Source organism: Vipera ursinii (assembly GCF_947247035.1).
Source record: "Vipera ursinii genome assembly, chromosome: 13".
In the NCBI taxonomy this organism is placed as follows: Eukaryota; Metazoa; Chordata; class Lepidosauria; order Squamata; family Viperidae; genus Vipera; species Vipera ursinii.
The window spans coordinates 224,139-512,496 of record NC_139526.1 but is presented as its reverse complement, the minus strand read 5'-3'; the positions used below and the strand labels follow the sequence as shown (position 1 = coordinate 512,496).

The following is a 288,358-nucleotide window of genomic DNA, read 5'->3' as shown; positions in this document are numbered from 1 at the left end:
GCCGATGAAAGCCCCTAGGACGGTCCCAATCAGTTTAAGGAGCTCCCTCCAGAACTTTACCGTAAACAGGACTCCCTGTCAGAAATAATCCACTTTGGAGCTCCATGGAGCCAATATATGTGTTACAAAAACATCTTGGCTAACTTCTGGGCAGAGGGAAGTCTGAGCAAGCGATGAAATGCGCTTGTTTGGAAAATAGATCAATATTACAGTGTTTCCCTTGTCCTCAGGCAACTCCACTATAAAATCCATGGCTATTTCCTCCCAAGGCTGGGTAGGGTCAGCCATTTGTTGCAGCAACCCTGGGGGCTTCCCAGGATATCTTTTCATTGCAGGTAGCACAGTTCCTCACATAACTCTCAATGTGCCACCAGAGTTGCCTCCATACTAAATGCGACATTTTCAGGAACCCAAAATGACCTGTCTGCTTTGCATCATGACCCCACTGAAGGGTCTGGAGTTTGAGGCCATCTGGGAGGTGTAACGTAGAGCCTTTCCAGGCTAGTCGCCCCCTTTGGGTTAAAATAGATTTGTTGTTTTTGAACTGGGCATCAGTCTCTAACTTCTCCTTCAATTCCTTCAGTAAACGATCATCAGGACCAGTGGGGGGGGGTGTCTCTGTGTTTGCAATCTGGTTGTTATTTGAGAACCGGATTGGATTGTGGCAAAGGAATAATGGCATTAATTATTTCCTCTTGGTGGTTCTTGAATTGGGGCATTCTAGATAAGGCATCAGCCAAAAAATTCTTACCCCCTGAAAAATATTTTAAGGTGAAATTAAAACAGTTGAAGTACTGAGCCCACCAAACTTGTTTCAGGGATAATTTGTGGGGTGTGTGTGTTTCAGAGCCTCCAAATTTTTGTGATCAATCCACACCTCAAAAGATATTTCTCCCCCTTCCGAGAAATGACACCATGTCAGCAATGCTCAACAAACTGCAAAAGCCTCTTTCTCCCAAACAGCTCACCTCCTCTCAGTGTCAGTTAATTTTCAGGAAGTGTAAGCACAGGGTTGTAATTCCCCCCTGTGGAATTTGTAAGAGAACGGAGCCCACGGCGGCTTCACTCACATCGGCTTGAATGATGAATTGTTGTTCAGGGTCAGGGTGCTTAAGAATTGGTTCAGCTGTAGAGATGTCTCTTTAGTTTCTCAAATGCAGCTTGGCATTCTAATGACCACTGCAACGGCTGACAAGGTTGGGCTCCCCTCCCCCTTTTTCACATTTTGAGTAAATCAGTGATTGTCATGGCTATCTTTGTGAAAGAGGGAATAAATTGACAGTAAAAGTTGGCAAAACCCAGAAAGCTTTGAAGCTGCTTACGGGTGCATGGGGGTTGCCATTCTAGCACCGCTTTTACTTTGGTAGGGCCCATCTCTGTCCCCTCATCTGAAATCCGATACTCCAGATAATCAAGACGTGTCTGGTGAAATTAACACTTTGACAGTTTGGCTTTTAATAGTCTCTTTAACACCTCACAGACCAATTTGATATGTTCTTCCATGGTTTTGGTGTAAATAAGATTGTCATCAAGATAAATCAAAACCCTTTTGTATAAATGATCATGGAGCATTGATTTGTCAATTGCATAAGTACAACTGGGGGCCCCTGCAGTCCAAAAGGCATCACTTTAAATTGGAAACTCCCCAAAGGGCAATTGAAGGAGGTTTTCCACTTGTCCCTCTCCTTAATCCAGATTCAGTAATAAGCCTCTCTTAAATCCAGCTTGGTAAAAAAAAAAATCCTTTAAGCCAGGTGGGTTAACATGTCCTTCAACAGGGGGAGGGGGTACATATTTTCTATACTGACAGCATTTAGCCCTTTAAAATCCACACATAATCTAAGAGACCCATCTTTCTTTTCCTTGAATAGCACAAGAGCAGCCACGCGTGATTTGGCTGGCTGAATGAAACCCCAAGCTAAGTTTTTATCAATGTGCTCTCTCCGGGCATCATAGAGTACATCTTGGGTTTGGGGAGCTTGGCACTGGGCAGAATCTCAATAGCACAATTTCAATAGCCCGGTGTGGGGGAAGGATGTCACACTTTTTTTCATTAAACGCTTCCGCCAAATCACGGTACTCTGTGGGGACAAGCTGAACCCACAGCTGCTTCTTGGCCACAGTCTTTGGGGTTTCATGGGGCTCCTCTTGAATCTCGCTTATGGCCAGCGTTTTTATCATCAGTGGCAGGTGGGAGGAGTCCTGTCCCCTTTCTTAATTTCCGCATTCCCTCCTCCCACCAAATGTTGGGAAGCCATTTATCAAGCCACACTAGTCCCAAAATTACTGCTTCAGACAGTAATTTCCAACCCACTTCCAAACGTACGGCTTCTGTTAGCATTCTGTTCCAGCCTACGACCGGCCCTGTTTGTGTGACAGGGACAACCCCTTTTTCCTTTTGACAAATTAATAGACTGGAAAAAACCCAACCCAAATTTATTTACAGTTCAAAAATAATAAAGTCTTTCAAACAAAAAAGCAGCAGAATATTTTCTTCAATAAATGATTCAAAACATCAAACAAGAGTCAACAAACAAGAGTCAAACAGATTAGCAAGAACAGACCAGGATTCTCTTTGAATGTCTCCGAACGGTTGCCTTCAGCAACCAGCACTGCCCACACCTTCCCCTCTGTCCCAAGGCGTGGCTACTCAATGCCTTCTCCTCCTTTCACTGAGTTGCCTTATAAGATTTTCTCTGCTCTGCTCTGCTGTATTGCCTTCTGCTTCTAGCGTCTCTGAACAGATTCAGCTGTGACTCCTCTGAGTCCAACACCTCTTCCTCACACAGCTGAGCCTCATGAGGAACACGATTGGAGGGGCCAGGCTGAGAGTCCTGCAGTGCCTCAGACCCTCCCTCCAAAACTGAAGGCTCTCCAAACCCCTCCTCCTCCTACTCAGATGCCTCAGACTCAGCTGCTGGAAGCACAGGCTGACACTGAATCACAACAGTTAGGTGTGTAGCAGGGGTACCTCGGATGAGGGAGCCATCGGCTTGCTCAAACCTCATGCGTAGGGGCAGTAGTTTGGCTCAGATACCCAGTTTGAGAACAGTGTTAATTAAGCACCGAGTGCACCCCGAGTCTGTTAGGTTGTTCAAACTCATGCGGGCCCCTGTTTTGGGCACTACTAGCCTAGCGGGAATGGCAAATGAGGGAATGAACTGACTCACCATGGGGCCTCCTTGCCTTCCTTGTCACTGTCGTAAGGTGTCAGCATTTGCTGTAGCTCAAATTGGGTTTTGGCCTTGAGCTCAGTGGGAGGGGAGGCCTCAACACTCGGGTCCTGACATGCCCAGTTTGTTTTTTCTCTCCCCCCTCTGGGAGCTTTTCACAGCTTTGTGGCAGCAACTGGTACACTCCTGGGATGAGGGTTAAGAGCTGGGCACTCAAACAACATGGTGGCCCATCTGACCGCACTGGTAGCACTTGATAGGAGACCTGGCTGGTGCTTGGGAGACACTTGGAAATGGCCAGAAGGGCATTTCTCCTGGATGTGTGGTGGCTCACCTGTGCTTGACTTTCTGGGGTGGTCCAACTCGATGTCTACCACCACCACCACCACGCTGTACCACTCACAAAATAGGTTAGGAAACCTCCAAATGATGCAGGTTTGAAGTAAGTCGCAATCCAGTCCCTGCTTGAAGTAGCTGATCAGTGATCGTTCTGGCCATTGCCCCCGCCGACCAGCAACTTGCCTGAATTCACAAATGTACTCCTTAGCAGAACGGCCTCTTTGCTTCAGATGGTGGGTCTTCTTCTCAGCCAGCAGGGCCCGGGATTCGTCTTTAAAATGGCCCCTCAGTTGCTCCATGAATAGGTTAATATTGTGCAATTCAGGAGCCCGTGGAGGTTGGTCACCCAGTCAGCTGCTTCCCCCTCTACATTTGCCGCCACAGCATTCACCATCATAGCCCCATACAGATAGGCATAAGTGTAGTGATCTAAATGAGCCCACACCTGGTTTAGGAAGAAGGCCAGCTTCTCAGGGTCCCCATCAAAGGTGGGCTTGATGGGAGGCAGCTCAAATCTCGGTGGACCCGCCTGCAACCGCTGTTGGGCTCGGGTGGGTTGCTGGTCCTGGGGACGTGGCCAAGCCACTCTCTGGACTTCCCTGACTGGGCTTTAGGACTGGCATCCTGAGGCTGTGGCAGCAGCCTTGGCTGGGATACAGGGCTTGACATCACAGCTGGCTGGGGGATGGGTGAAGTGGCACAGGCTCCAGCAGTCGGGCTGGGGCTCCGGTAAGGGAGGGGGAAGAGATGGGTAGCGCTTGGCATTTCCCCTCCCCACACACACACGGCACCTTCCTCCTAGGCAACAGGAATCGTAACCTTTACCTGCAGCCTGCCAAACTTCTTCAGCTGTTCGAGTAAGGGCTGTGGACTACAGACTGAAACTTCCACTCTCCGGAGTCATCCCATCCCATCAACCCCTTTCCTTTCTTGCTATCCGCAGATGAAGAACCCTGGGATGGCAGCAATAGCAGCTCCTCTCCAGAGGTTGCAGGAGTGCTCCTGCGCTGAGGGGCAGCCTTGGCTTGAAAGAGGTCCGCCAGGATTGTAGCTCCTTCTGAGGTACCAGTTTCCCAGGTTGGATTAACCTGGCCTTTGGCCAAGCCCCTGCCAGGGATGCCAGCTTGCGCTCCAACAGCCAGAGTTCCATTGCGGCTAGCAGCGGTTTCACTCTTCTCCTCCATTTCAAATCTTCACCAAGTGTTTACCACTCTCCCAAAAGTGAGTGAGTAGACAGTCGGGGCCCAGTTCCCCCCAAAATGAAGTTTTTAGGAGACTTGGTTTAATGTCACGGTTCTGACAGAAAGAGACAAATAAAGCAGAACTCCAAAGCTTGCAAATTCCTCAAAGAACATGTTTATTAGTTACAAAGTATTGGCACGGTCAAGAGTGAAACCAATCTGGATAAACAAGCAACAATTTCCCAATACAAAGTTAAATGTCCCACCCATAAAACTATGCAAGCAAGTGATGGATTTTAGAGTTTATGGTTGTTAGTATATGGTTGTTTATGATTGTTTTTTTTATATATACCTTGTATTTAGCTCTGGGAAGTCGGGGGGGGGAGGGGGGAGAGGTAGGGGGGGAGGGAGAAGGGAGGGGGAGGGGGGATTGTTAAAGATAAATTGTATGTTAAAACTTTTCAATAAAAAAAAAGCATGTATGTACCCCAATGTGATTATTTGGCGGGCTTTTTATGCAACGCCCAGTCCCTAGTCTCGGGGGCAGCTGATGACCTTGATTCCCACGGGACAAAAGATTATTTTGAGTAACAAAGCACCTGGGCAACCCCCCTCCCTCCATTCTATGTGGCAGCCTAGAATGAGAAGGAAAATGGCTGCAGCCATGCTCATTTGTAGAGCCGACATCTTGCTTACTTGCTTTCTCAATTTCAAAATTAGATCCGAGAAAATGATTAACAACCAATCCTGCACCCACAATGTTTTGGACTTTAAGGAGCCCACCCCCCAGGAAAACAGGCAGGAAGGAAAAGCACCCTAAGAAATAGAAAAGAACTTTCCACAACATAAAAATCAAACGGCACTCTCTCACTCACTAAGAAAACTGCTGTCAAGTATTTACAAGCGAAGCACTTATTGAAAGCGTATGCCAATTGTTTGGGACAGCTCCATTCAGAGGGAGAAAGTGCCACCAGCTATAGCCTATTCATAAACAGTACATTGCTGACTGCAGGTTTCCCAAGAAGCCAAAGGCTAAAGGGATTAAAACACAAACAATAACATTTAATCTACATTCCCCTGCTTGACCTGAAGGATAAGATATGACCCCTCAACCTCAGTAAGCCCACCACAATTAGAATATTAAAAGGCACACATTTAAGTCTATTGTACAATGAACCTGGATATCATAATCACAAAGCCCAGAAACCATATAAAAATCTGTCTACTTACCAAACCTAGTTATCAGCTGTCCCAGAAACAATGCAGTGTCAGTTTGCTTCTGAATAAACCAAACCTCCTTTCTAGCAGCTGGCTTTGATCTCTTTATTTCTGCTAAGGCGACATTTCTGCTGCTCATTTCCCGGCTGTAAGGACAAGCCCGGAATTCAACTTCCAACAATTCTGGCAACCATGAAGAGACTCCAGCTAACCTACCTGGCAGATCAGGCCTGGGTAAGCCTTCATCTAGCCCACAGCAGGCTTCTTTGGGCTCTCTGGACCCTGACTGCTCAGATAAGGGTAGTAAAGGGAGTCGTGGGATTTTTGAACCTGACAGCTGCTCGAAAGGAGGTGAGTATCACTAATTTGTTAAGGTTTTCCAAGGCCCATACAGGGAGCAAGGGAAAAGGGGAGTGAAGGGAGCTCTTCCCCAACTGCAGCTGGATCTTGTTCCCTTTGTGCCCACAACTCAAAGTGACAACAAACCCACCATCTTATTACACCATGTGAACTAATTGCACAACACAGCACCCTCGCAAGTCAATCATACATAGAGTTATTTCCCGTTCAGGAGCCTGACAGCCCATGGATAGAAATTGTTCTTCAGCCTGTTGGTACGGCTGGCTATACTCCTGTATCTCCTACTGGATGGTAGGAGAGTAAAGAGGTACCGTTCAGGGTGACCAGTCTGAATCCACCAGTGCAAGATATTCAGGGCTTGGGTTTGGAGATCTCTTTTCTGCTACCTCCTCAGTGAGGGCATATGAATTGCAAGTCACCTGAGGGGGGCTGGTTCCATAAACCTTGGAATTTTCAGGAACTTAATTAATAATAATAATAATAATAAACCTTTATTGTTAAAGTACAACATGTGTACATTGAGATTAGCTGAGCCTCCCCCCCGTGCTCTCTCTCCCCAACACACAGTGACAACAAACCCTCCATCCCACCACACCATGTGAACCAACTACACCACACACCGGCCTCCCAAGTCAATTCTGCATAAGATTATGTCCCATTTAAAAGCCTAACAGCCCACGGATAAAAGCTATTTTTCAGCCTGTTGGTACGGCTGGCTATATTCCTATATCTCCTACCAGATGCTAGGAGAGTAAAGAGATACCGTCCAGGGTGGGAGTCATCCCTGAGAATCTTCCTCACTCTTCCAAGGCAACGAGCCCTGGCGAGGTCATCCAGTGGTGCCAGGGAACAGCCCACAATGTCTTGTGCTGTGCTCACCACCCTCTGTAATACTTTCCTATCCGTGGCTGTCAGACCAGCATACCAAACCACAATACCATACAAGAGGACGCTCTCTATAGTAGACCGGTAAAAGAGGGTCATAAGCCGTTGTTCTACCCTGTTCTTCCGCAAGACCCTGAGAAAGTGAAGCCTCTGTTGGGCCTTTCTAGCCACCTGGGTTGTATTGACTTTCCAGGTCAGATCTTCACAGAGGTAGACTCCCAGAAATTTAAAGGAGGAAACTCTCTCCACACAGTCCACCCCAATGTAAAGTGGGGCAGGTTCCTCTCTAGCACCATCTCTTTCGTCTTGCCGATGTTCAGGTGCAAGTTGTCCTCTAAACACCATATGGATAGTTTTTGTACCTCCCCCCGTACGCTGTTTCATCTCCACCTGTAATAAGACCCACTATGGTGGTATCATCTGCGAACTTAATTATTGCGGTGGATGGGTCGGACGATACACAATTGTATGTGTACAGTGTGTACAGGTAGGGGCTAAGCACGCAGCCCTGTGGTGAGCCAGTGCATCTAGATAGATCATCTAGATAGAAATCCTAGAGGGAAAACCAGTTCAGGATGCTTAGTAAACTCTGAAAAATAAATAATAAAGGCCCAAACAAAAACAATACCATGGAGAAAAAAAACCACAAGGAACTCCAGATGAAACCAACATGGTTGCACAAAGAGCTCTCTGAAAAACTGAGGAATGAAAAGGACAAATATTAAAAACGGAAAGAGGGGCAAATAACTACAGCAGAATACCAGCAAATAGACCAAATGTACAAGGACAGAGTCAGGAAGACTAATTCTCAGAATAAACTAAGGTGATTAGAATAGAGTAGAGCTGGAAGGGACCTTGGAGATCTTCTAGTCCAGCCCCCTGCTCAAGCAGGAGAACCTATACCATTTCAGTCTCTTAAAAACCTCCAGCGATGGAGGACCCATGATTTCTGAAGGCAAAGCTGTTCTACTGGCTAATTGTCCTCACTGTTAGGAACTTTCTCCTAAATTCCAGATTGCTTCTCTCTGATCAGTTTCCAACTATTGTTTCTTGTCCTGCCCTCTGGTGCTTTGGAAAATAATTTGACCCCCTTGTTGTGATTCAGGGTCAGCCTGTGGGTTCGGCAGTTGGGTCGAACGACTCAGAGGAGGAGGAGGGGGGTGTTGAAGAGCTTGCTGATGATGGCCTTGAGGCTCCGCAGAGCCCTCAGCCAGGCCCCTCCCACCTGGTCACGACGGAGACCCAGCTGTGTGAGCCTGACAGTGTGGATGAAGATGACCCACAGCTGACCCTGTTCAAGGACGCCCGACGCAGGAGGCAGTCAATCAGGAGTAAACAGAGGAAGGCAATGGGGCACCTCGGAAGGAGGCAGAGAGAAGCCACGCCCTGAACTGTATAAAAGGGGAATGTGTGGGAAGGCTGGTTTGCTGAAGGCAACCGCTTGAATAGTTCCTGTTTCATAGCTCCTGTTTCATGGTTGGTGTCTGTTTTATGTTAATAAATTTGGCAGGCTTTATTCCAGCCTCTTGCCGTTTGTAAAGGGGTTGTCCCTGCTTTTTCTGCAGGGCCGGTAGCAGGCTGGTACAGAACACCCCTCTTCTTTGAGGCAGACTCTCAAATACTGGAATACTTCTATCATGTCAGCCCTATTTCTTCTTTTCTGTAGACTAGCCCAGTGATTCCCAACCTTTACTATACCCCGTACCCCTAGAACGCTTCTGATATATCCTCGCACCCCTTATAAAAGTAATACCTGGTTTGAAGGTGATGAAAGCGAATATACACTCAATTTGAGCAACAAACTTATTTAAACAAATTTTGAATGACGTGAACATAAAAAATAAGAAAAAGTCATACAAATTCAAATACGTGCAAATAGTCAATTTGAATTTAATGATTTTTTTGCTCCTGCTTCTTCAGGATTTTGTCAAAACGTGGTTTAGAGCACGACCCCTAATCCAGTTGATGATATTTACACAGGTGTCGAGTATCTTTTTCAGATTTGGAGGCAATGTTTTTGATGCCAACACGTGATAGTGAAGGAAACAGTGCGAAACTTGCAAGTGCGGAATCTCCCCTTTCATCAATGCAGAAAATTCAGATTTGTTCCCAAGCACCGATTATTTGGATGTCTAAATCATGTTTCACAAAGAGGTCCTTCACAATCTGAAATACATCTTTCCCTTTCGTGGTTGTTTTCCGTTCTTCACAAAACAGGAAATATTCCTTTACAGCTCCATCATTAACACATCTTACCAAGGCAATGAATTGACTGCAGTTGGACACATCAGTTGACTCTTCCAACTGAAGAGAGATCTTCAGGGGACCGGATCTTCAGGGGACTGGATCTGGACCCAGATTGTTGGGGGCAATTAAGTTGACTTTGTAATAATGCCGCTTGGGGTGTGTGTGAAAGCCCTAATAAGCAGGCATATACATAGAATGAAGGCTACTGCTAAGCTTGTAAGCCACCCTGAGTCTTCGGAGAAGGGCGGGATATAAATGGAATTAAAATTAAATATATATATATATCTGAGATTACTTGATCCAAAGTATCTTCATTCAAATCGCCAATTCGGCTATGAATGACATTGTTTAACAGCAGCACTACTTCTTGGCCCAGAATAATTGTTGCCACACAGTTTGATAAGCTCTTCCGCAACTGTATGTGGCTTCTTGGACTTGGCTACTTTATATGCCACTTGGTATGAAGCTAACAGTAGTGCTTTGTCAACGGAAACGAAACCTAACTTTGGAAGGGTTCCTCCAGAATCAAAATGCGCTCTTTTAATTTTCAATGACCCAATATCATGTCCAGAAACCTCTGCTCCACCGTGCTTGTTGTTGAAGTGCTCTTCAGCTTAGATGGCTTCAGATTTCCGTTAAAAAACACAGCATTACAAAACATGCACTGGGGTTTTTGAAATCCTCCTTTCCTGTACAAGTGAAACCAAAGCACACGTAGTCATCATTCCATTTCCTCTTCTTTGACATAATCAGTTAATAATTGATTGAATCGAGCAATTTAATTGCAATCAATTATTGACAACCCTTGCATGGGTGCCCGTGTTGAAGGGACACCACGCGCACCACGTGCTACAGAGATTGGGTTATGTGGGCGGTTGTCGAAGGAGTGAAAAGAAGGATGGTTGATCCTGGGAGGAAAGGGGAGAATTTCCCCCCCCCCAGTTTTTTTTACAGATTTACACCCCTGGTATCTCCTGCTGAGTGCTGACATCAATCAAGCATTCATGAAGGGCTGCGTGTTTGCACTCCTTCTAGACCGGGGTTGTCAACCTTTGTGCTGTGAGCATGTGCACCCCGCAAATGGGGCTGCTAGTGGTGGTGTGCAGCTCAGCTAGTGCTGGCGAGCGGCTCGCCTAGCGCCAGTGCGAAGCTCACAGCTCGCCTAGCGCCAGTGCGAAGCTCACAGCTCTCCTAGCGCCAGTGCGAAGCTCACAGCTCGCCTAGCACCGGCGCAAGGCCAGGGCGAAAGGCTCACTGCTCATATAGCACTGGCAAGAGGCCCACAGCTCATCTATTGCTGGTGCAAGGACAGGGGGTGAGGTGCAAGGCTCATGGCTCAGCTAGCTCCAGAGAGAGGCTCGCCGTTTGGCTAGCACTGTTGCAAGGGCAGGGGATGAGCACGCACTGGCCAGGCACTCACGTGGCTCGCAGCCCCAACCTCTGTTCTATATGACCGTTCTGTTTGAAATAATGGCAACGAATTATGCATACACACTATAATTTTGAAACTTCTAAACCCAAGATTCCACCCCCCTGGAATATTGTCTCTCACCTCCAGGGTTGGGAACCCCTGGACTAGCCAAACCCAAGTCCTGCAGCCATTCTTCGTATGTTTTAGTCTCCAGGCCTTGGATCATCTTAGTTGCTCTTCTCTGAACTTTTTCCAAGATTACTAGAAGCCAGCATGAGTTTGTTAAAAGCAGATTATTCCAGACAAAACCTATTGCCTTCTTTGATAAAGTGACTAAATTAGTGGATAATGAAAATCCTGTGAATATAGTATATTTAGACTTCAGTAAGGCATTTGACAAAGTAGACCACAGCCTACTTTTTGGTGAGATTGAACAATGTGGGACAGACAGTATCACCACCAGATGGATTTGCAGATGGTTGAACAACTGCACTCAGTATGTGGTCCTCAATGGCACTACATCCACATGGAGAGAAGTAAGCAGTGGGGTACCTCAAGGTTCTGTTTTAGGCCCAATACTCTTCAATATCTTTATAAAAGAGGGGACAGAAAGGGAGCTCATCAAATTTGCAGATGACACCAAGCTTGTGTGTGTGTGGGGGGGAATGCTAACACTTTGGAAGATAGACTCAGCTTCGGAAGGAGGTGAGAAGATTTGAGCATTAGGCCACAGCCAATTTGAGAAAAGTGAGGTCAGGCACTCAGAGACAATTAACCAAATGCTTAGGTATAGATTAGGGGGTACCTGGTTCAACAGTAATAATTGTGAGTAGGATCTAGGTGTCCTAGTGGACCAGAACTAAATATACTTCTTAAGTATAAGAAGTTCCAACTTTTAGTCTTCCACAATCTAAGAATAAGGCAAACCACTGCCAAGTTGATGTACCAGCACGCCCATCCTCCCCTGCCTGCTGCTGCAGCCTCCTGCAAGTGGAGCAAAAATTTGAGCACCTAATTTACTGTAAATAGAACTTGCATCTGAGGGTTTCTTAGCTCTTCTGCAATAAAGCTGCTCAGCAGAAGCTCCTGGATTTGTTTTGCCAGTTTCATCTAGTTTACTGGCATCACAATCAAAAAAGACTCTAGCGTTTAATTTCCAGAACACATTTTTAAATGTTAACTTTCCTCAGCAGCTAATTTATGAGCCAATTCGGAGAAATCATCGTACCATTTTTACTTAGTATTTTCAAAAGCTGCACAGCACAAAACCTGTAATTTAAAAAGTCCACTTGGGAGTGGAACCAATGACTGAACAGGCCTATTTGCCATAGAGCTTGTTTACAATTAACCCCAAGCAATATGAAAACAATGTATTTCAGAAGGGAATGCAAATACAGATGCCCACTCTAAATTAATTATGCCCACAGTAAGTCCTTGCTTAATGACTGGTAACTTAGCAACCATTTGAAGAGCAATTTATGACCTGTTTTCAAAGTTATGATGGCTGTACCCCTCTGATCACATGACATTTTGGGTGCTTGGCAACCAGCTCACATTTACAGAAACCATCGAAATGGTGGGTCTTGATGGCTTCCGTATTTACTTGTATATGTGGCAAAAAATGCCCAGTGGATACAATTAATTCATTTAACGACCGTGTAATCACCACAAAAAAGATCATAAAAATGGTCATGGTCATGTGGTGACCCACTTAATGATTGCCATGACTTATGACTATAATTCCAGGCTCAATTATGGTCATAAGTCAAGGACTACCCGTGCTATATTTTTATATTTGCATACACCAGCTGGTACACAGTTAAAATCAAACCACAGTTCAATAAATCAAGACAGTAATGTAATAAAGTCATTATGATATACTATAATTCTCATAATGATCTGCATTTAAGTGGCTATGGGGACCACCATCTTCTCCTAGCCCCTTCTCTTCCTCTCTCCCTCCATTGTTAATCTCTATCTCCCCCCCTCTTTTTCCCCCCTTTATATGACAAAGAGTCGGGTGCAGTGGTGTGCCTGTATAAACACTGCCAAGCAAAGATGTAGATTTTGCAGGTTTATTGAACGAACATGAGCCCATTTTTGTACTTAATCCTGCTGTCTTCTTTGCAGCTTGGATGCAACAGTCCACTGCAGCATTTTATTGGCAAATGATGGACAGCTGAGGGCCAAGAATGAGATAGGCAGTTCTTCCATGCTGAATTCAGCACTATTATGCTGGACAACCCTAAATACATCACCAGCTGAACAAAAGGAACACTCCCAACTCTTTCTTTAAATCAGATGCAACACCTGAGCACCCAGAGCTTCAAGTCTTGGATTTTGACCTAAAAAAACTTCCAGGTGTGATCAAACTGTACATGGGATGGGGAATTACTAAATAAAAGACTGAAGCTTACTAATTATGCTTTATTTTAATTATACGTAAATAATATCTAGCTGATGGCAACAGCTAACCAACCTACTCTGAGCTCTGATGTCAGTTTGGCCTGGTTGATATTTGGATGGGAGACCATCAGGGAATCTCAGCTTCTAAAGTGCTAAGTTTAAAAAAAAATCCCAGAAGAAAGCAATGAAACCCCTGGCCATACTTGGAATATTTCTGGTTACAGTCTCATAAATCTAAATAAGAACTATAATAATATTAACAATTCCTATTACATAGAAAACTACACTGCTTGGAATCAATAGAAATTAGAAGTCATTTAGTCTTGAAGAAGACAAGAAGTTGAAAGCTCGTAACAAATTTGAATATTGTAATAAATAAAAACAAAACTTTATATGTAAATCCAAGTTATTTTTTGTTTTGCTTTGTGACGTGTGACTTCCAGCTCACCATTAAAGGCCAAGTGTGGCGTCTGGGGGATGGAAGGAGGTCAAAAGAGTCAAGAGGGCCATCTGAATGGGTAGAGCTTTGATGGCACAATCACACCTGCCATCTTGGTTAGATCGTACTTCCCTGGCTGGCAGATGTTGGGCAGTTTAAGTGGTTAATGAAGGCAGGAGAGGTCCACTAATCTCTAGGTCCTGCCCCACACTAATGAGGGGCAAGACAGGATCGAGAGTCCCATACATTCCACAGTTTTCATTGACTCCCCCGGCCAGGCTACATCAAGAAGGGGGTGCTGGGAGGAAGGGCAGGCAGGTGCCTCTTTCCCCTGCAGAGACCTTTCCTCCCCCTCCCCCTCCCCCCTCCCCCTCCCCCTCCTGCTGACCCTTCCCTTCTGCAGGGAATCGACTGGGAGGGTGCAAAGGAGGCACTGCACCTGCCTCCTGAATGGAATCAGCACCTTTCCAGCCGGAAGGCAACATGCACAACAGGGAATCTGCTGCTGGTGGGGAACGGTTGGAAGCTGTTCTCTTCCAAGCAGGAGAAAGGGAAGAAGAGAGGGACCAAGTTTGAAATGCCTCCCCCAAAAAGAGGGCACCACCTTCAGTGCAGAACCATTTAAGCTTCCGAAAGCGGAGTTAAGAGGCTCCTTTCCCCTTTCTCCTTATTCTCAGCTGGCTGTTTTATGGCGTGAGCACCAGACTCCCTTCCCTGAGCCATTTGTTTAGCATGAATAACTAAATGATATGCAAAGAAATTTGTCCTTGTGTCAGATACTTATAGTATTCTCTCTATCCCACTCACACACACAATCCCTCCCTGCCTATAAACCCTTCTCTACTTTTTTCCTTCGCAGCAGTTTATCCAACAAGATGTGATGCCTTTCTTATTTGGCCTCTGAATTCTGCAAAGTGCCTATTTGAAGCCTGCATGTCCGATGAGAACGAAATGGAATGAAATAAAGCCTGCATATGCCTGCCCCCATCTTCGCTAAACTCACCAATCTTTTCCGACTCTCCGGGCACAGGACTGAGGCTTGCAGGGACCCTCTTCACGTGGCTTTGCAGCTGCTGGACACCAGACTATCCCCCTGTTCGAATGGGAGCACTGCAGCTTGCCCTGCTGCTGCTTGCTTGTGCCGTGACCACATCAAAGCCGAGCTTCTGGGAACCATAGGCCAGTGCCGCTGCCATACCCATTCCCACCAGGGCTGCAGCCAGGTGGGAGAAACGGTGGAAGCCCCTACACTTCAGCCCCAAACGTGGAGCGTTCCGGATGATCTGGGAACTGCTGCTGCTGTTGCTGCAGCCTGGGTCCAGCTGCGGGGGGGGGGAGAGGGCTGCTTCTGAGGAGTGTCATGCCCCACCAGCCTGGCAAGCCCCCTTGACGCCCAGGCAATTCAGTCATGCTGCTTGCAGCCTCTGGGAGAGGAAGGAGAAACACAGCATAAAGCACTTTCGCACACAGGTGATCTTGCAGGGATGGAAAATAACAGCAGGGCTGTCCTGGTTCCCACATACCCAGCCCCACTTCATATCCTACAGTGATGGTTGCTAAAAATAGCCATCTTTCTAGACCCCTGACTTTATTCCAAGCGCTCCCAATGGTGGGACTCCAGTCCTCCCCCCCTTCCACAGCCCATTAGTACAGACAAAAGCTGAGCCAGCCAATCCTGACAGAAGGGTCGGCTTCCCTTCCTCTCCCCTTTTGCAATGTGGGTCAGTCCAGGGCAGCTGGGGGGGGGGGGCTCTGCCTCAGTGCATCTCTTTCCTGAACAGCCAACCAAGGGAAACCAATATGCACAGAGGCAACTCTGCGGTGCGGATCCCTTCTCAGGTTTTCGTTGTTGGGGAAATGGTTTCCCAGCCTGCAATTCCTGTTCTGTCCAGCTAAACACCACCTCTTTCTTTTCCATTAGCAGCTTAAGGAGGAATTGGGGTAAAGGAGTCTTCCCTGCCTGGCTCCTGGCCTTAAGGCGCCTGGGGGCCCACGGGAGCCACTACTTGCACGCCCCAGGAGAAGGCTTGGCCTGCAGGTGGAGCAGCTCTGCTCCAGAGCCAAAATCCCCAAATGGGGAGGGGGGTTAATCCCTGGGTCTTAGGCAACTGTTCAAGGCTTGAACAGTTGGGCTTCTTGCTCACATACCTGGCGCCCAGCCGTGTGGCAACAGCCCTGCCCGAGCTGCTCGACACTCTCTCACAGTTGGCGGTGGAGTTCCCCAGGCTTATAGTTCTGGGTGACTTCAACCTGCCTTCACTGGGAGGGTCGTCTGAGTTAGCTCGAGAGTTCATGGCCTCCATGACGGCCATGGGCCTGACCCAAGTAATTCAGGGCCCGACTCATGTGGGGGATCATACTCTTGAACTGGTGTTCCTGTCTGGACAGTGGTTGGATGATCTAGGAGGGGGTTCATCAACTATTGTTCCCCTGTCATGGTCAGATCATTACCTCCTGCAGCTGGTTTTCCGTTATGCCACCCCCTGCCGCTGGGCTGCAGAACCGACCAGGTGGTTCCGCCCCAGGCGCCTAATGGACCCGGAACGGTTCCAGATGGCGCTTGGGTCTATACCCATCGCCCTCACCCACAGCCCAGTCGATACCCTGGTGGATGCCTGGGAAAGGGCGGCCGCTGGGGCACTTGACTGTGTTGTACCCTTGCGACCTCTGACCCGGTGCAGATCCCGTTGGGCTCCGTGGTTCTCTGCGGAGCTCCGGGAGATGAAGCATCAGAGACGGGGTCTAGAGAGCGGTTGGAGGTCCAGCCGATCCAAATCTGACCGATTGCAGTTAAGAACCATTATAAGGTCTTATCTTGCAGCGATAAGGACGGCGAAGTCTAACTACTTCGCTGCCCTCATCGCATCCGCAGATAATCTCCCGGCCGCCCTGTTTAGGGTGACTCGCTCCCTCCTTAACCAGGAGCTGAGGGAGGATCCCTTACGGGGCGAGCCGAGGAGTTTAGTCATCATCTGGCGGACAAAATCACTCAGATCCGGACCAGTCTGGACTCTGACTGGGCAGAGTCTGACGTGTAGGAATCGGACGGTCTTGAGCATGTTATCTGGACTGAGTTCGATCCTGTTTCCCCTGATGATGTGGACAGGATCATGGGGAGGCTGAGCACCACCACCTGTTTGTTGGATCTGTGTCCCTCCTGGCTGGTTTATGCGGCCCGGGAGGAGACACGAGGCTGGTTCCAGGCAGTAATAACTGCTTCTTTGAAGGAGGGTGTCTTCCCTGCCGCCTTGAAGGAGGCGGTGGTGAGACCCCCTCCTCAAAAAGCCTGCCCTGGACCTGGCTGTTTTAAATAATTATCGTCCAGTCTCCAACCCTCGCTTTTTGGCGAAGGTTGTTGAGAGTATGGTGGCACATCAGCTTCCTCTGTTCCTGGAGGAAACTGATTATCTGGACCCGTACCAATTGGGTTTCAGGCCCGGACACAGCATGGAGACGGCATTGGTCGCGCTGGTGAATGATCTCTGGCGGGCTCGGGACAGAGGTTGTTCCTCTGTCCTAGTCCTATTAGATCTCTCAGCGGCTTTTGATACCATCCACCATGGTATCCTACTGCGGCGTCTCAGGGGGTTGGGAGTGGGAGGCACCGTTTTACGGTGGTTCTCCTCCTATCTCCTGGGCCGCTCGCAGTCGGTGTTGGCGGGAGGGCAGAGATCCACCCCGAGGCCTCTTGTTTGTGGAGTTCCTCAGGGGTCGGTTCTCTCGCCCCTCCTGTTCAACATCTATATGAAGCCGCTGGGTGAGATCATTCGTGGTTTCGGGGTGGGGTATCATCAGTATGCTGATGATACCCAACTTTTTCTTTCCACCCCGAACCAACCCAGCGATGCCCTCGCCGTGATGTCCCATTGCCTGGAGGCGGTCCAGGTCTGGATGGGGAGAAACAGGCTTCGTCTCAATCCTGCCAAGACTGAGTGGCTGTACATATTGGCATCTCGGGTTAACCAGACCATTCCACCTTTAACGATGGGGGGTGAGGTGTTACCCCCCGTTGATAGGGCTCGCAACTTGGGCATCCTCCTTGACTCCTGGCTCAATTTTGAAGACCATATAGGAGCCGTGACCAGGGGGGCTTTTGCCCAGGTTCGCCTGGTGCGCCAGTTGCGACCCTACCTGGACCGAGATGCCCTACGCACAGTCACTCATGCGCTCGTGACCTCCCGTTTAGACCAGCATAGCTGGCTGGGGAATTCTGGGAGTTGAAGTCCACGCATCTTCAAGTTCCTAAGGTTGGGAAACACTGGTTTAGACTACTGCAACGCTCTCTACATGGGGCTGCCCTTGAGGACCACTCGGAGGCTTCAGCTGGTGCAGAATGCAGCCGCGTGAGTTGTGATGGGGGTTTCCCGATACTCCCATGTAACACCTCTACTCCGCGAGCTGCATTGGCTTCCGGTTGCCCTCCGGGTGAGATTCAAGGTGCTGGTGATGACCTATAAAGCCCTAAATGGCTTGGGTCCAGGATATCTGAGGGAACACCTGCTGCCAGCATCAAGTTCCCTTCGTCCAGTGCGCTCCCACAGGGAGGGTCTTCTCAGGGTGCCGCCGGTAAAAGATTGCCGGCGGGTAACACCCAGGGGGAGGGCCTTCTCAGTGGGTGCGCCTGCCCTCTGGAACCAGCTGCCCGTGGAGCTGAGGACTGCCCCCGACCTCCGTTCATTCCGCCGGGACCTGAAGACCTGGCTCTTCGAGCTCTCTGGCCCAGGCTGAAAATTTTAATTCTAATTTTAATTGGGTTTTTTTATTTTTTCAGGGACTGTTATAATCTTTTTAATTGTTTTTAATTTTTGTATTTCTTGTTTTAATTACCCTGTTACCGCCCTGAGTCCTTCGGGAAAGGGCGGTATACAAATCCAATTAAATAAATAAATAAATAAATAAGAGAAAATCTTAGTTGCATTTGCACAACACTGATTACAGATTTGTACTCTTTTCTGGTGTGTATGTAACCTGATATACTAATGCACTAATCTCTAAAAAACCCTGCCCCGCCTAGCAGCTTAGCATGTTACGTAAAAGAAAGCTTGTTGTACAAATCCCTCAGCTAAATCTTTACTCGGCTAGGGGGGAGCACAACTGTGCAACTGAACCTCTGCCTAGTTGCAGTTTCCGCTGCCATTATGACTTTTTCATAACTTCTCTTTGGATTCTGCTGCTTAGCATGTTACACCTGCCTTCCGAGTACGGCTTCCCCCGGGTGCTCCATCGAGTTGCCATCCTCATAATGTTCTGCAAGGCACCGAAAACCCGGCTGCTCTCCCAGATCTTGGGCAGGGTGGGGGGAGCCCTTGTAAGATTTTGTGTGGAATGATTTTATTCTGCTCCGTGTGGTCTTCCTCGACGTGTAACATCCGTTTCTTGTTTGTTCTGACGTTTTTACTAGGTCAGGTAGAATCCTTTGCCAATGTGGTGCGATGATTATTAGGACCCCGTGCCTTCATTATTAGTAGCCTATTTTCCAGGCATGTTTTTTCTGGTAACTGATTAACAGGGTAGAGATTACCCGTTGGAGGGGGGGGGAAGGGGAGGAGAGACTATCATCCTCTCCTTCAGCCAGAGAGGCCAGGGTCAGAGCTCACATTGCACATTTTGCCTGGCCTGTTAATTCAGCCAATGAAGAACATTTCAGAAAGTACAGCTCAAAAGGGGTTAACCAATATGTAAAAAAAAGAATTTGTCATAATAATAATAATACCAATAGGAGGGGGGGAGTAAAGAAGATAATAAGGATAAATATGAATACCACAGCCATATGCACAGACACCAGACAGCACTGTAAGAATTAGACAGACAGAAAGATAACCTTTATTGTCATTTTTTACTGTGGGCACAATGGCACACATTAAAAATGAAATTTAGTTGCTTGCTCTCAAAGTGTACACACACATAACACACATTTAAACATACTATATATTACATATGTGTATGTTCAGCAGATTGACGGCACAAGGGAAAAATGTCCCTGTGTGTCGCCGTTTTGGGATCACTCTGAGTTTGGCTTGCATTCAACAATTGGTTAAAAAAAAACACCAACCCATTGCAATCTTTCAGTGATTTGTCATGTTTGAATAACATCCCAGAAATACAAGAAATATCCTTGATCTGTGAGATTTAATTTTAATTGTTTTCAGCAAAGTTTCTAGTGTCCTCAAGAAAATGCTTGAAGATTCCTCCCACGTGGAACATGAATGATTTGAGCTAGGCTTAATCTTTCAGTCTTCTGCCTGCTAGGTCAGTCAAACCTGGGAGCTTCCTGCAAAGTCACACAAAACATCCCTTGCCATCATTAAAGTATGCAAGTTCTAATGCTCATGATTAAGTGATCGTCCACTAGGACTCCAAGGTGCCTCTCACAGTTACTGTTTTTAAGCCAAGTCTCTTTTGATGGGTTTCATCTATCAGAACCATGACATTAACCCAAAAAGCAACCTTTCTACCTTAGCCACCTTGGGGTCCTGAGTTCCAGTCACCTTCCCTAGGTTGGGGGCAGGGGGGGTAGGTTGACAAAGACTCGGGGAAGATCTCAGCATGAAGAAGGTAGAAGCACCTGTAACCAGCACCCCGGCCATGGCTGCTGCCTCAGCAGAGGGAGCTCAAGCCAGCACACCGGTGGAGAAACGTTTGGTGCCTTAAAGCAGAGGGCAAGACCAAAGACGCGAGACCTGATCTGGTCATCCGAGTGGACCCTGCCCAGTGGAGACTCCAAGCAGCTCGAGGCAACCCTGCCAAAGGGAAGTTCTTTGAAAGCATCTGAAGCCAACTTGCAGGTAGGAGCCTCTCGACGATCACGCTCCCCGGACCGTAGGGGGGGCAAAAGATTGATGACTACTGAGGACTCTGGAGAATGGAAGTGCCTGTCCGCAGTCCATAGCCAATCGGTGGAGAAGTTGGTGAAGAGAGTTGAAGGGCTGGAGGTGAGGAGCGGGGAACAACTTTCTCACTCTTCACATGCTAGTGAACACGATCAGCGGGGCCAACACCAATCTGTGCCTAAGAGAATCCCCAGCCCCGTTGATGGAGCACAGGCGGTTTCCCCGGCCTCAAAGCCACCAGCATTGACCTCCAGCCCTGCGAGAAAGGAGAGTCCCTGCTGCCACTCTAAACATGGCAGTCCGTCACCACTCCTCCAAGACTCCAGAGCGTTGATCATGACGCAAGAGCCCCAGCCACCGGAGAAGCCCTGGTTGGCATTGGTTGTCACGATCCCTCGACAGGCACCGCTGCCGTGATGATTCCAGGCGGTGGGATTATGACGACAGCCCCAACAGACGGCCCCACTACCAAAGCCCGAGCCCACACCAGGGCAGCCGAAGTCCGGATTGTCACCGGCACCGTGAGAGCCTCAACCATCGCTGTCAGTCACACAGCCCTGTGCATCACCGTCGGGGCCACCCAAGCCCGAGGCCTACGCAGGGAGGAGATCCAGATGTGAATGTTCAACAAGGTTTAATACAACAGCTGCGCTACCTGTTGGCCAGGCAGCAACAGGTTGGGGCGCCGCAACTGTTGGGGGCCCTGCAGCAACTGGGGATGCTGCAGCCGCCACCGCCAGGAGGTAAGCAGCCGTTGGGAGCACAGCAGCAGTGGGGGTGGCAACAGCCCCTGAATGTGCAACAACCGCATGGGGTCTACAGCAATTGGGGATGCCGCAGCCACCGTTGGGAGGTCAGCAGCTGCTGGGAGTGCAACAACTGCAGCAAGGAGGCCAACAACCACTGAGAATGCAGCCGCAATGGGGGGGCAGCAGCCCACGATGGTGCCACCCCTTAGAGTGACTTTTGATGGCGATCCAGCGAAGCTGATCTTCTTCCTTAATCAAATATGTTCCCACATGAATCGCAATGCCAATTTCTACCCAAATCCAGTTACTATGGTCAACGTGGTCACGGCCAATCTGGAAGGGGAAGCGTCTAAGACTAGTTGTTTTGGCGTGCAATGCCCTATAACGCCATCCTGAGGGAAGAAGTTGAAACAGTTTATGTCCAGGATTTGAGGAGTCTGTAAATACTTACACAGGCCTCTTTCTGGCTTGTGCAGTACACAGGTCCTTGGTGGAAAGCAGGCTGGTTGTGATTGTTTTTTTCTGTAGGCCTAACTATCCGTTGAAGTCTGTGTCTGACTAGTTTGATTGAGGTGCAAATGATAGACTCAGTAATTCCTTTGTAGAACTGTATCAGCAGTTCCTTGGGCAGCACAATGCACATTTCCGAATTTGTAAACTGTTGGTAAACTAAAGGAATGTGTCAGCTCCATTTTTATCTGCCAAATCCAAATGCTAAGCTGGAAACTGCATTCGGGTATGCTTTTTAAATCAAATTTTACTATTTGAGTTACATTAATCAAGAACACTAAGTTCAAGAGAACATTCTGAGAAAAACCCCACCAAATTACTGAACAAGATGTCAAGATGTGTATTTGTATTTTATGCAGTGCAGACAAATTGCAAACCTCTTTTGTAGTATGTCTTCAAAATCTCTTTGAAAACAGAAAGATTTGTTTCACAAACAACTTTCACAATTTTGAAAGATTATAAAATTATAATAGGTCACAAACTCTCATCCCTCTTTCCTCTGCTAACATTTTGCAGATGGTGTTGAAACCTGCTGTATCCTTCAGAGAAAAGGATTGTTATAAAACAAGACAATAAAACGACCCTAGCTATTTTCAACTCCCTTCAGAACAAACTAAGAGTGCAAATTGGCCAGTTCCTCCATTTTGGAGAGCCTTTGAGATTGTAGGAAAATTAGCAAAGCAAGAGAACCCTTTGACCTACTTCTCACATGCCTGACTGATCTTTTTATGGAATAACAGTCCAACTGATTTAGGATTGTCAGATGTCCAGCAAAAAAGGTGGGCATGTCCTCTTTTTGGTCCTCATGTCCTTTGTCTGGCTTAAAATAAAATATCTTCTGACTTTTGGGGGTATCTTGTTTTATGGACTGTTTTCACTACAGTTGTCGTTCAAACATTTGTGTATTGTGACCTCTTAAATTATCTGCTTCTTTCTTTTCCTTGTCTGTTGACAAGATTTAGCAGCCTAAACTGACGGTGTTTATTTCCTGATTCGGCAACGGGCTTCAATCCAGCCCCCTCAAATCTATGATCCCTGGAGTCTGCAGATTGCTAGGCTCTCCTCTTGAAAAACGCGCTGGCAATCGCATATTACCTACGTTCTTGAAAATAAAGATCTACTGAAAAAATACTGTGATCGGAGAACCTCTCTTTCTAATGCTGGAAAAAGGAGGCCTAAGTACGTGTTCTTTTAATGTTTGTCACGCAGGCCAATAAAGCTCCCGCGCGTCCTCCTCCTCTCTCCCGCTTGGCCTGCCCTCCGAGCCGGGGAGGCGCTCCCTGCGCAGCAACGCCCCGGGCAGGCGGCCGGAGGAGGAGGAGCGGCGGCGGCGGCAGGCGGGCTAGCGAGCGAGCGGGGCAGCCATGGCCTTCTGCAGGTTCTTCGGCGGGGAGATCTATCAAGGTCACTTCGAGCCCGGTAAGGCGCCATCGCGGCGGCCCTGCCCGGCTCTTGTCGCGACTCCGACGGCGGAGGGCGTCCCGGGCGGCTCGCGGCTACCCCTCCCGGAGGGGTCGCGCTCCCAGCTGCCTTCGGTCCTAAGCAGGCATCGGAGTTGGGCGGCGCCGGAGGGCATCAGCTGGAGAAAGAAGCTCTGGGTTGTGTGTGTTTGGGGGGGGGGGGCTGGAGGAAGCGGCGCCACCCCCTCGCCCACCCTTCGTCCCTAGAGATGGCTGCCCGATCCCCTGGCTGTGGCCGCCGCCGCCCCCTCCCCGATGCAAAAGCAGAGGAAACCGAGATCGGGCAAGTTGCGCCCTTTGCGTTTGGTGCTCCCGGGAGGTTACAGAGGAATCCCAGGGCTGGGAGGGAGCGTGGAGGTCTTCTAGTGCAGCCCCCTCCCTGCCCAGGCAGGAGCAGCTCCTGTGTCCTGGACAAAGGCCAGATCTCGAGAGGGATCAGGAATTAAAGATCTACCGGTTTTGCCCCCCCCCAGCCATCTGTTTAAAGCAGACCACACCCCTATGAGGTAGAACAGGGTAAGACCCTGGTAACATCCCCATCATTGATGTTCAGGGAAAAAATGCTTTTGAACTATGCTAAAACACCTTGTCACAGCTTGAGTTCTCACCCTGTCCCCAGTGCAAGCATGTTGGGGAGGGTGTGTGTGTGTGCACTGAATATTTGTCCTAGCAAATGCAGAAATGTCTGCAGCACAACTTCCCCCCTTGCTCACATTTCCCTTGGCGTGCAGGCCACTTCTGACTTGCTGTTTTTCCAGCTTCATATTTTCTCTTCCTTCCTGTTTATAAGTGAAATGGGAGGGAGGTGTGTGTGTGTGTGTGTGTGTGTCAGCCCTGGGGCCCCCTGGGGAGTGGGGTAAACTTGAGTCCACAGGAAGACCAGCGGTTCTTATGGAGACTGGCTAAAGGGACAGAATCTTGCAAGCCCCTTCTCCTCCCCTCCCTCTTATGCCCCAGTGGGTCTGAAGGGCCCGGCCTGCCTCAGCCCCCTGAAGAGAGCCTCTCCTGTGTCTGTCTCTGGTCAGCAGTTGCTGATGGACTTGCAGGGAGGAAGAGAAAGTTCTCGGAAGGTCCCCAGGCTTGACAGGAGAAAGTGTGCTGCTCTGGTCCCTCACACACACACACACACACACACACACACACACACACACACAAACACAGCAATAGGTCAAAGGGTCTTTATTGAGCTGCCGAACCAGGTATACAATTCCCAGCAGCTCTTGAATAACAAAAGCCACACACACACACCCTCTAGGTTCCCCCCTCTTAAGTTCCACCGGGAGTTCTAAGGAAGGGGCAAGAGGGGTGGTCTCAATTCCTGAAGCCAGGCAGAAGCCAGAAGGAGGGTGCTGGATGAGGCAAGAGTTCCAAGGCCTTGAATGGCACCAGGTCAAGGCACGAACCAGAGGTCCAAAGTTCAACACGAAAATCCCAGGAAAGGAAAACCCTTCATTCCATAGAGTTAGAGAAAAGGTACTTTTGCTAGGAAAGAAGCGACTGCAGTTAATTCAGGCAAGATCTGAGACAAAACTGCATGGAGCATTCAAATTGAAAGAAATCCTAGAGTCCACGCCCCCTTGTCACTAGGCAACCAGAGTTCAATCAATGGCCAGAAGATGTTTTGGCAAAGTCTCTGATTCAGGTGCATCATCAGGTGCCAGAAATGACCTTGGAGAGAGATGCAAAATCTAAGCTGGCCCCTGCAAAGCTGCCACCCCCCCCAGCTTTTCTATGGCAACTGACAGTAAGTAAGCGACAATGGAGGCTGACACACACGGTGTTCCAGCAATGCTCATCTCTTTGGGTGGGATTAAATAGGCAACATGTTATGGCTCCTCACGATGGGGAAGACTGCCTTCTTGTGAGTAAACTGGCCGACCAGCATTGTGTCTCCGCCCTGTGTGTCCTTGGATGGGGGGAAGGGGTGGACTCCCACTCCTCATCCTGGCTGCTCTTGTTCTTTGCTTGAAGCCTCCAGCTGAGCTGTTGCAGCTGTGGCTCCCTCTGTTTGGGCTCAGCCTGCTAGTCCTCTGGCCGGTCCAGCTGTGGCTGCTCTGTCAAGCCAGGACCAGCTCCTCCTCCTCCTCCTCCTCATATTTATCCTAAGGAGGCTCAATTTGATGCAGTAGTTATATGTTGATATGTTAATCATGAGAGAAGGGTCCTCTATACCAGAAATGCCTCCAATATTCTCCCAAACTGTTACCTTGGAGCATGAAGCAAATGGGGCAGATCAACTTATGCAATCTGCTTTTCCATTTTGGGGAAGGAAATAAGTTGTTTAGCTGCTGACAGTCAAGAGACTAAGTCAAAAGCTAAAATGATCAGTATTATTTTTAAGAAGACTCCTTGGGTATCAAGTGAGTTATAATAATAATAATAATTTGGAAGGGACCCTGGAGGTTATCTCGTCCACCCCCCTGCTCAGGCAGGAAACCCTATACCATTTCAGACAAATGGCTGGCCAGTCTCTTCTTAAAAACTTCCAGTATTGGAGCATTCACCATTTCTGGAGGCAGGTGGTTCCACTGGTTAATAGATATAGAGAATATTTCAAAATCATTCTATGGAGATGCCAAATACGTGTCTCTCTCTAAGTTTATATCATAGTTTGGCTGTTTACAATACGGATTTCATTTCTGGCAGCAGTTAACGATTCGGGCCTTCCTCCTGGGGCTTCTTTCATTCTCACACACGTTGTTGAGGACACAGATCGATCCCCAAGCTCAGAGACCTCCCACCCTGGATCTTTGCCTTCTGCACTGTCGCAATAGAGTTGCCATCTCCAGCCGGCAGTCCCACTTTCCCATTTATGGTGGCTCCTTCACGCCCTGGCAGCCAGTAGCAAATTCCTTGATTGCACATTCACAGGCCCTGATTTATGCCACCACTTCACACTCAAGAATAAAAGAGTGTCTTCCATCATTTCCCACAGCTTCATGTGACAAAGAAAGTCAAACTCAGCTTGTGTCAGTTGCTGGTTTCCCTGCATTTGTCAGTTTTACTCTTCTTCCCTAGCAAAAGAAAAAATATGGAACTGTCCAGTAACAACTTAATTTTAGGTTTCTGGCTCTGCAGTCCTAACTAATTGCAGCGTCATGGCAGAGTCTGGGACTTTTCGGCTCTGGGATATCTGATTATGTGTCCAAATTAGAATTGGCTTGGTGCTGCACAGCTAATTACTATTTATATTTTGGAATAAATGTTTTCCCACTTTCCAAACGGTGTGAAAGGGGACAACACAAGGAGAAAACTAAGCTTAGATTTAACCTAAGTCTTTTCGGACATAGGATATGGTATACTTAATGTTAATCTTTAGTAGCAATAGCACTTATAATAGCACTTAGACATATACTGCTCTGTAGAGCTTTAGAGCCCCCTCTAAGTGGTTTACAGAATCAGCCTGTTGCCCCCAACAATCAGGCTCCTCAACCTTGAGCCAGTCAGGATTGAACTCCTGGCTGTAGGCAGAGTTAGCCTGCAATACTGTACTTGAACCACTGCACCACAGGGCTCCATAATATAATGAAGCTGCACCAGCTGTTGATTGCTCTTTACCAACATGAGAATCCAGGTTCCTTGTGAAGCATTCTTGAAACATTCTTCCTCTTGAGGCAATCTCAACCCATGGCTGCTGCTTCTCATGTCCTACATTCCAGTGGATTCACTGTTGTCTCCTTCGTGGCCCAAGGCAGGAGACCCTATATCATTCCAGACAAATGGCTGTCCATTCTCTTTTTAAAAGCCTCCAGTGATAGAGCACCCACAACTTCTGGAGGCAACTTCCGTTCCACTGGCTGATTGTTCTCACTGTCAGGAAATTTCTCCTTAATTTCAGGTTGCTTCTCTCTTTAACAGGCATTTCCCCATTGCTTCTTGTCCTCCCCTTGGGTGCTTTGGAGAATAATTTGATCCCCTCTTCTCTGTGACAGCCCCTCAAATATTGGAAGACCACTATTATGTCACCTATAATCCTTCTCTTTGTTAGACTAGTTCTCTCATCATACGGTTTAGCCTCCAGACCCCTTATGGTCTTTGTTACTCTTTTCTGCACTCTTTCTAGAGCTTCAACATTGTTTTTGTATTGTGGTGAGCACAACTGAACACAGTATTCCAAGTGTGATTTTACTAGTACAGTGGTACTAATGGTACTAATACTTCATATGATCTTGATATTATTCCTCTGTTCATGAATACTAGGATTACAGTGGCTATTTTGCATCTGCAGCACACGGCTGGCTCATATTTAAATGGTTTTCCACTAGGACAACTAGATCTCTGTCACAGTTAACTACTGTTGAGCTAGGTACCATCCATTCTATGCCTGTGCATTTGGTTTTTTTCATCTAAGTGTAAGACCTTTTCTCACCACTGAATTACATTACATAAACCAAAAATAAACATCAGTTTCCAGGTAAATCATCATAAATGTCAGTCGTATGACTGTGGGATGCTGCAAATGGTCATATGGGCCAGTTGCCTATCACCCAAAGTGCAGCCATGTGACCGTGGTGAGGGGGCATTGGAACCTCAGAATTAGGTCTTAAGTAATGCGGGGATCCAATATAACTTCAAACAGTCACTAAGTGACCAGTCGTAAGTCAAGAACTATCTGTAGGAATGTGTGCAGAAGGAAAAAAATATGGCAACTTTATAGAAAACCTGTGATGGTTATAAATTTTTGGCTGATGTTTGAGATGAGAGTAATGAGACATGCTTCCCTCTGCACCCCAGCCTTCCTGTGAATGCATGCCTATTTAATTCCTCCATGTCATACATATTCTTCTTCTTCCCTGCCTCCGTCACAGGTATATACGTTTGTTCCAAATGCGGCTATGAATTATTCTCCAGCCAGTCCAAATTCCTCCATTCGTCCCCTTGGCCAGCCTTTACCCATCCTGTTCACAGTGACAGCATCTCCAAGTACTTAGAGCGGCCAGGAGCTTTCAAGGTGAGGACTTGGGTTGTGTTGCAACGGACTCAAACCTTGTCAAGGGCAGAGTTCTTGAATCGGTATCCCAAATGCAGCTGAAGTTCCCTGGTAAATCTGGTGATTCCCAGAGTTGCATTTGAAATTGTAGGGATTGTTTCCAAGGTTTGGCTTTGAAGAGAACCTGTTTATTCAGAATGCAAGCAGCTTCTTTAACAGGGTATCTTCCTTCATAATGGCACGAGGTAGAATTATCCTCTTGTTTTTGCCTACTTTTTTATAGCCAGTGTCGATGCCAGTGGATTACAGTTTAAACAGTTCTTGCCTTTCTCTTTTTTTTAGAACAGGTCTACGGGTTTTCCTCAAAAACTGTATTTATTTATTTTCTCTAGACACCCATCTCACCCAAGTGATTCAAATTGTTTTAATTCTAAAACAATGAAAACTGTACAAAATAAATATGTACAGCAGCTGAGAAAATTACAGTATCAGACTAATTGTCAGTAAAGCCAAGAAACGGGACCCTTAACACATTCAGGGCGCCAGGCTCTGACACATAGCCAGATTTTTAAAGCCTTATGAAATTTTGTAAGTGTGTTTAGAAAATATTATAGTGCTTTTCAGGTATTTTGTAGATACCACATTTTCAATTAGAAGCTTCTTGAATATATTGATCAATAATTAGATATTGTAAATAATCAAAGACTGCTTTCCACGAGGAAGACTAAAAACCCAAGGAATGAATAGTAAGGAAGCAATTAGAAGAAGGGACTGCAGAGGGAATAGCATTTCCTTCTGAACAAACCTTGTAGGAAAAACTATGGGATTGGACATGGAGTACTCTGTTATGGGCTGCAATTCTGCTTTTCAGCTGATTTCAAGAAAAGGGTCTTTGTATAGAAGCGGCTGATAAATGACAGCAGAGAGTTTTTACTTTTATTTCCCTCTAATTTCCTTGCAGGTCTCATGTGGCAAGTGTGGGAATGGCCTAGGTCATGAATTCCTCGACGATGGCCCCAAAAAGAGCCAATCTCGTTTCTGAATATTTAGCAGTTCTCTCACATTTGTTCATAAAGGTATTGTTAACCTACCACCTCCCCTACCTTTCCCAGATTGCAAAATTATTTTTAATACTATCTTATAATGTAATATTTGGAAAAAATAGTTTTGGCCACAACTGCATGTGGACTCCATGCAGTTTCACTGCGAAGAGTTCTAAATGATCAGAAAATGTACCAGTAGCTTTCAGTAACACAGCAAGCCTTTCCAGAATTGTATTAGAGGCTATCCATTCTTCTATCCATCCACTGGGCTAAGCTCTGGGCAGGGTTTAAGGGCTGGTGTTTAAGGGTTCCATTCAATCTATAAACTATCCAAATTGGGTTGAATTTTCCCAGGTTGGGAAAGAAATAGACACAAAATCCTTAAGCCCCATGATCCCCATCCGTTCCCTCAAAATAATTGAAACATGGGGACCAGTCTACTCTTCCTGCCCATCTTCTATAGCTGAATTCCCTTTTCCCAAAAAAGGAGATCATCCATCAGATATACAAACCAGGTACCCCTGCGCACGATTCTTCACCAGCAAATGCTCTGGGCAGCTGACCTTGAGACTCTCCCCAAATATGGTGGAATGTTAGTTAGTTGCCCAATTTTTCACAGTGGAAAGTCCAACTGTTAAAGTCAAGGGCAGTGTACATTTTGACATTCAACAGTTTACTGGATCTATTTTGACTTGCTGCCGAAGAACGCTTCAAATTTTATCTGTAGCAAAGCAGCTCCTATAATTCTGTCTGGAATGAGAACTGTTGAACTTGCTATCTCTCTTTTACTTTCCAGATCAATCTGGGAAGAACATGGAAAAATAAACAGGCTGGCAGCACTTTGGGGAAATCCCAATCTGAGCCTTTGGTGTTGGATGGGAAGCTTCCATTGCAACATGATCTTGAACTGAACGAAACCAACTTGCTGGACTTCTCCTACTTCCTCCAAGTAATCAGCACCTGCTCTGGTCATGAGATGCGTGGCAGAGTACTCCAAGTGTGGAAAGCCGCACCCCAGAATTCCTCCAGGAGTTCCATATGCCAGAATATTTTGCCCCAATTCAGATGTGAACTGGACTTGCTCAGGTTATTCTGCTTAAGCCAGCAGGCCAGGGCTAGCTTAAAGGAGGATGCAAGTGAATGGGGCCCTGTCTTAATGGAGCCTGGCAGTGGCATTTTTCAGAAGCCTTTTTCAGTGGCATTTTAGGCTTTCTAGCTTCTCCTCTTCTCACGGTCTACTTCCACTACTTATGTTATGCCAGAGAGAGGGGAGTTACTACCAATTGCAACCCAATATTTGCCCCTCTTTCTTCACTTGGTCCTGAGTGAATGGGATCCTAGCCTTTGTGCCAATATGGTATCAGAGAGATGGGGTGTGCCCTTATAGACTACCTCTACTTGCGAAACCCACAAGAAATGAAAGAAATCTTTCCTCGTGCCCTTCCATACATCCTCAGAAATGTACTTGCCTTTTCCTACCGACTGACCTCCTCTCTCATTGTTTGTGAGCAAGACTTTCTGGCATCTGAAATCATCCTTCTGTCAAGGTGAACAAGTGGCGACTTTCCAACTCCCTGGCATAACATTAGCATCTGGTGGATGCCACAAGCATCATGATGACATTACACAGTGGATGTGAAGTATGTAATATCTGCACATAGACTCTGATGATGTCTTGATGCATAACCATCGCTGTGGCTTCTGCTGCATATTATGTAATTCACATTGTTTCCATAATGTTGCTGATGCTCATAATGTCACTTGACTTTCCCCATAGGTGTCCCATGTCTATCCTGGGGGGCATTTTCTGGTATAGCATCATGGTATGAATTGCCCTATGTAAACCCATTTTGGAAAGCAGGGGTGAGGAACATGTATATGAGCCTGCCGGAAGATGCCCCAGGGAGCGAGTATCACCTACCTGGCACCTTTAGACCCACAGAACTCTCAGGAAAATAAAACGAATAACCTAGTTCAATCAATCAATTTATTATTACAGCCAAAGGCCAACACATAAATTAAACATTCAAATAAAACAAAACTAAACAGAACCAACATAAGAAGACATAGCAATATATTACAATTAATGATGTAATCAATGGGTGACCAAGGTCTGCCTAGTTTTACAGACAATATAACAAAAACTAGCTAGCTTCAGAAAAACTGAATTATATTGACCTGACAATAAAAATATATTGAGTATGGTCTAATGCTGGATAAGAACACGTAATAAAATTAATTATAAAAGATTAATAAAGCAATCTAAAATGTTTTATGTTTCTGGTGAATTCCCAATGCTGCTGCACAGAATCTGGCCACCTGTGCTGTGATCACTGCCTACTTATCCTTAAGCAGCCACTGGAGATAAATACTTTCCGAATGACCAGGCTACTATCAATTATGGGGAGGATATGGGATGTGGTGGCTTAGTGGGTTAGGACGCTGAGCTTGTCGATCAGAAGGTCGGTAGTTTGGCGGGTTGAATCCCTAGTGCCGCGTAGCAGAGTGAGCACCTGTTACTCATCCCAGCTTCTGCCAACCTAGCAGTTCGAAAGCACGTAAAAATGCAAGTAGAAAAATAGGGACCACTACGGTGGGAAGGTAACAGCGTTCCGTGCGCCTTTGGCATCTAGTCATGCCGGCTACATGACCATGGAGACGTCCTCGGACAAGCGCTGGCTCTTCGGCTTTGAAACGGAGATGAGTACCGGCCCCTAGAGTAGGAAATGACTAGCACGCATGTGCGGGGGAACCTTTACGTTTACCTATTGTTTTTCCGAATGGCTCTGTAGAAGGAACATCAAAGGAGTATGTATCCAATGGTCTCCACCTCTCCTCAGCCACAGGAGCAGAGTCTTTCAGACGGTGTCTTTTTATAGTTGCCATACAGGACAGCCAATGGAGACGCATGGCAACGTGCGAGCGAGAGTGCTTTCCGGTGGTTTACTGACTCCAACTGACTAAGATACCTGGCAAGTGTAACCATGTATCTAATAGAGTCTGGAGCCAGAAACAGCGGAGCTATACCTAAGTCTGCTTGCCTCTCGATGTCCTCTACTCTTTGACGCAAGGTTTGTTTTGCTTGGTAGTAGTCCAATTTGAGAATTGAGGCTGACGAGAAGCCTAATTTGGCAAGGTTGGACTCGACTGCCATGATCCATGAAGAGGAGAATTTATCTTGAAGAATTAATGGACCAAGGCCTTGCAGAAAGCTATTAAACCTTAGCCAGATGTTGAAGGAAGCTCTACAGGTTCTTGCTTCAACTTTGGTCAATCCTGTCTCCAGGCGCAGAAGTGCATTTGGGACACAGCGCAGCATCTGGAGAATTGTTCTGATAAATTTGGATTGAATTCTCTCCAGTAGTGTAAAACACAAAGCTGAGGGTCTGAGCAAGGTCCCGTAGAGAAGCTGTGCTAGTGACTTGGCAAGAAAGAGCTTAACTGGAGCTGGAACACAGTGGCCTCCCTTTGTGCGGAAAAAGTTAAGAATGGCATTTGCTGATCGTTGGCCAGAGGCAGCTGTGTATTCTCCATGGGCTTTTTGTGAGCTGGTGGCATGGATGACCACCCCTAGGTACTTAAAAGGTGGTTACCTGCTCTATTTTGTGGCTATTTAAATACCATGAGTACCGTTTGGGCCTTTTTGCAAAAGCCATAACCTTTGATTTCTCATAATTTATGTCCAGTTTATTATATTATATATCATCTGGGAGGAGTTTGATTCTGTGACTCCGGAGGAAGTGGACAGGATCATGGGGAGGCTGAGCACCACCACATGTTTATTGGACCCGTGCCCTTCCTGGCTGGTTTATGCAGCCCGGGAGAGGACACGCAGCTGGTTCCAGGCAGTTATATCGGCTTCTTTGAGTGAGGGTATCTTCCCCGCCGTCTTGAAGGAGGCGGTGGTGAGGCCTCTCCTCAAGAAGCCTGCCCTGGACCCGGCTGTATTGAATAACTTTCGTCCTGTCTCCAACCTTCGCTTTCTTGCGAAGGTTGTTGAGAGTGTGGTGGCGCATCAGCTCCCTCTGGTCCTGGATGAAGCGGATTATCTAGACCCGTACCAATCGGGTTTCAGGCCCGGGCACAGCACGGAGACGGCATTGGTCGCGCTGGTGAATGATCTCTGGAGGGCTCGGGACAGGGGGCATTCCTCTGTCCTAGTCCTATTAGACCTCTCGGCGGCTTTCGATACCATCGACCATGGTATCTTGCTGCGGCGTCTCAGGGGATTGGGAGTGGGAGGCACAGTTTTACGGTGGTTCTCCTCCTATCTCTTGGGACGTTCGCAGTCGGTGTTGGCAGGGGGGCAGAGGTCGACCGCGAGGTCTCTCATTTGTGGAGTTCCTCAGGGGTCGGTCCTCTCGCCTCTCCTGTTCAACATCTACATGAAGCCGCTGGGTGAGATCATTCGTGGCTTTGGAGTTGGGTATCATCAGTACGCTGATGATACCCAACTTTTCTTTTCGACCCCAAACCACCCCAGTGATGCCCTCGACGTGATGTCCCGTTGCCTGGAGGCGGTTCGGGTCTGGATGGGGAGGAACAGACTCCAGCTCAACCCCGACAAGACTGAGTGGCTTTGCATATCTTCATCCCGGGTTTATTCGGACATTCCACCTCTAACTATGGGGGGTGAATTATTACCCCCCGTAGATAGGGCTCGCAACTTGGGGGTCCTCCTAGATTCACGGCTCACCTTGGAAGATCATATAGGAGCCGTGACTAGGGGGGCCTTTGCACAGGTTCGCCTGGTGCGTCAGTTGCGGCCCTATCTTAGCCGGGATGATCTGTGCACGGTCACTCATGCGCTCGTGTCCTCTCGTCTGGACTACTGCAACGCTCTCTACATGGGGCTGCCCTTGAGGACCACTCGGAAGCTCCAACTGGTACAGAATGCAGCCGCGAGAGTGGTGTTGGGAGTCTCCCGATACTCCCACGTTACACCTCTGCTCCGTGAGCTGCATTGGTTGCCAGTTGTCTTCCGGGTGAGATTCAAGGTACTGGTAACGGTATTCAAAGCACTCCATGGCATGGGGCCGGAGTACCTCAGGGAACATCTGCTGCCGGCATCAAGCTCCCTGCGCCCTGTGCGTTCCCACAGAGAGGGCCTCCTCAGGGTGCCACCGATCAGAGAATGTTGATTGGTGGCCCCCAGGGGGAGATCCTTCTCTGTGGGCGCTCCGGAGCTGTGGAATCAGCTACCGGTAGAGCTCCGGATGGCGCCCGATCTTCGCTCCTTTCGCCGCGATCTCAAGACATTTTTGTTTGTACAAGCCGGCCTAGCCTGAGGGGGAGTGTTGGGGTTGTTTTATCTTTTGTTTTTTAATTTTTCTGGGGGTTTTTAGCGTTGTATTGTTTTTAACTAGGGCAATTGTTTAATCTGTTTTTAATGTTTGTATTGGTTATTTTATTCTGCCCTGTGAACCGCCCTGAGTCCTCAGGGAGTAGGGCGGTATATAAATGTTATTAAATTAAATTAAATTAAATTTAATTTGCAATACTGGACAAGGGCTTGCAAGGCTCTTTGAAGGCCAACTGGAGTCCTGGAGAGAATCACAGCGTCATCTGCATAGAGCAGCAGAGCAATTCTTCGGTCACCTATTTTGTTGGGGGGGTGGGGTGGTAATTTGGATTATTTAACCATTTTACCATATTTATGTAAAAATTGAAGAGCAAGGGGGCCAAAATGCATCCCTGTTTAACCCCCTTTTGAGTTTCAACTGACCTCGAGAGAGACACTTGCATATTACACCTAGTTGGCACTTAATGTTTGCATATAGCAAAAATGAATTAAGTTTTTTAACGATTGAGAAACAGATGAATTGGGTGTCCTTTTGACTTCAATGTGAGCCCATCTCAGCTGCCATCAGAATCCCTTTGCGTCACTGTTAGATCCAGAGGTCATAGGAAGGCGAAGGAGAGCCACACATTAGAGCTGCCAATGAATGAGAAATACATGAAATGAGAGGTTGCAGGTCTTGTCTAGGTTGCAACTTGTTGAGGTCACTTACAATTTCTAGAGCACACTGTGGGTGACAAAGTTGGATCTGAATTAGAATTCAGTTGCCTTTTGGTAGCCCTGCATCAAAGAAAACAGCATTTGGCTGGCGATCGTTCTGTGGAGCCAAAAACTGCATCCCACCACACGTACAGGCTCTGAATGCTACCATAAAAAGCCAGTGTGACCTCTCTGCTCAAAGGGCTAATAGCATGTTATTACAGCGATCAACAGCTCTCACTTCTGTGCCTTGTCTCGTGATGATCATCCTTCCTGATGGAGTTCGGTGAAGCCTGGGCTTTGTTGATTGGTCATCCAACTGTGAAGATCCACCTCTGGCCATTACTTGAGCTTTACTCTGATGGAAAGAGTCAGCTTTCAGAGAGCTGAAGTGAGACAATTAGAGGGTCCCACCCCCCATGTTTTCACATTCTTTTTCTTCCATGTGCTGTCAGGTAATGTCCAACAAAGTTTGCAAACTTGGTGGAGCAGTGGGCTAATGCCTCCTTAAGTAACACCAGCTGCCTGCAATTAGTGCAGGTTCGAGTCCCACCAGGCTCAAGGTTGACTCAGCCTTCCATCCTTCCGAGGTAGGTAAAATGAGGACCCAGATTGTTGGGGCCAATAAGCTGACTTTGTAATAATGCCTTTTGGGCCCCCCCGAAAGCCCTAATAAGCAGGCATGTACATAGAGTGAAGGCTATTGCTAAGCACATTGATTTGTGCTTTAGATTGTAAGCCGCCCTGAGTCTTCGGAGAAGGGCGGGATATAAATGGGATTTTTAAAAAAAGTATTCTCAAATGTGAACAGTCTAGATCTTTTGCAAGAACTTTAGATTCAGGCACATGGCTAGTTGAGGACCGGATATAGGGATTCCACCTTGAATAGGGCCTGGGGTGATCGCTTTGTTTAGCTCTAACTGAGGGAGCTTCTGCTTCGAAAGGCAGAGCCAAACAACCAACTTTTCCGTCCTGTCTTGTGACAAGCTGACCTTTTGGACTCTTGTTCCATAAAAAGATCAGTTGGGCATGTGAGAAGTAGGTCCAAGGGTTCTCCTGCTGTATTAATTTTCCTACAATCCAGAAGGCTCTCCAAATTTGCACTTTTTTTCTGAAAGCTGAAAATAGCTAGGATGGTTTTGCTCTATAGTTTCTTCTCTGATGGATACCGCAGGTTTCAATTGTCAGGCTATGGACCCTACTGCCTGTAGGACGGCTGCGTGCTTCTAGCTTGCTAACAGAGATGGGAGGAAGGTGGGGAGAACTTTGAAACCAGAGGTGTTCTTACCATTCTGAGACACGAAAATTTCTTTTGGTGAACTAAAGTGTCTTCTCGTACTAATCACAGGGAGATGTATTGGATAATGTGACCTGAATGGTCAGAGAGAGGAGGAGATTCGTTCTATTAACTGCTTCCCACCGCTTCTTCAGAGCTAGCTTTCACTTTAAACCGGTGGTAATGATTCTATCCAAAAAAGTTTACATTAGTGTAATTAATGGCTCTGGTGTTTTTCTTAGTTGGTCTTTTCAGCTGGAGGTTGACATCAATATCAAAATGCAAAGGAAAGTGAGATGAGTGTCTGTGACCTATAATGATCTCTCAAGATCTTGAAACTAACACTGAATCTCGGTTTTCAAAGGATTTTGAAGTCATACTACAAATGAAGGTTGCAATTCACCTGCACTGTGATAAACACAAGTCTTGACATCTTGTTCAGAAGTTTGGTGATTCTTTTTCCCCCGGGAAGTTCTCTTGAACTTTGTCTTCCTGGTTAATGTGACACAAGACGGAAAAATATTGATTTTAAAAAGCACACATGAAGGTTTTCCACCTTAACTGGATTTGGCAAATCTCTTGAAGATGGAGCTGATAACAGTAAATAAAATTTGAAGAATATGACTGTTTCATCTATTTTTCACAAATTATTGAAAAACAGTGAAAGCACTAAAAAGCACTGGGATTTATTGAAGTGGAAAATACTAATATATACCTAGCCATGGTTTCTGAATTGTGGTTTTCTTTTTTGACTCCAGACACAAGCAGCACATGCAGTGTGAGGTGTGGGTCTCTGGCTGAAAGGCAGGTGATAACCTTCATTCACCTCATCTCCAATCTGTAATGTCTCTCCTGGCAATTAGTTAGGAGGAAAAATATGCTTGGAAAAACATGTCACTGATAATAAATGGGGAGGTCATTTCCTTTGGTGGGACTGGGTGGATCTGTCTGGGCCTTTGTGTTCAAAGAGGAGGGGATCCATTTGGCAATGAGGAGAATGCAGAGGACTCTTCGGACTGACCCCTATTTGTTGGACGTTTGGGTTGCTGCTTCCCTTTGCCATGATATTGCTGCTAGTTACCACTGGGAGTCTCCCTTCACATTTTATGCTTTCAAAAGCATCCCAGATTTTTTGTAAGACTTTGTAAAATGCTTAGGAAAAAAAAGAGTTCGCTAATGCTAACAATGCATTGCACCTCAAAGTTATTTTGTTTCCCAATTGAATAGGTGGTTCCAAAGTTTTGTGATTGTCTTGAATATCTTGCATCCTATTTAGTTGTTAAATGTTGTAAATCTAAAGCAGGGGTGTCAAACTGCCGGCCCACAGGCCAGATGTATCATAGTGAAACCGCACCCATCCTATTGCTGGCAATGGGGGAAAAGTCACGATACGTCACATGACTTGATACACTGTAAAGGTAAAGGTAAAGGTTCCCCCGCACATGTGTGTTAGTCACTTCCGACTCTAGGGGCCGGTGCTCATCTCCGTTTCAAAGCCGAAAAGCCAGCGCTTGTCCGAGGACGTCTCCGTGGTCATGTGGTCAGCATGACTAGATGCCAAAGGTGCACGGAACGCTGTTACCTTCCCACCGTAGTGGTCCCTATTTTTCTACTTGCGTTTTGACGTGCTTTCGAACTGCTAGGTTGGCAGAAGCTGGGACGAGTAACAGGCGCTCACTCTATTACGCGGCACTCGGGATTCGACCCGCCAAACTGCCAACCATCTGATCGACAAGCTCAGCATCCTAACCCACTGAGCCACCATGTCTGTAGGCCACCTAATAACTTACATGTTGCCCCAGTTTGTCAATAGCCCTTCAATTTGTAAAGTATGTTGGAAGCAGTTTGTCAAATGACATTACTGGCACTTTTTTTAAATAGTGAAAATTTTAAAAATCAAAACTCAGTTTGGCTCAAAGGGGCATTCCTTCGTTTCCATTTAGTCTTTTACATTGTGTTGAAGGAAAAGTATTCATTGTGGTTCAGTCCAAGCCGGGAACAAACCACATGGTGACTGTTTTAGAAAGAAGGTCGCAGTTTATTGAAGAGGAGAGCCAGACAGGAAGATGGCTCTGGGAGAAAAGAGAGAGAGCACATGTAGAGAGTGGGTTTTTATACCCTCTGGGGCTCTTGAGGGTGTTTCCTGTTCCGATTTGAGGCTTTGTATTTCCTGTGTCATGTATTTTGACCTGTGTCCCTTTGGCATCTGTGGGTTAATCCTGTTATGTCCTGTCTTAGAGTTTGGGTGGGCTATGTAGATTTTAGGTGTCTTCTTAATCTTCTAGCTGGGGGCCTCCAACCTTCCAGGATTATTTACATCTGCATTTCTATAGAACTGGTTTCTGCTTGGGGGAGGGAGATTTGGGGCTATTAAGAAAAACTGGACATGCTTTTCTGCCTCTTTAAGATCCTTTGAGGAAATATGTTTTTTCTGACCTTTTAATATTTCCTTCTCTGTGAGGCTGACTTCCCACAATTGGAGAGGGAGGGAGGGAGGGAGGGAGGGAGGGAGGGAGGGAGGGAGAGAGAGAGAGAGAGAGAGAGAGAGAGAGAGAGAGAGAGAGAGAGAGAGAGAGAGAGAGAGAGAGAGAGAGAACACACCTGGGAGCTGTTGGAATGCAACAAAGCCTTTGGCAGCCACACTGCGCTCAATCACTTGCTTCAAATGTGGCAAGAAAGGACACTAGGCTGTGGAATGCCTTATGAGAACCCTCATGAAAAAGACAGAATGACCATCGGGGGGGAAAACTGACCAAGCCCTTCCAGTGCCCAAAAGATGCAGCCCTGAAGAGCCTGGAGTTCATAGAGTTCCCTCCTTGCCCAAAATTGGGATGGGGAACCCCGACTCCACCAGAGAAAAAGCCGGGGACATCCAACAGTGACTATGATGACAACCCCCTGGTGGATTTCTCCTTCTTTTAAGGTGGGCAGCATGTCAGGTCCCCTCAAACCTCATTCTCAGGGCTCTGTCATTCTGTTGGGAAGGAGGAAGATCCACTCTGTTGGGAGGGGATAAATCTTGTGGGCTCTGGGATGTATTTTTTTTACTTTGTTCTCTTCACCTTTGATGTATCTCTCTAGGTGTGAAAGGAGGGGGAAGGAATGTGCCTGGGACCATCTGCTTTATCTTTGCCCACTGGAAGAGACTAGGAAGAAACTGAAATGCCTGAGAACCGTGCCTTATCACTCCGGTTCCCATAACAACTTCACACCTGTGGATTGGCTGAAATCAAAGTTGGGCACTGGGGAGGGATTTGAAAGGGGAGTTTTAATGTAACGTTTCGTGTGAGAGTTATTCAGATCTTTCTTTGATTTTCTGCTTTTACTGTCTCTCAATAAAAGTTCCTGTTGAAACAATGCCAGTTTCAAGAATTCTGCTTTCTAGGGAGTAGTAGCTGAGGCAGGATCTTACACAACTTCACACCTTTGGATTGGTTGGGCCTGGACTGGGGAGTCAAGCAGTTGGGAGGGGTCTTGAAAGGGGAGTTTAATGTAACATGTTCGTGTGAGAAAATTTCAGATCTTGCCTTCTCTCTCTGCTTTCACTACCTTCCAATAAAAATTCCTTTTTGAAGCAATGCCAATTTCAAGAGTTCTGCTTTTTTGGGAGAAGTAGCTGAGGCACGACCTCACACTCAAAGAGATCCTGGGAAAGATCCCATGGATGAAAATCTTAAAGGGGAAATCAACTTAAGAAGCTTGGGAAAGTCTTAAAAATGCAGTTCAATTCAATAACACTAAAAAAGAAAAACAAGAAAACCAAGAAAAATACAGCATGGTTGCCTAAACTCAGAACAACTCAGAGAAAAAAAGGATAAGTACAAAAAATGGAAAGAGGGACACATAATTAAGACAGAACACCAACAAATAGCCCAAACATCCAAAGATGAACTCAGGAAAGCTAAAGCTTTGAATGAAGTAAGTCTTGCAACAAATGTCAAAAACAATATAAAAAAGTGTCTTTCAACATATAAAAACAAGAAAAAAGTCAAAGAAACAATAGGTCCGCTAATGGGAGAAGATGGCACAGAAGGAAAAGGCGGTAGAGAGAAAGCAGAGCTGCTTCTTAATTCATACTTTCGTCTGTCTTCACTCAAAAAGAAAACAATACTCAACTTACCAAAAACAGATCTGTAAATGATAGGTTAGGGATGCAAATTAAAATATGCAAAAAGTAAGTGAACATCTGTCAGCTCTAGACGGATTCTAAACATCAGGATCATCAGGTCTTGATGGACTACATCCCAGAGTTCTGAAGGAATTGGCAAATTCTCGGAGCAACGGGGAACTGCCTGAGAATTGGAAAAGAGCTGATGTAGTTCCCATCTTTAAAAAAAAGGAGAAAAGAAACAGATCCAGGAAACTACAGACCAATCTGCCTGAACTCAAAACCTGGGAAGATCTTGGGAAAGATAACCAAGCAACAATTCTGTGAACACCTACATGCGAACAAAATGATAACCAGTAACCAACATGGGTTCATCAAAAACAAATCATGCCAACTAAATCTTATTTCATTCTTTGACGAAGTGACTAAATTAGTGGATCAGCGAAATGCTGTGGACATAGCATACTTACATTTCAGTAAAGCATTTGATAAAGTAGACCACAACTTACTTCTCGCAAGCTAGAAAAATGTGGGATAGACAGCACCCCCCCCCCCGATCGGTCTATAACTGGATGACAAATCATCCTCAATGGAACTACATCTACGTGGAGGAAAGTAAGCAGTGGTGTTGCCCCCAGTTTGGGTCTGTGACCTGTTGCTGAGGCCGATGAAGAACACCAGACATGAGGTGCAGGTTTTGTGTTCTTTTATTGAAGCGCTTCAAGAAAAGGGATCCTGGCCAAAACGCCTAGGAACCTTGAATCACAGAATTAAGAAAAGCTTTATTCATTTCCAGTAAAGCAGAAGGCGGGATAAGGTGGGATATATAAGAAATATCAACTAATAAACATTTTGGTAATGATCTAACAATTATACTATTGGTCTCTTACCGTCCCTATTCCCAAGCCTTGGCTAATGAGTGCTTCAGGTGTTATCTAATACACATTCCGTTTGCTCCAAGCCATCTCTATTCCTAACTTTTGGCTGAGGGCTACAGGATGCCTAACTTACTTTATCAGCTTTCTAATCACCAAGAATTGTTATAAGCTTTATATGTACATATTCCCTGTGAATAAGCATTCTTTGTTCTTGCCAGGCAAACTCCACAATTACAGGCTTCCTGGTCTCCTTTCAAGTGTATGTGTGCTGCCATCACGTGGCTGTTTTGGGAAATTATAATATGCTAATTGGGTCTACGAGCACCTTTCCCCTTTGTGATGTATTTCCTATCCTGCTCATGATGCTGTACTAGGATCCACCCCTTCTGGGTGGGACTTCCCCCTTCTCCTTGTTCCCTTGTGTTCCATCCTCCATTGTAACATCTGAACACAAGCCATGCGGACAGTAATCCTGTTACTGTCTTTTGACCTTAAAGTACCGTCCAGACTTCACCTGACCACACCTTCTCTGCTGTAATATTCTTCTACATGCAAAATAAAGGTATTTCAGATATTTACGAGTTCACTATCTGGAAAGGGCCGTTAAATATGACTAAATTCGCTTAAACAGACCAGCGCAAGTGTCTTAACAAGGAATTAAATCACGATCACAACGTGCTTTCGATCCAGAATAGTATGTCATAGCCTTGCTTTGTCTTAGCTGACAGCCCATCAGTGGGGTACTCCAACATTCCATTCTGGGCCTAATACTCTTCAGAATCTTCAAAAACAATCTAGATGAGGGAATAGATGAGGAACTCATCAAATTTGTAGCTGGCAGGAATACCCAAGACAAGCTGGGCTAGAAGACAACCTGAGAATCCAAAAAGATCTTAACAGATGTGAACACTGGGCCCCATCTAACAAAATGAAATTCAGTGTAGATAAAAGTAAGGTTTTACACTTAGGCAAGAAAAACCAATTGTTTAGGTACAGGCTAGGAGAAACTTGGTTTAATACCAATAATTGTGAGACGGATCTTGGAGTCCCAATGGACAATCACTTAAATATGAACCAACAGGACAAGAAGCAACAGATGGAAACTAGTCAAGGAGAGAAGCAACCTAGAACTAAGGAGAAACTTCCTGACAGTTAGAACAACTAACCAGTGGAACAACCTGCCTCCAGAAGTGGTGAATGCTCCAACACTGGAAGTTTTTAAGAAGAGACTGGACAGCCATTTTTTTTTAAAAAAAATCCCATTTATATCTCACCCTTCTCCGAAGACTCAGGGCGGCTTACAATCTAAGAAGCACAAATCAATGTGCTTAGCAGTAGTCGTCATTCTATGTATATGCCTGCTTATTAGGGCTTTCCCCCCCCAAAGCGGCATTTTTACAAAGTCAGCTTATTGCCCCCAACAATCTGGGTCCTCATTTTACCTACCTCGGAAGGATGGAAGGAAGAGTCAACCTTGAGCCTGGTGGGACTCGAACCTGCACTAATTGCAGGCAGCTGGTGTTACTTAAGGAGGCATTAGCTCACTGCTCCACCAAGGCTGAAATGGTATAGGGTTTCCTGCCTGAGCAGGGGGTTGGACTAGATGACCTCCAAGGTCCCTTCCAAATTATTATTATTATTATTATTATTATTATTATTATTATTATTATTATTATTATTATTGCACAATGTGCAGCAGCAGCCAAAAAAGCCAATGCAATCCTAGGGTGCATTAATAGAGGGATAGAATCAAGACCACGCGAAGTTTTAGTACCGCTTTACAAAGCCTTAGTAAGACCACACTTGAAATACTGTATCCAGTTCTGGTCACCACAATATGAAAAAGATGTTGAGACTCTGGAAAGAGCGCAGAGAAGAGCAACAAGAATGATTAGAGGGCTGGAGGCTAAAACATACAAAGAATGGTTACAGGAATTGGGTATGTCTAGTCCACGGGTCAGCAACCCGCGGCTACGGAGCCGCATGTGGCTCTTTGAGCCGTCTCCTGCGGCTGCCAGCTGCCCGGTATGCGCGCACCTCTCCGAATGGGCAGAAGTGCGCGCGCACCTCCGCCCGAACAGGCAGTGGCGCCGCTCGTTGGGAAAGCTACCGCAGCCCGTTTGCAAAGCTGAGGCCCTCCTCCGAAGGCGGTAGCTCTGCAAACGGGCCGTCGCCGTCGCGCAACCGGTTGCATCATACATTTAAAAAATGGCAACCGTGCGCGCCCGTGCATGCGCAAGAAAAAATTTTTTTCGCATGCACAAAACGTTTTTTGCGCATGCGCGTGCATGGACGCACACAGGCGGCTCCCACTTTTTTTGTGTGTGATGGAACCGGTTCCCAGTGGCTCTTTTCCTTTTTCAGGTTGCCGACCCCTGGTCTAGTCTAATGAAAAGATGGACTAGGGGAGACATGATAGCAGTGTTCCAATATATGAGGGGCTCCTACAAAGATGAGACAACCTGCTGCCAATGTCAACCTCCCATTGCCCGGTTCGCTCCCACAGAGTCGGCCTCCTCGGGGTGCCGTCGGCCAGGCAATGTTGGCTGGTGACCCCCCAGGGGAAGAGCCTTCTCTGTGGGCGCGCCAACCCTCTGGAATGATTTGCCCCCAGAGCTGCGGACGGCCCCTGACCTTCGATCCTTCCACCGCGACCTGAAGACATGGTTGTTCCAACAAGTGGGCCTGGACTGATCATGGTTTTTTAAATTTGGTTTTTATCGGCTTAAATTGTCCATTATTTCTTTATTTATTGTTTAATTCTTTTTTAATCTTTGTATTCTATGTTTTTTAATTTTTAATTGTTGTGAGCCGCCCTGAGTCCTTAGGGAGAAGGGCGGCATATAAATTTAATAAATAATAATAATAATAATAATAATAATAATAATAATAATAATAATAATAATAATAATAAGGGTCAAACTATTTCCCAAAGCACCAAAAGGCAAGATGAGAAACAATGGATGGAAACTAACCAAGCAGAGAAGCAACCTCAAACTAAGGAGAAATTTCCTAACGATGGGAGCAATCAACCTATGGAACAACTTGCCTTCAGAAGTTGTGGATGCTCCATCACTGGAGGTTTTCAAAAAGAGACTGGACAATCATTTATCTGAAATGGTATAGGGTCTCCTGCTCAAGCAGGGGTTGGACTAGAAGACCTCCAAGGTCCCTTCCAACTCTATTATTCTATGTTCTGTGTTGTTCAAGAACAGTAATATTGATGTTGTCTTCTCTGACGTTTTTCAAGGTTGTAAATAAATGCTTCATAATGTGCCATTCCCTGCTCTTGGCAAATCTTAAAACCTGCTGGAAAAGGACAGGCTTGCAATTTTTGAGGAGGGTGTGGAAAAGAAGTGGGGTGGGGATTTCAGTCCATGGGCCCAGAAGAATCTCATCTCATCTCATCTCATCTCATCTCAATTTTGTGCCACATTTATTGCAAGGCTCTGAACACCATAAATACCAAATTCTTAAATACAAAACCCAAACTGTAAAAACACAAATGTCAAAGACAAAGTCCATTAACTGCAATTCCTGCCAGTTCCTTCTCCAAAGGCCTGGTGAAAACTGAATGTCCTTCATGTCTTTTCACAACACAAGTAATTTATGGAGTGCTGCTGCTATCTTGCACTGGGTCTTTTTAAAAAAAAAAAAGTCTGTAACTTCTTTGTCGGATAACCCTTTGTTCTGACCATCTTCATCTTCTTTTGGATCCTTTTCAAATTCTGTCTCATAGCATTCCTCCTCCTCAGCTGACTTGGCTAATCTGGCCAAGCCCTGTAATTGAACTACATTTGGTTCGCACTTGCTTCCAGCCCCCTCCTCAACACAGGAACTTTATTCCACCATCTCTGAGAGATGAGGAACCAATTCTGTTTATGCGTGTCCAATGAAACTCCCTGCCCATCACTCATGTTGTGAGGCTCTGATTGTAGCCAGTGGATCCTGTAACTTTGAGTCGTAGAACCTCAGTCCTCCTTAAGGTCTCCGTACCCAGAGCATGTATTCCCAGCAACCTTAATGTTGAATCTTCAAGACAAGACAGCAGAAGGCAGTTTTCCCCTCCTCAGAAAGGCCCTGAAGATGATCTCTGATCAGCAGACTCTGTTGATGCTATTTGCCATGACTTCATCTGACTCAGAGGGAAAGTTTCTCCATCAGACAAATAACAACAAATGCTCTGGCCCAACTTTCCCTGTCCTGGTGACCTCTAGAATAGTTGCAGTTCACCTTCAAATGTCTCCACTCCTCATCTTGAGGGCAGCTGTTGATATTTCTGTTCATGTTTCTCAGCTACTTTTCTACTTAGGAGCTGTTGCAAAACCAATGTAACCTAATACAGTTTGAACAAGGATATGAGGCAAGGGTTTCAAATGTGGTCCATAGAAGTTATTGCAGATGCTCCATAATGTAGTAACAACTAAACATAAAAATAATTTTTAAAATTCTGAAATCTTACAAGAATTGGCATTCTTTCTTAGGTTTCTAGCATTTTTCCAGGATCTCCTGAAATTTCTGAGGGGAATAACAAATTCATAGAAACATAGAATCATAGGGCTGGAAAGTACCTTGTAGGTCTTCTAATCCAGGGCTTTTCAACCTTTTCACAGATTGTACCACTTTTAGGATAAAGCAATATTCAAGTACCGCCAATCGCCTAGCAAGGTGTCAAAAACTTGATGACCAAAAAAAAGAAAAAAGAAAAAAGTGATAAAGTGACTTACAAAACTTCACTTAGTGACTGTTCAAAGTTACAACGGCACTGAAAAAAGTGACTTATGACCATTTTTCACACTTTTGACCATTGCAGCATCCCCAGGGTCATGTGATTTACATCCGGATGCTTGGCAACTGATTCATATTTATGACGGTCAGTATCCCAGTATCATTGTGATCCCCTTTTGCAACCTTCTGACAAGCAAAGTCAGCGTGGAAACCAGATTCACAACTGTGTTACTAATATAACAACTGCAGTGATTCACTTAACAAATGTGGCAAGAAAAATCATAAAATGGGACAAAACTCTTTTAACAAATTTCTCACTTGGCAACAAAAATTTTGGGCTCAGTTGTGGTTGTAGGTAGACGACTATCTGTGCACCCATTTATCACAAGGAAACTTGTGCCCGTTTCTCTGACATTAACCTTTGTACTGATCTGTCTCTGCTTCTCTCAAGGAAGCCTCTCCTCTTCTCCATCTCTCTTTCTCCATCCCCTTCTCTTTCCCCATTGTCCTGTTTTTCTCTCCCTTTCCCTCCAACCCCCCCTCCTTTTATATCCTCTCCCCTCTCCCCCTCCTCCTCCTTTTCTCTTCAGCTACAGTTGACTCCTTTTCCCGAGGCTGCACGTTTCTCCACCTCTCTTACTCTGTCCCCTTCTCTTTCCCCGTGGAGGCTGCGGACTGCTTCCAGAAATGACAATCAGCTGGAGCCCTGCGCAGATGCTGGGCACTCGGCAGAGCCCTGGCCACATTGCAGCACCAGCTGACTCTCCCACAGGCCTGTGTGGCATTGCCACTGCTTCAGCTCATCCCCCCACTACACTTTTACCCTTTTTTTATAGTGCTTTTCAACCCGTCCTACGCCTACCACCTGCCTGGTGCCAAAATATCACCAGTGGTGTGCGTAGCCTGGGTTGAAAAGCACCGTTCTAATTCACCACCACCCTCCCTACCCAAGGCAAGAGACCTTGTCCATCCTGGTCAAATGGTTGTCCAATCTTTTCTTGAAAATCTCCAACAATGGAGCATCCACACTTCTGGGAGGCAAGCTGTTCCACTGATTAATCATTCTGTCAGGAAATTCCTCCTTAGTTCTAGATTGGATTTTTCTTTAACAACCAGTTATTTATTGTCCTGCCTTTTGGTGCTTTGGAGAATAGATTGACCCCCCCCCCTTCTCTGTATCAGCCCCTCAAATATTTGAACACTGCCCTCGTGCCACCTGTGCTGCTTCTCTTTGATAAGATAGACATACCCGAGTTCCTGCAACTTGTAGGGACCTGCCCCAGGAAAGCAAAACTCTTGACTCCATTGAGTTGAACCAAAAGAATTATCACTGGGAGAAAGTGGTGGCAGAAAAGTCAGGTGGAATCTGAAGGTCCCACACAAAGCACAAAGCAATTCTTTCACTTTCTCAAGCCCAGGCCCCCTGGCCACTGAAGCCAACGTGATGCCACAAGGTTGTTTTGAGAATGCTGAGGTGCTGGGTAGATAACAGACTGGGAAGGAGTCTGTTCTGTCTCCAAAGACAATCCTGCTCCCTAATTCCCAAGCAGTTACAGCAAAAGCGAAAGCAATCCTTCCTCACCCCCCCCCCCCCGACCGAATGGCAGGACACGATGGTGGACCTGACACAATCAGTGATTGTATGGTTTAGCCTGTGATCGTCTTTGTTCTTGTGAGGTGTCTTGATATTGTGAGATTGGAGCCTTTTCTTAAACATTAGTTTCTTTTAAAAATATTGGAATCCTATACATGGCATGTGGAAGGAAATCACGCAGGTTGCTGTATGATATTTTGGAATCTGCAGAGAGAAGAAAGTTGGCAATCAACTGCCCAGATAAGCCCCAACCTTCCTCCATAGATGAAATATAAACTGAAATAATAAGACAAAAGTGGTGACCTTTATCCACTTTTTCAGCTCGCAGACAGGGAGAGGCAGGCTCTCTTCAAAAGCAGGTACCACGCCCACCCTGGTTCTGCAAAGGCCAAAAACATTGTGATATGTCACAATATGTCACATGATGTGATCGAGTTTGACCCCTGTGTTGTAGATCCTCTTCTTTTTCCCTGCCAAAGCTGCATCAGTGGTATCTTTGACAGAAACAGCTACACTTTTTGCTGGCTATTCTCATTATAACCTTCCTCGTTCTGGTGTATTGTTTTTGCAAACCTATTACAATGCCTAAACGGTCTGTGTTGTTCATTTCATTTCAAAGTGCAACCCCCCCCTTACGCAAGGTGGGAGTGACCGAGTAATATGCACAAAGTGGCATCCTGTCTGTTCTGTGCCCATTGGCTGTACTTTGCCTCTTGGTCCTCCCATCCCATGGGGCGCTGTGTTTATCCCAACAGAACTCCTTTGAGAGTGTGTGATGACAACAGTAATCTCTCTCTTCCATCAGCTTGATACAATTAGAAAAATATTTTTAAAAGAGAAATATCCCAAAGATACCTGAGACGCTGTTGTTCATGGACAGAGTAATCCTACACTTAGGTCTCCCACTTACTGTGTTCGCATGACATGTAAACAAATAAACAATTTGATGGCTTAACAGGATGATCTGGTGCTCACAGATCACTGCAGTGACAAGATTGGGTTTCCCACAACAGCCACAATGCACAATTCCCTTCTTAGCTTCCTCTAATGTGATATGACACCTCAGCCTGTCTTTTCCAGCATTGCCGATTCCTCACCTGGAAAACCTCAGGCTAAACAAAGTTCTCTAAACTGGTGGTGCTTCCAGTTGAGCTCCATGGACTCTATAAGTGCTGTGATAGTGGTGCTGCACCAACACTTTAGCACAAGGAGCAGCAGTCTGCGTGTGGCCCCTGCCCAGAGTGGGGAGAGAGGTAATTTCAGGCTCCATGGCTCCATTTGGATGCCAGCTCAGACGATGAGGAAGAGCCAGCTCCGGGGACATCTGACAGGGACCATGGGGAGCACCAGAGGGACGCAGAAGGCTCTGTGTCAGGTTTGGATGGTCTAGGGCCTAGGCAAGGCCTTGCCAGGAATGTTGGGGGAATCCAGAAGAGAGAGGCCACTGCACAGGCTGGAGGAGAGGTGCAGCTTCAGTCAGCCAGCAGAGAAGAGGAGGAGTTGCCATCCCCACACTTGATCCAAGGTTGTGCAGAGCTGAGCAAAGGGAGGTCAGTGAGGCCACTCATAAGAAGGCAGCCTCATTCCTCTTAATGAGGCAAACCAGTCAGCACCTATTTACTTCAGGTGATTGGAGTAGGGGGATTGTCAGAGACAACTGTTTGTAATCTGTCCATCCATGAACAATTTGCTGCCTTGAATGCATTGACACCAAGCTACTTTCATTGGGTCTTGGACCTGCTGGAGTCGTGTTGCTGTTGTCATGTCTTGAACCCATTGAAGTCGAGTTCCCTTCGTTGTGCCTTGGACTCATTGATACCATGTTGCTTTCATTGTGTCTTGAACCTATTGATGCCATTCTGCCTTCAGGGTGCCTGGAGTCTGTTGAAGTTGTCTGGCTTTCATTGTGACTTGAACTCGTGGAATCTGAATTTGCCTTGGTCAAGCCTTGAACCCCAAGTGTTGTGGGGCTGTTATCCTGCTGCAATGTTCCTGTGCCCAAGTGCAAAAGAGACTGTGGCTGGACTTATACCATTGTCTTTGTTACGTCCAGATCATTTGGAATGGACTGTCAAGCTATGAACCCTACTATCTTTAGGATCACTGTAATGCCGCTAGCTTGCCAACAGTTATAGGGGAGGGGGAAGGAAGAGTTTGGGATTCACAGATACTCAGTGTGAGAGCCAAAACTATTGAATGTTCTGATGGACTGAAGTTTCTTCTCATAACAATTGCTGGAAGATTCATTGGACAAGGTGACCTGAACTGTCAGAGACAGGAGGGAAGGTTTTACACTTTTAATTATCTGTTTCCTACCATAGTTTCAGAGTTAGCATTCATTCTACCTTGCTGGATTATTTATGCCTAATAAAGTTAACATTGGAGTTCACAATGTCTCTTGTGTTTTGCTTGGTTGGCCTTTTCAGCCAGAATATGACATGGACTTTAAAACACTGCTCACATTGACTTGGGAACTGGGGAATGACAAGAGGGTTGGTTGTGTGAAATAAACACGCTTATTCCACTCTGCTGTGTGGATTTGCACAGGCTATCTTGTTTTAATGGGAAAGTTAAGAGGCAAAAATGAGTGCCTTAAACTATGGTTAAGTGTACATTTCACTCTGGGTCTTGGCCATAGTGTGTTACTTGAAAGGGAAGAGGAGAATCATATCCTTAATCTTTTCCCTTCCTTCATAGAATCATAGAATCCTAGGTCTGGAAGGGACCTCAGAGGTCTTCTAGATCAACCTCCTGATCCATTCTCAGTCAAATAGTTGTACTGTCTATTTCTGAAAACTTCTGGTGATGGAGTACCTACAGTCCCAGGAGGTAAGCTATTCCATTGATTTATCCTTTTTAGTTCTATGTTGGCTCTTTTTTCAACAAACTTCTACCCATTACTTTTGTCCTCCTCTCTGGTGTTTTGGAGAATAAGTCATTTCCCTCTTTTTGGAAAGCTCCCCAAGTACTTATTGTTGTGTAGCATTTGCAGGCATTGAGCAAGACGGAAGGTTCAAAACAGCAACAGGCTTTATTGAAGATCAAACATAACTGAAGCTGCAAGGCAGCTGCTGCTCAGGTATTTATACGGTTGGCCGACAGGTGGTGACCAATAGGTTTGAAGCATAGGTTTTCCACCCAAAGACCTACTTAGCCGGCTGGAGACAACCAGTCTGGGCTGGCTAGCAACTGTTACAACATAAAGGTGAACTAGCACTTAGCAATTGAATGCAAGCAATTAGCAAGAAGCCCAACATGAGCAAACACTTACAACATATACCAAAGTCCAATACATTACACTTATCATGTCCTCCTAATCGTTCTTTAGAATACAGAATAGAGTTGGAAGGGACCTTGGAGGTCTTCTAGTCCAACCATCTGCTCAAGCAGAAGACTCTATAGCTATCCATGGGCTTTTTGCCACTGTGGAAATCATGAGTGTTCCCCAGGAACCCTTATTTCTCACTAGGAATTTGGGATAGAGCTTGCCTGTTGCACAAGGACTTTGGAACTGCACGTTCAGGCCTGCTGTGACCCTCATTTAGAGTGACAAAACCCGGTTCATGCCTTTAGCAGCTGTAGCTCTTTGGGTGCAAGAGGAGGTACACCCATTGATGTGAAAGCTCCAGTTTCTCCTCAGATCACATATCCCTGCCAAGCAGAAACAAGGCAGTAGCAAAAGGAAATAGGTGGTTATGCGGTAGTGGATACCAAACTGACATTAATAACAATAATCACACAGAAAAAGATGGTTTTGAATTTACAATTTATACAATTTGATCGAAGCATAACGTTTGCCACTGAAATGCTCTGTTTTGTTGCATTGACTTTGTTGCCTTTACCTGTGAGTAGAATCTGTGGCAGAGGAAAGGAAATGATTTTTGCAAACTTTCTGGCCTGAGACAACTCCACTCTGCCTTGTCAAAAGTACTTTTAGGATTAAGGCTCCTTTATGATTAAAAAGACTGATGGAGGGTTCACTCCCAAAGGAAGGAACCGCAATTAACCCTAATGGGTCTCCATTCCCTTCAGAAGTAGATGAAAAATGCTGTGTTCCCCTTTGCGGCATTTAATAACTGGAATTCAGGACATAAAGCAGCAAGGAGGAAGGAGCAAGGAAGGCAGCTGATCAGAAGGCTGTTCCGTTCCAGGCCAGGGCTTCAGAGATGGGTGGGCTCAGTTCGGGGCATGAGAGGGCAACCGGGGACTGTTGCTTGTCCAACAAGCCAGGTTAAATTGTGGTTGGATAATCTGGGAGATTTTTTTTTTAAAAAATGGGAGGGTGCATGGTACACTCAGAATATTTTTTTGGCTAGTAACAAAGATATTATATGGCACAAGCTCTCCTGGATGCTTGAAGTGTTAGAATTAGAAAAATCTTAATTCAGTATTTCTCATCCTGGGCAGCTTGAAGACGTGTGAACCTCAACTCCATGCAGGCTGGGGAATTCTGAGAGTTGAAGTTCACCCATCTTCAAGTTGCCAAGGTTGAGAAATTCTGTCCTAATTGATATTCATCACCTGATTGTGAAAATGAAGCCAAGATGCTAGTTTGAAGACACTTAGATTTGGACTATCTATTTGGAATCTATTCAATTTGAAATAAATTGAACTGGACAGCAGAGTTTGTCATGGGTTTAGCAACTGGAGAAGGATCAGCACCAAGAGAACCATGGCTGCCATTTCAAATCTGTTGTTTCCCTTACAACCATACTTTCTGATGTAAAAAGGGGAGACCTGCGGGGGGGGAGTGGATTATCTTAGCACTCCCAGCTGGATGCAGCCCATTTTCTTTTGTCGTCTGGATGGCAGCTATCCAAATCCACTCCCATTAGAGTTACTCTTGTACAGTAGTCCTTCATTGACTCATCAGCTGGATCTCTGAAATATCCAGCCAGCTTCACTTTGCCCTTAAAACCCTCCAATCCCCCCTGATGATTCTTTGCAAAAGGTGCAATTGATGTCAAACAGCCTGATAATCTTGTATTTCGAATCCATTATCTCTGACTTATTTCATGTTCATATGCTGTTCTCTAGGGAAAAGGCATTTGCCAGCTGCTGTGCGGACAAGGCTGGGTGGGGAAGGTGGGAAGGCAACTCTGAACCCATTCCAGGGAGCTGCCCCTTCACCTCTGTTGCATTCACCTGTCTGGCTTCAGACATTTTCCTTTGGACAACCAGCAACCATTGTTTGTTTCTAAATTGTATGGCCAAATGATCAAATCTGTGTGAACTTTAGAAACTTTCTGCTCTCCTTCCCACCACTAAACCCAAAGCAATTTTAGTGATTTAGCATGACGTGTGAAAGGCAAGAATGCTAGGTGAGGAGAGGGCAGATCACACTTCCAAATGTGGGGCCTCTGGGAGGTCTGGGAGCCTTAAGAATAGGAGAAGAACACTTTGCCCCATGGAGGTTTTCTCCTCCAATTCCCCCTCCATTTCCAACCCTTTAAAAATAAAGGAAAAGGGGGGACTTTTAACCTGCTCCCTCCAAATTATGCCATATTACTAGGGCGGCTTCCCTGCACGAGGGTAGGAGGCCAGAAGGCGTTGTCCACCTCTGTGGAAGGAGCCCTCACGCCAGGGGCTTCACCTGGATACCGAGGACATTTTTCCTGCTACAAAGATGCCCAAGAGGGGACGCTTCATTTCAGGGCTGTGCTTCATCATGGCAACACCTGACAGCCTTGGAGCCATCTGAGTCTCACCCTCATCTTCCCATGGAAGGGTCATTGGGCCAGTTCCCACAATCCGAAGGATCCCAGCTTCTTTCTTCTAGTCGGGCATCTTAACACTGGGCTGGGCGAATGCTTCAGGGCAACTGAGTCTCTGCTGCAGCCCTTCTGATCAACATGAAGGACACTGGGAGGTTGTCGCTTTCTACTGCTCCCCTTTTTTGAATCAGAATGGAAAATCCTAAAATCTTCATGACAGAACTATTAGGGAGCAAGACATTGTGGAGAGATTTAAGGGAAAGGTCTTAACCATATAGCCAGTGAATTGCAACATTTTGGTGTCCCTTGGGAAATTTTGAAAAAGCTAAAAAGGGTCAAACCCAGTTGCTATTTAGATTGGGGACTTCTGGGAAACCCCAGGGGTGTAGAGCAGTTGGAAAAACATCCAAGGAGAAAGTGATATCAGGCCACTTCTCTACTGCTGCAAGAAAGCTCCCTGGTTACATTCCTGAAGCTCAGCCTGAGCTTTGTCTTTCTTCTTTTAGTCAGCTTCTACCCTTTTCTGCTTGTTTCCCTTGATGTGGCTTGGTAAGAGAGTGAAAAACCAAAAAATCATGGGCAAGAATATCTCGAGAGTCCCCTTTTCAGATGAGGACCTCATCTCAGTGTCAGAAGGGGGAAGCAAGCATGGGTAAAACAGATGGTCCAGCAATGGCAATTAGTTGAATGCATGATGGGTCTGCCCAGGGCTAAACCTCATGTCCTGGTGGTAATTGGGACAATTAATCCTGTTCTGAAGTTCCCACAGGACACAAATGATCCACAAACGACCCAATTACATATATGGTACATGACAGGTGATCTGATACAGCTATACAGACAGAAAACTGAATCTAAATACCTTCACATGAATCCCAGAAGTGAGGGTGAAGGTTGTTATCTGAACTTGTGGGGCTTTACCCCCAAGGTCGGAGAATGAACCTCCACCCTCAGCCTCTACAGATCTTTGCCATTAACAGTCTCAGAAATCTAGAATTGGAGTTTTTTCCATTCAGACTCGATTCCTGATTGCTATATGAGTTTCCATGAAGTTTTGGCAGCAACATTTTCAGAAATAGTTTGCTAAGGCGAATAGAGAGAGGGACCGGTACGGTGTCCCCTCAGGGATTTTCTCCATTGAGGGGGGGGGATTTGAATCAGATTTGGACTGCTTATGGAGCTACATAACAGTACGGAAAACACTGATTTGTTTATATAATACAATAATCTGCAGAATTAGATTGGATATATTAATGCCTCAGTGGGAGGGGTGACATGGCAGAATGAACTTGGGTCTGTTGGTCAACCCTCACTCGCCCCAACCAAACTGAGAGTTGATGGTCTGAAAACCATTTGCTACTTCTGGGAGGAGCTGTCTCTGGCAATGTTTTCTTTTTCTGCTCCCTGTGTACCTCACCCGCTGGGATTCAATTAAGTTGCCATCCTCAGGAAAGGTATCTATGGCACCTGAACTTCAGAGGCCACCATGAGTCTACCTTCGGTTTCATCTCCAGTCTCCTAATGAGGCATCTGATGTAGCTTCGCAAATTCCTTGGCTTTGTTTCTCGAGACATTTGGAGACATTGTTCCCAGAAGTAGTCAAAGAGCATCCTTGCTGTCTTTTGCGCTCTCTTCCTCTCAGCTTATCTTGACTGCCAACTGTTAATCGGAGCACACAGCCCTGGGGGAGGAGAGATTTCTCATTATCGCCCCCCTCTTTTTTCTTTTTGGAGGCAGCTGGGCAGCCTGTACATTAATAGATTAGTTTCAAGATTTGAGATTGTTAACAGCCAGAATAGGATCCTTGTTGGATTTTGTTTGGTGCAGTTGTCATACGCATCAGTGAGGAAACAATCACAACTTTTATTTGGCTTAAGGAGCTGCTCTTTCTTCAAGGTAGAGTATAAGTTTGGTTTGCTTTTATTAGATGGTAACGATTTCAAAGGCTTTACCTCTTGCAGGAATGAACTGGAATCATCAGTTTTCCATGTAACTAAATAGAATCACCATGATCAGAAAGAGTTTAACTTTGAGTGTCAAAATGCTGATGACAAATACAGGGTAGACCTTGATATATTTGGCTCTGGGGGCAGATATTAGAATAGCTGAACATTTTCTTTGATCCCATTGGTGACTAAGTATGTGTGCGTTCTCTATTTCTGAAAGAATTGGTTGAGATTTGGTTCCAATTTCTTGACAATTTACTTATTGGAGGATTTATTTGGGAAAGGGGGCTGACTTTGCTTGGCTTCTTAAGACATCTAAGAGACGGTGCAACTGACATCACTGTGGACATGGGGATCAGTTATTGGGGGTTATTGAATCTACTTCTGCCCCTCTCTATTTGTAGTGGTCAGCTTTCTGATTCTTTTAAAGGCTATATGAAAATTTATTGCATGGTGTTTGTTCACTGAACGTAAGTCCTTCAGTGCCTTGGAAACTAGTTTTATTTCCAGCTGTGCAGGTATTTGGGAGGAAGATGGGCTGATGGAAGATCACATCATGCCTAAGGGATCTTGCCGTGTTCAAGACTAAACATATGACCTGAATGTTGGTATTCTTAAAAAAAAAATGACATTTTGAGATGCACCTCCTGAAAAATCCTGCCTGCTTCAGGCTGACAGAACAGCCTGAATGAGATCTGACGAGACACTAACTCAGAACATCTAGAAAGTATGATGGGCTTCCCTTCACTGGATTAACTGGGTTCCCTACATTAAGTAGGGGGTTGCCCTTGATGGCCACAATGCCCCCTCCAGCTCTAGGAGGCCCTGATCCTGTTCCTCTGGAGAAAAACCCCTTCGATTCAGTCCTCCTCCTCTGCAGTTCTGGAAACAGATTCTGGCCAGAAGTACCCCTTTTTCTGGTCCTGAAGACCAGCGATGGTGATACAGTTCCTGGGATTTCACTTGAGTTCATCTGCTTTCTGCTAGAGGACTGTGCGGCAGGTTTGGTTTCATGTGGGATTATGGACCAGCAGGATTTTATCAGCTTTTCTGATTGCTTTCAAATTATTCCAGAAAGATTATACAAATGTAGCCAAAGCAGATCGTAAAACTCACTGGACTGATAGCTGCAAGACACACGGATTGATTGTGAAATTAAAATCAGAGGAAGGATCCATGGAAATCGCAAGCTGCAACCAATGCTAGTTTTACTCTATTTGGTTTCCTTACCCTAAAAAAGAGTTATTTAAAATGTCAACATTTGTAGGCCTGGAAGACATCCATTGGAGAGTTTGATTTCGAATACTGTATGTAGTACAGGTTTTTCTCACAAATGAAGGCAAATTTACATGTCCCAGGATAATGTTGCAGGATCCCATCCAGGTTGGTCACTGGGACCAGTGGCTTTGTCTCCCGAGCTTTTGGACTCATGCTGGACCCCATCCCCACGGAGAAGTTCTATCTCACCAGAATGTGTGCTTTGGGCTATTCTGTGTGTGGTGTTTATATGGTGCCCGGTTGTGTGTGGCTTTTTAGTTGTTGATTGAGGTGTTGATGGTCTGCTATAAAGCTCCTGGTTGTTGTTTAATTGTGTTGCCAAGCCCTTGCCTCCTGAGTACTTGATAAGCTAGTGGTAAATGAGCATTCTTGTTGATGCTGTTTGGCAACACAACAGTCAATGACTTAACATCTGGCCATCAATAGCCCAATAAACAACTAAAAAGCCACACACAATCAGGCACCATATAAACACTACACACAGATTAGCCCAAAGTGCACACTCTGCTAAAGTGAGGTTCCCTGATGATGGGCTCCATCAAAAGTCCAAAAGTTCAGAAGCCTAAACCTCTGGTCCTGGTGGCCATCCCAGATTGGATCCAGTTTTTGTTGTTGTTGTTCACTAGAATTTGCCATGCAAAAGGAATTTTTCTAGTTTATAAATAAATATTTCCATAGATTTTAAGTAAGAAAAAAAAAACTCTGGGTGTGTTAAAAACAGTTTTGTTAAGCCTGTAGATTTAAAAATCTCCTCTGGGGGATATTTCTTGGGTGTTTATGAGGTGCTCCTTAATGAGAGATAAAGGGCAGTTTTGGGATGGAGACCACCTGAAAATCCATGGCTGGAGGCTAGACTGGGCAGTCAAAACATCCCAGATGCCAAGGGAATGTCTTTCCACATTGTGGTCTAGAAAATCACCTGGACCACCCAGAAAGATGCTGGAGTTCATTCAAGGAGATGCTTATTCTCCATCTCACCTGCATTTAGCCTGGAAGGGACCCTCCGTAGCACTTGAGGCAGTTGGGAAGAGCCTTTGCTGACTCTGACTCTGTGCACGCCCACTTGGTGCTCCCTGCCAGCCTGAGGACAGGGTGGGGTTTGGAGGGGGGCTGTGGGCAATCTAAAAAAGAGGCAGTCAGAGTCCAGCAGCAGGAAGGAGCTGAGAATTACTCGGCAGGGGGTTCCAGGAATAGCCACAAGGAATATCTGAGAGGAAGCATTCATTTGGAGAAGAGAACTGAATGGCTGGTTTCACACTTTGTACAAGACCAGAGTTGACATGCTTGACATGCTGTGCTGTTCTAAGCTGTAATATAGTTTGCTTTGTTTCCATATACTCTAAAACTTGTAACTTTAAATCATAGACCACTTTTCAAAATATGGTTTCAACAAATGTTGGCTTCATGCAGCATTGGAACCCAAGAATCCAACCAGTCCAGTTGGAACTGGAGCTGGGACCCATTCCACAGCCCACCCACACAACCCTGGTTTAATTAGAGTTGGTGACTGTAGAGAAGTGATCTGGATTACATGTTGTCCTAATCCATGCCTTGTTTTATTGAATAATCTTGCTTTATTGAATACGCCACAACTAATTGGAATATACATGAGCTGGGAGCCAGCAATTGTGGCCTGTTAAGTCTGAAACAGGCGAAGCAACAGTGGCTGAGGATGAAATATGCCCTGATCTCCAGCTGAGCAGAAACCAGAAGATAATATTCTCTTCTTTCACCTGTTTAAGGGAGCTTGTTGGAATTTAGACAACCATACAGCTTGACTTTGGGCAAAGATTTCCTGCCCTAAGCAGAAGTGAACTTACAAGACAAAATTCCACCTGGTGTTTATTTTTTTGAAACAAAATCTTCCAAAACAGTGAGGGACTTTTATTTTCTCAGTGTTTCTGCTTTCTCCAATTGTAAAAGCAAATTAAAAGGTAAAGGTTCCCCCACACATGCGTGCTAGTTGTTTCCGACTCTAGGGGCCGGTGTGCTCATCTCCGTTTCAAAGCCAAAGAGCCAGCGCTTGTCCGAGGACGTCTCTGTGGTCATGTGGCCGGCATGACTAGACGCCAGAGGCGCATGGAACGCTGTTACCTTCCCACCGCAGTGGTCCCTATTTTTCTACTTGCTTTTTTACGTGCTTTTGAACTGCTAGGTTGGCAGAAGCTGGGACGAGTAACAGGCTCTCACTCTGTTACGCGGCACTCAGGATTCAACCCGCCAAACTGCCGACCTTCTGATCGACAAGCTCAGCGTCCTAACCAGCAGCATAAACACAAAACAGAACTGTAGAAGACTTGAGGCAGCTTGAGCTGGGAAGACGGAGGCCAGGAGAACAGAAGTGAGCAAGCTCTTTCCAAGATGCCAATTTTCTCTTGGCCAAACACGGTGTGGGATTTCTCTTATTGCGACCTTCTGACCCCATTCAAATTCTAATCAAATCAGGTCCCAATAGTGCCTTCGCCTTCCCACTTTCGCAGAGAGACCAATCCTTCCGTTTCCAGGATGCGGAGGTTGCTTCAAGCTGCCTTTCCCTGGGGAAGGTAAGTGTTTTATCTCGGCTGTGGCTAATTCTAGGCGTGTGACGGAGACCAGGCTAAAGGAAGAGAGAGGAAGGCTGAACCATAGCAACCACAGCAGTAAAAGACTTGTGTAGCACAAGTGGGCAAATATTTGGTCTGCACACTTAGGTTGTGTGTTTATACAAAACATGCGTGGTTTAGTCAATTAATCCAATTCTCTGGGTTGATTGAGGTGCCGAATTATAATAGTTCAGCCAGTGGTGTTCTGAAGAGATAGTGCTAAAAACAGAATATTTTTTTCTTCCTTTGGAGGTATGCAAGTTTTTAAACAATGTGAAGTTTCTTTTAGAAATCATTGTTGCCCATTTTGTCCAGTTCTGCACTCCCAAAAGGAAGGAAACCTACCCCTGATTTGGGGCACTTTTGTTGTCATCCTCTTCCTCAGCCTGCTCTCCCCCCACCCCAGAGAAGAGAGGCAGCTGGGAACCTGTGACCAGAGAGGGGGAAGCAAAGGAAACTTTGCAAGGGTGTTTTATGGAGGAGGAGAGGAACAAGCGGATGGATCCTGCTGAAGGGAGACTTAGCAAGGGTGATTTGCCAGGCAGGTGAGAGACATAGGTAAGCCACACCTGGTACTGATGCAAATAGAGCAAATATATGTGGAAGATGGCCTTGAGAGAGATGCAGAGGCCCTTGCCTAGGAAAAAGGGGCTGAAGCTGAACTATCAGATAACATTTGAAAATGGTGACCAAACTGCATTAAATTGACTAATTGCTATCTATTCTTGCTTATCAGTGTTGAGACAAATAATGCTGGCAGAGGACAAACTCTTTATAGGGTTAAAAGTGACTGTAAAGACTTGGATAAGAAAGCAAAGTTGCAGATAGTGTCTTTCTTCATCCATTCTTCCTGTTAATTATCATGGAGCAAGAAAGGTTCCTGGAGGTGAACAATTGCCTAGAAGATGGTGGCATCAAGAAAGATCTGGATTCCCAGACCAGTCTGTCTACCAACTTAAGGCCCATTAGGGATTGCACCCCACAAAGCAGATGAAAATATATTTGATTTTTTAATAAATATTTTATTAATTTTCTAGTTTTACAGTTAAATACTTACGTAATAAACAATCTCTTGTCTAGGTCCATTAGTAATTCAGTGGTATATATTAACTTCTTCAGTCTAGATCCATTACTACACCATCTAATGTTTCCTTTCTTCTTCCGGTAGTACCTGTTTTCCCACACTAGGCAAATACAATTCTTATTGTTATTAATAAATATACAATTGAATATCAACATCTTTCTTACATTTTTCTAATAACATCAATAATATCATTTTAAGATATCTTTTCTAACCAAAACATATCTTAATTCAGGCATGTCAAACTCCTGGCCTGTGGGCCGGATGTGTCACGCCAAAACTGCGACATCACGTGACATTGCAGTTTGACATGCCTGTCTTAATTGCATTTGTACTTAATATCCATATGTTCAATCAGTATCCTTTCGCTTTATTTTAATTTTAATTTCCCATCAGTGTTCAAAATGTCTCTATTGTTTATAATTTCAAAACAAGTTATATTTGGGTAACCAAAGCTTCCCTTATTCAAACTTCTTAGCATTTTCCTGTTTCCCTTCTTATACCAAAATCTAATGTTCTAATTACAAATCTTATCTTTTTAGTTATGATAATACTTAGTATATTTCTAGCAATTATCTATTCTCCACCATATTCAAACATCTAATTAATAATATAAGATCCCATTTAATGGGTCAAAACCTCTATTTTCTTCAGTCTTACTCTAGCTTTCTTCCTTTGCCAACTAACTTTCCAAGTCAATGCATTTGAATCATCATTTAATTCTTCCTTTGTTTTTATGTATATTGTTTGGAATAAGAAAGATCATTTGATTAAAGTATTTTTGGAAGAATACTCAGTACATTGATATTCATTAAACAGCCTCCCTCCTCTTTCAGTTCCCCACAATTCTCCTAACAGCTCTATCTTCCATTCAGTCAGTTCTTCCTTTTCCTCAAATGTGTTCTGAAATCTTGATTGGTAAAGTGTCTTTTCCATTTCCACTATTATCGCTATGTCTTCTAGTTCTTCAATAGTCTGAGTCGGTCTGTTAGTTCCTTCCTTTAGGTCCTTCATCTTTGGATCTGCTTCCTCTAGTTTTCCTTCTATTTCCTGGGTTGCTAGGTCCTTCTTTGTAGTCATTTTCTGGGTTTGTAAATTTAGATTATAAAATTGTTCTTTTATCTCCTTTGTGTTATTTTTAGCCTCATCACAAGTTAAATAAAGCAATTGTCTCTTGTATTGATTTCAACATGGAGATAATTTCTTTCTGAGCTTCATCCATATTTTCTTGGTGGTATATCAATCTGAAGAATTTGAGGACAGGTGTTGAGGATGGTTTTTTTACTATTTAAAGCTGAGTATGGGACATCCATTTTATTTTTTGTAGGTGGTCTTTATAGTAAAAATTGTTCATCAATCAAAGATTTATAATCAAAAATATTCCATCATCTCAAGCAATGATATATGTTTCTCCTGCAGGGAAATAGTTTCACAACACAGCTCTGAAAGTCAGTTAATATTTATATTCATAGTTCAGGCAGACTGGTTTCAAAGTAGTTTATCATCTCTGGCACACATATAAGCAGCCCAAGAGTTGTTGTGTTTTTTCCCCTTTTCCAAGCTGCAGTCTTCAAAAGTGAAAGTTTCCAAGGACAGCAAGAATCTTACCTGAATCTGGGCTTCAAGCCAGGTTTCCTTTAAGCATAACAAATTGTAGTGCCATACTTTGCCACTAGATGTCTTTAGTGCCATTTTTAGCTTATTAAATCCAAATTTATATTACAAGCTTTTCAAGTCTCATTTTTAAAAAAAGTCTCAAAAGCACTTTTAGTTCCAAAATTTCAAAGCCATATTATGTGTATTAATTCCAAGTTAATCTTGTAAATTTCTCTATTTCCCCCCCAAGCAATTAGTTCACCATGTTTGGGGCATTTTTTTCCAGGAAAAAGTCTTAGAGTCATAAAGAGAGTATAGGGTCCCACCCAATTTCATCCACGTTGCTGAAAAGTTGTTTGTTGGTGCTTATTTTCTTTGGTTGTTAGCAGCTTCTGACTGGCTACAGTAGCCAGCCTTTTCCCCGCCAGTTTGGAGAGCTTCCTCGGATCAAAAGAAAGGGCTGTCCCCTCCTTGGTTGTCACCTCTTCGGGGTGACTTTTGACCCTTTCCAGGGTCCCCAGCGGGGCGAAATCAAACATGAAAGATGGAGCCCTGTCTTCCTGTGCCTGTCTTGCCACAACGTCAAACCAGAAGTTGAAAATATATTTACTGAGAGCCTTGTGAACCTTATCAAACTTTAAGCTTGAATTGACTGAAAAGGAGAGGGAGTCGAAATCACAGGCTCAGTCAGATAACTTCTCTGCAGAAAACATGCCTGCCCCTGAAGCAGGAAAGAGTACTTTCAGATGCTCAATGCATGGAGACAAATCCGTGGGGACTCCCCCAAACTCCACTGTTTGTATAATGCACAAATGGATAACAAACAGGAGGAATTAGGAATACTAATATGGGAAGGTAGGATGTAACTTGTGAATCTAGTGCCTGAAGGATATTGGTAAAGAAGCCTATATGCCCACGCTCAAATTCATGTCCTTGAATGCAAGAACTTGTTGAAAGCATCTGGTTAAGATTGGAAGGAGCAAGAAATAAATGGATACAACTGAAAAGTTTTGCACATGCCATCTTTCTAGAGCAGTTGATGGGGACAATATCTTTCTAAGTCAACTTGCCAAATTCTCCAAAGGACATGTCAATGGGATATTTCCAGTGCCTGCTGGAAGACAAACTCCGACAACAGATCATGAAAGTTTCATTTTTCAGAAGCTGGAAGAAGAAACAAGGGAACCAGCTATTCTGGACCTAATCCTGACCAAGAGAGAGGAAACGGTGGATGATCCAAGGGAGAGACACCTTGGGGAAAAGTGACATTATTGGCATTTTAAAAAGCAGGGAAGGAAGTGCTTTGTCTTGGACATTATAAACAGTAGAATGATATGGACAACTGTTCAAAAAATCATTTATTGGGACTGCAGAGTTGCAACAATGAGATTATTCAAAGCCACCGGAGTGGTGCCTCTGGCGTCACAGCTCACAGCTGTCTGTCTAAAAAGAACTTCGGAAGGTGGAAGACTAGAGTAATGGTAGCCCCAGTATTCTGAACCCTGCTGAGTGTAAAGGTGGAGGTTCCCATAGATGACCTGTGTCCTCTGGACATTTCTGAAAGTTTAAAGTCCTCATTTTTGTACCACAAGTATCTTAGGATCACATGAGGTTGAGCTGGCATTTGCACTTTCCCCCTCAACCAAAATTGGACAGTGATGTCCATAATCTTGAGTGGAAAACACCCATGTGCAAATTCATTCTTGGCTGCCCACGAACTTTAAATGATTGTGTTCCCTTTGTTAAGTGGTAGGGCCAGCTCTGCAAGGGAGGACTCCGAGGCCAAGAAAAAGAAGGGTTGCTTTGGAAGCAGACGGCCACCTGCCCTTTTGTTACCCACCAACGCAGGCCTGCCAAAGCAGCTTTTTGCATCCGATTAAATTTTGCATTTTCATCTAGCCAACAGCAGCTGCTTGCTCTCTCTCCCCCCCCCCAGCATTTAGAAGGATTTGTTAGTTAAATGCTAATGCCACCAGATAAATGATGCAAATGTGAGGTGGGAGAGCTTTATTTTCCAGTCAGCCCAGGGAAGCTTGGGGACAAGCCTTTGAAATATTGGGTAAATATACAGTATGCTGGGGTCATTTTGTAAGCTCAATAACCTTTAAAGAAAAGAAATGGACAATGAGTCACACTTGAGCTTCTGAATCTAGATTTATCCCATGAAATTTATGGAAGAAAAATTATTTGACTGGCAAGAGATGTAAGCTTAAAGTTAAAAAAAAGCGCACACGTTTTGCAGAAAAACTGCTTGCTTGCTTATTTTAAAGATCCCATATTTCACACAGATCATCTCTGAATTGGAAAGCTATCTTTAGTGGTTGACATATCTTTGCAAAGGATCTCCCCCATGTCTCTTCTCTGAATGACGGTGGTTAGGCGTGGTCCAACATGCAGATCTTACAGAAGGATGATGACTTTCAACCTCCAGCAGAACTTTGGCAAGCTTGGGAACCCCAAAGAAGGGAAGTGGGAGTAAGGGGACAGATGGACCTTGCACTGTATGTCCCCAGATGCACAAATTCAGTGAGAAAAACATGGTAGCCAAGGTTTCCTTCGGCATTCACTGGCAAAGGAGTCCAAAACCTCTTAGATATTTACCACTTCACCACTTGCACGCTTGTTTTTTCCATTCTAATGCCCATAATCCCCAGCCACCACAGCTCTCAGGCCAGACTGAACACTGCAGCTGGGAACCTTCTCTCCAGGAGAGCAGAAGTCCAGCGGAACGATCTTTGCATTGCCTGGTGCCTGCTGTGGCTTCACAAGGCAGGCTTGAAAAGAACCCCCCCCCCCGCCGGGGTTGCCAAAGGGCTAGGGTCTTGAGGGCTCCTTGGCTTCTGGGACACAGCAAAGCTTTGCGACTGGTCTGCTTCTTCTCTGCCCAGTGTGGTGGTGGACCTGCTCCCCCCCCACTCTCTCCTGGGGATATTCACCAACCATTCAGCCTGATTTCCCCTTTGCTGCCACTTTTGGGCTAGGGCTGAATGCTTGCTGCGCAGAAGGCGGGAGGGAGGGGCTTCTCGACCAGCCCTTGAAAGAGGAAGAAAATGTTCACCAACCATTCTTAGCAACTTGAGCTCACTTGTTCTTTCCAGGTGACCATAGTTTAATTCCCATTCCTCTGCCATCCTCACCTCTTTAATACAGAAATATCAATTGCAAAGGTACACATAGAAGCCTAATACTCACCTTATGGGACACATTGTGCAGCCTTTCCTTTGCTATAGTGATGGAAAGTGGTTACAAGAGTTTTCTTTCAACATCCCTTTGGTCTAGTTCAGGGGTAGGCAACCTTGGCTCTTTCATGACTCGTGGACTTCAACTCCCAGAATTCCTGAGCCGGCTGGAAGTCATAAAAGAGCCAAGGTTGCCTACCCCTGGTCTAGTTTGATGGCAAATGCCAGTCTTGGGTTTTATTTGTAGCTATTTTGGTTTTTGGGGGGATTACTTGTTGGTTTTGACATTGTTGATTTCCCTATTACGTTTTTGGCTCATCCAATGGATTATAACTGCAGATAGCACAGATGAACAACTGTTCATTTATCAACCATTCAAAGATACTGGAAAGTCATTTATGACCATTTTCACACTTACAATCATTCCAGCATCCCCAGGGTGACATGAACAAAATTCAGACACTTGGCAACTGACTCACATTTTTGACAGTTGCGGTGTCCTGGGGTCCTTTTGCAACCTTCTGACAAGCAAAGTCAGCGGGGAAGCCAGATTCACTTAACAACTGGGTCCCTAACTTAGTAACTGCAGTGATTCACTTAAAAACTGTGGCAAGAAAGGTTGTAAAATGGGTCAAAATTCACTTAACAACTGTCTCACTTAACCACAGAAATTTTGGGCTCAATTGTGTTTGTAAGTCGAGGACTGCCTGTACTGTTAAATCCATCCATCCATCATCCCTGGGTAGAAATTCATGGAGAGTCCAAGGTGCCCTTTGATTTTCTCTCTAGCTTACACAGGTAGTCCTCAATTTACAACAGTTCATTTAGTGACTATTCAAAGTTGCAACAGCACTGAAAAGTGACTTATGACCCTTTTCCACACTTACGACCACTGCAGCATTCCTAGTCATGTGACCATAATTTGGATGCTTGGCAACCTTGGCAACGGCAACTGTCATAAATATGAGTCAAATAGGATCCTGTGATCACCTTGTGTGACCTTCTGACATGCAAAGCCAATGGAGAAGTCAGATTCACTTAACAATCATGTTACTAACTTAACATTATTCACTTAACAACTGTGGCAAGAATGGTCATAAAATGGGGCAAAGTTTACTTAACAAATGCTTCATTTAGCAAACAGAAATTTTGGAGTCAATTATGGTCATAAGTCAAAGACTAGCTGTATTGCAGGCAAAAAATATTATGATGGTTGGAGTAACTTCTGTCTGAAGCTCTTTGGACAGGAGTACCTAGAAATGAATGAAGCCTTTTTTTGTTCTCTTTAGACAGGCATCTCTCCTCCTTCCTTGACCAAACGATCGGCAGAGACCAGCCTCCATGGATGAGTGGGATGCCCCCCAGTGGAAAAAGGAAATTGAAAGCCTTAAGTATCAGTTGGCTTACAAGCGGGAGGTGTCATCAAAAACAATTCCTGAGTGAGTTCACTAGATACTATTTTGTGAAAATAGAGAATGTGACAAGCCTGGAGTTTCTAGCCCCTAAAGTTGCAAACAAAAGGTCCGAAAATGAGTGGGAAATGTGCAAAAGGGGGAAGGGCTAGCAGGAATTTTGATTATTCAGTTTTTGTTCCAGTAATTATGTGTCAGTCTTTTCATTTGGTTTCAGAAGAATTTGAACAGTTAAATAATGAACAGCTGCATTCAAGCAACAGGTTTGAACATTTTATTTGCAATTAGTATACTGCATGAACTGCACCTGTTGGTTGAGCAGGATTCCATGCAAACTTGGAAAATGAGTTCAGAAACAAGTTAACATGGAGGCTGGATTTGCACATTTACATTTCCAGATTTAATTTCCAGTTAGAACTGGAAAGATCCAGTCTGAAATCTGGCAAACTGCAGCCAGAACTAGGCCAGATTTTCCAGTCTGTTATTCTAACATTCTGGGTGTTGAAGTAGACCAGGGGTCTTCAAACTTGGCCCTTTTATGACTTGTGGACTTCAACGCCCAGAATTCCTCAGCCAGCGTGCCTGACTCAGGAATTCTGGGAGTTGAAGTCCACAAATTATAAAAGGGCCAAGCTTGAAGACCCCTGAAGTAGACCAAACCAAGTTAGATGATGACTTTTGATCAGAATAACATATTGATAAGCCTCTGTGCAGGGAAATCAGGCTGGGAATTCCACTGCTGGCATTACTTTGCATCTCTGTAAAGAAATCACCTCTGCTGTGTTTCGAGGCATAATTTTCCTCCTCCTTTGATACAGATGATTTGATGTAGTGGTCAAACACACTGGACTAGCAACCAGCTGTGTTTGTCTTCCTTTAGACACAAAGCCAGCTGGGTCTTTTAGTGTCACAGAAGGCAAGCTGCTTGGACCTGGTTCATGTGGGGTGTACATTATTTGCATGCTACATCCAGAAATCTCCTGCTTTTTGTGATATCAAAACAAAAAATTAAGGCTCTGTGAAACAAAATTTTGTTGCTCCTACTCACACTTGATTGTTGTTTTTAGTTGTGAAGTCGTGTCTGACCCATCGCGACCCCATGGATGTTCCTCCAAGCCTTCCTTACCGTCTTCTGGAGTCCCTTTAAGCTCACGCCTTCTGCTTCAGTGACTCCATCCAGCCACCTCATTCTCTGTCGTCCCCTTCTTCTCTTGCCCTCAACCTTTCCCAGCATGAGGCTCTTCTCCAGTGAGTCCTTCCTTCTCATTAGGTGGCCAAAGGGTTTGAGTTTTAGCTTCAGGATCTGGCCTTCTAAAGAGCAGTCAGGGTTGATCTACTCTAGGACTGACCGGTTTGATCGCCTTGCAGTCCAAGGGACTCGCAGGAGTCTTCTCCAGCACCATAGTTCAAAGGCCTCAATTCTTTTTTCCTGCAAATTCATGCTTGCAATTGTATTTAGAAGTGATTTAGCATCACTTTTTAAAGATGAGAATGTTACTCCTGGAGATCGAGTTTCATCAATCTATATAACAACAATTCAAAGTACAACACTGGATGCTATCAGTGAGAGATCTTGCTTTCTGTTTCTTTCCAGATTCCTTAAATGGATCGAGGATGGGATTCCAGAAGATCCATTCCTGAACCCAGAACGAATGAAAAACAACCCCTGGGTGGAAAGAGGAAAATGCACAATCCTCTAGTTCATGTTCTTAGCACAGCACTGTCCCCGATTGACAAATGCTTTTCTTTGGATATGCTCCAAAACTGCATAAAAACAGAAGGCTCCAAAATTATTTGCTTGCTGCTCTGGCTAAATCCTCATTCATAGTCCTTTGTTAGTGCTGGGGCCTTAAGTAAGGACTGTGTTAAAGGCTTCCCAAACATTTGGTCTCCTGGGCACTATTGGGGTGGGTGTGGCTTAAGTAGAGATCCAGCTTCATGCGCAAGGTGGCTCCCTCTGAAATTCTGACGGCACTGAATTTGCAATGTCTCCCAGCTCCTGGCTGTGCGTTTGCTTCCAAGGGCTTGTCCTACAGAAAGCCGGATTATCCTTACCGGGGATAGTGGCCTGGCCATCTGTTGTGTGGTGGGAGAGAACTAGGATGAACATGGCTTATCTTTCGCTGGCACAGAATGACAGGAGCCTCCAGTGCCACATTGTAGTAGGTTAGGACCTGCTTATTTTAAACATCTCGGTTCATGATTCGGGAACCATTGGGAGGGATAAATTTGTGTGGAGGAGACTTCCTATTTTGAATCACTGCAACTAAAAGAATGGAAATCAATTGTAACCAGAAAGAGTGAAGCGGAATCAAAGTCCTTCTTAGGAACCCCACCAGTTGCTCTTTCTTGCAAATCTAATTTTGTTTGCGGTCTTCTTTCTTTTTTAGATATAAACATACATTTTGTAAGCATTTTAATTTTTTTCTATTTTAGGAAATTCGGTTTTGCAGTAAAAACTGCATGAGTGTAATATGTTTATAAAAATGAAATAAAGCAATACTAAGCATGTCTTTATTTACTCCAAAATAGGATTTCATACAAAAAATCCATTAAAAATTCCTCCTTTTGCCTGATTTTTCATTTCAATTTTTGTTTTTTAATTGCTAGAGCAAATCTTTAATATAAATGTTTCTTCGAACTGCATTGGAAACACCTTCATTAAACCGGAACCAAACGTCACTTTGCCCAACTGCTTTTCCAATTTGCTTTTCTACTGTATTTTTCTCAGGCACCTGATTAGCTTCTAGGAGGAAAAAGGAAAAGAAGAAATGGTAGCCGTCAGGTGTCCGTAAGGGCTTTGACGGTCATAAAGTCAAGCAACTGAAATCTCCCCCCTCCTTTATATGGCTCGGTTGATTAGGTCTGCCTTGAACTGAGAACCAGAGAATGGTTCAGGCTGGTTAAAGAAGGCAGCTCTGACCATGGTCAGCGATCAAGGCTTTCAGCCTGATGATTTCCTTGTTGTTGGGTTCTTCAGCTTGTCCCACCTGAAGGGGAGCTTAAGGTATGTTTTTCCCCTGAGCCCTGCAGGGGAACAGTAACAAAAATAGCCCTAACACGCTATTTGGTGGGACAAGTTGAAGAGTCCAAGGACAAGGAAATCATCAGGCTGCAAGCCTTGATCACTGATCGTGGTTAGAACTGCCTTTTTTAAGCAGTCTGAAACATTCTCTGGTTCTCAGTTCAAGACAGACCTAATCAAGTCAGAAAATCAAGGTATTTTTATACCATGTCCCTCATTGGGGTGCAATCACCGCAATAAAAATTCACAATTATAAACTACAGAAAAATATTCAAGTTGGTATAATCACGATACATTTATCATCACTGCATAAGGTTAAGAACCACTAACTTAGTGAGCTAAAGGGGCTTGACAGCTTTTCATTGTTTCTGTCAGCACTTTAATATAACGTATTAAGAATTTTAACAGAAAATATCATGGAGGGGATTCCAGGAATGCTGCTCTATGGTTGTGGGGTGTATTGCCACTGAAATCTCATCCGCAACCTTCCCTGTCCCCCTTTTGGGCACCACAGGGACGAGGCTGAGCAACCCTTCCATTAAAGCTCAAAACTGCTACAATTTCCATGCTGCAAGTTTCACTTTCACTTTCAAACCCAGTGAATGCTACTACTGGTATGGCCAAGCAAGGATGATTCTCAGCATGCTTTAACATGAGAGAGCACGTCTCGCCCTGCTGCCCCTGCAGAGACAAAGAGTGAAAGGGCTACAGCCAGGGGTGGGATTCAGACGGTTCGCACCAGTTCGGCAGAAGCGGTGGCTAATTTTTTGTTGCCCAGGCCCAGAATGGACTTCTGGAAGCGGCATCCACAGACAGAACCATGTGTTCACCTATTTGAATCCCACCGCCGGCTACAGCCCACCCAACGCTTCCTCTTCCCCACGAGGGTTATTTCCCTGAAGAGACATTTCAATCCAAGCTGAGCTGTACTTTAACCCACCATTTCCTCACAGGAGGGGCCAGGAGGTTTCCCTTCAGCCGAAATCTTACCTGGTGAAGGGACGGCCTTTTTCCTGAGGACGACCTGGCCAAAGAAGTCTCTCTCTGGCTGGGGGAGGGAAGCAGAGACCGTCAGCAACTGCTCTTCTACTTTTCTCAAAAACATCCAGCTGCAGCTGTTTCAGTCTCCATTAGGGCATGAAGGTGCCCTACTTGGCACCTTCTTTGCTGAATTTCTCTCTACATTTTTCAGCCATGAAAAGAAATGGGAAGTTGACCGGTACAAGGCTAAATTCAACTTTAGCTTTATGGTCTTCATTCCCAAATCCCCCCAGGACTCCACCTAGACCCCACTGGTGATTTTAGATAAAATGGGTGGCTCCCGGCTGATGCTTTGTTGGGATATGTGCCCCCCTGCCCAGAAAACCTGGCATGGCCAGGCTTTCTGAGAACTGGGTCAATTTATACTAGAACTTTGCTAGTCTGAGGGAATGAAAAATCACTAATAAAAAAAAAACCTATACTAGAATTGGGGGACTGAAATTATGTTTTTCATTTGCAATTTGTAATTTTTCACAAAGCAGCTTCCTTACTTAGTGGATGTTTTGATGGGTCTCCAACTCAAGCTCCTTTCCAAGACTGCCTAGCAACGTGTTCCAGAATCTTTAACTCTGCAGCTCATGCGGTTTCTTGGGCTAAAGAGTGTTGGCTTTCTTTATGCACAATTTGCCTCACAAGGCCATAGGTGCTTTGGCCAAACTCCGCAATGCTGCACCATCCTGCCCTTCTGGCTCTTATGTATGGTCATCACCTTTTCCTCAACTGTTGCTCTCTTCACAATTTGGTCGAGACTTTGCTCATGGTTCCTGATCCTGGATTTGCGCAGCTCCCCACCTGTCCCCGCTTCAGGGTTGGTTTCTGTGGGGAGTGACCTGGCCTCTAATGCCTGAGGGAGGGCAGAGAAACATTGGGGTGGTTAGGAGGGGGGGAAATAAAAGAAGGGGAAAATTCCATCAGTTTTACCAGAGCTATATGCGACCTTCAACTGTTAGGCTTAAAATTTACTTAAAATAAAAATGTTTTATGATCCGTTCCAAAAGGCCCCCATTAAATTGTCTATTTTTCCCAAATTGTTTATTTTTTAAAAAAGAGCAGATTAAAAACATTTGTTTTAATGCACCACGGATCACCTCGGGAGTGATCACCAACGCTACACCCGGGACTTAGTGGCAGATTTAAGATATGGGATGGGCAAAAAAGGAAAAACAAACAAGGATCCCCCTGCCTTTTTTTTTTACTGCTTCCCCCCCATGTTTCTTCTCAGAAGCCTTCTGGATATTCTATCACAATGAATAATAATTCCACGGTGGGGAAAGTGAGGTTGTGATGGGCAGGTGCAGCCAATCACTTTGGACTCACTCTTTGCAAAGGAGGCAATGGAACGAGAGCTCGGCTCTTCTGAATTACCACCAAATGCCTGCCAACCTGGTGGCGTCGGGGCATGGGCATTTTGCAGGTTGAGACCAGGTCCAAAGGTGCATTTGGAGCACGAGTCTTACGACCTGCCAGCTCCTCAGAACCAGCCAGCAAGCCCGCCAGCGGTACCCGGGGGCTTCCCAAGGGAAGTCGATACCTGGAGAGGGGCCTCCATCTGCCTCATCTTCTCCAGTTGGATCTCTCTCGCAATGAGCTGCTTGGCCTGGTAAGTCAGCGGTTTCCGAAACGGGAGATCAGGAAACCTACAAACCTCTTCCACATTCCTGGGGTTTACAGCCAAGGCAGCAGTATTATTGTAAAAGGAAACAAGACCCAAAGCATGTTAAAAGCAAAACACAACTTTTCACACTTGCACTTTCATTTGAATACAATTTGGAATTTGGGTCACAACAATTTTTGTAAAATTCACTGAAGTAGGAGTTGCATTCGTGGCATGTCCGATGACCAATTGCCATACCGTCTCTTGGGAGAGCACCGAAAAAAGCAAAGTCCAAGTGCATGCCTGCCTTGGGCTCGCCCCACATCTGCCATGCTCCCCACGGTGTGCTGCAGTTGACCTGAGCACAAAAACGGGACGCTGCCGCACCACAGGGCACAAAAATGGGCTGCTGCTGCACAGGGCATGGAAACGGGGCACTGCGCCATGCAAGAACGGGGCAGGGCTAGTATCACACTGGCGCTAGCCCCGCTCTGTTTGCATTGCGGCATCCTTGTGGTCTGTGCACATGTGTGTAGAATGCTTTCCTTCCTTTCCTCCGGTCCACCAACTGAGAAAGGTTGGGGGACCTCTGATGTAAGATATTCCCCAAAAATAAGAGCTAATGGGTCTTTTGGTCAAAAAAAAAAAAAATAAGACTGAAGTCTTATTTTCGGGGAAACATGGTAACATAGTTTTGTGTGCCTCTTTTATTGTTCTTAAGTATTAAATACATGAAATCATAAATTACCTTTACCTTTATATCTCTTTTTTATACTTAAAACGGTCATTAGGGCAGAGAACTGGTTGTTAAATTATTTGAATCCCACCACTGAACAGACCCTAAGCACTTTCAGATTCTGGCTATGAGACGCCACTTGTGAACATAGCCTTGTATAAAACTCCTGTGTGCACAACCCTGGAAACCAAAGGGATTTTCCCAGAGTTGGTTTTCTCAGGGAGCTTAGGTAACTAGGACTCAACCATCCCATTTGGTTCTCCTAACATTAAGCATTTAATCAGCTGGTTCTGCACCATAAAACTCAGGGTCCAGCACCATCACCACTGGCATGTCTGATTTTCACAAAGGGTCCAGACTACGCTTGCCTGAGATATTGTATTTCCAGGGAGAACAATTGTGAAATCATGAAAAACCTATCTGCTACATGAAAAGGTGGTACTTACGGGTCAAGCTTATAGATGTACTGGCCTTCGGGAGTCTGCTCCTGATGGTAGGTAAGATTGTATGTCAGCATAATATTGATCAGCTGTGACAACTGCTCCTTTTCATTCTGATTGTACAGCTGTGTGTTCACCTAAGAAGATAAGAATCATCCCAAGTTCCATCTTAATTAATATTTGCTTCTTCCACCACCCAGCAAGCAGGAGACAGAGAACCGGATCTCTGTTCAGTAATATTTGGGGGGAGCTGCCCTCAATCTGAAGATAATGTAAAGGCTTCCTCCATGCATTCATCCTATCATCCTGTATAAAAGCAGCCCAAATTCATTGCCATGTCTTAAGGACATCAAGAGTTCTGCTCGATCAGGCCCAAGCTCAACTTAGTCCAGTGTCTTGTTTTCCACAGCAACAAAACCATGCTGCTGGGATGATTGCAAGCAGGAGACAGAGGCCAGGCCTCCTCCCATGCGTGTTCTCCAAAACGGGCATTTGGAGGGATGTGGAGATATCATGGAGTCTTGAGTGCCAACAAGTTTTACCCGTTGTCAGAACCCTATCTTTCTATGGGCACAGGGTTTCTTGTTCTTTTCGGGTTCTGCCATTCTCCTGGGGGGAGGAGGAAGCTTGGGGTTGCTGATGTGTATTTCCTTTGCTTTGTTCCTTGCTCTATCCTCTTTGATGTTTCTCTATCCTAGTGAGAACGGATATGCCTCCGGCCACCTGCCTTATCTCCAGACACGGAAGAAGCGGTGCAGAGAGAGCTAACAACCTTGGAAGCGGCGCCTTATCACTCCGTTCCCACAGCGTCTTCACACCTGCAGATTGGATTGTTTGAACTGTCCGGATGGACATTTGGGGCTAGGTTACCATTGACTCTTTTGACCTATTGATTCGCACGGGAAACTCTCAGATCCTGCCTTCTATTCCTGCTGTCAACATCTCCCAATAAAAGTTCCTTTTGAAATGATGTCCGTTTCAAGAGTTCTTTCCTGGGAGGACTGATTGAGGCAGGTCCTTACACCAGCTTTTCTCCACTAAAACCATCAAACTAATGGTCAATGCTACAACTTATACAGAATGAATAATCATGAGGTTATGATTATTAGATTAATGCTTCCTAATTATTTTTCACACATTAAAATTTGATTAAAAAAATAGGAAACTTCTGTAATCCAACAGATGGTAATTACTAAGGTTTAAACAATTGTTTCGCCTATTATTATTGCTTAATCTTCAATTTAATTCACAGTCTGTAACTGGTAAAAACAACAGTTCAAGCCCTAACCAAGGACCTAAGAGCTGTAAAGGTAACGTTTAAGTTCCGAATAGGGTGTTCTTTTTCCAGAGTCAGTTGTAATGGGGGTCTCCCGATACTCCCATGTAACACCTCTACTCCGCGAGCTGCATTGGCTTCCGGTTGCCCTCCGGGTGAAATTCAAGGTGCTGGTTATCACCTATAAAGCCCTACATGGCCTGGGTCCGGGGTATTTGAGGGAACACCTGCTGCCGGCATCAAACGCCCTTCGCCCAGTGCGCTCCCACAGGGAGGGTCTGCTCAGGGTCCCGCCGGTAAGAGATTGCCGGCGGGTGACACCCAGGGATAGGGCCTTCTCAGTGGGGGCGCCTGCCCTCTGGAACCAGCTGCCGGTGGAGCTGAGGACTGCTCCCGACCTCCGATCATTCCGCCGGGGCTGAAGACCTGGCTCTTTGAGCTCTCGGGCCCAGGCTGAGGAGACATTCATTTTAATTGGGGTTTTTAATAGTACAGGGTTGATTTAATATTTTTTAAATTGGGTTTTAACTTTTGTATGGTTGATTTTTAACTCCCTGTAAACCGCCCTGAGTCCTCAGGGAAAGGGCGGTATATAAATGCAATAAAATAAAATAATAAAAATAAATATTCAGGTAAAATAAGTTCAAAATTTCCAGCCCTGCCGAAATTTTTTTTTTTTTTTTTTTTTATTGAAAAGTTTTATAAAATACAATTTTCCTTTACAAAAACCCCCCTTCCCCCTCCCTCCTCCCCTCCCTACCTCCCCCCTATCTCCCCCCCTCCCCCTCCCCCTCCTCCCTCCCCTACCTCCCCCCCTCCACTTCCCCTCCTCCCCCCTCCCCCCCCCCCCCCCCGACTTCCCAGAGCAAAATACAAGGTATATATCTAAAAGGCAATCATAAACAATCATATACTAACAATTATAAACTCTAAAATCCATCACCCTCTAGCTTGTATATAGTAAACCAATCCTTAATAATACTAAATATATAAAAAAAACTAAAATAAAAGAGAACTAGCATCATTCCCATCTATGTTCTTCCACAATTCACTATTACCTTAACATATTCTCATTTGCACATTAATAAATAGTTCTTACACAAATTAACCCACATTAACCCACAAAACTTTCTTCCTCTTCCTCTGTAGTAAGTTGTCCATTAATTCCAAATTAAAAAAAAAAAAATCTATTACCATAAATAACATCCCAAAACTTTTAAAAAACACAACTACCACTTAACTATAAATATTTTGTGGAAGTTCCATAGATTTCTACTGGTCCTATTTTTTTTTCTTTTTTGAGCATTTTAAGGCAGCACGCGTCACCCTCTGTTCTCTAAGATCATCCAAAAGAGTTACAGCTTGAACTCCTCCTGTACCCTTCTCGTCTATCTGTGCATCTTCATCCTCTTGATGTTCTCCTTCTCCAGATCCCTCTGCAGCTTCCAGAAGTGTTGATGGGGTTACTTTCAAAACATTATTATAAAAATCATGCGCTTGCTTCACATTACTCAAACAGTACCTTTTGCCATCATACATGAAGCTCAACCCAGCTGGGATCTCCCATCTGAACCTTATATCTCTTTGCTTGAGCTCTTGCACAAGAAATATAAAATCCTTCCTTCTCTTTAAAATCTTTGGAGGAATTTCTTTTAGAACCAAAACTTGTTGACCAGCAATCACAACTTTGGTATCGTAGGCAGCTTGTATAACTTCATCTCTAATTTCCCTTTTTACAAAATAAACCACCACATCTCTAGGCAACTTTCTCTGTTTAGCAATCCACGAATTCACACGAAACACTTTGTCCATACCTTGTTTTAATTCAGATGCTGGATGGTTCAATACTCCCTCAAAAGCCTCAGAAACCAGCTGCTTTAAATCTTCCTTAATATTCTCTTTTAGGCCTCTAATTCTCACAGCAAACTGCATCTTGTAAAATTGGGCCAAGCTCTGTTCACTGTCGATTTTGTCTTTTAAATCTTCAATTTCCAATACTTTTGCTTCTAATAAAGCATTCTTTTGAATCAAGTCTTGCACTTGATCATCCAGCACCTCCACACATTTAGCAACTTTTTGCACTGAGGACAAAATGTCTACCTTCATTTCTCTAAGTTTCTGTTCCATCCTTTCTTCCATTCTCTGCTCCAATTTCTCCAATTTCTCCTCCATCTGTAGAAATTTAACACCCATTGACTCCAAAATTAACTGGGTATGTTTTTCAAGATCCTTCGATGTCAATACATCAGGAGAATGCAACGCCTGCAGCAATGATTGTTGTTGCACCGGAGAATTTCCAGCACTCCGAAAAGTTCTAGGGGGAGGTTTAGCCGCCATCTTTTACTTACAATTGTGACGCACTTTCACTTTAAGTTTTAAGCAAAGTCCATCAAGCTTGAGAGTAAAATAAAATCTTCTTCATCTCTTCATCTTTCCCTCTTGTACTGCTCTGCCTGCTCTTTCCCTTTCATAGTCTCTCCTTCAAGCAGGGATGGTCGCAGACGCCTGGCTCTGCTCCATTAGCAGAGACGCTGGTCAGCTGGGAGCAGCCCAGGCTACGGGGGAGTTCAATCCTTCAGCCGCCCAAGCTCCAAGCTCAGGCGGCCCCGGAGAACTCAACCCCCACCTGGGGGCTCACCCCCTCCTCTTCTCCCGAGGAGGGGGCTTCAGATTCGCCCGAACAGCTGATCGGCGCTGTTTCGGGCGAAAAAGCACCAGCTGAGCCGCGGGCAGCCCGGGAAGGCTCCCTCCGTCGCCGCGGAGCCACCGGAAGTCAACCCTGCCGAAATTTTGAAGTGCTGCAAAGAGAGCATCCCTACTGAACTGCATGAAATCTTCTGCCTTTGGTGGAGGCAAGGTGGAGTACAAAAGGACATGAAGGATGCAAATATCGTCACACTGTATAAGAACAAAGGCGACAGGGGTGACTGTAACAACTATCGCGGCATCTCTCTTCTCAGTGTTGTAGGGAAGCTGCTTGCCCGTGTTGTACTAAAGAGGCTCCAGGTGCTTGCAGAGTCTATCCAGAATCACAGTGTGGATTCCGAGCCAACAGGTCCACCACTGACATGGTATTTTCCCTTAGACAGTTGCAGGAGAAATGCAGGGAATAAAGACAGCCACTTTTCGTAGCCTTCATAGATCTTATGAAGACTTTTGACTTGGTTAGTAGCGACGGCCTATATAAAATTCTCCCCAAGACTGCATGTCCACCTCAGCTCCTCAACATCATCAGGTCCTTTCATGAGGAAATGAAGGGCACTGTTGTTTTTGATGGCTTAACATCACATTCCTTTGACATTCAAAGCAGAGTGAAGCAGGGCTGCATCCTCGCGTCAACTTTATTCGGGATCTTTTTTGCCATCATGCTGAAATATGCTTTTGGAACTGTAACAAAAGGTATTTATCTCCAGACCAGATCAGATGGAAAACTCTTTAATCTCTCTAGATTGAGAGCAAAGTCTAAAGTCCAGCTGAAATGCCTACGGGAATTCCTCTTCGCTGACGATGCTGCCGTTGCTGCTCACTCTGCTGAAGACCTTCAACAACTTATGGACTGTTTTAGCAAGGCCTGCCAAGACTTTGAACTAACAATCTGCCTGAAAAAAACACAAGTCATGGGTCAGGATGTGGATTCACCTCCGTATATTACAATCTCTGCACAAGAACTGGAGGTCGTCCATGACTTTGTGTACCTCGGCTCAACTATCTCCGACACTCTCTCTTTAGATACTGAGCTGAATAAACGTACTGGTAAAGTGGCCACATTTTCCAGACTTACAAAGAGAGTATGGTTTAATAAGAAGCTGACAGAACATACAAAGATCCATGTCTATAGAGCCTGCGTCTTGAGCACACTCTTGTACTGTAGTGAGTCTTGGACCCTTTACGCACGGCAGGAGAAAGCTGAACACCTTCCATATGCGCTGTCTGCAACGTATTCTTGGCATCACCTGGCATGACAAAGTTCCAAATAGCGCAGTCCTGGAACGTGCTGGAATTTCTAGCATGTATACACTATTGAAACAGCGACGTCTATGCTGGCTTGGGCATGTTGTGAGAATGGCTGATGGTCAGATTCCAAAAGATCTCCTGTATGGAGAACTAATGCAGGGAAAGCGCCCCAGAGGGAGACCAGAGCTGCGATATAAGGACATCTGCAAGAGGGATCTAAAGGCCTTGGGAATGGACATTAACAGCTAGGAAAACTTGACCTCTGACCGTTCAGCCTAGAGGCTAAAGGCGCAGCATGGCCTTCTCCAATTCGAAGAGACACTGGTGTGGCAGGCTGAGGCAAAGAGGCAGTCCTGGAAACAGTGAAGTCTGGGGGTTGGACAGGGGACAGATTGTACCTGCCCTCAGTGTGGAAGGGACTGCCACTCTCACAGTGGCCTTTTCAGCCACACCAGACGATGCTTTAGGACCCCTTTCTAGAGCACGATACCATAGTCTCTCGAGACTGAAGGATGCCAATGATGATGATGATGACTCTTGAACTGTCTCTCCCTTGATGTTACCTTGGGGTGAGAAAGGAATGTGCCTCCAGCCTTCTGGCTTATCTCCCGTTTCGGAAGGGAAGGTGTGAAGACCCAACAACACTGATGCAAGCATGGGAAAGACCTGCGTTATCAGCTCCTTTCCCACAGCGGACGTAACACCTGAGGATTGGCCCATTCAAACTGACCAGATGAACTATTGGGGTGGGGTTTGCTTGGGACTCTTTTATTTATTTTTTACAAATTTTATTGATTTTTTAATATTACATTCACCTATTTGAAAAGCAGTGTGGTGGCTGGGTAGTAGTAATTCATAAAGATATCATTAGTACAGATTTCTGATTGCTATCATAAACATTTCCTCTTTTTCCCTGTCTATTTGTGAATTTATACTGTCTATTTGTGAATTTAATACTGTCTATTTGTGAATTTAAAGACAAGTCTTATCCTATCAATCACATAAAAAATAACTTACATATATCCATAGTTTTTAATTTATACATATTCTAGTTGTTTTAACATACAATCTTTTAGACAATGACCTAATGAATTTTTCAATTTTAATTTCCACTAACATTTAAATGTTTGATAATCATTCCCAAGATTTTTAATATACTCCCAATTCATCTATCACCATTCCTCACAAAATCTAATATTCAAAATACACATCCTGTTTACTTAACTTCTCACCCTCTATGTCAACAAATTAAGGATACAAGATATCCTTCCTTTTTGCTAATTTTCAGTTTTCAGTAGTAATTAAAAAAAATTATTTCAGTATTTAATACTTCCTCTCTTCCTCTTTGTATCTGCTATCTCTTGCTTAAAGTGATAATTTTCGTTTTTAACGGTCCATATATACCTATTTATTACTTTCAACAATAAGTTTTTAGCTTATCTACATTATTCACCTTTACATGACCTTTATGCACAAATCAATATTCAAATTAGCTATTAGTATTTATACTGCTAAATTTTAATGACCAATTTTTTTCCTTTATCTCAGTCAATAACAATGTCTTGTGTTCAACATGCACATCTTACCTATTTAAGTACATTCTGTTTTAGATTTCAATAAGATGTTCGAAACTCCATTCTTCTTGAGTCTTATTCTGGCTTTTTTCCTTTGCCAAATCATCTTCCATGTCCTTGTTTTTGAGTCATCGAACCAATCTCCTTGTAATATCATGTATATTAATTGATACTGGCAAAACCATCCGGTCGGCATTTTTTTGAGAGGACTTGTAGATCTAGTGGGTTGTCTCTTTATTCTTCCATACTGACATGGTTCTACTGAATTGTTTATCTTCTCATCCAACTGTTCTTTTTCTAGATCTTCTAATTCCTTCTGAGTTGTATAAGACACCTTTTTCTTTTTCCAAGTTGTCTTTTCTGGATTTTCAAATGTCAATATTTGTTGAATAGTATTCTTTTGTCATAGCATTTAAATTTCATTTTTTCTATTGTATTTTGTATAGATGGTTCTTTAGTTGTGGTCAAAGTTTGGGCTTTCATATCTGGGCTGCCTTCTTGTTCCTTCAAATAGCCTCTTAGTACTTCATTGGTAGTGGTAAGAGTTTGAATTAGTGTTTTCAACATAGCGAGAATTTGTTGATCTTTATCCATAAATTTTGTTCCTGGCCTTCTTCCATATTGGTATTTTAAACTAAAGGCTTTAAACTTAGAAAATCCAAGAGAGAGATTTTTTTTCCTAGTTAGGGAACACAGAGCCTTTCACAGCTGTTGTTCCAGAGCTCTCAAGGTTATGTATCTTATCTATTTCCCCGGGGAACTCAGCCAGGCCCCTTTTAAAGTTTCCCTTTGAGTCCCAAAGTTATCTTAACCTTTTCAGTTTTTCTTTTTTTTTCATAAGAAGAAACCCAGATTTCCAACAGAACTAAATAATGAAAAATAAGAAATAAAAAATATTTCAGTCCACATGCTTTAAGAAATAAAGTTCCAATTGGCATTCAGTTACTTTTTCAACGTTTAAAACGCCCCTGGGTATTTAGCTGCCGCTCTTTCTGGAGAGAGGGCTAAAGTCCCCCTTCCCTCACAGCAGGGGGCAGAATGCTAAGCAGCTTAAGGAGGTACAGAAAGTAATTAGGGTGTAAAAGAGGTAAATCTCACCCAGTCTCTTCCGCACTGCTTTAAGAGTTGCCAGGTGGAAAATGTGACTTCACAGCCTAGGGACAAGCCATAACGGCCGGTCCTTTTGTCCGCCAGTTTGGAGGGATCGCCAGATCTAAAGGGAGTGTTGCGGCTCTCCCACGATCGCCCCTCCTTGCTGGTCGCCTCTTCAGGGTGACTTTAGGTCCTTTTCAGGGCCCCCCAGCGATGTGAAACTGGATGGGGAAGAGAAAGCAAGTCTCCCAACTGTCCATAGCGGCTGTGTGGCAAACCAGAAGCCTCCTTGGGACTCTTTTAACCTATTGATCTGAGCGGGAAACCCTCAGATCCTACCTATCATGCCTGCTATTAGCTTCTCCTAATAAAAGTTCATTTTGGAAGAAATTGCTTCCATGAGTTCTGCTTTCTTAGGATGAAGTTTTGAAGTGGGCCCTGACATTAGGCAGAATCTGCAGTAACAGTCAGCCCGGAAGGAAGACCCTTACCGGGGGACTTAGCAAATTATGTCAGATAATGGAACGGAAAGGGAAGAACCTGTTATTGGGGGGGGGAAGCCTCCCACCAAACCCCTGTGGATACAGCTCGAATCAAGCTCGTCAGCAGAGGTAGTGGTCGCAGAACGTCGCCACAAGCTCAGGTGGTCGATGGGTGTTGGGAAGAAGGAAGACTGGAAGAAGAAAGCCAGAAAGGTGATGCTCAGACGAGGCAGTCATCAACCAGGTTGGAAAGTCGAGATTGAGAGGTCACTCCGCCTTAGCAAAGACGAGGATGACCAACCACCACGTTCCAGCCAGTTTTTGGAACAAGCCATTGACATGTTGAGAACTGCTCTAGACTCCATGAGGAAGGGGAAAACTGACCCACGTCGGGGCATCGTCAACCTAGGCTCCACAGAAGGGACAGATGAAGGGGGGGGCCCGAGCCAGCAGCCATCACAACCGCCGCTGCCACCCCTACATGGAGAAATATGGCCGTGACATACTGAGTGACCGGGGCCAGATTCACATTGTGAAACCAGTCCTGGATGGCACCGCAGTGGACTGGGTGGTAGATCTCCACGATGACAATACCCCAGTTGCAAAACTTTAACCAATTTATGGCAGCTCTTAGATGTCATTTTGAAGACCCCCTAGCTGACCACAAGGCACAGGAGCGAATAAAAACCATCTGGCAAGGCAGGCAAGCCGTAGTGGAATACACCCAAGAATTCCAAGCCCTGGCCAGCAAACTAAATTAGCTGGAGGACATCCTGATCAGGCATTTCAAGGATGGCCTGAACTACGACTTATATGATGCCTGCATTCCCCGAGGAGACCCCGACCGACATCAAGACTGGTACGTCCTGGCCAAGGAGGCAGAAATTGACCAGGCTAAGAGGCAATGGTGCGGGGGGGGATTGTGGGGAAGGTCACCATCAGAGCCGACCCGTGAACCATCGAAGCAAGCTCCAGCTGCCAAAGAACGTCAGGATGCTTCAAATGCAGAAAAGAGAGGCACCATGCAGCTGAATGCCGCTCACACACCCCTGTCCGGAAACCTGATCGAGCTGCGGCCAGGAAGCCCAGGAAGACTCCAGCAAAGCCGAAAGAGACGGCCATGAAGAGCACGGAAGTCGTCGAGTTCTCTGCCTCATCCAAACAAGGGAAGGGAACTCTGACACCCCCAGGAGAGACATCCAACTCGTCAGACGACATCTCAGAAGGTGAACCCCTAGTAAGTGGACCCATTGTACCCCTCACCAGGATACAATTGTTTAGCCCTGGAATGCCCGAGAGTGGAAATCAGGGCATTAATGTTATTTTGTCTAGTCATTCAAGCTTTCACAACTTGCCCCCTCCAGTTTTCCCCCCTTCTCTTTCCAAAGTTGCCTGGGCTGAGAAATGCTTAGCCCAGGGGTAGGCAACCTCGGCTCTTTTATGACTCATGGACTTCAACTCCCAGAATTCCTGAGCCAGCATGGCTGGGAGTTGAAGTCCATGAGTCATAAAAGAGCCGAGGTTGCCTACCCCTGGCTTAGCCCAAAGGTGCTAAATGAGCTGAGAACAGATCTCTCCCTAGTCCCAATCCACTGCTGTGCTATGTCCTGATTCACACATACATATAAGTTACTTGGTTTCTATAATCATGGATTATTTGTCTTATGCTATAATACTCCACAATCTAGTCCCTACTCTGTCTAGAGCTAATCTAGATGTGTGATGACTCCTCCAGATACTTCTTCAGATGTCAGTTGGGAGGAGGATGAACCAATCCCAAGCAGTTCAGGAGGGGAGTTGGTTAACGGCTCTGAACAGCCAGCTGAGAGTGAACCACAGCTGCAGCAAGACAGCCCCGAGGCTTCAGGAGGGAAAGCACAAAGCTGCAGATGGTTAATGATAATGATGAGGAACTGCCTTCTGCATCTTTTACAAGAACATGTAAGGCAGAGAAAAAGCAATAGCAGCGAATGTCAGTTGATTACTTATGAGGAGGCAGCCTTGTCCCTCTTGATGGGGTGCACCAGAAGCACAACAGACAGATGGAGACAATGCTGGGAATGTGTTCATTTCCTGGTTGTGTGTGTTTTCTGGTTGTTGTGATTCCTACCTTGCTTTTCGACTGACATGGTGCCTTGATTTTGGATTGTGCCTTGTGAACACAGGATTTTTCTTGTCTTGTGAATCCTCTTGTGTTGTGGATTTAATTTTGCCTGGTGGGTTTGTCTTCTTTGGGAAATGCCAGGAGGGGAGTTGGTCAATGGCTCTGAGCAGCCGGCTGAGAGTGATTTGGTTGAACCACAGCTGCAGCAGGACAGCCCTCCCTCATAGACTCATTGGCCACTGCTCTGTGGACTAGCATTGGTCTGCTTTTGGCTGAACTTAATTGGGATACTTTTGGGTTTTTGGTGAAGGGAATTGCTGGGCAATACCCTTAAGCCCATTAAACCATTGTTGCACCACTGTGAGTGGGACAGCACAAGATGCAATTAATCCTTGTTTCTCCAATGTAATCACCGCTATAACACTTCAACAAGGGAAGATGGACGAAAAGTGAGTGACTGGTCTGTAACCAGCCTGCAAACCAGAGGTGGACTTGAATTTGGATCTGGGTTTGGGACAGATTTTATCTCCAACATTAGGCTTCTTGAAGCCCCAGGTCCTTCTGGATAATGCCCTTTGCTGGGGTTGAGTGTGTAACACCATTCAGCTTTGTAGGACAGGAAGAAGGACCACTGGGGGAACTGGACACATCAAAGATGACCCACAAGTCCATGCACCAAACTTTCCAATTAATATTTTTAATTAATGAAATAAGTTGCCCACCCGGGAGGTAACAAAAAAGCTTCCAGGGCACACTGATGCCCAGGCAGAATGGGAAGAGTCCTGGGCATCTGACGGAGGCCATAATGACATCAGGATGTTTCACAAGTTGCAATGACACGATATAACTAGCATCAATGATTAATAATTGCATCATTTGTGTCAAGAGGTACGTTATGGCATTTGCTCTACTCATCCGCTGTAACAGACAGCAATTTGTGTTAACTGGGAAGGAATAATATTGTCTCTCCTAAATGAGCTAGATCCCTGCAGTTTTCCTGGCAAGATCTCAGAAATGGTTTGCTGTTGTCTGCTGAGAGGGCTGAGAGAAGCTGGCTCAAGATCACCCAGCTGGCTTTTTGCTTAGGCAGGATTAGACCTCCATGAAGTGGCTCTCGTTCACTACAGGACACCAATGAGATCAAAGCTGAGCTGCAGCTCTGGGGCAACGTCTTTGACCGAAGGATTTGGATCTTGTCGTCTCTGTAGCCACTGTGTTGCTTCTTCAGCCAGTCCAGACCTATGAAACCCTTCCAACCCCCCGTAAAGAGTTTTTCTTACCGGTCTCAGTTTTGGTGAAATAATCTCTAAGAGGAGACAAAGGGCTTCGAGGGTAAAAGACTGAGGTCTGACACGACTGCGCGAGTTGGGTGCAATTCCAGAAATCATGGAATCTACCAGGTGATGCATCTGGGTCAGTTTTGATAGAGCCTGAATGAGAAAAACAACAGGAGACATTCGCAGTCAGGCAAAGTTCCAAAGAACTCTGTCATGCACAATACTGACAAACAGAGCAATTTCTACACAAAGGTTGTGAAAGGTTTTTTTGCCTGTCAAAGCCTCCCTAAGAAGCTGCCTTCTATAGAGAGCCTTGAGCAAAAATGCAACCATTGTTGGGAAAACATGAACTTAGTTCAGGAAAACATAGGCACGAGAAAGAAAGTCGAGACCCCCCCCACCTTGACTACCTTTGATATAAAAGAGAAAGAAGGAAAAACGTGGATAGGCTTTCATGATTCTTTTATTATAATAAACTGAGGTTCTAATCTTTCTTGTGGCATTCATTTCTTCCCCCGCCTACCTGGAAGGGGTGATACCAATTCAGTAGATCTTGCACGTAGGGCTTTTCTGCAGTTTTCCCTCCCAGACCTAAACTTGAGTGTTTGAATTTGCATGCAAAACTGCATTTTTTTTTATCCCTAAACTAAGGCTCATCTCCATAAGAGGCACATGAACTTTGAAAACAGGTGCCTCAGGAGCCAAGGAGAGGAAAGGGCAGTTCGCCATTTCATGATCATCTGGGAATGTTCGTCATCCTGAAGGTGGCTGATGTTACAACTCGCTTTTTTGTTTTCCCTAGCCCAGGGGTGTCAAACTTGCCATGTGACATGACGTGTCGCAACATACTGCGACTTTTTTCGCATTGCGGGAGCTGGGGTGGGCGCAGCCTCTGCATAATGCAACCGGCCTGTGGGCCCGCAGTTTGACCCCCCCCTGCCCTAGCCAATCCCCGATGGTTTTCTCTTCATTCATACCTCTTGTTGGCTGTGTGGATAGATCAGTCTGGGAATACTGGAAGCAGCAAAGAGCAAGTGGAAAGAAACTGGGAGGAAGGGTAAGTATCTCATCAGCTGAAAGCTCTGGCTGTGCAGGATTGCCTTGCCCAGCAGATCAGAGAAGCCAAGCCACTCCAAGGCCAAGCAGACCGAGTCCAAACCGGAATCCTTCACCTTCATGTTGAGGAAATTGTCGTACAAGCCCTGAAAGAAAGGTGGCCGGGGTGAAGCCAGGAACAACAGAAGAGTCCAAAACTAAACCGACCGTTACGTCCAGGACAATTAACCATGGGAACATGGCTGCGCCCACTCCACCACAGGCCCCACCACTGCAGCTGACCCACCGCAGGCATTTATTCTTGGCTGGCCAGAGCTGAAGGAGACAGGGGGATCATGTGAGATGAATACAAATACATTCTGCAACACATCACTTTAGCTAAGAAAGAATACAACAGAGAGTCAAAATGGGGAAGGGGACTATTGATGTGAGATGTAAAGGAAGAGCATGAGATCCTTTTCACACTTTTTGTATCTTTTTCATTACAGGTAATCCCCCAGATAAGAGCGTTTATTTAGCCAGATTTCACAAAAACGAGGTTATTCAGAAAGGGTACTTACACTAGAAATTCAAAATTGCAATCAGAAACAGGCCTCTATAGCCATGTGACTTGGATTCAGCCTTGGCTGCTGCAGTGGCCATTTTAACTCTGTGACTTGCCTGGGCCCGTTTGGGCCTACGAGAAGCCGGAATTGGGTTGTGGTTGTGGTGGTTGTTTGTGCCTGGTCACAATGGCCAAGCAAGATCAGGCCGGCAGGACCATTTGTTTTCCTGGAGCTGCGTGTGGAAGATCTGCTGCTTGCTGGGCTTGTAGAGAGCTAGAATTACTTCCGTAATATTCTTTTTTGTTACTCTATAGTACTGTACTGTAATTGCTTTGGGAACTGCTCTGCTTCTTATTGTTTTGTAAGTACGGTATTTTGCAAGATGGTTTGCATTTGCCTGAAACTTACAGTATGTGGCTGCTGCTGCTTCTTTCCCTAACACAGACCCACCAGAGATTCTGCTAACAATGGAAGGAAATCCCCCCCCCCATTTTGAATTTTGGCTGGAAAGGCTTGTCCTGATAAGTAGCAGTGTTTTTTTAAACAAATGTTTTAAATTTAAATTGCCTCCAGATGTTGTGGGTGTTCCCTCACTTTTAGGAGTCTAGATAGGCATTTGTCAGAAATACAGTACAGTACTATATTCTCTTGTGAGAGCAGTGGGTTAGACTAGATGACCTCAAGGTCCCTTCCATCTCAGTTACTGTTGTAAGCCAACAGTTCTGTAAACTCCACCCCCACCTCCCTCTGCATGCCTGGCTGGACACGCTTAAGCTAATGGCCGGCAAGTGTTTGTGTGTGTGTTTTAAAGCAATCAGAGATTTCTGTAAACTCCTGGAGACACTTAGGCTAAATTACTTTAGGGGCAGCTGCAGTCCTAGAGTTCTGCACCCCCCTATGAAGAAGCTTGAGCTGCCTAGCAACAAATGGCTTTTTTTAAAAAAGCCGACTGCCTACTTGGGAGGCAGTTTACAAGTACCGTAGCTACTGAAACCGGAAACAGCTGATTTGTGGCTGGAACAGCCTGCAGCATCGGTGAGAAAAATCTCTCATTTCAGGTAGCCATCGGAGGAAATAGTAAATCAAATCTTCATTCATTTATCGATCTGTTTGACTCAATTAATGAGTTTGATTTTAAAATGTAATATTGAGTCTGATTCATTTGATGATTACGAGCCTAATGGGCAGGCTCCATTAGGCTCGTAGCTCGGGGACTACCTGTATCTTACTCTGTATTATTTCACGCTTTATTTTTGCGAAAAACTTCAATAACATTTCTTTCTTTCTGATGAATCAATAGAACTCTTTCAGCAAACCGAACACAATTGGACCACTGCCAAATAGATCACAGGTGGGGAGACAGGTTTGAACAGAGGAAATGAAGTTAATCTGGTAGATACCTGGCTAAGCTTTTCATGTTCTCCTGAAGAGACACCGAGGTGCAAAATGTGATGGAACTGCTGAGCGGAGGAACTGAGGGACGTCTGACCTTCTCCTCTGCCAAACGCATCATCCGCTCCGCTAAGGAGGCTGGCTGGAAGGGAAGGGTTTGTTCCCAAGTTCTTCCTTGGCAAGAAAAAGGAAGCAATAAGGCAGAGGTTGGTTTCTTTGGGAATAGCAAAGACAATAAATGGCATTTTGATGTTATTTAAGGAACAGATAAAGGGCAGTCAATATCTTAATGAATGAATGAATGCTTTATCTTAGTAAATTGGTGAAACTGGAAGAGAAACCCAAAAGCCTGTCCTCCGGATAATAATAGTTTGAATAGACCATTATCTGCTCCCCAATGCCTGGTAGCAGTGGCACGTTAACATCTAATACTAATAACTTTATTGTCACTTTGAATGTACACCAATTGGCATACATCAAAATGAAATTTCGTTGCATACAGCTCCCAAAGGGTCACTACCTCCAATATCCACTCCTTGTTTGTGGCCAGCTCAAGTTTCAGATCATCCATTTTAGGGAGCGAACGATGGCAAACAAGACAGATGGAAATGGAGCTCTATCTGGATTAGCTCTCAAATTAGCTTGCATTCCTGCACGACAACCTTGCCTCCTTTCCTTTTTCTGATCCTGATTCCTCCACCTTTTCCTTAAAGAGGCCTTGCTCCTTTTCGCCCCTGGAGCACGCTGCCGCCATCACCAACTCCTCAAAAAGCCTCTCTCTCTTCCTCTGGGCTTGCCGACAGCCTCCTCCAGTTCCTTCGCTGCATGAGCCCCGGGACCTCTCCTCCTCTGGAAACAGCCCTGATTTGCAATAGAATCCGTCGCTGGGCCAGCAGTCAGATCTTGCTGCTGGCAGAACAACTTCAAACAGCGCCAACGACTTTTAACGGTCTCACCAACAGCTAGAAACTTGCCATGGCAGCAAAGATTGTTGGTCGTATGTTACCTTAGTTCCACCACGTTGCTCAAATAAATCAAAACCTTCCTGATCATGTGGCCCACATCCCTTAATATCCCTCCCAAAACTTTTCGCCTTCGAGAGCCAATCCAGGCACCAGAAGAAAGAGTAGGGCAAGAATCTTGGCTTGAAGGATGCAGAGTCACTGATCCAGTGACACAATAAGCAACCTTTTTAATCATTTGTGTCTCATAAAATAAAAAAGTGCATTCAATGTCATGATATAGTTTGTTATTTTCCCAGCCAGAACAAAATATTTCAAGGGTCTAAAGTAGAGGTCCCCAACCTATGGGCTGTAGCCCACTACCAGTCCATGGCCTATTTGCAACTGGGCCGTGTGAGTGGCTGGCTGGTGCGTGCGTGTGCGCGCAGCCCCACTCACGCAAGTGTTGTGGGTGCTCACGCCCCCACTCATGTGAGTGCTCACTTGTGGGAACAACGGGTGCTTGTGCGTGCCTGCCCCTCCAACAAACCATTCCCTTTCCCCCCTCCCCCCATGCCAGAAAGCTTGGGGAATTCTGGCCTAAAGTCCCTCTGCACAAATAAGGATACCTGATGAATTCCTGTGCAACTTAATTTATTGCAACATACAAGCAGTTATTCCGTGTCATTCTGATTTAGGCACTTCTGTTTTAAAACTTTTGAGATCTGTATTGGACAGTTCTGGATACAAACTTGAAAAATTTCAGCAAAACCTGTTCCACAGGCCTCAGAAACAATGATTAAGAAAGAATTTCAAAATGTTAAAAATTTAAAATTCAAGAATGTTTTGGAGAATCAACATGAAAAAAAAATCATTTTTGCAAATACAGCCTACTAAAAATGGGAGGCCTGACTGGGTTTGCTTTGATCCATTATGGATAACAAAATGCTCCTGATTCTGATAGTGGCTGTTGTTTGTTCCCCAGGATCAAAAAATGATTTACATTGTGCATCTTCCACACTTCTTCCAATGACCACCCTGGCAAGGTAGGTTGAGCTGAAAGAGCATAACTGAGTCAGGGCCACTCTGTTGAGGTTGTAGGGCTGAAGAGGACCTTTTTGGTCTTGAAGTCAAACTTCTTAATCAGCACACAATGGTTGCAACTTGTGCAATTGGTCTCCTCCTGTCTAGAAAGGGTTGAGTGAGACACAATAACAATTCTTTCTCACCTCCGCACTCTGGGCAGCTGGAAGATCTCCTGCCAGATGGCAAACAGCCCTTTGTTCCGGTCCTTTAAGCCAACTGTTGCAGCCTGAACTGTCCTCACATTCAGCTTTTTCTTGCCTCGGCTATACAGGAACTTGGAATGAGAGGAGACTGGGTCACATGGGGTGGATGGAGACAGGAAGAAAAATGCCAGATTCCGATTATTACCAGCTTAGCTCAGGAAGAATCTGAGCAAGCAAAAGATATAAGTTCATCTGTCTGAGAATCTTTCACCAAATGTCTACTCCTTTCACCAAATGTCTACTCCTTATGGATATGCAGCAATTTTTGAGTTCCACACTTGTCTTTTAGAGCAGGGCTTTTCAACCCATGGTACGTGTACCACTGGTAGTACACTGGCACCTGGCAGGTGGTGGGCATAGGATGGGTTGAAAAGCACTCTAAAAAAAAGTGTAGGCCAATGGGAGAGTCAGCTGGAGCTGCGATGTTGCCAGGGCTCTGCTGAGCGCCCAGGATCAACTCGGGGGGCCCAGATGATTGGCGCACGGCTCAGGCTGATTAGCGCTCGAGTCTGCCTGCTTCATCCTGCAAAGCGGGGCTCATCTGGCGCTCTTGCCCGATGTCATGCCAGCAGGCCCGGCGGGATCAGGAAGGCTCCGAAGGAGGTAGCTACAGGGGGGAGGGGGAAGCAGGATCCAGCCCCGTTGGGATCAGGAAGGCTCCAAAGGAGCCAGTTCTAAAATCGATGGGCTGCTGCTGGGGAGGAGAATCCAAATAGGACAAAACAAGCATAGACCATCATGGTTTATTGATTGCCAAGTTTTCCTCTGGTTTTCCTGTCCCTTCCTGGGCTATTAAAATCACATTGGCAAGGTCTGTACCGAACATCTGGCTGCAAACCAGCCAACTGGATTTTAGCCTAGCCCCTTGTGCAATCCTAAACCACATTCTGGAGGTAAGAGGATGTAGTAACAGGAGAGAGCTGCAAAATTGATTTATTTATTCTTGCCTTTAATAGCAATAACTAAGATTTAAGATTTAAGATTTATTGAGATTTTTATACCGCCCTTCTCCCAAAGGGACTCAGGGCGGTTCACAGGGCAAAATATAAACAACAGTACAAACATTAAAAGATAATTAAATTAATGCCCAAGTTAAAACCAGAATAATAAAACAAACCTATAAAAAACCCAAGTACCCCCATCAGGCCAGACCCGCTAGTTCAAATAAATGGGTCTTCAACCCGCGACGGAAGGATCGGAGGTCTGATGCCATCCGGAGCTCAACCGGCAGTTGGTTCCATAACGCCGGAGCACCCACAGAGAAGGCCCTCCCCCTGGGGGCCACCAGTCGACATTCCTTGACAGGAGGCACCCTGAGGAGGCCCTCTCTGTGGGCGCGCACAGGGCGGAGGGGAGTCGACGCCGGCAGCAGGTGGTCCTCGAGGTATCGCGGACCCATGCCATGTAGGGACTTAAAGATCATAACCAAAACCTTGAACCTTACCCGGAAGACAACTGGTAACCAATGCAGCTCACGGAGCAAAGGTGTAACATGGGAGTACCGGGAAACTCCCAAGACAACTCTCGCGGCCGCATTCTGTACCAGTTGGAGCCTCCGAGTAGTCTTCAAGGGAAGTCCCATGTAGAGAGCGTTACAGTAGTCTAGGCGAGAGGTCACGAGCGCATGAGTGACCGTACACAAGGCCTCCCGGTCCAGATAGGGCCGCAACTGGCGCACCAGGCGAACCTGGGCAAAAGCCCCCCTAGTCACGGCCACCATGTGATCCTCCAAAGTGAGTCGTGAATCTAGGAGGACTCCCAAGTTGCGAGCCCTATCCACAGGGGGTAAAAGCTCACCCCCCATAGAAAGAGGTGGAACATCCCAGGTGTCTCGGGAAGCCGGAATGCACAGCCACTCAGTCTTGTCAGGGTTGAGTTGAAGTCTGTTCCTCCCCATCCAGACCCGAACCGCCTCCAGGCAACGGGACATCACAGCGAGGGCATCACTGGGGTGGTTTGGGGTCGAAATAAAAAGTTGGGTATCATCAGCATATTGATGATACCCAACTCCAAAACCACGAATGATCTCACCCAGCGGTTTCATATAGATGTTGAACAGGAGAGGCGAGAGGACCGACCCCTGAGGAACTCCACAAGCGAGAGTCCTAGGGGTCGACCTCTGCCCCCCTGCCAACACCGACTGCGAGCGTCCCAGGAGATAGGAGGAGAACCACTGAAAAACCGTGCCTCCCACTCCCAATCCCCTGAGACGCTGCAGCAGGATACCATGGTCGATGGTATCGAAAGCCGCCGAGAGGTCTAATAGGACTAGGACAGAGGAATACCCCCTATCCCGAGCCCTCCAGAGATCATTCACCAGAGCGACCAATGCCGTCTCCGTGCTGTGCCCGGGCCTGAAACCCGATTGGTAAGGGTCCAGATAATCCGCTTCATCCAGGACCAAAGGGAGCTGATGCGCCACCACACTCTCAACAACCTTCGCAAGAAAGCGAAGGTTGGAGACTGGACGAAAGTTGTTCAATACAGCTGGGTCCAAGGCAGGCTTCTTGAGGAGAGGTCTCACCACCGCCTCCTTCAAGATGGTGGGGAAATAACCCTCACTCAAAGAAGCAGATATAACCGCCTGGAGCCAGCCTCGTGTCCTCTCCCTAGCTGCATAAACCAGCCAAGAAGGGCACGGGTCCAATAAACATGTGGTGGAACTCAGCTTCCCCATAATCCTGTCCACTTCATCAGGGGTCACAGAATCAAACTCCTCCCAGATAACATTGACAAGACCGCCCGTGTCCTGATCGTCAGACTCTGCCCAGCTGGAGTCCAAACCGGTCCGAATCCGAGCGATTTTATCCGACAGATGTTGACCAAACTCCTCGGCACGACCCTGCAAGGGATCCTCCCTCACCTCCTGAACTACATTCTTTGATGACCTTGCTAGCAACCTGCAGGCTGTGAACTTTCCTTTCCCCCTTGGAGAAAGAATTCAGAAATGCTACATTTATTTCTCCTGCTAATTACAGTATACTTTGTGGGTTTTTTAAGGAGCTGTGAGAAAATGAAAATTAAAGGATGTATCAATTGAGTTGTGGGACAAGAACGGGAACTACATGGGCTTATGTACTTCCTTTCATATGTTAATCTTGTGTATTGCTTTAAGAGATTGAGTTTAAGGTTGGGAGGGGGGAAGAGGAGGATTGTACCTTCAAGGCCATCTCTAACTAAAGAAGATAGGACCTCGGCGGGTTTTCAGGAAGGGAAACTGATTCTTTAAATTAATTGGAGAATATGATTAATGACAAAATTAGAAAGGTGGAGAATTGTGTTTTAATATATTGTGCAAGGGGCGGAGATTCCAGATTCCTTCCAGCAAGCATTTGCCGGTGTATTTGGCTGAATAAAGGACTTTTAAGGTAAAAAATGCCTCAGCATTAATACTGTGACTTGACACCTGCATGCTCTCAGGGCCCAAAGATTATCTCCATTCTTCATAGACTGGTATTGCGGATTAACTAAATTTTTCTGGGTTTGATTTTAAGGTGAGCATCCTGAGCTACGAAGGCCTTTGGTCATCTTTTTAAATACCTAATAATAAAATAATGAGAACTAAAGGCTCAAAAGGAAGGCAGATTAGAAAGAACAAGACCTTTTGGGGTCTTCAATTCTCTTCCTGTTAAAGAGTTCCTTAATAAGGTTTGCTCTTCCTTCCTAACATCAATAAAGGTGGTTTTTCCAGAAAATATATGAACAGCTGTAATTAGTGATTTAACTATGTTTTCTTTTTGGCTGTGTTTTAATTTATATAATGTATGTTTAATTGAGGAGGGCTTGGAGAGGTAGAAGTGGCCAATATGGAGGCTGCACCTTGCCCTCCAGGTCTGCCTTCCCTGCAGATCTCTGGAGGAGGGGTTGGCAAAGGAGCTGTGAGGGAAGGCTGCTCCAACAAGCCAGCATCCTTACCACGCACAATTGGAAATGGTAATTCCCTTTCGAGAAGAGCCAGCCTCCCTTGTGCAGGACCTGGGAGCGCTGCTCCCCTGCCACCTCTTGCTCTCCAGAGATCTGTCAAGGCAGAAGCTGGACTCAGAGGAAATGGCTTCCTGCAAATGTTCTCCTCAGTGCTTCCACACACAGCAGCGTTGTCCTCTACCTCCTGCTTTGCTGGGAAGGGGCACAGGACAGGGAAACACCAACGATGTCTGGGATTGGGAGAAGAATGTCTCCTTTGGAATGCTATGCACACGTACACACACACAACATTCCAAGCTTGGAGACTTGTATCCACATCTGAGCTAGCAAACTGTCAATCATGCCTGGGTTTGGGGAGAAGGCCCTCTCCTTCCTCTGTGGATAAAAGTCCCCAAACTTGGAATGCGGTGTGCGCGCACGCAGGCGCTTAGGTGCTAGCAATTTGAGGAGGCGAGGAGTTTGTGGGGCACTGAGTTGTCCCCATATCGAGTTGGCTGGTGCGACTTGTTCTGAGCCAGCTGTCTCGAGTCAGCTGTGTCCAGTGAGTGGTGATGAGCAGGCCACGCCCACCTGCTAGGCGACTGGGACTTGAATATTGCCATATCCTAAAAGTGGTACAATCTCTGAAAAGGTTGAAAAGCCCTGTTTTAGAGCTGCATATCTGGTTCTCCAGCAGCACATTTTTATAGTGACCCAACAAGTACCATGATAGGGAAGTGTTTATTCAAAACCTTTTAAATCTGACGGCATGAGCATGATTATCAAATAATAACAGAGCATTTGTATGGCATTCAAACCCTACTTTCAACTTACAAGATGGGGAAAAACAGAATCTGCCAACAATACAACTAACCTGCAGAGTGTTAATACAAGAGCGAATGTCGTTGTCGGTCTTCTCACACAATGCTGCAAGTGCCCCAATATCAGCTTTCATGCCCTGTAGGATGGCAATCTGAAAAGCATAAGGATGGGCATTATGCTGCTGCACAGATGGCCCTGCGTACACAAAATGTATTAGCAAAGTTGTTTTATTACAGTAATTAGCATAAGTAATTAGCAAAATCCCGACTATGGCTTGGAGCAAAAAACCTCTGTACCAGTATTGTTTTTATCTAGCTTCTGAACATGAAGACTGACAGTTAAGTCAATCTTCTAAGATAGAGCCATCAATGAGAAGTCCCTTCTGACATCACAGGGAACAGAAGGATAAAAGGACCTTCCACAGGACTAAACAAGCAGGTAGGAACTGCTTTCACTTACAGTTGTTGCAGCATCCTCGTGGTCATGTGATCAAAATTTGGAAACTGGATAACTGGTTCATATTATGGCTACAGCGTCCCAGAGTTATGCGATCACTTTTTGTGACATGACACGGTCAGTGGCGAAGCCAGATTCACTAAACAACCATCTTACTAAACTAACATTTACAATGATTCATTTAACTGTGGCAAGAAAGGTTGTAAAATGGGGCAAAACTCACTTAACAACTGTTTCACTTAGCAACAGAAATGTTGGGCTCATTTATTTATTTGATTTGTATACCGCCCTTCTCCCTAAGGACTCAGGGCGGTGAACAGTGACATAAATAATAGAATGTACAAATATAGATATTGAAAATAAATTAAACCCTAATTTAGCCCAAATGTAGAAGATAGTTACCTTCAGATAATAATTACAAAAGAACCCATCAGACCAGACCGGATTGCTTAAACAGATGTGTTTTTAGGTCGCGTCGGAAGGAGCGAAGGTCGGGAGCCATCCGGAGCTCAACCGGTAAACGGTTCCATAGGTCAGGCGCGCCCACAGAGAACGCCCTCCCCCTGGGAGCCACCAGATGGCATTCTCCGAACGGCGGCACCCTGAGGAGGCCCTCTCTGTGGGAGCGCACTGGACGGAGGGACGTTGACGCTGGCAGCAGGTGGTTCCTAAGGTACTCCGGACCCATGCCATGTAGGGCTTTGAAAACCATTACCAGCACCTTGAATCTTACCCGGAGGATAACTGGGAGCCAATGCAGCTCACGGAGTAGAGGTGTAACATGGGAGTATCGGGAGACTCCCAACACAACTCTCGCGGCTGCATTCTGTACCAGTTGGAGCCTCCGAGTGGTTTTCAAGGGTAGCCCCATGTAAAGAGCATTGCAGTAGTCCAGACGAGAGGTCACGAGTGCATGGGTGACCGTACGTAGGGCATCTCGGTCTAGATAGGAATGTCAGGACCCACCCCAAACCTCGTCTTAGGAAGACAAAATTCTTGGGAGTCAAATCTATTCCAAAAAGAATCTTTACTATGACATGCTTGGTTGTAGGAATGCGACAGGACTTAATATTTCCACGAAGTAAACCCTTATAAAGAGTTCCCGGTTTAACCCCCTTAATCCCCATTTGGTCAGTCCCCCATCCTTCCTCTCATATCATCCATCTCGTGGGAAAAAGGAAGTTAGGACCCTTTATGTTTATTGCTGTCTTCCGTGACAAAACCCAGATGCTAGCCCCCCCTTTTGTTTCCCCAGTTCAAAGGCTTCTCCTTTCCTTTGAAATGCCTATTGCCGGTTCAATACACATTTATTCTCTTCTCTTCGGGAGATGGCAGAATCCATGGAATAATGTTTGAAACATTCCATTTATGAATATGATATAAATGGATTCTGACAAGGGCCGTAATTGGCGCACCAGGCGAACCTGGGCAAAGGTTCCCCTAGTCACAGATGTTATGTGGTCTTCTAAGGAAAGCTGTGAATCTAGGAGGACTCCCAAGTTGCGAGCCTTATCTGTGGGGGGTAATAACTCACCCCCTATATAGAGATGGAATGTTCTGAGTATCCCGAGATGCAGGTACGTACAGCCACTCAGTCTTGTCAGGGTTGAGTTGAAGCCTGTTCTTCCCCATCCAGACCCGAACTGCTTCCAGGCAAAGGAACATCACATCCAGGGCATCACTGAGGTGGTTTGGGGTCGAAATAAAAAGCTGGGTATCATCAGCATACTGGTGATACCCGACTCCAAAACCACGAATGATCTCACCTAGCGGTTTCATATAGATGTTGAATAGGAGAGGCGAGAGGACCGATCCTTGAGGGACTCCACAAGTGAGAGGCCTCGAACTCGATCTCTGCCCTCCTGTTAATACCGACTGCGAACGTCCCATGAGATAGGAGGAGAACCATTGGAGAACTGTGCCTCCCACTCCCAATCCCCTGAGACGCTGCAGTAAGATACCATGGTCGATGGTATCAAAAGCCGCTGAGAGGTCTAGAAGTACTAGGATAGAGGAACAGCCTCTGTCCCAAGCTCTCCAGAGATCATTTATTAGTGCGACCAATGCCGTTTCTGTGCTGTGTCCGGGCCTGAAACCCGATTGGTAGGGGTCTAGATAGTCAGTTTCCTCCAGAACCGAAGGGAGCTGATGTGCCACCACACTCTCAACAACCTTAGCAAGAAAGTGAAGGTTGGAGACCGGACGGAAGTTGTTTAATATAGTTGGGTCCAAGGTAGGTTTCTTGAGGAGGGGTCTTACCACCGCTTCTTTCAAGACGGAGGGGAAACAACCCTCACTCAAGGAGGCGGATATCACTGCCTGGATCCAGGTTCGTGTTTCCTCTCGAGCTGAATAAACCAGCCAAGAAGGGCACGGATCTAGTAAACACGTTTTGTGGCCAAGGACTACCTGTACCATACCGAGCAAAAGCCAAGCATCGTTTGATGCTTACTCACACAATATTCTTACTGCAGAGAAATATAAAATTATGTGGTTGGGTGTGCTTGCCTCATGTAGCCTCTGGACCAGTCTAGATTGCAAAGTTGAAGGAAAATTAAGAATAAAAGCTTGCTGCTTCAGAAGCCGCAAAGCAGGAACATATCTGGAAAATAGAAGAAAAAATAATTTTAGAAGATGGAAAGAAATGAAAATACCCGTAACAGAGGAATGGCTGGTGACAATAACAGAATTTGACAAATGGCAAATTTAACTTTTAGATTAAGGAAAAGACATTTGTGACTAGAAACATTCATGACCTTTTTGCTGAAAATGCAAAAAGGAATCGGTAATTAACAGATTTGATGATCAGAAAGGGTAAAATATGGGAAGAAGAGAATCATGATGTAATGTTAAAGAGGGAGGACAGACGATAAATTTATCTGTAACTGTTGTAAGGAGAATTAGAAGCTGTTTATTCTTTTTTTCTCTCTTTTTTCTTTATTCATCACTTTCCTTTCCTCTTTATTTTTCTTAAAATTGTATTGTTTTTACCATGACACAAAATTCATCAATAAAATTTGATAATCAGAATAAAAAAGAAAATGGGAGAAAAATGTATATTCAGGTTGGTATAACTGCAGATGTGAGGATGTTGTACTGGGACCTGGGAGAAACTGATGGGAAGATCCAGGGCCAGTTTTCTCTCAGCCCATCCTACCTCAGAGAGATGGGAACAAAATGTACGCTATTGGGATCCTCCTGAGGATTTTTATTTATTTATTTATGGTGCCTTTGAGTCCATTCTTGACTCTTGGCGACTGCCTGGACTAGTCCATGCAGGTTTCTTTAGCCCGGCTTTTCAGAAGTGGCTTGCCATTGCCTCCTTCCTAGGGCTGAGTGAAAGCGACTGGCCCAAGGTTCCCCGCTGGCTTTGCACTCCAGGTGGGACTAGAACTCACAATCTCCCAGTTTTGAGTCTGGTGCCTTCACCATGATACCAAACTGGCTCTCTAACCTAGAGGAAAATAGGATACAAATGCTGCAGCCGCCATCATCAGCCTCACTTCCTCAGAACCACAATACCGAAGACGTTTCCCCAAGAACAAAGAACCTAATAGGGAATCATGGTGATTGGGCAATAGCAAGGTCTCACATTTAAAAAAAAGGAGGAGGGGTTTGAAATAAAATGTTCAGTCAGCTTTAACAAATGGGAGATTTATCCTATCAAGGTTTATTAGCCTTGAAAGCCTGCCAAGATTTTGATGAAAATCCCACAGTGCTTTGCTTCCCTTTCTTTGCACCCGGTCTGGGGTGATGTCCCTGCTCTCACAAATACTTTCCCCAAGCACAGTCTCTTACTGGTCATTGCAAATGCAGATAATTGGACGGAGAAGAAGCCTGCTTCGTCTTCTGCTCTTTGCCCCAATTGGTCGGTCTTCAGATTCTACCATCCCAGCTTTCTGATTGATTATGCTTAACAGCACATTGATAGATGCCTGAAAAGACAAGAGGGCCAAAATAATTGCAGGGATAGTACATGGGGCCAGAAAATTCTGAGAAGGGTCATCTTGAATCAATCTAGTTGAGCACTACATCATTAACCAGTCATGTCACAAGCAAGGAAGATGGTAGACCAAAAGTTCCCCAGAGGGTATCCTAAGCCGTTGGACATGGAGACTTTTTCATCTGCCATGACTAGTAGCCATAGTTTCTACCCATAGAATCATAGGGCCAAAAGGGATCTTGGCAGTCTTCTAGTCCAATGTCCTGCCCAAGGCAGGAGACTCTATCTATACCATCCCAAACAAATGGTTATCCAGTCCTTTCTTGAAGACCTCCAGTGATGGAGCATCCACAAGGGGGCAATCTTTTCCACAGACCAATTTTTCTCACTGTCAAGAAATTTCTCCTTATTTCTAGGTGCAATGTCTCTTTAACCAGCTTCCACCCATTACTTCTTCCTCCTCAAATACTGCAATACAGTTATGATGTCACCCCAAATCCTTCTCTTCAATAGGCTGGAGATATCTAGTTCCCTTAATCATTCATCATATGGTTTAGCCCCCAGATTCCTAAACAAATCATCTTTGTTACTCTTCTCTGCAGTCCATCTAGGGTCTTAGCATTTATTATTTTGGGGGGATTGTAGTGAATTGGACAAAATTGTTTAAAATATTTTTAAACAGAGTGCAGAAAGCATGCTTCACTGTTGCCTCTGCTGTTCCTTTCAGATATCTTAAAATGTTCATTTAAATAAACAACATTATTCTTTACGGAATTTTTTTTTCATGGTGGACCAGGAATATGCGGCCAACTTCCCACATATGGTACAAGTAGTCCTTGCTTAACAACCAACCACTTTACAACCATTTGAAATTATGATGGCATGGCGCATGTCCTTTATGGTCTGTAAAGCATCTGTGGCCACCATAAATGATGTCACGTGACTGCAGGTTGGGCAGGTCAGCTTTACAACTGGTCTCAGCACTCCACTGTCACGTGACCAAAATTCCGTGTGTGTTTTGCCTGTTGCAGCCAAAAATGCAATTTCAAACCAATAGGTTTGCTTAACACCGCAAATGCTCTACAGCCAGTCCTCATTTAGTGACTACTTCTGTTAGCAACTATTTGCAAGTATGACAGTAATGCACATAGTAAAAAAGATTTCTGATCGATGCATACACTTATGCCCAAAATTCTGTGCCTGATAACAACACATGCTAAAGTGGGAGCATTGCTGACACTGCTGCATGAGAGAACTTTATCTAAATGAGACAGCAGCAACCAGCAACCTTCAAAGTCTCTCAGTCATGGGATTTGCTTAGCAATCATGCTCCTTAATGACCATTTCATTGGAACCAACTGCAGTTGCTAAACAAGGACAGAGTATGCTCCATTTGAACATTGGACAACAATGTCACTTTTTTGAGTGCGGAATATTCAAACCATTTCATCCTAGCAACCAAGAGAAGGAAAATGGGAAACCCCAGGTGGACCACAGTCAGGGCCTAAGCAGGAGAGCAAATTCATCCATATGGAGGATAAAGCACCTCTTAACAAAGATTCACAGAAATTGTTAAGGTGGAGGAAGCAGTTGAGGAGAGCTAGATGTGTTTACCCCTGAGAGGAGAATGTGGAAGGACCAATATTATTTCACAGGGCTTCACAGAGAAGGTCAAGCTCTCTCACACCACTAACTGCAGAATACAGAAGAACTGACTGGTAAATCAGCCAAGACTCCCTTACCATTGGAGCGCCATCTATCTCATCAATGACCAAGCAGTTCGGCTTCTCACTGGCTCCCAGCACCGATTTCATCTGAGTGGCAGCCTCAATTTGTATTTGGAAGACATCTGGGTTACGGTCGTCGCTGAAACAAACATTCTGGGTTAAAGACAGTTAAGGAAGTCACCACAACCTCAGGAAGAAGCCTCGTGCAGCTAGCGGTGGCCTCATGAAGGGCCAGGCTGGGTGTGCCTGGTCAGCAGCAGGAGTAAGACGACGCTGGAAAGTCAGCTGGAGGCAGCTGAGCACAGGGTGCATGCAGTTCAGGACAGCAAGTGCAGTTTTGCACCTGGGCCAGGGCAGCCATGGCTTCCACTGCCATGTTTGGGTGAGGTAGCTGCGGCTTCATCGGGGCCAGCTCAGGTGTGTCTTGTTAACAATGGGAGGAAAAAGACAATGAAGGTCAGGTGGGCTGGCAGAGGTCATCCCTAGCCTAGCTGCACTTGCCCTGGGCTGCAGCAGCCACTTAGCTGTCCAGAGTCACAACTTCCTGCTGGCTTCCCCACCTACTTTGTTTTGGAAAGCGGACAGGAAATTGTGAGAAGGTGCTCGCTTAATAACCTGCGATTTCCACTTAATGATGGTAATTGGACTGCAAAGATTGCTGTTATTAGGCAACATGGTCACATGACATCACACCATATGACCGCATCACATAGTGATGAAAATTCCCTTCCCTATTACTGCTGTTAACTTACAATTAATGTTTGGAATAAATATAGGTAAAACATAAGTCCAAACATCTCTCCTTGTTTCCTTACCGAATATCTACTTTTATGATGAAGAAACCACAGAGAAATTTGGTCATTACAGAGACAATGAACTGTTTAGATTACAAGATTTAGGTTATTAACAGGACAAAATTAAGATCTCAAGTCTTTGTTACTCGGTGCTCTTCTGTACTCAGCTGGTTCCAATACATTTAATTGGGATGCGATTGTAAAGTGTGGTGACACATGACTTGCCACTTGGTGACAGCAATTCTGGCACTTCCAGTGAATCACCACAGGCTGTTAAGCGAGGACATCACATGATCACCATTTGTGACCTTCTATCAGCTTCCCCTTTGGCTCTGCATGTAGGAAGCTGGCAGTGAAGGTAGACAATGTTGATCATGTGACCCTGGGACATTGTCATAAATGTGAACAGGTTGCCAGGAGCACAGATGGTGATCACGTAATCCTGGGGATGCTGCAAATGAAACAACTACAAGGATCGTAAGGAACACTTGATCAGTGCTTTTTGTAACTTTGAACAATCACCGAATGAGTGGACCACCTGTACTCTCAAATACATGGCACACAAGAAGAAAACTACAAAAAAAAAGGAAAATATTGAGAAATCTGACTGAATATGAAAATCTTATATGGCAAAGCTCAACAATATTCACCATACTACACATTTCTTAGAATACACTGAACTGGCATTACATAAGGACTGCAGTGGACGATCACTTGACTATGAGCCAGTAATGTGCAGCAGCCGCCAAAAAAAGCTAATACAATCCTGGGTTGTATATACAGAGGCATCATGATCACACGAAGTATTAGTATCGCTTTATAAAGCCCTAGTAAGACCACACCTGGAATACTGCAGCCAGTTTTGGTCACCATATTACAAAAAAGATGTTGAGAGTTTGGAGAAAATTCAGAGAAGAGCTACTAAGATGATCCAAGGCCTGGAGACTAAAACATACGAAGAACGGCTGCGGGACTTGGTTTTGGCTAGTCTAAAGAAAAGAAGAAATAGGGGAGACATGATAGCAGTATTCCAGTATTTGAGGGGCTGCTACCAAGAAGAGAGAAGCAACCTGGAATTAAGGAGAAACTTCCTGACAGTGAGGACAATTAACCAGTGGAACAGCTTGCCACCAGAAATCCTGGGCGCTCCATCCCTGGAGATTTTTAAGAAGAGGCTGGACACTCACTTGTCTGAGATGGTATAGGTCCTCCTGCTTGAGCAGGGGGCTGGACTAGAAGACCTCCAAGGTCCCTTCCAGCTCTATTCTATTCACTAATAAAAAACAATAAAAAACCTTCACTTTCCCCACATCAGACTGATGATGTTACCAAGGATGGTAATGAGTATTTGTATGGAAAATGCCAAACACCAAGAAAACTAATCCTAACTCACATGTTCAGTATACTCCGTTGCTGCAATTCCCTTTCCAACTCTATTATTTTGTATTCCTCTTGCTAAAATCCACAAATCTTCAACGGCCAAAGCTTACGGAGCCATTCTGAGTTGCTAGGTATCTCTCTCTCCTTCTCCAGCTCAACTCAACGGCACCTTCTGTTGTGTGAAAATCCTCCAAAGGGAAGCAATGCTGTGTTCGCTACTCTTGGGCTCCATTTGTCAAACTCAAAAGAAGAGTGTAGGTGCTCGCATGGATAGATGGCAGACGGGCAGGGAGGCAATGAATGCACAGTAAAATCAGAGATAAACACATCACAGAAAAGAAACAGAAGCCTGTTTTTGACTTGAGCTTAGGGGTTTAGCTTCTTTTATATATTAAATGTGTTCTAGCACTCACAACTTTGTTGTCCAGCAGTTTTGTCCGACTTCATTAAAGCTGAAAAAAGGGAACTACGACCTACCTGGCATTCATTTCCACCACATTATAGCCAGCATGCTTTGCAATGACGTGAGCCAGAGTAGTCTTCCCCAAGCCAGGTGGTCCACAAAGGAGAGCAATCTACAGGCAGAATAGAAATGATTCATAGTCATTTTAAAGGGTCTCCAAAACTCATTGCTGATCAGTGTGGTGTAAAAAATAATAGTCAAAAGCTAAAAACTAGGGAGGGGAAAGGGATGAATAAATAAGCAATTATAACCATCGATCCCCAGGAGCGTTACTCACTTAGAGTCAGAAGGTGGGAGGCAAAGAAACACACCTGCAACTACGTGACTGTTGACACCATGTGCCCTGAACTGTCAACTGAGAGGTTTTTTTTGGGGGGGGGGAAGTTTGTGGAACAATTTAAAATTTCCAAAAGAAAAAATGGATTAGCAGAAGGCAAAAAAGCAAAAAGTGGTGAGAAGACAATGGAGAAGAATTTTTTATGTCGAGGGAGAAAAAAGAAAGCAGCATTTACCAGCAATACCAAATTTCACTGGCACCAAAAATTAAGGGCACTGCAGCCCCTTCCTTTCTAAGCCAGGAAGGGGATGAAGTCATTCCTAAGGATCTTCTTTGTGAGGAAGAGAAGATTTTCTGCCTGCCTCGGAGGCTGAGACAGATGCAAAATGGAAAGTGGAAGAGCAGCAGTAAAATGTGCCAATGAGACGACACTGCGTGTGCAAGCTTCCATCCGATGCGTATATGAAAAAAACCTACCGGATCTGGAATTCACATCTAACTTTTGCTGTGAGTTCACCACTCCTTGGCAACTTTCAACTTGTAGGACAGGAATTCTTGTCAAGGTTGGATTAGCTTAAAGTGATCTGACTAACCTGAAGTACAAAGGTTACGCTTTCAACTGAGCCTTTGGCAGTGACCAGCTTCCCCACCTTGAATTTTGGTCGATTGTACTGGTCCAGTTCAGCCTCCAAGACCTCCTCTGTCATCTGCGCTTTGGTCTTCCACCTGCTTCCCTGGTCTCTGGAAGGCTTGAAAGGAGGGTGGACCCCGGAGGGCAGTGGCACCTTCCGGCAGGGCTTCTCCTTCCCAAACACCAGCACATCCCACAGCTTCAGCCACTTCAGGAGGCACCGATTTGTGTACTGAAGTAAAAAATGATGAAGTGGATGAAGCTCCAGGGATACACAAATCCCATCGCAAACCGGACCAAACTATTAAAACAGGCAAATGTGACAGACCTTGTTTTGGTCTTGTGCTTTGCTACTTTGTGCCCAGGAGAGGGGAATTCAGTTTTTGCTTTGAACTATGTAGTGCCGATGCTTTGTTTCTCGAATAAAAGATTCTTTAAGGTAAGCAATGCCTCAAAGTTCTTTTGAAGAGTTTCCTCTGTCGGAACCATGAGAGTTATATTCTGTTTGATTGCCAACTATATGCTTCAGCTAGAGCACAGCGTTTGGACTCACTAATTAATAGGATAGCCTATTGGGACATCCTCAATAAGTTTTTTGAACCTCTTTCGAGGTATAGACCCGTGGACAGTGAGAAAGACGGCACAGTTTACAACTAAAATTGAATTTAGAGCTCAATTCAACTGAGAGCTTCCCAGCTAGATCAAATTGGGGTGAGCTGCTGGGATCATCTTACTTCATTACTTCATTATTTGTTATATCCCAATACACTATTACTTTAATTGACATGGCCATTAGACTAATCAATAAACTATATTAAAAACATGAAACCTAAGGGAAATATACAATTCAGCAAGAATGCTGGGCTTCTCTTGGGGAACGGTATATCTAACTAGCCTTGTTGCACTACAACGTGGCTGGAGATGCCACATCTCCAGACATCTATCCGTCCACACCTACCAGTCTGGCCAGCATAGCCAGTGTGGTCAGCAGTGCAGAAATGCAGTCCCAAAAGGCATGTGGAGCACCCAACTACCTACCGTTCTCCTGACTTCTAGGATGCCCAGAAGGGAACACTTACATCATCACTGAGCAACTCCACGTAGCGTCTGGGAGTGAACTGGTCAACCCAGAGAGTGTGCTGGGCAGATGCTTCTGCTTCCGATCTGTCACTGCTCTCTTCTTCCCCATTAGGCCCAGGGGTTTCATCTTGAGTTTCCTCAGCCCCCAGTCTGCAAGGAGGAGAATCTGGCTGAAAACGTGTCTGGGAAAAGCTCAAACTTGAACTGAGGGAATTCCGCTCCAACCTGCCTATTAGAAGGGCTTTAAACCCATTTTTTTCTGTATCTCAAGTCAGTTAATTTTTGTTTTATCAAAAGCAACTTTGAGATTCTGAAATTTGGTGGCATATAATGCAGTAATTAACAAATATAAGAGCTGAACAAAAAAGAAAAAACTCTATCTTCAATCTGTATGACCTTCTCAAATTAAGGTATTTCATTTTGCATAATGAATCCCTATCTTGCTAATCAAGGCAAAGAAGACAGCAGCTGATTGGACAGTCTCGCGGACTCTTTTTGATTTTAGAGATTTTAACCCCAAAGTGTTCAAGCACTTTCCAGGCCAAGGAAATCCTGTGAATCTCTGCTTGTGAAAATAAGGAAGAGGTGTTAAGGAGAGTTTTCAGATGTACGTGCAGATGTATGTGGTTGAAGCGAGAGGCATGCCTCTGAATGTTCCAGCACTGTTCCCACAATATCCTCCGCCGAAGCCCCAGGAGCCGGGCTTTGGAACAGCCAGTGAACCGTTCAACTGGGGGGCAGGGAGGCAATCACTTTGTTGCTGAAAAAGCAGCCCTTTGGGAATTTATTTTCCCAACCGACAATAAATTCTAGCTTTCATTTCTTAATCATTTTATGGGATTATCATCCTTATTAGCTAAGAGGGGCTCTTTTTAGGCAGAGCCTCTTACTCCTTTTTGAACATCTGTCCCATTTTTGAGACTTGAATTTTTAAACGGCAAGGAAGACGGTTCCTGGAGGTAAGCTAAAATAAGAAAGTGGAGCATCTTTTCTTCAACTCTGATGGAGAAAGGTGGTTTTATTTTACTCTTTTAAAGTAATTTGTGGCTCTGGATTGCTTTGTTATAGATGGCTGAAATGTTCAGATTTTTATGAACTTTGACGGGCCAGGAACTATTAACTGATTTATAAAATAACTATTCCTTGACTACAAGGAGCTAAGAAAATGGCAAAACATGAATTTGAGCATATTTTTAGAGAGCTATTTGAAAAACACTTTCAGAAAACTATTCCCTTTATAGATCCATTATGTTCCAAAGATGGAAAGATCAGTAATTCAGAGATGCAGTCATGTATTGAAAGTTACCAAACCATTGAGGCAATTTCAGAAATATCTGACAGTGCAAGGACTTAACTGCAACTTTGAAATAGAAATCTGACACCAGGAAGAGCTCCAAGCAAATCTACAATTCTCAAGAGGACAACTTTGGGATTTTTTCTTCATGGATATTAACGAAGTTGAGAATTTCTTGAGGAAAAAGAGACTTAATAGACATTCAAGAGAAGAAAAATATTTTATTCCATGAGGATAAGCTGGAAGGAGTGACTTAAATTTAATAACTGAACTCAGGATGGATTTTTATAAGTTTTGAAAGAAAAATGTAATATAGCTTTGTATTTGAAATCTGAAGTGGGTTTGAGTTTTTTTCATATATAATGCTTGATTAATTCCTAAAGTTTGTAAAATATTATTAAAAGTGAATTTGAAAGTATTAATGTTAAAGGAAAGTAAAAAAAGATGTATTAGAATTTATTGATTTTAGAAATATTTTTAAAGAAAAGTTTAGAGTTTTAAATGGATGTAAAAAATGTTTTCACCCTTTAAGGTTAAACAATCTGGGAGTATACCGTATTTTCCAGCGTATAAGACGACCCCCGACTTTTGAGAAGATTTTCAAGATTTTTCGTCTTATACGCTGGAAAATACTTACACGCCAGTTGCCAAGTGTCCGACACAAGCCCGATTCAGCCCCGTCTGATGCAGACGGTGCAAAGCCTCCCTTTTGAAGCCCAAAGGGGCTTTTCCTTCCACCCACCCTTTGGAATAAACGCAAGAGCTGCGTTCACACGACACGCTCTTCCAGGCCAGACTCTGCAAACGGCACGCCAGAAGCCGCAACCACCGCGGGAACTCCGAGTCCCCGCCTTTCGGCAGCCTGCACAGCCAAGCGCAATCCGGCTTTGAGAGTACATTTGCAGACGGAGCAGCCGCCGCGTCTGGAGCCAAGGCCTGCCCAGGAGGCAGTCGGCTAGGCGGGCCCGGAAGATGCGCTGGAGAGCCAGGCTTGGGGCGGCCATGCCGAGGCTGGCTGACGAGGGCTGCTGCTTGGTCTGCGGGTGAGAGGGGCGCCAGGCCGCCAAGTACTGCTGTCCAGACTGCCGGGAGAGATAGCGGGTAGCAGGGCGCGCTCTGCTTATGCTCAGATGCCGCTTGGGCGAGGGGCTTCCTGCCGCTCCCGGGGTCTGGCGTTTGCAAGGGGGAGGGGGAGGGGCTTAGAGGCTCTTGGGGGTGGGAAGGGAGAGTCACGTTGGAGGGGGGACTGGACTAAGGAAGCTTGATGTTGCTTTGCAAGAACGGGGGCGCTCGATTGATTTATGTACTATTTTCTGGCGTATAAGACGACTGGGCGTATAAGACAACCCCTCAACTTTTGAGAAGATTTTCATGGGTTAAAAAGTCGTCTTATACGCCAGAAAATACGGTAGTAAATTATGTTAATATAAATGTGTCAGGTTTCCGATGGACGAGCTCTTCAAAGAACTCTGAGGCATCGTTTACCTTAAAAGTATTTTATTAGAGCCATATAACATCGGCAATGCTTGGGAGAAGCTGGAATTTGGATTCCCCTCCCCTAAGCACAATAATATTGAAACACAATTCCCTCCTTTTGTTGCTGTCATTAATCACATTCTCCAATTAGTTTGAAGGGTAAGTTCTCCTTCCTTAGCTTAACCCCCGTTCTTTCTTATCACCTCTTACTACCTTCAACTTGAAACTACTCGCTACTGTTATTATGTCTAACTAATTCACCATGCATTCTTCCTTCCCATTCCCTTCTTCATCTAACTTTAACTCTAAAAGTGATACACTAGAAATATGAAATAGCTGCTTCTTTTGTCAAAGCAAGAACATCCGATGTTAGCAGCGTTGACAAAATGTCTATAAAGATTAATAAGCATAAACAGAAATAAACATTTCCCACAGCAAGGAAAAAAAGTAGTGATGACTGATTGTGTTATTGAAAGAAAAGAACATATCTATTTTTGTTTCCATTTGGAAACTACTTCTGAACATATATTTTTCAAGAGTAGAATATTCTTTATTGGCCAAGTGAGATTGAACATACAAGAAATTTGTCTGCAGTGCAGAAGCTCTCAGTATATATACAAGCAACAAAATGATAAATCATAAAATACAATTATAAGATACAACCAACTAGTGATAAGATGCCAACAGGAGTAGATAATAGGAAAAGTGAGAAGGATAATAGTAATACAGTCCTACTACAGATTAGGTATCCTTAGGCCTAAGACAGCACTGATTAAGTATTCAGCAGAGTGATAGTATGGGGGGAGCGGCATCCCAGTATGGGCCCTAGAGCGGCATCCAGAGGGGAGGAGTAAAAAGAGTTTATTTCCAGGTCTGTAGATATTTTCACAGCCCTCTTTCTGGCTTGTGCACAGGCAGGCTAGTAGCTCTTTTTTTCCCCCTGCAGTCCTAATTATCCATTGAAATCTGTATCTGCCCTGTTTGGTTGCTGTATCAAACCAGACAGTTATAGAGGTACAAATGACAGACTCGGTAATTCCTCTGTAAAATTATCAGATCTGTCATTTGTACTTCTAACTGTTTGGTTTGACACAGAAACCAAACAGGACAGGTATCTGTGATGGAAAAAATGAAACTTTGATTCTGGTTTTGCTGACTAGATAGATTTGTTGTTATAGAAGTGGCTAGTATATATTATTGCGTAAAAGTAAAAAGTTGAGGTGGTAATGTTATTAGACAAATGGACAGCCATTTGTCCAAAATGCTATAGGGCTTTCTGCCTGAGCAGGGGGTTGGACTAGATGACCTCCAAGGTCCCTTCCGACATTATATTGTTATTATTGTTATTGTTATTATTACTATTATCTTTTGCTGTGCTAAAGAGTCAGAATCAATGCCTTTTTTTCTTTTTCCCCTTCTACCCCACATTTTCTCCTTTATGCCCTTTCCTCCCCTAGTTTTCCATTATTTTCATTCTCTTTGTATTTTATATTTTGATAAACAATAAAATAATTAAAGCAGAATTTGTTTATCCCATAGACTGCCTGGTAAAAGAGCCGATAAGCAGCAGCTGGAAAAGGGAAGCTGGAAATTCCGCAAGGTTGGAAGTACAAAATTGAAGACCCTCTTGAGTCAAGCTTGACTCCTGGAAGCTACATATACACACCCATACATTTTTTTCACAGCACCATGAAAGTGATTTGCTACTTCATCTTCCTGCAATGCTTTTTATCCTTCCGGTCTAGTCATAGCTCTGGGATTTCCTCTGGGATCTCTTATCCAAGTACTAAGAATCCAACCTCCCTTTTTCTTGAGATCACCCCAGGTTGAAGCTGTTCCAGTTTTAATATTCATTGGGTGGCCCTCAACCACAGATTAGCTGACTTCATTGAAGCATCATGGAACACACTCTATGAACACCAAAATCAAGTTAGTTAACCGTAGGGGCTTACAGCCTGAAAACCCAGGCATGAGTTTGGTAGTTCAGCAAAAGAGTCTGGATTTCACCTTGGAAAATGTAACTTTCCTTCTCAAGCTTAGAATTCATTTTTTAAAAAAGTAAAAAAGGGGAAAGCTATTACCAAAGACACTAACCTGTGAAATTAAGAGCACCATTTATATACTCAAAGAAGAACTTTGACTATATTGTGGTGTTGTTCTTCAGAAGTGACAGGAGTTGATTGCCCAAAATAGCTGGAAGGCATCAGGTCATGAAAGCTGAGTGTCTGCGATACAGACCATGGATCTCACTTGGCAAAGGTATTCCTTGGGCCACCAGAAGAGGAGCTATGAAGCTTACCTGCTCAAAACTTCCATCAACTGCTCCGAAGACTCAAGGATCTGCTTCCGGCGCTGAAATACAGAGGATAGTCAGGAATGCTAGATTTACATGTAAATGAGCTACTAGATATAAGCTGAGAGAAATCCAAACTAGAAAGTAGTAATTTTCTGACTATTAATTAGTTGCCATCTGGATTTGTGCACCCCAAATGTCATAGCACTCCATATAAAATTTTGGTAAATTGTGGCTATTAATTATGGTTTGTTCAGCTATATTAGCCTAGTTCATACAATTTGCTAAGCCATGGTTTACTTGCTTATGCTTGGGTTGACATGTTGGACTAAGCTGAAAAAAAAAACTACATGCTGGCTTTGTGCAAAGTGAAAATTCAATCACAAAATTAAGAAAATGAGAGACTCCATGATCCAAATGCCACATCTTCATTTTTTAAGCAGGGATCTTATCTGGAATAACAGTTTTGAAGTATCCTGTTGTTGAATTTATATGCAACAAAAGCCCTCTGTGTGTTCCTTTGGCCACCACACTTGGAGACATCTTGTATGAAGCCATACATCTTTGGTGTAAAGTCTGATTGCGAGATATCGGTTAATAAAACCAATTGGAATTCTGGCTCCAGGCTTGTCCTAGGTGCTCCCAATTCAGATGCAATAAAAAAATCATATTTAATGAAAACTAGGAAATCTTCAACCTGTGTGTGCCAAGAAATGGAAGAATGAATTGCATGGAAAAAGCTAACACAGTTCATGCAAAGAGGATTATTGCTGAATGAGAGCAATAATTGTAATTATCCAACATTTAGATTCTGACCAGAGGCCATGACAACTGGCACAAAATTCTTTAGAAGAGGGTTTTTAAACAGTGCTTCCCAGAACCCCAGGGTTCCATTAGAACAGGCATGTCAAACTGCTGGTCCAAGGGCCGGATGCGTCACGCCGAAACCGCACCCACCCCATTGCCAGCAATGGGGAAAAGGTCATGATACGTTGCGCGATGTCACGTGATGTTGCGAGTTATACATGCTTGCATTAGAAGGATAGGTTTTGTGGGATCTTAAGGGCAAAATGGATGCACCAGGGTGTCTGCAGCATTTTTTTTTCTAAGGAAAAGCAATGATGTCACAATCGTTGAACATACATTTGCTTAGTAAAACACTGATCTCCAAAATAATTGGGAAATACAAGTTTTAATTTTTGTACATTTGAAATATTTATTTTGCAGACACAACAGTTTTACTTTATACTGCAGAAATTTTCTGGGATAGTAACTGGGGAATCCATTTTATAAAATTCAAATAACTTTTGCATATAAATTTGCATAAACAGATTGCAACTATCACATTTATTGTCAATAAGTGAATTCTGTGGATTGATGATCTGATACAATTTTCAGATACATAATTTTGGATAAGCGATGTGGCTAAATGAAAGCCAGTTAAATTACGTTTTTATCCTTAGCAAGTCTTGTTAAAAAGAGAATTTTTCATCATCTCTTGGTGGATAGCCATGAAAATTAACATACCAAGTAGAATCCTCAGGACCCGCCTTCACTTCAAAGTCACTCCAACCAGAAGAGAAGCGAGAGGGTTGGGCACAATATGTTCTCCAATGAAATGAATTATCTATCCCACTGATTGCCTGTCGGCATCAGGTATAAATGGGAATTACAAAGATATTAATTAATAGAATCCATAACGCTCATGATGCAGTAATGCTGCTGTCGACATACGGGATTAACTGCAATGAAATTAATAGTCACCTGACAGGGAACATTTTATTGTCAGTATTTTAACACTAGACTGTGCCTCATAGTTAGAGGATTTTTTGCTTTAAAGAAGCAGGTTCCACAATCTGAAAAAGCTTGAAAAAAAACTCTACGGCAGTTTTTTTTTTAACTTCAGCGAAGTAGAAACAGGGGCAACACTAAGTTCCCTGGGGCTGTATATTGATTTTTAAAAACTAACACTTTCTTCTTTTTTATTGATAGGAATAAGAACTAAGAACTGATATACAAAAAAAACTTTAAAATGATAAAATGTTTTGTATATTTGTTAAATTTATTTGCCGCCTATCTCGCCCTGGGGCCATTCTACCCAGTTATAACCAGAACTGATATTGGCCGACAATTACAGTAGCTGAGTGGGGATGCAAGTTAATTTAAATGGGAGCTATGACACATTTATGCACCAACTGAAGATAAAGTAACATTTTATAATGGATTTAAGGACAAATTACTGGACTAATATGAAAATCGGGTGTCTGAGGGGAGACCGGAACACAGCAGTCTGTCCACAAAAAGACAGAACTTCTGCAAAAGACATGGAGACCACAAGGCAAACCACTGAAAAAGCTTTTTGGTATCATGGGCAATCTAGAAGCTGCGGCTACTGGGAGACATAAAAATGGAAATAAAAAAAGAATACTCATTTTTTCTGAAAGACCAGATCCTTTTAAAGAATTGGTAGGTTCTGCTGCTGCCACCCAGGAAAGAGAGACAAGCTCACTGCCTCAGTCTAAACAGCAGCAGCAGCAAGGATCTCGGGCGTGGGTGCAGTGAGGCTGAGACAGACGCCTGCTCAGCAAGCCCTCCTCGTGGCTGCAAGTGCAGGACTCCTTGTGAGCCTGGAGTTTTTAAAATGTAATAATGTTTATGTTTTATTGCATGTTTATTTTGTTAAGTATTTCACAGTTGAATTTTATTATAATTAAGCAGGTCTGAATTTATACCACACTAATTTAAAAACAGTTACTGTCACGGCTGCCTTTCTGCTAGCCAAGCTTCGCAAGACGTGAGCAAGGGGGATGGGTGGAAGGGAAGAGAGGATGGGAAGGCAGGGAGGAATTAGGGGAGGGATGGAAACCAAGCTGTGCTGGCCCGAAGCATGAGAAGGAACAGCCGGCCCCAGGTATGCAGAGCTACAAAGCCCACAAATTGAAGATCCGTTACCCAAACAACACCCAAGTACCCAATTGGACATTACTTGGTAACAGGGGGATGGCCGGGGGAGAAAAAAAGTTAATTGCATTGTTTGCATGCGAAAACACCAGATCCAGCTTTGCTATTTAAGTCTTTCTTTGCTAGATGACTGAGTGGGATGGTTGACATTAAGCTGGACCTGGCATTTTCATAAACAAAGAATACAAACTGCTGTACCTTTGCCAAAAGCTGAGGCAAAAGCCAGATGAACCAGGCAGTGGGGATGGAACACAGGCAGGATTCTGCTTTGGGGGGAAGGGGAGGGCTGTAGAGAAGAAATGTACCTCTTCCATTACTTCTTCTTTAAGGTAGGCAAATGGGACACCCAGAAGGTGAAGTGGTCTCTCTCTCTTCCAACTGACAGAACTGGCAAACTGCAAAACCAGACAAAGCATTCCTATAACAGGCCTAGCAGGATGTGACCCACTTCCAAACCTGTCCCGCCCCTTTCCAGGCAAGCGGGAAAAGACCACGGCGAGCTTGCACAAAAACTCAAGCCCTTCTTCGATTGGTACCTCCATTGCTTTGTCATCCTCCTTCACAACCATAAAGACTCGTGTGCCATTAGTAGAGGTCACATTGATGTAGTCCTGCAGGATGGGTGGACGCTTGAGGATCTTCCGGGATTCCTTCTTCCCTGGAGGTGTGTCATGCAGCAGGACTATGTCACTTATTTCCCCTGGATCTGCGGCATCAGGTCTTGGATTCCTGCCCAGTTAGAGTAGGGAAAGCAGAACAACTCTTACCAAACCTTTGAAAATGCAGCACAGTCAGGCTTCCTCCAGTGGTCTCCAGATTATAACTCATCTGGTTGGTCATGAGAAGTAATTTCAAGTATCTGGAAGGCACTTGCTCTGTGCCAAAGGGAAGATACATGTTTCTGCAACTACATTTCACAACCTTATTTATAGCTCATCTTCCTTTAGTAATGTGCTCCCAGACCCTTCTCTTGCTGCCCACTAGCCTCCCTCAGTCTTGGGCTACCAAACCTGGACTGCAAGGTGGTGGAAAACCACTGGATGGCAGTCATTATGGCTTTCTGTACCTGTCCGCTGTCATCTAACAGTCAAAAGTAGCTCAGTGTAGTAGCCTATCAATAGCTCAAATCCTATCACTGTCCTATTTAAAAAATATATTTTGATGGAAAAGTCACTATTTTTATTACCTGGGATGCCTTTGGATCTTACAAATCTCCCACTGCAATGGTGGAAAACGACTGGGGAAGCTCCTCATACTTCCTATGAGGGCAGATCTAGTATCATTCTGACTTTGAAGGTTTGGTTGACCTGCCCAAATGTGCAAAAGCCTCTTTACCACCAACCACCTTGAGCATGTTTTGTTAGTCTTGATGAACTAACCTTGCATCCAAGTATTCAGAAAGGGCATTAGGAGAAAGAGTTGGTGCTGAGCTATCTTCTGGTGAGTCTTCAGAGACAATTCTGTTGAGCTGCCCAAAGTCCAGCCTTTTCACAGCTTCAAGTCGTCGCCGCTTTGGTTTTGGTGCTGTCAGAATGCCAGGGAGCAAAGAAAAAACAGCTGCTTTATTTGTAAATGGGCCTTCCTCAGCCTGGTACTCCCCAGCAGGGCGGGACTTCAGCCCCTATAATTCGTCAGCCAGTTCAGAAACTTTCATTTCCAACTCCAATGGATTTTCCCAAATTTTGTCATTTTTCAGAAATAAAATAGTTTTAAGCCTCTGCAAGGCTTAAGGATTTGAATATTTTGGCCACTTCCATGTGTGGAGTATCATCACCCTACTGGCCACATGCCCTTGCAGCCCCCAACAAAGAAAAGCTATCCATCCATGGTTTCTGTCTCCTGTCAGAGAATCTGAACCTCTTCTGGGAATCTTTTTTTTTATTTGTTGAATTTATTTGCTGCCTATTTCACTGTGGGGCTAATCTAGGCACACAACAATAAAAACAGAGGAATAAAAAGTGTAAACATAACCGTAGCAAATTCTAATGGAACAGAATACACAATGAAAAAGAAAACGAGGATACAGCGATATGACAATAAAAAACAGACAGGTAGGGAAGTGGGAATGACAGAGATGTGGGGTTTGCTGTCAATTCAATGCTACTCCTCCACTGAGTCCCCATCTTCATCCAAAGGTAAGTTCCAATGATTCCCACAGTCATTTTACCGGGACTCTGGCTGTGAACTTTTTAGTAGCTGTACCAGATTCCTGGATGTACTTTTTGAGAGCATCCTGTCTCCCTTCTTTACTGGTAGCTTCCCTAAAATTGGAAAGGCCCTTTATTTTTAGAATGTTTGAAATGCTTGGGAGACTGAAATTACTCCAAATCCTTGAGGGATGAAAATTTCTTCCACAAGGCTGAAAAGTTTGCTTTGCAATATGCCCACTTCCTCTTTAAAGGGCCCAAAGAAGTATCTGGGAAGGCATTGTTGCTGAAAGATGCCATCTCGCCTTTTGCCCCAACATCAAAGAGAACAAGCAGTCCATGTCATAGCTACAGCCTGTATAAAATCAAATTGCTTTCAGTTCCTTAATTAAACTCTAAATGTAACAGCCATCTTTTTGTAAATCAGCAGATAAAACAAAACACCATCACTTTTATTGTACAATGGACTTTAAAACTCACTGTGAGCTGTGCCGACCTTCTGGATCAGATGATCTGCACGATCTTCTACCGTTTCTGTGATTGTTGGGGGGTGTTCTGGCCCCTCACATTTTGGGTCACCTTCACCCAGCCTCTTCTTGGGGGGAACCTGGTTTTGGCCATCTTTTTCCAGACAAAAATGGAGGTCCCCAGCAGAGAGCGCCTCTTCAAATGTTCGCTTTTGGCTTTGGAACTTTGAGACCTTATTGTACCCTACTGCTGGGGTTGGGCCTGCAAAGAATAGGACAGCAATGAAACAATTCACATCTTGAAACAAATCTCCAGCCGGGCTGAGCAAACCAATTCATAATCCCTGACCACGTCACGATAGTTTACATGGGCCAAATCTGGTCTCAAAACCATTTCATCTAGCCCAGGTACGATGAAAGGTTTGCTTGTACGCTCTCTTACAGAGAACAGTACTCTCAATCGATACGTAGGGAAACACCCTCTAGGACCAGGTCAGAACACATGGCAGGTAGTTAGAAATGGGAGACCACTAACTGCGGTCAAGCCACTGCCGGCCATCACTGAGACAGGTGACGTTTCCCAGGGGTGACCTCCGCGCGCCCTGGTCTTCCCACCGCGCGTTCACTAGCGCTGCAACCGAGGCCACCCACTTTTCTGCCTCTCCCGGCATCTCCAGCGAGCCGGGTCTTCTTCGCGTGCCCGAAGCAGGATGTCTCGAGCCCGGTCACCGGTGCCTGGAGCGAGCGCCGGATCCGTTTCTTCCTTTCTTACAGCGATTGGCTCTGCCTTTCCCGAGGCCCCCGGGCGGAGGGCGCCTGCTGAGCTGCTCGCCAAGGGCCCGGAGAAAGCAGCCCCTCCGGTCGCAGGGGAAGCCGCAGCCCCAGAGCTGCGAGCCGGAAGGCCTCCCTCCGCAGCGGGCCGCTTCCTGGGGGGCGGCAGAGCCCCTCGCACCGGCCCCCGCCCCGCCCCGCCCCTCTGCAGCTCGTCCCGCTTCTTCTTCTTTTCCCCAGAGTCCCTCACGGCCTCCCGCGCTCTGCCCACCTTCCAGCTCCGCCAGGACCTCCAGCTCGTCGGCGAACTGCGCCTCGAACTCGTCCTCGATGCCGTACAGCTCCCGCTCGTCCTCCATCGCCCCCTCCGCTCCGCTCCGCTCGGCGGCGGGAAAGAGGAGCGCTCTTCCGGCCGGAGAGCCAGCCGGGCGCGCGCGAAACCTGCACTTCCGGGGGAGCCCCCCCAGCCACCCAGGGAAGCGCTGATTGGCCCGCGCGGGGCGGGAGGCGGTGCTCGCGGGCCCGCCTTCGCCGACAGCCGGGACCGGGGCAGGTGGGTCGACCGCTCGCTCGCTCGCTCGCTCGCCGGCCCCTCCCTCTGCGGCGCGCGGGGGGGGGGGGGAGGCCCGGCCGCTTTGCCCAGGCTGGCGGCCCTGAGCCGGGCCCGCCGCACCGAGGGCCGAGGCGGGGCGCCGATGGCCGGGACGCCTCTGCGGCCAAAGGAGCGGCGCGCCGCCCTGTCTCCCGAGTCTCTCCCGGGCGCCAGGGGTCGGCGGCGGCCCCTCAGCCCAAACCGGGGGGCCTCGGCGGGGCGGGCCCGGTCGTCCTTGCGGGGAAGTGGCGGGAATGGTGGGAGAGCAGAGGTGCTGCCGCCCACGCGCAGAGTTCCTTCTGCCTGACCGCTCAGAAAAGGCCGGTGGCCGCCCGTTAAACAAGTTCTCTGCTAGGCCCGGTTGCTCTCAGTGGGGAACACAACCGTATTTATTTATATCCTATTTATCAAATTTAGGTAGTGCCCATCTCACTTTCCTTGGCCCGGGGGTTGCCCCTCGAAAATGGTCGGGGGGGGGTGCCCAGGAGCCTTAAGGACTGGTGCGTTTTGCAGCTCTGGTAAAAGATGATCAGGTGGTCCTGTGCAGTCAGTTAGCTTGGCTATTCCAAAACTGCAAAACAAGGGGCTGCCCCTTGTGCCATAATCCACAAATTTAAAAATTACACCACTGGGATTCACACAACTCACTGAATCTTGTGAATGAGAACAGGATATACATTTTGTAAGAAGTAAACTCAAACTAAACAAGTCACGCTTAGGACTATGAGGAAGAGTTTCCTGGTGATAAGATCTACCGAGCATGGAATCAGTTGCCACAGAAGGGATCTATTCTTTGGGTGTTTTCAGAGAGAGGTTGAATAATCATCCGAAATGATACCGCAAATCCTGCACCAAGAAGCGATGGGGCTAGATGGCTTTCCAGCTCAGCTTTTATGGTTGTGTTCAAGAATGACTTGTTTTCGGATAAACACAGTCTTTTACCGGTAGTGGCTCATTTACATGTCTAAGTCTTAATGCAAGACTTGCATTGGCAGAAAGAGAGCATCAGGCTCCTAAATTTTACAGCAAAACTGCTAATATTTCAAATATATATAAATTTATCTTGTTATTTTAGATATCAGAGCAAACTTCTACAACTTAATCATTCTTCAATACAAGGGATCTTTTTTTTTCAATAAAAATTAGGTTTCATTGCAGCAGTTAATATATACAACATACTTTTGTGGATAGAATAGAATAGAATAACAATAGAATAGAATAGAATAGAATAGAGCTAGAAGGGACCTTGGAGGTATTCTAGTCCAGCCCTCTGCTCAAGCAGGAGAACCTATACCACGGGTCGACAACCCACGGCTCCGGAGCCGCATGCGGCTCTTTAAGCCGTCTCATGCGGCTCCCAGTCCTCCGCCGCCGTTCTGGAAAAAAGTCCCATTGAGAGAATGGGGCGGCGTAGGTTTGGAGAGCTGGTGCCTTTCGGGGCCGAAAGAAACGCGAACGAAGGCAGCAGCTCTCCAAATGGGCGGCGGCGATTTGGAGAGCTGCGCGCACAGCTCTCCAAACCTCCTCCGCCCCATTTACAGGGCTGCTGGGAGATCTGCCGGCTTCCTCAAACATGGACGAAGCCGGCAGCCGTGCAAACTGGGTGGAGGAGGTTTGGAGACCTGCTGCCTTCATCCGCGTTTCTTTCGGGGCGGCGGAGGTTTGGAGGCCTCTCCAAACAGGGCGGCAGAAGTTTGGAGGCCCCGGGGGAGGGGCAGGGTGCTCAGGTGGCTCCGGCAGCGCCCAGGCTGAAGGCAGCGCCGCGACCCAGCACCCGTTGCCAGGGAGACCCGCTGCCATTGCTGCGCAGGTGCCTCCCAGCTCGGGGGAGCCGCACTGCGGGAGATGCTTGCGAGGCTTCCTTTGGCCGGGGAAGGGCCCTATGCCTCCGAGGTGGGGCCGGGTGGGATCTTCTGAAAGAACGTTTCCTTCCTTGTCTTCGCACGGCCCTCTGCAGTCGTCTCGGCCTGCGAGTCCCCCCCTCCCCCAGTAAGCTGGCGGCACCGGGTAGCGACAGGTGAGCGCGGCTCAGGATGCGGTGCGGGCGTCGGGGCTGCCGAGGATCGGCGCAGTGCAAGCGATCCAGGGCAGGAGCTGATCCTGAAGCTTCACAAAAGGCGGAAAGAAAAAAGTCCCAGAGAGAGAGAGAGAGAGAGCGCAGGGCGGGGGGAGAGCAGTTTTTTCTGAGGGAGGAAAAACCAGGACGGCAGAGCCGTCCCTAGTAGAGGTGGACGGGGGCAGGGCTGGTGCACATTTTGCATTGTTCTGCGCATGCGCGCGCACATTTTGCGGCTCCCACTTTTTTGTGTGTGTGACGGAACCGGTTCCGAGTGGCTCTTTTGCTGTTTCAGTTTGCTGACCCCTGACCTATACCATCTCAGACAAGTGACAGTCCAGGAGGCTTTTAAAAATCTCCAGCTGTTCCACTGGTTAATTGTCCTCACTGTCAGAAAGTTTCTCCTTAATTCCAGGTTGCTTCTCTCTTTGATCAGTTTCCAACCTCTGGTGCTTTGGAGAATAATTTGACTCCCTCTTCTTTGTGGCAGCCCCTCAAATACTGGAATACTGCTATCATGTCTCCCCTATTTCTTCTTTTCTTTAGACTAGCCAAACCCAAGTTCTGCAGCTGTTCTTCGTATGTTTTAGTCTCCAGGCTTTTGTTGTTCTCTGAATTTGTTTCCAAACTAAACATCTTTTTTGTGATATGGTGACCAAAAGTGGCTGCAGTATTCCAGGTGTGGTCATACTAGAGTTTTATAAAGCGATACTAATACTTCATGTGATCTTGATTCTATGCCTCTGTTTATACAACCCAGGATTTATTAACTTTTTTGGCTGCTGTTGCATACTGCTGGCTCATAGTCAAGTGGTTGTCCACTAGGACTTCAAGATCCCTTTCACAGTTACTGTTTTTAGTTCTCAAGTTACAATCACAACTGAGCACAAAATTTCTGTTGCTAAGTGAAACATTTGCTAAGTGAGTTTTGTCCCCTTTTATGACTTTCCTTGTCACATTTGTTTGCAGTTGTTAAATTAATAACATGGTTGTTAAGTGAATCTGGCTTCCCCATTGACTTGGTTTGTCTTAACGTTGCAAAAGGTGATCACATGACCCTGGGACACTGCAACCATCATAAATATGAGTGAGTTGCCAAGCATCTGAATTTTGAGAATGTGACCATGGGGATGCTGGAATGGTTATGTGAAAAACGGTCATACATCACTTTTTTCAGGGATGTAACTTCAAATAGTCACTAAATGAACTGTTGTAAGTTGAGGATTACCTGTATACAGTTTAGAGGTAAAGTAAGTATATCGTGGATGGAAAAAAATAACTTTTAAACTTTATTTCATTGTGATGTTTTCTGATCGTTTTTCAGAATTATTGAGCTTTACAGCATTGCCACCAGATATGAAAGAATTATTCTGACTGGATCCTCCCAAAGGTGATTTTTCAAAAAGCAACTGAACTGTCTTTGTTTTTTCCTTGAAGGTGTTTCACTTCTCATCCAAGAAGCTTCTTCAGTTGTGACTGAATGGTTGGGGGAATGGAAAGATTTATATTACTTGCAGTCATCTGGTCATTAGCACTCTCTCTAAAAGTCGTTGAGGCTACTTGGGAGTTTATCTGTGCCTTCAGGGTCACCTGAATCAGTGTGTGGAAACTTCTTGGGACTGGTGAAAGGACTGTGTTGTAGACAAGTGGTGTCATATCCCTTCCCCTCTGTTGAGAGAGGGCTATTCAACTTGTAAGGTAAATGACCTTTTTGACCCCTCTTTCAAACCAGTGGTTCTCTGTCCGCAATGTGTCATGTCCCTCCAAATATAACAACCTTTTATTCCTAGAAATTCTTTTTCTTTTAATAAGGAACAATTTAAAGTCCATCTTGGCCCTTTTTGTATTCCTTTCCAGGTCATTTTCAAGGGATTATGATCTGCCCATATGCCTGTTTCAATGTCCTGAACATTCATTCTCACATCGGCAGTCATCCAAATCATATCAATCCTTGACCAGGATTTCTGGCTATTTGAATAAAAAGTATATTGCAATTTTTGTGGATTCACTTGCCTCCAAACATCTTGAATTTGAAATTCCTTCGCTATATCAAAAAATGTCTTAGGTAATCTTCCTCTTCCATTTTGCCCTGTTTTGTTACTTTTATAGTCAATTTTCCCATCTATTATTGCATTGAAATCTCCTAGTAGGCAAATATTTTGATACTCCATTTCTATTATTTTTCTATGTAAGTTTTTGTAAAATTTTTCTTGATTATTATTCGGTGCATAAATTGCCACTAATAACATTTGCTTTTGATGCAGTTAAATTTCTACCATTAAAATTCTTCCTTCTTCATCTGAATATACCATTTTAGAATCTATTGTCTCTTTAATATATAAAGTGACTCCTCTTTTTTTCTGTTGTGCTGATGCATAATAAAGTTTTCCAATTTTTGGATATTCCAATAATTTATATGATGCTGTACTTTTATGTGTGTTTCTTGCAAACAAATTATATCCAAATTCAATTTCTGTAATTTCCTAAAAATCTTATTTCTTTTAATTGGGGAATTCAGTCCATTTATGTTTATTTATTTATTTATTTGTTTGTTTGTTTTTATAAACCGCCCTTCTCCCGAGGGACTCAGGGCGGTGTACAGAATAAGGTAGGTATACAGGTTGAACAATAGTGAAAAAACAATAGTAAAAACAAACTGGGACCCCAAACTGAGAAGATTCCATTTTGTTTATCCATTTCCATTTATTTATATTTTGGTCTAGTAGATCTAGTAGTCCTTTGTTCTCTGGCAAGTCCTTCATCCTCACCCTTTTGGTCATCTTCCTCTTTCTGTTCTTCTCTTTGTGCAGTTGCTCCTTGAGTCCTCTCTTCTGTTTGTTTCTGCTCCTTACTCTTTCCTTGACTTAGTTTCACTCCTTCATCTAAAATTGACCTATTCCTCACTTCAAAATCTTCTGCTTTCCAAATTGAGTCCAGTCTATACCTTGTATTGTTCCAGTTTATTAAGATACCTTCCGGCATCAACCATCTGAAATTTATACCATTGGCAATCAGTTTCGTGGTCAAAAAATGGTACTGTCTTCGTGTATCTCTAACTCTCTTGGGTATCTGCTTTAAGACCACAATTTCTTTATTTTTATATTGTATTGGTTCATCTCTAACTTTCCGTAGTACTTCATCTCTTTTTGTCTTCTTTGTAAACCGTACATGTACTTCTCTTGGCAGCTTATTTCTTCTTGCATAGCTTGAATTGAAGCGAAATATCTCATCCAACTCAAGCTGAATTTCTCCTCGATCTGCCTTCAAAGTCTCCTCTAGGATGTCAATAATCACCTCCGCTATGTTTTCTTCTCTATCCTCAGGAATGTTTTGAATTCTTAAATAATGTTCCGCTTTTTCCATCTCTAAAATCTTGATTGCATTCTCTAATTTTTCATTTTCTTGTAGTAACATTTCTATCTTTTTATCATTCTCATCTGTTTTTTCTTCAATTTTGTGTATCTTCTGTTGATTTTTTTATTATCATTTGATTCTGAGTTTCAAATTTTCCCTTTATATCCAAAATTTCTTCATTTAATTTCTCCAGCTTATTTTGTGTACTTCTGTGATTTTCCTGTATTTCTAGGTGGTTTCTCCAAAGTCTCTTGATTCTTTAACATAAGATCTTGAAGAAATTTTAATGAAGTCTGTGTTTCACTTTGAGCTGTGCTTATCTTTTCACATTGCAACATTGCTTCAATATATCCCTGTGTTGTAGGACTGGATTGTCCTACTGAGGGTGCAGAAGAAGTTTTCTTCATGAGTCTAGTAATATTCGATGAAGTCATTTTACAGCTTACAAGCCAAAACAATGTCTGTTTAAATTTAGCCAAATTCAGTAGAAGTAGCTTTGAATCTCAATCTCACAACAAGGCAGTCTTATCATTTGCAGGTGTCTTTTGTCAAGGTTAACTTCAATCAACAACAGTATATCAGAAATTTTGTTCTTCTTTCGCCACTAGATGTCCTCCCTGGCTTATTTTTCAATGTCCGATATTTTTAACAAAGAGTCTTTCCCCCCCCCCCTTTATAATTACTCACCGCTTTTAAACCTTCTGGGGGTCTTTACTTTCCAGCCCTTTCCCATCAGGGGCTCAACATTTATAATCTTCAAGGAGAAGGAAAGAAAATCTTGCTCACCCAGCTTCAGCACGCAGTTGAAATTCCACTGATTTATAGTCCTTTTTCTTCCTGTTGGAGACGACTATGGCTGGTAGATCTTAACAGCCTTTTCCTTCCGTTTTTCCAGAGGGTCCTACAGTTCACTCCGATTGGGTGCCCCTTGATCTGAGCTCCTGAAGTATCCCTCCTCCTCCATTGCCCCTCCAGGGCAACTTTCTGACCCTTTAAGGGTCGCTAGACAAAGAAAAACCAAGCTGGAAAGCCGAGCACCAGCTTTTCCCAGTTGTCCCGACGGCTGCCAAACAGGAAGTCTCCAAAAAGGTTATAAATTATTACTATTGTTATTTGTATAACACTAGAAAAATATGAAGAGGATGTGTATACCTAATTTTGTATGTATTAATAATAGTAAGAATTGTATTTGTTAAATGTTGGAAAAATGAAAACACTACGGGAAGAAGAGAGGATCAGGGGGGAAAACACTGGATTGTGTAGCATTGAATAGATTTATATTGAAGAAATTAAGATGCAATGTTGAGTAACAAATGGACCTGGACATCATGTTGTTTACTAAGCAGTTATGATTTGTAATAATGAATAAAACACTTATAAATAAATAAATAAATGACTTAGATGAGGGAATAGAAGGGGAACTCATCAGATTTGCAGATTACACTAAACTGGCAGGAATAGCCAACACTCCAGAAGACAAGCTCAGGATCCAACAAGATCTCTTTTAAAATAATAATATTTTATTAATTTTCTATTTTTACAAATCATACGTGCTTAATAAACAACATGTTGTCTGGGACCATTTTTTACTTAATAATACACGTTGAATTCCGAATCTCTACTCCTTTTTTCCAGCCAGTGATAAACTACATTCTATATTTGGAATCATTCTATGTCTTCTTTTTCTGTACCCTTCAATATCGATCTGTCAATTTCTACACAGTCCGGTGTTTACTTGATCCTCTCTTCTTCAGATAGTGTTTTTTCATTTTTTCCAACACTAAGCAAATACAATTCTTACTGTTATTAATACATGCAACATTTAGTATATATTTCCTCAACATATTTTTCTAATATTGTACCTGATAAAAATAGTTCCAGCTTATAACATCTTTTCTATCCAACTCATATTTCAATTATGTGCCAAGTCCACTCTAGACACAAATGTGGTGCTGTACCTCTATTCCACCACTAGATGTCCTTAGATATCTATTTTCCAGCACTTAAAATGAAAAATTATTTCAGCTTTAAAGCTTCTTAAACTTCACCCCAATATTCTTTCAAAAAGAAAAAACAGTTTTCTCAGTTCTCAAGTTTTCAAAGCTATATCTTTATATTACTTCCACTTTAGTATTATATACTTCTCTATTTTTGTCCCCCCAAAAGAATTGGGCTGCTGCTTTCGTTTCTCTGGAAGGGTGGGGCAAAAATCTCCTTCTCACGTTTGGGACTTTCTTGCTTTTTGGAAATTAGTCTTTTCCAGAGAATCAAGTGTCAAAGTAGTAGAGAAAAAGGATCCGTATTCTCACCCCATTCAAAACACACTGCTTATGATCTGCTGATTAGTGGATTTAAGGAGAAACTTCCTAACAGTGAGGACAATTAACTAGTGGAATAGCTTGCCTTCAAAAATCATGGGCACTCTATCACTGGAGGTTTTAAAGAAGAGACTAGACAGTCACTTATCTGAAATGGTATAGGTTCTCCTGCTTGAGCAGGGGGCTGGACTAGAAGACCTCCAAGGTCCTGTTCTATTCTATTCTATTCCATTCCATTCCATTCCATCCCATTCTATTCTTTGTTCCCTTCTTTGTTATGGAGGAGCTCCTGCTGGGTCTTTTTCTGGACTTGATGAAGGCCCGACTGGGGTAACCACAAGTTCTGAGGGCTTCCTTGATGTATTTTAGTTCTTTTCCCTCTTCACTGGTAAGCGAACTGTCAACCTTCACTGGCAGGCATCTTTGTTTAGTTCTCGATTGCCACAGTATTGGAAGGGGGGAAGATGTATTATTTTAGTTTAGACATAACAATAAACTGTTCTGTGGGAACCAAGGTCAAGTTACCTAAGTGGTTGGCGGGCTGAAGCTACCATTAGAAAGCCCGCCAAAGTAGTTACTTGGGAATTGTGATTTATGACACACTGCAGGGATAGGGAGTTCAACTTTTACTCTGTAACCATTGGGGGTGGGAACTTTCAGTCTTGGGTTCATCTTTGTTTGTGCCAATACTATGAAGCCAATAAATGTGTTCTTTGAGGAAAGCAATTGCCTCGGAGTTCTTATTTCTACTGGTCTCGTCTATCGGAACCATGACACAAACCTTCAGCCCAGTGGTAGGGTTCTGATCACTCCCATTTTGTGCTCCAGTGAGTGATGATAATCAAAATGTAAATACTGATCTCTGTGGGTTTTTTGTAAACTTCAGTGTTAAAGCATCTTTCTTCCTTAATGCATACTACGTAGTCCAGGAAAGCCAGACTATTTTCCTTAACAACTTCCTGTGTGAATTTAATGTATCTGTCCACAGAGTTGAAGTGTTTGGTGAAGGCTTCCACTTCCTGTGTTTTAATCTTGACCCAAGTATGGTCCACGAACCTGTATCAGTGAGTGGGTGGAATTCCTGTGAAGGAGTTTAGGACTTTGATTTCTATTTCTTTCATGTTAAATTGGGCACAATGGGGAACACAGGCAAACATATGGTGCAGCCATGTTTTTGTCTGTAGAAACCATTGCATTTAGAATACGTGGTCAGGCAGAGGACCAGCGTGGCACATATGTGGTTTGGGCTGAGTTTAGTTCTGTCTCCTAATGTGCTGTTTTGTAGCAGTCATTTCTTCACTATCGTGATGGCTTCAGTTGTTGGAATGCAGGTGAAGAGCGAAATCATACCATAAGAAACCATAGTCTCATCCAGATCCAGATTTAGTTTCCAAACCTGAATTACTGATGTGATGGGTAGTGTTGCCGACTGGAGGAGCTAATAAGGTAATTACCGTATATACTTGAGTATAAGCCGAATTTTTCAGCCCACTTTTTGGTCTGAAAAATTCCACTTCGACTTATACTCCAGTCAACAAAAAAACTTAACGAGGACTTGTGCGCGGCCGAGGCTTTGGAGCTTCCGGGATCGCGCTCACCTCTCCCAAGCCGCCGTCCGGAGACCTGCCGAAGTTTGGGGAGGTTTGGGGAGGTGCGCGCGCACCTCCCCAAACCTCCCCAAACGAAGCCGGGTCTCCGTTCCTCTGCGCCCTGCCTGCCTGCTTCTTTCCACAGCGGAAAGAAGCAGGCAGGCAGGGGGCGGAGGAACGGAGACCCGGCGACGTTTGGGGAGGTTTGGGCGCCTCTCCAAATATCCCCAAACGTCGCCGGGTCTCCGTTCCTCTGTGCCCTGCCTGCCTGCTTCTTTCCACAGCGGAAAGAAACAGGCAGGCAGGGGGCGGAGGAACGGAGACCCGGCGACGTTTGGGGAGGTTTGGGCGCCTCTCCAAATATCCCCAAACGTCGCCGGGTCTCCGTTCCTCTGTGCCCTGCCTGCCTGCTTCTTTCCACAGCGGAAAGAAGCAGGCAGGCAGGGGGCGGAGGAACGGAGACCCGGCGACGTTCGGGGATATTTGGAGAGGCGCCCAAACCTCCCCAAACGTCGCCGGGTCTCCGTTCCTCCGCCCCCTGCCTGCCTGCTTCTTTCCGCTGTGGAAAGAAGCAGGCAGGCAGGGCACAGAGGAACGGAGACCCGGCGACGTTTGGGGATATTTGGAGAGGCGCCCAAACCTCCCCAAACGTCGCCGGGTCTCCGTTCCTCCGCCCCCTGCCTGCCTGCTTCTTTCCGCTGTGGAAAGAAGCAGGCAGGCAGGGCACAGAGGAACGGAGACCCGGCGACGTTTGGGGATATTTGGAGAGGCGCCCAAACCTCCCCAAACGTCGCCGGGTCTCCGTTCCTCCGCCCCCTGCCTGCCTGCTTCTTTCCGCTGTGGAAAGAAGCAGGCAGGCAGGGCGCAGAGGAACGGAGACCCGGCGACGTTTGGGGATATTTGGAGAGGCGCCCAAACCTCCCCAAACGTCGCCGGGTCTCCGTTCCTCCGCCCCCTGCCTGCCTGCTTCTTTCCGCTGTGGAAAGAAGCAGGCAGGCAGGGCGCAGAGGAACGGAGACCCGGCGACGTTTGGGGATATTTGGAGAGGCGCCCAAACCTCCCCAAACGTCGCCGGGTCTCCGTTCCTCCGCCCCCTGCCTGCCTGCTTCTTTCCGCTGTGGAAAGAAGCAGGCAGGCAGGGCGCAGAGGAACGGAGACCTGCCGACGTTTGGGGAGGTTTGGGGAGGTGCGCGCGCACCTCCCCAAACCTCCCCAAACTTCGGCAGGTCTCCGGGCGGCGGCTTGGGAGAGGTGCGCGCGATCCTGGAAGCACCAAAGCAAGTCCTCGGTAAGCTCTGGGCGGTCACTTGCTTCGCGTCTCCTGAGGGAAGGGGGGGCGACTGGAGCAGGCGTGTTTCCTCGCCTGCTGGGCACCGCGATTTGCCCGGGGAACGCACGGGCCCCGAATAGCAGCGTGGAGCGAGGAAGCGGACAGCCAGGGCTTCCCGGAGAGCCAAGGCCACACAGGGTATTCCTGTGTATTCAGGCTTGCAAAATGGCGGATCGAGCCTCTGCTGGTGGCAGAGGTTTGCAGAACGGCGGATCGGCTTATACTCGAGTCAACAACTTTTTCCAGTTTTGGGGGGTGAAATTTGGGGTCTCGGCTTATACTCGAGTCGGCTTATACTCAAGTATATACGGTAGTTGTTTCACAGTGTTGTAGGTAACGGAGTTGATGCTTCTGACAATGGGTGGAGTTCTCTGTGGATTTTGAGGAGTCCATATATGCATGGAGTGGCTTCCCCAGGGTAAAGGTGGTAGCGTTGTGGTTTCTTAGTGGCATTGTCCTTTAGTAGTAGTTGCAGGAAATCGATGATCTTTTTCTTATAACTGCTGGTGGGATCTCTCCTCAGACTCTCATATGTAGCAGTGCCCTTCAGAAAACTGTTAACCTTGACTCTGTAGTCATCTGTGTTCAGGATAACTGTGCATCTTCCTTTATCAGCCGGCAAGATGATGAAAGTCCACATTCTGGACAGAGAGGACCACTAGTTTGAAAGAGTGGTCAAAGAGATCATGTATGTTAAAATTGAACATCCTTCCCTCAACACCTATCTTCTTTTTACAACACAGTCCTTTCAGCAATTCCAAGAAGATTCCACACCTATTTGCACTCTGATTCAGGTGATCCTGAGGGCAAGGATAAGCCCCCAAGTGGCTTCAACAGCTCTCAGAAAAAGCGCTAACAACCAGATGAGTGCAAGGAATATAATTCCTTCAATTCCCACCAGTCAGTCAGACCTGAAGCAGCTTCTTGGATGAAATGGCTTCAAGGAAAAAACAGTCCAGTTGCCCTTTGAAAAAGCACCCTTGGGACAACTATGACCTGAATGATTCAGAATCTCCATAGACATTCTGACCTGATCATTATATTTCTAGTGTTTTTTATAAAAAAAATAATATCATTTTAGAGATCAGGACTGAAGTAATAAACTAATAATAATAAAGTTTTCTAATAAAGTTTTCCCTAATAAACTAATAAAGTTTTCCCTAAGTATAATATTTGGCATTAATGTAATGGTCTGCCATTAAAATTCCCATTGTTGCATAAATATTACTACCATACATCCAAATTCTGCATCTGTTTAATCATGGTTTTTAACGTCGTCGGTGGTTTATCACTGAACTTCAGTAGCTATTCATAAAACATTGGATTGGTTCTTTGCTGATACTTTACTGAGTCAAGGGATATGTGCAGAATGATTTCCTATTCCCTTTGGAAAATCCTAACTGATTGCCAAACATTTCTGATTAGAGGACACTATGATCCTTTAAGAAGGGACACAGTGGCTCAGTGGGTTAGGACGCTGAGCTTGTCGATCAGAAGGTTGGCAGTTTGGCGGGTCGAATCCCGACTGCCGCGTAGCAGAGCAAGCGCCTGTTACTCGTCCCAGCTTCTGCCAACCTAGCAGTTCGAAAGCACATAAAAATGCAAGTAGAAAAACAGGGACCACTACGGTGGGAAGGTAACAGTGTTCCACGTGCCTTTGGTGTCTAGTCATGCCGGCCACATGACCACGGAGATGTCCTCGGACAAGCGCTGGCTCTTCGGCTTTGAAACAGAGATGAGCACTGGCCCCTAGAGTCGGAAACGAGTAGCACGCATGTGCGGGGGAACCTTTACCTTTACCTTTACCTATGATCCTTTAATGGTGTGAATCATATTTGTCAAACATCTGCTGAAAAATACAGTGTAACAGTGACCGAAGCTCAGAACTTTCTTTTTCTCCAAAGGGTTTGCCACTATGGAGCCTGTAAGTATTGACAACCTGTCAATTTTGTATCAAAGTGAGGACTTCATCGTAGTCAACAAGCACTGGGATGTCCGCATCGACAGCAAGATGTGGTATGAAAAGCTGACTCTGCAGAGTCAGCTGAAATACCGATTTCCAGAACTTGCTGACCCAGGCACTTACTATGGCTTCCGGTAAGTGGGTAGGTTTCCGTGAGGAGGGGTGGCGAGTCTTGATGACGGAGACCTCGAGTCCCACCTGTTAAGAGAGGGCAACTAGTTCAGCACCAATGCTTGTTTCCAGCGCTGTTGCATCTGGGAATGCTGCTTTTACTCCCTTGTCTATTGAAGCCTTTCCTGTTTGGAGTAATGCTTGGAGCTCAGCACTATAGCAGGGCCTTCTCTTAGCTGCTCGACGTTCCTGCTGAGACTGGGATGGTTGCCATCTCAAATCCCATGCAACTTGTTTCAGAACAATGCTTCCATTGTTGCTTTGTTGCCCATTCTATATTTTTCTGATGTTACTAGTTTTGCCTTCTGGTTGGTTTTGGTTGTGTTTTAATTTTTTATCATAACTTCATAAGTTTCTATTTGCTTCTGAAAGGGAGTGAGCAGCTTTTTGGCCATTACCAAAAAGCAACAGCTGTGATTCCACCAAAAGGCATAGTCCTTCATATTTAACTCTTTTGAAATATAATGAGTAAGGGTCTTCAAATATTTTAATTGGGTCTACATATGAACATATTTTGAGTACTTTTTTATTTTCTAGGTTTTGCCACCAGCTGGATTTCTCCACCAGTGGAGCACTTTGTGTGGCACTGAACAGAGAGGCAGCTGGCAGTGTATACAAGTGTTTCAAAAATCGGACAGTCACCAAGGCCTACCTTGCATTGGTAAACTACCCCTGTTCTTTACACTATGTGACAGCCAAACTGCAGTGTTTTCTAGATTGTAGAAATGGAAGCAAATTTTTTTTTGAATGTTTAAATTTTGAATGAAGAGGATAGACTTTGCTGAGCAGTAGTGTGTTTGAGTGATAAGAAAAAAAATGTCATATAACAAGAGAGGCTGCTCTATTGTGGTGGAATGGGATTATTGATCATGGAGATATTGCCATGCCCACTTCACCCTGGGCACTCCATCGCAGCTGACCTATCGCAGGCATTCATTCTCAGCTGGTCCTCTGCCAGCGCTCCTGCCCCGCCACTAGTCCCCCGTCCTCTTCCCCCACACCACCACCATGTGGCCATGGGTGAGTCACTTATCCCTGCCTGATTTGTGGCGCAGGACAACTACCTGCCAGGCAATCTGTGTGCTGAGGGATGGGCTAGCAGCCTCAGGCTCAAGGGAGGTGGGGGACAGAACGGTGGGTCCACGTGCAGATCATCTTTCTTCCAGGTGCCACTGGAGGGAAAGAGGGAGAAAGGAGGGAAGCAGGGAGAGAAGGAGCAAGAGCGAGCCAGGGGAGAGGAGGAGGAGGAGGAAGCCATGGCACAGGCCAGCGAATGTGGGGAATGGAGACTCGAAGGCGGAGTAAGCAAATTTCACAGTCTGTAAGGAAGATTTTCCTCCTTGTTTTTCACAGTCTTGGCGTCCGCCACCCCTCCCTGGTGCTCCACCAGCTTTTATGGCTTTTTAAAAATCTTTGAAAAGTAAAATACAAAATACAAAGCAGATAGTAGGACACAATGGGGAGGAAAAAGGGAGAAGAAAGGGAGGAAAAAGAAAAAAAAGAGATTGACTTCCGACTTCCCCTGTTGCAGTAGAATAAACCATTAATGTCGAGCCTCAACTTTTTACTTTTTCACGATAGTAAAAACTAGCCATTTCTGTAACAACAAATCAATCTAATCAGTGAAACCCAGAATCAAGGTTTCATTTTTTTCCACCTCAAACACAAAGTCCAGAAGCGGTCTCCATGTAGAAACGAAGGTACTTACATTCTTTTCTTTAATCAAAACGTTCAATTTTGCCATCTCTGCCAGCTCCATCAGCTTTTGTAGCCATTCGTTCCCACCACTATGAAATGTCTGAAATGTCCTTCCATTTTTGTGCATATAGTAGTCTTGCTGCCGTCAATATATACAGGATCAAAGTTTCTGAATTTTTTTTCCAAATCTTTTTCCATTAAACCCAAAAGAAAAGTTTCTGGTTTCATGTTTATTTTTACTTTAAGGATTTTCTCTATCAGAATGTGAATCCTTCTCTAATATTTCTTTGCTTTATTACATGTTCACCATAAATGATATAAAGTCCCTTCTTTACATTTACATTTCTAGCATTCATTTGAAATACGTTTCATACATCATCTTGTAGAAGTTTTCTTTTAAGTTGTAATTCAATGTAAATTTTAAAATTTTCATCCACATATTCTCCCATTGTTACAGCATCACATTATAACCAAAATTCTTTGCCCACTGTATCATACAATGTTTTACATGTTCACATTCCAAATTCAATTTCAATAGCATTTTATAAGCCTTGGCAATAATATGTTCATCACTGCCACACAATAATGTTTCCAATTCATTTTTAATGAAGTCAAAGCCAAAACACTTTATCTAGTTTAAACCTTTCTTTCAATTGTTGGTAATGTAAACCAATGACAAACATAATCCTCTGATTCTAACTCCTCCCTCGATTTAAGAATGGGGTCATCTGAGTTGAAAAGTATCATTATATCATAGGATCACCAGTAGGTTTCACAACCGTTTCTTTTCTTAAAAAAGCTTCCTGTGGGGATGTCCAAAGAGGCAACTTTGTGGAGTTTCTTGTTTTATACTTGTTCCATACTCGTAATATGGCATGTCTGACAAAGTGATTATTAAAATCAACATTAACTTTAACTCTATCATACCATAAATAACCATGCCATCCAAACCTTAGTTCATGACCTTCCAAATCAAGTAGCCTCTTATTCTGGAGGTTCACCCACTCTTTTAACTAGGCCAGGGAACATGCGTCAGATCTGGTAAACATGCATTTACCAGTTTCAAATCTGGTAAACTCAACTCCCCTTTTTCCTTAGCATCTTGCAATAACTTATATTCTTGGTTTCTTCCCTTGCCATATGAACTTGGAAATATTCCTTTGCCATTGATTGAATGGGATATCAGTTGCAAGTATTGGAAAAAGCATCCCGTGGTCGTGTGATCATGATTTCGACACTTGGCAACCAACCAATGGCTGCAGTGTCCCTGGGTCATGTGAACCCATTTGCAACCTTCCCAATTGGCTTCTGACAAGCCAACTAGAGCTATTAGACAAGATGAGAAGATAAAGAGCATAAGTATCAAGAAAGAAGTTTATAAACAGGGCATTTGTTGATGATCTGGTTATATTCCTGCAAGACCCAAAAAATAATATAGAATATTTGATAATGAAGTTAAATGAATTCGGACCTTTAGCAGGTTTCAAAACAAATAAACAGAAAGCAACAAAGCGCATTGACTGGTCATAAGTCACTAATTACAGCACCATTGTAACTCAATGTATGGTCATACGTTGAGGACTACCTGTAAGTAAATGAATGGATGGATAAACAAAATTCAGATTCTCTAGTTTTGTAGATATACCCATGCCCTATTGATTTCTTATTCCTACAGATAGGATTTTTATATTACCTTGTATTTTTTTTCTTAATGGCAGCAATGACATTTTGTATCACCAGAGTGGGATAAGGATGAAGGAGGGGAAGACCCAGATTGGATTCTGAGTTACTTCTACCCTCCTAGCCCAATCTATAACACATGGTGGTTGTTGAGGGGAAAATGAGAGGATAATATGTATTGCCTTGAGTTCTTGGATGAAAAGCAGTATATTAATCTAACCAACCAACGTGGCATTGTAAACCACTGCTCTGAAGTGTCTTCTTCTGTTTGGACAGGTGAGAGGCCACATCCAGGAGCCAAAGAGGACGATCTGCTTCGCTATAGGGAAGAACACAACTGAAGGGCTGACTCACATGATGTGTGTCGAAGGGACCGATGGTAGGCTGCTATGACTGTTAACATCTACCAATAGATTGTTTTCTCTTTACTTTTAATTACTTTCACTACTCAGCCCCTGTATGTTTCATTACTTTGTACCTGCTTTAGCTGCTGAAAGTTCACAGTCCAATCCTCTAGGCAGACCTGGAAGAGATGCCCCCTGTAACACCAAAATACTTCTGCCAGGAAGTACAGCCTAGTCCAGATGAGTTTGTAGCTTGATTCAGGGGTAGGCAGCTTCCTGCCTTTTAAGCAGTCGTCTGCCTTTATGATTTCTTTCTTTGTACTCCTTTGTGCTGTAATCTGCTTTGTACCTAACTTAAGGACAGTATCTGTGCATCAAACACCGGTTTGTGAGCCAGGTTTAAGACAGCTTGCTTTTCAACCAATCCTTAATGATAGTTCATGTATTCAGAGAGTTGTTTAAACTTAGAAAAGAAAACAAACCATAATTAGTTTGTCTCTTTATGAGAACTACACATGATTGCCTTAATTTGTCAACTGTCAGGACCCACACCCGTGCACATCTTAGGAAGTAAGAACTCTTGGATCCAAGTTTGTCCAAAAGGAAAAGTTTACTAGGATGAGATCAGTTGTGGCAATACAAGACGGGATCTGACATTGAGTTACATTTCGATACTGTATAAAGCATTCCCATTTCAACCCCCTCCCCTCGAATCCATTTGGTCAGGCTCACATCATTGACTTAGGTGTCAGGCCTTTCCGTGGGAAAGGGAAACTCTCCTTGCGTTTATTGTCATTGCTTTCTTCCTTTCAGTTTCAGATAGAGATGCAACCCAGATCTCTCTCTCTCCCTCTGTTCCCCCCAGATCAGAAGCTTTCCTGGTCTTTGAAAACAGCCTACTGCAATCTGAATACACGTCCTCCCCCCCCCGGAGAGATGGCAGAATCCCGAGTATAGGCACAATATTCTAACCATACATTTATGAAATGTGATATAAATGGATTCTGACAATCGGCTCTCCTGTCAGAAAAAAGATGGGTCCATCTGTGGGGAAAGAAAACATATAAATGTTAGCCCGGTTTGTTCAGATATTCTGTATGAAATCTCTTAAGCAACTTTGGTGCTTTAACGTGAAGTTTGTTAACCCACTCATTTTCTGAGGAGGGGAGGTGTTTCCATGCCACTAAATATTGTATCGTTCCGTGGTGTTTTCTTTCACTTCAAAATGTTGTTCTCCTTCCACCATGATGGGGGGTGGTGGTGGTGGTGGGATTTTTGCTCGTAGCGGTGATTGTTGTTCTCTCTTTATTAAACTGCAGTGAAAGGTTGGGTGTATTCGTCTAAGATTTTTGGGTAGTTTTAATTCAACTGTTACTGGGTTTATGATCTTCTTAATTGGAAAAGGTCCAATATATTTTGGTCCTAGTTTTTTACAGGGTTGGAGTGATTTCAGGTATTTTGTGGATAAATATACCATCTCTCGACCCGCCAATAAAATCGATCCTGGAAAAAGATTGATGTCTGTCAGAAAAAAAAGTATAATCCTTTTCCTGCGAATGTCTCTCACGCCAAATATCTCGCAGTTCCAAGTCATCCTTCATTTCAAAAAAGGATTTAGGCAGTCTAGCATGACTTGGGACGCGCTTAAAAGCTCCAGCCTTGTCCATCTGTACATCCAAAACACCATTCCAATCCCCCATAAAAATAAAAGATTTATAATCCAACTGGGTAAGCTTTGTATGAAGTAAACTAAAAAAGTCAGCTTGTTGTTGATTAGGAGCATATAATCCAACTAAAAGCGTCTTTTTACCTTCTAGCAGCAACTCTATCATAACGTATCTTCCATGCTTATCAGCTTCAATTAAGTCTGCTGTTAAAGCACTTTTAACATAAACAACCACTCCATTTTTCTTATTCATTGCAGAAGCAACAAATTGCGTACCCAACCTTGAGTTCGATAAATACTTTTGGTCCACAACCCTAATATGCGTTTCTTGCAAACATATAACATCTATCTTGAATTGTTTTAAATATTGAAAAACTTTCTTCCTCTTCTGTGGTGAATTTAGTCCATTAACGTTCCAAGTTAGAAATTTAGATGCCATGCATATCATCCCAAAGCTCTTGGAGCACTGCTTTAATAGGACTATCTTTTTTTAGGCCGTGCCCCTCCCACTGCTTGGCTGTAAGTACGTTTTGGAAGTTCCATAGACTTCCGCTGATCTTGTTCTTTTATTTTTTTTTATCGTTTTAAAGCAGCACGCGTCACCCTCTGCTCTCTAGGATCATCCAAAGAAGTTGTAGCTTGGTCTCCTCCAGCACCGTTCTCCTCTGTCTGTCCATCTTCAGCCTCTTGATGTTCTCCTTCTCCAGATCCCTTTGCAGCTTCCAGAAGTGATAGTGGGGTTGCTTTTAAAACATTATTGTAAAAATCACGCGCCTGCATCACAGTAACCAGACGGTACCTTTTACCTTCATGCATCACCATCAACCCAACTGGAATCTCCCATCTGAACCTTATATCTCGTTGCTTGAGCTCTTGCACAAGAAATGTAAAATCCTTCCTTCTCCTTAAAATCTTTGGAGGAATTTCTTTTAGAACCAAAACTTCTTGATCAGCAATCACAACTTTAGTATCATAGGCAGCTTGAATAACTTCATCTCTAATTTCCCTCTTTGCAAAATAAACCACCACATCTCTAGGCAGCTTTCTCTGTCTAGCAATCCATGAATTCACACGAAACACTTTATCCATGCCTCCCTTTATTTCAGATGCTGGCTGATTCAATACTACTTCCAGAGCCTCAGAAATCAGCTGCTTTAGATCTTCCTTAATATTCTCTTTTAAGCCTCTGATTCTAACAGCAAACTGCATCTGGTAATATTGAGCAAGACTCAGTTCTCTGTCCATTTTGTCTCTTAAATCTTCATTCTCCAATACTTTTGCTTCTAATATAGCATTCTTTTGAGTCAAATCTTCCACTTTTTCATCCAGATCTTCCACACATTCAGCCACTTTATGCACTGAAGACAAAATGTCTACCTTCATCACACTGAACTTCTGTTCCATCCTCTCTTCCATTCTCTCCTCCAATTTCTCCAATTTCTCCTCCATCTTTGCAAATTTATCACCCATTGATTCCAGAATTACCTGGGCATGTTTTTCAAGAGCATCTTGTAAATCCTTCGGTGTCAATACATCAGGAGGATGCAACGCCTGCAATGATGATTGTTGCACCGGAGAAGTTCCAGCACTCCGAAGAGTTTTTGGGGGAGGTTTAGCCGCCATCTTTACTTTCACTTACTACGCAGTTTCACTTTAAATTTATAAAGTCCATTAAGCTAGAAAGCAGCAATAAAAGTCCTCTTCACCTTTTCCTCCTGTACCGCTCTGCCTGCTCCTTTTATTCCATGGTCTTTCCTTCTGGCAGGGGTGGTCGCAAACGCCTGGCTCCGCTCCAGAAATCACGGAGCAGAGACGCTGAACAGCTGGGAGCAACCCAGGCTACGGGGGAGTTCAATCCTTCAGCCGCCCAAGCTATAAGCTCAGGCGGCCCCGGAGAACTCAACCCCTACCTGAGGCCTCACCCCCTCCTTTTCTCCCGAGGAGGGGGCTTCAAATCCACCCGAACAGCTGATCGGCGCTGTTTCGGGTGAAAATTACTCAGCTGAGCCGCGGGCAGCCCGAAAAGGCTGTCTCCGGCGCCGCGCAGCCACCGGAAGTCCCTTCTAACGCTTTCCTAACGATTGGCCAGGTATTTTGTAATTGAGCAATCCATTCCTTCAGTTCGGGAATGACCGGTTTTTTGGGGTTAGTTCTGGTATTGGGTTGAAACTCTGGCCTGTAGCTACTTGAAAAGGGGTGTAACCTGTGCTTGAGTGGACTGCATTATTATATGCTACTTCTGCGAAAGGCAGTAGGTCCGTCCAATTTGATTGCTGGAAATTAATAAAGCATCTTAAATGTTGTTTAAGTACAGAGTTAAGTTGTTCAGAAGCCCTGTCCGTTTGAGGGTGGTGACTAGATGACAGTCCTTGGGTGGTTCCTAAGAGGGATAAAAATTCTTTCCAAAATGCCGACATAAATTGCACCCCTCTATCAGATATGATGCATTGTGGTACCCCGTGCAATCTGTAAATATGCTGTACAAAACGTTTTGCTAATGCTTTTGCGGTCGGGATTTTTTGGCAAGGTATGAAATGTACTTGCTTATAGAACAGATCTGTGACAGTCCAGACTACGGTGTTTCCATTACTTTCTGGCAGTTCTATGATAAAATCCATGGCTATTTCTTCCCATGGGGCTGAGGGGTTCGCCACCGGTTGTAACAGACCTGGCAGTTTCCCTTGCAGTCTTTTGGCCATCACGCAAATTTGACAGCTAGCCACATAGCTTTCTATGTCCTTTTCCATAGATGGCCACCAAAATTGCCTTTTAGTTAAGTGTAAGGTTTTTACAAAGCCAAAGTGTCCTGCTGATTTTGTATCATGGCACAGTTGCATGAAATTGATTCTCTGGGTGGCAGGTCCCCCACCCACAGCAGTCCATCTTTAATTGTGCACACATGTCTATTTTTCTGGAACCATTCATCACTTTCCAAAGACTTCCTGAATTCTATTCCAGTTTGGCTATCTACCTTCGGCTTCATTTTTTCTTGTGCCCTGGTGGTGACGTGCTGCCAGTTGTTCCGGCACAAGTGGTTTAAAGTCAGTAACTCTTGTGCTGTTATATTGGGGCATGCGGGATAATGCATCTGCCAGGAAGTTCTTTCCCCCCGGTAAGTGTTTGAGAGTGAAATTGAATCGGTGAAAATGTTGGGACCAGCAGGCTTGCTTAGGAGTGAGCTTCCTGGGCGTTTTTAGTGCTTCCAAATTCTTCTGGTCTGTCCAGACCTGGAAAGGTATTTTATTTCCTTCTAAAAATTGGTGCCATGTTAGTAATGCCCACCTCAACGAGAATGCCTCTTTTTCCCATATTGGCCAGCGTTGTTCTGTTTCTGTGAGTTTTCTGGATGTGTATGCGCATGGTTGCAACGTCCCCCCATCATTTTCTTGTAATAGTACGGCTCCTACCGCTACATCGCTCACATCTGCCTGTATTACAAAAGGTTTGTTGGGATCTGGGTGTTTTAGGACAAGTTCAGCAGAAAAAAGTCTCTTTAGCCTCTCAAATGCTGCTTGACACTCCATTGTCCACTTTATAGGCTGGCTGGTTTGTGAGGGGCATGGCTATTTGGCCAAATGCAGGGATGAATTGGCGGTAGAAATTTGCAAACCCCAGGAAACTTTGCAATTGCTTCCGTGTGCGGGGGGGGGTGCCCACTCTAATACTGCCCTGACTTTCTCAGGGTCCATTTCTATGCCCTCTGGGGATATGCAGTATCCCAGGTAGTCAATTTTTTCCTGGTGGAATTTGCACTTCGATAGTTCAGCATATAGGTGGGCAGCTCGCAACTTTTTCAGGACTGCTCTGACTAGGTTGATATGTTCCTCTTTGGTCTCAGTGAAGATAAGGATGTCGTCCAGGTAAACCAGGACCCCCTTATAAAGGTGCTCCCTTAGCACGTCATTTATTAATTGCATGAATACTGCAGGAGCCCCTTGCAGTCAAAATGGCAGTACTTTGAACTGGTAGCAACCCAATGGGCAGTTGAATGCAGTCTTCCATTCATCTCCTTCCTTAATCCTAATGCGGTAATATGCTTCCCTCAGGTCTAGTTTGGTAAAAATCCTTCCTTTTGACAGATGGGATAGCATATCGTTCATTAGGGGTTAGGGGTACAGATTGCATTCACTAAGTGTGTTCAGATTCCTATAATCTATACAACAGCGGTAAGAACCATTCTTCTTCTCCCTGAGCAGAACTGGGGCGGCCACTTTGGGTCTGGCAGGCTCAAGTTTTTCTTTATGAATCTTTCCATTTCTGCCATTTCCCTTGGGCTCATGGCGTACATCCTGGGTTTTGGGAGTTTTGCCCCGCGTTTGAATTCTATAGCACAGTCTGTGGGGCAGTGGGGGGGGAAGCTCATCTGCCCGTTCCTCACTGAAAACCTCAGCAAGGTCCCTGTATTCCTCCAGTATCTCTGGTAACTTCTTCTCTTCCCCCACTGCTGCTGTCTCCTCCCTCCAGGTTGCGGGGATGCTTTGGGGTTTTAAGCTTTTCTGCTCCCCCTTTGGGAAGTTGAGTTCTGCTGTCCTCCAGTTTATCCCGGGGTTCCATTTCTTCAGCCATTCCAGTCCTAGAATCATTGGGCATTCCATGCCTGGGGCCACTATAAACGTTGGTGGAGCAGTCGGCTAATGCCTCCTTAAGTAACACCAGCTGCCTGCAATTAGTGCAGGTTCGCGTCCCACCAGGCTCAAGGTTGACTCAGCCTTCCATCCTTCCGAGGTAGGTAAAATGAGGACCCAGATTGTTGGGGGCAGTTAAGCTGACTTTGTAATAATGCCGCTTGGGGTGTGTGTGAAAGCCCTAATAAGCAGGCATGTACATAGAATGAAAGCTACTGCTAAGCTTGTAAGCCGCCCTGAGTCTTCGGAGAAGGGCGAGATATAAATGGAATTAAAATAAAAAAATAAAAATAAAAATATGTCCTCCTCATGAGACCCCAGGGATAGTGGCTAGGGTAGCTGGTCCCCCCCCCCGCTATTGACCCATCTAATTGACTAAAAGAGATTGGTTGTTTTAGCCTCCTCACTGGGATGCTCAATCTCTCCGCCAGCGTTGGGCTGATAAGGCAGCGGATGCAGCCAGAGTCTATCAGAGCTTTTATTTTGGATGCTTCAGGCATAGAGGAAGCTAATATAGTCACTGTCTTAAGTATGAGTGGAAGGGGTCCACTTACCAATGGTTCTCCCTCTGAGCTGTCTTCCGAGTTGTCCACCGTCCCTGCAGTTCCTGGCAGGAATTGTGGACTCTACAGCCTCTGTCCCCTTCATGGAAGATTCTTTTGTGTTGCCTTGGGACTTCCCTGGCTTCTTGGAGGATGATGCCTCTGGTTTTTGTGGGGGGTTTTTTGAGCAACATTCTGCGGCGCGGTGGCCCTCTCTCCCGCAGTTGAAACAACCCGTTGATTTTTTGGCTGTGGCTGGTGGTTTTTCCCCCTCGCGTGTTTGCTCGGGTGGCAGGTGGCCTAGAAAAATACTCTCTTCTTCCTCCTAGAAGACAGACTTTGTATCAGCCTGTGTGCATCATAGATTTCAAGATAATAGTAGTAAAATGTATCTTACTGGACTATATGCTGAAATTTTTGAAACTGCTGAATTACTGTTATCACTTCTTAATAAAAACAATGTCTAATTCTTAACAGGTTGCAAAAGCCCAAAACCTTGTCAGTCAGAACTGGTGGTCCTTGAACATGGGTTATACAGTGGAGAGCCAGCAACAAAAGTGCTTTTACAGCCTCTCACAGGTACAAACATCTCTCCCCTAGAATTAGCACAAAATTCCTCTTCTGCCATACAGAAGAGATGTTTGCACCCTTCCTTGTTTTTTTATTGTTCTTTAGGCTTGGTTGGCCCAAATAATGATAAAACCATTTCTTTATTTAACTAATATGCCACCCATTTCCCTGTCCAGCGAACCTTTAGAAAATAAGCTTCAAAATTACATGTATAGCTGATGATCTGTGGTAGAAAAAATATATTTTTAAAAAAATTAAGTTTAAATTTTAATTGCTCCACATATAATTATTTCAAATTAATGGGTGAAGAATTCTGTTATGTTACAAATATTGTTATCTTATGTAATGGACAGTTTAGAGCAGTGGTGGCGAACCTATGGCATGCGTGCCAGAGGCAGCACTTAGAGCCCTCTCTGTGGACACGTGCACTGTCGCCCCAGCCCCACCTCCCCCTGCAGCCCCCTCCTCACCAGCAGCTCCCCCCAAGGAGAGTTGCCCCCAGGTGTGGTCCATGCAGAGCAGCGCAACCAAGGACACGGCAGCTGGGCAGCAGGGACAAAACTGCCCTCGCGCCCCATCGCGCACAGATGATGCTGCAGGGCGCAGGCAGAGGGTGTGGCCGCCATGGTGTTGAAGACCGCCTGGGCAATCTGCGGCGGGCCATGGCGGCAGTGGGTGGCCCTGTGGGCGGACAGGGAGAAGTGGGGGGCGGGGCAGTTTTTGGGTACTCGATCTCTAAAAGGTTCACCATCACTGGTTTAGAGTTATTTAAATTCTTGACATTTTGGAAAATAAGGGGTATTAACTATTGAATGAATTTTAAAAATCCTTCCTGATGTGAAATGGTAAAAAAGATACATTCCATGAAATAAAACAAGGTAATAGCATGTTGTCTGGATAGCTGAGAGATTGCATGTCTTCAATTGTTTTTGCCTGCCAGGTATGTTCCAGCAGCGTGAGTGGGCTCTAGGTCCCATCTTGTGGGAACTAGGAAGCATGCCCTCTCTTGTTGTAGCCTCCACCCTCTGAACATCATCCCCCCAGAGAGAAAAATGGCACCCTCCTTCCTAGCATTCTGGGAAGTTTGAAAATTTGGCTTTGCTCCCAGCTTGATGTTTATTGTTTTGTTCAATGGCTCCTCTTTTGTTGATTTTGTTTATGTTGGATAATTTTAACCACTGGTGTCTGGTGTTATATTTTTAGCTTTTATGGTTTTTTTTCTAGTTTTGTACACTGTCCAAAGCCCACTAGAATTGGGCTACCAATAAATTTAAATAAATAAAAACAATAATGGTCCAATGACATATACATATTTGTCAAGCCTCTGTTAGTCAGATACTAGAACGCAGCATGTACACACTGAATAAGTAAAAATACCTCTACTTGTTTGCTTTTTTCCAGGACACGGCAGTATAAAAGTTAGAGTTAGGCCAGTTTTCTAGTCTTGACTGTATAGACCTATCTGTACATTCCAGGAGAAAAAAAATTACAGATTGCAACTTTTGTCTTAGACTGAGACTTTTGATTTCTTAGCTCAGTGATTTTCCAAAAACTGGTTATAATTTTGCAAAGAAGCTAAAGCTCAGAGGTGGAACAATGGATTTGTCTGCAGAAGGTTGCAGGTTCGATCTCCAAATTGTGCTGGGGAAGATTTCTGCCATACACTCTAGCAAATCGGCAAACTGGTGAACTCTAATAATTTAACCTAAGACAGCATTTGTCTAGTATCAATTTTAAGCACAAGAGATCCAAGGCTCCATCCTGTAGCTGAGTAAATGGGGGGGGGGGGGGAAGCTGACCCTCTGCAGAGGTGGCACCTTAGCCAAGGGGCTTTGCGGAGGGTATATAGAGCTTGAGACTCCAGAGGCACACCACAGAATTCCAAAAGTTCTTACTCAATTTCAGTTGTAATGTTTTCTGATTAAAAATAGTTATAATAGTAAACTAAATACTCTCTTCTTTATAAAATGGGGAGGGTCTGCAGGGGGGTCCAAAGTGTCAAGGTGAAAGCTTTGATTACTGTATTTTTCGGACCATAAGACGCACCTGACCATAAGACGCACCCAGTTTTTAGAGCAGGAAAACAAGAAAAAAAATATTCTGAACTAAATAGTACCTGTATACTAAAACAGGGCTTTTCAACCTTTTCATCCATTGTACCACTTTTAGGACAAGGCAAAGGGGTTTTTAGCTTTTAATATTGTTTTAATTGTTGGGCTTATGTAATTTAATCTATTTTAATTTATACTATTTTTATATTATATTTTATGCTGCCCTGTAAACCGCCCTGAGTCCTTCAGGAATAGGGCGGTATAAAAATTTAATTAAATAAATAAATAAATGTCCGAGTACCACCAGTCGCCCAGCAAGGTGTCAAAAACTTGACACCCCCCCAAAAAAAGGAAAAAATGATAAAGTACAGGTAGTCCTCAACTTACGATTCACTTAGTGACTGTTCAAAGTTACAATGGCACTGAAAAAAGTGACTTATGACCATTTTTCACACTTATGACCGTTGCAGCATCCCCAGGGTCATGTGATTTACATTTGGATGCTTGGCAATCGATTCATATTTATGATGGTCACATTGTTCCAGGGTCATGTGATCGCCTTTTGCAACCTTCTGACAAGCAAAGTTAGTGGGGAAACCAGATTCACTTAACGATCATGTTACTAATTTAATTTCTCTCTCTCCTTCTCTTTCTCTCCCTCTCTCCCCCTCCCTCTTTCTTTCTCTCTCCTCTCTCTCCCTCTTTCTCTCTCTCTCCCTTTCTCTCCCTCTCCCTCTTTCTCTCCCTCTTTCTCTTTATTTCTCCCTCTTTCTCTCTCTCTCCCTCTGTTTCCCTCCCTTTCTTTCTCCTTCTCTCTCTCGCTCTTTCTCTCTATTTTTCTCTTTCCCTCTATTTCTCCCTCTTTCTCTCCCTCTATTTCCCTCCCTCTTTCTTTCTCTCTCTCTCTTTCTCTCCCTCTTTCCCTCTCCCTCTATTTCTCTCCCTTTCTTTCTCCTTCTCTCTCTCCCTCTTTCTCTCCCTCCCTATTTATTTCTCCTTCTCTCTCCCTTTCTTTCTCTCCCTCTCTCTCTCTCTTTCTCTCTCTCTTCCTCTCTCTCCCTCCCTCTCCCATTGTCCCTTCCTTCTTTCCTTCCTTCCTTTCTTCCTTCCCTCCTTGTTTGTCCTTCCCTCTCCGGTTAGAGCAGTACCCACAGAGGCGGCCCTGAGCCCCGGCTTTCTCTTGCAGAAAGCAAGCTGAAACGGAGCGAGGGAGATTGCCAGGAACGCGAATCGGCCGATCTCATGCTCCTGCAATATCCCTCGTTCGGTTTCAGCTTCCCTTGCTACAAGAGAAAGCAGGCTGAAACGGAGCGAGGGAGATTGCAGGAGCGTGTTCGCGTTCCTGGCAATCTCCCTCGCTCGGTTTCAGCCTGCTTTCTCTTGTAGCAAGGGAAGCTGAAACCGAGCGAGGGAGATTGCAGGAGCGCAAGATCGGCGTTTCTCAGCACGTGCCGATTCGTGCTCCTGGCAATCTCCCTTGCTTTCCACTTGCGGAGGTTGGGGCTGGCCATACAGATCACCTTCAGACAATAAGACGCATCCTCGTTTTTCCCCCCACTTTTGGGGGGGGAAAAGTGCATCTTATGGTCCAAAAAATACGGTATATGATGGTGGCTTCCATAAAGTATATTGGATTTTAATGAAACATGCAATATAAATAAAATTAAAGCAGGTGTTTCTGTTGTGGCATTACTTTTGGGAATGTATTTGTCATGCCAGTGAACTATCCCACACTGGGAGAAAGTTGTTTTACCAATAGTGGCTTCTAATATCATCCAGCCATTGCATCAAAATAATAGTAATGAGGAAAGCTCTATCACCCAACAATGACTGAATGATTCAGAATGTGGTGTTAAGTCACAGCTTGATAAATGGTCATAGACAACTTCCTGTACTTATAGCGAATATCCATGCTGTTGCACAAGGTCATCACTAGAGAACTGGAAACAAGAGGGGGGGAGGGGGAGGGGGGAGTGGGGGGAGGGGAAGGGAGGGAGTTTATGTTTTTAAAATGTATTTTAAAACTTTTCAATAAAAAAAAAGAAACAATCTTGCCCAAGCAGCCTAAGTTTCCCTGTTTGGAGACTTGTTTTCCTTGTTGTCTTCTTTCTTAGGAAGAACCCATCAACTCCGAGTCCATTGCAGTGCCATCGGGCACCCAATTGTTGGGGACTTTACCTATAGCTTGAAGAAGGACAGTGCTCCGTATCGGATGATGCTGCATGCATATTATTTGTGCATTCCAACCAGCAAGGAGCTTATCGAAGTGAGCGCTCCAGACCCCTTTGTTCCCTCCTTTGACAGGAGTTGGGTCCCTCAGCGTCTTACATACCGCTTGGATGAGCTAATCCAGGAATTGAAAGACAAGGGCATCTGGGCAGGGGAGGAAGAAAAGCAGGAAGATCCATCTGCTCTCCCAAGTTGTGAGGTCATACTTCTAACGAAGACCCAAGAGATGGAGGAACAACAAACTCACTGCAAGCAGTGGTTGTCTGAATGGGTGCTGGAATGAAATGGCTACTTCTTTGTGATTGAAATTGAAGCCATCTCGCTTTACTCTGTGGCTGGTGAACAGTCTCGATCCCCAGACTAAATAAGGACACATTTCTGCTTTAGTTGCAAAATTCCCAGGGAATAAAGAACACTGCGCACTCCTAGATTGTAATTCTAAAAGTCACGTGCCTGCATTGCGATATTTTAGTTCTCTTGGCTCAGCAGTCAGGAGAGAGGCACGTGTACAAAGGGGTTGAATTAATATATGGGTAGTCCTTGATTTATGACCACAAGCACAAAATTTCTGTTACTAAGCAAGACAGTTGTTAAGTGAGTTTTGCCTCATATTATGACCTTTCCTGCTTCAGTTGTTAAGTGAATCAGTGCAGTTGTTAAGTTAGTAACAGTTGTTTTGTAAAGCTGGCTTTGTGAGGACCTGCCCCACTGGTCCTCTCAGGAAAGCACAACTCTTGACTCCATTAAGGTTCATTAAAAGAACTTTTATGAAAGTAGATGCAGTAAATTCAGGCAGAATCTAATAGCCCCACCCAACGCACAAAGCAATTCTTTTGTTTTTTCAAACCCAACCCCCTGACCAATTCACCGGCAGCCAATATGAGGCCGCAAGGTTGTTTTGAGAATGCTGAAGTGCAAAGCAGATAACAGGTCGTCCTCAGGGCACATCGGCCTTGGAACCAGGCTGTTACCGACTTGGAAGGAGTCTGCTCCGTGTCCAAAGACAATCCCCCTCCCTACAGCAAAAGCGGAAGCCTCCTCTGCCCTCCAACACAATGGCAGGACACCAGCACGGTGGACCTGACAGGCTTTCCCATTGACTTTGCTTGTCAGAAGGTCATTACGTGGCCCTGGGACACTGCAACCATCATAAATACATGCCAGTTGCCAAGCACCTAAATTTTGATCATGTGATTGTGGGAATGGTTTCAAAAAGAAATGACAGAAAAATGGGGTCTGATGGCTTGGTTAGGTTAACCTTGGAGGATGTGCGGATACAATTTACTGAATGTTTTATTGCTCTGTGGGAGATGCTGGTGTTGATGGAGGGCTAAAAAACTCAGGATGACTTTATGGAATAGAATAGAATTCTTTATCGGTCAAGTGTGATTGGACACACAAGGAATTTGTCTCCAGTGCAGAAGCTCTCAGAGTACATACATACAACAAACTGATAGGTCATAAATCATAGTTACAGTGATTCCTTTTCCGTGCTCGGGGACCTAGAGGCAGCTTTCAGCAGGAAAGGAGATGAGATGGATTGCTGCTTTGGAGCTGGACATGGCTGTTCATAAAAGCCTGTCCTGGCTTGACTTACAGTCTGGAAGTCCTTGGTGATTGGAAAAGATGCCATTATCTTCATTTCCCTTGTAGCCGTCGAGGCTAGCAGTTCGGCCTGCAAGGAGAACAGGACAATGTGGTGACCTTCCGTTTTTCTTCTGGAGAAGGCCGTCTGGCAGAGTGGATGGCTCAGCAAACGACAGCAATGTCTTCAGAGATTTCCTTGGAATTTGCTACAGGCCTGCTGAAAAAGCCAAGGGCTTGCTGAAGATGGGAAAAAACTCCCAGCAAAAATTTCTGAAATTTCTTGGAAAAGCTTTCTGATAATAGCTATGTCTTTTTTGTAGTTGTGTGGAACTAAAAGTAACAGTGATTAATCATAAGATAAAAGCAAGTGATAAATCATAAGATACCAATAAGAGAAGTTAGTAGGAAAGATGAGAAGATGAGAAAAGATGATAATAGCAATACAGCCTACCTGTGGGAATTAAGTGTTCAGCAGAGTAATGGCATGGAGGAAAAACTGTCTTTGAGTCTAGTTTATTTGGCATGAAATGCCCTATAGCGGCATCCAGAGGGGAGGAGTTGAGCCAGTTTATGTCTGTAGATCCCTTCACAGCCCTCTTCCTGGCTCGTGCAGTACACAGGTCCTCGATGGAAGGCAGGCTGGTTGCCATTGTTTTTCCTGCAGGCCTAACTATCCGTTGAAGTCGCTACCTGCCCTGTTCGGTTGCTGTGCCAAGCCAGACAGTTACAGAGGTACAAATGACAGACTTAGTAATTCCTCTGTAGAACTATATCAGCAGATCCTGATAATTGAAACCCTGCTCCCTTTTTATGTGTGTCATATCTATGGAGTTAAAAAAAGGGTGAGGCTTTGTATGATTGCAGTTGCTAAGTTCTAAAGGATATTTTGACAGCCTTTTGATAGTTGTATGTGCCAAGCTGCCTGGCTTGCTTTCACTTTTTTGTCATCAAAGCACACCTTTGACTATTTGCTTGCCAATTATCAAACTCGTGGTGATAACTTGCAGAGATCTTTGACGGAAAACTAGCCTATATTCAACAGTACAGTAAGATCTCTTCCAGAACGTTATAGTAAATAATATATTTTTAGGATGTCTGAATTATTTTCACCACAATATTTTTGTTTTAAAAATAATGCTTGTGGTGCATTTTCTAGATGCATAAAATATTCAAATGGCTTTAAGTTAATTGCATACCAAACAGATGATATCCCCCCATCTTCCTTCTGTTAGGTGTAGCTTATGATTTTTTGATTCTGATTGTTGCTGACGTCTGATGGAGAAATGACAAGGCAAATGCTTTTATTTTTGACTTATAAATGACCGGGCTGCATTCCAGTTTCCCTTAAGTAAAGGACAAAAGGTTTTGAAAATGTTTCTTTTGGTAGATTCCAGAGATTGTGTGAAAGGCTTCCACATAGAACGCAGGTTTTATCTCCTTGATTCTATACTTTCCTGCCCATGTCATACCTATGATCTTGTGAAACTGCTTAAGTGTTTGCCAGTATTTTAAAACTCTATAACCAAGTGTAATTTATGTTATTTATATTCATAATTTAAGTAGATTTTTGCACAAATCACACCAAGTATAGATTATTCTGTGTATAACTCCTCCCCTCAGCTTTCCAGTGTTCTAATTTCAGTCTTTGAAATTGGTACATTAAATATCTCTTTTCACTAGAGAATGCTCACTCTGCAAATGGTCTTATTTGTGGCCACAGTCCTTAAATGTACATGGTTGGCAGTTTTGCCTGGCTGCCCTTGTGGCACGTATACTGAAAGAAATCAGTATGGAATCTGAATCACAGAAGAGAAGACACCACGTTAAAAGATGTGCTTCAGTCTTTAAGCTGTGAAATCACATTTACATAAAATCCCTCATTTTCAGGGTTTATCAATTGACTGGAGTCTGTGTATAATAATAGTGTATTATCCTAAAAGACTGCTTAGAAATCTTTGTAAAAAATAAGTTAAAAATTAAGCTCATTGCCTTTTAATTGTTTATTTTGATTTTTTTAAAGGTTATAAGCAGTGTTTCAGGATGTAGCCTGACAAGACAACTCACATTGCAATAAATGAAAGCACTTTCATTTTTTATTTCTTTATTTTTATTATTTCATTAAATTTCAGTGCTGCCCATTTCGCTCCCCAAAGAAGCTGTTCATAAGCTTTTTAAATTTTAAACTGCAGTTAACAAAAAAAACAACAAAAACAAATTGAGCCAGTTAAAAATATGGAATTGATTATTGGTTCATCAAGTAAATTACTTTTATGCAAGCTTTGATGTATTTAAGTGTGTTACATTTCTTTGTCAACTTCTAATCAAAGCTCTGGCTTGTAAAATATATTACAGAATAAAAATATAAAAACCAAATAGCAGGTGAAACTGACAGTAGTACAAATTACTAAGATGTCCTATGGATTTATTTATCCCCCTTCCTTTCATTGAGGAAAGCTCTAATACATTAATTCAGCCCCCTCCAGTTCTTATCCTAGCAAATCTGTAGGGTAGGTTGTGTGGTGGCCCAAGGTCTTCTGAAGAGCTGAATAGATAAAACCATTTTACTGGATATCAAGCCATAAATTCCTGAAAGCGTCTTCAGAAATCCAGTGTGTTTCTGTTAGAAAAGTCCATCTGTGAATGGATCCAAGCCGTATCTTTAGATTGTTTGAAATACGGCATGAGTGTCCTTTCCACTCTCCTTTTAGACGGAAATGTTTATTAAAATGGGAAAATCACAACTCGGGCCATTATATTACTTTTTTTAGATTATCCAAGTTAAAACATAAAGAATTGAGAGCTTTCTTTCAGCCTCAGAAGAGCAAAGCAGATTTACCAGTTCTTAGATCAGCATATAGTCTGACAGGTAACAAGATTCTGGAAAAGGAGAGGATTTCAATATTTCCTTAGAGTGGCAGATGTACTGGGAAACAGTTCTAATGGAAAATTGAACCACCCCACCAAATGATGACTTTTACTTCACTTGGTTTAAATTTTGTACATCAAAGGCATAATGATTGTCTACTTATCCAGTTCTAATAGATAATCTAATTTATAGATTACACATGGTCTATATGCTTTTTGTTCACTGTAATGTTAATAAATAAAAGGAAAAAAATTGTCCTAAGTCAGCCATATTTGACTTGGGAGATCTCAAGGTCTATGGATTTTGAGTTCTAGAGAGGTGACCAGGATGTTTGGAGATTCCTAGGAAATGAAGGGCCTACACCTCTGAGGATGCCAAGGTTGGAGAAAAAGTTCCTTTTTTTCTCTCATAGAGAACCTGAGAATTTTTTTAAGCTTCACATATTTAAATCTTGCCTTTTTTAAGAATAACTCCTGTAGTTTTAATATGTGATGCTTCTGTTGCAAAAAGATATTACATAAATATTTCTCCTAATTTGTCTCCTGAAAGGAAGTAAGGAGCAATTATTTTACCTGCAGGTACTATATCAGGACTAGAGATTTAGAGTTTATGTTTATTTATACGTAGGCAGTTTATAAAATAACATTAATAAACTCATAACAAAAGGGAAAATCCATTTTTTTCTCCCCAGGAAATAAAGAAAACGGTGGCTGTTATGAGACTCACTCTCTTTTTGCAGGTGGACCAGAGGCATCCATAGGATCCTCTGAATGTAGAAATAAAACAACAATGGGCTGTCATCCTCTTTCGTGTTGTGCTCTATGTCATAATGCCTGAACAAAAGAGGTAGAGCTGGCCTCACCCATTTCCTCATCTATTCCCCCTTGACACCACTGAGTAGAACCAATATATGTTTTAGGGCAATACACCTCTCACCACTCTACCTTTTAACAGAGGTGGAACGGTCCTCTTGCATGTTTCTTAATAGCTTGATTTTTTTTTCTTTTTATGACCCTGTAATCTCTTGATTCAGGTGGAGTCTGGCGACTGAATAGAGCTGAGCATTTACTGGCCGGATGACCTTCCTGATGCCTACAGGGAGTTCACAGCAGATATTTTTTCTTTGTGCCCTGATACAGAAACACCTGTCACTTCCTAGGATTGAACTCTTAACCTTCTAAGTGGGAGGTGAGGGTCTTCACCTCTGGGCCACCATGCTGCTCTTATTTCAGTTTGAACTAATTGTGTGAAGCTAATAAGGCACAGTTGGCATAAGGTAATGCTAGCAGAAGAAATCGCCAAATGTTTTCTTGGCTAAACAGATGCTGCTTTTGTGACATTGCCTGCTCGCATGGCTCTTTTTTTTCCCAGCAGTCAGAATGGGTGCTGTTTTCCATGTTTTCCACCTTGTAGACCAAGCAAGAAAATAATTAAATAATTAAATTCCTGGAACTCAGGAAAAAAAATCCTGACAGAACAATTAATCAGTGGAACAGTTTGCCTCCTGGAGTTGTCCATGCTCCATCACTGGAGGTTTTCATGAAAAGATTGGACAACCATTTGACCAGGATGCCTTAGTCAGGGGATTGGAGTAGAAGGCCTCTGAGGTACCTTTCAGCCGTATGATCCTCCCCTCCCTTCCCCTCCCGCTCTTTGGACTATTTTTGATAAACTTTTGTTTGGAATTGACCAGAAATATATATCTAATTCCTTAATGGGGTAGTTTATGAATTGTAAGTTGAGAGATCTATTTTGGGATAAAAATTCACAGTGGCTAGTGAATTTAGCTGTGTTACGTTAGATTCCACTGCACATTGTCACCCAAAGTTTCTAAATTTGCACTTATTAACTGGGATTGTAAAATTATTTCTTTGTACATTTGATGTTTTGTGCATTTATGACTTGTAAGATTTTGGAATACTTGTTAATTGTTTGACATATGTGTATATTATTAAAATAATGATGAACTACTTTGGGATCATTGCCTGATTAGCCTTAGCCAAATGGAAAACTATTTAATTGGCACTAGAAAATAATAGTAAGGTGGTTTTAAACTACTGTTGATTTCTAGTCACTTAGGTTTATAGCGGAACGCGGTGGTTCAGTGGGTTAGGACGCTGAGCTTCTCGATCAGAAGGTCGGCAGTTTGGCGGGTCGAATCCCAAGTGCCGCATAGCAGAGTGAGCGCCTGTTACTCGTCCCAGCTTCTGCCCACCTAGCAGTTCGAAAGCACGTAAAAATACAAGTAGAAAAATAGGGACCACTATGGTGGGAAGGTAACAGCGTTCCGTGTGCCTCTGGCGTCTAGTCATGCCGGCCACATGACCACGGAGACGTCCTCAGACAAACACTGGCTCTTTGGCTTTGAAACGGAAATGAGCACCGACCCCTAGAGTCGGAAACGACTAGCACGCATGTGCGGGGGAACCTTTACCTTTACCTTAGGTTTATAGCTGAGATTATTTCTTTTATATACTTGAAACCATAATGTCATCAAGTATGTCATTCCCCTCCATTTTTAAAAAAAATCACTCAGAATCTCACAAGATGATAAAATTCTGCCAATTTCTGGTGAACTCATCCTTGAGCTTTCAGGCAGTTATTATATTCAAATTAAAAGTGATATATAAACATCTGAAAAATCCCAAATGAAAAATGGGTCATTGGGAACCCATTACTCTAATTTGTGGACTCTTGGTTACTGATTGGTTTCTGAATACAATTTAAGCTACTGGTTCTAGCCCAGGGCTTTTCAACTTTTTCACCCATTGTACCACTTTTAGGATATGGCGACATCCGAGTATCACCAGTCGCCTAGCAAGGTGTCAAAAACTTGATGACCAAAAAAGAAGAAGAAAAAAGTGATGAAGTATAGTCCTTGACTTACAACAGTTTGCTTAATTGACAGTTCGAAGTTACAATGGAACTGAAAAAAGTGCCTCCCCAAGCCACAGCTGAGTAAGACACCTGCCTGCCCGCCCGGCGGCACTCTTCCTCCTGTCCAAGGTTTTCATTGTTGAGCATTTCTGTTGAGGATTGGCAGCGAGGGTGGGGTGGGAAGTGTTTGGTTTTTATTTCTCCCCCCCCCCCCCCGTCTGCTGGGTGGTTGCAGCAGGTTTTGGTCATTTCACATGACCCTGGGACATTGTGACCGTCATAAATATGAATCAGTTGCCAAGCATCTGAATGTAAATCATAAGACCCTGGAGATGCTGCAATATTCCAGCTGATCGGTGCTTCTGGGCTCAGCAGAAGCACCAGGATCAGCGCCGAACTCCAGCTGGAGCCTGGCGCTGATCCTGGTGCTACCTCTGAGCCCTGACAGCCCCGAAGAAGTGCTGATCCTGGCGCTTCCGCTGAGCCCTGCAGCTCCAGCCATCTCTCGCTCAGGCTTGTGTGGTGCTACCACCGGTTCAGCTCATTCCCCTCCCCTGCTACCACTTTTCTAGGATGGTTGCGTACCACCTGCCAGGTGCCAATGTACCACAGGTGGTACCCATACCACTGGTTGAAAAGCCCTGTTCTAGCCAATAAGCCCATGATGGCTCTGCTCCTGGATATCTGCAGGGTCCCCTCCTCCCACCAATATTAGCCAGGCCTTTTGGGTAAAACAAACTGCTATTGATCCCACATTTTCAGATGGAGACTGCCGCAAGAAGGTGCTGCTTTTCCATTTTTAACTTCCATTTTTTACTTTGGGTATTGCTTTATTGCTTTTATGAATGTTGTACCATGGATGTTTTACTTGTTTCTTATGGTCTATTACAGCAGGATAGAATATGAGAAAAAAATAAATTCCACACAGGCTTAGTTGAATGTGATGAACCAGTCTGTTATTTTTCCTGTATCATCTGGCAGGGTTGGGCTAAAGTTAGTTGACTAACTTTGCCCCAATATGGAGATGGAATAAAAAACTGAGGTCGGAAGCAAAGGCTTTAGCCCGAGGCATCTGTAGTCCTCAGCCAAGTAAGTTCCACAAGTGTTCTGTGCATTCCAGTACAGGTGTTCTTAACATCTTTACTTCATGTTCTGCATATTTGCAAAGTATGTAGGATCTAAAGATAGATGCCTCTTGCATCAATTCCCACCTAATTGGCTTCATGCCATTTCCTACACGTGATCAGAATCCATATTTGAACTCAGTTTCATTCAATCAATTGTTGCTCTTTTTTCCTTTTCTTTTGCTTCCAGTATGGAGATATAGAAGTGTAGATGATCAAGTAGATAGATTTCCCTACTGCTTTATAGAAAAATTCAAGGAAATTGAGGCCACCTGTAAGCAGTTTTAGCTAACCATCTGCAAAGAGAAGCCAGCATGACCCAGAGCGTGGCAGGGCATTCTAGGAGGGGCCGTCCAAGAATGAGGACATACTGGCCAGGCTGGAATTCCCTGAAACCAAGATAAACCTGGCCAACCTGCTCCGAAACTATTGAATATCTTCATTATCAGCAGGTGGATGAAAGTCAAGCAAAGAGAACACAGACGTCAAAGGGCTACCAAGGTTTTACCTGTTTGCAAGTGTAGACAATTGGGACATGCAATAAAATGGGGCAGTATCTCTTTACTAATTCTTTTTCCTTCTCTGTTTCCCCCCCAAAAACAGTCTTACTAAGTTGAGGGAGAGTTTTTCTAATTTGCAGGAACATGCATTCCATCTGATCCTTCCCTTCTAAAGTATTCCTGGTGATTGTTAGGAACCTAAAAGGGTGCACATTCCTGCTTCTATTGGCCTCTGTTTTAGCTGGCCAAGATCCCCACAGGATTCTGCTTTTAGGTGCAGTAAATGTTGGCTTCAAAGCAGTTGAATCCCAGGAAACCTTTCAAACTGATGACACCCACCAAGCAATGCCTGGCATATTTTTGCTGGGTCTTTGTCTAAGTCACTCGAGGATTGAATTTGGATAGTTTTTTGAACAAAACTTCACAAAATTTACAGTTTTCTTCAAAAGGAACTTGACTGCATTAACACCACAACTTCAAAGGAAAGCAAAGGTCCATTCAATGCCCCAACGTCGTTTTCATTTCAAAAGGCAAAAGGGAGATTCTGCAGTCAAAAGCTTGCTTTGGTATCCCCAAACTGTATAGCTGGTTTGCCTGTTTCTAATGACTTTGATCATCTGACTAATATACTGCAGGTGTGACAGGAAGATGTTTGGAAAGAAATTTTATCATTTCATCTTTTCCTTTTCAAAATGCCACAAACTTTGTGTTCCAAATAGTGGACTTTGGAACCCATGATAAATAAGGAAAAATACTACCGATTGGGTGGTGCCTTTAATGAGAGATGTCCATCTTGACTGACATGTGGAGATTGCCTGAATATTCAAAAGAGGACTTACGGTCATCCTCCAGTCATAATTTAGTCTCCTTCTGAAGCAACTGTGGAAAGCTGATACCTGCCACACCTCTTCCTTTCTGACGTCTCTCACCTTAAGGATAATCCAGCAAAAACTTGTTCTTTAACATTATTCATCACAGGGACATCGACTCCTGAACAGAGGTGGGTAAACATTTTTCTACGTGGATCCATGGGTTGTATTTACTGCTCGTGGTGCTATAATTTCCCTTTGTCCGTTCTCCGTTTCCCAATTTTTTCTTTCCTTGTGTGCATTTTGAGAGGTCTCTCATTTTTATCAAATATCTCAAAGCACAACAGTGCATTCAGGTAACAATTGCATTATAATAATTCTGAAACATGGGAACTGGAAAAAAAGATTAGTTAAGACATGAAGTCAGAATGGTAAAACTTGGATTGTAAAATGTTTGGAATTTCCAAATGGTCCATTTAGTCTTTGGCAATCCATTACTGGCATTCTTCATTTTTACCATATATATTCAAGAAAATTTCCAAAACTTAACATTTGCATCTTGACATTATTGCACCAGGATATTTGGATACGGCCTACTTGGATTTATTGGATATATAACCATATTTGGATATGGTTATACATTTTATTGTTTAAACCAGAGGCAAAGGATCAGGAGGTGATTATTTATCTACAGATTGCTTTTTTTAAGAAAAATCTATTAAAGATGGATTTCTGCTTGTTCTCTATTTGTTTTGAGGTCCTGTTGGCTTCATTTTTCTATATTGCCTTGAGCAATGGTTCAGATTAGGAACCTTAACTTTGCCAGGCAGTCTGAACTTTTGAGAGCACTCTCCTGCGAAACGATTAGTGAGCACAACCTGTCCCAAAGCACCACCACACTGTTTTGTAAGGGTATTATTCACAGGGATTGTAAAAAATATCAAGATGGTCACCACATGCACGTTTGAAACTTTCCACTTTAAAACATTAAGATGCATTTTAAGAAACTTTAAATTGCAGAACTGGGGCTGTTTTCTTTTTGCAGTTCCTGGATGAGACCCACCATGGCACAAATGTGTCAACCTTCATTCCTGTTTGCAGCTTTTGCACTCTATATAGGTAAGCCACTGCTTTTTTTTCACCCAGGGGCCTCTACGCTAACTCGTTTCCAGTAAATTGTGGCCACATTTCACCAAAACAGCTGTTATAAAAATTATGGCATCTTCTTCCACATGGCTCCATCCCTTCCAGAGATTATTTATTTATAAAATTTATTGGGTGCCCATCTTACCACAGGGTAACTCTGGGAGGCTTAAATAAAAGACATACATACATACATACATACATACATACGTACGTACGTACATACATACATACATACATACATACATACATACATACATTAAAAACATAAAACCAACAAATGTTATAATCCAATTACAGATGGGCAGGGTGGGGGGAGGTGGGATCTGTTGTTAATCACTATGATGCTTCTGCATTGGGGCCCCAGGCAAACTGGCAGAGCTGTGTCTTTCAGGCCCTTACAAAAGGATAGGAGGGCTGGAGCCCACCTCACATCGGGAGGGGGGAGATGTTCTGCAGGGCAGGAGCAACAGCAGAGAAGGCCCTCCTCCTGGACAACCCCCCCCCCCTTCAGAATAATCAGGCTGACGGGACTGCAGCATGTCTTCTCCACCAGCATGAATAGGACAGACCAATCCCAGTGGGATGAATGGTCGCTCAAGTAGCCTCGGCCCGTGCCATGAAGGGCTTGCCATCACCAACACATTGAATTGCACCCAGAAGTAGAGATGTAGCCAATGCATTAAATCTTTAAATCTTCTCTGAAATATATCTGACCATTGCCTCATGCAGTTATACTCACTGCAAATTCTTGCAAGAAGGCAATTTTTCCAGGAAGAAGATATTAAGATGCACATCTACAGCTGCCTGTGTATTCTCCCCAAATGGCCTCCTCACTAAAGCTTTTAAATTTAAGGCAGTTCTTAGGCTAATGACAAAATGATTTGAATATTCAGAATTCCATTGTTTTTTGTTAGACTTTTGATTCACTTTGTGTCCATTTAGACTTTGTTCTGGACATTTATTCAAAGAATTTCTCATCAGCTTTCCCTAATGTAGATCCTTATAGGTGTGCTAAGATTGGCAATCCCACTAACCCAGCCTTCTAACTGGAGCCAGGAGTTTTCTCTCTTGAAGTCCTCATTTGTGTTGGGGACGGCTTGCCAATTTCCCGACTCTTTAACTGAGGCTCCAGGGCTGAGTTGGGCCCCTTCTGTTCAACACTGCTGGGGCTCTGCCACAGACTTCTCTGCCAAGCTCAAGTCTGTGAAGCCCTTTTAACCAGCCTTTCTTGCAAAGCTTCAAACTCTACAGAGGAGTAGTTTGTTTGCTTGTGTATACTGCTTTTTCACTGATGAATGGAATACAACATTTCTTGGGAATTTCTCATACATTTAAGCCACAAAAGAGTTGATGGCCATCTTGTCCTGTCCCCCCCCCAAACTCCTCCACCTGGTAGGTAGTACAACACATGGAAGTAAAAGGTTGCTGGCAAACAAACGGGATGGCATAAGTAGATTTCCTCTGTGTTTGGGCACATGTATTTGGGGAGAAGTGTGCAGTTCACAGGTAGAAGCTGAAGAGCTCATTTTTATTGTCTGACACGTCCTGTCGCAAGGCTCTGAACAGCAGTGTCCACTTGAAAGCTCTTCCTAGTTGGAGGAATGATGAACCAGGTGGTCTGAAGAGAGAAAGCCAAGGGCCCTTTCTAATGGTCTCCCTCTTCTTTTGCAGCCTTCTTCGTAGCCAGAGCGGAAGGTGCATCTGTAAGTATTTATTTATTTATTTTATTACATTTATATACCGCCCTTTCCCAAAGGACTCAGGGCGGTTTACAGGGTAATTAAAAAACCAAGATACAAAAGTTAAAAACAAATTTAAAAAAAAATTATATTTCTCCTGCATAAATAAAACCCCAGTTAAAATAAGATTAATCCTCAGCCTGGGCCAGAGAGCTCGAAGAGCCAGGTCTTCAGGCCCCGGCGGAATGAACGGAGGTCAGGGGCAGTCCTCAGCTCCACTGGCAGCTGGTTCCAAAGGGCAGGCGCCCCCACTGAAAGGCCCTATCCCTATCCGTCATGGAGGCCATGAACTCCCGAGCTAACTCAGACGACCCTCCCAGTGAAGGCAGGTTGAAGTCACCCAGAACTATAAGCCTGGGGAACTCCACCGCCAACCCTGAGAGAGTGTCGAGCAGCTCGGGCAGGGCTGTTGCCACACAGCTGGGCGCCAGGTATGTGAGCAACAAGCCCAACTGAGCCCGAAGACCACATCTCAAGAGGAGGGATTCACTCCCGGCCATCTGGACTATGGTGGCCTCCCGCTGGCATAGAGTCTCCCGGATAACCACCGCCACCCCACCACCCCTGCCCTGAGCCTGTGGCTGGTGTAGCACCTGGAAACCTGGAGGGCATAACTCGGTCAGAGGCACCCCTCCCTCCGAGCCCAACCAAGTCTCCGTAATGCATGTCCCTTTTGACACAGGGAAAGTGCTGTCCTGAAATTGCTGCCACAATCTGCAAGATAGCGGAGTGGGCATGGTGATTGGTCTTTTGCTGCAGCACCTTGCATATTTGTTTTCCTGTGGGTGCCTTGTCACGAAATAGTTGCTGGGCTTCAGATTTTGAGTTACTTTGTAATTGTCTTAAAGAAAAAAATGGCAAAAATTAACTTAGCTACCTGATGCTTTACTACTGAAGATTCCTGGCAGGGGTGTGAATCACAAAGGAGGAAACAGCTCAACAAGAAGAGAAATGGTAGGGAATGGATGCCAAAGATTTTTAAGCAAGGCTCCTATTTTTATAAGACTGGCAGTCTTCCTGGCAGTTGTAAAGACCTGAATTAGGTTTATGGCAGTGTTATGAATCTGCAGAAATAAAGGCTAGATTATTTTGTAAAAGTTAAGCTTCATGATTCTTTATCACAGTTTGCATTAAACACACCACGATTGCGAATTCACTGAAATTTGAAGGAGTCAACATTAATTGCAGTTTCTTCATTTTAGTGTCCCGCTGCCAGGATTAATGGTAAGTGATACATTGTGACATTTGACATTCTCCTAACAAGTATTTGTTTTTGGGGAGAAGCTTACTAATTTTTCTTTGTTCTTTTCTTACTTTCATTTTTGCAGTTTCTGAAGTTTGTGAAGATGTAGAGAGGTATTTTTATAAACCAATTAACCAATTCCTGATGCTGGGAAGATTCTGAACAAAAATGAAATTAGCATGAAAGGGTATTTCCTTGTCCACACTCAGGACTAGCATTCTATTTTACAAATCTTTGTTTTTGAGCTTTGAACAATATTTTAGTCTGCAAAAAATTAGTGTTTAATGCCATGTTGTCAAAAGATTTGTTTCTTGATTTCTATAGATCAAATGAGGAACAGTTGGGAATTCGAGTTGCTGCCAAGAATATGGCAGCTTGCAGAATGGAGCATAGTAGGGAAGCAAGGGATTAGCAGTAAGGAAGACAATATTTTTAGTGGATTTTTTGCAAATGAAATAGTAGAATGAAGGATGAGATAAATCCGTGATCTGCAATCCTGTAACTGGTTGGGCGTTGTGGCACTATACTCCCAGTGCATCTGGAAGGAGCTACACTTTGTTGGGGAATATCTGAACATCTTTCTGCCCTGTATCTTCCTTTCTGCTGATAACAAAACCTGTCAACAGGCATGATATCCCCATACGTAGAATAAAGGAAGACATGATTGTGGAAACGCTCTGAAAATGTAAGGGAAACTCAGTCTGGCTCCAAAAGGAGTATGAAAATGGAAACGGAGGATATTTTTTTCTAATCTGATATGGAACAATCAGATAACACAAAGTTAGTAATGGGAAAAAAGAACCCATCAAAACTTGAAAATTCTTTGGAAAATATGAACATTTTTTGCAGGATGGGGATTTTTAAGGCTGTGGGTGGGTAATATACCATGTCAGCTGCTGCAGAAATGGGCCTGCCTTATTGATGTGTGGAATTACAATGGTCTTCACTACATTCTTAGGAGCCTTTTCTGGCATTATCTCTCTGTGCCCGTCTTTTTTTCCCCTTTTCTTACAGCATGGATGTCAAAGTATCTGCCAACTTTACTCACCTCATTTGTGACAATGTAAGTTCCCCAAGTGCCTTATAACCTGACTGCAATCGATTAAGAAAAGGTTGGTCCAGGATTTTAATGAGAATGCTGCCTGTTCACAAGAGCATTGTGCTTTCAGGAAGCTCTTTCGAGATTTGTCAGATTCTCGATCCAGGGGTAAGGAGGGTGTGCTGGAGGATGGGTTTGCTGGTCTTTCATCAGCTACTAGAGGTCATGCCAGACTTGGCCAACCCAACCCAACACCTTCTCCAGTGCCTACTGGGGTGTCAGTTGCGGAAAATGGGACTATGTAGAGACTATTTAGAATACGGTGTCTCAAGCCCAAGTCATAAGGAGTCTAGTTGTTTTGAGTTTGGCATTTTCTCACTACTTTGGTGATTTGGGGGTCAAAATAGCAGTCATGACTGTGCAGTCAAAACTCGGCTCCTTTTCCAGGTGCATTACAAGATGAAGATGTCAGTCCTATGCACAGCCAGTGGCTAAAATCAAGCCAAGCCAGCCTCTGTTAAAGAAGTAAAAATAGAATTGCCACTTCAATGGCTGGAGGGATTCCATTAGGACAGCAGTCCCCAATTTTTCCAGCTTGGTGGCCTGGCGTGTGTGGGGGTGTTGTGTGAGTGGCAGACACACGTGCGTGCGCACAGCTCCATTTGTGCAAGTGGCACGCATGCGTACCCTCCATGTGCAAATGGAGCTTTGCACAGGAGTGGAGGATACTTGCCCTCACGCGCAATCCTCCGCTCAAGGGTCAGGCAGTTGTGTGAGTGGAGTTCGTGCTCGGGCTTCCCCGCTGCTTGTACGAGTGCAGCTTCACGTGTGCGTGCTTGCATTTCTCCCATGACCCGGTTTCAAACAGGCCACAGCTCGGTTGTGGACCGCAGCCTGGGGGTTGGGGACCCCTGTTTCAGGAAAAAGTCTGTCCAACTTCATTCATGTCCTTCGGGAGAAGGGCGGTATACAAATATAATAAAATAAAATAAAAAATAAATGTAGATTTCAGAAAATGAAAAGGACATCTGTTAATCCAACAATATTTTGCCAGGCAGCTAGAGTAAAAAGTTGGCTTTTGTGTTTAGTTCCCTGCCAATTTGCTGTTACTGTGTCATTTTTAAGCTATCTTTGGATACCAATACTAATACTAATACTAATACTAATCCTCTCTCCCTAGCTTCAGAATCTCAGTCATGCTAACAGTACCTTTATAATTCAAGCCTTGGACTTCACCCTGAGGGGAAAATATGACCTTCCACTAAATATAGTCAGAGTTCTTCTAAATCAAGTGAATGGGGAAGAGCTGATCAATGCACTGGAGGAATTTAACAAAAAGGTAAAAAAAACCTGTTAAATGGAAATACTTGCTGTCTTGTGATTGATGAAGTACTCTTGCTCTGCATTCATAACTACATCAAGTAAAGATAAAATGCCTGCATTGTGACAATATGTGATTATTGCTTATGGTGTGATAGGAGACGGCCAGTTTGGGTTGTGGCTAGAACCTTGGAGACCATGAGCTCCAGTCCACTTTAGGGATGAAGCCAACTGGATGACCCTGGCCCAGCCACTCAGTCCTACGAAGGAAAGCATGGCAACCCACATCCCAAAAACCTTGGCCAGAAAACTGCAGGACTTGTCCAGGCAGTTTCCAGGAATCAGTATGGACTTGAAGGCACAAAAAAGGAAAGGAAAAGGGAGGGGAAAGGGGAAAGCTAGGACTACCACTTGTAGGCATCTAATATATGGAAGTACTGTTTGGTTAAATGCTAGTTGACTGATAAGCTTCATTTTTGATACCCTCCAGATAATGTTGGATTACAGTTCACATAATTCTCAACCAAAATAATTTTCTCTCCCATACAAAAAGAATTGAATAATTAAGTGAATACTTAATTTACTGTGTGTAAGAAAAGAAAATGGACTATCTGAAAACTGCAAATGTAAAGTAGATGCATGTTTCAGTATCAGGCTTACAGTATTTGGAGAAAGGGCAGTTAGTCCTTTAGACCCAGAGATAGAGAAAGGGAGTTCAGGCAACTCCCAGAATTCACTCATAAATGAGAGCAGGAGTTATTTCATTCCCAAGATTCTGTATCCTACCTCCTCCTTTTTTTTCTTCTTTTTTGCATATGCTTTATTAGTTTATAATATACAATACAATGAAAATGCAAAAGCAAATAGCGGAAAAGATAGGGAAGGGAAAAGGGAATAGAAAAAGTGAGGGAAGGAAGAAAAAAGAAAAAAAGGCATTGACTTCCTTTGGTGCAGTAAAATAGAATTTCAACATCAGACTTCAACGTTTTACTTTTACAAAATAATATAAACTAGCCATTCCGATAACATCAAATCTATCTAATCGGTAAAACCCAAAATCTTTGGTAAAACATTCATCCTGATTACAGAATTTATGCCCAATAATGATAAATGCCTACCTCCTTATTTCTTGACACGGAGCCAAATTTTGCTTCCCATATCATGCTCTGCTGTTAGGGAAGCACTTACTAGTGAATGATGGGTAAAGAACCAATAAAGCTCCCTGGGTTTTATGGAACTGAGGACAGCCTTCTACAAATAGGCCGTATGGCTTGGGTCTAAGAGGAGTTTTCCTCCAACACATCTGGGAGGTTCAGAAAGCTTGGGAAGTTTTTTTTTATTGGCTCCATCCATCTTTACATTTATTCCTCACCCTCTGATATTTATGCTGGGATATTTCAGATGGGTCTGCTGGCCTGTGGGGTAGACCAGAGGTCCCCAACCTTTTGGACACCCGGGACCAGTGCCATGGAGAAAGGTTTTTTTGTGGACCAGAGGGGGTGTGATTTTGAATACTGCCTGCATCCTGAGGATGGAGCTTTGCTTGTTTGTGTAGCCCGCTTGTTGATATGCTGTGAACTGGTGGATGGGGGTTGGGGACCCCTGGGGTAGACAGTCCCATGTGTCTACCGCAAGGGGCAGATAAAGGGGGCCACCATTGTGCTGCTGCTTCTCACTATAAGCCAAGCTTCTGATCCCAGGCTCTCTTCCAGAGCTACTCACAACCTGAGCTAGACACCTACCTACTCCAACTGCCAAATTCTGAACCCCATGACTGCCACTTGTTTTTAAGGCTTGTAGGAGAAATGAGAAGGAAAAGGTGAAAGGCAGGTGTTAATTTAATTATTTTCCCTCTATTTATCTCACTTCTCCCTCATGTCACCTCTTTTGGGGATTGTCATGATGTGGGGACAATTTAGAGAACTTATGGCTGAAGAACTGCCTTCCCTACTTCTCTGGCAGTCTTTATGACCATTTGCCCAGGGGTCTTCCAAAAGCTGGAATAAGATGAATGTTCTTCATCCAGCAGTTAACAGGTAACAGTTAACAGATAGTTAGGCAGGATAACTGAGCAATGACCCACTCATAAATGAGCTGCTGCACCTGATTTGTGGGCACCTTCTGGGAGGCACACCCATGTAGTATACATCCACTATCGTATCTCCTCTCTCAAGGACAACAGTTGATGGGGATTTTTTTCCCCCGGCGGGTGACACAAAGGGACTGCTTTCGTAGAGTTGTCCCACATTAGATGCATGGGGACAGCACTGGCCCCTGAGTGGGACAGAACTGGCTTGGCAAGACCTGCCGGCAGATTTATTTATTTATTTATTTATTTATTTATTTATTTATTTATTTATTTAATTTATATACCGCCCTTCTCTCAAGAGACTCAGGGCGGTGAACAGGGCAATACATAAAAGTTAAATACAAAAATTAAAATTAAGATTATTAAAACATGATTAAACAATGCCCATAAATAATACAAATTTAAAATTGAAGTTATTAATAAAAATCCCAACCCGTCCCATCAGGCCAGGCCCGCTTGTTTAAAGAGATGGGTTTTAAGGTCGCGCCGGAAGGAGCGGAGATCGGGCGCCATCCGGAGCTCAACCGGAAGATGGTTCCATAAATCCGGTGCACCCACAGAGAACGCTCTCCCCCTGGGGGCCACCAGTCGGCACTCTTTGACCGGCGGCACCCTGAGGAGGCCCTCTCTGTGGGAGCGTACTGGGCGGAGGGAAGTTGACGCCGGCTGCAGGTGCTCCCCAAGGTATTCTGGACCCATGCCATGAAGGGCTTTGTAGGTCATTACCAACACCTTGAACCTCACCCGGAAGACAACTGGCAACCAATGCAGCTCGTGGAGCAAAGGTGTAACACGGGAGTATCGGGAAACTCCCAATACAACTCTCGCGGCTGCATTCTGTACCAGTTGGAGCCTCCGAGTGGTCTTCAAGGGTAGCCCCATCTAGAGAGCGTTGCAGTAATCAAGACGAGAGGTCACGAGCGCATGAGTGACCGTGCGCAAGGCATCCCGGTCTAGACAGGGCCGCAACTGGCGCACCAGGCGAACCTGGGCGAACGCCCCCCTAGTCACAGCTACAATATGATCTTCTAAAGAGAGTTGTGAATCTAGGAGGACTCCCAAGTTGCGAGCCCTATCTACAGGAGATAATGACTCACCCCCCATAATGAGGGGTGGGATATCCTGAATGTCCCGAGATGCCGGTATGCACAGCCACTCCATCTTGTCAGGGTTGAGACGAAGCCTGTTCCTCCCCATCCAGACCCGGACCGCCTCCAGGCACCGGGACATCACGTCGAGGGCATCACTGGGGTGGTTTGGGGTCGAAATGAATAGTTGGGTATCATCAGCATACTGATGATACCCAACTCCAAAACCACGAATGATCTCACCCAGCGGTTTCATATAGATGTTAAACAGAAGGGGCGAGAGGACCGACCCCTGAGGGACTCCACAAGCGAGAGGCCTCGCGGTCGACCTCTGCCCCCCTGCCAACACCGACTGCGAGCGTCCCAGGAGATAGGAGGAGAACCACTGAAAGACCGTGCCTCCCACTCCCAATCCCCTGAGACGCCGCAGCAAGATACCATGGTCGATGGTATCGAAAGCCGCTGAGAGGTCTAATAGGACTAGAACAGAGGAGTATCCTCTGTCCCGAGCCCTCCAGAGATCATTCACCAGCGCGACCAATGCCGTCTCCGTGCTGTACCCGGGTCTGAAGCCCGATTGGTACGGGTCTAGATAATCCGCTTCATCCAGGACCAGAGGGAGCTGATGCGCCACCACACTCTCAACAACCTTCGCAAGAAAGCGAAGGTTGGAGACCGGACGAAAGTTATTCAAAACAGCCGGGTCCAAGGCAGGCTTCTTGAGGAGAGGTCTCACCACCGCCTCTTTCAAGGCGGCGGGAAAACTACCCTCACTCAAAGAAGCAGATATAACCTCCTGGAACCACCCTCGTGTCCCCTCCCGGGCTGCATAAACCAGCCAGGAAGGGCACGGGTCCAATAAACATGTGGTGGAGCTCAGCCTCCCCATGATCCTGTCCACTTCCTCCGGAGTCACAGGATCGAACTCCTCCCAGGTGACATTGACAAGATCGCTCGTGTCCTGATCGTCCGATACTGCCCAGTCGGAGTCCAAACCGGTCCGAATCCGAGCGATTTTGTCCGACAGATGTTGACTAAATTCCTCAGCACGCCCCTGCAAGGGTTCCTCACTAACCTCCTGGTTAAGGAGGGAGCGGGTCACCCTAAACAGGGCGGCCGGGCGATTATCTGCGGACGCGATGAGGGCAGCGTAGTAGTTAGATCTCGCTACCCTCATCGCTGCGAGATAAGACCTAATATGGGTTCTTAGTCGCAATCGGTCGGATTCAGATCGGCTGGACCTCCAAACGCTCTCTAGGCCCCGTCTCCGACGCTTCATCTCCCGGAGCTCCGCAGAGAACCATGGAGCCCATTGGGATCTGCGCCGGGTCAGGGGCCACAAGGGTACAACTCGGTCAAGTGCCTCCGTGGCCGTCCTTTCCCAGGCTTCCACTAAGGCATCTGCCGAGCTGTGAGCTGAGGAGGCAGGTGGGGACCCCAGCGCTGCCTGAAACCTCTCAGGGTCCATTAAGCGCCTGGGGCGGAACCATCTAGTTGGCTCAGCAACCCCACGGTGGGGAGTGGCAAAACGGAAGACCAGCCGCAGGAGATGATGATCGGTCCATGACAGGGGCATAACAATTGGGGAGCCCCCACCAAGATCATCTAACCACCGACCAGATAAGAAAACCAAGTCAAGGGTGTGGCCTCCCTCATGGGTCGGTCCATGAATTACCTGCGTCAGGTCCATGGCCGTCATGGAAGCCATGAACTCCCGAGCTAACTCAGATGCTCCTCCCAGGGATGGTAGATTGAAGTCTCCCAGAACCATAAGTTTGGGAAACTCAATCACCAGCCCTGAGAGGATATCGAGAAGCTCAGGCAGGGCTGCTGCTACTGGACTAGGCGAGAGGTACGCGAGCAGCAAGCCCAACTGCGCCCTAGGACCAAACCTCAATAAGAGAGATTCACACCCGACTATCTGAGGAACGGTGGCCTCCTGCGGACATAAGGTCTCCCTCATAACCACAGCCACTCCCCCACCCCTACCCTGAGTCCGAGACCGGTGTAGCACCCGGAAGCCTGGTGGGCAAAGATCAACCAGGGGGATACCACCCTCTGGGCCCAACCAGGTTTCCGTGATGCAAGCCAGGTCCGCTTGCTCACCCTCGACTAGATCCCGGACGAGGGGAGCCTTATTAGCAACGGACCTGGCATTCAAGTACACCAGTCGGAGCTCAGGTGGCTGCACATCCCTGCTCCCAGAACCTTGGGTCGAAGGCAGAGGGTCGGAGCACCTCACCGCTTGTAGGTAGCGGAGAGGCCCTCCCGGAGACCGATACGGCCCTCTGATCTTACACCTGCTGCCATTCCCTATCGTCGTGGGAATTGGCAATCCCACGACCCGCTCCGGAGCTCCAGAGATGACCGACCCCGGCTCCCCCTCAACGCGATCTATCCTAGGCCTGGTCTGAACAGCAGTTGGCGGATTGCCCCCCCTCTCCAACCAACCACAACCCTCCCCCCTCCCTAACCCTACAAAAAATTTGGCTAAAAAAGTAATCAGGGGCCTCTTATTAAATTTATATCTTAGGCCCCTGTTTCTGCCCGGCCATCTCTCAGGGTCCCAACAGTCGGACCCGTCATCAAGAGGTAGATTAAAAGGTAAGGCGGGTCGCTCCCAGGATGGGGGGGCACCCCTGAGAGCGAGTAAAACCGTGCTGGAGTACCTCAAAGCCATGGTAAAATTGGGTAATACAGCAAAAACAGACCCAGATCGAATAAATAAAAAGGGAGGATCTTAAAAATGGAAGGAGAGTATCCAGACTGCAAACCCAGCTCTTCTGCCACTAGAGCTGGGTAACCCCGGGACAATCCCCGTTCTTTCACAACGGTCAGAACCGGGGAGCAGCCTGAGATATACAGCCGGGGAGAGAGATACCGCCTAGAGCTCTCACCTCTAAGACGGAATAGATGGAACTCTTAACTCTTAACCACTCTCTCACAGTGGTTATACACCCGGCGCCTTCCACAGCCCAGGGGGAAAGGAAAAAGGGAAAAGATTTGCGACTGCCTCAAGGCACTTTTACGTATCATGGCTGGGAGGAAGGCCTCCTCGATTCCCTAGCCCTGATGTTCGGGATCTTAAACTATTCACAACGTTCTCTGATATCATTGTTCACTAACACTCTGTCCCCACCAGTGTGTGTGTTGCTTGCTCCATTTTTCCCTCGGGCTTCAATTTCTCTGCAACTCTCATGTCTCCTCGCCAGACTGTGAACTCTTCCCTAATTTCCAATCAAGCGAAAGCTGCCATAATGCGAGCTTTGTGGGACGAGAAGCTAAGAAACGAAGAGCGCTTCAACGAGACCACCTTTGTGACGTCCTGGTTCCAGAAAAGACTTCGCCCTTTTATCTCCGCCATTTCACCAGAGATACTCCAGTGTCTTCACAATGAGACGATGCAGTGTGAGCAATACCAGGCGATGTATGTAGTGGGACTATTAACCTTTTCTTCAGTCATGACTGCATTTTGCAGTGCTGTTGAGTTATTCCCGGGATTGCATAACACCCTGCTAGCATGTCTACCAGAGAGGAATACTGTCAATGCTCAATCTTCAATTATTTTGAAATTTTGATTTTCCTACAGCCAGAAAATAGTTGACTGAATATTAGGTGTATAGAAATATTTATATGCAAATGTTTCATTTTAGCCTCACCATTGACTCTCTAACTCTACAAAGACAGTGTTGAATTACACGTGTGGGTGCAGTAGTTTTCATAACAACTTGGATTAGTTCAGGCCATATGTCCATTTGTCTCATTTATCCATTTAGTAAAGAGTTGATTAATTTGGAGAACTTTCACTTATGTGCAATTTAGCTCCTAAGATATTACAGTGCTTGTGGGGGAATTCTAAGAATTGGAATTCACATATCTGAAACTCTCACTCAAGGTCATGAAGCTGGGCTTTAATCTGTGTTGAATATTTTTGTGGTGTTCTCCAGAACATCTTCAAGTGATCTTTCTATCCCTTACTATCAAGCCTGTTTAACAAGAATTGTATTGAGAGATGATCCTGCAAAATCAAGCATTCAGAAATTAGCAATAATGCTTCTCTCATTTGAATTCTGTATTTTGTTATGTATACTCTATAAACAGAGGGGGATATTAGGGAGGGTATTAAATAAGATTGAAGCAGTAGGCGTGAGCTTAAATGGACTCCAGAAGATGGTAGAGGACAGGAAAGCCTGGAGGAACGTTGTCCATAGGGTCGCGATGGGTCGGACACGACTTCGCAACTAACAACAACAAAAATTAAATAAGATAATCAAGACGTCTCCTCTGGGACCTCTAACTCAGCCGTTGCCCACCCAATAGCTCATAGGTAGGTGTCTTTGTTGCAAGTTATAGGTGACCTATAGAATAGCTGCTTTGCCCTGATTTGATCGGCCTTTGTTTTAGATATATAGGTACTACCTGTTTCTGGTAGTAGAATTGACAACTATCATATTAATTTTCTGACAAGTATAAATGATCCAGTGGTTTTTCATTATATTATTACTGTTACTGTTGAAATTTTTCTCTTGCTCTTTCTTCCAATGCAGAGAGGATTGACCCTGCAGTAAGAAAGAAGCTTTTTTCCTTTGCTAGCTCTTCTAATTCGGAGGGCTGTTAAGATTTGTTTGGAATTTGAGGAGCAAAACTGCAAGGAGACTGGTTTATTTTGGTGCTTAAAGACTTCATTTCCCTCCCCCCCATATTTTGAGGGATTTAGAGCCCAATTTGAAATGGTTAGGCATTGCTCTTTAAAATTAAGGTGGACACCTTAGCTGAAGCTTCTCCAAGCTGGTGCCCTCAGGATCTTTTGGGAGTGTGGCTCCCAGAATTCCCAGCCAACGTGGCTTCATCAAGTTGGGGGAAGGCTAGTCCTACGAAACAGTAAATGTTTAACTTTGCCGCAGAAGATTTTTTTTTCTTCCTCTTTATCCTCGTCTTTATCTTTCTATCCATCCTTTCTCTTTTGCAAAACATACTTCTGTTTCTCAGTGTTAAAGGATTAGATGCAGAATTTATGAAGATGAATCATCACATCCAGTATGAAGTTTTCTATTCATTCCAACTTCCTTATTTAAGGGGATTGAATGCTAGTGGTAAGAGAACAATTGTATATGTCTAATGTTGCCTCTTGCTGGCTTATCTGAAATATACCGCAATGTAGTCACTAGGGCAGGGGTGTCAAACTCAATTTCATTGAGGGCCGCATCAGCATTGCGGTTGCCCTCAGGGGGCCGGGTGGGTGTGGCCTGGGTGGGCATGGCCTACTGGGTGGGCGTGGCTAGAGTGCGTATGGCCTACTAGGTGGGCGTGGCCAGCTCTACATCATTCGCATCAAGGGTGCCTATGGGGGCCTGGGCAGGAGTGGGACAGATCTGAGGGTCTCCGGCAGGAGGAGGGTCTCTGGGCCAGGGCCAAGGCAGTGGGGGCCGTTCCCTCACTACTTCCAGGATGGCTTTGCGGGCCGGATGAAACCACTTTGCGGGCCGGATCCGGCCCCCGGGCCTTGTGTTTGACATGTCTGTACTAGGGTGTGCCAAATGATGAATGAATGAACCTTTATTGTCAAAGTACAACCATGTATACATTGAGATTGGCTGAGCCTCCCTTCGTGCCTCCACCCCCAACTTACAGTGACACAAACCCTCCATCTTATTACACCATGTGAGCTAATTGCACAACGCACCGGCCTCGCAAGTCGATCATGCATAAAGTTTATAAAATTATTTCCCATTCAAAAGCCTAATAGCCCACGGATAAAACCTGTTCTTCATCCTGTTGGTACGGCTGGCTATACTCCTATATCTCCTACCCGATGGTAGGAGAGTAGATACGTCCAGGTGTGAGTCATCCCTGAGAATTTTCCTCACTCTTCCAAGGCAGCGAGCCCTGGCGATGGTCATCCAGTGATGTCAGGGGACAGCCCACAATGTCTTGTGCTGTGCTCACCACCCTCTGTAATGCTTTCCTATCTGTGGCTGTCAGACCAGCATACCAAACCACAATACTGTACAGTACGAGAAGACGCTCTCTATAGTAGACCGGTAAAAGAGAGAGTGTCCTCTCATACTGTATTGCCCCTTTGGACACCTCCACAGAATAAACATGACAGTCCAGGCTTGTCTTGCCATACGCTGGCTGGATTCACTCAAAATGTTTAAATCGGTTTAATCAGACCCATTCCTATAATGTGCTCTACCCTAATACATCACACTAAGGAAATTTGATTTCACACAATTCACTAAGCCACAAACTGCCAAACTGATGCAAACCCAGCCATTGTTGTTTAAAATATTCCATGAAATGAATGGGCTGATGAGCTCCCCAACTTCATGCCCTCTAGATGTGTTGGACTGCAAACAGAAGCCCATCCTCAGTAACCTATGTTGACTTGGGGATAACTGAATTTCTGAGCAATAAATTTGAAAATGATTTTGCCTTTTAGGTATTTTAACTTTTGTTAAATTTGCTTCCTTTACCCCCCCCCCCCTGCCCTCTCCTCCCGTAAGGACCTGCCTCAGTTAAACCTCCCAAGAAAGCAGAACTCTTGAAACTTGCATCATTTCAACTGGAACTTTTATTGGGAGATGCTGACAACAGGAATGTAAGGCAGGATCTGAGGTGTTCCTACGTGGAAGAGTTGAAATCCAAACCCCACCCCAACTGTCCATCAAACAGAGCCAATCCAAAGGTGTCAAATTGTTGTGGGAAAGAACTGATAAGGCGCCGCGGCTTCTTCCCTCCGCCTGGAGATAGGGCAGATGCCCGGAGGCAGATTCCATTCTCATCCCGAGAAAGAGATACTTCAAAGAGGAAAGAACAAAGCAAAGGAAATACACTGTAGGACACCCATAGGCCCCCTCCCCCTACTGGAATGGCAGAACTCCCCAAAAGGGAAGAAGGGAATTGGCAAAAGAGGGGAAAGGGGTTCTGACATCCCCTTTTACTATATAATAACAATAGTGGAGAATTTAACATTAGGTTGTTAACTTAAGATTGAAACCATTATCATATAACTAATATTTTGATGTGAATTGCAGCAGTTTATTTATTATTTATTTAATTCCATTTATATCCCGCCCTTCTCCGAAGACTCAGGGCTTAGCAGTAGCCTTCATTCTATGTATATGCCTGCTTATTAGGGCTTTCACACACACCCCAAGGGGCATTATTACAAAGTCAGCTTAATTGCCCCCAACAATCTGGGTCCTCATTTTACCTACCTCGGAAGGATGGAAGGCTGAGTCAACCTTGAGCCTTTTGTTAATGTTATGTTTACCTTTGGATGAAAAAAAAATCCAAATAATTTTATGTTTCTAATATTATCATCCCAAGTTATAATCAATATTGATACATTTTTTCTTTTAGCACATTAAGCTGTCTTAATAATATAACGTTAATAACCACTAATCACCATACTGAAATGGTACAACGTCACAAGATTTATGATAATATATTAAAAAGGGAAAAATAAAATTCAGGAGAAGGGAAAAGGGACAGAGAAAGAAAAGAAAGTATTCAGTTGGAGAAAGCTGGTACAGGGATCTTTAAAATGCAAGACTTTGTATTTCCACACCATTCCAGTTCTTTCAGAGCTTCTTGTTTATGAGCCTAATCTTATTCCCAACTGTTTAACTGCAGGATCAGCTTGCACAAAGGACCTCAACAGCACCTCATGGCTATTGGTGAATTTTGCACGTTTCAGTCAATATGCCAAGTATGAAGAGTTTCTTTCTCTGAATTCCAGGTTCAGCGGTGTAAGTAATTGATTCAGGGAGGGGTATTAAATACTTCTTGGCTAGTTAAGTTTTCTAAATCTTACTGTATTGGATCAGCTCTCATTTGTACCAAACATTTCCTTGCTTTTGCATGTTGTTGCATTGCTTTTGGTGATATTTATAGATGTTTATTTCATATTATTGTGTTATTTTATAAGACAACTAAGATCTGTAATAAAGACGTATTGAAAACAATGTTTGTAGGGAAGAGAATTAAAACGATGACCTGGTCTATCTGCACATGGTCTCTGACCTCAGAGGTACATTGTTTCTAAGGAGCAGTTGGTGATGGAGGGGGACAGGAGAGTTACCTAGGAGCTTCCCACAGGAATCTGGGTGAAAGAAGCTGAACTTCATGGAACTTAGTCTCATCTGACAATTCTTAGAAAAATTACTCCTTACTTCGTAGATCTGATAATGTTCAGGGTATAGGAAAACCCAGTGCTTTTTTTGTAAAAGAAAAAGGTGCCGGAACTCACACATGTCATACAACCCGCCTTGCCTACCCTACAATGTTCCATCCAAAAAAGGTGCCAGAACTCCGTTCTGAGCGTTCTATGAGAAAAAAAGCCCTGGGAAAACCTATTCAGTTTGGTTATGGCCTCTAGCAATCTGAAATGTGATGTGATCCATTAGTTGTTGTTTCTTGGAGATTGCAAGGGACTGTAGCATAGTAGAATGCATTTAGGACCAGTCCCAGAAATTCTCAGTTTTTTTGTAGGAGGAGATGGATTGTAGTTTAACAAATAGGAGAAATTTTTATGGCCAGGACTCTGATGATAAGAAGACAAAAACCAAATGCACAAGCAATGATGATAGAACATTTCTTCCATTCTCAAGATAAATCAGAATTTCTTTCAAATCCACTGGTGCCATTTTTATGGCATGACATGGAGAGTTTGACATTGCTGACTTCCAGGATGTTTTTCCAACATCCCAGTGTAACCTATAGTAGCACTTTCCTGTTGGTTTCCTTTCCAAGGACAGATCAACCGACTCTCCTTATCTTTCTAAATCAGCCAATCAGTTGCTGAGGACCAGCATCAAAGATTCCCAACATGAACTTAGGGAACAGTTCATTATGAACATTATATTCAATCCGCATTAGTAGAACATGGGTCGTTTGTTGGTTGAATAAGAAAAACAAGCCCTTTATCAGTCCTTCTTCGGGTCGTTACTGGAACCCATTACCTCACATGGCTGAACTTATTCTTCTACAGGACTAGTGCCTGTATTAGACACTCATCTGGTTTTCTTGTCCAGTGTTCTGAAAAGCACCAACCGGTTGAATCTGTTTTTTTTTTTCAGTTTCCCACAATGCCTCCAAAGCACCCTGGATTTCAATGAGAAATTAGAATAGCAATTCTTAACTACATTAGCACATTAAAAATTCCACATTAACTACCAGCATTGGTGGTTGCTCCCAGATATGACTGTCAAGATGTACTCAGTTCTAGAATTAACCTCAGAAAAAATATAGATGCATAGAATAACTTCAGTTATTGCCCTCGCCTTCTCTCCCTCCGGTTCTGATCAAGGCAGATTTAGGACTGAAAAAAGGATTGCCTTAGGCATTACCTAAGTTATGATATAATTATATATCTATGAAGGATTGTTCCTAAATTTATTGATACTGGTCAGTCCTGAGCATTTGCTGGTCCTGGGCATCTGTGCTGACACTACATTATTGCACTGTTCCTACCCATGTATTCTAACTTTGGAACACCACAACAAACATCCTGTCTTTGACTCACTCTCTTCTTACATTATTTTCTGAACATGTTGCATGAACGTTTTTTTCAACACATCTTTATTAAAGGTCCTTTAGTTCTCTTATAAAAGAACACAAATATGTACGATGTGAGTTCAGATATGCTTCTGCTATGGCTTACTGAGCTAAGTACTATGGCTTAAGCAGTATGCTATAATTTACAAACCCAAATCTTGTTTGCATATTTTTCTATGTTTCTCTTCCCAAACAAAACAAAACGGTTTAACACAATGTGATAATTTGGCCTCTGTTGTATGAATAAATGCATTATGTCCCACTGGGAAAAAAGCATAGGAGCCAAAGGTAACGATAACATGAACATGAGCAACAGAATGTGGGTTTGGAGGAAAGGGTAGACAAAAGGACAGACAATCTGGTTTAGTATAAATAGACATGCACGTACCTTTTAAAAAAGTGAAAAATGATGTGTGGGGGGGGGAAGCTGATCAACAAAACGTTTTCATTGTTATTCCCACCAGGATGCTAGTGAGTGCTATTTCAAGAACTGGTGAAGCTAACAACATTTATTCTACTTTTCATTCTCTACCTTCTAATGCAGGGTATCATCCCTCCACCTGCATAAAAAACAAGAAGGTATTTTATATACAGCTCACAGAAGTCTTTCTTTCTGTGAGTTATTTTGCTCTATTTCCATCACAAATCAAAATGGAAATAGGTTGGCTTCTTTTATGAGTAGTCTAGAAAGGAATAGCTGTACCGTCCACCATCAGTAGGAACACTTCCATTTTCAGATAGCCATGGCATCTCATCCTTCCTCTGGCCATATGTCTGTGGAGCTTCTCAATCATCCAGGTCGTGGATGAGAAGCAAAACATTTTCAAGGAAGAAACCAAGAAAATCCAATTGCCTTTTGAAAAGCCCTCGGGACTACTCTGGCCGTGCTGATTCCGTTGCAGATCATAGAATAAATGTGCATTGAATTCAATCTTCAGTGAAATCTTTATGTGAAACTTGGTCAACTCATTAAAAGTGAACTTTACTGAATATAGATCTGTCTTATTTGTGGATCAGTTGTGCCATGAAAATATTTCATAAGTTTAGGGTTTCTCTATAAATAAAGAAGTGGAATATGGGAGCATTTTTTTTAAAAAAAAAAGATGGACTAGAAATATTTGAATATATACGGTAGATTAAAAAGCTGTAGTTTTATTGCAGTTCTCATCTTTCCAGTGACTTGCCTGTTTTCCTTCTTAGTTGGTTGTTCTCAAGAAATTAACAGTCAGGCAACTTGCACAATTTTCTGCCACTGATGGAGCTCTGAAGACATCTAAAGATGTTGCGAGTGTGATGCATCTCATCACCACCACTACACTGACAGAATACATTGACGAATTCAGCAGACAGGTATGACAGCAGATCAGGCTGCGTTACATTTTGTGAAGTGTTTGCAACCATCAAGGCTGCATTTAATTATGTTGATTTTGCTATTCCCTCAAACCACAAACTATTGTTTCATTCACCTACATAGTTTCATATACTTTATTTATTTAATGTGTATGTAACCTGTTTATTTTTACAAATAACAAGCATTTTCTACAAACCTTCCTCCTATTTTCTTACAGCAACAATCCTGTGGGGTAGGTTGGGCTGAGAGAGACTGACTGGCCCAAAATCATACTTAGAGTCCACATAATATGGATCTCATGCATTAATTTTAGTAAACTTTCTAAAATAATGTATCATTCATGTTCTCTGGACATATTGGAAAGCTAGCTTTTCCATCTTGGAGTCTTGATTCAGGTATAAAATATATCCTTTTTAAAGAAAAAAATGTGGATCTATTCCCCATCTTTCCTTCCTTACAACTCTTATATATTTGGTCATCATGATATGAAAAAGATGTTGAAACTCTAGAAAGAGTACAGGAAAAAGCAACAAAAATGATTAGGGTATTGGAGATGAAAACATGAAGAAAGATTGCAGGAACTGGGTATGAATAGAATAGACAGATTAGGGGTGACATGATAGCAGTCTTTAAATATCTAAGGGGCCGCCACAAAGTTCATCTTATTTTCCAAACCACCTGAGGGCAGAACGGAAGTTTAAGAACGAGAGATCCAACCTAGAATTAAGAAGAATTTTCCTGTCAGTTAGAACAATTAATCAGTGAAACGGTTTGCCGTCAGACATTGTGGGTGCTCCATTACTGAAGGTTTTCAAGAAAAGATTGGACAGCCATTTGACTACATCATGTTATAAGGCCTCCTGTTTGAGCAGAGGGTTGGACTAGAACACCTCCAAAGTCCTTCCAACTCTGTTATTCTTCCAATGAGGATTATAGCCTAGATCAGGGCTTTTCAACCGGTGGTACTTTAGCACCTGGCAGGTGGTACGCAACCCCTAGCAGGGGAGGGAACGAACTAAAGCAGTGCTGCGCAGGCCTGGAAGAGGCCAGCTAGAGCTGCAGGGCTGAGCAGAAGCCCCGGGCTCTGTGCGCGCGGCTGTATTCCGGATGGAGCTTCTGGTGCACTCGGAGGAGGTGGAGGCGGATGGAGAGAGAGGAGAAGCTACTAAAGGAGCAGATTTCGGCAGGAGAGGGAGAAAAAAACACACACACAGGAAGAGAAGAGGCTTTTGTTAGCGGAGCGGTGAGGAGCGAGCGAATGAGGGGCTTTTGTGAGTAACGTGTGAGTGAGTGAAAGAGCAAGTGAGGGGCTTTTGCGAGCAAAGAGGGAGAGAAAAAGAAAAGTGAGGGGGAGAAGGGAAAAAGAAAAGGTGTTGACTTCCGACTTCCTCTGTTGCAACAGAAGGAAGCATTAACATTGAACCTCAACTTTTTATTTTTCCATAATATTATTAACTAGCCATTTCTATAACAACGAATGAATCTAACCAGTAAAGCCCCAAATCCCGCCCCCTGTTTTTTAGTCATCAAGTTTTCGATACCTTGCTAAGCATTGGTGGTGCTTGAATATTGTCATGTCCTAAAAGTGGTACAATCTGTGGAAAGGTTGAAAAGCCTTGGCCTAGATGAAGTGAGAAGGAGAAACACTGATTAGAGTTCATTAGCAGGACGTGACTGTTTTATTCGAAGGTAGTTTCAGACAGAACAGGTACCTTGAAACAGAAGTGCATCCGTGAAGGGAAATCTTTGGATAGATGACAAGCATACACATAATTGCAAAGCTTTTGTCAAAGTCTCATCTGATTATCAGAGAGTCCACTGGTGCCAAAACATCTAATTTCTGCTTTCATCTAATACCTCTCTCGAGAAATAATACAATAATTCAGTCACACTTTTCTGCTTGATCGTCCTTTTCCTTTGAAGGACAATGTCAGCCTTCCCAAGGAGATCCAAGCCAGCCTCCTGGAGCACGTGCTGGTGGCTGCCCAACCCATCCTTGGAAAGTCAGATGATGTGGAGTTGACACTCTGGATGATGCAATACCTCCCCAAACTGATCTCGGGAATAAACAGTTCACTTGTTCCACTCTTATTTGAGGATCTGGCGACCAGAAATTGTTCTGCTGTCAATGCTGTGTATGAGTTCTATTACTTATTTACATTTTTTTTCATTTCAATAAGTTCTTTAATTCTGTTATTTTTATAAGTGCCATATTAATTGTTATAAATATGTCACATCATGTCATATGTCATATATCACATACAACGTATCATATATACCATATCTACCTACTACCTACTGGATTTATCAGGCTGTCCAATTTAAAGCGTGACTTTACTAGTTCTAGTAAATATCTTTTATTATATTATGTTATATATTACAGATTGGAGAGTACAGGAGATGCAAAACAATTGACTTTCCTAAGACATTCATGGCTAAGAGGGATTCTTTATTTTGTCCTGGGCTTTATATTCCTTGTTCCCTTGTTGCACAACACAGTCAACCCTAAGCTGGATATGTAGGCAAGAGCCTTCACGGCACCTGCGCCTGCCTGTCTTGCATATCAGCACTTTGTGAGCACTTTGCATTCTTTCTGAATGGTTGAGAGTAATAATACTTTTTCTGTATTACAGAGTAACTCTGTTAAACGGCTCTCTTGGTCAATTTGGCAATGCTACCGAACGGAAAATTTATGAAGCCATCCTTAGGGTAATTTCAGGTAACTAGCAGCCAAAGCAGTCCCAGTGCTTTAAGCTGCACCAAGCAAAAGGCTCATGTGCTGCATTTTGGATGGAGGGGGCAAAGCAGCAGAGACTATGAGGGGTGAAGGACACGTTCGCCAGACCCCCATTCAGCTGACTTCATTAGATGCCTTAGGAGGTCCCCGTATCTGCTCTGCTCTGCCCTTGGATCCTAAAATGGGGCTCATAGTGTTGACTTATCTTTTACAAAGTTCTTGTAATGATGTTTAAATAATACATAAGAGGAACTTCGCATAAATTAATAGTGTCAATGTTTAAAATAAATGGGAATATGACTATTACTAGGGATGCAGGCTTTGCTGTCATTCTCACTAAGATGTCAGCGCTGCTAACATCAAATGTTATTGCATGACAAGAGATGAAGAAGTAGCCATTTCATATGTTAAACTTGTGTATTGCTTCAAGAGATTTAGTTTAAGGTTGGGAGGGGGGACAAGTAGGATTGCACCTTCAAGGCCATCTCTAACTAAAGAAGATAAGGCCTTGGCGGGTTTTCTAATGGAAGGGAAACTGATTCTTTAAATTAATTGGAGAATATGATTAATGACAAAATTAGAAAGGTGGAGAATTGTGTTTTAATATATTGTGCAAGGGGCGGAGATTTCAGATTCCAGCTTCTTTCAAGCAAACATTTGCCTGTGTGTTAGGCTAATAAAGGACTTTTAAGGTAAACAATGCCTCAGAGTCACTTGAAAAGTCCATACGTCGGAAATTTGACATAAGGGTAATGTTTAAATTTTAAACATTTTTAATTTTGGAAGAATCAAGCTTGAAATTTAAAATATTAAACATCCTGATGATTGTTTTACTTGAGAAACTTAAAAATTTCAACTAGAAAAGATCTGACCTGATTTTTATTGGAATATCTTTTGTCCTCCCTTGATTTCTTCAGCCTCCTCTCTTCAATGCTATGCTTCAAGCACCAATTTTTGGGTGTTTTTAGAAGAGACATTTCAGGGTTTTATTGACTTCCTGACTTTGAAGGATCTGGAAACTTTAATTCCCCCCTCTGACCTACAAAAGGTACAGTTGTTATTCACTGACATCAAAATTGTATCTAACTATTCGTGCAGAATTTTTTTTCCTTCCTAATAATTTTCCTGCTTTTTTCAGATGTGTGGAGGGTTGATCTATTGGTTGCGACAGGAATTGATTGGCTGGCTTGTTGACCAAGCCTGATGTTATAGGCTGAGAGAAAGGGACTGGGCCAAAGTCGCCCAGCTGGATTTCTTTCCTCAGCCAGAACTAGAAGACACAGTCTGCCAATTTCTAGCCCAATTCCCTAACCACTAGACCAAAGTCTCTCTCAATCATTCATGCAGGAATGACCCATGAAAAATGTTCCCATTAGCCAACACCAAATAACCAATACCTGTGGATTTGCATTCCCCCCTCCCAATTATCTATTTTCCTGTAGTACGTCTTGCTACCTCACTGTGCTAAGGAGTCTCTAGTCTGATTTGGATGCTGATTTTCTATTCTTTTTCTTATTTTCAGCTTGTGAATACAGTTCCAGCAGATGATCTGGCTGATTTGTTTTCTAGAGAGGGATTCATTGATGATGATCCTTTCTTGACTGCTGTGTTAAAGATCTATAATAAAACTGGGTTACTTCTTGACAGACTTAACCAGAAAAATATTATTGTAAGAAACAATTATGGCTTATTTACCAAACCATCATAAAGTGAACTTTAAGTATAATAAGTATGTACAGTATAAACATTATTATTAATTAGATTCAATATAGCTGCCCACTCTAGGATTCTGGGTAACTTACAAAATGTAATACTAAATTAAACAATAAAAAACAAACATTGTAAAAGGCAGGCTGACTAAAAATAGCCAATAAAACAGAGTATCCGCCTCCTGAAATAACGCCGGCCTGGGACCAACTCTAGGCTTTAGGGGCTCTCTGGAACCCCAGGAAAGATGCTGAGCCAGAGGGTGGGGGGCCACCACCGAAAAGGTGTGCTTCCTCAGATCCGTCACAATTTTTAACAGAAGGGATCCAGTGTCCACCCATCCTGCTAAATGTACCCCCCAAAAGGGAGGGGCGAGATAGGCAGTCTCTCAGGTAACCAGGCCTTATGCCACGTAAGCCTTTAAAGGTAAGTACCACCAGCATCTTGAATTGCACTCATGGCACAGCCGAGACACGTTGGCATAACAGAAGTGCCTGTTGCTGCTCACACTACTGCATTTTGAACCAGCTATAACTTCCATAACAGTGTTTCGCGACCTCAGTGCGGGGCTGAGAATTGAAGTCCACTCCAGATGTCTTAAAGTTGCCGTGGTTGAGAAACACTGTTCCAGATGGTCTTGAAAGGTAGCCTCATCTGAAATGCTTGCATGACTGACCACCTGCAAGTCCTCCTGGTCAAGGAAAGGGCATAATTGGCACACAAGATGTACCTGTGCATAGTTGGTTTTGGATTGTTCTCATCCCTGGTTAGATTTCTGGCACTCATAACTTAGTTCTGTGGCTTTCCTCTTGCAGAACATTCTTCCAAACAGTACCAAGGCAGCTCTTTTGGCCGGAGTGTGGCCCAGCGTGGTTTCTAGCAGCAAAGAGACAGAGGTGTCCTTGTGGCTTGATAGCGGCTTGGCTCATTCCTTCATGTTTCTTAATGGTGATATATTGAACGCTAGTGAGACCTTGAACACCAGCTGTGAGACATTCCAAAAAATGTAAGTATGTGGCCATATTAGTATGCTGACATGGAGTCCTACCTCAGTTTGGAACTCTCCAGATATAGATAACACTGCAGTATAAAATTAATGGGAAATAGGGGTGGAGGAGCCAGAGCTGGACCAACGTTTTGTGAAAGAAATAAATCTAATTCAGAATAGGTAGCCTAGAACTCTGTCTCATGTTCCAACAACGCCACTCCTTATCATGTTTTTTTTAAAAAATAATGGCTTTCTATAAGCAATTATAGTGGGGGCAGCGCAGTGGTTAGAATGCAGTACTGCAAGTTAACTCACTGCTCACTTCAGGAGTTCGATCCTGACCAGCTCAAGGTTGACTCAGCCTTCCATCCTTCCGAGGTCAATAAAATGAGGATCCAGATTGAGAGGGCTGTAAAGCACTGTTGGGTGATAAATAAGTCTAAGTGCTATTGCTACTGCTATAAGCATTTTAGGATGAGAGGGTTTGTAAGGACCTGCTTCCGTTTCCCTACTAAGAAAGTAGAACTCTTGAAACTTTCATCATTTCAAAAGGAACTTTTATTGGCAGGTACAGACAGCAGGAAATCTAGGCAGGATCTGAGGGCTTTCCCACCTGAAACAATAGGTAAAACTGCGCAGTGGTAACCCCATCCCAACTTTCCATTCGTCGGTTCAAACAGGCCAATCCATAAATGACTACGAGCTGTGGGAAACGAAATGATCAGGTGCCTCTCACAAGGTTGTTAGGTCTTCACTGTTTCCTCCCTCCGCACTGAGATAAGACAGAGGGCCACAGGCATTCCATTCACACCCCAAAGAGGATACATCTTTCTGTCTAATGGCTAATATTTACTCCATTCCTCTTTTTCTGCAGAGTGAACAAACTGAATGAAAATATTGTGATGTTCAAAGACAAGGAAGAAGAAATGTACTTTTCCATCAAAGCTTATTTGACTGGTAAGCATTCAGGCCATGGAAGAAGTTCTCTTTCTGTTTCCATTTACAGTTCTCACATCTAACTATACATGGCAAACATGTAACACTTTCTCAGATCAGAACATGGCACAAGGACCTTCACATCAGAATGAGGTTCATTCAGTCTCTACAAATCTTAAATACAGCTTGAAATGGATTGGCTTAAGCAGATGTCCACCTAAGCTGGAGCCCTCATATAAAAAATGTCTATCAAAACTCCTGCAGATAAAGTTTCCCTCATAAGCCTAAAGGAGGAAGAAAAAAATCAAATATCTATCTCAAAGTGCTTAGTGTAGTAGAAACCCCTTATTTATGTGCCACCATGACAGTGTGGCACATCTGTCTTCATCTCAGGTCTTGGAGTTGAGCTGACCACAGACTGATCCTACTGGTTTTCTGTCAGGAACAATCAGAAAGAAAAAGATACCAGTAATTGCCACCTGTCTTGATGCCATAACATTGCTAACTTCTCATTCTAAGGATTGTGTTAATATTAGCTAGTTTGTTTATAGCATTTTCTAGGGGATTTTAAAAAATTGCAAGTGCTTTAAAATACTTACAAAACTTTAAAATAAAAATCAGGATAAAAATCTATTGAAGAGACCAAAATCAGGATAAAAATCTATCAAAGAGACCAATGTCTGGAACTAGGCTTCTTTAAAAGTAGCTAAAATTATCTTTCATACAGCAAGCAAAAGCAGACCCCGATGCTACAGTGCCAGCAATCCAGAGAGGTCCAATTGGCTTGCAACGTATCTTGGGAACTATATCTGTTACAGCAGTGCCAGAGATATGCGTTTACTCACAAACAACAGTGCTGCCATAGTACGTATTGCTGCTGGAATTGTTTTAAACACAATGCGTTGGAAAGACTGAGGTTTGAACAAATTCTCTTTAGAAAATAATAACTTATGCCTGATATGTTTATTGTTGATTTTTATTCAACCCACAAGAATGACATCACATTGTTTAGAACAATGGAACAATCAATGGGGCCTCTGCTATGGGGTCAGTAAAACTAAGATAGCAACTTAACGGGCAGAGTTTTGATTACCCAGCCATGGTTGCATCTTGACTTTTTTGACCCCATGTGAATGAACATTTAGAATATATTCAAAATATTTTGTATACATCTTTTTCTTGGTTAAGTTTATTATTTCCTACGCTCAGTGGGTTAGGACGCTGAGCTTGTCGATCAGAAGGTCGGCAGTTTTGCGGGTCGAATCCCAAGTGCCGCGTAGCAGAGTGAGCGCCTGTTACTCGTCCCAGCTTCTGCCAACCTAGCAGTTCGAAAGCACGTAAAAATGCAAGTAGAAAAATAGGGACCACTACGGTGGGAAGGTAACAGCATTCCGTGCGCCTTTGGCGTCTAGTCATGCCGGCCACATGAACACGGAGACGTCCTCGGACAAGCGCTGGCTCTTTGGCTTTGAAACGGAGATGAGCAGCAGCCCCTAGAGTCGGAAACGACTAGCACGCATGTGTGGGGGAACCTTTACCTTTACCTTTATTACAGAACAGAACAGAAGAATAGAATATAATGGAATGCAGAATAGAATAGAATAGAATAGAATAGAATAGAATAGAATAGAATAGAATAGAATAGAATAGAATAGAATAGAATAGAATAGAATAGAATAGAATAGAATAGAATAGAATAGAATAGGTTTTATTTGGCCAAGTGTGATTAGACACACAAGGAATTTGTCTATGGTGCAGAAGCTCTCATTGTACAGGGGTTTGGACCCCCCCCTCCCAGGGAGAGAGCTGGAGAAAACAGCCAGCTTTTTAAAGACTCCCAAGATAATCAGGGTGGGAAACATATGGATCTCTGGAGGACGCGGTTTCCCAGAGCAGGTGTGTGACAAATCAGGCTTCCTGGCTACCAATAGGCAGCCTTTTTTTAATCAAAGGGAACTAGAGAATATTCATCTGCCTGATTGTACAAGACCAGTAGAAACTATTGGAGATACCTGGACCATCAGATTAAATTTGTGATCCATTTAAATATATAAAATTTGCTGGATGGTCCCTCCCATACTGGAAAGTTATTACAGAGATTTGTATTTCCTTAGTTTCAAGATCTTGCTTTTAACCGAGACAACCTGGAGCTCATCAACAGAAATAAAATCCGTAAGGATTTGGCAGAAATGTATGCTACAGCATTATTTACTGTTGACTCAGATTACAATCTTGACAGGTGAGTGGAAATGTCTTTTTGGTGCGATTAAGATATTTTAATTATATCCCCAGTAACTATAACATTTAAGGAAAAGGGGCTTGGTGGGTAAGCAAACATTTTGCAGGTATAAATAAGACTCAGAATTGATGAAACCGCTCCTCCAGATAACAGGTAAGAGCAAAAATTCAGAGAAAAGTATTTGAGTGCTGATAGTTGAAAAATACATCTGTGAAATTCTCTCCATATGACAAGAAAATCTGCATAATTCCATTTTGTGGAAATGGAAATTTCCAATTCTGTGAAGTGAATGTATAGAATGGGGTGGGGAAACAGAGCTGGGGGTCCAATCTGGCCCTATCTATTTTAGTTCTCTTTGTTGGTCTCTCAGCATCCTGGAAAGCTCTTCACTTCAGCCTGAAACAGCTATTATATTTATTTATTTATTAAATTTATATACCGCCCTTCTCCCGAAGGACTCAGGGCGGTGAACAGGGCATATAAATAGAGCATATAAATAGAAATACAAAAGTTAAAAAAGGATTAAATAATTGCCCACTTAAAACAATCACAGTATAAAACCCATTAAAACCCTAACATTCCCCCATCAGGCCAGGCCAGCTTGTTCAAATAGATGGGTCTTCAGACCGCGCCGGAAGGAGCGAAGGTCCGGTGCCGTCCGGAGCTCAACCGGCAGTTGGTTCCATAAAGCCGGGGCGCCCACAGAGAAGGTCCTCCCCCTGGGGGCCACCAGCCGGCATTCTCTGACCGGAGGCACCCTGAGGAGGCCCTCTCTGTGGGAACGCACAGGGCGGAGGGAAGTTGACGCCGGCAGCAGGTGGTCCCCGAGGTATTCCGGACCCATGCCATGTAAGGACTTAAAGACCATCACCAAAACCTTGAATTTCACCTGGAAGACAACTGATAACCAATGCAGCTCGCGGAGCAAAGGTGTAACATGGGAGTACCAGGAAACTCCCAAGACAACTCTCGCGGCCGCATTCTGTACCAGTTGGAGCCTCCGAGTGGTCTTCAAGGGAAGCCCCATGTAAAGAGCATTGCAGTAGTCCAGACGAGAGGTCACGAGCGCATGAGTGACCGTACACAGGGCATCCCGGTCCAGATAGGGCCGCAACTGGCGCACCAGGCGAACCTGGGCGAAAGCCCCCTTAGTCACGGCTACTATATGGTCTTCCAGGGTAAGCCGTGAATCTAGGAGGACTCCCAAGTTGCGAGCCCTATCCACGGGGGGTAAAAACTCACCCCCCATAGAAAGAGATAGAACATTTTGAATGTCCTGGGATGCCGGAATGCACAGCCACTCAGTCTTGTCAGGATTGAGCTGAAGTCTGTTCCTCCCCATCCAGACCCGAACCGCCTCCAGGCAATGGGACATCACATCGAGGGCATCACTGGGGTGGTTTGGGGTCGAAATGAAAAGTTGGGTATCATTGGCGTACTGATGATACCCAACTCCAAAACCACGAATGATCTCACCCAGCGGTTTCATGTAGATGTTAAACAGGAGAGGCGAGAGGACCGACCCCTGAGGAACTCCACAAATGAGAGCCCTTGGGGTCGACCTCTGCCCTCCTGCCAACACCGACTGCGAGCGTCCCAGGAGATAGGAGGAGAACCACTGAAGAACTGTGCCTCCCACTCCCAATCCCCTGAGACGCCGCAGCAGGATACCATGGTTGATGGTATCGAAAGCCGCCGAGAGGTCTAATAGGACTAGGACAGAGGAATGTCCTCTGTCCCGAGCCCTCCAGAGATCATTCACCAGAGCGACCAATGCCGTCTCCGTGCTGTACCCGGGCCTGAAGCCCGATTGGGACGGGTCTAGATAATCCGCTTCATCCAGAACCAGGGGGAGCTGATGCGCCACCACACTCTCAACAACCTTCTCAAGAAAGCGAAGGTTGGAGACCGGATGAAAGTTATTTAACACAGCTGGGTCCAGGACAGGCTTCTTGAGGAGTGGTCTCACCACCGCGGTGAGGGAAATTACCCTCACTCAAAGAAGCAGATATAACTGCCTGGAACCAGCAAATTAGGTTTAGGTTTAGGTTTATTCAATTTCTATAAATTGTAACTTGTGCATTAGTAGCAACACTAGTTAAATTTGCTTGAGCCTGAAAAAAGCTAAGCAGGCTCATATATGATCAATACTTGGATGGAGGACCACCAGGGTTAGGGTTAGGATGAACAGGGCCTTTTGCTATGAATACCCTCCTTCCAAGTGAATGCATCATCATAAAGCCACCATCAAAAGCATCCATGGAAAATAGGATGTGTACATCAAGCGGTAGCTATAGCAGAGCATCCATTCAAGAGATTCACAGCAGCTTCCTAGAGTTAACCCAAACCAAAGGTTATGCAAAGGATAAATCTGAAGCTGCTATTGGGCTTTGTTTTCTTTTCAGCCTTCCAGATCAACTCATTTGTTTTGCGCAACGTTCAACCTTGATCTCCAGTCTGAGCCCTGAAGAGGCCTTGAGCTTCATTGCCCGGGTCAATCACCACTGTAGCTCTTCCAAACCATCTGCTTCTGACCGTCAGGTGAACTCACTCAGCTTTTATATTTGCACATCCTATGACGGGTTGCTCAGAAAATGATAATCCTAAATTCATGATACATATTTAAGCTTATTCCTGAAGGGAGATTCATGGGCACTGCATGGATTTGGACTGGGACAGACTGGGACAGCCAGCCTTCCCAGGTATCTTTTCTGAAAAGTCTATCAAAGAACATGCTACAGTTTAATAGCCTTTGTTCTTTGGTTAGATATGCAGTCTAAATAAGCCAATTGGCTTTCTTTTTCGTGCCCTTTGAAAACCCAATATTTTTTCTGGTGGGAGATCACTGTTCTATTCTATTCTCAGTTGGATATTGTTGTGGTTCACCAGAGACTAGGACAGAGAAACTTTCCTTATATGCTAATGTAGAGTCATTCCACAATGATGGAATCAAATTGGTATAACGGGAAATGTACCGAGAAGGTGCGTCTTTCGCCCCTCCTGCCTTTGATGTAAAAGATGGCAGAAGCTGCTGGATAAAGTAAGAGAGAATGTAGAACTAGGGAGAGGTGGCTGATGGTCCTTTACTGTGATCCCACGGAGCTGATTGGAAACCTGTTGGGTAAACGGACAGACACTTGTCAAGGATGGGATTCTCCTAGAAGCAGAGGCCTGGGAGGTAAGTATAGATAGCATTTTTCACATTAGTGTGCCACAGGCACGGAGGGTGGGGACTGTAGCCCGGGACAACAGAGAGAGAACTATGTGTTGCATGCATGGGTTCTTTGGTTTTGATGTACAGATGTTTTCTTATTCAGAAACCAATTCCAACAATGCAACTTGCCATTCATCACCATTATAACCGTCTCTCACCCTTTGTTCTGCAGGTCCCATTCACCCCCGCCCCAAACCCTGTCCCGATGCTGGTGATCAGCTGCTGTTTGGACTGTCTCTTAGCTGGGGATTGGTTTGGACTCTGTTGAAAGAGGAACAAAGACCAATTTAAAAGAATTGGACTCTGCCAAAATCAGAATTACCGAGAAACAATTGGCCAGGACTGGATGGGAGAGGTTGTGGCTACAGCTCCCAGAGAGCCAATAAGAATGGTGCAGAACTTGATCCCTCTCCACACTGTCAATGACATCATTGATGATCTATCCTTGTTCTTGTCCATGACAAAAATTGTATTGAGAGAGCAGGTCAAGACAACATTCTGCTTCCTCAGTTGTGGACTAGGATTGAGACCAAGGCAATGTCTCTGGATGAGACAGGGGGCACATAAATTCAATCAATCAATCAGTCAGTACATATCAGGAGGATATATCATACCAAAGTGACTCCTTGAGTATGCTTGTGTTGTGGTTAAGAGGAAACTGTGGAACTCTAGGCCTGTTAATGCTCAAAATATCATAATATAATAAGATAGTATTTATTTATTTATTTATTTATTTATTTATTTATTTATTTATTTATTTTATTATATTTGTATACCGCCCTTCTCCCGAAGGACTCAGGGCGGTGAACAGGGCACATATAAAAATACAGAATACAAAGATTAAAAAAGAATTAAATAGGAGCCCGAGCTAATACAAGCAATAGTGATATAAAAATCCCCAGTAAAAACCCCAACACATCCCCCATCAGGCCAGGCCGGCTTGTTCAAATAGATAGGTCTTCAGACCGCGTCGGAAGGAGCGAAGGTCAGGTGCCATCCGGAGCTCAACCAGCAGCTGATTCCATAAAGCCGGAGCGCCCACAGAGAAGGCCCTCCCCCTGGGGGCCACCAGCCGACATTCTCTGACCGGTGGCACCCTGAGGAGGCCCTCTCTGTGGGAACGCACAGGGCGGAGGGAAGTTGACGCCAGCAGCAGGTGATCCCCGAGGTACTCCGGACCCATGCCATGTAGGGCCTTGAAAACCATTACTAGAACCTTGAATCTCACCCGGAAGACAACTGGTAACCAATGCAGCTCACGGAGCAAAGGTGTAACATGGGAGTACCAGGAGACTCCCAAGACAACTCTCGCGGCTGCATTCTGTACCAGCTGGAGCCTCCGAGTGGTCTTCAAGGGAAGCCCCATGTAGAGAGCGTTGCAGTAGTCCAGACGAGAGGTCATGAGCGCATGAGTGACCGTACACAGGGCATCCTGGTCCAGATAGGGCCGCAACTGGCGCACCAGGCGAACCTGGGCGAAAGCCCCCCTAGTCACAGCCACTATATGATCTTCCAGAGTAAGCCGCGAATCTAGGAGGACTCCCAAGTTGCGAGCCCTATCCACGGGGGGGTAGAAGCTCACCCCCCATAGAAAGAGGTGGAATATTCTGAATATCCCGGGATGCCGGTATGCACAGCCACTCTGTCTTGTCAGGGTTGAGCTGAAGTCTGTTCCTCCCCATCCAGACCTGAACTGCCTCCAGGCAACGGGACATCACATCGAGGGCAACACTGGGGGGGTGTGGGGTCGAAATGAAAAGCTGAGTATCATCAGCATACTGATGATACCCAACTCCAAAACCACGAATGATCTCACCCAGCGGTTTCATGTAGATGTTGAACAGGAGAGGCGAGAGGACTGACCCCTGAGGAACTCCACAAACGAGAGACCTTGGGGTCGACCTCTGCCCCCCTGCCAACACCGACTGCGAGCGCCCCAGGACATAGGAGGAGAACCACCGAAAAACTGTGCCTCCCACTCCCAATCCCCTAAGACGCCGCAGCAGGATACTATGGTCGATGGTATCGAAAGCCGCTGAGTGGTCTAATAGGACTAGGACAGAGGAATATCCCCTGTCCCGGGCCCTCCAGAGATCATTCACCAGAGCGACCAATGCCGTCTCCGTGCTGTACCCGGGCCTGAAACCCGATTGGCACGGGTCTAGATAATCCGCTTCATCCAGGACCAGAGGGAGCTGATGCGCCACCACACTCTCAACAACCTTCGCAAGAAAGCATGTGGTGGAGCTCAACCTCCCCATAATCCTGTCCACCTCCTCCGGAGTCACAGAATCAAACTCCTCCCAGATAACATCGACAAGACCGCCTGTGTCCTGATCGTCAGACTCTGCCCAGTTGAAGTCCAGACCGGTCTGAATCCGAGTGATTTTGTCTGACAGATGTTGACTAAACTCCTCGGCACGACCCTGCAAGGGTTCCTCCCTCACCTCCTGATTAAGGAGGGAGTGGGTCACCCTAAACAGGGCGGCCGGGCGATTATCTGCAGATGCGATAAGGGCGGAGAAGTAATTAGACCTCGCTGCCCTCATCGCTGCGAGATAAGACCTAATGTGGGTTCTTAGTCGCAATCGGTCGGATTCGGATCGGCTGGACCTCCAACAGCTCTCTAGGCCCCGTCTCCGACGCTTCATCTCCCGAAGCTCCGCAGAGAACCATGGAGCTCGCTGGGATCTGCACCGGGTCAGGGGCCGCAAGGGTACAACTCGGTCAAGTGCCTCCGTGGCTGCCCTTTCCCAGGCTTCCACTAAGTATTATATCATAATAAGATAGCAAGTAAAGCTCTTGAAGGATACCATTTGCCCTCCCTTTCCTTGGTCTGAGAAGCAAAATCAGAATTAAATGATGACTTAGAAGTTGAACTGAAGTTTCTAAGGATCAAGGACAGGGTCTTTCAACAAATATATACACAAACAAATCAAATGTCATGGAATTTTTTCTGTCAATTTTGTATTCCACATATCTCAACTTTAAATAATTTCCATCTTTTATTCTCTTTTCCAGCTTGCTCATATGCTTGTGGCTCAAGTCAAGACATTTGGTAAACAGACCTTAATAGCTTTGGGGCAACAAGCGGTGGGACTCACCACTGGTCAGATGTCAAATCTAACAGCACAAGACCTGACAGATCACAAGGTTCTGGAATCACTCGGGCAGGTCAAGGGCTGGAACAGAGGACAATCCCAGATTCTGGTAAACAAGATTCTCCTCAATTACAAGGTAAATCTTGTGACTTCCCATTTCTGATCTGTTAATATCAGTGTGTGCCACAAATTTTCAACTGGTGTAATTGTGATACTATAAGATGCATTTTTTAATTTTAGTTTTTGAAGAAAAATCATAATGGGGAGAGAATTACAGCTCATTACACATATGCAAATTAGGAAGCAGGCTTCAACCATGTTTTCTCCTCCTGTCTCTGGAATAGTTTCTTGTCTGCTATCACCCTCACTCTCCCATTAATGCATGCCCTGCCAAGACACCCACAGGGAAGTTTTTAAAAGTCAAAATTGCAACTTCCGGTGGCGACGCGACATCAAAAGACAGCCGTTTTCGGGCTGCCTGCTCCGCAGCTGTGTTTTTCCATCGTAAACAGCGTCTATCAGCTGTTTAGATGGATTTGAAGCCCCCTACTCGGGAGAAGAGGAGGGGGTGAGGCCCCAGGTAGGGGTTGAGCTCTCTGGGGCCGCCTGAGCTGAGAGCTTGGGCGGCTGAAGGATGAGCCCCCCCGAAGCCTGGGTTGCTCCGAGCTGCGCAGCGCCTCTGCTCTGGGATTCTTGGAGCAGAGCCAGGCATTAGCAACCACCCCTGCCAAAAGGAAATACTTTTGATTATCAAGATGCAGGCAGAGCGGTACAGGAGGTCAAGGTGAAGTGGACTCTTTATTTTTACTCTCTAGCTCAATGGATTTTATAGCTTTAAAGTGAAAGTGAGTAATAAGTGAAAGTGGGGGAAGATGGCGGCTAAAACTTCTAAAGCTCTCCGGAATGCGGGGTCTTCCCTGGTGCAAGAGACCTCACTGCAAGCTTTGCTTCCTCCTGCATCTCCTCCGGTATTGACGCTTAAGGATTTACAAGACGCTCTTGGAAAGCACGCACAACTGATGTCTGATATGATGGATGAAAAGTTGAAAAAGCTGGAGGAGAAATTGGAGGAGAAAATGGAGGAGAAAATGGAGAAACTGGAGAAGAAGATGGAAGAGAAGCTGAGAGCAATGAGGGTGGACATCTTGTCTAAGGTTGTATCCGTAGCTGAATGTGTGCTACAGCTGGATATAAAAGTGGAGGATCTCAGTCAAAAGAACTCTATATTAGAAGCAAAGGTATTAGAAAATGAAAATATAAGGGATAAAATGGATGAAGAATTGAGCCTTGTTCAGTATAATCAGATGCAGAATGCTATTAGAATTAGGGGATTAAAGGAGAATGGTAAAGAAGATTTAAAGCAGCTGATTTCTGAGGCTCTGGAAGGGGTAGTGGGCCAGTCAGCATCTGAAATTGAGGGAAATATGGACAAAGTTTTTCGTGTAAATTCATGGATTGCAAGACAGAGAAAGTTACCCAGAGATGTGGTGGTCTATTTTACAAAGAGAGTAATTAGAGATGAAGTCATTCAAGCTGCTTATGATACTAATTTGGTAGTGGCTGAGCAAGAAGTTTTGGTTTTAAAAGAGATTCCTCCGAAGATCCTAAGGAGAAGGAAAGATTTTGCATTTCTAGTACAGGAACTTAAGAAACGTGATATTAAGTTCAGATGGGAGATTCCAGTTGGGTTGGTGACAACGCACGAAGGTAAAAGACATCGTTTGGTTACTGTGGCTCAGGCACGTGATTTTTATAGTAATGTGTTAAAAGCAACTCCCCTATCATTTTTGGAAGTTGCAAAAGGACACGGTGTGGGAAAGTTTCAAGATGTTGCAGACAGACAGACAGAGGACAATGGTGGTGGAGGGGATCAAGCTACAGTCTCATCGGTTGCTGCAGGAGGCCAGAAGATGACGCGTGCCGCCCTAAGAAGAGCGAGACGAGAGCAAGAGCAAGACCAGCGGAAAGTTATGGAATCTTCAAAGTGTGCTTACAATGAAGATGTAGGAGGAGAGCGGTCTAAAGAAGTTTTGGGGGTCATGACAGAGGTGCTCCAAAAGTTTTGGGGCGTTAAGATTGCTGATTAAATTTTTAGATTAGAATGTCAATGGAGTAAAATTATTATAGAGGAGAAAGAAAGTTTTTTTTTCTTTTTTTTAATATTTTATACAATTTAAGATTGATATTATTTGCTTGCTAGAAAAGTATATTAGGGTTACGGACTTAAAGTATGTGTTGAACTAAGAGTGGGTATGTAAGCTCCTAATTAATAACAAGTTGTCTTAGAGATTGCTTAAAAAATTTTTTTATATATATACTCTTTTTATTTGAACTTTTATTTGAACTTAAGGATGATTTGGAACTGTGAGACATTTGGCGTGATACACGCAAGAACTATTTTAGATTATAGTTTAGTTTGGTTGGAGATTATTAAGATTAATAGAGATAAGCGCTTTTGGTGCGTAACTGAGAATTTGTTTGGAAATTAGAGAAAGGTGGGAGAATGCAAATAGCAGGTGAAAGTTTTTTTTTTCTTTTCCCTTTTTTTTTTTGAAATTAATATGAATAAGGACTGGGATTAAGAAAATTTATTTTGAGTAAAGATCTTTTTCTGTTTTTCTCTTTTTCTTTTCTACTTTATTTGTAATATTAATATTGTTTGTATTCATTTTATATGAGCTAGAGAGAGATAGAATTTATAGTTTATTGTTGATAATATAGGGGTGTTTATGTTTGTTTTTTGATTTTATGCCCTGTATTTAGCTCTGGGAAGTCGGGGGGGGGGGGGAGGGAGTGGGGGAGAGGGATAGGGGTGGGGGAGGGGGGGATTAAAGTCAAAATGTATTGTAAAACTTTTTAAATAAAAAAAAAGTCAAAATTGCAGTCACAGTCACTATCTCGAATTTTAAATTCACCCGTAGAGCCTTGCACCCAGCTTTGTATATACCATTCGGGCTTACAAAAGCATATCTGCCAAAAGTGACACTAAGATCTGAATAGATCTTCTCTACAATGGTTTGAGTTGGCAAGTGGAGCTTCAAACGTAACTTTTTTAATGCTGGAAAAGAAAAAAAAAGTAGGAAAATGTCTGGGATAGTTGAATTGGCAAAAAGAGGCTTCTGCTGGTTCCCAGTTCACAATATCACCACATGAAAGGAGAGATAAAGAAGAAAGCAAGAGAGTGAGAGAAGAGAAGGAGATGAAGTGACATGTCATCTTCTGAAATGTGTGCCTGTTTTGTGTAATGAGACAAAGGATGGATGTGGAAAGGTAATTCCCCACTTGCCCACAATATTCTTTCCCAATAGATTTCCACCGAAAACGGACTGGTGTCAGGTTTGCTGTTGCTAACCAAACAGGCAGGGCTGTGTGGTCCTGCTTCTCCCCTCCCCAATCAGAGCAAAAGCCTTATGGAAGAGGCAAAGTATCAAGGGAAACAATTAGCCTCAATCTCTCTTCTCTTAGAATTTCCTCCTCTTTCGGGGCAATGGGCAGAGGGGATCAGAAGAGGCTGGGTAGGGTGCTTGACAGCAGTAGAGGGCATTTGAGTTCCACCCCTCAAATCTAGGCAAATCCTGCCAGATTTACGCCTTGACCATCTGCCTCATTCTTCCTGCAGCTAGACACGGTTGAGAAATTTGAGCATCTTGGTACCCTGGCAGAAGGCTTGCCGGGCAACAGTTTTAACACCATGGCAGCCAGTTTCGTAGTTAAGCTGGCCAAGAATGTGAGCTTCCAGAGAGCTTTCAGAAAGAGTTCTGATCATGTGAAGAAGGCCTTTGTCAGTAAGGTAAGAGGGGAAAAGTGACTATGAGAAATGTTGGAAAGGGGGTAGGCCTTTTTAGGATTGCTAGATAAATGAATAAATAGACAAGTTTCAACAAGCTGCATCTGCTGTAAATCAAAGGACATGAGAGTTGGAAGGTCTTTGCAGCCCAATCCTTGCTCAGTGCGGAAAAGCGAACTTATGAAAGTTGTAGATGACACCAAGCTGGGGGGGATTGCCAACGCTTTAGAAGATAGACTCAAGATTCAAAAGGATCTTGACAGACGTGAACATTCGGCCCTATCCAACAAGGTGCAGTCAGTGGCTAGGAAAGGAAGATCCTGCACTTAGGCAGGAAAAACCAAGTGCAGAGGTATAGAATGGGTAGTGCTGGGCTCTGCAGTCGTAATGGTGAGAGAGATCTAAGTCTCTAGTCTAGTGGATCACAGCTTAAGTGTGAGTCAACAATCTACTGCAGCTGCCAAAGGCTGCATCAACAGGAATAGCATCAAGAAGAGCATGGGAAGTGGTAGTACTGCTTTATACTGCACTTGGAATACTGTGTCTGGTCACCACAGTACAAGAAAGATGCTGAGACCCTAGGAAGAGTTCAGAGAACAACCGTCTTCCAACACCTGAGGCGCTGTCACAGGGAAGAGAGCATCAATTTATTCTCCATAGCATCTGAGGGCAGGGCAAGAAGCAATGGGTGGAAGCTTATCAGAGGGTGATTCACCCTGGAATTAATTTCCTGACAGTGAGAACAATTAATCAATGGAACTGCTTGCCTCCTGGAGTTGTGACTGCTCCATCGCTGGAGGCTTTCAAGAAAAGATTGGACAGTCATTTGTCCAGAATGGTATAAAGACATCTCTCCGGAGCAGGGGGTTGGACTAGAAGACCTCCAAGATCCCATCCAGTCCTATGATTCATAAATCCTTTCCACAAGGTCATTGGGGATTATAACCCTGTGGAGAAAGGGTTCAGCTATGCAGAATTGGGTCCTCGTTGCTTTCTCTTCTCTTCCTCATTCTCTTCTCCATTCATTAACCTTCCCTCCCCTAATTTTCTGGGGTTTAGTCCCGCACTGTTAAACAGATATTCTATTTGCATGCACCTTTTAAAACCTGCTGGTTAGACTGTGTGTCTGACTTTCTTTGGGACATTTGCAGATCCTCTCAAACTCCTCCTCTCTTGGTGACATCCTAAATAATGTTCCGGATGATTTAATTGAATTTGTTCCCAATTCACTGCTGGTATTTGGAGGCCAAACTCCAGATCTCCACAAAATCAACGAGAAACCGTGGTCTCCACAACAGGTAGGGCTCTGGACACATTTGCTGGCTGAACCAGGGCAGACTCCTGCAATTCTTGCTTCTAATGTCCTCTTCTCATTCCAGGCAGCAGTCATGTTTGGAGATATCTTCACCAGGATTGATAACTACACAATGTGAGTTCTGGGCCCCTAGTAGTAGAGTAAGCGAGGATCTTGTGGTAAGAAAAACAAGATAGAGCAGCCACAGATGGTATTTATTTGTCTATTTATCCTTCAAATAGTATAAGATATTTCAATTATATACTGTATGGGGAATGTTGACACAATCATGCTTAACCAACTTGTTTCTTTACAATATACCTAGGGTGTGTATCTTTGAGCTTAAATTACTGTTTGGGTAGTTTATGATATAGTGTACTATGAAAATGCAGAAATGGGTTGACCATGTTGCACATGCATGCAGTAATTTTATTTTTTAAACTTGCAAAGCATGTGTTACGTTCTTGGGAAACCTATCAAGCTTTCAACATTTAAAATTGAGCTTCTGTCTACAAGTAGCCTTCAACTTACGATCACAGTTGGGACCAGAACCTCCATTGCTAAGCAGTGTGGTAGTAAAGTAGATATGCTCACTCTTAGAACCCTTTTTGTTGCGGTTGTTAGGCAAGCAGTCATTAAACCAGTGGTCGTAATGCAAGGACTACTTGTACCTGAGATATTTAACATGAGCTTCTACTAAGGGGGTCAAAAAAGTTAAGATGGTAGCTGTGACTGTGATCAAATTTTTGCCCCTCTTAAAATTTTATATATTTGTTTAATTTCTATAGCCACCCATTTCTATAGCCAAATGACTCTCAGCAGCTTGTGCATCATTTACAACACCTCTGTAACAGGGACAGGATTTCAATGATATTGTAGCGTCTTGGCTGCCATCTTTGCTTTTTGACAGCCCGCGCCCTCCAGTCATATCTGATCATCCATTTCTTTTGTGAGATAAAAAGGCTTCCTTGATTTATTGAAATCTGGTGTAATTATCCTCTATGGCATGATTAACTGACCAGCCAGTGTATCTGTGTGGCTTTCAGGCTTTCTCCATTCATCTTGCAAGGCTTTCAGTGTAATGCGGCAAGTAAGCTGATGCCTGGGCAGCTCTCCTCCTTAGCCCAAGAAGTGAGACGTAAAAAGGCCAACTTGAGTGAGGAACAGGTGAGGAGATCCCTTGGACCAGGTTCAGGTCAAATCCAGATTCAAGTTAGAAAGAGACCCCTTCTGTCTGCCCACCTGGATTTTGATCACGCTGATGGAGATTAGATGGGCTGAGGTGCAACCATGCAGGGGGCCACCTGGTTGGAAAGTTTACGTATCTACCTGCAGTGATAAACATACAATTCTTTTTTGGCTTCTTGTGAGAGCAATGTCTTATTTTCTTCCCATCAGCTCTCCTGCATGGCCAGACTTCTCAACAAAAGCAACCTGACAACAAACCTCAGCAGCTACCCGGCAGATGTTTTGCTTTTTTCCCCGTGAGTAATTCTGAAGTGCACTTTGCAGCAGAAGCAGAGTTTGATGGCTTTTTTGCCCCCTTCAAGCCAGCTTTTAAAGCTTTTCTTGTGGCTTTCTTTTGGTTCTAGCAATTTTAACTTTCCCCAACAACTGTCCAAAAGATGAGTCGCAGGAGCAACAATAATATTCAAGACATGATATGAAATATTTACACATTTATTCAAAATCTAGCTGGGGGGGACAAACCATTTTTTTCTTACATCTTAAATGATGAAAGTTCTGTTTTCTCCAGCCTTAACAAAGTAGAACATCAAAGCTGTGAAATGTTTTACACTTTGGCTTCTGAAGGGAACCTAAGCTTATTGGCCAATGGATCATCCCAGCGGACCAGACTTTTGGAGAATGCATTACGTTGTTTTGTGAGTAACAACTCTCTCTTCCCCCTTCTCTTTTCCTGGCTGAGTTTTGTGTCTCACAGAGCATGTGCTCCAAACTGGGATGTTGTCAGAACCCATCCCAACCCACATCTTAGGAAAGAAAAACTCTTGGAGACAAGATTGTCCAAGCAGGAACTTTTACTAAGACTTAGATGACAGAGGATATAACAGACAGGATCTGAAAACTGTCTCACAGATCGATATTTTTAAAGTGTCCCCGAACAAAAACCCCACCCCCTCAGTCCATTTGGTCAGTCCCGGATCAGTGAAGTCTCAGGAGTCAAACCCCTCGTGGGAAAGTCAGTCCATTTGCAACACGATTACTTCCTCCCCTTCACATTCCATCTGGAGATACAAGCCAGAATCCCCCCCCAACACCTTTCTTGTTTGCTCATAGATCGGAGAGGGAGAGGATTTCCTTTCATCGGCAAGAGCCAGAATTCCCCCCACCCCCTTTCTTAGTTGCTCGTAGTTCAGAGAGGGAGAGGGTTCCTTTCATGGATCTTTTTGCGATGGCCAACGGGCAGGCTGCATAAACAAAAGTTACATCTAAGGGAAGGAAATGGGGGCAATAAACTCCCCCGTCTTCTCTTTCCTCCTCGGGAATGGCAGAATCCAGTAAGTGGGGGTGGTGGTGAGATTTGGGTTTGCACAGAGAGGGAGTTAGAAATGAAATATAAATGGATTCTGACAGATGTGCACATCTGAAGAGCTGCACAAGATGTTCCACTGAGATGTGAGAAGATAGGCTAGAATTCTGATTTATATTCATTTACCTCTGCCTTTTCTAATTTCTTTTTGGGGATATGTTTTATAATGTGCATATTTTAATATAATAGTACATGTACATTATGTAAATTCTACATACGTGCATATAAGTGCATATAAGGATGCATGCTTAAACATTTTTAGTGATAAGGATATATTGTCAAAGTTTGGAACTTCTGCCATAGAAGGTGTCTCTTTTATTCTGCCAATGTTTCTTTTTTTATTCTGAGGAAATATTCAGAATTTGGGATTATTAGAAGTCCTTCTAATCTTCTCTTTGAAAATAGTGTTTTTGAGGGGGTGTGTGAAAGTCCTCAAAATCCAGCCAGTATTAGACAGAGATGGACATTTCTCCAGGTACATGACATCCCTTACAACAGAGTTTCCTAACCTTTCCGGCTTTTCAGATGGCAGAGGAAGGGGATGGTTCTGTGCGAGTGGCCGGCAAGCACGTGTGTGCATACCACTCCATTTGTACAACACACATACAATGCCTGCCACTCTTACAAATGGATGGCATGTGCTTGCTTGCTGCTCGCACAAGTGGGATATGCACGCACACGCCTGCCACTTCTGTAGCAGGTTCCGAACAGCTCACAGCCAAGTAGTGGGCCGAGCCGGGAGGTTGGGGACCCCTGCCTTACAGTTCCCGATTTGGATGCAACAGGTTCTGATTGGCCTCTCTCTGTGAATACGCTACAATTCCTCCAGAAGATGGCAGGTCAGAGACATAGAGAGAAACAAAAGGGTGGTTGGATCCAATCAATCCCCTGCCTGGTTGACTCTTGGAAACTGACTCAGAATTCCACTTGTTCATGCTAATCTTGGACTTTGACTTCAATGCTCCTGATATACAACCCACTGGTCACATGGGAAATAACTCAAACAGTGCAATCCTCTCAACTCAAAGCATTGCTTTTTGCTCAGCAAGTATGGCTCCCAAGTTGGCCTTCATCCAAATGCAGATTACTGATGGACCAGGTGTTGAAAGATAAGTGCTCAGTGCTAGTGTCCTGAGCCAAGCAAAACTCCTGGATCGGATATTAAGCTCACTCTTGTTTTACAAGGGAGTAAAAAACACCTCGCTCAGCCGAAAGCAGCTCCAGCAGCTGGGATCCTTTGTGTGTGACATGAAGCCAGAAACCATCACAGACTCTGACCCAGCAGTCCTGGAGAATTTGAAAGAGTGTCCAGACCTCACAGCTGCTCAGAGAACAGCCCTTGGGGTGCTCCTGGGCAGTGGGAACACCTCGTATGGGTGAGTGAGAGTCCTTTAAACGTGAAAAATGGCTGCTTTAAAAGTAAAGTTAAAAAATGAGGGGTGGAGGGGAATGCAACATTCAGACACGTTTCCTCTAATTTTAATACAAGAATTCAATTTTTATACACATATTAGTTAATATGTGTTAGCTTTTTAATGCACTTTTTAATGTTTTGGGTTTTTGTTGTTGTTTCTCTTAAACTTTTTTGGAGTTTTGTATTTTAACCTTTTTTGAATAAAATAAAAATAGATAAAATTCAATTTTTTGTCACACATACATAGGAAATTCTCAAAATCACTTAAATATGAGCCAACAGTATGTAGTAGCAACGAAAAAAGGTTGCATTAACAAAGGGATAGAATCAAGGTCATGTGAAATGTTACTATCTTTTATAAAGCCTTAGTAAGATCACAGTTGGAATACTGCCTCCAGTTTTGGTAACCATATTATAAAAAAGTTGTTGAGACTCTGGAAAGCATGCAGAGAAGAGCAACAGAAAGGTTTATGGGGCAAGAAGCTAAAACATGAAGAATGGTTGCAAAAACTGAATATGGGTAGTCTAATGAAAAGAAGGACTGGGGAGACATAGCAGTGTTACGGTATTTGAGGGGCTCTCAGAAAGAAGAGGGGGCCAACCTATTTTCCAAAATATCAGAGGGTAGGACAAGAAACGAAGGAAATTAATCCAGGAGAGAAGCAGCCTGGAATTAAGGACAAACTTTCTAGCAGTGAGAATAATTAACCAGTGGAACAGCCGGCCTCCAGAAGTTGTGGGTGCTCCATGACTGGAGGTTTTAAAGAAGAGACTGGACAGCCACCTACCTGAAATGGTACAGGGTCTCCTGCTTCAGCAGGGGATTTGAGTAGAAGGCTTCCATGATTCCCTCCATTCTGTTATTCTGTTCTGTTTTCTTTTTTTGTCTAATTGGCAATATTTATAGAGACAAGAGGGGTATTAGGCCTTTGAAAGTCAGTTGGGTGTAGGGTTTAAGGTATCCCAGGTGACCCAGAATTCTGTTCTCCCCTGAACACAAAATCAGCAGGGCAACCTTTGTCCACAACACACTCTCTCTCAATCCTAAGAGGGAGGCAATGGCAAACCACTTCTGGAATCTTCCAAACAACCTGCAGGGGGACTCATCTGGGCAGTCACCAAGAACCAACACTAACACAAAAATGAAAAGAAAAATAACCCTTTGGAATTCTGCAGATTTGCAGAAACACGCCCCCCACCCCACCCCGGGCTTCACAAAATATATTGTGGAAACATAGTGGGCACCAAAAATTGATTTGCTATTGAATGGATAGAAAGTGATATGGAAAACAGAAATGAATGGAATTCCTACTTAGTTACCGACTAAATACATATGTATTTATCAATATGCCGGTCAAAGATTGTACTAAAGTTAATTACTACTGTGAAATACAGGGACACACAAAGATAATAATTAGGAGTACCATTGAATTAATGGGAAGGGAGCATAGACTCCTTCAGTTACAAAATGTCAAAAAATAGTTCTTCAGAGTCAGAATTTGCACATTTACCTAATTATTAGTTTTTGCTTTGCCGTCTGTGAGCTGCATCCTATACAATAATATTACACACCATCACTATCCAACACCTATTTCCATGTGATACAGACCTCCTGCCTCCTGGGATGAATCAACCCTTGAACACCTTGGACCTCTTGCTTTCTACATAAATCACACTATCTGGGATTTCATTAACAAGGTAGGAGAATCAGATGAACTTGCATGTTGTGGTTCCGCCCTGAAGTCAAGATGGTAGCCATGACCATGAAACTGAAGGGGTCACCATCTCAATCTCTGTCATCTCAGGGCTGAGAGAGAATAACTGGCCCAAGGGCATCCAGCTGGCTTCATGCCTGGGGTGAGATAAGAACTCATAGTCTCAGGTTTCTAGCCTGATACATTAGCCCTCACACCAAACTATCTCTCTCTGCAAAATAAATGTGTGATGTATTGTCCCAATGGATGTTCTGTTTCTCAGGAAGAAAGGATGATCTTCTTCAAAAAGGTGATGGATGGATACAACAGCCTAAGAGCTTTTCCAGAGACAAAAACAATCCTCTTCTTAAAATCAGTGGGATCTAAGCCTGCTTCCTCTCCTAGAACTAAACGGGCAACTGAAAGTAAGAAAAAAAATGGTCTCTTGGTCTGTTGTACATGCACACCCACATACAGACATGAATGTATAGACATTAGAATTGGGAGACAATTCTCTGAGCGTTGGAAGCACAATATAAAAATAAATACATAAGCATTAAAATGCACCGAATTTAAAAAAAATTATCTTGGAAAATATTTTCTTGGAAAATAGGTAAGTAATAAAATATACAGTAACATTCAGGGCTTATAGTATTGTGAACTCATCATTTTGTCATTCAGCACATTCTTCAATACTTAGCTAGCATTACTATTTTTTCCTGCAGTCATAATAAATTATAAAGACAGGGAATTTCTTAACATCTTGCCAATATTATGGGTAGAAATCTATCTGTGATCAGCCTCTTTCCCTCAGCTGTTCTCCTGCAATAATGTTTGTGGATATTCCTCACAGGTCAGGCGCAGTGGTGCTGGGACAGAATAGATGGGGGGAAATGAAACACGGAAGATAACATCCCTGAGGAAAAATCCAGGACCAGGAAGCCAGGAAATTATATTAATAGATTTTAAGAGTAGATCCAGAGCTGGAAAGCCAAAAGGCTGAAGGAGTGGGAAGACTGTAGGAGGGACAATATGCAACGGCATCCACAAAAAGTCAAGATGGTGGCTGCAGTTGTGCAATCAAAACCCTCCCCCTTTATGTCCATCACAAGTGCAATGCATGCAAAAAGGAACCGAGTTTCTATTATTCAGTTGTGGCTGCCATCTTGACTTTTTTTTATTCTCCTTCCCCCACCCCCACCCTTGGCACCTTTATCCATATGTAGGTATTTCCTTAAAAATGTGGAGAACTGTGCTGTTGGGGAGGTAGTTGTAGCTAGGCTTGGCTTGTGCTACAGTTGGACCATAAAAAATCTCTTAAACCACCCAGGCGATTAATTGCAGTGTTAATCTATCAGGTTTGTAGCATACAGGTTTGTTGTTATTTACCATGTACATTAACATTCAGAGGAAGGGCAGCCAAAGAGAAGGAACTTGGTGGAAAAGCATGGGTAAGGAGGGGGAGGTGTTTGGGTGACTTGAAGAAAAGGTTTAGCTGACGCCTTATCTAGAATGCCTCAATATAACAGCAACAAAGCAGACGTGGACAAGGATTACTGTGGCAGGGCCTTACGGGTGGCTCAAGAAGGAAAAGGGGAGACACTGAGACAGGAGGAGACCTGACAGAGAACGGGAAGTTGGAGCAACAGAGCCCAAGAGTTGTGACTTTCAGAAGTCTTCCTTTTCCAAAACGTGCTCAAAGAGATGATTTCTTCTTGTGAATTCTGCCAACAGCTTGCCGTTCTGCTCCCATCACCAGCAGCGTCCTGGAAGATCCGCTTTTCATAATTCGGTACAACAGTACCCAGCAGTTTGATGCATGTCTGAGTGACGAAGTTGTGAAGGACAACCTGGGTCTTTTGCTTGAACTGCCCCTCCCAAATGACTACTTGGCCCTAGTTAAAAAGAAGTTAGACAAGGTGAGTGGCACAGGGACTGAGGGGGTCTGATGTACACCAAGGTGTTTCCAGGAGTATCATCAGAGGGGGTCCCAAAAATTGAAACTGTAGCTGAGATTGTATGATTGACACCCTCATCCCATTTTTGCATGTTTTGCGTACATGATGTGTATAAGAAAGGAGTGGGGCTTTGATTGCATGGTCACAGATACCATGTTGATATTTTTGACTCCCCCCCCCAGAACACCCTGATTTCTATTGTTGAATTTGGTAATGAAACATGTAGAGATACATTAAGCCTAATAAGAAAACGTTAAGAATTTTTAAAATTAAAATTGCTATCAAGATAATCATATAGAAAACAATAAATAAGCCAATGAGTTTTAAAACATCGTTTTTCAAAATTCTACTGTATTCATTTTAAAATAACATTCTAAAATAACTTTAGAAATGGTACTCAGTATAAAATTATTATAATTCTTATAATTCTTATTTTAATATCTAAAACAGTGGGCTTCAAGGGAAGAAAAATCACTTGGAGATTCATACCAGAAGTATGTTTCTGAATATAAAGTCTACTGAGGCATTGAGTAGCAGGATGGAGAACAAAATTATTCATACTCTGCCTGTCTTGGTTGCATTTTATGGGCTTAGGCTAGCATAACAAAGCTTCATTCCCACCCACGCTATGCCTTGAAGGGAGAAGGGATTCCGTCTGTCTCCTAAGCACAGAAACTCATTCAACTAACAACAGGCCACTGGAATTTCAGTTCCGTCATCAGGTTTAATGCCAGGATAAAAGGGGTCAGGGTGTAGAATCTTAAAAAATGAGTAAGCAAAACTCAGTCCTCATTTATTAGTCAATTTGTTAAGGCACAATTGCTGAATTGCTTCAATTTCTTTACTACAAGCTTTTTAATGAACAGGTTGGTGACTTTTTAAGCTTATAAGATTGACACATCAATCTGTTCGCTGTCATGTTTTGAAACACCTGCTTTACCTTTGTAGCCCCTCCTCCTCCCCCCAAAACGTGTGAAGACCACTCTTGCTATGTACTCTTTTTTCTACCAAGTTGATTAATTAAACACCATAAACTCTTAGCACTTAAATGCATACTTTCTAGAAGATCCCTCCTCAACCTGGGCTTTGTATATTTACAGAGATGTTTTAATCAGGCCCATCCATCTTACTGCTGGTCATCCTTTTCTCCTCTTTTCCCAGCATTATAGACTTCCCCCAAAAACGGTCTTGGCATAATGTGTCCAAAATAGGGGAATTAATGTTTGGTTATCTGTGCCACAATGGGGTTTTCAGATTGTTCTCTCATCCATTTGTTTGGTTTCCTGATATTCATGATTCACCTGCACCAAAATTCAAAAGCCTCAACCGTCTTTCTGTCCCGTTTCTTTAAAATCCGGCTTTCACATCCATAGAGCATCACCTGTTACACGGTGGTTAATGAAATATATCTACTAACGAAGCCCCCTCCCCTTTCTCAGAGCTACCCTGACGGGATTCCAGAAGATCAGTTGAGGCTGCTTGGCTTCCTCTCACGTCAGTACAGCACAGACGAGATTGGCAGTTGGAACCTCACTTGCAGTGACACCCTGGCTGCCCTTCTGAATCCAGAGGATGGCGCATGGGAGATGCCACAGGTGCTGTATCAGAAGGATCTCGGGTGGGGGGCGGGGGGAGCCTAGGGTGCAAACAGAAATGCTGTGAACTAGTAACAACAAAGGCTTTTTCTTTGCTTTTCATTTTAAGCCAGATGTGTGCTGAATACCAAAGTATTGTTACTTTAAGTTTATCACTTTTCTGACTGCCTCCCTTTATCTCTTTACACAAAAGATGTGGCTTTCTTACATGCATATGCATATTACTGATATACAAATGTTAAATGTTCTTTAAATACCTCCTGCTGTGTCAGTCTGGATAAAAATAAAGTAAAATTTTAAAAAATCTATCAAAATTTAATTTTATCTCCTTTCTTAGACCATATGGGTTCTTCAGCAGTTTTTCCTAGATATTTACCAGCCTTCTTACGTCTTGCCTCTGCTCTGGACACGCATCCCTTCTTAACACACAACTTCTTTTCTTGCAGCTGAGCCGACTGGTTCTGAGGTACATGGAACTGGGAGGCTCACTCACTGGTCCCTTACTGGACATGCTGGGAGGCAAATACCTGTGTTTCCTGGATGAAGATCAGCTGCAGGAAATCGACCCAGCATCCATTAGGTACATTACTGTTTCTTAGTGTGTATTTTTTAACTAATGGAGGAGGAAATTTTGAATGCTTCCTGGGCCCAGTCTGGAAATTTCAATGGAAGAAAATTGGGGAACAATTAGCAAGTAGCATGACCCAAGTGAGGAACAGGTATTCTGAGGAAATTAATTAGTAAATATGGCTGTTGGCAGCTCACATAGGAAAAATATAATATAAAACATACCAATTCGAAGCTAAAACACAATAGCATTACTACTACTAAAAGATCACCCATCCTACTATTTTCCCTCTGAGGGATTGGCAACATTTGGTTGATCTTATTCTTCATCATTCTAAGAACATGGAACTTGATTATACAAATGATGTATACGTTTATACTGGCTTTTCCTAAGCTGATGTTTTACAGAAGTTGAATAATGAAAGAAGTCACACTAAGGGAAGCTAGTTTAAAGAAATTATATCCCAGAGTTCTGAAGATGCTGGCAGATGTTATCTCAGAACCATTGTATCATATCTTACAAAAGTCCTGGAGTACCAGAGAACTGGTCATAGTTCCAATAGATGAAACCAATTAAAAGAACCTCAAGACAAAGATTTCTTCCTTAAAGAACATTTTATTTAGGAAACAAAGTATTGGCACTGTTCTGAACCAGCCCTCTTCTGGCCTTGTAAAGGCAAACCCCTATTTAGAAAGAAGAGACTGGAGAGCGTCCAAGGCTAAAAGGCATCCGCCAAGATTTATTACGCAGTTAACAAAAACACTAGAGCTTGTCTTCTCAAGCGGAAAAGTTGCTTTCAGCAACCAGCCCCTCCCCAAACACTCCTTTTATAGAGAGCTCAGGGCGTGGTCTCCCTGTGCCTCCTCCCGAGGAGTCCCACATTCTTTCTTTGTTTGTTCCTGCTCGACTGCCTCCTGCGTCGGGCGTCCTTGAACAGGGCCAGCTGTGGGTCATCATCTTCCGCACTATCGGGCTCACGCAGCTGAGAAGAGGGCCCCGGCTGGGAACTCTGCCAAGCCTCCACGCCATCATCAACCGGTTCGTCTCCCACACGGTCCTCCTCCCCCTCATCTGAGTCATCTGACACATCTGAGCCGGCTGCCGAAACCACAGGCTGGCCCTGAGTCACAACACTATCCCGCACCGCAGGGCCCTTCCCCCGGGTCTGCCGATCCGGATGCGGTCGGGATGGGAACTGTTCGTGAAACGCAGTCACCAACGCAGGGGCATGAACGGCGGTCGCGTCTTCCCATGTGAAGTCCTCCGGCCCGTACCCTTTCCACTCGATTAGGTACTGGAAGCGACCTTTCAGCCAGCGGGAATCCCTGATGCTGGCGACCTCGTACTCGGGGGTGCTGCCTCCATCACGAGTTCCTGATGGGGGAGGTTCCGCTTGGCGAACTGGACAGGCCGGTTGTTCGGGGACCAACAAGGACCGATGGAAGACGGGGTGCACGCGCAGGGAACGTGGCAGAGTTAAACGATAGGCGACCGGATTGATGACGGCCTCGACTGGGAACGGTCCAAGGTAACGGTGGTCCAGCTTCCTCGCCGGCCGAGTGGATGGTAGGTTCCTGGTGGACAGCCAGACCCGATCCCCCACCGATAGTGGAGGCGTATCCCTTCTCGACCGATCGGCGAACCTCTTGTAGTCGGCCTTGGCCTTCTCCAGCTGCCGTCGCACCAACCGATGGATCGCCTGTAACTCCGCCATAAATTCGTTCGCTGCCGGCTCCGATGAGTCCACGGGAGAAAGGGGGAAAAACCGGGGGTGATAACCCACGTTGGCCAAGAACGGTGTCATCTGCGTGGAGGTGTGCTGCGAGTTGTTAAAGGCAAACTCGGCTATGGCCAAATAGTCCACCCAATTGTCCTGCTGCAGGTTAACGTAGCAGTGCAGATACTGCTCTAAGATGCCGATGACCTTCTCGGTACCCCCGTCGGTCTGAGGATGATGCGCGGACGAGAGGCAAACCTTAATGTCCAACGCCCGCATCAACTCCTGCCAGAAGCGGGCTGTAAACTGGGCCCCCCTATCGGAGACGACTCTATCGGGAAGGCCATGCAGCCGGAACACCTGTTGGATGAACATGCGACTAGTGGCGCGAGCTGACGGTAAGCCGCGACAGGGGATGAAGTGCGCCATCTTGGTCAACATGTCCACCACCACAAACACTGTCGTGAAGCCGGAGGATGGGGGTAGATCCGTCAGAAAGTCCATGGACACAGCCCCCCAGGGTCTCTTGGGTGTTGGCAAGGGCTGCAGTAAACCAGGCGGGGCCCCTGTCGCTGACTTGGCCTGCCTGCAAGGAATGCAGGAGGTGACATAAGACTGGACATCGTGTCGGACTCGGGGCCACCAGAAGGTACGGGAGACCAGGTTCAGAGTCTTGAACAGGCCAAAATGCCCCGCAGCCGGGTTATCATGACACTGGCTGAGGACGAGTCCCCTGAGTGGCCCTCCTGGAACATAGAGCCGGTCACGATAATACAGGAGTCCATCCGCGACCGACCAAGGCGAATCTGGCCCCACCTCTTCCTTCCGCTGAGCCACCCACACCTCCTGCTGCTGCGCCTCCCGGATCCGAGCCCGTATATCCACCGGCTCCCGCACCGCAGCAAAAGACTCGACGGGGATCACTGTCCTGGGCGGAAGCTTGTCTTCCGCTCGGGTGTATTCGGGCTTTCTGGACAGAGCATCCGCTCTCTGGTTGTGCCCGCTTGGTATGTACCGCACCCGGAAGTCAAACCTCGCAAAGAAGAGGGTCCACCGGATCTGGCGTTGATTCAAATTCCGAGCGGTCTGCAGGCTTTCCAGATTCTTGTGGTCCGTCCGGACCTCGATCTGATGCCGCGCCCCCTCCAGATGATGCCTCCAAGCCTCGAACGCCGCCTTGATGGCCAGCAGCTCCTTCTCCCAGATGGTATAGTTGCGCTCCGAGGGGTTCAATTTCCGAGAGTGATACGCGCAAGGGAAAAGGGTACCGCTGGGCGTCGTTGCCTGGAGTAACACGGCCCCAATGGCAATGTCGGAGGCGTCCGCCTCCACGACAAACGGCCGTTGCGGGTCGGGATGTTTCAAGATGGGCTCCTTCATGAAGGCGTCCTTCAAAGCCTGGAACGCCTGTTGTTCAGGGGCGTTCCACTGGAACCGAGTCTTCTTCTGCAGGAGCCGGGTGAGGGGGGCTGTCAAGGCAGCAAAGCCAGGGATGAATGTCCGATAGTAGTTGGCAAATCCAAGGAGTCGCTGAACGTCCTTCACGCGACGCGGGGGTTGCCAACTCTGCAACGACTCGACTTTACTCGGCTCCATGGCGATGCCCTCAGGAGAAATGCGGTGACCCAGGAAATCGATGGTCACCTGGTAGAACTGGCACTTCTCCAACTTGGCAAACAGCCGATGTTCCCGGAGGCGCTGCAGGACCTGACGGAGATGCTGATGATGCGCTTCACGCGATGGGGAGTAAATCAGGATGTCGTCCAAGTAAATCACGACAAACTGGTCCAACAGATTCCGAAAGATATCGTTCATAAAATGCTGAAACACAGCGGGGGCGTTGGTCAGGCCAAACGGCATCACCGTGTACTCGAAATGTCCATAGCGAGTACCAAACGCCGTCTTCCACTCATCACCCGGCCGAACCCTGACGAGGTTGTAAGCTCCACGCAGGTCCAGTTTCGTGAAGATCTTAGCCTCCCGGAGTCGGTCCAAGAGCTCGGGGATGAGGGGCAGTGGGTAGCGGTTACGCACCGTGATGGCGTTGAGTTTCCGGTAGTCACAGCAAAGCCGTAACTCGCCCGACTTCTTTTTGACGAAGAGCACGGGCGCAGACACTGGCGAGGACGAGGGCCGGATGAAACCACGAGCCAAATTCTTTGTCAGGAAGTCCCGCAATGCAGCCAACTCGGGCTCCGACATGGAGTACAAACGCCCCACTGGGAGAGGCGCATCAGGGACTAGATCAATGGAACAGTCGTAGGGCCTGTGCGGGGGTAATTGGTCCGCCTCTGACTCGCTGAACACATCAGCAAAGTCGGACAGTTCGGGAGGCAAGGAAACCCCTGAGGAACCCTCCACCTGGCCGGCACAGATATGGCGGGTGTGGTCCACGCACTGCAAACTTGGGAAGGTGACCAAGTTCTGAGACCAATAGATCTGTGGATCATGCGCCCGGAGCCACGCCAGTCCCAAGACCACGGGGAAGTGCAGATCCGAAGTGACGTAAAACTGAATGGCCTCCACATGGGTACTGATGGCCATACACACGGGTTGCGTGGCGGCCGTAATAGGCCCGGACAGGAGCACTCGACCATCGATGGTCTCCACAAGCATGGGCGGATCCACTGGACACTGGGGAACAGCCCATTTGGCCACAAAGGCCGAATCCATAAAGTTAGTGGTAGCCCCAGAGTCAATTAAGGCATGGACCGGAATCCCCTCTGGCTTGCCAGGAAGGATCAGTCGTGCCTCCAAAATCAAATGCCGTGGAGGTTCACAGGCACCGTCGGAACGGCGTCGCTCGGCGTGGTCGTTGTGGGTCGCCCGATCTTTCACACCGTCTAGATCGGGCTCGGGCCGTTTCCCGATAGCAAAGCAGGGGACTTTCTCGGGGCAGGCTTGGTCACTGACGCCCGCTGACGCTTCTTCGGGCAAGAAGCAGCCAAATGTCCAGGGTCCCCACAGTAAAAACACAACCCCTCCGATCGTCGTCTGTCCATTTCCGTCACCGATAGACGGGACCTGGCGGCACCCAGCTCCATTGGCTCCTCCCTCTGGACTGGGGGCTCACGCACAACAGGGGCGGCAGGGGTCTGTGGGGTGGCACGGTGACTCTTACGCTGCTGCAGCCGGGCATCGATCCGCAGACAAAGATGGATCAGCCCATTCAGGTCTGAGGGAATGTCCACGCGGGCCAGCTCATCCAACATCTCCTGTGACAAGCCATCCTGAAAGGCATCCACGAGCGCAGCCTCATTCCAGGCGGAATCCTGGCTAAGCAGCCGGAAATCGCTGATATAGGCCTGTAGAGGGCGCTGACCCTGCCTCAAAGCTTTCAGGCGTCGGGTGGCAGTCTGCGCCTTAATCGGGTCCTCGTACATGAGGCGCATATGGTCACAAAACCCCCCAAAGTTATCCAACAAAGGGCTAGGCTGTGCCAACAGAGGCGTGCCCCAACGAGCTGCATCTCCCGACAGAAGGCTCAACATGAATCCCACCTTATCTCGGTCAGTGGGGAAATCAGCTGCTCTCACGCTGATATAAAGCTGGCATTGTCCCAGGAAGGCAGGAAACAGTTCTGGTTTACCTGCAAATTTATCCGGCATAGCTATCTGACATTTCCTCCTGGGTGGGGGTGCAGCATGTACCTGAGCTTGCAGTTGTGCCACCTGAGCTGCCAGCAAAGTGAGTTGCTGGGTGAGCTGGGCATTCTCGGCAAGAAGCTGCTCCATCGTAGTAATAAGGGGTGGGTGGCTGAAAGCAAACTGTTCTGAACCAGCCCTCTTCTGGCCTTGTAAAGGCAAACCCCTATTTAGAAAGAAGAGACTGGAGAGCGTCCAAGGCTAAAAGGCATCCGCCAAGATTTATTACGCAGTTAACAAAAACACTAGAGCTTGTCTTCTCAAGCGGAAAAGTTGCTTTCAGCAACCAGCCCCTCCCCAAACACTCCTTTTATAGAGAGCTCAGGGCGTGGTCTCCCTGTGCCTCCTCCCGAGGAGTCCCACATTCTTTCTTTGTTTGTTCCTGCTCGACTGCCTCCTGCATCGGGCGTCCTTGAACAGGGCCAGCTGTGGGTCATCATCTTCCGCACTATCGGGCTCACGCAGCTGAGAAGAGGGCCCCGGCTGGGAACTCTGCCAAGCCTCCACGCCATCATCAACCGGTTCGTCTCCCACACGGTCCTCCTCCCCCTCATCTGAGTCATCCGACACATCTGAGCCGGCTGCCGAAACCACAGGCTGGCCCTGAGTCACAACAGGCACTTACATAATTGAACCCAAGACTAAAGTTCCCTCCCCCTGATACAATGTAACAAGTTGCAATTCCCACTCAAGAAAGGCTATCATAAATCACATTCACCAATTAATCTAAAACCGGGCTCTCCTCCCCACTTTACAGCCTGCCAAACTTTATCTAGAATTGACCATGAAGCTCACCCAGCTGCAATTGTTTAGACTAACTTAAAAAGCTCAAGCATCCCCCCCTTCCCCGCATCTACATCTGCAAATCCCAAGCAACAGAAAAAGCACAAGTAAAGCAAAGGTAAAATGGCTGCAATTTCTTAATTGTCACAGCGTTGACAGACGTATCAGAGGATTGGAAAAGAGGATTGAATTTTAATGTGGAGAAAAGCAGGATTTTTTTTTAAATTCCATTTATATCCCGCCCTTCTCCGAAGACTCAGGGCGGCTTACAAGCTTAGCAGTAGCCTTCATTCTATGTATATTCTTCATCATTCTAAGAACATGGAACTTGATTATACAAATGATGTATATGTTTATACTGGCTTTTCCTAAGCTGATGTTTTACAGAAGTTGAATAATGAAAGAAGTCACACTAAGGGAAGCTAGTTTAAAGAAATTATATCCCAGAGTTCTGAAGATGCTGGCAGATGTTATCTCAGAACCATTGTATCATATCTTACAAAAGTCCTGGAGTACCAGAGAACTGGTCATAGTTCCAATAGATGAAACCAATTAAAAGAACCTCAAGACAAAGATTTCTTCCTTAAAGAACATTTTATTTAGGAAACAAAGTATTGGCACTTACATAATTGAACCCAAGACTAAAGTTCCCTCCCCCTGATACAATGTAATAAGTTGCAATTCCCACTCAAGAAAGGCTATCATAAATCACATTCACCAATTAATCTAAAACCGGGCTCTCCTCCCCACTTTACAGCCTGCCAAACTTTATCTAGAATTGACCATGAAGCTCACCCAGCTGCAATTGTTTAGACTAACTTAAAAAGCTCAAGCATCCCCCCCTTCCCCGCATCTACATCTGCAAATCCCAAGCAACAGAAAAAGCACAAGTAAAGCAAAGGTAAAATGGCTGCAATTTCTTAATTGTCACAGCGTTGACAGACGTATCAGAGGATTGGAAAAGAGGATTGAATTTTAATGTGGAGAAAAGCAGGATTTTTTTTTAAATTCCATTTATATCCCGCCCTTCTCCGAAGACTCAGGGCGGCTTACAAGCTTAGCAGTAGCCTTCATTCTATGTATATGCCTGCTTATTAGGGCTTTCACACACACCCCAAGCGGCATTATTACAAAGTCAGCTTAATTGCCCCCAACAATCTGGGTCCTCATTTTACCTACCTGGGAAGGATGGAAGGCTGAGTCAACCTTGAGCCTGGTGGGATGCGAACCTGCACTAACTGCAGGCAGCTGGTGTTACTTAAGGAGGCATTAGCCCACTGCTCCACCAAGGCTCTTTTCTTACGCTATGGTAAGAAAAACCAAAGGAACAAGTACAGATGTGGCAAAACCTGGCTCAAAAATACTAACAGTGAGAGGGACTTTGGGGTCCTAGTGGATGATCATTTAAATATGATCCAGCAATGTGCAGCAGTAGCCAAAAAAGCTAATGCAATCCTTGGTTGCATTTACAGAGGCATAGAATCAAAATCACATGAAGTATCAGAACCCATATTTCTAAGGGGGCTTTTTCTAACTCTCTTCTCTTTACTTTTCTGGGTTCTGCCATGCTCCTGGAGGGGAGGGGGGAAACGCTGCAGGCTGTTTCTATGGGAGGGGAACCTCCCACCGAGCAGACCCTGCAAATTCTCCAGCTCTGGATCCTCAAGCTCCTCAGAAGAGGAGATGGTGACAGAATGCCGCCACAAGCCTAGGTGGTCAATGGGCGTTGGAAGGAAGGAAGACTGGGAGAAGAAGGCGGCCAGAAAGGTGACGCTCAGACGGGGCAGTCATCAGCCGGCCTGGAAGGAGTAGAGGGAAAGGTCTCTCCATCTCAGAGAGGATGAAGAGGATCGTCCGGGGCACTCCAGCCGATTGCAATCAGCATGATGAAAATTGCCCTCAACTCCATGAAGGAGGAGAAAGCTGAATCCTACTGAGGTACCATCCGCCTGGGATCTGGCAGGAGAGCCAACGAGGGGGAAACTGAACCTGAGGTTCTGGATCCATCCGAAGGAACCATCAAAACTGTCGCGGTTGCCGCTGCTGCAGCCACCCCTATCATGTAGAAACTACAGACAGAGAAGGGAGACGGCACAAGGGGGAAAACGGCACTGATCCATCCAGAAGTTCCCACCATTAGATGTGAAGTTCCATGGGGAGCCACAGCACCCTAACCCAACTGACCGAGCCAGAATTTGCATCGTGCAAGCCGCCCTGGATGGCATCGCAGTGCACTGGGTCGTAAACCTCCACGATTCTGATGCCCCAGAGCTGCTGAATTTCAATCAATTCATGGTCTCCCTCAGGTGCTGTTTCGAAGGCCCCTTGGCCAATTGGAAAGCCTGGGAGCAGATAAAGACGGTGAAACAGGGCAGACGGCCAGTGGTGGAATACACCCAGGAATTCCGAACCCTGGCCAGCAGAGGACATCTTGCTCAGCCATTTCAAAGATGGATTGAACTACGATCTCTACAGTGCCTGCCTTCCTCGGGGAGATCCTCATTGGCTGTAAGACTGGTACGTCCTAGCTGAGGAAGCTAAGATCGACCTGGCCAAGAGGCAATGCAGAGTACGGAGGTCATGGGGGAAGTCATCATCGGAGCCGACCCACGAGCCAGCAGAGCAGTCATCATCCTCCAAAAGAACCACCAGGTGTTTCAAGTGTGGAAAACAAGGGCACTGTGCCGCCGAATGCTGCTCTTGCATCCCGACTGGAAAATCTGACTGGACCCTGGCTGGGAAGCCTGGAAAGCCACCAGCAAAGCCAAAGGAGACGGCCATGGAAGGCATGGAGGCCATCAAGTTCCCTGCCTCCACTCTGTAAGGAAAGGGAACTTCGGCCCACACTGGAGGACCATCCCACTCACCCAATGACAACTCCGAGGACAAACACCTGGTGGATCTCTCTTTGTTTTAAGGGAGGCGAGATGTCAGAACCTATATTTCTAAGGGGGTTCTTTCTAACTCTATTCTTTCTACTCTTCTGGGTTCTGCTGTGCTCCTGGAGGGGAGGGGGGAAATGCTGCGGGCTGTTTTTTTGTTTTCCTCTATCGCTACACTGTTTGCTGTCTCCACATACCCACTCTTTGAACTATCTTTCCCCTTGATGTCAACTTGAAGGGGGGAAGAGAAAGGAATGCGCCTCCGGGCACTGGTTTATCTCCGCTTTCGTAAGGGAAGGTGTGAAGAGCCGACAAAACATCGCTGCACCCCTGAGACAGCCTGGCGTTATCTCCTCTTTCCCACAATGGACTTAACACCTGGAGATTGGCCCGTTTGAACTGACTCGATGAACTATTGGGGTGGGGTTTGCTTGGGACACTTTTAACCTATTGATCTGAGCAGGAAATCCTCAAATCTTGTCTATTATGCCTGCTATCAGCTTCTCCTAATAAAAGTTCCTTTTGGAAGAAACTGCTTCCATGAGTCCTGCTTTCTTAGGATGAGTTTTTGAAGTGGGTCCTGACATGAAGTATTTGTACTGCTTTATAAAACATTAGTAAGACTACACCTGGAATACTGCATGCAGTGTTGGCACTCCATTACAAAAAAGATGTTTAGACTTTGGAAAAAGTGCAGAGAAGACCAACTAAGATGATTAAGGGCCTGGAAACATATGAAGAATGGTTGCAGGAACTGGATATGGCTGATCTAGAGAAAGGAAGGAATGGGGTGACATGATAGCAGTATTCCAGTATTTAAGGGCCTGCCAAAAAGAAGAGATGGGGTTAACCTATTTTCGAAAGCACCAGAAGGCAAGACAGGAAAAAATAGATGGAAGCTAATCAAGGAGAGAAGCAACCTGAAATCAAGGAGAAACTTTCTAACAGTGAGGGCAATTAACCAGTGGAACAGCTTGCCTTCAGATGCTTAATCACCGGAGGTCTTTAAGAAGAGAGTGGACAGCCACCTGTCTGAAATGGTATAGGGCACGGGTGTCAAACTTGCCGCATCACGTGACGTGTCACGATGTATCACAATGTTTGTCGCATTGCCGGAGCTGGGGTGGCTGTGGCCTCTGCAGTTTGACACCCCTGGTATAGGATCTCTTGAACAGGGGGTTGGACTAGTGGACCTCCAAGGTCCCTTCCAGCTTTATTCTGATTGAGATGCTTTGTACGTTCAGCCATCTGAACCAGGTGCTAGATGTTTCAGAAATGTTCCTGGACATTTTTTAATTAAATCTGATCTCTCACATGTTACATTCTTTAGGCAGGCTGAAAAGTTAAATATTTCTACTTGTGCCCAAGTGAAGAAAGATATCCTGTACCAAAAGGCCCACATTGCGTTTGCCAGCCAAGAAGGAACAAGTGCCTATTATCCTCTTATCCAGCCATTTCTAGGTACGTTATTAAGTGCTTCCATTCTTGCTGTTTCCTCCAGAATTAACTCACCTACTTTCTTATTTATTTTTAACAATTCAGACATGGGGGCAATCTACACGGTCATTTTACCCCCATTAGTATGATATCTGTACTATTCATAATATATGACGCGTTCTCCAAAATGTCCTTTGGGTCCTATTTTCCTACAAAAATCCATTGTTTAATCTCTAAAAACTTTTGTCACTGGGCTTCCATTGTTTTTCATGCAATACTATTTCCAGAAACATTTCAAAAGTACTAAAATGGATAATGACTATGATAAAATCAAAATCTGAAAATATGGGGTTATGCATTATGAGTAGACTAGGAGAAAATACAGTGGGAATAATGGATTAACATGCACAGATTTATTCACATTTTATTGTTAATTATATTAAAAATTATTAAATGTATAATCTTCCAGGTTTTGGAAGAGGGGTGTAGAAAGTTCTTGTTTACATGATGGAGATAGTAACCCATCTGGACACATCAACTTCCACCCCAACTTTAACTACCTTTTACTTAAATCTGCTTGGTTTCAAGGAGGATTATCCAGAAGTATATGATGTTACCTTTCCCACAGAAATCTCTTTTTTCTCTTCTTTTTAAGGGGGAGCTTCTGTTGAAGAGCTGAAAAAGCTGGCTAGATATCATGTTGGTATGGATATTGATACATTTATTAATTTAAATCCGGAAGAACTAAAGGTTAGTTCTAACATTGTATCATATATTGCCTTAGGCAAGGTGGGATTATGTCAAGATTAGCAGTGGGCTTCTCCAGCCCGCCCCCCCAAAAATCATAAGTCATCTGAAGTCATAAAATATAATCCAATTTTATGGTGTTCTCATCCTGGGCAATGTCATCCTGAGGGCCTTGCATATGTTTTCATGAACAGACTAAACTATTGCAAATGTCACACAAAAACATATCCAGTGTCTCTGAAAGGCTCCTGGGTGTAGAAGTTTGTGTGAATCTGTTGTAGGGATATTTCCCTAATTTGCTCCTGGGTACAATTTATTTTATCATGCGGCTTCAGAAGATTATCAGGCTCCAAGGTGGAACAGGAGAAACTGTTAAAAGTGTTTTAAATTTCACAAGTGCATTATGTAAATGAAAGCTCTATTTATAATGTGTTCTGGATAAAAGGAATGTAGAATATTCTGGGGGAGAAATAATCATTAACAGAAAAGCTGTTTGTGATAACGCTGCCTGAATCAGCAAAGATATTGCAACTATATTGCAGAAACTCAGTGTCCAGGATGTGAAAAATCTGCTTGGTGTTAATTTGCCTGATTTGAAAGAAGTTGAAAACTATCCTTCTGTTGCCATGTGGATCAAGAACAACTTTCAGTCTGAACTGGATTCCCTTGGAATTGGCCTGGTTGGAGGGCGGGCAGCCCTGTTCTCTACTTCTATGGGCAGCACCGTGTCAAGTACGTCTGTTAGTACAGAGCCTGACGATGCCTTAACTGCCACCTCCCCTGTTGCCCCCATCATGGCATCAACCTTATCTAGTCCAGGCAACATCAGTGTTACCAGCCCCAGGACCAGTTCTGCCTCCTCGAATTTGAACCTATCCACTTCTAGAGATGCCACTGAGTTCTATTCAACTCCTGAGTTCAAAAGAACTCTTATGACTAATGAAATCTCTCCCTCCATTAACAATACCCAAACAACTGTTTCTGATAGAGTGCCTAAAGATGCTTTCCCCACCAACATGTCTTCCAGTGTTAGAACTGATTCGGATAATACAGTGGCTGGGACAACTGTCCCTACAGCTGCAAGAAATACATCTGTCCCAACTGAAATTACAATAGATTCCAACAGTGCCACAAACAACACAACAGACTTTCCTATAAGTGGAATCCCAGCCCCTTTCATTGCAAGAGAGATCAACACAACGACTTCTAATGAACTTATAACAGTAGTTCCCTCTTTGAACATTGCTGCTACTTTAAATGAAACTGGTGGCACACTAGTCCCTATCATCTCTAGCACTGCCAGGTTTGTCGTAAATAGAACACTCGGCACCAGTTTCAATAGCAGCACAGCCAGCAGAACAGTCCTTCCTTCAGTATCAACAGAGTCCCCCACTGTTGTCCCCACCACTTCCTTAAAAGTCACAGCTGTTCCAGATGGAACATTATTCCGCAGCACTACAAGGTATTTCAACACAACCATCTTGAGTAAACTTTTAACAGATTCTAACAACAGCACAGTCAGTTCCCCAGTTGTTACTACCAATCCCTTAGATTCCACCACTGTGCTTACCTCCAAAACCAGAGCTATTTCTTACAATGTTTCAGTAACTTCAAATGATACCATAAAAGACACTCTTTTCCCTTATAATGCAACAAGTAGCAATGGGATCTCTTCTGCTGAAACAACAATAGCTTCTGATAGCAACACCACAAGCAATGACACAGCATTTCCTGCCCCTGTGACCGGTGGTCTCAATGTAACTATTCTTCACTCACCCACTGTTGTCACAAAGTTCACTGTTGGTGCAGATACAACCACACCCAGAAGTGACTTCACCTCTGTCCTGTCCCGTATAACCAGAACAACTTCCAAGCGGCTTTCAACACCCCCTACGCACATGCTGGCTACAAACCCAGCATTGCTCAGCAAAAAGCCCATAACAGTTACAGACAAACAGCCAACTGCATCAAGCAAAACAACTTTCCATTCCCAAGAGACCTCTCACACGGCAGCTATTCCTCCACTATCCCCCGCAAATCGAACGACCACAAACGCGGCCACGTCCACCCAGAGAAGCAGCAGCAGCAGAGCAGCTCCGCCAACAAAACCACCATCGTATCCAACTCCAAATGGCTACATTAATGTGAAGCCACTAAGTGGTATGTATTTGTGTTTAATTATTTCTCTAATTGCCTTTGTTTTAGAGGAGGGTGAAACTTTTCAGTAAAGAAAACTGAGTAATTCTGGCATGAGATCTGAGATGAAATTAAATAGATTTTCCTCAAGACAACAGAGATGCTACGTTTAGGAGTTTCTGTGCCATGGAGATAGCTCTGAAAAATGAGGCTTCCATTATTATTCTGGGTATATTAGCTGGGGGAAGAAACACATCCAGTTTCATTAAAAGTTAACTCTGTGTCACCTCTGAGATCTGCAAAGGAGACCCTGGAAGAGGCAAACGACCAAAGAGACATTTCAGTGTTGGCAGTGCACCCTGCTACTTGCGTACAGGTAAGTAGGAAAGCTTGCTGATTGCCCACTTTGCCTTCTTGTGGCTGGGCTCGCCTGAGGCTTTGAGAAGGGAGAGTGATGAAGGTATATGCAATCTGGGACTGCCCTATGCTTTATTCATCCTCCATACGTTCAGTTGGAATGCAAATTCAGTTCTCCACTCAGCTCTCTGTCCCTTGCCTAGTTTGGGGCTTTAACTCTGAATCGGCATCAACAGCTGCGAGAACCGTCTGCGGAGGAAGATAGTTGGAATGGTTGACCTAACTCATAAAGCTAAGCTAAATCAGATCAGACCTAATTAGGGTTTGAATGAAAGATCAAGAAGGAATACTAGAGGTGTAGGCTAGAATGGGATTTTAAAAGTACTAGATAATAGCAAACTATAATACTTTCATATTGTGGCATAGATAACATATCTGTATTCTCAAATGCTCAGTTTGAAGAAGACCTTTACTGTCATATTTCTCCTGTAACAATTTAGACAGTTAATCCCAAAGAATTATTAACTGCTCTAATAAATTAGTGGATTAAGGTAACAAAAGAAGAATTATTTATCTCTAATTTCATTCTACCTTTCTATAAGGAGAAATATGAAGGACCTCCTGATCACTGAAAGTGATATGAGCTAATGTATGGAAGATTTTATCTTTAGGCTGTAATAGGATATCAAGAAATAACAGATAATACACAGGAGGCATGACTATGGATCAAAGGTCTGGTTCTCCCTCACTTTTTTGTGACAAGACCTTCATCTTGTCCCAAAAAGATGAGAGGGGGTGAAACCTGCTATTGCTTTAAAAGCCAGGATACCAGACATAGATTTAATCCTAGCCATAATACTGCCTGGTTCATTGCACTAAACCAGGCCTTTCCAACCTTTTCGCCCATTGTACCACTTTTAGGATATGGCAACATCCGAGTACCACCAGTCACCTAGCAAGGTGCCAAAAAAGGAAAAAAGTGATGAAGTACACGTAGTCCTCAACTTACAACAGTTCACTTAGTGACTGTTCAAAGTTACAATGGCACTGAAAAAAGTGCCCCCCAAGCCACAGCTGAGTAAGACACAGGCCTGCCTGTCCAACGGCGCTCTTCCCCCTGTCCGAGGTTTTCACTGTTGTGAGCATTTCTGTTGAGGATTGGCAGCAGGGGTGGGATGGGGGTTGTTTGGTTTTTATTTTTCCCCCCTCTGCTGGGTGGTTGCAGCAGGTTTTGGTCACTTCACATGACCCTGGGACACTGTGGCCATCATAAATATGAATTAGTTGCCAAGCATCTGAATGTAAATCACAAGACCCTGGAGATGCTGCAACATTCCAGCTGATCGGCGCTCCTTCTGGGCTCAGCAGAAGCACCAGGATCAGCGCCGAGCTCCAGCTGGAACCTGGCGCTGATCCTGACAGCCCCGAAGAAGCGCTGATCCTGGCGCTTCCGCTGAGCCCTGACAGCCCTGCAGTTCCAGCCATTTCTCGCTCAGGCTTGTGCAGTGCTGCCACCGGTTCAGCTCATTCCCCTCCCCGGCTACCACCTTTCTAGGATGGTTGCGTACCACCTGCCAAATACCAATGTACCACAGGTGGTACTCATACCACTGGTTGAAAAGCCCTGCACTAAACCACAAATGTTAATTATAATTTGTTGATAAATTATGTTTGGATGCCTTCCGACATCATGCTTATTCATCAACAATGAGCTGCAAACTTCAAGGATCAGTTCATCCATTACATTAAACCCTAAAGAAGCAAACCAAATAATGACTCCACATGGTCTATGAATCCAGCCATAGTAACTTTTTATATTATTCCATATACTCATGAAAGAGGACAAATAAACTTGATGGGATGACGTTGTACTGTCAGCATGATCTAGCCACTGTTCTTGAATCTGAGCCTGTATTGAGTAATAGTCTTAGACGAGCTTAAGTCCCTTAAAATGCAAATAAAGATCTTGATTCCTGTTTATTTTCTCCATGTAGCATCAGCTTTAAACACATCATTCAGCTGGACACTTCTGGCATTGTCTCTCACCATCGGAATCTCAATTCAGAAGTAAAAATATGGTTATCTCCTCTCCAACCCAACAATTATTGGTGATGGTACCCATAATAGTTTCAAAATTCTACTACAAAAACCATATTGACTCTTGGAAAGATATCAGTGCTAAGCAGACTATGTCTAAGTGGACAGGTGTCAAAATTTCCATAGAAAATCATCGCATCATTATTTGCTTGAAGATGAACCTGCATTTATTGTCCCTTTTCTGTGCCCTAATTGATTATATTAGTTGAACACAACATGATCATATTTCCAATGCATGGAGATGCTACCTTTCCACTGGAGTTTCTCAGTTCTGAATGGAAGCAACTTGAAACTTACTTTTTCAGCGTCTGTGTTGGCATCTGGAATTTAGCAGCAGCAGCAGCAAAACTGCTTGATTCCCAGCAAAGAGAAGAAAAGGATTCGATCAATTCAGACCTAATTTTCTAGAAGCACCAACTGACTGTGTCCTGGGTTGGAGGCTGGCTTCAGTAATTGCTTCCAAAGATGCACATCTCCTCAATTCCCTTATGAACACCTAGTCCAGTATTTGATTCTGAGGTTATTCGCTTTGTCTCTTGTATATACAGTTCTAGTTTTTCCATGCTGAGATAATGCTTAGCCTCTCAGCAGAATGATCGTGTCACAGCCAGTTGTTTCCTACTGAATGCATGTTTCATAATTATATGTGGAAAATAATATTGCCCAAATATTTGAAGACTCAGATTATTCAAAATATCACCACAATTCTCTTGCTTTGGCTTTTAATGCTCGTCAGAGCATTCTCCTTGAATACTCCTTACCATTTACTAGCTTCACATTTTGAATCGGCTTAATAGATGGAGCAAACGGAAAGCTATGCCCACTTGCTTTTAAGCATGAGTGCTTGGATAGCATTAATGACAAAGGAATAGATTTTGAATGTTAGAGAGCGAGAGTCCTATAACGGAAGGCATATTTTTCTCAAATTGATCTGGAAGCAATCATTCATATCCTCTGAATTTTGCATCATCACAGAAAAAATGAAGTAGGAATCTTCATCTTGCGTAGTAATTAAGATTTTAGTTAAATCACAGCTGCAGCCCCCACAGCCCTGGAACTGTCCTACCAAGATTTTGATAAATTATATGTTTTGTCAAAAGAAAAGAAATATTCTTAAATATTTAGGAATTATTAGTTAAATTATTTTCATTTAACTAAGCTTACATTTTAAATCTTAGATTTATTCTGGGTCTGTCCTCTCATCTTAAGTAGAATCCCTAATGAGTCCAAAGTCCAAATGCATGCTCAGATACTTCCCTTGGCATCCCAAAAGATGGTGCATTTGATTGTGCATCTTGGGAATCTGATCCTCATAAAAAAGAATTCTGATTAACATGAAATGGATTGGGAATGGGCTTTTCCCACAAACCCCACACACTGAAATAGTGTTTTCTCACATAAAACTACTATATATATATTGCGACATATCACGTGACGTTGCGAGTTTGACGCCTCTGTGTTAGAACTTCTAGGTTGATCAAATGGCCTTTTTGTATTGATGAGACTGCCCCAAGAGAAATGACAGAAGGCTAATTGAATGGCAATTCAGAAAAAGCCTATGGAAATGAGATTAGTGCTAAGGGAATTTCTACATGAAAAGTACCAGACATTTCAAAAAGTAATGGGTATATTCATTATACAAATCCAGATCATACGTGGCAGCCAAACTCAGAAGAAATTAATTGGCTTGATGTTCATTATGCTTAAGCAGAATCTAAACTGGTTAGTGAGTGTGAGATCAACAGGTCTCAGGGAATCATAGGATTGGAAGGGACCTTGCAGGGTGACATGATAGCAGTTTTCCAGTATGTGAGGGGGACTCACACAGAAGAGTGGGTCAATCTATTCTCTAAAGCATCTGAGGGCAGAACAAGAAGTAATGGGTGGAAACTTATCAATAAGAAAGCCAAACTAGAACTAAGGCGAAATTTGCTAACATGAGAACAATTAATCAGTGGAATGGTTTGCCTCCAGAAGTTATAGGTGCTCCATCACTGGATGTTTTTAAAAAGAGGTTGGACAATCATTTGTCTAGAATGCTATATGTTCTGTACACAACTGCACAGCCTCGTGACTGGCTAATCCAGCCGGCGGGAATTCCTGGGCACTGGGTTGGGTGCCTGAGGCAAGGCGGGAGATTCCAACCAGGTGGTTGGCTAGCGTCCGGCACTTGCCGGACATATAAGCAACACGGGGCCATGCGAGGACAGTCCTACCACGTGCAGCTTAATAAACAGCCTATACCCAGATCCGTCTCCATGTTATCTGTCACCCCATCCGGACACAACAGTGGCGACGAAGGTGGGATTGCAGCAGAACAGCGGAGAAAAGGGTGCGTGAACAGAAAGCGCGCGGAGCGGGAAATTCAAATAGCCGTCAGCAGCACAACGAGTCTTCAGCCCAGTGGTACAGAATCGCGGACGGGAAGCAAGAATGGCTCAAGTCGGCTCGGTGAAAGAATTCGACCCCAAATATCCGGAGGACTGGGAAGAGTACATCGGCCAGGTCGAGGGGTACATGTTAGTGAACGGCATAACAGAAGACCAGAAGAAGGCTGCCGCACTACTAACAATCAGCGGTACACTGGTCTACCGGGTCACCGTTGGATTGTGCCAGCTGGCCGCCGTTGCCAGCGTGTCTTATGCCGAGCTCTTAGCAAAACTCAAAGAGCACTTCACCCCCAAACGATCGGAGCTTTTCTGGAGAAGAATCTTCGAGAAAAGGAACCAGAAGCCGGGCGAATCCATAACAGAATTCGTGGCTTCAGTGAGGGAAGCTGCACTCCATTGTAAATATGACAATCTGGAGGTGTGAATCAGGGACAGAGTGGTCCTAGGCCTACGCGATGAACAACTACAAAACAGAATCATTGCAAAGCCCACGGGGAACTTGCAAGAAGTTCTGGACAAACTACTCACATACGAAACCACGAGGCAACGTGACCCCCCCACAACAGCAACGGCGCAGCGAAAGCCATCAACCAAGAGTGCCTTGTGGATGGTGGGGTGGAGGACTACCCATGGGAGACGGACATCGACGAGATCACCCGGAAAATTGGGAAAATCCCGGCGAGGACCAACCGAGCAGAAGGCGCCGACCGTCCCAGAAGACCACCACCACCACAACTGCACAGATCGCCGAGAGAAGGCCCGAGCAGACAAAGAGACCCCGATGCCAAATGCGGAAGCTGCAGGGGAAACCATCCCCGTGCCAGCTGCAGATTCCGGAACGCAAAATGCCGAAACTGCGGGAAAACCGGCCACATCCAAATAATCTGCAGAGGCAGATCCCACGACAACCTCCATGACATCGACGCCTGGGCCGCAGGTAAGGTAACCCCCCACAAAAGTGGCAAAGAGACCCACAGGCCACAGGCACAGGGCCCTAGCCAGGGGGAGGGGGTGGTCATCAACCAGCTACTAAGCCCCAAACTAAAGATCGAGGCAGGCTCCAGGGCATCCCCTGTACAATGGAAGTGGACTCGGGGGCAGCAGTGTCCATCATATCTGGGGACATGCTGAGACACATCGAAGCCAGAAGCGGGCGGCGAGTACCCATCAAACACACACAAATACAGTTAGCAGACTTCCAGAGGACACCCATCAAAGTGAAGGGAAAGGTCACCATCGACGTCTGTTTAAAGGGGTTCAAAGGGCCGTTAGACCTCCAAGTCACCGAGGGCCAAAGAACCAGCTTAATCGGCCTCAACTATCAGCCTGACCTCAATACCTGGGAAGATTCTGGACAAGATAATCAAACAACAAATCAGCGAACACCTTGATGCAAACAAAGTCATCACTAAAAGTCAACATGGGTTTGTCAAAAACAGATCATGCCAGACAAATCTTATTACATTCTTTGACCAAGTGACAAAATTAGTGAACCAGAGGACTGCTGTAGATATAATTTACTTGGACTTCAGTAAGGCATTCGATAAAGTAGATCACAACCTACTACTTGATAAGATAGAAAAATGTGGGTTAGACAGCATCACCACCAGATGGATTCGTAGCTGGCTGACAGGCCGTACTCAGCGTGTGGTCCTCAATGGAACCGCATCTACATGGAAGGAAGTGTGTAGTGGGGTGCCCCAGGGCTCTGTTCTGGGCCCAGTGCTCTTCAATATCTTCATTAACGATTTGGATGAGGGGATAGATGGGGAACTCATCAAATTTGCAGATGACACCAAGCTGGCAGGAATAGCCAACACTCCAGAAGACAGGCTTAAGATACAGGAGGATCTGGACAGACTCGAACACTGGGCACTATCTAACAAAATGAAATTCAATGGTGAAAAAAGTAAGGTTCTACGTTTAGGCAGGAAAAATCAAATGCATAGGTATAGTATAGGTGGTACCTTGCTCAATAGTAGTAACTGTGAGAGGGATCTCGGAGTCCTAGTAGACAATCACTTAAATATGAGCCAGCAGTGTGCTGCAGCTGCCAAAAAAGCCAACACAGTGCTAGGCTGCATTAACAGAGGGATAGAATCAAGATCAAGTGAAGTACTAATACCACTTTACAATGCTTTGGTAAGGCCACACCTGGAATACTGCATCCAGTTTTGGTCACCACGATGTAAAAAAGATGTCGAGACTCTAGAAAGGGTACAGAGAAGAGCAACAAAGATGATTGGGGGACTGGAGGCTAAAACATATAGGGAACGGTTGCTGGAATTGGGTATGTGTAGTTTAACGAAGAGAAGAGGGAGGGGTGACATGATAGCAGTGTTCCAATATCTCAGGGGTTGCCACAAAGAAGAGGGAGTGAAGCTATTCTCCAAAGCACCTGAAAGCAGGACAAGAAGCAACGGATGGAAACTAGTCAAGGAGAGAAGCAACCTAGAACTAAGGAGAAACTTCCTGACAGTTAGAACAATTAACCAGTGGAACAACCTGCCTCCAGAGGTGGTGAATGCTCCAACACTGGAGGTTTTTAAGAAGAGACTGGACAGCCATTTGCCTGAAATGGTATAAGGTTTCCTGCCTGAGCAGGGGGTTGGACTAGATGACCTCCAAGGTCCCTTCCAACTTATTATTACTATTACTATTATTATTATAACTGGTTCAGTCCGTTAGGCATATGGGTCGGGGGAATGAACACCATACAACAACGAACCCTAAAATCCGTCTGCGACAGCTACGCAGACATCTTCGATGGCATATTGGGGAAGTACAGGGGGCCACCCATTAACTTTAATCTCGATCCAGCAGTAACCCCCATAAGGCTTAAGGCCAGGAGGGTACCCTTCGCACTCAAACAAAAAATTGAGGCAGAGTTAGACAAGTTAGTAGGCCAGGGGGTACTGGAACCGGTAGAAGGGGGCCCCTGAGAGACACCCATCATCACCCCCGTTAAACCTAATGGGGACATGAGAATATGTGCTGACTATAAAGCGATGAAACAGCATGCTTACCCGGTCCCCACAGTGAAGCAGGTCCTCACGACAATCCAGAACGGCGCCATCTTTGCCAAGCTCGATTTAGCACAGGCGTATTTGCAACTTACAGTTTCCCGGGAAGCGGCAGACGCACAGACGATAGTTACCCACAAGGGGGTGTTCTGAGTCCACAGATTGCAATTTGGCATTGCTACAGCCCCAGGCATTTTCCAAGAAGTGATGGAGAGGACCCTAAAGGGGTGATGATGTATTGATAGCAGGAAAAACCGAGGGAGTCCTAGCTGAGAGGTTGGAAAAGGTACTGGGGAGATTTAGAACTGCAGGACTGAAATTAAAAAAGGAGAAATGCTCTATTGGGGTAAAATCCACTGAATTTTTAGGATACAGAATTGATGCTCAAGGCATACATCCAACTGAAGAAAAAAATAAAAGCAATTAAATCAGCCCCAGCACCCAAAAATAAAGCAGAGTTGCAAGCATTCTTAGGTCTCATAAACTTTTATCATACATTCCTACCACATAAAGCGGCCATAGCAGAACCACTACACAGGCTACTTGACAAGAAAACCACCTGGCAGGAACAACACAAACGAAGTTTCCAAACACTAAAGGAGATACTGTCCAGCAGGTCCACAGTCACCCACTTCATTGAGGGTGAGCCAATATACCTGGCATGTGATGCATCACCATATGGGGTGGGGGCAGTGATCAGTCATATGGACAGTAAGGGGGAACAAAGGCCCATAGCATATTATTCCAGAACTCTGACCAAGGCAGAGGGGAATTATGCACAAATTGACAAAGAAGCATTAGCAATCGTGGCAGGTGTGAAGAAATTCCACGATTACCTGTATGGCAGGAGCTTCACAATATTCACGGACCACAAACCTCTCTTAGGCCTTTTCACAACCGACAAACAGACCCCCCAGATAATGTCACCTAGGATGTTGCGATGGTCAATATTCCTATCAGCATATACATTTTCCATAAATTACAGCCCGGGGAAAGAAATGGGCCATGCAGACGCCTTAAGCAGGTTACCCCTACCGGACACAGACACAGACCCAGCACCAGCACCAGTGGGTCAAATCCTCACACTACAAGAACTCCCAGAATGCCCCCTAACAGCCAGAGACATTGCCATGGCGACCAGCAAGTATCCAATACTCAGCAGAGTAGCAGCATGGGTCCAAGGGGGGTGGTCTAGGGAAAGCCCAGACCCACAATTCCAGCCATACTTCAGGAGAAGGGACGAAATGTCATCACACTTAGGGTGTTTACTATGGGGAAACAGGGTAGTAGTGCCAGAGAAACTTAGAGACAAGGTCATCTGCGAATTACACAAAGGGCACCCGGGGATCGTATGCATGAAAGCTCTGGCCAGGAGTCACCTGTGGTGGCCGGGGTTAGACAAGGCAATCGAGGAAAGGGTAGCAGGGTGTTACCAATGCCAGAAGTCAAGGCCAGAACAAGCTCACACACCAGTACACAGGTGGGAGGCGACACACAACCCCTGGTCCTGGATACATATAGATTATGCGGGGCCCTTCCAGGGCCAGACATTCTTAATAGTTGTAGACAGCTATTCCCGGTGGCTTGAGGTAGTGCCTGTGAAAAGCGTGACGTCTGCAAAGACGATACAGGTCCTGAGGGGACTCTTTGCCACTCATGGGTTACCTGATGTAGTTGTGTCTGACAATGGCCCTCAATTCACATCTACTGAATTTCAGGATTTCCTCAAGGCCAACTGGATTAGGCACGCAACATCAGCGCCCTTCCATCCCTCCAGCAACGGCTTGGCTGAAAGGAACGTGAGGACAACTAAAGACGCACTGCGAAGAATTATTGTCGGGGACTGGCACCAAAGACTGGCCCAGTTTTTGCTGGCACAGCACACAACACCATGCACAGCAACTGGGAAAAGCCCAGTGGAAATGAGGTGGGGCAGGAGACTGACAACCAAATTAGATAGGCTACACCCAGATTGGTTGACAGCTGAAACTGAACAGGACTGCTCAGCCAGATCATTGGGCATAGGGGATTTAGTGTGGGCCAGGAACTATGGCCCAGGGGATAAGTGGACACAGGGAGTGGTAACAGACAAGCTGGGGCTGCTATCGTACATCATAAAGGGGGAAGGGGGACGCCAGGTCAGGAGACACATTGACCAACTCAGGAAAAGGGCCCCTGAGAACACCCCTCCAGCACCCAGAGAGACTCAGCCGTTGAAAAACCACACACACTACGAACCACTCCCATCTCCAACATCAACACCCCAACCTAACCCAATGGGAAGGGCCGGACCAACAGAGGCCGGATCACCAAGGTCCACTACACGGGGGTCAGAGTCTACAGAGCCAGTCACAGAGACAGTGCCAAGGGATCTCACAGGAACATCGCAACCAGCGGGACACCTGCAGAGGGGGGAGCTGCCACAGCCCACAAGGCCATCCCAGGAGAGAGAGACTAGGCCAGACAGTCCACCAGGGAGACACCCTGTCCGAGAACATAGACCCCCGGCGTATCTAAGGGACTATGTAAGGAAATAAAGGAACTCCAAAGACCTGGTTATTAGGTGATCCACAATTGGGGGGGAAGGGGTGTTCTGTACACAACTGCACAGCCTCGTGATTGGCTAATCCAGCCGGCGGGAATTCCTGGGCACCGGGTTGGGTGCCTGAGGCAAGGCGGGAGATTCCAGCCGGGTGGTTGGCTTCAGAGAGGCATAGCGTGAAAGGCAGATGGCTACATTGTTATGTTTAGTATATAGTGAATCAACAAAAGGTTACTTTGTAGTGAAGACAGGAAGTGAAAGCAACAAAAGTCCCCATGCATTCCCCCTCCCCTTTTTTAGCATGACAGAATCCAGGAGGACGCAAGGGCTGGATTTTTAATCAGAGAAGATAGGTAGAAATGAAATCTAACTGAATTCTGACATAATGTTTTGTTGGGTAGCACCCAATGAGCAAGTCTATCAAGATCCTTTTGTATATTGTCCCTGTCTCCCTGTCTTCAAGAGCGTGAGTTATTCCCCATAGCTGTTCCATTTGCACATTTTATGAGTATCTTTTCTCTCATTTGGTAATTTATGAAGATTTGAAAAGTATTGAGTTCAGACAAACTCAGGTTCCCACTGCATACCCTTATCCATGTGGACATAGATCTACTGAGATCCATGAGTTGGCTATCATTGTTCACCCAACTGTGAATCCATTTAGTAGTGGGGCCATTCATCCCATTCTGTTCTAGTTTATCAAAAGGTCTACCTTATTAAATGATTTACTGAAGTCTAAGTACACTTCATCTATAGCATTCCGTTGGCCCACTAATTTAGTCATTATCAAAGAAAGCAGTTTCTTGTTTTCTGACACCATTTGTTTTCGACAAATCCATGCTGCTTTCTGGTAATCATTCTGTTCATTTAGAAATACTTGTAGAAGAGCAGGCTGCTTAAAAAATTAGCAGGCACCTGTGCTATTTCTCCCCCCCCCATCTAAGTCTTTCCCCCAGCCTCATCTCAGCATGGTTGCCAAAAAGTAGCTGTCATGGTTCCAACAGATGAAACTCTTGAAAGAACTTTGAGGCATTGTTTACCTTAAAGAATCTTTATTTGAGTAGCATAGTATTGGCACTAACTTAGTCGAAGCCAAAACCTGAGTTCCCCTCCCCTGAGCGCATAGTATCAAAGCACAATTCTCTCCTCCAATTAACAGTCATAAATCACATTCTCCAATTAGTTTGAAATGCAGGGTTCCCCTCCAGTTCTCCAGCCCGCCAATTCTTATCATCTCTTATTACAATAAACTTGGTTCACACACTAGGCACAGTATTGTTATGTCTAGCTAAACTCTCATACACATCCCTCCTCCTCCCACCAGCAACATCTAACTCTAACTCTAATTCTAAGAGTAAAACATAAGAAGAAAATGGTTGCATCTCCATCTGTTGTCAAAGCAAAAACATTCGATGTTAGCAGCATTGACAGTAGCAACCTTGACACAGCTGTCGGTGGAAAAGTATTTTGGAATTCCATCCCCTTATAAAAAAAAAAACCACCTTGTCCAGGGTCCAGTGCTTTTGTGCCTCGAGTTTGAGTCGGTTTTATTGGGTATGAAGCACAAGTTCCCATTTGAAGTGTGATGGAAACTAGTTTTCAAATGGCTGATGTGGGCTCACTACCTTGGTTCACACATTACTATTTGAATCAAATTGTTATGGTAAATTTAATAAACTGGTTAAACAAACCATGGATAAGCACAAAATGAAAACTGAGCCATTGTAGGCAAATTACACTTTATCTAGGTATTCATCAAAGGGCACATTGATGGTCTTTGTTAGCCTGCCTGGTAGGTTCCTGACTCTTCTGCAGTGGGGTTTTGCTTGCCCTCTTATGTCTCCGTAGACTCTTCGTTGAAAAGCCTGGCAAAGTCAAGGTATTTCGGTTCTTAAACCTGAATAATTGGCGAGAAGCAGAAAGAGCCAGGCAGTTTTAGTACCAGGATCAACTTTAATAAATCACAGATCTCCAAATTCTTAAGCTAACAGTTGATTCTAGAAAATGGAGGAAACAGAAACTAAAAATACATAAAAGTTTCTTTTTGAAAGACAGTTTTCATAATTAGAAAGATTAATTACATTGAATGAAAAGTGAAATAATCAATATCCTTTAACAATTTTCCAGAAGTTGCTTACAAATTTTCAGTGTAATGAGGCTTCTTGACTGCAACCGAAAAGCTGCATTTTCTACCTAAGAACGCTCACTGGCCCAGGCCATTGGATTTTTTTAGATAGACACTAAAAGTTAAGGACAAGTAGGATTATCAGACATCCAGCAAAAGGTTGACGTGACCTCCTTTTTGTCCTCATGTCCTCCGTCTGACAGGCAGAGGCTAATATTAAATAATGTGTGGCTTTTTTATATGCTGTGTGTGGGCAGAGGTTTGTTGAAGGGGGTTGGACTGTTTTCACAACAGCAGCCATTCAAACGTTTGTGTATTGTTCAGTATTTCTTTCTTTCCCTCCTCTGTGAACAGACTTAACAGGTTTAAATTATTTATTTCCTGATTCTGCCAGTCAGCTTCAATCCAAACCCTTCAAATCTATGATCAGCAGAATCTATAGATCACATGATTTATCATACATTTCTATGTGAAAATTTGGAAAGCATGTTATTGTCAATTCTGTGTTATCACTAGTGTATGTTCTTGAAAAAAAGATTGGTTGGAAAAATATTGTGATAGAAAAAAATCAACTTTGGATACGGGAAAAGCAATACCATATACATAAAGGCCTAAATAATTTTTATCATTGTTGCCAAGAGAAAGTTAGTGTGTCCTTTCACCCCATTTGTCTTTCCTTCCAACAGTCCACATCCTCCTTCACTTCTTCAGATAACTAGTAACCCTAGGACAGAGTTCTCCAGCCTTTCTGGCTTTGCGGACTGGCTGGGGTGGGTGGGGGGAGGGGATGGGTCTGTGCAAGTGGCAGGCATGCATGCATGTGTGCACAGCCCCATATGTGCAAGCAGTGGGCATGCATCCACGCTGCTTGCACAAATGGAAAGTGTGCACGTGTTTGCCCGCTGCTTGCATGAGCAGGGATACATGCACGCATGCGCGGTTGCCCCCCATTTCCAGAACCTGGTTCCGAATGGCTCAAGGCCCGGTAGTGGGCCACAGCCCAGGGGTTGGGGACCCCAGCCGTAGGAAACCATGTTCTTATCTGTATTAAGGCTAAAAGTGTCTTTTTTTTGTTTACCTCTCTACCCGTGTAGATAAAATTTTCAATAATAATTTATTATGATTAGATGTTTCCATTTTCTCCTCATGAAGTTAACCCTCTAAATCTCCATCTCTGGGTGTGTGCTTCTATTTTGAAGATAAAAGAAAGTAGGATCAAAAAATTCTTGTATTACGTCCTCAAACACTAGATTTATTCATTTTTGTTTGCTGGACTCTTCACTTGCAGAGATGAACTTGAATAGGTGGTGCCCGGTTGAAGTAAGAAGCCAAAGGGTCATTTAGCAGAAGGTGGAGTTTCAGAGCTCAATCTTGCTTCGTGTGCCCTTTCAGAAACGAAACAAATATCAGAAATAAAAATCCAGTCATTGACAAACACTATATGAATTTTTAGTATAGCTATAGCAGAGGAATTTAGCCTAGAGGAATGTGCTACAGTAGCGATAAAGTGTGGTAAACTCATGAACAGTAATGGGATTGAAATGCTGAGTGGCCAAATCATCAGGGGCTAATAGGATGAAGTCTACAAGTATCTGGGCGTTTTTACTTGGATAACATCAAGCATGTTAAAATTGTGATTAGTAAAGAATGTAATTATTCTAAAACGGACATTTGGACCAAAAAAATATGAAAACTCTTAAGTATTCACCACGCATTACATCCCCTCAGTGATACGGATAGACTAGACTAGTGCTTTTCAACCTTTTCACAGATTATACCACGTTAGGACATGGCAATATTCGAGCACCACCAGTGGCTAAGCAAGGTGTCAAAAACTGGATGACCAATAAAAAAGGAAAAAAGTGATAAAAGTACAACCACTCACCATACTTTTAATGGGAAACTTGTACCTGTTTCTCTGACTATCTTCGCACTTGTGGCTGGAGAGTGCTTACTGATAGAATTGAGTCAGATTCCAGCTGAAGACAATTCCTTTCCTTAGTTTTTAGTTAATGAAAAAAATGCCTTCTCGCACAAGTATGTGGAACCACATGGCAGTAACACTACAATAGCTCCCCCCCTCCCCGCTCCCCACTTCTGGTACAGTTTTGCAACTTGGTGTTGTGACTCAGGGCCAGCCTGTGGGTCCGACAGCCGTCTCCGATGTATCGGATGACTCAGATGAGGGGGAGGAGGGAAACGAACCGGCTGATGATGGTTTGGAGGCTTTGCAGAGCCCTCAGCCGGGGACCTCTTCTCAGCTGCGTGAGCCCGAGAGTGCGGAGGAAGATGACCCACAGCTGGCCCTGTTCAAGGACGCCCGACGCAGGAGGCAGTCGAGCAGGAACAAACAAAGAAAGGCTGCGGGACTCCTCGGGAGGAGGCACAGGGAGACCACGCCCTGAGCTCTCTATAAAAGGAGTGTTTGGGGAGGGGCTGGTTGCTGAAAGCAACTTTTCCGCTTGAGAAGACAAGCTCTGGTGTTTTTGTTAACTGCGCAATAAATCTTGGCAGATGCCTTTTAGCCTTGGACGCTCTCCAGTCTCTTCTTTCTGAATAGGGGTTTGCCTTACTCAAGGCCAGAAGAGGGCTGGTTCAGAACAGTTTGCTTTCAGCCACCCACCCCTTATTACTACGATGGAGCAGCTTCTTGCCGAGAATGCCCAGCTCACCCAGCAACTCACCTTGCTGGCAGCTCAGGTGGCTCAACTGCAAGCTCAGGTACATGCTGCACCCCCACCCAGGAGGAAATGTCAGATAGCTATGCCGGATAAATTTGCTGGTAATCCAGAACTGTTTCCTGCCTTACTGGGACAATGCCAGCTTTATATCAGCGTGAGAGTAGCTGATTTCCCCACTGACCGAGATAAGGTGGGATTCGTGTTGAGCCTTCTGTCGGGAGATGCAGCTCGTTGGGGCACGCCTCTGTTGGCACAGCCTAGCCCTTTGTTGGATAACTTTGGGGGGTTTTGTGACCATATGCGTCTCATGTACGAGGACCCGATTAAGGCGCAGACTGCCACCCAACGCCTGAAAGCTTTGAGGCAGGGTCAGCGCCCTCTACAGGCCTATATCAGCGATTTCCAGCTGCTTAGCCAGGATTCCGCCTGGAATGAGGCTGCGCTCGTGGATGCCTTTCAGGATGGCTTGTCAGAGGAGATGTTGGATGAGCTGGCCCGCGTGGACATTCCCTCAGATCTGAATGGGCTGATCCATCTTTGTCTGCGGATCGATGCCCGGCTGCAGCAGCGAAAGAGTCGCCGTGCCACCCCACAGAGCCCTGCCGCCCCTGTTGTGCGTGAGCCCCCAGTCCAGAGGGAGGAGCCAATGGAGCTGGGTGCCGCCAGGTCCCGTCTATCGGTGACGGAAATGGACAGACAACGATCGGAGGGGTTGTGTTTTTACTGTGGGGACCCTGGACATTTGGCTGCTTCTTGTCCAAAGAAGCATCAGCGGGCATCAGTGACCAAGCCGGCCCCGAGAAAGTCCCCTGCTTTGCTATCGGGAAACGGCCCGAGCCCGATCTAGACGGTGTGATAGATCGGACGACCCACCACGACCACGCCGAGCGACGCCATTCCGATGGTGCCTGTGAACCTCCACGGCATTTGATTTTGGAGGCACGACTGATCCTTCCTGGCAAGCCAGAGGGGATTCCGGTCCATGCCTTAATTGACTCTGGGGCTACCACTAACTTTATGGACTCGGCCTTCGTGGCCAAATGGGCTGTTCCTCAGTGTCCGGTGGATCCGCCCATGCTAGTGGAGACTATTGATGGTCGAGTGCTCCTGTCCGGGCCTATTACGGCCGCCACGCAACCAGTGAGTATGGCTATCAGTTCCCATGTGGAGGCCATTCAGTTCTACATCACTTCGGATCTGCACTTCCCCGTGGTCCTGGGACTGGCGTGGCTCCGGGCGCATGATCCACAGATCTATTGGTCTCAGAATTTGGTCACCTTCCCAAGTTTGCAGTGCGTGGACCACACCCGCCATATCTGTGCCGGCCAGGTGGAGGGCTCCTCAGGAGTTTCTTTGCCTCCCGAACTGTCCGACTTTGCTGATGTGTTCAGCGAGTCAGAGGCGGACCAATTACCCCCGCACAGGCCCTATGACTGTTCCATTGATCTAGTTCCTGATGCGCCTCTCCCAGTGGGGCGTTTGTATTCCATGTCGGAGCCCGAGTTGGCTGCATTGCGGGACTTCTTGACAAAGAATTTGGCTCGTGGTTTCATCCGGCCCTCGTCCTCGCCAGTGTCTGCGCCTGTGCTCTTCGTCAAAAAGAAGTCGGGCGAGTTACGGCTCTGCTGTGACTACCGGAAACTCAACGCCATCACGGTGCGTAACCGCTACCCGCTGCCCCTCATCCCCGAGCTCTTGGACCGACTCCGGGAGGCTAAGATCTTCACGAAACTGGACCTGCGTGGAGCTTACAACCTCGTCAGGGTTCGGCCGGGTGATGAGTGGAAGACGGCGTTTGGTACTCGCTATGGACATTTCGAGTACACGGTGATGCCGTTTGGCCTGACCAACGCCCCCGCTGTGTTTCAGCATTTTATGAACGACATCTTTCGAGATCTGTTGGACCAGTTTGTCGTGATTTACCTGGACGACATCCTGATTTACTCCCCGTCGCGTGAAGCGCATCATCAGCATCTCCGTCAGGTCCTGCAGCGCCTCCGGAAACATCGGCTGTTTGCCAAGTTGGAGAAGTGCCAGTTTTACCAGGTGACCATCGATTTCTTGGGTCACCGCATTTCTCCTGAGGGCATCGCCATGGAACCGAGTAAAGTTGAGTCGTTGCAGAGTTGGCAACCCCCACGTCGCGTGAAGGATGTTCAGCGACTTCTTGGATTTGCCAACTACTATCGAACATTCATTCCTGGCTTTGCTGCCTTGACAGCCCCCCTTACCCGGCTCCTGCAGAAGAAGACTCGGTTCCAGTGGAACGCCCCCGAACAACAGGCGTTCCAAGCTTTGAAGGACGCCTTCATGAAGGAGCCCATCTTGAAGCATCCTGACCCGCAACGGCCGTTTGTCGTGGAGGCGGACGCCTCCGACATTGCCATTGGGGCCGTGTTACTCCAGGCAGCGACGCCCAACGGTACCCTTTTCCCTTGCGCGTATCACTCTCGGAAATTGAACCCCTCGGAGCGCAACTATACCATCTGGGAGAAGGAGCTGCTGGCCATCAAGGCGGCGTTCGAGGCTTGGAGGCATCATCTGGAGGGGGCGCGGCATCAAATCGAGGTCCGGACGGACCACAAGAATCTGGAAAGCCTGCAGACCGCTCGGAATTTGAACCAACGCCAGATCCGGTGGTCCCTCTTCTTTGCGAGGTTTGACTTCCGGGTGCGGTACATACCAAGCGGGCACAACCAGAGAGCGGATGTTCTGTCCAGGAAGCCCGAGTACACCCGAGTGGAAGACAAGCTTCCGCCCAGGACAGTGATCCCCGTCGAGTCTTTTGCTGCGGTGCGGGAGCCGGTGGATATACGGGCTCGGATCCGGGAGGCGCAGCAGCAGGAGGCGTGGGTGGCTCAGCGGAAGGAAGAGGTGGGGCCAGATTAGCCTTGGTCGGTCACGGATGGACTCCTGTATTATCGTGACCGGCTCTATGTTCCAGGAGGGCCACTCAGGGGACTCATCCTCAGCCAATGTCATGATAACCCGGCTGCGGGGCATTTTGGCCTGTTCAAGACTCTGAACCTGGTCTCCCGTACCTTCTGGTGGCCCCGAGTCCGACACGATGTCCAGTCTTATGTCACCTCCTGCGTCCCATGCAGGCAGGCCAAGTCAGCGACCGGGGCCCCGCCTGGTTTACTGCAGCCTTTGCCAACGCCCAAGAGACCCTGGGGGGCTGTGTCCATGGACTTTCTGACGTATCTACCCCCATCCTCCGGCTTCACGACAGTGTTTGTGGTGGTGGACATGTTGACCAAGATGGCGCACTTCATCCCCTGTCGCGGCTTACCGTCAGCTCGCGCCACTAGTCGCATGTTCATCCAACAGGTGTTCCGGCTGCACGGCCTTCCCGATAGGGTCGTCTCCGATAGGGGGGCCCAGTTTACAGCCCGCTTCTGGCAGGAGTTGATGCGGGCGTTGGACATTAAGGTTTGCCTCTCGTCCGCGCATCATCCTCAGACCGACGGGGGTACCGAGAAGGTCATCGGCATCTTAGAGCAGTATCTGCGCTGCTATGTTAACCTGCAGCAGGACAATTGGGTGGACTATTTGGCCATAGCCGAGTTTGCCTTTAACAACTCGCAGCACACCTCCACGCAGATGACACCGTTCTTGGCCAACGTGGGTTATCACCCCAGGTTTTTCCCCCTTTCTCCCGTGGACTCACTGGAGCCGGCAGCGAACGAATTCATGGCGGAATTACAGGCGATCCATCGGTTGGTGCGACGGCAGCTGGAGAAGGCCAAGGCCGACTACAAGAGGTTCGCCGATCGGTCGAGAAGGGATACGCCTCCATTATCGGTGGGGGATCGGGTCTGGCTGTCCACCAGGAACCTACCATCCACTCGGCCGGCGAGGAAGCTGGACCACCGTTACCTTGGACCGTTCCCAGTCGAGGCCGTCATCAACCCAGTCGCCTATCGTTTAACTCTGCCACGTTCCCTGTGCGTGCACCCCGTCTTCCATCGGTCCTTGTTGGTCCCCGAACAACCGGCTTGTCCACTTCGCCAAGCGGAACCTCCCCCATCAGGACCTGGTGATGGCGACAGCACCCCCGAGTACGAGGTCGCCAGCATCAGGGATTCCCGCTGGCTGAAAGGTCGCTTCCAGTACCTGATCGAGTGGAAAGGGTACGGGCCGGAGGACTTCACATGGGAAGACGCGACCGCCGTTCATGCCCCTGCGTTGGTGACTGCTTTTCACGAACAGTTCCCATCCCGACTGCATCCGGATCGGCAGACCCGGGGGAAGGGCCCTGCGGTGCGGGATAGTGTTGTGACTCAGGGCCAGCCTGTGGGTCCGACAGCCGTCTCCGATGTATCGGATGACTCAGATGAGGGGGAGGAGGGAAACGAACCGGCTGATGATGGTTTGGAGGCTTTGCAGAGCCCTCAGCCGGGGACCTCTTCTCAGCTGCGTGAGCCCGAGAGTGCGGAGGAAGATGACCCACAGCTGGCCCTGTTCAAGGACGCCCGACGCAGGAGGCAGTCGAGCAGGAACAAACAAAGAAAGGCTGCGGGACTCCTCGGGAGGAGGCACAGGGAGACCACGCCCTGAGCTCTCTATAAAAGGAGTGTTTGGGGAGGGGCTGGTTGCTGAAAGCAACTTTTCCGCTTGAGAAGACAAGCTCTGGTGTTTTTGTTAACTGCGCAATAAATCTTGGCAGATGCCTTTTAGCCTTGGACGCTCTCCAGTCTCTTCTTTCTGAATAGGGGTTTGCCTTACTCAAGGCCAGAAGAGGGCTGGTTCAGAACACTTGGCTCCAGAACTCGATCAGTGTTTTTTCATTAAAAAGTTCCTTCAAATAGCAGTTTGATGTCAATTCCAGAAATGCTTCTTGCTCTTGAGAGGAAAGGTCAGAGTTCACAACATTGTCCATAATGGTCAATGCAACACAATGAATTCCAGTATCACATCCACTTGACACAAATGGAAAATACAACACAAACTCATTGTGCAATTTTCCCAAGTGACTTTTGATGGCAATTTCAATGTCTTCAGTGTCAATATCAGAATTTAGTTCAATAAAGTCTGACACATTAAGAAATGATGCAATATTTTCTTTCTTTACTTGGCCTATCCACAGGAAGATTTTCTTGTAGAATGTACAAACTTTGTCTTCCGTGATAAACATGTTGTCACCGTGGCCCTGTAGCAACCAATTAAGTTCATTTAGGTTTTTTAATATGTTGGCCAAATAGCCAAGGGAGGACACCCAGAAGACATTTTCAAACTTTTCTGCTAGGGATGATGAAACATTTATCAGGAACAGGTGCATTTCATCTCGTAGCTTGAATAATCTTGATGTCTCACCTCTCTACAACCAACATACTTCTGTATGAAAGAGAACAGTGCTGTGTTCAGAACCTAAATCCTCACATGATTGTCAGAATAAACTTCCATTCAAAGGCCAGTTTTTGAGGAAATTTATTATTTTTGCAGCATCCTCCAAAATGTCATGTAACAATGGGCTCATCCATTTAGAAGCAAGTGTATGTCTATGCAAGATGCAATGATTTGAAACAATGGAACCTTTTCATGTCTTAGCTTGTGCTATCACGCCCAAAGCTCTTCCTGTAATAGCTGCTGCACCATTGGAACAAATTGCTACACACCAAGTCCATAATATTCCATGTTCACTGAAAAATTTATTGATTAGTGTGAATATTTCTTCCTCAGTCATACTGCTAGATAGTGGGTGGCAAAATAATATGTGTTCCAGTATATTGTCCGAATCAGGAACACACACAAAGACAATTGTGCTTCGCCAGCAATGTCAGTTCTTTAGTCCAATTGAAATGCAATTTTTTCAGCTGCTGTGATCTTTTCCACCACTTGTTGAGTAGCATTTGTGGTCATATCTTGTATTTGTCTTTGGACAGTGTTGTCAAAGCATGGAATATTACAAATAGCATCAGCCATTTTTTCATCAAAGAAAATTGAACAATTGCAATGGAAGAGGAAACCACAATTTCTTCACCAATTGTGTGAAGCTTATTTTGTTTAGTTGCTATCAAGGACAATTTATAAGATGCTTCCAGACATTTTTTTGAGATGGTGGTGGACTTCACAAAAGCAGTGGGGCATTTATAAATTCATCTCCCTTCATCACAAAAAATGCTACTGGCTTTTTGGTGTGCTGTTTATGTTTTGTTGTTAAATTTTTTTGAAGCAAAGAAGGCTTCATTGGAATGCTTGGATGGTACTTCATTGCAGATAACACAAACAGGAAACGGATGATTATTTTCTTCCGTGAAATAAAATCTAAACTTCAAATAATCTTCACTGTATTTTCTATTCAGTGCCAGTTTTAATTTCTTGGGTGGTGGTTCCTTTGCTGAAACATTTTCCCTTTGCATTGACAAACGTATGATGAATTTATCCATATTTATTAATATGCAGCACTATTTTGGTCTCACACCATCACACACAGCAGTAGCAAAGCTGAACAACTGGAAAGGAGAAAAATGACAAGCCGGACAAGGTGCAGGAACTGGCGACATGTTGTGATTGGTAAAGCGTAGGTGGGTAGGGGTGGAGCTGACATATCAGCCCAGAATAGACCCTTTGATCTTGCAGTTTCCTGCCTTTTGTTATATGTTCTCTGGCTATTTTGAGCATAACAGGGAATGATGAGTCATGGGTCAAAAGCCTTTCAGCTCCTACACAGAAAATGCAGAAACATCCTCAGCAAGTCTTTCCAATCCAATGAATAATACATGATGACTCATCAATTTGACTCTGTTTCACATTCCAAAGGCTGAGAAAAGTGTAATAGTATTGTCTAAGACAATGTCACGTACCACCTGCCAGGTCCAGTGGTACGCATAACTACCAGTTGAAAAGCACTGGACTAGACAACTGTGACCCATTGGGTCATTTTTTCAGAGATATTTCCTTATTTAAACAGAGAAACAGAATGACCACAGATGGATTACTATTAATTACTATGTCTTTAAAATTAAAGAAGAAAACATTTTATTAAAGAAGTTAGATGCCTCGCAAGATTAATATAGATTCATTTCTTTGGATGGTATTTTTAATTCTTTTCCCCTGATTTAAAGCAACATGCCTCTGACTGATTTTTCCAGATAAATTAGCACATTCACCACATTTGTCCTTGCACTTGATGTATAGTGAGAGCAAAGCATGACAGTATTGGGACTTGCATCTGTTGAAAAGGGACGTCTTCACCTTCTACACTGAGTGTAGTTTTTGTAATTATGACTATGTCATTTTTAAAAAAAACACAAATGATTATCTTTGCTACAGTGAGATTCTATTTACTAATCATAACATGGATCTCATCCATATTCCATTGCAAAGCTTTGAAAGATCCAACTTCCTCATTAAAATGGTGGGAGCATATGAGATGGCTATCCAGAGAGTTCAATTGAATCAAGGAATTCTGTTACGACATAAATAGCTCTTTCATCATTCCAGGAAGCATCTAATATACGTGCAACTGATTTTCTCATCAGAATCAAGATATATTGCACAAATGTATCATAATCCTATGGTCTTGGCTTAATACTCTAGTCCAATCTCCATAATCCTAGGGTCAAATGTAGTACTGTAGAGCACCAAAGATAAGGGGTTTAGAGGCTAAATTGTATGATGAACAGTTGAGGGATCTTGGTATATCTAGCCCAGGGGTAGGCAACCTTGGCTCTTTTATGACTCGTGGGCTTCAACTCCCAGAATTCCTGAGCCAGCCATGCTGAGGGGAAAGGGAGAGGTTTCCAAGCTGAGCCATGCTGGCTCAGGAATTCTGGGAGTTGAAGCCCACGAGTCACAAAAGAACCAAGCTTGCCTACCCCTGATCTAGCCTATCGAAAAGAAAGATTGGAAGGACATGATAACTGTCTTTCAGTACTGGAGTGATTGTCAGAAAGATGAATGACTTATTCTCCAAAGCACCTGGGAGCAGGACAAGAAGTAATGGGTGGAAGCTTGTTAAAGAGAGATCCAACCTAGAAATAAGGAGAAATTTTCTAACAGTGAAAACAATTAACCAATGGAACAACTTATGTCCTGGAATTGTGGGTGCTCCATCACTGGAGATTTTCAAAAATAGGCTGGATAGCCATTTGACCAGGATGGTATAAAGTCTTTTGCTTTGATGAGGGGGTTGGACTAGAGTATTTCTGAAGTCCCTTCCTGCCCTATGATTTGATGTCCTTCTCCATGCTTATTAAGAATAAAGTTTCAGCCACGCTTGAAGTATCACCTTTATTGGAAAGGGTGTAAACTGAAACAGAATATCCAGTATGAACACACTGTGCTAACAATTCTCCCTGCTGCTGACAGAGCAGCTTTGATAGAGGATTGTAGCAGAAAGCTTAGCTGGAGCCCCAAGTTATTGTTTTTAGGAGCAGGAGAGTTTCAGAAAAGGAATCAAACTGATAGCAAGGGCAGGAGAATGGTTAGGCAGATACAACCTGGAGGAAAATGGTTGGCAAAGGGTAGTGCTGATGTGCCTGGAGAAGAAAAGAAGTAACATAAAGCTTAAATTCCAAGATTTCTGGAGCTGGAATGATTACCCTTAAATTAATATACCCTCCACAATTCCACACACTTTCACTTTTACCTCTGTTGTTTCTTCCCACTTTCCATGTGCTAGTTAGCAGAAACTTGCAGCTATCCTGAACATCTTACCAGAAGGGTACAAAACCAGAATGACCAACTTCAAAAAAAATGTGCACCACCCCATATCACCAGAAATCTTTTGTTCTTCCCTAATATCCAGTATCTGCCTCCTATGCTATTCATCTCAAGCAGAGGCATGCGTGGTCTTACTTTTAAGAATAATAAACCCTTCGGGAAGGCCACCTCGGAGTCCCAGACCAAGGCTATCCAGATCAGATTGCTTCTGCTTCTGGATCCACTCTTGTACCAGTGGGATATTCTGATTATCTCTCAAGCTGTTTAGGTTTGTACCCAGCAGGCCTTTCACATTTTCAGGGGTTAATTCCTATGGAATAAATAAAACAAAACGAGTTAGGAGAAATATTCATTTTGCTGCTTTCCCAAAATCTCCACCCTGTAGATAAGACTTGCTTTAGAGGAGAAGTGAAGTTAACATTGCCCTAGATTGAAGTCAATGCAGGTGGTCAGAAACACTTCTGCATTTCCCACAATTGAAGTCATTGCATTTCACCCCAAAATGGTTGTAAGCCTGAGAGGAGAAATGCTGAATTCCCCCAGCCTGCTAAGGGAGAGGAACCAACCAGCTGTCAACATCCAGCTCGAGAATCCAAATAAAACTCCAGGTTCGTTTTGTTGCCAAAAAACCTACTGTTTATTGAATACACAGCTTGTCTATGTTAAAAGAAAAACTAACTCTGAGCTTCCAACACCAATTCATATACTTAAACAATAGTTTTCCCAGCCAAACCTTCAGTGTCTTACATAATCCATATTAACAAGTTCACATTGTTATCGGAACTGTCTGCTTCAAACCTACACCTGTTCTGGTGTCCTTGACAAGGCTTCATGCTCTCATGGTCCACAGCTGAATCAAAGCAGTTTTGTTTCTCCATCTACCCACTTGAAAGTAGCACATCCCACTCTTTCATCTAAAGGCAAGATGAAACTCAGAGGCACATAGCAGACTCCCTAGAGGCATCCATGCCACTTTCCCAGGTCATTATTTGGCTGCACCCAGCTAGCTAGTTGAGTCCTATCTTTGCCTTTTCAGCCAACATCCATAGGCAGACATGGCAGCATATGTTCCACACCCATAACCTCAGCCTAGAAAAGGAAAAGCAACTAAAGTGTGTGGAGTGAGCAGGTGAAGATGAGATGAGGTAGAGACCTCTGGGCAAGTGCACATTAAGAGGCAACCAAATGGGTTGGCACTCAACTGCTAAGCTATAAGTCAGGCTAAGCAGCCCATCTTGGCCTATCCCTTGCTGGCGCTCAGGTTGGGAGAACAGCTTGAGGGGTCAGTGGCAAAATTCCTTAAGAGCAGCTCATAATCCCAATAAATACAAGATCCTTTAGAGGGAAGCATGGAGTATATGCTACATTATGAACTTTAACAGCTACTTGGCAACTGTAAGGACTGAGTCCCCAAGATTTCTGCCCACCTGGAAGGGCTTGGAGACTGGAATTAGCGCTACCCAGTCAGGGCAACAGCCTGCATGTTTCAATAAAGTATTATGTAAAGTTTTCATCTGTGCTGTGGTGTGTCTACCTATCATTAAGAATACCTCACAGGATACACATGCCATCAGACTCACATTTCTCTGGATTTTATGGGCATACTGTCCTTGAAGTGAGATTTTTGAAACAGCTCAGCTCAGAGAATAATTCATATTATTACCAGAGTTCCGTGGTTTGCTAAAAGTGTCCTTTCTTAATGGGGCCAGATTAGATATCTTTCTGCTCTATTTGAACCAGCTGATTGATTAGAATAGAGGTGAATATCTTAGAATACGAGAGATGTAGATAGAATAGTGTGAATATGGTTGGGAGAGAAATATACTATGGTTGAATTTGTGGCAAACTGACCAAAATTTGCCATAACGGATGGACTACATCCTTACCATTAGTCTGTGATGTGTGCAACTAAGGGTGATAGTGTATTCTATACACTTCACCTTGCTAAAAAAAGTGTTACAGGTAATCCTCGATTTACAGCAGTTCATTTAGTGACCATTCAAAGTTACAACAGCACTGAAAAAAGTGACTTATAACCATTTTTCACATGACCATGACGGCATTCTCATGGTTATGTGATCAAAATTCAAATGCTTAGCAACTATTTCATATTTATGATGGCTGCAGCGTCCCCAGGATCATATGATCCCCATCTGCAACCTTCTGACAAGCAAAGTCAGTGGGGAAGTCAGATTCATTTAACAATCATGTCACTAATTTAACAACTGCAGTGATTCACTTAACAACAGTGGCAAGAAATGTTCTAAAATGGGGCAAAGTTCACTTAACAAATGTCTCACTTAACAACAGAAATTCTGGGCTCAATTTTGGTCATAGTTTGAGGACTGTATGTAGTCCTGTATGTAAACATTGATTAGAATATTGACTTGGTTGACTAGAGCTAACAAGGTGATATTTACAATACTAAAATATTAAAAACTGAAATATTTTAAAATTCAAAATATTCAATATGGAAGCTTTGAAATCTAAACAAAACTTCAAAGCCTGAGAAATGTGGCATTGACCTGCCCCCCCCATACATTCTTTTAACTTTCATCATTTCCCCTCCATCCAATTCGTTTGTCTTCAGGATTCTTGGAGAAGCTCCCCTAATTACCCTGCCAGAATGGCTGGGGAAAACTGACTGCAGCCCACTTTTACTTTAAAGTCCACTCACCTTTACAGAGCTGCTTTTCAGGCCCAAAAAAGTTTTAATGTCCATGTTGACATCATTTTTGCTAAGTGCCCTGAGATCTTCACCTGGGGCACCTCCTGCAAGCAAGGAGGAAAATTTAGCTGATATTCTTTACTGGTCTTCTCAAATGAAAGAGCAATGGGAATTTTTTTCCTGAAATAGTTTCAACACGTTTTATTAATAGCTGCACATTTTCTAAATTATTTCAAACCAATACACATGGTGAGCCTCCAGGGTTTTACAGCTGTAATTTTGGCCTAGTTGCAGGGTACCTCATATGACAGAAACACTCCTTTAAGTAGTGTTGGTCATAAAATGTAAATTATTTCCAATCCACATGAAATGATAGTACTGGGAATAGAGAGACAACAGCCCTTAAAACTACCCATCCAAACAGATTTTGCAATATTTTGATCTTTGCCACCTTAACAGATGTTTTTCCATAAGGAAAAAGATGAAAGGAATGATGGGACAAGAGGAAAACATAACTTTAATAATAATAATAGTAATAATAATAACGATGACAATGTTGGAAGGGACCTTGGAGGTCATCTAGTCCAACCCCCTGTTCAGGCAGGAAACCCTATACCATTTCAGACAAATGGCTGTCCAGTCTCTTCTTAAAAACTTCCAGTGTTGGAGCATTCACAGCTTCTGGAGGCAGGTTGTTCCACTGGTTAATTGTTCTAACTGTCAGGAAGTTTCTCCTTAGTTCTAGGTTGCTTCTCTCCTTGATTAGTTTCCATCCGTTGCTTCTTGTCCTGTCTTCAGGTGCTTTGGAGAATAGCTTGACTCCCTCTTCTTTGTGGCAATCCCTGAGATATTGGAAGACTGCTAGCATGTCACCCTTTGTCCTTCTCTTCATTAAATTGTTGTTGTTAGCTGCGAAGTCATGTCTGACCCATCGCGACCGTATGGACAATGTTCCTCCAGGCCTTCCTGTCCTCTACCATCTGCTGGAGTCCATTTAAGCTCACGCCTACTGCTTCAGTGACTCCATACAGCCACCTTATTCTCTGTCGTCCCCTTCTTCTCTTGCCCTCAATCTTTCCCAGCATTAGGTTCTTCTCCAGTGAGTCCTTCCTTCTCATTAGGTGGCCAAAGTATTTGAGTTTCAACTTCAGGATCTGGCCTTCTAAAGAGCAGTCAGGGTTGATCTCCTCTAGGACTGACCGGTTTGATCGCCTTGCAGTCCAAGGGACTCGCAGGAGTCTTCTCCAGCACCATAGCTCAAAGGCCTCAATTCTTTGGCACTCGGCCTTTCTTATGGTCCAACTTTCACTGCCATACATTGCAACTGGGAAGACCATAGCCTTGACTATACATACTTTTGTTGACAGGGTGACGTCTGTGCTTTTTAGTGTGCTGTCTATATTTGTCATGGCTTTCCTCATGAGGAGCAAGTGTCTTTTAATTTCTTGGCTACAGTCCCCATCTGCAGTGATCTTGGAGCCCAGGAAAATAAAATCTGTCACTTCCTCCATTTTTTCCCCATCTACTTGCCAGGAATTGAGAGGGCCAAATACCATGATCTTGGTTTTCTTAATGTTAAGTTAAATTCATTAAATTTCACATACCGAATTCTAGCAACCATTCCTTATATGTTTTAGCCTCCGGTCCCCCTTTGTTGCTCTTTTCTGTACTCTTTCTAGAGTCTCAACATCTTTTTTATATCGTGGTGATCAAAACGATGCAGTATTCCAAGTGTGGCCTTACCAAGGCATTGTAAAGTGGTATTAGTACTTCACTTGATCTTGATTGTATCCCTCTGTTAATGCAGCCTAGCACTGTGTTGGCTTTTTTGGCAGCTGCAGCACACTGCTGGCTCATATTTAAGTGATTGTCCACTAGGACTCCAAGATCCCTCTCACAGTTACTACTATTGAGCAAGGTACCACTATACTATACCTGTGCATTTGATTTTTCTTACCTAAATGTAGAACCTTACTTTTTTCACCATTGAATTTTATTTTGTTATTTGTTATAAAATATAATAATATAGATTAAAAATGGAGAAATTAGTCTGATTTACATTCTATATGGAAATTAGACCTACAGTACTTTATCTTTTCCAACCAAATAAACAAACTCAATTAAATTAATTCCAAACCGTGTGAAATGATGGTGGTGGGAATAGAATTGTTGCAACACAATTCATGTTTGCATTCCAAATTTAGCATTGTTTTTCCCTTTACCTCAGGATACTGAAGAAAAGTCTCTATCAAATGCATGCACTCATAAAATTAATATATAAGCACATCTTGGAATTTTTTTTTCTATTCAAAATGTATACATTAGGCAAAAAATGCATGTTTCTCTTCAGTTTACATATTGTATTAAGAGAAATATATATAATACATAGAAACACAGAACTGACATTACATACTGCAATAGACATTGAAATTGACAGATTTGTTTGGACCATAACATTGACAGTAGTTATGTCAAAACTACTGAAACTCAAATCCTTTGGCCACCTAATGAGAAGGAAGGACTCACTGGAGAAGAGCCTCATGCTGGGAAAGGTGGAGGGCAAGAGAAGAAGGGGACGATGGAGAAGGAGGTGGCTGGATGGAGTCACTGAAGCAGTAGGCGTGAGCCTAAATGGACTCCAGAAGATGGTAGAGGACAGGAAGGCCTGGAGGAACGTTGTCCATAGGGTCGCGATGGGTCGGACACGACTTCGCAACTAACAACAACAACATGTCAAAACTACTATCAGATTTGCAAATGTACACTTCTCTTGTGCAAACATGTTTGTCAGAGCTGCCATCATACGCTTGAGCTTCACATTGACCAGCTGTCAGTCTGCCGTGAACTAGGGGAGAAGGAGTGGGATGAGAAGGGGGAAGGCTATCGACTCATTGTGCCTTCCGGAGATATCATATCAAGGTCAGAGCCTGGGAATGGAATGCAATGGCTCACCTGTAATTGGACAATAGGGGACCAGGGAAGGAGAGGAACTTGTCTGAAATGGTATAGGGATTCCTGCCCGAGCAGGGGGTTGGACTAGATGACCTCCAAGGTCCTTTCCATTTATTATTATTGTTGTTGTTGTTGTTTGTTGTTGTTATTAACCAGATAGAGAAAGTTAACCAGGAAATTTTGGCGCACAGGCTTCAGTTCTGGCTTTGCTATATGTACAGTAATGCACTTGACTTTTAGTAAAAGTACACCTTTCACTACAAATGGAGTCAAGGGCCTTGTCAGACCCTCAATGTATTTCTTTCTGTGTGCATTTCATTTCATTTTGGGTCCTGCCATTTTGCTGAGAGGGGGGAGGCTTGTGTTAAAGGGAGGGGGAGATTTGGGGAGCGTACAATGTATTTCCTTTGCTTTGTTCTATACTCTTTGAAGTACTTTCTTGGGGTATGAAAGGAGGGGAAAATGTGCCTACAGCCATCTGTCTTATCTCCAATCGGATGGGATGGAACCGTGGAAGAACTGACAGTCTTAAGAATGGTGCTTTATCGCCTGTTTCCCATAACAACTTCACACCTGCGAATTGGCTAAATCGAACCAACTGGTTTGACATTGGGGAGGGGTTTTGAAAGGGCACTTTTAATGTAATGTTTCACGTGGGAAAACTTTAGATCCTGCCTTACTCTCCTGCTGTCATTAATTCTCAATAAAAGTTCCTTTTGAGACAATGCAAGTTTCAAGAGTTGTGCTTTTTTGGGAGAACAAATTGAGGTGGGTCCTTACAGGTCTTTCTTGGCCAAGGGACCAAGTCAGGGCAGGTCTGACATTAAGCCAGCTGACCCAAAAGAATACCATGGTCACTGAAAGCTGCTGATAGGTCAAGGAGTGTGAGGATTGTTGCATTACTCTCATCTTGCTCTCACTAGAGATCAATCAATCAGAATAGAGCTGGAAGGGATCTTGGAGGTCTTCTAGTCCAACTCCCTACTGAAAGAGGAGACCCTATACAGTTTCAGACAAGTGGCTGTCCAACCTCTTCTTAAAAGCCTGCAGTGATGAAGCACCTGATGTCAACACTGCTAACATCGGATGTTCTTGCTTTGACAACAGATGGAAATGTAGCCATCTTTTCTCTTTCGCTTTCAGAGTTTGATGATGCTGGGAGGGGGGATGTGGATGAGAGTCCAGTTAGTCATAACAACAATAACTCAGCAGTGGGAATCAAGGTTATTGCACTCAGAGCTGATAAATATTTGGCGGGCTGGAGAGCTGGGGAGAAAGCCTGTGCTTGAATCTAATTGGGGAATGTGATTTATGACTGTTAATTGGAGGAGGGAATTGTGCTTTGCTACTTTGTGCTGGGGGGGAGGGGGAATTCAGTTTTTGGCTTTAACTATGTAGTGCCGATGCTCTGTTTCTCAAATAAAAGATTCTTTAAGGTAAACTATGCCTCGAAGTTCTTTTAAAGAGTTTCATCTGTCGGAACCATGACACTCATAACTTCTGAAGACAAGCTGTTCCACTGGTTAATTGTCCTTACTGTTAGGAAATTTCTTTTTAATTCCAGGTTGCTTCTCTCCTTGATTAGTTTCCATCCATTGTTTCTTGTCATGCCTTCTGGTGCTTTGGAAAATAATTTGACACCCTCCACTTTGTAGCAGCCTCTCAAAAACTGGAATATTGCTATCATGTCCCCTAGTCCTTCCTTTCTCTAGGCTAGCCAAACCCAAATCCTGCAATCAGTCTTCATATGTTTTAGTCTCCAGGCCTTTAAGCATCTTAGTTGCTCTTTGCACTTTTTCCAAAGTCTCAATATCTTTTTTGTAGTGTGGTGACCAAAACTGGATGGAGTATTCTAGGTGTGGTCTTACTGAGGCTTTATAAAATGATACCAATACTTCACATGATTTTGATTCTATGGTTCTATTCTATTTTATACAACCAAGAATTGTATTGGGGCTTTTTTTTGCTGCTGTTGCACACTGCTGGCTCATATTTAACTGATCGTCCACTAGGACTCCAAGGTCCCTCTCACAGTTACTGTTTTTGAGCCAGGTCTTGCCTAATCTGTACTTATACCTTTGATTTTTCCTGCCTAAATGTAAAATTTTACTTTTCTCCACATTAACATTCTTTTTGTTAAATAGGGCCCGTTGTTCCAGTTTGTCAAGATCTTTTTGGATCCTGATGTAGTCTTCTAGGGTATTGGCTATTCCTGACAGCTTAGTGTCATTTGCAAATTTGATGAGTTCCCCTTCTATTCCCTCATTTAAGTCATTTATGAAGATATTGAAGAGTACTGGGCCTAAGACAGAACCTTGCTTACCTCCCTCCGTATAGATATATACCATTAAGGAATACATGTCGAGTATAGTTTGTCAGCCAGTTACAAATCCTTGTGGTGGTAATGCTGTCTATCCCACCTTTTTCTAGCTTACCAAAAAGTAGGTTGTATTCTTGCTGAAGTCTAAGTATACTATGTCCACACATTTTACTGGTCTACTAATCTAGTCACTTTGTCAAAGAATGAAATAAGATTGGTTTGGCATGATCTGTTTTTAACAAACCCGTGCTGGCTACTAGTTATGACTTTGTTTTTATATGTTCACAGATCTTTTTTAAAAAAATCTTTTCCAGGAACTTTCCAGGTATTAATATCAGACTGATTGGCCTGTAGTTTCCTGGGTGTGTTTCCCCCCCTTTTTTTTTAAGATGGTAACCACATTAGCTCTTTTCCAAACCTCAGATAATTCCCTGGTGCTCCAGGATTTTTTAAAGATATGGTGCAGTGGTTCTGAGATAACATCTGCCAGCTCCTTCAGTTGTTGATGATGTCATCCATCATCAACAACTGCAATTGCATTTCTGTTCCATAACTGGGCCTAAATACTGATGGAAAGTGGTCCAGATAATCCGTTTCATCCAGGGACTTCTGCAGCAGCCAGGCTACCAACTTTTCCACAACTTTCCCTAAGAACGGAAGTTTGGAAACTGACAAAAATTGTCCAGGCAGATGGGATCCAGTGATGGTCAATTAAGGAGGAGCAAACCAGGCTTCCTTAAAAGCATCTGGAAATGTCCCCTCCTCTAGTGACATATTAATTACTGCCTGGACCCACTTTGCCAGTCACCATCATGGAGGCTTTCATTATCCACTAACTGACATGTGGTGGTGCTGATGGCATCAAGGGCCCTGTCCTCTTATCAGGGCCAACTGATTCCCAGATAACAGGGTAAGACCTCTCCCTGGGCATCTCAAATGGACCATCTCATCACATGGGATCCAACTGGGAATGGATCCGAGTGACTTTGTCCATTAGGTGCTGAACAAACTCCTCTGCCTGGCCATGCAAAAGATCACCTAAGCCCCACCCCACATCTAGCCCCCCCCATTCTCTGGTTTCTACCCATCCATCCATCTTTTTTTTGTAATCATATAGTTGTATTTCTTATTGTTATCTTTTTCATATCATATTTTATTGTTCACACTCTTTTTATTTCTTGCTTTTTATTGTTGTAAGCTGCCTAGCCCCACAACAAGATAGGTAGCCAATAAATGTAACAAATAAATAAAAATTTAACAAATAATTAATACTTCAATTAGATGTAATTCATACAACATGCACAACTCTAAACCTCAGTGGCTGTGTTCAGGAGCATGCAATACTCAAATAAAAAACCCAAGTCATGGCTTAACCTAATAACTCAGTTCACCCAACTTATAAGGGCGATGGCTGTTTCTCAGAAAATGCTTTGAACCACTAACTACTTCACACACTTTTAGCCTAGCTTAGCCTATTGTATGAGTCATACTGAGCTAAATATGGCCTTATTGGAAAGCTTTGTGATTAGATTCATTCATCCATCCATCCATTTGTTCAAATGTTTTTGTAAACACTCCCTCCCCATTTTGAGAATCACATTGTTTCTATAGATGGCAAAATAAAGGCGATTCAAGACTTGATATCAAATTGTTTTTCAACAAACTGTAAACCTCAACTGGTATTTCCTCAATCAATATTTCTGCTTACCCAGGAATGGCTTGATCCGTTTATAATATTCACTGTATTTGTAGTGATGATGAGAAAAAGCCCGCTTGGCTTTGGCATACAGATGGTCCTTGGTGGCTGATGAGCAATTAGATGGGTCAAGGAGAGTGGCCGTCCTGCCAAGAAAAGACAAGGTAAGAAAAAGGAAGGGATCCAGCTCTCACAATACTTCCTTCTTTCCTCAATTTCACTTCCCCATAAGATTTTAGTGCTTTTAGTAGCAACCTAAGCTATTGAACTGAAGAACTAGCTGAAACAAGCAACATCAGATATTCAGCTTGGGATGGGCTCTTCCTCATCCATTTAGCTCTGGTCTCATCAATCAGGTACAGCAATTACAATAGCACTTCGACTTATGTAGAATAGAATAGAATAGAATAGAATAGAATAGAATAGAATAGAATAGAATAGAATAGAATAGAATAGAATAGAATAGAATAGAATAGAATGGAATGGAATGGAATGGAATGGAATGGAATGGAATGGAATGGAATGGAATGGAATAGAATAGAATAGAATAGAATAGAATAGAATAGAATAGAATAGAATAGAATAGAATAGAATAGAATAGAATAGAATAGAATAGAATAGAATAGAATAGAATAGAATAGAGCTGGAAGGGACCTTGGCGGTCTTCTAGTCCAGCCCCCTGCTCAAGTAGGAGGACCTATACTGTCTCAGACAAGTGACTGTCCAGCCTCTTCTTAAAAACCTCCAGTGATGGAGTGCCCACGATTTATGGAGGCAAGCGGTTCCACTGGTTGATTGTTGTCACTGTCAGGAAGTTTCTCCTTAATTCAAGGTTGCTTCTCTCTTTGATCAGCTTCCAGCCATTGTTTCTTGTCCTGCCCTCTGGTGCTCTGGTGAACAACGTGACCCCCGATTCTTTGTGACAGCCCGTCAGATACTGGAACACTGCTATCATGCCTTCCCTATTTCTTCTTTTCTTTAGACTGGCCAAACCCAAGTCCTGCAGCCATTCTTTGTACATTTTGGTCTCCAGGCCTTTGATCATCTTAGTTGCTCTTCTCTGAATTTTTTCCAGACTCTCAACATCTTTTTTGTGATATGATGACCAAAATTGGCTGCAGTATTCGAGGTGTGGTCCTTATAAAGCAGTAATAATACTTCATGTGATCTTGATCCTATGCCTCTGTTTATACAACCCAGGATTGTATTAGCTTTTTTGGTTGCTGCTGCACACTGCTGGCTCATAGTTAAGTGATCATCCACCAGGTCTCCAAGGTTCCTCTCATAGTTACTGCCTCCAAGCTAGGTCTCGCCAATCTGTATTTGTTGCTTTGGTTTTTCCTGCCTAAGTGTAAGATTTTGCTTTTCTCCACATTGAAACTCATTTTGTTGGATAGGGCCCATTGCTCGAGTGTCAAGATCTTTTTGAATCCTGAGTTTTCTTCCGGGATGTCGGTTACTCCTGACAGTTTGGTGTCATCTATGAATTTGATGAGTTCCACTTCAATTCCCTCATCTAAGTCATCTATGAAGATATTGAGGAGTAATGGCCTAAGACAGAAACTTGTGGTACCCCGCTGCTTACTTCTCTCCATGTGGATGTAGTACCATTGAGGACTACTCTTTGAGTATGGTTTGTCAGCCAGCTACAGATCCATTTGGTGGTGATGTTGTCTATTCCATCTTTTTCTAGCTTACCAAGCAGTAGGTTGTGGTCTATTTTGTCAAATGCCTTACTAAAATCTAGGTATACTATGCCCATTGCATTTTGCTGGTCTACTAGTTTAGTTACTTTATCGAAGAATGAGATCAGATTGGTCTGGCATCATCCGTTTATAAAAAACCCCTGCTGGCTGCTAGTTTGTTTGCTTCTAGTTGTTCACAGATCTGTTTTTTGATTATCTTTTCTAGGATCTTCCCAGGTATTGATGTTAAATGATAGGTCTGTAGTATCCTGGGTCCGTTTTTCCTCCCTTTCTTGAAGATGGGGACCACATCAGCCCTTATCTAATCCTCGGGTACTTCCCAGGTGCTCCAGGAGTTGTGAAAGATGTGGTGCAATGGTTCTGAGATAACATCTGCCAGCTCTTTCAGAACTCTGGGGTGTAATCTGTCGGGACCTGGTGATTTGTATTTGTCAAGATTGGATAGGTGTTCTCTGATCATTTTCTTGCTTATTTTGATTTTGATATATCGCTCCACAGTGTTTACATCACTCTCTGAGCGGTTTACAGAGTCAGCCTGTTGCCCCCAACAATCTGGGTCCTCATTTCACCAACTTTGGAAGGATGGAAGACTTAGTCAACCTTGAGTCGGTCAGGATCTTGGCAGTGGGCAGAGTTAGCCTGCAATACCACATTCTAACCACTGCACCACCACAGCTCCTAAACTGTGTCCAATGAGACATACTAGGGCTACATCAAAACCCATTTAAACAATAACAAACAGAATAACACCCCAAATAGAATAAAATCAAGCAAACCTTGAGCCCCTTCTAACTAATACCCACTCCTGGTTGCCATTTTAAACCATAATACTGGCCTACCTTAAAAGGCTCTTTGTGGGTTTGCTAATGAAAAAGTAAGCAATACAATATGAAACATTGGATTCCGTGATTATATTACAAAAACCAGAATAGTTCTCTTTTCTTGTAGGTGTCCAAATGATGGAGCCAGTTTGGTCTAATCTAGTACTTAAGGCACCAGGCTAGAAAGCAAGGGACTGTGAATTCAAGTCTCTCCTTAACCATGAAAGCCAGTCAGGTGACTTTGGACTAGTCACCTCACAGGGTTATTGTGGGGAAATTAGGAGGACAGTATGTTGGATCTATTTGCTCCCTCAGGTTAGTTGTAAAACTAATAAGGGTGGGATACAAAGAAATAAATTGGTAGAACTAGATACGTAGATGTTGAAAGAATTCACTCACTCAATGCTCTTTTCAGTTATCTTGCTGAGCTGGTCCTCATTCAGGAGACAGATGTATTGCCCAAGCACATTCAGAAAACCGCTGTCAATTTCCTTTCTCAATTCAATGTAACGCTGAAGAACTGCAATCCTCTAAAACAAATAATTCCAGAGTCAAAAGGAAGCCAACTGAAATCTTATGTTGCATTAACCTTCCCAAACATATGCCTTCCAAATGTGCTAAAACAGCCACTTCTAGAATTTTGGAATGCACTGGAATGGTGGCAATTACTGAAGAGTGGCAAGTTGGCCTCATACATCTGGAAGGATTGCTCTCTTTCAACTGTATATGTAAGTTGAAATAGCAAATGCAAATGTTGTTGCAAGATTTAACCACAGTTTGTTGAATAAGTCCCTGTGGGATGGCCATGAACTACAGTTTCAATGCTACTTATGGCCCACTTCAGGCATAATACCACTCTAAAACCAAATAGATCCCATTATGGAATCCAATGTGTAAACCTGGCCCAGTGTCCACCAAACAAACATAGAATTCTGAGTTCCAAAGCTATCTTTAAAAATACTGCAGGGCTACTGGTTGTTGGTATCATTTTCAGACAGCAGTTCAAGAACATTTGGTACATGATAAAAGACACCATTGTGCTTTTTCCATTGGTTTTGTAAATGCTCAATGACCTATTTCTAAATGATGATTTAATTTAATTTAATGGGCACTGTAGCACTTCCAGGAGTGTCTCTACCATCCTTGAGCAAGAGAACCTGAAGAGGCACCCAAAATGATGGTCTTGGGATAGACTGCAAGTGGCCTTTCTGAAGCCATAATTGTGACATGAGGAAAACAATGGCTATGACATTGTAGAGACAAGTGACAAGTGCAACCCTCCACAAGAATTTGAGTTAAAGCATCCCCAGTGGAGAGCTACCCAGCCTCTTTCTGATCACATCCAGCAAAGGGAGCTCTCTCCCTCTCCTCATAATTGCTTCTATTCTTAAACTACTCATACTATTAGGCTGGTTACATATTTTTCATTTAAATATCCAGAGCTGGAAAATCTACCACCTCTGCAGGTGGACTATTCCACTACTGAACAGATCTTAGTTCTGGAACTTTGTCTCTCTATATAGTATATAACAGCTCTGGATGTTTTTAAGAACACCTTGGACATCCATCTCTCAATGCCGATTTAATTGGCTTTTCTGTACCTCGGAGAGCATTGGACTAGATGATCCTTGTGACCCCTTCCACCCTACAGTTCTATGAATTACAATGCCCAGAATTCTTAGCTAGTGCTTCTGGAACTCAGCATGATAAAAGAAGGCTAGTTGTCTAGAAAATTCTAGATCTAAAGTTAAATGACAAGAATATAGCACACTCACAATGTGTGTTAATGAGGAGAGAAACATGGCCAGAAATCTGCTTCTCTTTCAAGAAACTGTTGGTTTGTTTATAAGTACTAGGTTTAGAAGCAAAGAAAATAAAACCCCAGGATAGACTGGGTGCATAATGCATGATTTTTATATTAAAAACGCCATATTATCTTCATAATTACCAGCTCATCACTGGAAACAAAATCCAATAAAGCTTGAACTGTGCTTGATGAATTGATAGTCCATTGCTTGATGTTGTTTTTATCTATTAGTTTTTCAAGGAGTCCAAGGTTACTGATTACAGCAGGAGGATATCCCTCAGGGAATATCTGCAAGGAGCAAATAACTGTGTAAAAATGTATATTAACTTGGTATCACCTCTTTGATGCATGCATTTGTCCAGGAGCTGGTTCTGGTATGGCCTCGTGAAGAGGTTTCTGTAGAAGAATTTCTAGTAGTCATCTGGACATTCATGGGATGGACATAAAAGAAGTTGGTAACTATGAGTGCTTAGTGGAAGCCCTACTCCTTTTAGAATGTTCTGTGATGCATATAAAAAGGTTGGAATTTCAGTCAGACTTGTGACTGCTATTGACATTTTTCTAACCTGCTAAACACCACAGGTCTCCTGGCAATCATAAGGTGTTACAAGAATGAAAGGCATGGCTGCCTCTGAGAGAGAGAGCAGCTTATCCCTTCCTCACGAGGCCATCCTTTGATCCAGCTGATCTGGACAATTTTAGGAAAGGTTGTTCAGGAGGTTATTGGCCTCCTGGAGGATTATTATTAATCCAGCCAGGATTAAGACCTGGGTACAGTGTGAAGAAACTTTGATGGCCAGTTAGGTATGGGAGTGGTGTGTCAATCCTAGCTGTCCTTGATCTCTTGCTGGCCTTCAGTACTATTGATCAAGGTAGCTTTCAGAATTAGCTAAGAGGGACTTCCGGTGGCGACGCGACGCTGAAGACAGCCATGTCCAGGCTGTCCGCTCCGCGGCTTTGTAGAAGTGCTGAAAACAGCGCCGATCAGCTGTTTCAGCGGTTCGGAAGCCCCCTCCTCGGGAGAAGAGATGGGGGTGAGGCCCCAGGTAGGGGTTGAGCTCTCCGGGGCCGCCTGAGCTTTTAGTTCGGGTGGCTGAAGGATCGAGCCCCCCCGAAGCCTGGGTTTGCTCCGGGCTGCGCAGCGTTTCTGCTCCGTGCTTTTGGGAGCAGAACTAAGCGTTAGCAACCACCCCTGCCAGAAGGAAGGACTTTGGAGTGTGAAGAGGCAGGCAGAGCGATACAGGAGGTCAAGGTGAAGTGGATTTTTGTTCTCTAGTTCGATGGATTTTATGGACTTTAAAAGTGAAAGTGTGTAGCAAGTGAAAGTGGGGGAAGATGGCGTTTAAAACTTCTAAAGTTCTCCGGAGTGCGGGGGCTTCCCCGGTGCAACAGTCCTCGCTGCAAGCTTTATTGCCTCCTGCACCTGCTCCGGCACTGACGGTTAAAGATTTACAGGATGCTTTGGAAAAGCACGCACAACAAATAGCAGATATTATAGATGAAAAGATGGGAAAGCTGGAGGAGAAGTTTACAGCAATGAGGGCAGACATTTTGCCTGCACTTCAAGGTGTGGCTTCATGTATTCAATGCTTGGATGAAAAAATGGAAGATCTTAGCCAGAAGAATTCCAGATTAGAAGCAAAACTGTTAGAGAATGAAAATGTGATGGATAAAATGGACGGTGATTTGACTCTGGTCCAGTACCACCAGATGGAGTTTGCTATCAGAATCAGAGGTTTAAAAGAGAATCCTAAAGAAGATTTAAAGCAGATAGTCTGAGGCTTTGGAAGTGGTACTGGGACAGCCAGCAGCTGAAATTGAGGGAAATATAGACAAAATATTTTGTGTGAATTCATGGATTGCAAGACAGAGGAAGCTACCTAGAGATGTGGTGGTTTATTTCACGAAGAGAGCAATCAGGAATGAAGTTATCCAAGTTTCTTATGATACTAAGCTTGTGGTTGCTGAGCAAGAAGTTTTGGTCTTAAAAGAGATTCCTCCAAGAATTTTAAGGAGAAGGAAAGATTTTGCTTTTCTGGCACAGGAACTTAAGAAACGTGACATCAAGTTTAGATGGGAGATACCAGTGGGCATGGTGGTGATGCATGAAGGCATAAGACACCATTTGGTCACAGTGATCCAGGCACGTGATTTTTATAGCAATGTTTTAAAAGCAACCTCTTTACCACCTTTGGAATCTGCAAAGAAAAATGGTGAGGGAAAGCCTCAAGATGCTGAAGGAACACAGACAGATGAGAAAGTTACTGGAGGGGATCAAATTACAGCTTCATCGGAAGATGCCAGAGAGCAGAGGATGACGCGTGCTGCCTTGAGACAAGCGAGACAAGAGCAAGAGCAAGATCAGCAGAAAGTTATGGAACCGCCAAAGCGTACCTATAGCGAAGCTGTGGGAGGGGCGCGGCCTAAGGAAGTTAAGGGAATCTTGACAGACGTGCTCCAGAAGCTTCAGGCCGCTAAGGATGGCGACTAAGTTTCTAACTTGGAATGTCAATGGCTTAAACTCACCACAGAATAGAAAGAAAGTTTTTCAATACTTAAAACAATTTAAGACTGATGTTATTTGCTTGCAAGAAACACATATTAGGGTTATGGACCAAAAGTACCTATTGAACTCTAGATTGGGTACACAATTTAGTGCTTCAGCAATGAATAAGAAAAATGGAGTGGTTATCTATGTCAAGAATACTGTGACAGCGGAGCTAATAGAAGCAGATAAACAAGGAAGATTTGTTATAATAGATTTGCTGTTAGAAGGCAAAAAAACGCTTTTGGTTGGACTGTACGCTCCTAATCAACAACAAGCTGACTTTTATAGTTTATTACACAGTAAGATTACTCAGTTGGATTACAAATCTTTTATTTTTATGGGAGATTGGAATGGAGTTTTGGACGTACAACTGGACAAGGGTGGCTCTTTTAGTCATATTCCGAGCCACGCTAGATTGCCTAAATCTTTTTTTTTAAATGAAGGATGATTTGGAGTTGCGAGACATTTGGAGAGAAATACATTTGCAAGAAAAGGATTATACTTTTTTTTTCTGATAGACATCAATCTTTTTCCAGGATTGATTTTATATTATTGACTAATGATTTTTTTCCCAGGATTAAAAAGATAAAGATTTGTCCAAGAACTATGTCTGATCATAGTCCAGTTTGGTTAGAGATTGACAAGGATAATAGAGATAGGCGCTCTTGGCGCTTAAATGAGAACTTGTTTAGAAATCAGAGTAATGTGGAAGAATGTAAAAAACAGATGAAGGACTTTTTTGAAACTAACATGAATAAGGGCACTTCTATGGACATGGTCTGGGATGCTAGTAAAGCTTATATGAGAGGGGTGTTAATATATATGAATAATAAATACAGACGTTAACTTGGAATTTAGGAAGAAGGAATTGGAGAATGAAATTAGAGAAAAAGAAAAGGCCCTAATTCGGAATCCATCTGATGTGAAGATCAAAGAGGTTATTAATCTGTTAAGAGGACAATTTGATAAGTTGATGGCTGACCAGGTGGCAACTAATTTACGGTTTGCTAGGCACAATACTTTTTGCAATGCCAATAAACCAGGCAGATGGTTAGCTTACAGGTTAAGGAAGAAGCAAAGGGCTTCTAACATAGATAAAATAGAACATAAGAGTAAGGTTGTGTATCAACAGGATCTTATCAAGGAAGCCTTTTTGGACTTTTATTCCAAACTATATGCTAAAGATAAGATTAATGAAGCAGATATTGATGTATATTTGAGGAATGCTAACATCCCGGTTCTTACACAAGAACAAAATGAAGAGATTAATCAACTGATAACAGAAGAAGAAATCCTTTTAGCAATTAAACAATTGAAGATGGATAAAGCACCAGGCACGGATGGACTGACTGCGGGGTACTACAAAAACCTACAATTGGAGATGATAAAGCCACTAAGGGAACTGTTTCAGACAATTCAAAGGGGAGGAAGGGTGCCTCCGTCTTGGAGAACTGCCTTTATTTCTTTGATTCCGAAGGAAGATCAGGACGTCACTCAGGTAAGAAATTATAGACCAATATCACTTTTGAATACGGACTACAAGATATTTGCTAAGGTTTTAGCTAACAGATTGATGAGGGTTCTGCAACAGATAATTCATGGGGACCAAACTGGGTTTATCAGTGGTAGACAAATGAAAAATAATGTGAGGCATATAGTAGACTTGTTGGAATTTTTGGAAAGGAACAACCAGATCCCAGCAGCGCTGATCTTTTTAGACGCCAAAAAAGCCTTTGATCAATTGGATTGGCAATTTTTGATGAAAGTTTTAGATAAAATGAATTTTGGGGATAAATTCTTACAACCAATTAGGGCATTATATCAAAAACAAACAGCCCGAATAATAGTAAATAATAGTTTGACTAAAGTATGTAATATTGAAAAGGGCACAAGACAAGGGTGTCCATTGTCACCTTTATTATTTATTTTAACATTGGAGATATTATTGATTAAAATATGAAACTCGGAAAAAATTAAGGGAATTCAAATTAGAGATCAGGATTATAGACTGAGGGCGTTTGCAGACGATCTGGTTGTTACGGTGACCCAGCCAAAAAATTTTGTTGTGGACCTGATGGAGATAATAATGCAATATGGGAAGGTTTCTGGATTTAAGGTCAATATACAAAAAACTAAAATATTAGCCAAAAATATGACAGTATCGCAAAAAGCCCTTCTAGAAGGGTTAACTGGATTTGAGATTGTTAAAAGGGTTAAATATTTGAGAGTGTATCTGTCACCCTCAAATGCAAAGTTATATAAACATAATTATGAAAAGTTATGGGGAAAAATTCAAAAAGAATTGGAGAGCTGGGAAAAAATGCAGCTGTCTCTATTGGGAAGAATTGCAGCAGTGAAAATGAATGTTTTACCTAAATTTCTATTTTTATTTCAAATGATACCTATTCTTAAAAAAGACTCAAATTTGGAGGAATGTCAAAAGGGTATCAATAAATTTGTATGGGCAGGGAAAAGGCCACGAGTTAAATTTAAGATTATGCAGGATACGCGTGAAAGAGGTGGTCTTAAAATGCCCAATTTTAAATTATATTATGAAGCTGCTGCGTTGTCAGAGATAAGTGATTGGATTAATTTAACACAAGGGAGATTATTAAATCTGGAGGGCCACGACTTTTTATTTGGCTGGCATGCATATTTATTGTATGATAAGAAGGTAGATAATGTGTTTAAAGTGCATATCTTAAGACAGGCATTGTTGAGAGTTTGGAAAAAGTATAGACATAAGCTAAACTACAAGATACCTTTATGGGCAATTCCGAAACATGCAATAGAAAACATAAATGTTGGCTTCAAACATGATGTGACTACATACAAGGAGATCTTAAGTTTGGAGAGGAACGTATGATGTTTGAAGCCGTATAATTTTTTACGAGATGAGAAGATTGTTCAAACTTGGTTTCAATATGGTCAACTACGGGCCAGGTGGAAAGAAGACCAGAAAGTTGGTTTCTCAATGATTGATGAAAATTTGGTAAAGCAAATTAGAAATCAGGGTCCAGCACATATCAAACGGATATATCTTGCATTGATAGAAATTGACTCAGAAACAGAACTTGTTAAAGATTGTATGATAAAGTGGGCTCAGAATATTCAAGAAGTTATTACAATGGACACTTGGGAAAAGATTTGGGTGAGGAACGTGAAATTTACACAAGCTCAAAACTTAAGAGAGAACTTTTACAAAATGTTTTATAGGTGGCATTTAGATCCTAAAAAGCTTGCAAGTATGTATCCGAACTATCAACCTAAATGTTGGAGATGTGGTGGCGAAGACGCAACGTATTTTCATATATGGTGGACCTGTAAAAAGGTTAAGGCTTTTTGGATTAAAATTTGGTGGAATATGCAGAAGATATTTAAGCAAAGGATAAAGTTTTGTCCGCAACTGTTCTTATTGGGCATAATTACAGATACTACTGTTGTGGACACCAAGTTGATGCTGAACTTAATTACGGCAGCAAGACTTTTAGTAGGTCAATATTGGAAGAAGGAGGAACTGCCGACTATAGAAGAATGGACTCTAAAAGTTTCTGACCTGGCGGAAATGGCAAAGATTTCGGCTTATTTGAAAGACCATTCGCAACAACGTTATACTATGGAGTGGAAAAAGTGGATTGATTATATCCAGAACAAATATGGGACCAAAAAGTTTCTAGCATTTGTATAAGTTTTTTTTATGTGACATTAGTATTGCTTGTAGTCATTTCATATGAGCTAGAGTGCGATAGATTTAATAGTTTATTGTTGTTAATATATGGTTGTTTATGATTGTTTCTACTTTTATACCTTGTATTTAGCTCTGGGAAGTTGGGGAGGGGGGAGGGGGGAAGGGGGGGGAGGGTTAGGGAGGGTTAGGAAGGGTTGGGTGGGGGGAGGGGGGAGGGATTGTTAAAGATAAAATGTATTGTAAAACTTTTCAATAAAAAAAAAAAGAATTAGCTAAGAGGATTGGAAGAGGAGTGCAGTGTTTTGTGTTGTGTCTCCTCCTTCCCCTGAATCTGGTTGTAAATGGCGATGATGGGAAAGGAGTGGTTGAGTCCTAGGCCCTGCTCTGTGGGATTCTCAGGACTCTTCTCCCCCCCTCACCTTTTTAATATTTGCTTAAAGCCACTGGGGGAAGTCATCTGTCAGTTTGGGGTGAGGTAAAATCAATATGCAGATGATATTCAGTTATAGATCTCCGTCTCCAGCCATCCAAGGGAAGCTGTTGAGATTCTTTCCCAGTGTTTGAGGACTATGAAGGTCTGGATGGGGAAGACAGATAATGGCTCAACTCTGCCAAGGCTGAGTGGCTATGGATTCTGGGGGGTCCTGATTCAGGAGCTTCAGAGTTTCCATTTTGTTTCTGGATGAGGTGGCACTATTCTATTAACACAGTGTGCAATCTGAAGGTTCTCCTGGAGTCATATCTCTTGCTTGAAGAGTGCAAGTTGTATCCATTTCTGGATGGTGAGACCTTACTCATAGTTACCCATACCTTAGTCACCTCCCAATTGCACTATGTGAGCAGCCCATGAAAACTATTTGGAAGCTTCTATTGGTTCAGAATGTGGCAACACAAATAATGCTGGTTACCAGTATCACTTTTAAAATCCTCCAGTTTCCTTCTTTTAAATCTTGTCATCTTATGGGACCTTTTCTTTGATCACCCTGGTCTCCAGGACAATCAGACCCTCCCCCCCGATATATGGCAGGTCCAAATTCTCCTTGTTTTAGGAAAACCTTGGAGATCTGGCTTCATGAGGGGCTTTGTTGTTGTTGTTAGTTGCGAAGTTGTGTCCAACTCATCGCAACCCCATGGACAACATTCCTCCAGGCCTTCCTGTCCTCTACCATCTTCTGGAGTCCATTTAAGCTCACGCCTACTGCTTCAGTGACTCCATCCAGACACCTCATTCTCTGTCGTCCCATTCTTCTCTTGCCCTCAATCTTTCCCAGCATTAGGCTCTTCTCCAGTGAGTCCCTCCTTCTCATAAGGTGGCCAAAGTATTTGAGTTTCAACTTCAGGATCTGGCCTTCTAAAAAGCAGTCAGGGTTGATCTCCTCTAGGACTGACCGGTTTGATCGCCTTGCAGTCCAACGGACTCGCAGGAGTCTTCTCCAACACCATAGTTCAAAGGCTTCAATTCTTTGGTGCTCAGCCTTTCCTATGGTCCAACTTTCACAGCCATACATTGCAAATGGGAAGACCATAGCCTTGACTATACACACTTTTGTTGGCAGGGTGATGTCTCTGCTTTTTAGTGTGCTGTCTAGATTTGCCATGGCTTTCTTCCCCAGGAGCAAGCATCTTTTAATTTCTTGGCTGCAGTCCCCATCTGCGGTGATCTTGGAGCCCAGGAAAATAAAATCTGTCATGAGGGACTATTTGCACCATTTTAGTTGTTTGGCCATGTTGCTTGGTCACCATTTTATATTTATATTTTGTATTTACATATGGATGTTTTTTACTTCTATAATTTTTCCTTTGAGACATTGTCTAAGTTGGGCAACTTTTTAAATCTTAACAATAAATAATGAAGAATAAATAGTTAAAAGTGCTAAAAAAATTTTGACATGTTTTTGGGTGACTTCAATCTACCATCCCTGGGAGGATCATCCAAGTTAGCTCGGAGGTTCATGGCTTCCATGACGGCCATGGACCTGACGCAAGTAATTCATGGACCGACTCATGTGGGAGGTCACACCCTGGATTTGGTTTTTCTATCTGGACGGTGGTTAGATGATCTTAGTGGGGGCTCCCCAATTGTTATGCCCCTGTCATGGACCAATCATCATCTCCTGCGGCTGGTCTTCCGTTTTGCCACTCCCCACCGTGGGTGTGTTGAGCCAACTAGATGGTTCCGCCCCAGGCGCTTAATGGACCCTGAGAGGTTCCAGGCAGCGCTGGGGCCCCCACCTGCCTCCTCTGCTCACAGCTCAGCAGATGCCTTAGTGGAAGCCTGGGAAAGGACGGCCATGGAGGCACTTGACCAAGTTGTACCCTTGCGGCCCCTGACCCGGTGCAGATCCCAGTGGGCTCCATGGTTTTCCGCGGTGCTCCAGGAGATGAAGCGTCGGAGACGGGGCCTGGAGAGCGGTTGGAGGTCCAGCCGATCCGAATCCGGCCTTGAAGGAGGCGGTGGTGAGACCTCTCCTCAAGAAGCCTGCCTTGGACCCAGCTGTGTTAAATAACTTTCGTCCGGTTTCCAACCTTCGCTTTCTTGCGAAGGTTGTTTAGAGTGTGGTGGCGCATCAGCTCCCTCTGGTTCTGGATGAAGCGGATTATCTAGACCCGAACCAATCGGGCTTCAGGCCTGGGTACAGCACAGAGACGGCATTGGTCGCTCTGGTGAATGATCTCTGGAGGGCTCGAGACAGGGGATATTCCTCTGTCCTAGTCCTATTAGACCTTTCAGCGGCTTTTGATACCATCGACCATGGTATCTTGCTGCGGCGTCTCAGGGGATTGGGAGTGGGAGGCACGGTTCTTCAGTGGTTCTCCTCCTATCTCCTGGGATGTTCGCAGTCGGTGTTGGCAGGGGGGCAGAGGTCGACCGCGAGGCCTCTCGCTTGTGGAGTCCCTCAGGGGTCGGTCCTCTCGCCTCTCCTGTTCAACATCTACATGAAACCACTGGGTGAGATCATTCGTGGTTTTGGAGTTGGGTATCATCAATATGCTGATGATACCCAGCTTTTCATTTCGACCCCAAACCACCCCAGTGATGCCCTCGACGTGATGTCCCGTTGCCTGGAGGCGGTTCGGGTCTGGATGGGGAGGAACAGGCTTTGACTCAACCCCGACAAGACTGAGTGGCTGTGCGTATCAGCATCTCGGGATATTCAGAATATTCCATCTCTTTCTATGTGGGGTGAGTTATTACCCCCCGTAGATGGGGCTCGCAACTTGGGAGTCCTCCTAGACTCACAGCTCTCTTTAGAAGATCACATAGTAGCTGTGACTAGGGGGGCCTTCGCCCAGGTTCGCCTGGTGCGCCAGTTGCGGCCCTATCTAGACCGGGATGCCTTATGTACGGTCACTCACGCGCTCGTGACCTCTCGTCTGGACTACTGCAACGCTCTTTACATGGGGCTACCCTTGAAGACCACTCGGAGGCTCCAGCTGGTACAGAATGCAGCCGCGAGAGTTGTGTTGGGAGTTTCCCGACACTCCCATGTTACACCTCTGCTCCGTAAGCTGCATTGGCTTCCAGTTGTCTTCCGGGTGAGATTCAAGCTGTTGGTAATGACCTACAAAGCCCTACATGGCATGGGTCCGGAATACCTTGGGGAGCACCTGCGGCCGGCATCAACTTCCCTCCGCCCAGTACACTCCCACAGAGAGGGCCTCCTCAGGGTGCCACCGGTCAAAAAATGCCGACTGGTGGCCCCCAGGGGGAGGGCGTTCTCTGTGGGCGCGCCGGATTTATGGAACCATCTTCCGGTCGAGCTCCAGATGGCGCCTGACCTCCGCTCCTTCCGGCGCGATCTCAAAACCTACCTTTTCGAACAAGCTGGCCTGGCCTGATGGGATGGGGTTGGGTTTTATTAATGTGTTTTAACCTACTTTTAATGTGTTTTAACTTATTCGTGGGCATTTTGTTTAATCGTTTTTAATTTTTGTATTTTGTTTTTGATATGTATTGCCCTGTTCACCGCCCTGAGTCCTTCGGGAGAAGGGCGGTATACAAATTTAATAAATAAATAAATAAATTACCTCATCCAGTTTTTCCTTGACTGCTATCAGCTGTTCATCTGTGAAAGGGTAGTCTGAGAATGCACTAATATTGTTCACTAGGTGTTCCTTAGTCAAGCACAATTTTAGCTCCACAGGCATATAATATACAAGCTCTTCAATCATGTCATCATTTAGAATTTTCTCTGTGATGACTTTGTCCTCTGGGCACTTTGCTAAGAGAAAAGGCATGAGTTAATCAAGGTTGCAGAATTTTCAGATCTATCCAAATTGTGTGAATAAAAGTAGGGAAACCTACATGTTTTTCTAAATATCTTGGCAAATGTTTCTATTGATCATTTATATTTATTAAGAAAGAATCAGTGGAAAAGAAAATCCAAATTAGAAATCTTCTCAAAAATTGAGTTTAGAAGAGAGTGCTAATAGGGTGAGCTGAGAAGTCCATTAATTCTGAATCTGGATTGAGGTATGCTTTAAAAAAATCAAGCTGGCAGCCTTATTTAATTTTGAAAGTTACCCCATATACCATTTCTCTCACCAAACATATTACAGTATGCTATTCTGGATTTCAGATGGAGGGCAGGTGTGTGCAATCCGTCCATGGAACCATAATCTAGTATTTAAGGCATCAGGCTAGAAAGCCAGAGATAGTGAGTTCAGGTTCTGCCTCAGCCATCTTGGGTCAGTCCCTCTCCTTCAGCCCACCTCACAGGCTTGTTGTTGTGGGGAAAAAGAGGAGGAGGAAGCTATGCTGGATATGTTTGCCACCTTGAGTTATTTGTAAAAATAATAAAGGTGGGATACAAATAAAAAACTCTCTTTTTAGGACCTTAATTTGGAGTAGGGTCAGGGCAACTGGATGGAGCTGAGCATTTACTGGTAAGATACAAATAACCAAACAAGAAAACAAATACTTTTTTTTCTATTTTAACACCTATAATCCCTTGCACTGGGGTGGAGCATTTACTGGCTGGATGCCCTTCCTGATGCCTGCAGAGTTTTGCAGCAGATATTTTCTCTTTGTGGCAGAAATATCTGCCACTACCTAGGATTGAACTCACAACCTACTGATTGTGAGGCGAGAGCTCCATCTCTAGGCCACCGCACCATTCAAAACAAACAAATAAAATAGTATTTTCTCACAATATGAAAATGAGTGCATTACAGGAGATCCGCAGGAAAGTTAAAAATGTCAAGGTGATGGTCAGGATCTCATGACTGAAGCACCACACCTCACAGAAACAGGGCTGTGTTTCATGCACACAGCTATGGCCACGATCTTGTTTTTTCATCTCATCTGCCCCACTCCACCCTGATGCAATCTTAAGTCTGCCTCCTGCCTACAATCTGCTGTTGCTGTATGAGAACCAGCTCTGACACCCTTTCAGGAAGCAAGTCCACATTTTACATACCAATGTCACGCTTTGGCCTGGAGGATTTAAGTCTTTCTCTAATACGGAGCAGATGATTTTGTGACAGATCAGAATGGAGAATGGAGTTTTGTAACCACGGCATTAAAACATTCTGCAGAAAGAAAGAAAGACGAACACCAGGTGAGGGAAAGTGCAAGGTTTGAGAAATCCCATACTAATTATGGTAAATAGAGGCCGGGTTTTGTTCCCATTGTCAGGTGCGCTTTGGGTAATGTTTGAAACTGAACTCCTGGAATAAAGGAACTGATGTATTTTGTTTTCCATCAGCCAAGGTACCTGCGTTTCAGTAACTGGTATTTCTATGCCCTAAAATAGAGGACTGGCTGCATCAAATGCATCAAAATCGAAGGAGATCACAATTTGTGAGTCTGAAGATTTTGCTTCACTTAATATAAGATTATAAATGGATACAAAACAATATGATGTCAAGAACATTTTCCTTTCTTTAGACCATGATCTAGAGATTTCTAGCTTAACTGTCCTACTGGATGAAATGCTTTGAAAGTTTATCATTAATATGAAGTCTATGTTTTACTTTGTTATTATTTTTTATGTTCAAGGCAACCAGGAGAAATCACAGGTGGGGAAAAAAACTACAGGAGACTTGACATCTTACAGCAATTACTGATGGAAATTTGGAGAAATCTTTCTTAAAATTGGAAGGGACATTAGAGGTTATTTAGTCCAACCTCCAGCTCAAGCAGGTGAACCTATACCATTTCAGACAAATGAGAGAGAGTTCTTTGTGCAACTGTGCTTGTTTCTTCTTGGATTTCTTGTTTTTCTTTTCGAGTGATATTATGCTGAACTGAGGTTTTATTATCATAATTTTCAGAGTTTCTTAAGCTTCTTCAGTTGTTTTTTTCCTTTAAGATTGTCACCCATGGAATCCTTCCCAAATTCTCTCTAAGTTTGTTGAAATCTGCTCTTTTAAAACCTAAGACACTAGTTTGATTATGTTCTCTTGCTTGTGTTTGCATTACACTGAATTCTAATATGACATAGTCACTCTACCCCAAACTTCCTGCAACTTCAACCCCCTTTATAATTTATTCTCTGTTAATTTTAATTCTAATTTTTATGCTATTAATTCTGAGATTGCTGGTTTACCATTTGCCATCCTGCAAAAAAAGACCTTCCCTTGAAGTTGACCTTCACAGATTATTATTAAAAATGGTGCAATTGTAAATGAATCATATTCCAAAAGCTGATCAGAGCTGTGGCTCAGTTGTGGGTACCTGAAACATACTGATTCTGCCTCTAAGCTCATTTTGGTTTTTTGACTTACTTTGTTCTGGTGGAAAATCAATAATTCTCCTGTTTGGTTTTTTTCTATTGTACCTTAGGAATACTTTCCAGAATACTGGGATCCAGGATTAGGATCAGTTGACTCAGTTGATTCAGAACAGAAGATGACCATGTAGAAGGGGGCCTAAGGAGAAAAGTAACATCAGCAAGCCACTTCTGAATGAAATAGCAGGTTCATTTGGTAGTATTCCCCAAACACATCTAACAAAATTATGCACCCAGATAGGGCTTGCCAAGGACATTGAACCATATTCTAACTAAGCAAGCTGAATTTGTGCAATACCAAAACAAAAACAGCCAGTTTGATGTATTGTAGTAGTAAAAGCGTCAAGCTAAAAACTGGAGTATGGGAGTTCTAGTACTGCCCAAAGCCAGCTGGGTGATCTTGGACAGTCACTTTCTCTCAGTCCTAGGTAGGAGGCGATCAGGCATAGAATACTCATTGCCAAACTGCAAGTTGTTAGACAGAATCCAAGTCTGTCAAAATCCTTCTGAATCTTGTGCCTATCTTTCAAAAGTGTTAACGATTTTTCCCAGCTTGGTGTCATCTGCAAATTTAACGAATCCCTTTCTATCTCCTCATCATTTCTAATCATTTCAGATCATTTCTGAAGTTGTTGAAGATTACTGGGCCCAAGAGAGAACCTGCATACTTCCCTCTATGTAGCTGTAGCTCCATTAAAGACTACAGAGTGCAGCTAGTCAGCCAATTATGAATCCATCCGGTGATGGTACTGTCTATCCCACATTTTTCTTTTTTACCTAGAAATAAGTTGTGGTCTACTTTGTCAAACCATCTAGTCCAGGTGATTTGTACTCATCCAGGGTGAGTACCACGTCCTTGCCTATTTTGACTTGTGTACCTGTACCTGTACCTATTTTGAATTGTGTACCTGTACCTTGGTGCTGCTTTTGATAGGTTGGGCTATTTCTTCCTTTTCGTTAAAAACAGATGCAAAAAAGGAATTAAGCAGTTTTGCTTTCTCACCCTCCCTTCTTGCCATCTGCTTCCATTAGTGGACCTATTGTTTCCTTGACTTTCTTTTCATTCCTTACACATTGAAAGAAACTTTTTTTTGTTATTTTTGGCATTAGTTGCCAGTCTTAGCTCATTCTGGGCCTTGGCTTTCATGATTCTCTCCTTGCAGATTCTAAAGATTGCAATGGCAAACTGCTTCTGAATAAACTAGTGTAGAAAATTTAGGGTCCAGGCGGTCTCCAAGAATAGATACAATTGAAAGGAAGTTTTAAAAAATTGCTAAACAGGTTAGCATTAATTAACTTAAGTAGATTTTACTTATTTATTAGATTAATATCCCATCTTTCTTCTTTGAATTCGATATGCTTTATAATGATCCCCTTTATTTTGTGCAGATGCAACCACAAGGTTTTTATCTCACCTGATCAAGGATGATTGGTATTTTCAGTAGAGTTTCTATTGATAGGTATTTAAAAGTAGTAAGATACAGTGGAAGAATAATTGTGCAGAATATTTATGCAGGATGATTTGATGTTAAATGAAACATTTACTATGTAAATTATTATACAATATGCCACACAGTTTACATTTGAAAATCTGCAATTTCCATCATGCCACAAATGACGGCAGCACCTATTCAACCTTAGCTAAGACTTTTAAAAGGTGCTCTGTTAGGCCTGGGTGTCCTTGAATAGAAAGCCAACATGAAACCTAAGGGATTGAAGCCAACTGAAAGTTGAAAAAATGTTGCATAGTTGAACAATGCAAAGTAGCAACAAAGCAACAAGAATTTGTTCACCAAGCCACCCAAATGTCTTGTGGACCTGAGCATCTTTTTTAAAAAAAATACTAAATACTAAAACTTCAATATTCATCATTTTGTGTAGAGCAGGTGTCTAGTTAGAGTTCAAGGGCAACCTCTGGCATTTCCAGACAGTGCCAAGCAAAGAATTGGGCAAAACACATAAACATTTTCCAAGCAATACTATGTTCCCAGTATTAAGTCTTAAAACAGATAGTCTGGGGCCAGTCCTCTTAATCATAGAGAGACAAAAGCCAAGTGGTGAGTAAGAACAACAAAAAAGGAAGCTTTTGGTGTGCAAACTTATAGCTTTTTTAAACTTTGGACCACACTGACAAGGCAACTGCAATGTAGTGGGTCCGACGCAAGGAAGAGACGCCAGCCGGAGTACGTGTTCAGCTCTTTATTGGGGGGCGGTAGCGTACTGGGGAATGAGGGTTACCTGGCCTCCTTAAATACCTAGCCAGGTAAGCGGACAGCCAATGGGGTTGGCCCTAGGTTTCCTGCCAAAACTGGGTTTCCCGCCAAAACCGTTCAGGCCAGTGCCCCCTGGTGGCTGTTGCTATGCAGGTGCCTGCATACATAACACCCCTCCCCCCTTAGAGAAGAACCACATAACAACTATAGAACAATTTTGCAACTAGCTACATAACTATATACACTGTGTATCAATGCAAGGCAACTGTGGGGTGGTCACTTGCACACATAGTCCGCCAGGTAGGCAGGTGTCCTGTGGGGCCGGGAGGACCGTCTGGGCGTGGCTTGGCCCTGGGCTTGGACAGCTGGTTCGTGAGGCCTCTGTGCTGGGTTGAGCAGAGCTGGGTTCAGGAGGCCCTCCTCCTCTGGTTCCTGTTCTGTGTTGTTTCCAGTTGGGCTGACCTCTCCTGGGGTGTGGCTATCCTGTTGGGCATGTGTGGTGCACTCAGGGACCCTTCCTCTGAGCTGGTCGATGTGTCGCCTTATGTGTCTGTCCCCCTCCACCCCCACAATGTAAGAGAGGGGCCCAGTTTTCTCAACCACTGTCCCCGGAATCCATGGATGTCCTACCCCATAGTTCCTCGCCCAGACCAGGTTCCCCACGTTGAGAACTCTGTGTGCGGATGATGATGATGATGATGGTGATGGTGATGGTGGCCTATCCATCTCAGCTGCTACTCGGTCTGGGTATAAATGGTCCAGCTTGGTGATGAGACGCCGTCCCCATTGCAGTTCTGCTGGGCTCTTCCCGGTAGCAATGCACGGTGTAGTGTGTTGGGCAAGTAGAAATTTTGCCAGTCTGTGGTGCCAGTCCCCGCTGATGATGCGCCGGAGTGCGTCCTTGGTCGTCCTTACCATCCGTTCAACTTGCCTGTTGGTCGATGGATGAAAGGGCGTGGAGGTGGCGTGTCTAATCCAGTTTGCCTTTGAGAACGCCTGGAAATCAGTAACGGTAAACTGAGGCCCGTTATCAGACACTATTACGTCGGGGAGGCCGTGTGTGGCAAAGAGAGCTCTGAGCACCTGGATCGTCCTAGCCGAGGTCATATTGGGGACAGGGACTACCTCCAGCCACTTGGAGTGGCTGTCCACTACTACTAAGAACGGTTGGCCCTCAAATGGCCCTGCGTAGTCAATGTGGATGCGGGACCAGGGTGTTTGTGTGGCCTCCCACCTGTGTACTGGTGCACGTGGAATTTCTGGCCTGGATCTCTGGCATGTGTAACAGGCCTTGACCCGTTCCTCAATGTCCTTGTCCATCCCCGGCCACCAGAGGTAGCTTCTGGCCAGTGCCTTCATCCGAACCACCCCCGGGTGTCCCTCGTGTAATGATTCCAATACCTTGCCCCAGACTGCGGTGGGAATGATGACCCTGCTACCCCAGAGGAGGCAACCCCTGTGTGTGGAGAGCTCGTGACGCCTGGTGAAATAGGCCTGGAACTCAGGCCCCGGGGACTTGTCCTGCCACCCTGTGCAAACCCATGAGTGTACCCTGCTCATGATGTTGTCGGTGGCTGTGTTGCTGGCAATGTCCTTGGCATGAACTGGGCATTCTGGTAATTCCTGCAAAGCTAGGATCTGCGTTGCTGGTGCCGGGTCTGGTTCAGTTGTATCGAGGGGAAGCCTACTTAAACCGTCTGCATGGCCCATCTCCTTTCCTGGCTTGTGCACCAGCTTGCAATTGTAAGCTGCAAGGAAGATGGACCACCAGAGCATTCTGGGGGACAGAATTTGGGGCGTCTGCCTGTCCGTTGTGAACAGGCCCAGGAGTGGTTTGTGGTCCGTGTAAACAGTGAACTCCCTGCCATACAGATAATCGTGGAACTTTTTAATTCCTGCCATGATTGCCAGGGCTTCCCTGTCAATTTGGGCGTAGTTCCTTTCTGCTCCAGACAGCATCCTTGAATAGTAGGCAATGGGGATTTGAGCCCCATTAGGCTCTAGGTGACTGAGAACAGTGCCCACGCCATAGGGGGATGCATCGCACGCAATGCATATGGGCTTTGTTTCTATGAAGTGTGTTACTGTGGACTTGTCAGACAGTAGTGCCTTTAATGCTCTAAAGCTTTGCTCGTGGACGGAAGTCCAGGCCCATGCTGCCTTTTTATCCAGTAACCTGTGAAGTGGCTCTGCAATGGCTGCCTTGTGTGGGAGGAATGTATGATAGAAATTAAGCAGGCCCAGGAATGCCTGTAGCTCTGCCTTGTTCTTGGGTGTCGGTGCCAGTTTGATTGCCCTCACCTTGGACTCTGTGGGGTGGATTCCCCTGGCATCTACCCTGAATCCCAAGAATTCTGTGGAGGAAACACCTATGCTGCATTTCTCCCTCTTGAGTTTGAGGGCAGCTGTGCGCAGCCTGGACAGCACCTCCCTTAGCCTACCTGCCAGCTCTTCTGCTGATGCTCCTGCAATCAGGATGTCATCAAAATAAGGGCAGACTCCTGGGATGCCCTTGAATGTTTTCTCCATAATTTCCTGGAAAATGCCAGGAACTACGCTGATCCCGAACTGCAGCCTGTTCACCCGGAACGCTCCCCTGTGTGTTACTATAGTCTGAATGTCAGCTGTTGCCCTAGTAACCATGAGTTGCTGGTAGGCCTGCGCAAGATCGAGCCTTGCAAAGATGGCGCTGCCTTGGAGGGAAGCGGGAACGTGGCTGACCGTGGGGATCGGGTAAGCGTGCAGGTTTAGGGCGCGGTTCACCAAGCACTTGTAGTCGGCGCAGATCCTTATTTCCCCGTTGGGTTTAAGGGGGGTGACGATTGGGGTTTCCCACTCCCCCCCCATCTACGGGCTCTAAGATTCCCTGGGCCACCAGCTTATCCAGTTTGCACTCGATTTTGTGTTTGAGCGCAAAGGGGACTCGCCGCGGCCGGACCCTAACAGGGGGAACGTTCGAGTTAAGCTTGAACGAGATGGGGGGCCCTGTGTACCTGCCCAGCGTCCCATTGAAGACGTCTGCGAACTCCCTGCAGACGGCCTCGATGGAGTCTCCCTGGATCCGGTGGATCCTGGAGACTGTGATTCCCAGGGCCTCAAACCAGTCTAGACCGACCAGGCTGGCTCTCCGGTCCTCTACCACTACAACCTCCAGGTGCTCTTCGCGACCCTTAAACCCCACCGAAACAGTAGCCTCCCCCTTTACCTTGACCGGCGAATTCTGAAAATCAGTCAGGGTTAAATTTGTAGGCCATAATTTAATCCGCTGCTTGCTCCGGCTATTAATATAGTTAAGGGTCTCGTCCGAAATGATTGAGACCGCTGATCCGGAGTCAAGCTCCATGCTGCAAGGAACGCCTTGCAAGCGGATTGTTAATCTAATTTTGGGTTTGAGCAGCCGGCGGCTACCCGTGTGGTTAATGGCCAGCCGGCTCTCAACATAGCCAATTCGCGTTTTGGTTTGGGCCCCAGTACCTTTGAACAGCGATTCCTCCAGTTGCAGCTCGTGGATCTCCTCTCTGGGGCGGCGGCTACGACAGACCGCGGCTATGTGGCCTGTTTTCTTGCAGGCCCGACACGTGGCCAGCCGGAACTTACAGAGGCTGTGCACGTGGTTTCCACCACACCCTGCACACTTCTGAGGGTTGGTGGTGTTGCTAGGAGGCCTGGGCTTGTCTGGGCATCTGCCTCGCTGGTCGGGGGTCAACTTCCGTAGGAGGAGGTCGATGCTCTGCTCATCCTCAGCTGTGGCGACCTGCCGGTGGATGCTGGCCGCCTGGCTGCCGGTCCGGGTCTCCTGGACTGCTTGGACAGCCCCACAGGCCGCTTCGTGGGCCAGGATGGCATCTTCTGCTTCCTGGAGCGAAACCTCCTCTCTTTCGAACAGGCGCTCTTGCAGCCGCCTGTCTCGTAGTCCGCAAACCAGCCGGTCCCGTAACCGCTCCTCCAAGTTCGAAAACATGCAGGCAATGGCGGCTTCTCGTCGGGCGGTGAGGAATTCGGCCCTGGACTCATCGGGGCGCTGGTCCCTTTTTTTGAACTGCGACCTCGCGGCCACTTTGGAGTGCCGGGGCCGGAAGTTGGCGTTGAGCTTGGCAACGAGGTCCCGGTACGTGACGGTATTGATGGCTTCTGGGGCAAACAGGTTTGCGGCGATCTCCAGGAGTGTGGGTCCCCCAATGCAGAGCAGGGCTGCCATGCGCCGTCCTCCAAGATCTGGTTGAACCGCATGTACAGTTCGGCGTGAGCCAGGTACCGGGCCCATGTCTCGGGGTGGCGGGTGTCGAATTAGCGGGGTTGTCCGGCCCTTGCCATCACGGTGTTGGTTCAGGTCTTGAGTCGCGGATGCGGTGACCGGCGTGGTCCGGTCGGCTGGCGGTCGTGGGGGGGGGAAAAGAGGAAGGAAAAATGCCTTTCCCTTCAGCTCGCGGTGTGTTCCCCCAGTGACTTCAGCTCTTCTGTCAGCAGAATCCCACCCTCATCGCCACTGCAATGTAGTGGGTCCAATGCAAGGAAGAAAAGCCAGCTGGAGTACGTGTTCAGCTCTTTATTGGGGGGTAGCGTACTGGGGAATGAGGGTTACCTGGCCTCCTTAAATACCTAGCCAGGTAAGCAGACAGCCAATGGGGTTGGCCCTAGGTTTCCCGCCGAAACTGGGTTTCCCGCCAAAACCGTTCAGGCCAACGCCCCCTGGTGGCTGTTGCTATGAAGGTGCCTGCATACATAACAGCAACTGTGTAATTTACATTCACATACACACACAAAAAGGAGGCTTAATTCCAAGGCCACCCCAACTACGTTACAAATAATCTCTTTTCAAAAAACTGCCCCAAACTAAAAAATGGTCCTACCCAAATGAGGTATTTCCACTGCTGAAGATTTCTTGAATTGCTTTAACTTGATCTGGGGCCAGGTGCTGGCATTGACTTAGTTGTTTTAGCAATTTTTCACCACTTGCTGCAATAGAATCTCCAGACATCTTGCAGACCCAGTGGTTTGACATTCTGGCCTCTTCCTTGCTGATCACTGGGCCAGATGTATTCTAAAAAAAGTTTACAAAAATTAAATAGAAAACAAAATATGGACAACAATTAAATAAAACAATTTCAGCTAAATTAATTAATTCACTTAATTCAATTTCCTATAAGAATAGTGTAAGTATTATTTTGAGATGATGAAAAACAAATTAATTTAATAGTTAATATATCTGAGCAACTGTTTGAAGTAAGACCAAGTTTTACAGTAATTATAAACACACAACTGTTTAAAAATATTCTTCACTTTCTATCTCATCAATTAAATTGTTCCTCATTAGTAATAGTTGGCTAATACCAAATAAATTTTACTTGTTTAATCTATCAATTAAATTTTTTGTTTTAAGAAATGTGCAGTCATGGGTGTAAGGCAAGATCAACCAACCTCTTTGAGCCAGTTTCTAGCCTATCTAGCCTGTTGAGAGCATGTGGCAGCTGCTCTCCTGGAATGGCTGTCATTTTGAGTATGGCCAATTTAAGCACTGGAAATAAAACATGTGGATTATTCCAGCCCCTCTTACCTCCCCCTCTCCCTTCCAGCATCCTTTCACTTTTGTTTAGGAGAAGGGGACTGGGGAAGTGGCATGCTGCTAAGTCTCGGTGCCTCTGTACCTATCTCTCTTTGAATTTACCAGTGAGGAGCAGCCAGTTTGGACTCTTAGAATGCCACAGAAATCCCTGGGTTGCCTCTCCTCACTTACAAATAAAACGTGCAGGGCCCTCAGAAGAAGCTCACATGTAAAATAGATACTACATGGTCCTATCTACAGTAGTTGGAAATGTACAGAACCATGGTTGCTCAGAAGATGTAGGAGAAAAAATGGCAGAACCTGGGGGTGGAGTTAAAAGAGAGATCAACCTGGAATCCCTACATAGCCACAAGTGGACCAACCCTCCTTGGCTAATCTACAAGGCTAAGCAATGTCAGATCCTCAGTAATATTTAGAAGGGAGACTAGTGTAATAGTCTAGACAAGAAAACTTAAAAATATTCCAGAAGAAAGCAAAAGCAGCTACTTCCATATCATTGTATGAAAACATGGACAAGCCTAATTCTGTTTAATCACAGGGAGATTGTCCTAATAATAAATTATTATTACTTAATAATCTTTGAAGCTTATGGAACCCCAACTGTCTTTTTATTCCAAAAATAATGAATAGTGGTGTGGAATTGTGGAATCTATGTATAGTGGACTTTGCTTGAAGTTGGACTATGCCTGGCTGATCCTTTGGAAGTGACTGAGACATGTCTGAGTCCTGTTATCTGTGAGAAGTTTGAGCTGGTTGATCCTGAGGACGTGAACAGAATCTTTGTGACTGTGAGCTTGGCCACCTCTGTTATAGACCTGGTGCAGAAGGCAGCAGGATAGTCATATTTGCCCATGTTATACCTCTATTGTGTGAGCTGCACAGTCTTCTAGTTTCCTTCCGGGTTCAATTCAAGTCCTAGATGGCAGAGGTCCTGGTTATTTGTGGGACCACCTCTCCCTAAAAGTATCTACTTGTCTAATAGATCAGAAAGTGTAGGCACATTCCGGATCCCTTCCCTGAAATTCTGCCAACTAAGAGGGACCTTGGAAGTGTGCCTTTTCTATGGATGCCCCTACCTATCAGAACACCATCCGCCCAGCAATTTGACAGGTCCCCATCCTTTCAGAAGACCATCAAGATCTCTCGCAAAGGTGCTTTACCAAAAGGCAATTGTACTTGCTTTGTTTTTTCCTTGAAAATATTTTGCTTCTCTTCCAAGAAGCAAAAACAAAATCCAGTTGCCTTTTGGAAAACCACCTTTGGGACAACAATGACCTGGATGATTGGAAATCCCCACAGACATCAAAACCTGCCTTTTCCTAAGGGGATAAGAGGGGGAAAATGGAATGAAGATAATCCTGTGAGGCATCCTAATGGAATGATTAAGGATATTTTTTGTTTGATTGTTTCTCTGTATAGTTACTGGTTTTATTGTTCTGAGCTGCTCAGAGCTGTTTAGGATGAGTGGCCATATACATCTTTTGAATAGATAAATAAGCACAGTCAAATACCTCACACTGTTTGGTTCTCTGCCTCAAAGAGATCATGGGTCTAGATAAACAGATTTGAAAGGAATATAGATCTCTGTAGGCAATATAAGTATTATACAGAAATGCAATACTTACCAGGAATTTCAGTGCACCACTGGGAGTGAGCATTATTGCACAACCTAAAATATAAGACATTGGTTTTGTCTTAAAGACATTTTATTGAAAAGCTACAGTAAGGATGCCTTTCTCTGCAAAGCCAAATAAGTGGAATATTCTCTGTTATACCATTTTTTAAGAATAATAAACAAACGTTTTGCTTAAATATGCACTTCTTGTGTTTTCTGATCACACAATGTTCATTGGTTTATTTGGAACACACAAAGAAGAATAAAAACTCCCTTTCCTTTAGAGCAGGTTTCCCAAATGGCAAGGAGGATCTTCTTTGGGGAGCTGCAGACAAAGTCTGGGGAGGTTTGAAGAATCTTTTAATTGTACAGTTTTACAATAAATCCACTTTCCCCAAAATTTCATTGCATTTTCATTCGTGTTCATTTTGTGTTTTTAGGCAAGGTGTGTCCATTAAGATTACTTTAAAGGGAGGTGTAATAGGAAAAAGTTTAGAAAACCCTGTTTCTAGAACACATAATCAACTTTAGTATGCACATATCTCAGAGGAGAAGATAAAGATTCTAAATCATAAAACAGAATCTGGATTAGAATTTCACAGAGCAGCTATAGAAGATGTCATGGTTCCGATGAATGAGACAAATCAAACAAGTTACAGGCATATTATTTATCTTAAAGTCTTTGTAATGAAACAAAACATCGGCACTCATGGAGGGATGCCAGAATCTGAAATCTCCTCCCCCCAAACCCATCGTAACACACAGACAATCCCCCCTTATCTACATGTTATAAATCACATTATCCAATTAGTTTCACATATGAGGTCTCTCCTCCCATTCTGTACAGGACTTCTTATCTTCTCAAAATAGACATTAGAAAAATTCCCTCCCTTCAAGATTCAAAGTGAAGCAGTTTAAACAAAAGGCTGTCTCTTACATTGTCAGTGCAAAAACATACCAATGTTTGCAGCATTGATATCCAGCCCCCCTTACAAAAAGAACAGATTCCGTAATTTTATAGCAATTTTATAGCAGTCATGCATAATTATACTCACCAACCATAAAAAGGCAGCAGAGCATCCTGAGTGATTCTGGCATTATTCCAAATAGAACTTTCTTCATGGGTAAATATATGCATTCATTCCAGAAAAATAAACAAAGAAATAAATTTATCATCAGTAATAATTATCTTTTAGTTTCCCTGCTTGGTTTAAATCTGGCAAGATGCCACTGATGCTGTTTGGAGCAGATTGGTCATTAAACTGATTGGGTGAGTTTAAAAAATTGTAAGAATTATATTTTACTCTGCTCATACAAAGCTATCTCACTCATTGCTCAAATGGCATTTTCTGTCTCTGTCTGCAACTTTGTTACTGATTTTTAAATTTCAATAAGGATTATATTAAATATTAATCAGATCCAATCAATGATTCTACCAGATACGAAGAAGCATTTGATTGGATAAAATGAACTTTATTAACTATCAGGCTCAGTCTTGGCAAGGTTGAGAAACACTGAACTAACTGATCTTGAAAATCAGAGTAGGAGTTAGATATCACTATCACTCTGATGGGAAACTGCCAGGAAACCCAGTTCCCTGGATTAGAACCTAAAACAAACATACTTGGATGAAAGCAATAGCAAACCATTTCTGTTTTGTTGTGCAGAAAAGTACTTGAACATACACATAGTGTGACTTGGAATCAAGCTCAAATTGAAGCAGACTTTACTGAATGAAAATAAACACCACCACCAGATTGATCTGCAGTTGGCTGGCAAACCGTACTCAATGAGTAGTCCTCAACTGCACTACATCTACATGGAGAGAAGTAAGCAGTGGGATATCACAAGTCTTAGGCCAAGTACTCTTCAATATCATCATCAATGATTTAGATGAGGGAATTGAAGGGGAACTCATCAAATTTGCAGTTGACACCAAACTGACAGGAGTAGCCAACACCCCAGAAGACAAACGCAGGATCTTGACCAAATGGAATAATGGACCCTATCCAACAAAATGAGTTTCAATGTGGAGAAAAGCAAAGTCTTACATTTAGACAGGAAAAACCAAAGGCACGGGTACAGATTGGGTGAGACCTGGCTCAAAAACAGTAACTGTGAGAGGGACGTTGGAATCCTAGTGGATGATCCCTTGATTATGAGCCAGCAGTGTGCAGCAGTGACCAAAAAAGCTAAAAAAAATCCTATTGTATAAACAGAGGAATAGAATCAAGAGCACGAGAAGTACTATTACCACTTTATAAAGCCCTAGTGAGACCACACCTAGAATATTGCAGCCATTTTTGGTCACCATATCACAAAAAAGATGTTGAGAGTTTGGAAAAAATTCAAAGTAGAGCAACAAAGATGATCAGGAGCCTGGAGACTAAAACATACAAAGAATGGCTACGGGATTTGGGTTTGGCTAGTCTAAGGAAAAGAAGAAATAGGGGAGACATGATAGCAGTATTCCAGTATCTGAGGGGCTGCCTCAAGTCAGAGGGGCCAGGTTGTTCACCAAAGCACCAGAGGGAAGGACGAGAAACAATGGTTGGAAACTGACCAAAGAGAGAAGCAACCTGGAACTAAGGAGAAATTTCCTGACAGTGAGGACAATCAACCAGTGGAACAGCTTATCCCCAGAAATTGTGGGCACTTCGTCACTGGAGATTTTTAAGAAGAGACTGGACATCCACCTGTCTGGGATGATATAGGTTCTCCTGCTCAAGCAGGGGGCTGGACTACAAGACCTCTAAGGTCTATTATTCTATTCTATTCTATTCTATTCTATTCTATTCTATTCTATTCTATTCTATTCTATTCTATTCCAATTTTACAAGAATATCAAAATAAAATTATTTTCTCCACAACACCAATAGTACTTTGCATAGTTCACAAGTTTATCTACTTTTTTATATCCTTTCTGAAATTACTAGAAAATATTTTTAAAGTAATATAAATGATGTTATGATGCATAAATTAAGTAGATATATTATTTTTTCTGTATATCTGGGATTTCCCACTTACATTGTTTGCATTTTGCTGGTGTTTATTGTGTGCTGTCTAATGTCCATGTAGAATTGGGCAGCCTTATAAACTTAAATAAACTTTTAGTATATGTATTATCTATTCCTTAATTGATAGCACAGCCAATTCCTCACAGGGATTGGGAAAATCACTTTCAAGACCAAGAGCATGTGAAGTTCCAATTAAACAGATTTATTGTTCATGCCTACCACAGGAATATTCTCATTTCATGGTTAGCATCTCCTAGAAGTTAGATAAGGGTCAACGGAATTCATGGTGAGCTGGTCTTAGAACATTTAGGGATGTAAATGTAGGGATTCTAGGCTGATCCTACTTTTGACCTCACCCCAAGCTTTGTTACGCCTTCTGCTATAATCAATGTGTCATGGTTGACACAATGAACTTTATGTCTTCCATACGGACCTGCGTGTTTTGATAATGTATACGAGTTTGGATGACGCCTGTAAGAATAAATTAACGAATTAACTATCAATCTGTCCCTGAAGATGGGAGAAGGTCTAAATGACGGATGAGGAAAAATATTTTTCTTGGCTTGTGCTTATAACTCTTATTCAGATGAATGTTTGACCATGCTTCTGTTTTGTCCCAATTTATCTTTTCACCTATAAGATGAAATATTAAAAATATTTATTTTGCAGATAAGAAATTTTAAAGGTCAGAATGTACAGGTGGACAAATAATCTCAAATGTCAACCCTTCCGTGCAAATTTTTGGACTCAACTAAAGTTGCAAAAAAACCCCACTGGAAACTGATAGCAACCCTGACCTCTGGAATCAGGTTCCGCCCGAGATCTGGATGGCTTCCAACCTGCTGGTGTCTTTGAAGGGACTTGAAGAAGACCTGGCTCTTTGTAGAGGCCTTTGGTGAGGGTGACTAAAGCCCCTTGGATTATGTGGGGGGTTTTTCATTTCTGACCAATTCTTCTCATCTTTGCTATCTTTGATCTTTTATTTATATTTGTTATTGCATTTATTTTACTTATGAGCCATCCAGAGTTGTTAGGAGCCAAGCAGCATACAAATTTAATAAAAGTGTATTTTGTTTAATTACATCTATTTTACATTAAACAGCTCTTCTACCAAATCCATAGCTGTAACTGCAATATTTCTGCAAAAGACCTGACATCCAGGACAAATTTTGACACATCAGATCACATTCAAGCAATTATCTATGTCTCTGAACCAGAATATCTCACTCATATCTCCAGTGTCAAATGAAGGAAAGGTGCCACAGATATCCTGAAGGACCCTGTATTTATGTGCAACACTGGCATTAACCACAATCTGACTACAAAATTCTAGGAATTAAAAACATGCTGAAGTAGGCTGGCACGTTGCTCTTGGTAGGAATTCCTTGCTGCACAATCCAGATTCAGGAAAAATTTTCTAGCAAGAAGCTACAAATTTTCCAAAACTTCATTTGTTGGATGAGATAAAATCAATCTGCCCACAATCCAGAGACCCTTTCTTTGACTTTCTTCTAGCACCTTGAATAATCTGAGGAAAGCCCAGTCTAGCTGCCTAAGGAGAATGGAACTTTGCTACTTTGTCAAAAAAAACTGCATGTATTTCCTTGTAACTGATGTGAGAAAGTTTAAACTTAAGGTGCTGGTGATGACCTATAAAGCCCTTAATGGCTTGGGTCCGGACTATCTAAGGGAACACCTGCTGCCGGCATCAACTTCCCATCCTCCTGTGCGCTCCCACAGGGAGGGCCTTCTCAGGGTTCCGCCGGTTAAGGAATGCCGGCGGGTTATTCCCAGGGGAAGGGCATTCTCTGTGGCTGCGCCGGCCCTATGGAACCAACTTCCCACGGAACTTAGGATTGCCCCCGACCTTCGTTCATTTCGCCGGGACCTGAAAACCTGGCTCTTCAAGCTGTCTGGCCCAGACTGAGGGGGTTTTAATTTTAATTGGATTTTAGACTTAATTTTTAGGGCTTAAATTTAATAACTGTTTTAACTGATTTTAACTTTTGTATTTTATGTTTTAATTGCCTTGTAAACCACCCTGAGTCCTATGGAAATAGGGCGGTATATAAACTCAATAAATAATAAATAAATACTCTATTAAACTTCTTCTTCAAGCCTTATGGAATTGAACATTTTATACATTAATTCAACTCCAGATAATTTTTTTTTCTATTCTCCTTTTAGGGGTTCTTCTGAAAACTTCAAATGTATATGTACTCATTATTCATAAATAAACAACAGGAAATTAGTTAGAACTGTCATGCAACTGAAAACTTGGCCAAAAATAAAATTACAGGTAACCACAACTTGCAAAGCAGTATTAGTTTTAGAAAGTGTACATGTCTTTTGCTTCTTTTAAAGAAATCATGATTCTATGTGCAAAACCATCCAAATTTTAATTAATATTGCCTGTTTGTTATTTAAACCCTCTAATTCCCAGGTTACAATGAAAGAGAGGAGCTCTCAATAGGCTGGAACTGAACTGAGAACTGAGACTTGCTTACTCCCAAACAATGAAGCCAAATATTCTCTCAAGCAAAAGGCATCCCTTCCATTCTCAGAGCACAGTGAAAAAAAGCAAAAATATTTCAAGCATGGAACATACCTCTGCTGCCTCTTCACACGTTTGGCTGACAGAAATAAAATCTGGGCATTCCGCTTTGCACAAATGAAATCAGGATGTGGTCTCTTCCTCTTGAAAAGGTAGGGCATCAAGAGGCAGCCACGCCCAATGCTTATGAAATGTGAAACGATTTGGCAATTGGATGGGAGGTTTTAGGCCTGTGTCCTCAATCACCTGTATCCCAGGAAACCAAGCGAAAGGCAGAGAAAAGAACAAGTGGCAGAGCCCAGGCTGTGCCTACAACATAGTATCTCTAGCTATTGTGGTTTGTGAGCTACTATGGTTTATTTAACAAACTATGATGAAAGTAAAGCTTGGCTTAGCACACAATGTCAACATAATAAACTTCCTCTAAGGAGTCATCCTGGGGATGCAGCTTAATTTCTCTCAGATGCTTTCCCAGAATAATGTGACTGAGTTGTGAAGGATACGAGCCACCATGTTCTAAGAAGAGATTTGGCAAGTGTTAAGTTGGAATCTCTGGACCACTTGCAGACACTCTGCAAAAACGATAAAATGAGGCGTGACAGAAGAAAAACATATCCTGTTCCCAGGATAGAATGCAGAAGCAGGGACCTTGGGGCCAGGGGAAGGAGGTGAAAGGGGGAGGCTGGCAGAGCTTTTAGCATAGGGTCTCGCCTTTTGTGCTTGGCTACCTGTGGAGATCTTGGTAGACAATTTAGAGGCAACAGGATATGCACAATGAACTTTTAGTATCGAAAGAACGTGTTCTCTCACTGCTTGTATCCTAAAATGGGGGAGGGAAAAGAAAGTATGAAAGGAGTCCTGGGATCTATTTCTACAAGCCATTTATTCAACTCTGTGGAAAGTCGTAGATGATACCCATTTTTAAACCCTTATTTTATTGATGCCTAGTGGTTCTAGTGAAGCCTGCATGAACGGCATAAAATATTTAATATTTCCATAAAATATTTGGAAGTGTCAAGATGAAATACACAATTTTCCATTTCCTGCAGCAAAATATAATTGAATCTTCATCTCACAAAAGGCTACATTTCGTCATTCATTATAATTCTTAAAACATTATTTCTTAATATGTATTAAATAACAACAGATCAGATGATAGTCTAACACAGGATATATACGAAAAGGCTTTCCTTGAAGTCTTAGTATGGTAGAAATAGGAACTTGTGTTATTGTGAAAAAGCTAAATTATCGATCAAAAGCATTAGCAGAGAGAGTTCATTTTATGTAGATTAGGATTTATTTCCTTGAAAAGTCCAACTGTAAGAAATCTGCTATAGAAAAACTTTAGGACATTTGAGGGAAAATGAGATATAACAAAAAATTATACCTTTGAAAGCACACCACACTCACAAAAAAGTGGGTAGGGCTCTGATTGCAAAGTCACATCCCTCTTCTTAACTTTTTGACCCCACTTCTCCCCTGTGTGGAATGCAGAAAGTTTGATCTTGAGAACATTCCAAAACTTGTTCATTCTATGAAAACAAGGCAGGTCTCTAAGCTATTGTTCTGAGATGACTTATTGATAAAATTGAAGCACCCATCCCTGCCTTTTAAATCTTGACATTAATCCTCTGTGGTACATGGTGGCATATTTCACACTGTTTGTGACAGAAGTGTTTCTAGCACTTTGAATGACTCAGTAATGGCTCACAAATCATTTCCAGCGTATTCTTAACAGGTACTATCCTCAGGGTTGAGCAATATATGTAGGATCTTCCCATGCTTGCGCCTGGAAATTTCTTTTCTGCCATGTTCCCATGGTACTGTCTTCAACTCATCACTGACCCATACCTAGGATAGTCATGCTTATCTCTCCAAAGTTAGCAGCATTTTCCCCTGCAGCCAATAGTGGATTTCAAATTTGATGCTGTGTGAGCAATTGAACATATGGGAATGGGATCAGCCTGGCACCTTTTGCTCATCTCAGGGCCTTCTGCTCTGGCCCTTGGGCACTCCCATTCCAGGGATATGTCTTATGGGAACTAGAAAGCTGGCAGTTTCCAACCAAACTTTCCTCTTCTAGCCATCACCTCTCCAAGTCCAAGGATCCAGCTATTAGGGAACTTAGGCAACATGGATCCAACTGTTTAGGCTGCCCAGAATTGCTTGATAGTGAGATGGGCAGCATATAAATTTAATCAACAAACAAACCAATAAAACTTTAATGAGCAGATGGTGGGCAAGCTTCAGAACAAGCCCACGCAGTAGGGATAATCACCACTGTCTGATAAGGTGAGAGAGACTTACGCAAAGCCCAATCCTACTCCTGCAGATCAACAAAGTGCTACATTTGCTTTCAAAACCAGGGGTATGAGTTTGGGCAAAAGGCAAAGCCTACCACCCTCTGTCAAACGCACCTGCCCATTACAGGAGTGATGGTTTTCTAGCAGGTGCGGAAGAGCACCAAGCCAGAAAGTTTACCCAGGGGTTTGTCTATAGAGATTTTCAGTCATCCAAGTCTTGTTTCTTGTTTTTCTTTGAACCTCTGCTCTTTACCACAGTGGAAGGCTACATTACAACTACAACTTTTTATTTTTACACAGCAATATGTACAAACCATTTCTATAACTATAACCTTACAGAACAATAACCTACAGAAATAGAGCACAACAATGATGAAACTGTAAACTTGAATACATTTAGGTCAATATAAAAGGGGGGGGGGAATGAAATTGCCATAGGTGTATACTATAGGCTGCCCGACCAACCAGAGAAAATAGATGAACTTTTTGCTAGTCAGCTAACTAAGGTATGTAGGAAGCGCATCACAATAGTAATGGGGGACTTTAATTACCCTGATATCAACTGGGAGACAAACTCTGCACCAAGTGGAAGATCTAACAGATTCCTGACAAACCTAGCAGACAACTTTCTCTCCCAAAAAGTAGAGGAGGGAACTAGGGGATTAGCCATATTGGATTTAATTCTCACTAACAGAGATGAAATGATTGTTGTTGTTGTTAGCTGCGAAGTCGTGTCCGACCCATCGCGACCCTATGGACAACATTCCTCCA

General features: G+C 44.4%; 6 protein-coding genes across 12 annotated transcripts; 4 read left to right on the top strand and 2 right to left on the bottom strand.

Annotated features, from left to right (window-relative positions):
- Window positions 1-22,992: 22,992 nt before the first annotated feature.
- On the top strand, window positions 22,993-31,443 carry MSRB1 (methionine sulfoxide reductase B1). Its single transcript, XM_083372475.1, has 4 exons — window positions 22,993-23,167; window positions 28,017-28,159; window positions 29,100-29,214; window positions 29,978-31,443. The coding sequence occupies exons 1-4, from the start codon at window positions 23,113-23,115 to the stop codon at window positions 30,004-30,006; spliced, it is 342 nt and encodes a 113-aa protein (XP_083228601.1). The 5' UTR covers window positions 22,993-23,112; the 3' UTR covers window positions 30,007-31,443.
- A 23,841-nt stretch (window positions 31,444-55,284) lies between these two features.
- Window positions 55,285-68,908, top strand: GNG13 (G protein subunit gamma 13). Its single transcript, XM_083372526.1, has 3 exons — window positions 55,285-55,373; window positions 66,429-66,578; window positions 68,146-68,908. Exons 2-3 carry the CDS (start codon window positions 66,481-66,483, stop codon window positions 68,249-68,251), a joined length of 204 nt encoding a protein of 67 aa, XP_083228652.1. The 5' UTR covers window positions 55,285-55,373; window positions 66,429-66,480; the 3' UTR covers window positions 68,252-68,908.
- Window positions 68,909-69,051: 143 nt separating this feature from the next.
- Window positions 69,052-117,711, bottom strand: CHTF18 (chromosome transmission fidelity factor 18). Of its 3 annotated transcripts, none has more exons than XR_014493655.1 (22): window positions 117,526-117,711; window positions 116,497-116,745; window positions 115,249-115,393; window positions 114,406-114,598; window positions 114,175-114,264; window positions 110,915-110,967; window positions 105,845-105,995; window positions 104,785-104,997; window positions 103,872-103,969; window positions 101,236-101,359; window positions 99,349-99,485; window positions 98,059-98,152; window positions 95,147-95,245; window positions 90,310-90,440; window positions 88,148-88,313; window positions 86,124-86,348; window positions 85,150-85,299; window positions 73,394-73,524; window positions 72,149-72,275; window positions 71,327-71,461; window positions 70,567-70,755; window positions 69,052-69,297 (listed from the first exon to the last, which is right to left on the bottom strand). XR_014493655.1 is itself a non-coding variant. In XM_083372520.1 (22 exons), the coding sequence occupies exons 1-22, from the start codon at window positions 117,611-117,613 to the stop codon at window positions 69,158-69,160; spliced, it is 2,997 nt and encodes a 998-aa protein (XP_083228646.1). In that variant the 5' UTR covers window positions 117,614-117,711; the 3' UTR covers window positions 69,052-69,157. The 3 variants fall into 3 exon arrangements, 2 of the variants coding, with proteins under 2 accessions (XP_083228646.1, XP_083228647.1); XM_083372520.1 differs by having other exon boundaries at window positions 70,567-70,624; XM_083372521.1 differs by lacking the exon at window positions 70,567-70,755.
- Window positions 117,712-117,782: 71 nt separating this feature from the next.
- On the top strand, window positions 117,783-152,455 carry RPUSD1 (RNA pseudouridine synthase domain containing 1). Of its 3 annotated transcripts, none has more exons than XM_083372523.1 (6): window positions 117,783-117,807; window positions 130,398-130,590; window positions 131,165-131,288; window positions 134,282-134,384; window positions 141,660-141,761; window positions 145,918-152,455. In XM_083372523.1, the coding sequence occupies exons 2-6, from the start codon at window positions 130,409-130,411 to the stop codon at window positions 146,313-146,315; spliced, it is 909 nt and encodes a 302-aa protein (XP_083228649.1). In that variant the 5' UTR covers window positions 117,783-117,807; window positions 130,398-130,408; the 3' UTR covers window positions 146,316-152,455. The 3 variants fall into 3 exon arrangements, with proteins under 3 accessions (XP_083228649.1, XP_083228651.1, XP_083228650.1); XM_083372525.1 differs by lacking the exon at window positions 145,918-152,455 and adding an exon at window positions 142,693-142,913; XM_083372524.1 differs by lacking the exon at window positions 117,783-117,807 and adding an exon at window positions 126,805-127,020.
- Window positions 152,456-180,768: 28,313 nt separating this feature from the next.
- Window positions 180,769-222,622, top strand: LOC310646151 (uncharacterized protein). The gene is made up of 24 exons (XM_083372401.1): window positions 180,769-180,777; window positions 181,631-181,821; window positions 182,678-182,760; window positions 183,467-183,603; window positions 184,854-184,978; window positions 187,384-187,519; window positions 191,214-191,429; window positions 194,913-195,083; window positions 196,232-196,378; window positions 196,460-196,509; window positions 197,421-197,541; window positions 197,773-197,858; window positions 198,131-198,257; window positions 200,111-200,301; window positions 201,947-202,037; window positions 202,317-202,458; window positions 203,768-203,952; window positions 205,431-205,586; window positions 206,033-206,166; window positions 216,511-216,641; window positions 217,273-217,367; window positions 217,907-219,524; window positions 219,795-219,876; window positions 221,852-222,622. Exons 2-24 carry the CDS (start codon window positions 181,751-181,753, stop codon window positions 221,967-221,969), a joined length of 4,413 nt encoding a protein of 1,470 aa, XP_083228527.1. The 5' UTR covers window positions 180,769-180,777; window positions 181,631-181,750; the 3' UTR covers window positions 221,970-222,622.
- A 9,186-nt stretch (window positions 222,623-231,808) lies between these two features.
- On the bottom strand, window positions 231,809-285,454 carry MSLN (mesothelin; the record flags this gene model as incomplete). Of its 3 annotated transcripts, none has more annotated exons than XM_083373068.1 (13): window positions 231,809-233,419; window positions 243,551-243,692; window positions 246,060-246,154; window positions 253,031-253,164; window positions 255,945-256,075; window positions 257,494-257,640; window positions 267,618-267,811; window positions 269,009-269,120; window positions 270,371-270,461; window positions 277,386-277,576; window positions 279,724-279,767; window positions 280,769-280,829; window positions 285,339-285,454. In XM_083373068.1, the coding sequence occupies 12 exons, from the start codon at window positions 280,809-280,811 to the stop codon at window positions 233,400-233,402; spliced, it is 1,344 nt and encodes a 447-aa protein (XP_083229194.1). In that variant the 3' UTR covers window positions 231,809-233,399. The 3 variants fall into 3 exon arrangements, with proteins under 3 accessions (XP_083229194.1, XP_083229192.1, XP_083229193.1); XM_083373067.1 differs by having other exon boundaries at window positions 231,825-233,419; window positions 243,518-243,692; XM_083373066.1 differs by lacking the exon at window positions 285,339-285,454 and having other exon boundaries at window positions 231,824-233,419; window positions 243,518-243,692; window positions 280,769-280,835.
- Window positions 285,455-288,358: the final 2,904 nt, after the last annotated feature.

What these genes read in the sequence shown, in the direction of transcription:
- RPUSD1 (XM_083372523.1), top strand. Translation starts at nt 130,409, where the DNA reads ATGGAGCCTGTAAGTATTGACAACCTGTCAATTTTGTATCAAAGTGAG. An exon ending in GGCACTTACTATGGCTTCCG is followed by an intron (nt 130,591 to 131,164) that starts GTAAGTGGGTAG and finishes TTTATTTTCTAG; the next exon opens with GTTTTGCCACCAGCTGGATT. An exon ending in GCTTTTACAGCCTCTCACAG is followed by an intron (nt 141,762 to 145,917) that starts GTACAAACATCT and finishes CTTCTTTCTTAG; the next exon opens with GAAGAACCCATCAACTCCGA.
- CHTF18 (XM_083372520.1), bottom strand. Translation starts at nt 117,613, where the DNA reads ATGGAGGACGAGCGGGAGCTGTACGGCATCGAGGACGAGTTCGAGGCG. An exon ending in TGGAGTTGCTCAGTGATGAT is followed by an intron (nt 104,998 to 105,844) that starts GTAAGTGTTCCC and finishes TTTTTACTTCAG; the next exon opens with TACACAAATCGGTGCCTCCT. An exon ending in TTTCACCAAAACTGAGACCG is followed by an intron (nt 73,525 to 85,149) that starts GTAAGAAAAACT and finishes TTATCTTCTTAG; the next exon opens with GTGAACACACAGCTGTACAA.
- GNG13 (XM_083372526.1), top strand. Translation starts at nt 66,481, where the DNA reads ATGGATGAGTGGGATGCCCCCCAGTGGAAAAAGGAAATTGAAAGCCTT. An exon ending in TCATCAAAAACAATTCCTGA is followed by an intron (nt 66,579 to 68,145) that starts GTGAGTTCACTA and finishes GTTTCTTTCCAG; the next exon opens with ATTCCTTAAATGGATCGAGG.
- LOC310646151 (XM_083372401.1), top strand. Translation starts at nt 181,751, where the DNA reads ATGTTTCTTAATGGTGATATATTGAACGCTAGTGAGACCTTGAACACC. An exon ending in CAAACAACAGTGCTGCCATA is followed by an intron (nt 183,604 to 184,853) that starts GTACGTATTGCT and finishes GTATTTCCTTAG; the next exon opens with TTTCAAGATCTTGCTTTTAA. An exon ending in TCAGATTACAATCTTGACAG is followed by an intron (nt 184,979 to 187,383) that starts GTGAGTGGAAAT and finishes TTTTCTTTTCAG; the next exon opens with CCTTCCAGATCAACTCATTT.